Source organism: Polypterus senegalus, chromosome 2 (genome assembly GCF_016835505.1).
Source record: "Polypterus senegalus isolate Bchr_013 chromosome 2, ASM1683550v1, whole genome shotgun sequence".
Lineage (NCBI taxonomy): Eukaryota > Metazoa > Chordata > Cladistia > Polypteriformes > Polypteridae > Polypterus > Polypterus senegalus.
The window spans coordinates 77,404,811-77,693,168 of NC_053155.1; the positions used below are offsets into that span (position 1 = coordinate 77,404,811).

Genomic DNA, 288,358 nt, shown 5'->3' on the forward strand with positions numbered 1-288,358 from the left:
ACCACTCCAGTAGTGCTCAATGTAGCTTTACTTCTTAAAACGTTAATGTTTCACAGTTTAATAACTTATAGACTACATTTTATTATTTTTCCCTTGCACTCAGTGACCAAAGCTATACACACACATATAGACACATACATATATATACACATATATATACCTGTGTGTATGTTTGTATGTATGTGTTGTGATGGATGGCCGGCTTCATATTCCGGCCCTCACCCCCAGGCCGCCAGGAGGAACTCTCCCGAGAGCATGGACGGGTCCCGAGTTCCAGCAGGGCCTCATGGACTATGTAGTTTTTATGCGCAGCCCTGCTGGATACCTTAGAGACCACTGGGAGTCGCTGTCGGGAGGCCAGTAGACTCATTTGTGCACTATGACCCAGAAGTTCTTCACAAGAAGAGCGACAGGCTTCCGGGGTGAAGCAAAAGTACTATTTACCCTGATCCGGAAGGAATAAGGACTTGTGGACTGTTGGCCAGGAACATTTCAGGGTCAGGGACTATAAAAGGACTGTGGGATCTCCCAGTTGGCGAGCTGAGCTGGGTGGTAGGAGGGCAACGCGTCTGGGAGCTGGAGGATTGGATTATTGATTGTTTATTGTGTATTATTGGTTATTTATGAGTAGTGTGGAGTGGAGGGTGCTTAGTGCACGTAATTATTATAATAAAAATAATTATTGTGGCACTTTTACCAGGTGTTTGGCGTGGTACCTGAGGGTTCAAGGCAGCACTACTGCCCCCTACTGCGACAGTGTATGTATATATATATATATATATATACACACACACACACCTATCTACATTATACACAATATATAATTTGTGTGTGTGTATGTATGTATGTATGTATGTGTGTGTATATATGATGTACATAGGTATGTGTATATATATATATGTGTATATGTAGATATGTATATAGATATGAAGATATGTATGTGTATATATATGTATATATATATGTATGTATATATATACTGTATATATATACAGTATATATTTATATATATATATATATGTAGACTCAAACCGATTATGACAGCAGCAATCCAAGCTGTGAGAAAACAGTAAAAAGGAGGCGTGTCAGACGTTGTGGTACATTTTCTGATGCAGCTAGATAAAAACAACTTCGTGACGCTGCCTCCAAATACACAAAACAATTATTTTGACAATCATGTTACGTTATTTTTAAAATGTTTTCCTTCTCTTTTTCATAACTTCTTTAACGCACGACTTAAGCTGCGAAGCGCGGTATTTTTCTATATATATATATATATATATTTAAATATATATGACAGCAACATTTATAACAGTGACAAAACAATTACATTGACAATCATGTTACGTTATTTTCAAAATGTTTCCTTTTCTTTTTCTTTACTTCTTTAACACACTACTTCTCCGCTGCGAAGCGCGGGTATTTTGCTAGTGTATATATATATATACACATACACTGGAACCTTGGTTCACGACCATAATTCATTCCAAAACTCTGGTCGTAAACTGATTTGGTCATGAACTGAAGCAATTTCCCCCCATAGGATTGTATGTAAATACAATTAATCCATTCCAGACCATACGAACTGCATGTAAATATATATTTTTTTAAGTTTTTAAGCACAAATATAGTTAATTAAACCATAGAATGCACAGCGTAATAGTAAACTAAATGTAAGAACATTGAATAACACTGAGAAAACCTTGAACAACAGAGAAAACTAACAGTGCAATAGTTCGCACTATAGCGCTACCAACCGCTGGCTAAAAGCACTTTTTTTAATGAGTTTTAAGCACAGGGAAAAAAATGAATATTTGAAAAAATCCGTAATTTAATAAACCACCAAGAAAAATAACATGGCAACAATGCACGCTACGAACTGATCACTGGAAACAGAAGTGAAAACAAAATCAAGCCCAGTGCATCCTTTAACTGCCTTCCTACCGTAATGCGTCCAGCTCTCTCTCGCGCTGCCTGTGTGTCTGCATCTCTCTCCCATGCTGCCTGTGTGTGTGCGCGTCTCTCTCGTGCTGCCTGTGTGTGTGCATCTGTCTCTCTCTCGCGCTGCCTGTGTGTGTGTGTGTGTGTCGCGCTCTCTTGCTCGCTGCACATGAAATGCACAGGGAGAGACTGAACATGTACAAACCGAAAGGGAACTGGCTTGTTCGTGTACCATGGGTGTGGTCGTGAACCAAGGCAAAACTTTGGCGAACTTTTAGGTTGTAAACCGAGTTGTATGTGTACCGAGACGTTCGTGAACCGAAGTTCCACTGTATATATATATATTTATATATACTGTATATATATATATATATATATATATATATATATATATATATATATATATATATATATAGCAGAATACCAGCGCAGCGGAGAGTAGTGTGTTAAAGAAGTTATGAAAAGAAAAGGAAAAATGTAAAAAATAACGTAACATGATTGTTAATGTAATTGTTTTGTCATTGATATGAGTGTTGTTCTCATATATATATATATATATATATATAAATATATATATATATATCTCAAAATACCCGCGCTTGGCAGCAGAGAAGTAAAAAGAAAAGGAAACATTTTAATAATAACGATTGATAATGTAATTGTTTTGTCATTGTCATGAGTGTTGCTGGCATGTATATATATATATATATATAGCAGAATACCCACGCTTCGCAGCGGAGTAGTGTGTTAAAGTAAAGTTATGAAAAAGAAAAGGAAATATTTTAAAAATAACGTAAGATGATTGTTAATGTAATTGTTTTGTCATTGATATGAGTGTTGTTGTCATATCTATCTATCTATCTATTTATATATACACTCACCTAAAGGATTATTAGGAACACCATACTAATACGGTGTTTAACCCCCTTTCGCCCTCAGAACTGCCTTAATTCTACGTGGCATTGATTCAACAAGGTGCTGAAAGCATTCTTTAGAAATGTTGGCCCATATTGATAGGATAGCATCTTGCAGTTGATGGATATTTGTGGGATGCACATCCAGGGCACGAAGCTCCCGTTCCACCACATCCCAAAGATGCTCTATTGGGTTGAGATCTGGTGACTGTGGGGGCCATTTTAGTACAGTGAATTCATTGTCATGTTCAAGAAACCAATTTGAAATGATTCGAGCTTTGTGACATGGTGCATTATCCTGCTGGAAGTAGCCATCAGAGGATGGGCACATGGTGGTCATGAAGGGATGGACATGGTCAGAAACAATGCTCAGGTAGCCCGTGGCATTTAAACGATGCCCATTTGGCACTAAGGGGCCTAAAGTGTGCCAAGAAAACATCCCCCACACCATCACACCACCACCAGCCTGCACAGTGGTAACAAGGCATGATGGATCCATGTTCTCATTCTGTTTACGCCAAATTCTGACTCTACCATTTGAATGTCTCAACAGAAATCGAGACTCATCAGACCAGGCAACATTTTTCCAGTCTTCAACTGTCCAATTTTGGTGAGCTCGTGCAAATTGTCGTCTCTTTTTCCTATTTGTAGTGGAGATGAGTGGTACCCGGTGGGGTCTTCTGCTGTTGTAGCTCATCCGCCTCAAGGTTGTGTGTGTTGTGGCTTCACAAATGCTTTGCTGCATACCTCGGTTGTAACGAGTGGTTATTTCAGTCAAAGTTGCTCCTCTATCAGCTTGAATCAGTCGGCCCATTCTCCTCTGACCTCTAGCATCAACAAGGCATTTTCGCCCACAGGACTGCCGCATACTGGATGTTTTTCCCTTTTCACACCATTCTTTGTAAACCCTAGAAATGGTTGTGCGTGAAAATCCCAGTAACTGAGCAGATTGTGAAATACTCAGACTGGCCCGTCTGGCACCAACAACCATGCCACGCTCAAAATTGCTTAAATCACCTTTCTTTCCCATTCTGACATTCAGTTTGGAGTTCAGGAGATTGTTTTGACCAGGACCACACCCCTAAATGCATTGAAGCAACTGCCATGTGATTGGTTGATTAGATAATTGCATTAATGAGAAATTGAACAGGTGTTCCTAATAATCCTTTAGGTGAGTGTATATAAACTGCTCAAAAAAATTAAAGGAACACTTTGAAAACACATCAGATCTCAATGGGAAAAAGAAATCCTCCTGGATATCTATACTGATATAGACTGGGTAATGTGTTAGGAACGAAAGGATGCCACATCGTTTGATGGAAATGAAAATGATCAACCTACAGAGCCATGAATTCAAAGACGCCCCAAAAATCAGAGTGAAAAAATTATGTGGCAGGCTAGTCCATTTTGCCAAAATTTAATTGCAGCAACTCAAAATTGTACGCAGCACTTTGTATGGCCCCTGTGTTCTTGTATACATGCCTGACAACATCGGTGCATGCTTCTAATGAGATGACAGATGGTGTTGTGGGGGATCTTCCAGATCTGGACCAGGGCATCACTGAGCTCCTGGACAGTCTGAGGTGCAACCTGGTGGCATTGGATGGACCAAAACATAATGTCCCAGAGGTGTTCTATTGGATTTAGGTCAGGAAAGTGTGGTGGCCAGTCAATGGTATCAATTCCTTCATCCTCCAGAAACTGCCTGCATACTTTCACCACATGAGACCAGGAATTGTCGTGCACCAGGAGCCACTGTACCAGCATAGGATCTGACAATGGGTCCAAGGATTTCATCCTGATACCTAATGGCAGCCAAGGTGCCTTTGTCAAGCCTGTAGCGGTCTGTGTGACCCTCCATGGATATGCCTCCCCAGACAATCATTAACCTACCTCTAAACTGCTCATGCTGAATGATGTTACAGGCAGCATAATGTTCTCCATGGCTTCTCCAGACCCTTTCACTTCTGTCACGTGCTCAGGGTGAACCTGCTCTCATCTGTAAAAAGCACAGGGCACCAGTGGTGCATCTGCCAATTCTGGTATTCTATGGTGAATGCCAATCGAGCTGCATGCTGCTAGGCAGTGAGCTCAGGGCCCATTAGAGGACATGGGGCCCTTGGGTCACCCTCATGAAGTCTTTCTGGTTGTTTGGTCAGAGACATTCACACCAGTGGCCTGCTGGAGGTAATTTTGTAGGGCTCTGGCAGTGCTCATCCTGTTCCTCCTTGCCCAAAGGAGCAGATACTGGTCCTGCTGATGGGTTATGGACCTTCTATGGAAACTCTCCAGCTCTCCTAGAGTAACTGCTTGTCTCCTAGAATCTCCTCCATGCCCTTGAGACTGTGCAGGGAGACACAGCAAACCTTCTGGCAATGACACATATTGATGTGCCATCCTGGAGAAGTTGGACTACCTGTGCAACCTCTGTAGGGTCCAGGTATTGCCTCATGCTACTCAGTAGTGACACTGACTGTAGCCAAATGCAAAACTAGTGAAGAAACAGTCAGAAAAGATGAGGAGGGAAAAATATCAGTGGCCTCCACCTGTTAAACCATTCCTGTTTTGGGGGTCATCTCATTGTTGCCCCTCTAGTGCATCTGTTGTTAATTTCATTAACATCACAGCAGCTGAAACTGATTAACAACCCCCTCTACTACTTAACTGACCAGATTAATATCCCATAAGTTTCATTGACTTTATGCTATACTCTGATTAAAAAGTGTTCCTTTAATTCTTTTGAGCAGTATATATATATATATATATATATATATATATATATATATATATATATATATATATATATATATATATATATATATATGTATATATATATATATATATATATATATATATATATATATATATATATATTTCATCCTCAAACTGATCTGGTCTAGTTAAGAGGTTTAATCAGACTCTCAAAGAAATGCTTCACAAGATGGTCATCAAGGACAGAAGGATTTAGGATCAGCTCCTCCGTCTCGTTCTCTTTGCCTATCGGGAAGTTCCACAAGCCTCTATGGGGTTTTCATCCTTTGAATTATTATACAGATGACAACACCAGGGAATATTAGATATTTTGAATGAAGGATGGGAAGAAGAGGCTGTTCACTCATCAAACATATTACAGTATATTGCGCAGTTACGTGATAGATTTGGAAAAATTCGACCCATACTAAAAAGTCACATGGAAGACGCACAAGCAGCACAGGCCCACTATTATGACCGTGAAACGACTCTCTGAACGACACCGTGTCATGGCTGATTATTTGGTGAAACAACCCAGTTGTCAACTGAGCGAGCGGATATATCATGTAAACTTGCTGAAACTGTGGAAGGAAAGGGATCACAAACCCTCCTTCGATCAGCACCGCTCATTCTTTGCTCATACAAATATACTTAACTTTGGTACAGAATTGAATTCTAGACAGAGACGGGAGCTCGAAACAGTTATCCTGGCCATCCTGAAGGTGGTGAACAAAAAACCAGGAAGGACCTCTCAGATTGCCCACAACATTGTGACAGAACCCAGGGTTATAGTTTGAAAGCACCCCTATCGTCTTTCCGAGGCAAAGAAAGCAGAGATGGAGCTTGAAATCAACCACATGCTGGACATAGGAGTTACAGAGGAGAGTCAAAGTCCCTGGTCCAGTCCGATAGTCTTGGTTAGTAAGCCTGACAGAAGTTGGAGGTTTTGCAATGACTTCTGTCAACTTAATCAAGTCTCCCAATTCGATGCTTATCCAATGCCTCAAGTGGACGACCTTCTTGAGAGGCTTGGACAAGCAAATTATTTGACCATACTTGACATGATAAAGGGCTATTGACAGGTTCCTTTAATGGACTCTGCGAAGGTCAAGACGATGTATAGCACCCCTAGTGGACACTGTCCTTCCATTCAGATTACATGGGGCTCCTGCAACTTTTCAACATCTGGTGGATAAAGTGCTCTGCCCTCATAATGCATATAGTACTGCCTACTTAGATGACATAATCATTTATTCCAGCACATGGAAGGAACACCTATAGCAGGTCCGAGTGGTATTACGGATGCTTGGTGAAGCCGGACTTCGGATCAATCCAAAAAATTGTTTTTTTTGGGTTGAAAGAAACTAAATATTTAAACCAGGTATGCGGTGGTGGAAAGAGAAGCCCTTGCAATTAAATGGGCGATTACACAGTTGAGGTACTACCTTTTGGGCCGTGAGTTTACTCTTGTCATGGGTCATGCACCCTTAAAGTGGATGGCCCTGCACAAGGAGTCAAATCCATGGGTCACCAGTGGTTTCTTGACCTTCAACCATATAAGTTTTCACTTGTTCATTGCAAGGGCTCTCTCCATGCCAACACCGCTGCTCTCTCTCAAATCCGCGACCTCTCGGTCAGGGATGCCCAACCTGATGGGTCTGGGCTTGGGGGGACCTTCTCACATATGTGCGAGTAGGAGACAGCTAAAGGGCCTGAATAATAGTAATTCCATGCCAGAGCAGGGGTCGGTGAAGTGCACTGACTTTCTTTCTCAATCCCTTGCAGACCATTCTTGGGAAATCGGGCACGGTTCCAATTATATCACTTCTGGTTCCAGTGCCACTGAAGAAGTCACTTCCAGATCCCACGCCTCTGATGATGTCACTTCCAGCTCTGGCAAATAAAGCCACCATCTTTTGCTATCAATGACAGTTCTGTTTTGGACTCTTACCTGTAAACATCTCACAACAATTTACCCATTTTGCAGCCAGGGCATATTACATGGGTGGCTGCCCCCCACCTTTGATGACTTTTTGTAGTTTTTGTGACAATATATATATATATAGTGTGCTCATAAGTTTACATACCCTGGCAGAATTTGTAAGATGTTTACCATACTTTAAAGAAAAGATTACTGATTAGGCAAAAGGCATTTCGTTTACTTTTAGTGGAATCCAAATATAACTATAAGGCATCACAGAATAGCACAACCATTAAACAAAACATAGTAATGAGGAAAATAATGAGATGGTTCCTGTTTGCATATGCTTAGTTCTTACTACTGTTTATTACCCCCTTTAACATCAATGATGGCATGCAGTCTTTTGTGATAGTTATGGATGACGCCCTTAATTTTCTCAGGTGGCAGAGCTACCCATTCTTCTTGGTGAAAAGCCTCCAGGTTCTATAAGTATTTGGGTTGTCTTGCATGTACTGTGCAGTTAAGTTCTCCCCAAAATGGCTCAATAAAACTGAGGTCAGGAAACTGTGATGGGCACTCTAACAACATCACTTTTTTTGCTGTAGCCACTGAAGGGTTAACTTGGCCTTGTGTTCTGGATCATTATCATGTTGGAAGATCCAAGTGCATCCCATGTGCAGCTTCCTGACTGATGAATGCAAGTTATCTTCCATTTTTTTCTGGTAACATGCTGGATTCATCTTGCCTTCAATTTTCACTAAGTTACTTGTGCTGCCGTAGCTCGCCCCCATAATATAAGAGATCCACCTCCATGCTTCATAGTAGGGATGGTGTACTTTTTATCAAGGGCTTTGTTGTATTCTCTCTAAACATAGTGTTTATGGCTGTGATAATAAAGTTCAATTTTGGTCTCATCACTCCAAAGGATTTTGTTCAAGAAGTTTGGAGGCTTGTCTAGATGCTGTTTGGCATATTGCAAATGGGCTGTTTTGTGGCGTTGGCACAGTAAAGCCTTTTTTCTTGCAACTTAACCATGCATTACATTTTTGTTCAAGTTCCTCCTTACTCTGCATCTTGAAACAGCAACACCACTTGTTTGCAGAGGCGCCTGTATCTCAGCTGAAGTGGCTTGTGAGTTTTTTTTGGCAGCTCAACAAATGATCCTGGCAGCTGTAGCTGAAATGTTGGTTGGTCTACCTGACCATACCTTGGTAACAACAGAACCTCTAACCCCTTACAGAGTTTGAACACTGCTCATAGGCATTTTCAGATTTCCAGATATCTTTTTTTAACATTTATTTGATTTATACAAATCAACAACCTTTTATCACAGGTCCTTTGACAGTTCTTTTGCTTTCCCCATGGCTTGGTATCTAACAAAGTCAGGCGGCTATGCAAGAATTTAAATTGGCCGTTTATACACAGACACTGATTACAATCAGAGAGTTTACAGGCATGGACACTCTCCCTTATTTGCCCTTCATTTGAACCTGTGTGTTTCAACTTGTGTTTATATTATCATCCCCTATATTCAAAGGTATGTAAATATTTGATCAGGCTCATTTGGGTGATTTCAGTTATCATTATGATTTAAAAAGGACATACACAATTACAGTATATGATAATAAATTGCTTCACCTGAGCAAACTTCATAATTAAAAGAAAATCTTTCTGCATGTTTACTTATATTTTCCAAACATTGACCAATATTTCACAGATTCTGCCAGGGTATGTAAACTCATGAGCACAACCGTATATTGTGTCAGGCAGTTGGGGGCATCTTTATGACTCTCGCAAGGTAAGTAATACCACTCCTAGCCAAGAGGGGGAGCTGTTACTAACACCTTGTTTTTTTCATTTGCAGTACTGACGGATGTCAGCTAGAAGATGCATGACCACACTTTTGTTTCACTCAAGGAAGTCCTGCTCCTTCTGGGATCTCTCAGCCACCATACTGTAAACTGGCATTCACTTCAAACTCATGTCTGAGGAAAGGGGCTTAGTAAACTGCTATAAGAAATCTGTTTTTGTTTCATGCCAGACATCTTCATTCTGATTCTTTGTTTTCCTTTACATTTGGCACTTGAATAGTCAAGGTTTACCAGGGTGGTATGTCAACTTGTTGTGCTGTTTGGGTTTATTTATTACAGTATCAACTACCTTCTCGGAGCACTTTAGAGAAATGCTGTAATATGCAATATTATATGTAATATTAATTCATGTGACACTTAACCTCTACTGAGAATATTTCAGTGTTTGAATTGTAGCTAAGTGATGATATTCTTGACAAATGACACTTCTAATTACCCTTTAAACCATTGCTCACATGTGTTTATAAACACTATGGTTAGTGTTGTAGATATGTATTTTATATATATTACAAAACTGCCTTTTTTCGCTTTGTCTAATCCTGACAAATTGACTGTTACTGCACCAAATCGGCTGTTCTATTACATTATGGCACTTAAACAATATATTATTACACCCAGACACTATAAAATATATTTTACAAAGGAGTTCTTCATTGGGCTTTTAAAAGATTTTATGTGAGCATCAGTAGTTCTTGTATTGTCCTTGATTTATTGCTTTCTGTAGCTTCTTCCTCAAGTCTAAGCAAGCCATCTTCATTCTTTTGGTAAGCTGGAATGGTGCTCACTCATCATTTCCTGTATTTGAATGTGTGTTTGTACCTATAGCTATGCAAGAGATGTGCCTACTTTATTCACATTTCCACTTATATGATTGTTACCAAAAACAATAAAACTTAAAAGGTAAAAATCAATGGTAAGGGCATTACAAAATTAGTGATTTGTTAAAGGGGGAAATGATGACTGAAATTTTCCTTATACATATGTGAAACCCCAGAATAAGTCAGAAAATACTTCTGTAACTGTATGAATAGAGCATGCATTTACAGTACACTAAACATCTAGTACCTAAATTTTAATAAGTATGGACTAGTATGAAAAGCTTAATTCTAGGTTGATATGTCAAATTCTATAATGTGCTTCTTACCAAATGACAAAATAAACAGTAAAATAGTATGTTTTTAAGCAGATTTAAAAATATTATTATTTAATCCTGAAATATTGAATTTCAAGTATCTGTACCTAAAATAGGGCGGCACGGTGGCGCAGTGGGTAGCGCTGCTGCCTCGCAGTTAGAAGACCCAGGTTCGCTTCCCAGTCCTCCCTGCATGGAGTTTTCATGTTCTCCCCGTGTCTGCGTAGGTTTCCTCTGGGAACTCCAGTTTCCTCCCACAGTCCAAAGACATGCAGGTTAGGTGCATTAGTGATTCTAAATTGTCCCTAGTGTGTGTGTGTGCCCTGCCCGGGGTTTGTTTCCTGCATTGAGCCCTGTGTTGGCTGGGATTGGCTCCAGCAGACCCCCGTGACCCTGTATTTCAGATATAGCAGGTTGGATAATGGATAGATGTATCTAAAATATTAGTAGTCTTTTAAAGTTACACCATATCCTGCTCAATATAAAAAGAGATTTGATGATATAGAAGCTGTACTCTAAATTACCATTTACACATAACAAGGGTGATGTAAAATGTCCTGCTTATACATAATGTGTTTACTAGTATACTAGGTTCAATCAGGGTAGGTTTTCTGCCACTTTATCCATAAGGATGTTCTTCGATGAAAAGCGGCCATCGCCATTGTTAAGAGCTTACAGTAGTCTCAGAGACTTGCAAGTCATTGTAGTGAATGCAGACATCTCTGTTAACTCGCAACATTTTTAAGCTACATTAGAGGGCGCTTCAAATGCATTTCTGCTCTCAGCTCCTATCTAAACCTACATTAATATTCCATACTGTTTAGCCTGATCTGTGGCCATTAGTACAACATCACATCCCATCTTTTAGAATTCTATTTTTGGTAGCAGCTGATTCCCATAAGTTATTGATTTAGTCTTAGTTGAACAGTAATGGCACAAAGCCAGCATCATTTGTACAGCTGAGATAAACAGTTGAGGTCTCAGGATAAGAAATTGTTCCTTAACTGGTCTTGGTGGAGGTTGGAAGCCTGGGCTTAGAAGCAAATTGAAATTCTCAAGGTTGACCAAACAGCAGGGGCAAAATGTTGTATTTGATAACATTAACTATGTTAAATGTCTGATCAGACTTTAATGGTTCCCCACATACAATATATACTCAGCCAAAAAAGAAACGTCCTCTGACTTTCAACTGTTTTTACTTTCAGTAAACTTAATATGTAAATATTTGTATGAACACTAAAAGAGCCAACACCATAAGACATAAACTAAAAATGTTTCACAATGTGTCCCTGAATGAAGGGAGGCTCAAAATCAAAAGTACCAGTCAGTATCTGGTGTGGCCACCAGCTGCTTGAAGTACTGCAGTGCATCTCCTCCTCATGGGCTGGACCAGATTTGTCAGTTCTTGCTGTGAGATGTTACCCCACTCTTCCACCAAGGCACCTGCAAGTTCCTGGACATTTCTGGGGGGAATGGCCCTAGCCCTCACCCTGCGATCCAACAGGTCCCAGACGTGCTCAATTCCTTCGACGATAAACACGAATCCGTCCATCACCCCTGGTGAGACAAAACCGTGACTCATCAGTGAAGAGCACTTTTTGCCACTCCTGTCTGGTCCAGCGAAGGTGGGTTTGTGCCCATAGCCGGCATTGTTGCTGGTGATGTCTGGTAAGGACCTACCTTACAACAGGCCTACAAGCCCTCAGTCCAGCCTCTCTCAGCCTATTGCGGACAGTCTGAGCACAGATGGAGGGATTGTGTGTTCCTGGTGTGACTCGGGCAGTTGTTGTGGCCATCCTGTACCTGTCATGCAGGTGTGATATTCGGATGTACCGATCCTGTGCAGGTGTTGTTACATGTGGTCTTCCACTGTGAGGATGATCAGCTGTCCTTCCTGTCTCCCTGTAGCGCTGTCTTAGGCGTCTCACAGTGCGGACATGGCAATTTATTGCCCTAGCCACATCAGCAGTCCTCATGCCTCCCTGCAGCATGCCTAATGCACGTTCACGCAGATGAGCAGGGACCCTGGGCATCTTTCTTTGGGTGTTTTTCACAGTCGGTAGACAAGTCTCTTTAGTGTCCTGCGTTTTTAGAACTGTGACCTTAAATGCCTACTTTCTGTAAGCTGTTAAGGTCTTAACGACCATTCCACAGGTGCATGTTAATTAATTGATTATGGTTAATTGAACATGCATGGAAAACATTGTTTAAACCCTTTACAATGAAGATCTGTAAAGTTATTTGGATTTTTAAAACATTATTGTTGAAATACACAGTCCTGAAAAAGGGACGTTTCTTTTTTTGCTGAGTATATATTGTTACTCCTAAGCACCTGGTGTGATCATCTTCAAGGCCTCTCTGGTTCAGAAAGATAACAAATAGTCCAAAGCAACAATCACAGACATAAATCCTTTTATTTTTGTCCCAGTCACATAATGCACTTTACTGATTATAACACTGCAGTACATTGGATATCACTTTTACAAATGATACAAACATGGATATTACAGCAATAATAATATGAAGTTGATTTCCGAAGAGTAAAGGTTATTTTACTTGAAATTGTGGATTATTCACAGTTACTTACATACACAGTTACAGAAGAACCTCAGTTATATCTGATAACTATAGGGAACAATGTGCCACATAGTCAAAACTTACCGAAAACTCAAGAAGCATACAGTATGTCAACTTATCCACATTTTATAGTAAATTAGCTCTTGGACAGATACTAAGAGCCTTATGGGCTGACAACACATGTAGACAGCATGGATTACTAGGATCTAATGGCAGAAACACACAAAAGGCTGAAACAAAGAAGACCAAGATAAAGGAATTAAAGAGCTACAGTGTTTCATTTCTCTATTTCTGAAAAGGTACAAGATCATATTTTGTAATTTAAAAAAGGAAAAATATTTTATAATGAATACTGCAGGAAAAAGTATTAATAATGCAACACAGTTGGAATTCCAATTGGAATTAGTGTATACCAGAAAAATAATTATTTTTTTAAACACATACTTTCTAACTTATAAGTATTACACAAAGTGGTGCTCATGGGTCAAAAGTCACAAAGTATACAAATAGATAATTTTTAAAAATGTGTTTTGAAGACATTCTCATGTATATGTCTGTCTAATTAATGAAATCTTTGTAGCTACTATTAAAACAGGAAGAGGCAGTCTCAGAATACAGCTTATGATGTCCTAATCATGATGCTGTGCATGCTGTGTAATAGCAGGTTAAATATTCTTCAATTTCTAATTTTACATTACGGACTACCCACATCTGAAACAAGAAGCTGAATTCCATGCTATTAAATACTAAATGAACAAAGTCATTTTAATAAACTAAGACCATGCAACTGTCACCAAGTCTGCTTTTTAACCATTAAATAGTGAAAGAGCATTTCTTTACTTTCATTTTTCTTACTTTGTTTCTTTTTTTATTATAAAAAAAATCTATCAGTCAGAAAAATCCAGTGGTAAACTTCGGTTTCTAAACCCTGCTTGACGTTGTCTCTTCTGTGAAAATGGCTGTCCATGAAAGTCAAACAGCTAAGACGGCATTGATTTTTACCGTACAAAGCATCAGACACACTGAATTTTTTTTCTGCAGTAAACAGAATGTTACTTAATTTGGATCTCTTGAACCTTCTGGATTACGTTTTTTCCTTTTTAAACTACAATTAACCATACATATACTATGAAAAATAACAATTTATTATTTCTTTATAATTTCTTAATGGAGTTGATTATTTCTAGACATTATTCACATCCATGAAGCCAAGTATTGGAACACATTGCTGTTAGCGGAAGAACAGGAATAACTGTTTAATGCAGAAAGTAAACCAGAAGCCAAAAGATTATTAACAGCATCAGAGATATAAAGAGGGCAGTAAATATTCCAATGGCTGTTTTCATTGTTAAATTTGATCTGTCTTTTTTTTTTTTATTTTGTGTTGAAAAGTTAGTAATTTAACCTCTTCTAGTTTGTTTTATCCAAGTAAAATTGAGAGTGATTGAGTTTTAATGATGCTAGTTGTTAACGAATGCATCTAGAATCATCTGTCTGTGAATTATTTAAGTATTAAAAAGGTGCCTTCAATATTTAACAACTGGAATTAAGCAGCCAAAAATATTCAGTTTCACAAAAACTAAAATGTTATTATTTTGTAATCAAGATACAAAATTTTCAAAGCAGCAGCAGGATAATACAGGGCTTAGCACAATTCTCTTGCAGCTTTAGTGATGCATTTTAGAATCCTCTCCCTGTCACCATCTGTATGGTGTTGGCACCTTCTTCCTGCATGCACGCTGAATGAACTGGCTTGGATAAACTGGCCTGGTATTCTTGGGACACTAATGTGTCTTGCTATGGATTGGTACTTGGTCTAGGGTGGCTTCCTGCTTTATATCCAGTACTGCTGAGACATGCTCTAGCTCCTTACTAACCTGTACAGGAAAAACTAGGCAAATAGTTTTATTCTCTGTATTCTGAAAATTACAGTATCGAGGATGATAGTGTATTTGTTTGTCCAAAAAAACTGCTAAACCTGTCTAGTTTTTTTTTTTTTGTCAGTGCTAACTGGAGAATGATATTTGCTTTTGTCTGCATATATAAGAAAATTAAATGCAGAATTTGGCATGTGTAAATCCATTCTACAATTCACCAACAATGCACTTGGCTTTTGGTCAGCTTTGCAAAGAAAAACTGAACAATGCATGCACTTCATGTGCTACAAGGATAAGTGGATACTTTCACTGAGAGAAAAACAGCTGCAAAGGAATGCATTTAGGGTTACACCATGATAATTTCTTAAAGCTAGCAAACCACACAGTCCCACAGAAATGACATTAATTAGCTGATGAGGCTGGATACAGTCTTCCATTTATCGCCATGGTCCCACAGAGGTTAACAAAACAAACCTCAAGAATGTCCCATAAATATTAAATAGACAAAAAACAAACATGTTAACAATGCCATACACAGAGACATGAAGTAAAGCTTGCATATCAGAAAATATTTACTAACAGTGCACAGAAAACATTAAATGCCTATGTTAAATAGATTTCTACCAACTTGCTTTATTTCATGAATTTCTAAGATATGTTTCATATTATATGAAATCATTTCATTTTGTTGGATATCTCAGTTAACCATTCAAGTACTCCATTAATCAAATCACATGAAAACACAGAAAGAGATTTGGGCAGGTTGTGTGAAACCCCAACATACTGTAAATACTGTAGGTAGGAAAATTAATTATTTGAGAACTTCAAGTTCAAAACCGGTTATTTTGAATCATAGTCTGTAACACAGGCGGTTTCCTCAGATATTTTAAATCTTTAAATCTTCCTTTTTGTAGGAACATCATTAACAATAAACTTATCAGTATGAGGAAGATTATTCATTTTATATCAATTGACAGGGCAAATACATAAGCATTGCAGCACTCAACATCCCTAAGTTTTTGCAGCCATGGATTTCAGTGCAAACCTTGATCGTGTACATTTTTACATTATGAAAAATTACTTCAAACACACTAAAACAATAACAGCACTCTCTTCCACAATTACATATACATCACTCCTATTTAAATGTTAATGGAAAACAAATATAATGTTCACCTTGACAAAACATATATATTTTTCAACATGAATGCTTGCACTAATCAAGCTACTGTAGATTACAAAGAAATGTATTCTACCTTGCACCCTGTAAAAATAACATGTGTTTACAGTAGTCTCTTTTTCTGTAATCTAACTTGTGACTGTGTGGATTATGTTATGATAGCTGGACACTGATGAAACTTTTGACAAAATCTAGGCCTCATCCACACTACTACATTTTCATTTATAAAAGCAGACATTTGTCTCCTTTTTCGCTTTTCGTCCACAATACATTACCATTTTCAACCCATGAAAACAAATACTTTTAGAAACACCTGTGTGGAGTTTCAGTTTGGACAGATGAAAATGAAGATTTCTTAAAACACCAACTCCAACAAAGTTGGTTTGTGCTGACTGGATATTTCTTATTGCAAAAATTCAATCCCTGATTGTTTACTCTTCATGAACGAAAACCATATTCCAATAAAGTGGGCACAGAAGAGTTGTTTTCCATGGTACTTGTTGTGTTGTTTACCTGTGTGCACTTAAATTACATTCTGTACAGTGTGAATTCTGCCTACATATGCAAAAGGCAATTCATTTACCAAATGCTACTGTTTTGCAATAAATTTTCTGGCTGGCAGTATTAACATCCCTTCAGTGTTGGGTAATGCCAGGCATATGCTGTGCAGTTTTAGTAAAATGAGGTCAAGTGACTACTGCACAATAAGAGTGGCCAGTCGTATACATGCTAAAACTTCAATGTAGGCACACAGACTGTACAAGTACAATGCATAATCGATTCCTTCAATTTTGGGAAATTTGATGGGGAAGTCAGAAAACTGGCTCAGGAGACTGCTCAAAATACAAGTCAGCTGTCTGAAATTTTGGACAAGACAGATGTTTATCTGATCGTACAACTGCCTAATTGTAAGATGCAATTGAGCATCACAACCAGTCTCATGCTGCATGTAAACCAATGGCCAATATAGGTGACATTTGGACCAACTCAAAACAATCATTTGGCAAGTGCAAATTATGTTTAATATTGTGACAAAATGACACATTTTATCCCCAGTTTATGACATCGGTATTGCGTGCATGCCCAGTGTACAACTATGTTATGTGCGTTTTCAATCATTTTAGTGTGGACGAAAATACTTTTGCAAATGATGTGAAAATGCTAGTGTGGATGGGGGTCATCATTTTTAAATGAAAATGTAGTACTACGTTAGACGTTGCCCTTAGTGAAATGCACCTTTATAGCCTGAAAAGGTGAGACTATCAGTACTACCTTTTGCAACATTGCACACTTTGACATAAAATGGAGACAAAACAGAAGAAAGCTCAGTTGTTAAACTACCATTAGGATTTTGCAAAGAGACCAAGCCATTAAATGTCTCAGTATTTCAATGGAAGCGCTATGTTTGAAGGGTAAATAGCACTGGAGAGTAAAGTGCTGATCCTGATAGCAAAGTAACTATGATGAGATGTTCATAGTCGTTGTTTTAATAACTTTTACACTTCTTAAAAACAGTTTCATTTTTGATATGACACATAGCCTCACATATCTTTCTGTGGCCATAACCAACAGAGCAAAGCAAACCAGGTAAGTAAGGTTTGCAGCAGAATTTGCATTACCCAGAATGTGTTCTTCTCAGTGGCATTATGAATGGGTTAACAATTTGCACCCAGTGCTTCCAGGATATACAGCGTGTCTGCTCAAGTCTAACTTTGATTAAACAGGACAGAATATGGATGGACAGAAGTTTGTTCTCAATCTTTCACTAGCATAATGGCCAGGTTCAAGCACCGCTCTTTGGTAACCAGAAATGTATATTTTCACAGTTCGTAAGGTTACTGCCAGCACTAAAACACTTCTCATGTATTTTGCACATGTGCATGAGCCTACATGTATCATGCAGCACACTAAAGTGGTTTCATCATTATGTAACCAAAAAAATGAAAACATCTCAGCAAATACGAATTTATTTAAAATCACTGCATGTGCTACTGCTTCCACCAGCAAATCCTGACAGGGTATAAACGAGATGTACTGTCTGTATTGGCTTACTGTTCGATTACGTAATTGTATCAGGTTTTCTACACTGCTTCTTCTACCTTTTGGTAATTATTGTGTTTTTGTTTGCTTGTTCTTAACTGAACTAGGAAGCAGGTGCTAATTGCACCTTGTCTATCCATCAATCCATCCTAATCCTCCTGTTTGGTAGAATTTCTTGCCATTTATTTTCAACTGCATAGGAGCATTAAGTTAGTGATGACAACTGAAGAGGCTTGCAATTGCTGAACTGCAAATGCATTAAGTGGCAGTACCGTAAGTTAAATGGTGTGTTATGACGTGTGAGAAGTGGCAAGTGTTCTTCTATGAAAAAAACAAAACAAATGAAAAAATGCAATAAAACATAATGCCAAAAATCTATCTAAAATTAGCGCTATAAAAATCCAGAACTAAATTAAAGGCAGCAAACACGCAAAAAAAGAAAAAAAACAACAGACGCACACACACACCATGGAATAACTAATAGAAAATTAATAAACATTGTAATTAACATGTTAAAATAAACATACAAAAATTAACCAAATTGATTCAAGGGAAGCCACAAGAAGAATGTATTGCCAGTATGGTAATTTTCACCATTGTCACTCTTTAACCTAAAGAAGTAAGCTCACATGAAACCAGAAAACTAGAAAGAAGAAAAACTACTAAATAACTCAGGTGACAAAGTAGAAGGAAATTTAAAAAAATGGGCATCTGTACAAAATGACATGCACAGCGCAAGTATTGTAACTTCAACGCTAAATATAATGCTAAAAATCACACAAGTTAAGAAGGATCTTAAAAATTAAGAAGTTGAAACCGCCCTGTACCTAGAATTGAAATTAATTAGATAATACTAACTTAAGAAGCTATTTTTATATATTACTGTAAATTCATTATGTATAAATAATAACGTCATACTGGGAAATGCCTGCTGATTCTGACAACCATTGTTCAGCTAAATGTCTATCATTGGTAAATAAATGGAAGCAATTATTTAAAAAGAAGTTTGACCATGATAAAGCATATCAAGTAAGATTTTTTGCAAACTCAAATGTCATAATGTGTTTAGACTAAAATGTTTAGCACTAAAATTCTATGAAGAAGCATAGTATTTATCTTAATATTCTTAAAAACAAGGTAATTGGCAAGCTGATGAAATTTGCACAAGGTGCAAAACTAGGTAGAATTGGGGACATCCTAAATAGAATTCAGTCTTGGGTGATTTTTAATGTAAATACAGTGAATTAATATTTTTACATGCATTAACGATACTTGATATAAAAGTTAAATGGTGGTCTGAAGCTCATAATGTACTTATCTCCATCAATGTTCAGACAGTGCACAGATGGATATTTGTTTATATGGAATTCTGCATTAAATACAAGGGATGCACTTGAGAGACCTCATCTGGTATATACAGTGTTGGGTAGCTTTACTCGTCATATTACAAAGAAGATAACTGCACTAGACAAACTCCTTAAGACAGAAACTAGATTAATTCTAGGACAATTAGGAATGAGCACTGAGGAAAGATTGGAGGAGCTAAATCTTTTCAGTATAAGAAAATTAAAATTAATAGTTGACATCTATATTAATGTCAATGTTATATGATTATAGGAAGAACCTCTTGTTTTGTTGTTAATTTTTGTTTGGTAGATACCTTTCCTTGTGAGATTAGAATAGACTGCAGTTGTTTACACCCATACTATGCTATAATCAATGGTACGTTATATACTGTGATGCATCCAGGTGACCCACAATGCTTTGCTTACAGCAGGAAAGGGACACTTATATTATAGAGAGTTTGCTTTTGGATTGCCTCTAAATTGATGAGTTAATAGCAAACCATAACGACCAAATTAAACATACCTTTGGTTAATCAAAACATTTTGTTCTCCGCATATTAAATGAATACTAAAATTGTTGCCAGTACATCTAATACTTAAATCATTCCATTTTTAAGGTGAAACGAAGGTTTGTTTTCAGCTGAAGTACAACATCTTAACCCATGCACAGCATTTTACTGTAGAAGCCAAAATGAAAGTGTACATTTTATCAGATTCAGTTCTTAATCCAAAACAAAAAATGAATTATGGTTGTTTTGAATCAGATCCAAAGCAAAATGCGATAATAAAAGGTTAAATACAGATAATACAAATATAATTATTTAGCTTGTTGCTTATATTAGCTTCTATAATGAGATGTTATAAGTAATAAAAAAAATAACGCTACTGACACAGACTCTGCTCCTTTCTCTATGAGATCTTACAATCAAATCTATTGTGCTTTTATCTTGTATTTTCTAACAAAGCTGCACAGACAATCCCATTTGGGCACTTCTGTTAAAATCCACACATTACTACATTTTGTCCTATGATGTCATTCGTTTCTTTTAGCTTTAACAATACATAACATACTAAATTTCCTCTTGGGACAAAAGAAGTACTAACTATCTATCGCATATATAATTAAAATATGATTTTTGTATGACAAAAATTTCATTAATTCTTATTTTATTTTCTAATACAGTTATAAAATGTCATGTCTAATAACTAATCATGTCACAGCAGGATATTTCAGTAGTATCATATCAGACATCTGCTTAAACTGCAATACACACAAATGAACTTGTTTTATAACAAACTAAACTTCTTTATGCCCATTCAGCTCTCATTCAAAATCATAAACCATTTATATTATTGGTTATATTTTCAAGTTCCAGTTTGTATTCCAGGAAGGTTAGTTTTTTTAACTGTATATATCTTTACTATTGGCACATAATCAAATACTGAACAGTATTTTTTGCTAAGAATAGCAAACAATATTAGTATTATACAGTGTCCAAAATGATTATTCATGGAGTAAGGTGCATATTTAAGATGTTTCCTGTGTACTCAGTACAAGAAAAAATGTGTCTTTTTACATTTATCAAGCAAGTCACTTTTTGTCCATGTCCTACCGCAATCTGTCTTAGGGCTAAGATTTACAATGCCAAACGATTTTACAGTGACGGGCCATGTGAGAAGCACATCAGGACAATTGCTTTGGTAACTACATTTCATTGTGTTTTTTTTTATTCTGTCAGTTTATATTATTTCAGCCCACAGGTTTTTTCTGGTATGATTTGGTTATAAGCTAGCAGATGAATGTTTCTTAAAATCAACTTGCATTATTTGTCTATCCACTGCAGTAATAGTATCAGTAATGAAAAAAATGCTATAAAATGACCATACTGATTGCAAATATGTAACTTAACAATGCAATGGGCCTGGCTTCTAGGTATAGTTCTCCAAAATATTATTATGACTTCTGCATTCAGAATATGATATGCTGTATAGTACTTCAGTAAATTATCTTGTCTTTTTGATTAATAAAAAGACTTACTTAAAAATAAATTGATGTAAATGCATGTTAGAGAAAACTTTATTCAAATGAAATTTTCCATTTTTTTGTATAAGTGAACATTGAATTATCATATTAATGTCCATGATTTCTATTTTAATTTTATGCTATAGAACTTCCTTCTTTATATTGGATAAATGGAAATGGAGTATAATGTTTGGGTTATATTGTACTGAGAGACTGCACTTAGTCATTCTGTTTCATACAGTATGTGGGATTTCTCATACATAGGGATAAAAGCTATAAACGTTTGTAAAATATGCCAGGCCGTAATGAATATAAACCATTTCAAACAGTAGTTCAGCAGCCAACCTGTGCTCTGTCCATTATGAATAAAAATAATAAAAACCTCTCCTGAGAATTAATTGTATTACCCTTTTTCTGACACCCTTTAAAGTTTCTGCATTTGTCCTTTGATAATACAAGTTTTTAGGTGCTCTTAATTAGCTTAATTTTATAACCTAGATGCAATATTACAGTTATTGTTGCTTGTTCTGTTTTAATAAATGTAAAATATAAAATAAATATATCATTATCTTAAGTATGAAAACTCAAAATAATCAGTGTTGCCTCTTTGATTAATAATCTCATCAGCATGTTTCCCATGTTCCCTTTGGATGATGATGACAACAGCAGTTCATATAACATACTTACAGTATTAGGAATTTTAGAAGGTTAACTTAATTGTAAGGAATGTACAAGACCACAATTAAGGTTACAGTAATTAAGAAGCAATAGTAATAATTACAATAAACCACTTTGGTGAGAAACAGAAATGTTAATAATACCTCGTAATGCATAATATCAAATTACTGAAATATTTTACTTGCCTTCTGTTTTGGACAGGTAATACCAATATCATTTGATTACTTGTCTGCAAATAAAGTCATTTTAAATGTTTATTTTTGAGTATATTCAAACCCAGTATGATAAATATCAACAATTTACAAAAGCATGTCTGGGTTAGTGCTAAAAGGATAAGGCTCCAGGTACTTTGCTGTGAAGCCCCCCTAAGTGCACTACAAAAAGTTGTGAGTATACATTAATAAATAATATCAATGAAAACCTCTGCCATTATAAATGTGACACAGGAAAGCACTACCTGATATCATGCACCTTAGAGTTTGAAATATTTAATCCTCAACTCTCTAGGAATTAAATTGATGGTTAGCAAGTATGCACTGCTATTTAAAATTTCTAGTAGTGTATAGTTTTTACTTTTCCACACACAATTTTAACGAGCAGGCTGTAGAATATAAAACATTAATACAGCTCAAATTTTTATAAAATTGGGATAGATCAGTCCCTGGGGCTCCCTGCAGGTTTTTGTTCCAAAGAATTTCTCACTCAGTCAATCATTGTTACCTTTAATTGATCTCATTGTTTGATTGGCTGACCCATTTTTCCTTTAATTTTCCATTTAGAGAAGTGTAGTAGTGTCATAGTTATACTAATTGAAATTAAGTTATTTGTATTTTTTAGTGTACCTTTAAATGTTTACATTGCTTTGTTATTTTTTAAATTCACTTTTTTGTTGAGTTTGCTTAATTAATTGTATCTCAATACCACCAAATAATGATTAGTAGGACCGACATCAGTGCAAATGATTCTGAAAGGGGTAACTACTTTAGTGTTACTCACTTGTATGCTTATTACTGAATAATTATCTAAATAACCAGAACATTTAAAAAAATTTAATAAAAGGAAAAAGAATAAATTTTTATTTAACACATTTAAAATTAATTCACTAACTCCCTGATTCACTAAAAATATAGTGTAACCAAACTGTAATTTTTAGGTGGATGTAAAAAAACATACTGTAGAAGCAAGAAAATAAGGGTCTGCTTAATTAAGGGAGGAATCCAGTTAAGAGAAGAAATGGGTTTGGACAAAAGATGCAGTCACTAGAAGCCCCAAGGACTGACATTGAGAGCTACTGTCCTAGATGGCTTGTGAGTAACAGTGCAAGATTTAATCGTCTTGTATGTTCATTCATTTTCCACCCTAATTAATACAATAAAGAGCTAAGAGAAAGGGAGTCCTATCCCAAAAGAATCTGGAATAAGTAAGAAACTTACCTGGGATGGAACACTAGTCCATCACAGGTGGCATACACATACACACAGCCATAAAGAATTATAGGTGATGTCAATTTAATGTACATGTCTTTGTGAACGCAGTGAACTGAGTACACAGAGAAAACTCCACACATAGTAGACATAGTAACGTGGCCAGGATTCAAAGCCAAGACCCTGGAGCTGTGAGTAAGCAAAAATAAACTGGGATAGACCAGCTATATCTCTGTCTGCCAATCATGGCAGTTAATGTTTTGAAGAAAGCAGTAAGTACCATTTGTAGCCAAAAGTAAAGACAGTAAAATAATGAAATCACTCATATCATGAACAAAAATAAAAATTCTTTTTCTTCTCGGTAAAAGCAGGTAATAACAATTAGCTTTGGTGCATTGGTTCATTAACATTTAAAAAATGGAAAACAACTGACATTCAAGGCAGGTTAAGATTAGTTTAAGCCAGAATGAAATGCACAGTAAAAAGATGACATTGAGGCACTGCAAAATTTGAAAAAAAAACATTATTTTAATGCTAATGATGCCTAGTTTGAAAGCATGCAGCAGTATTATGGAGCCTAACTGCAATATCTCATTTAAGTTCATGATGGTCCCAGTGTGCTTACAGTGGTATAGCTAAATTTGGACAGCGAAGTTCCAGTAGCAACCGCATCCTCTTCTGTCTCTCGAAAGCGACGACATGGCTTACAGCAGCAGGCAAATGTGGCCAGAAAAGCTTTGCGAAAACGTTTATTCATGAAGCAGTAGATAATGGGGTTGACACAAGCAGAGGTGTAGGAAAGCAAATGAATGAAGGAAATGGGTGCTCCAGAAAGGGCCGTGTTGGCTGAGTCACGGTCGAAGGCTCGCCAGATGTTGACACTGTAAATAGGCATCCAACAGACAAAAAACATTGCCACAATGACAATCAGCATTCGGATGACACGCTTTTTAGCCATTAGCTTTGCCTCAGAGGTGTTACTGCGTGCTCTGTCCAACTTGGTGCCTCCACCTGGGGTCAGAGTGGACATTTCCATTGAATTCTGGCACTTTGTCATCTGAATGTAGCAACCATCCCCTTCATCACAGGTCACAGATACATTTCCTAATCCATTGATACCATTCTTGTGAGCTGAGGAAAGAAAACAATGAAGCAGAACATATTTTAATTTATAAAGGAAAAAATAGTATTAAGTGTTTTCTATTTGATAAATCATTTTGTGTGTAGACTGTGACCAATATTTATTTTGTACAGTAAAACTGGTGGTAGATTGCCATTTCATGACAATTTTCATTAAAAAATGAAGCTCACTTAGGCTAAAGATCTGTCGAATCAGCATAAATCAGTGTATAAATGAAGTCAAGCCTTTGAACAAAGAGATGCCTAGAAACTCACAGTATGTTACAAGTAATCTGCACTGTGAAAAGAACTCTAAAAATCACACTATAGTTTATAAATCACATTATAGTAGTAAAAGCTTTGCCTACATAGTTATTAAAACCCCTACTAAAAAATAGCCTAGTTCCCTACAAAAAAGAGAAAGAGAGAGAGAATACTAATCTCATAGAGCTAAAGTGTGAAAGAAAGTGAGTAAATATTGCCCAGGAGCAGTCCCACACTTAGAGAAACTCTTGTGAAGTCGTTCATGCCTAACATACTCAATGAGGCACCCATCAGCTAGCTTATACTGTAGTTTCACCATGTTCAAAGCCCTACTGGATACAACATATCCCTTTTTTAGTCCTCATATATTCAGGCCTCATCTGATCAGGACTGTGTGCAATACAACTGTAATAGAACTGTCATCAATCTGATAACTTAAAGCCAAATTAAAGCACTAATGAAGCACCAGGCCTCATTTGAGATCAAATCTGTAAATGAGTAAATTTTACTTACAAGTGTTAAAAAATTAAAAAAATGAAACATTTCGTAACTATTTTTTTTAATAAAAATTAGCCTCAAGTGATGAAGTGGAAGTATTTGACACCATCTGTAAATGACTATTGTCACACACGTGCACTTGGGAAGCAGTCAAAGGTTTCAAATCAGGGTGTTGACACACCAGACTAGGGGTTAGTGCTGAGTACTAATACCTCACAGACCTTCAGAAGAAAAACCCAACTAAACCTCTCACTTCCACTTGTCCCAAACATCATGCCCAGCTTCTACAGATGGCCTCACCTTCGACCCCTACAGATGACCTCACTTTCAGCACTTTCTGATGACCTCATGCTACTTCCTGCTCTACAACATGCCCTTCCTGCTCTTCTGCTATAAAATTATTCAGTAAACTATTCACCCCGTCCAGATTGACAACTAGTATCAGTCTCTAAAACTTCTCAACTAACAATATATGATAGATGATCCCCAAATCTTTTTCTTGTGTTTTGTGCTTCTTTTACACCATCTAACCAACTGTAATATTCTAAGCTGACTGAGCCAATGTACTCACACCTGTCTTGGCAGATGAGCTATTTTTGTAAATTTCATTTTGTTTTCTTTATTTTTTTGTCCGTCTGATATCTTCTATTCTCTTCATGGGTTGAAGATACTAATGTGGTTGTGATGTCACCAAAGATGTGACCATGTGATACAGTGGATGTGGTCCTTAGTTTAATGATGGCACTTACTTTGTTAAATTAAATTAAAGCTGAAAACTGAAGTAGATGAAATGCAAAATAATAGCAGATTGTCCAAATGGCATGGATTGACAGCATTATAAGATATAAAAAAGCTATTCTTTCTGTTCAAAATCAAGACCTTGGCTCACAACACAAAATAATTCACATTCAATTTTCCATGTTAATAGAAATATGTGCTGTATTTCTCAAAAGTGGCATAATGCTAAGAACATCTTATGTTACATTGATAATTTATGGGTGTTTCCCAAACACCATCCATGTTAAATTCAAGGGGATTGGGAATTTGTCAGGAAAAGGATTTATATACACATTAGTATCCATTTCCAATATGATCTTATATCCTTTAATTATGGGGTGGTACTATGTAAGTAATGAACTGGAATTTTTTCACCCATTTTACTTTTGACAAAGCAAAATATCCCATCAGAGATGGTGTCTAGGATTTCAATTTGCCATTTATAATAACAAAGGTACATTTTACTCTTTGTGAGGAGATTTCTTCATTAGGCTGGAAATTAATTGTGGGACCTTCTTACCAGAAGGCATTGTTGCACAACAGAAGGTAAACAGAATTTAAAGATAATCTGGATGAATTTAAGTCAGAATAGGACAAAAAGAGAAGACTGGCCCCATTGAGTTGCAACAGAAAGGCTCACATGATACCTGCATACATTACATTACTTTGATCACAATTCCAGACATTATCCCATCAAATATATGATAGAGGTACACAGTGCTATCTGGTTTCTGCTTGCCAAGGGAACAGCCCAAGGTGATATTCTTTACCAGCTGATAGAGGTGTTTGTACTCAGATTACATTATACTTTTTTTTTATTTTTCACTGGTACAGCAAAAAATGAATTATTCTGAGATTATTTTTTCAGACATTAAGCAGCTACAAAAAGAACAGAAGGACTTTCAAAAACAAATAGGGAAACTTGCCTGTACTATGCAGTAGCTTGCCTATGAGCCTGGCAATGAATGGCAACATCTGGCAACCCATAACACATCTTGTGCAGTTCATTGATGACCCTTCTAAATGCCATGAGTTTTAAACCAGTGCTGGCTGATTTTTGCCTTGCCAAGTGGAAAGAAGCAAGAACATAAATGTTGGTGGAGGCAAGGTCTTATGTAACAAGAGTGCAGATGATGGACCATAGTGGGTTATGTTTTTGTTGGGGAGGTTCAGGACATGTAATATTTTGTTGACCCCTGTTGCACCAGGGAAAACTAATATGCTTATCCTTATTCAAGATGGGTGAGGTGGGCAATTGCAATTAATCCCATTTTATAAACAGTGTTATTGTACTGGTGAAATTGAACAATGAGACATATGTTTTAGCTTTAATAGACAGAGCTACAGAAATTTATATTATTCTCAAACTGGTGAACCAGTTAAAGATTTCCCTGGCTCTTTTAAAATCAAAGTTAATTTTTTTTTTGATGAAAGTGAACCAATAAGGAAAGTGCTTATTAAAAACATCATAGCACCTATTAATTTACAGGCAGGCATTTTTAATCATAAGAAAATCTCATTCCTTGTGTTATCAGGAGTTCATTTGCATCTCATTTTAGGGTTCCACTGGCTGGAGAAACACAATCCAACTATCAACTTACAAAAAACAGAATTATAAGTTTGGTTGTTTCAAACGTTTAGAAGAGGTTCCTACAACCTCAGTGGTATGTAATAATATCAATCTTCTACCCTCTCTGTGCCAAGATTTTGGTGATGTTTTTAACAAACAATAAAACCATTCACTACCCCTGCACTAATCATGTGACTGTAATATCAAACCTCTTTACATGCACCACAGTTTTACACCCTTGCATGCCTTAATACTAAAGCTATGAAGGAGTACATTCAGGAAAATTTAGCAAATGGATTCATTAGTCTGTCCAGCAGTCTTATAGGGATGGGGATTTTCTTTGTTGAAAAGGAAGATGTTTCATTAAGACCTTGCACAGATTATTGAGAATTAAATAAAATCATATCCCTCATAAATCAATTTAACTGAGTTGACCATTTTTTACAAACAGAACTTAAGGAGTGCTTACAAAATTCATTTGAATCAGAGAGGGGTAGATAGAAGACTGTTTTTAATCCAAATACTGAACTTTTCAATATTTAGTTGCTCCAGCAGAATTTCAATCTTATGCAAATGATATTATCAGAGACAATATTGGGCAATAACATTTTAGTATATATAGATGACATTTAAATTTTTCCCAGTCTTCAAAAAATATGTTGAACATGTCAGAGAGGTATTCAATAATTTTAGTAATAATCATTTATTTGGGAAATTGAAAAAGTGTGCAAAGTTCTGTGTATTATTTTTAGGGTACTACATGGAATGAAGACATCTCAATAAAAATGAAACAAAAGTAAAAGCCATTCTTGAGTTGCAAGACCACACGTCCATAAAGCAAATTCAATGTTTGGTAAGCTTTGTCAACGATAATACTTTATTATCAAAAAGTTTAGTTCATTGGTAACTCCTATTATTGAACTTAGTTAGAAAATCCTGTGAAATTTAGCTAGATTACAGACACTCAGGGGAATTTTTAAAAACATAATGAATCTTTATTTTCAGCTTCTATTCTTAGGCACGTTGGCATACTGTAAGCCTACAATTCAACCCAAAAGTGGACATATCTAGCACTGGGGTTGGGGCAATTCTTTTCCAGTGTTTCCCAAATACCAATACACTGCATGCCTATTTTCCTACAAAAATATTGGCCTTCAGAACAAAGTTACCATGTAGGCAGTTTTTGGCATCAAAACAGGAAGAATGGTGCCATGTTTAAACCACAAAATATTTCAATGCAATTCAAGTTTATTGGACATTATTTTTAGGCATTTTAATTGTGTTATTTCTAACCATCTAAGGAAGAAAAATGGCAAAGCAGACACCCTCTCTCTCTCAATTTTAGACAAGTATCACTCCACCAAAAAATTCATTAAATGCATTGACACTGAAAGGCCATCTGAGTTGTTGGAAAAAATAAAGTCTGAACCAAATATCGTGTATCCACTAGAAGCACTCAGAGGAACAAACAAATGCATGTAAACATTTAACAATAAACATGGAAAATCAGCAATAAACTAAGACTGTTATGTTAATGAATGGAAAATAATGAATTGCTGCAGCTATAATTATTGTTGATTGTTATTGCTAATAGGCCTACTGTTTTTTCAAATTCCAGATGTTAAAATTCAAAATAGTTCATTGGTCAAACAGTTTTTTTTCATAAAACCTGACATCGCCCATAGCATTTTGCCATATCCTTTGCCATGCCTACTGGCCAGTGAGCATTATTACAAGTACACCAGGGCGAAACACCAGGCTCTTACTGTTCTAGAAGCTGAACAATTCAAAATTCCATAAAACCTCTTGCCACAATAAATTCAAATAATATGTAATACTTCATCTTTGAAAAATATGATTGCTTGAAATTAACAATATGAAGCAAGTTAGACTACTTTAGATGGTCACTGCTTCATTTCGATAGAAAGTGAATGAAATTGTCATGAATTTGCTTGCTACTTTCTGTATTTTTTCCCAGTAGTTAAGGTATTTGAAGTCCAATTCAAGATGTTAAAAGTTCAGCTGGGCAAATAAACAAAAATCTGATTTAGAGCAACTGAATCAATGTTCTTAGACAAAGTTGTGGTGTAGGAACAAACAGGAATCATAGACAGTAAATTAAACTGTCAAGTCTGACCATGTGCTGTGCTGCCCACGCAACAATATTAGGATTGGAAGTGCAAGGGAAATAAAAATGAAGCATTTACCTCTGCCTTGGTGAAAACCTACTGAGTGATCACTTCACACTTCATTTCTAGTATTTTAGTGTTTTTTTTTAATGTTTGCTTACCTTTCTGGATTCTATCTGTTTACTGTCTTGTATATTTTTAAATTTTTTTTCGTTTCTTTGTGCCATGATCTCCTGCTTCCTTTAAGTCAGTTTTTCCTTCAAACTTTGACTAAAGCGTTTTTTGAACTTTTGTCTATCTTTCTGAATTATTATTTTATGTTTAATGATTTGCACACTATTATCAGTTTATTTTATTTTGTGCTTTGACCTCATGTCTTCTATTTGATTGCTCTTTTTGGATAATGTACTTTAAATTTATTAAATATATTACTTTAAATTTATAAATGTATTTTTACCTGTTTATATCTGCTCAGAGCTGATATGGGAGGGCTGTGCGGAATAAGCAAATATCCATAAACATATATATATATACTGTATATGATACTCACCCGATAAAAACATTATTATAAAAAGATGAAGAATCCTGGAATGTTTGTTAAAATAAAGTGTGTTCAAAATGGAAGTAAAATAAGATTTCACCTTAATGGTCAGAACCAAGGGCCTCATGTATAAATGGTGCATATGCACAAAAATGTTGCATACTCCCATTTCCATGCTCACATCGCAATGTATAAAAACTAAACTTGGTGTAAAGCCACGCACATTTTCACGCCAGCTCAATCCTTGGTGCACACAAGTTTTCCATTCGGTTTTGCAAACTGGCAGCACAAAGCGTCAAAGCAGTGCTTTTGTTCCAGTGTGGTTTCCCTTTCTTTTTTAGATCCACAATCCTAACGTGGCTTTATCAAATACACTGAAATTAACCGCATATTGTTTATTAGTTTTAAGCATCAGATTGTAATTAACCTGTAACAATATAATGGTCCACGGAATGGCCAAACTATTTCAAATGCCATAGCTGCTTTAGTTACTCTCAAGTATTTATCCCACTGTATCTGAATGGGGAATCACAGCTCTACAGCAGCTAATCTGAAAGAGAATTATCGGTATACAGCATCAAGCACACGCTGCCTCAGCCATGTGCACATTCTATTGAACTGCTCTCATACGACAAAGAATTCCGAGTCTTTCCTGTAGGGACATCGCGATTCAAAAACAGTTTCATCCCAAGAGCTATAAACACACTCAATCAGTCCATCAAGTGCTCCTGGTAGAACTGTTTGTACAGTACAATTACCTCACTATAAACTTGCGATACAGTTATAATATTCCACAACCTGAGCCACTTTATAAAGTGTGTATTTACATATGATGACGATATATATTTTTAAGATAAAATGCAGCAAAATATGTTTATTACATTATACAGATAAAATGTTAACATCATTAAAATAACCAATATTGTTTATAATTAAACATGTGAGGACACGGTGTCGCAGTGCTAGCAATGAGCTGGCGCCCTGTTCAGGAATTGTTCCTGCCTCACACTGTTATTCTGGGACTGGCACGACACTGGATGGATAGATGGATAGAATAATTAAACATGTACTATGAAGATATTTCAATGTTCCTTAAAAGTTCTGAAGAATTGGCGTTTTAAGCTTACAGATTGCTAGACATCTATTACAGAGCTGATTGTGTGGCGATTGGGTACTTGGAGAAAGAAAAGGAAGGACAGGAATTGGGGGGTTAGTATGTTTGAAACAGACAGTACTGCTGCAGTAAATTATTTAATTGAAGGTTGCGCACGGCGCAGCAAGCATCTTGTGGGAGGCAGGAACAATCACTGGACAGGGCGCCAGCTCGTCACTATCACTGTGCCACCGTGTTCCCATGTTTAATAACATGCTTTAATTCCTATCATCATGAAAATGATAACAAGTATACATCTCAGTTTTTAAATTATTCAGAGAGCTCTAATATCATGAATGTAATGGATTCTGTGTCCTGTTGGAGGAAGAAAAAGCCCATTTCAGAATCACATAGTGATTCATACACATAGAGCACACAGAAGAACAAATACAATACAAAGCATTTAACGTGCTACTTTAGTTACAATGGTATTTGAGAAACTAGTAAATTAAAGATTTTAAGATGTTCTGCTTTAATGACAAAATAAACTACGTGATTAAAATGGACATTTCGAGATTAAAGTTCTGTGCTTTTTTTCATACTGTGAGCCAGTTTCTCAGACAGTTGGCTATGACTTGCGGCAACTTTGACAACTTCTTTTTTTATTTTTGGGCACTGTAAGACTTTGTGAACTTGAACTTTAGAGTTTCTCCAACACTGTGTCACTCGATCAACTTCATTTTGTTCTTTATACTACTGTTTAAACCAACAAATAGTACATTTTTCCTTTCCTCCACTTGGTATTCGCTGAAATTCTTCTGTTTTCCCCCATGCTTTTGCCATTTGTCTTTTCACAGAATGCTGAGCTTAAGGGCTATTTATACTGATTTGCATATTCAAAGAGACGTTAGTCTGGGAGGAGTTGGGGAGTGGCAGCAGGCGCGTACATGTGCGTTACTTTTCACTCAGACCAGAATTTATGTAGTGGAAGAACATGGAAATTGGCATATGCATAGATTCATGCATCTGGATTTTTTTGTGCATACGCACATTTCCACTTCTGTCCATACGCCGTGTTTTAGTGTGAATTCTAAGCTCAGCATTATGCATGAGGCCCCAGATATTGGTAAAATAATATAAAACAGTTGCCACTTTATAAATCTGCAGATTCCAAAGACATGCAGCTGTTGCCCATGATAACTGGGATAACCTTGCAGATGGAGGAACACAGTTTTTAGAAGTAATCAGTGACTTTTTTTTTTAAACAATATGTTAAAGAACTAACGCAAGGTGAAGTCTGTCTGGATTTAGCATTTTGTAAAAATTAGGATAGAATTGAGGATGCAGAGGTGATTGATCCACTCAGGTCAAGTGACCATAATACAATACAGTTCTCAGTGTTTCGGAAGAGTGCAGATGCAAAGACTTAAATTGTCAATTTAAACTTCAGTAAAGCACATTTTGAGCAGATGTGCCAAAGTCTAAGCAGGATAGACTGGGATAAGATTTTAAGTGTGGAGAAAGTTGAGGAGCAATGGAAAACATTTAAAAACCTTTTACATGTTATGCAAGAAAAGTAAATATCTAAATTTGGAATTAGTAGGAACATTTTAAAAACTCTGCAACAGGTTAAAAAAGAGTTAAAAAAAGAAGGTGTAATGGAAAAAACAGCTGTATAAGGCATATAAGGCTAATGACTGCAAAGTGAATCGTAGAGTGTATGAGAACATGAGAGCAACCACTAAGAACAATATCGGGGAGGCTAAAATACAGCAGATTAAGGTGAAAGACAGTATTTTAGTGGTAAAGAACAATCAAGGAGGAAGTGAAGCCCATTAGGAATAGTAAAAGGGAATTAAAAAAATACAGGCAGTGAAATAGCAGATGCTTTAAACGTACATTTTTCTGAGGTCTTTACAAGTAAGGAAGTAGATAACCTCCCATCGGTAAAAGGGACTACTAAGGAGGTACTGACTGATTTAGAAATTGTGGAGGGAGAAGTAATGCTTAGGTTAAATAGGCTGAAATCAAACAAGGCTAATGGAGTCAATCTCTTGTAATGATAAACAAAAATATCTGCATATCATACCTGTTAGATTGTGCAACACACAGTAGTTTTAAATTTTAACATATGGCATTTATATTGAACTTCATTTCAGATTTATGCATTGTGTCAAGTATATTTTTGTTACCTTTCTAGGGATTGAATAAGCAAATCATCAATATATAAGGAAAATTTCCTATAAGAATGAAATGGCCAATTTAACCTTCCAAATTAATTTTCTTGAAACCTAATGTTAGATTCTTTCAAATTTAGGGAACTGTGAAGTGTGTGTTCTTATAGGTTTAAAAAGAAACAGAATGACATAGAAGTTGACATTGTATTAATTTTTTCTTATATTTTTTTAAAAAAAAGAAACATCAGTATACCTGTAGCTTCTTTCTTCTGACTCAGTTCAAATTGAATTCCTCGGTACAGCTCTCTGGAAATGAGCCCATAGGCAATTATCATAACAATGCCAGGGATTAAAAACAGAACAAACAACAAAAAGAGGTACCTAAAAAAGAAAATAATACAATGGAATATAAATAACTTAATTTTGGAGCAGTACTTTGAAACTGTCAAGCATTCAGTTTTACAGCCCAGCCTTCACCAGATATTTTTAGGCAGATCTAATTAGGTCCTTCAACTGTATATTCTTTAACAACCTGGAATTTGTGCATAAAAGTTGCAGATCAGATTCAGTTCTTATTATTGGCTCATCAATAAAACAAATCACTTAACAAATATGCACATTAGTATTATGATTATGTACAGTATATTTGTATATAGAATTTGTAGCTGTGATGTTCTCTGAAAAATAGTTCATGATTAAAAAAATATATATAAACAGATGCAGCCCTGTAACACAGCACCACTTTGTTAAAGCACTGGAAAAGGTTTGCTACGTTGCCCTAAATTTGTGAGTATACTGAAAATCTGTATCCACAAAGATTCAGATGGAACACAAACAGCAATTAACGAGGAAAATGTTGAATAGTATATTTTCAAATTTTTTCACAAACTGTTTACTGTTAATATTAGAAGCATTGTCACATTAATAATAAAGTATAGGTTTTTAAATTTAAACAAGGAATTTAGGGGAAATATGTATAGCAGACCCCAAGTGAAACAGGACACTTGTCAAAAAAAAAGCAGGAGCCATTTCTAGTGTTGTAACTGCTACAGAAGTCCAGGTGTCTTTATTCCTGCTATTTCCTAATTCCACATATCTTAATTATTGATTTGCAACATTTGACCGTTGCATCCCAAACCTCCATCTCATATAACTGAATATACTTCCATTAATACATTTTGCCCACATAAATGACACGTCTTTAGACTCTGCAATATAGAGGCATATTGTAAGGATACATGCAAACAAATACACAAAATGGTGACAATAAACAAGCTTACAAAATGAAATTACTTTACGGAAATAACAGAAAAATTATAAACTGAAGTGTAACAATATTAGCACAAAACAGAAAGGTCCCATCTGCTTCATATAGCCTCTTCTCCAAAAACATACCATAACAGGAGGACAAAATTGACCTCACTATGGGAAAAGATAAGGATCAGGCAATGAAAACCAAAGTCAAAAGATAAGTGGGAGGTTGGAACCTAGAAGACAAAACTATGGTGTAGCTCACTGAAAGTTAAGTTATAGCTAGGGTTTATTCTTTGTTTTGTGTTTATTTACTGTTTTATTGATGTTTTTATTATGTTTGAATTATTGGTTTTCATGATTTTATGCTATTTATGTTATTTTTTTTATGATTTGTTAATGATGTATTATAACATTAAATGTGCTGCCATTTCACATGGTTTGTGGCTTAATGCACAGAAAGTGAGGCCACCCTGATGTCACAGTTTCTGGGTTCTTCTTCTAGCTTTCTCAGTCAGAAGCAGGACTCCTCAGTGGAACACTGAGATTGTGTTGCAGTTTAATGTTATTTCTTGTTTTGCTGGTTTGTGGATTTTTCTTGCCTGTTCATTGTGTTTGTGTTTGGAATTGGTTGTTTGGGATGTCTTCACTTCCTTTTCAGGTAAATCATTTTTCCCTTATTTTTGCCATTTTGTTACTTTTGTTCTTTTCCCAATAAATATCTTCACTTTTAAAGATTCTTTGTGAGACTTGTCTCTACAAGCCAGAGTTGCACAGTTCCTTTTTTCCTTGTGAGGCATTTTGATATATTTGGTTTTTGTGGCTTATTTTAGAGGCTTCGTCCCATCTTTTTTTACTCTGCTGACTGCAATTGACAACTCCCAAAATGTAACCAAAAGTCCAAAATGCCTAAGTTCAAAGAACCTTTTTTGTACCCAAGTACAAAAAAGTCAATAACCCAAAGACAATTAATCACTACACACACAAAAGGCTTTTGATTAAAGATCCACAAATTTGGTTTTGAATCTGTTGTGATTGTTGACTTAAGCAGCATTGGGTCAATTACAAGACATAGTTTGACTACTGCAGCCATGCCCTGACAATGAGCAGCTGTATCATGGCAACAGACAGCCCAAATGGTGGGACTTAAAGTATATCTTTCAAATATAACAAAACAAAAATGAAATTAAGTTCTATGTGCCTAAAAAAAGTAACAATTTTCAGTTCTGTTATCCCATCAAAAAACAAAACATTTTACATGAGAATCTAGATGGCAGAGTCAATTTTCTGAATTTGGTTCTCTGCTGCTCAGTCAATCAGAAATATGAAAGGAGGGATAATGAGCTGGTAATGACAACTTTTAGGTAACTGGTACAATTTGTGGAGGCAATGGAGGCCCTGATCAGGGCTCTCGAGAAACTGAGCGAGGAGTCTGAGTGTCTCGACTTGTGAGTGTCCTGACAAAAAACAAGATCCAGGCCTTTAATGACCTCTTGGGCACAGTATATCAGCTGTGTGTCTGTCTGCAGAGAGAGTGTTGACCTTGTCGAGAGGTTTACTTACCTTGGCAGTGACATTCATGTCTCTGGTGACTCTTCCTATGAAGTCAGTAGACAAATTGGGAGAGCATGAGGGGTCATGAGGTTGCTGGAAAGGGTTGTGTGGCACTACTGATATCTCTGCAAAAGGACGAAGGTCCAAGTCTTCAGAGTCCTGGTGCTTCCTGTCTTGCTACATGGTTGCGAGACACAGACGCTATCCAGTGACCTGAGACAAAGACTGGACTCCTTTGGTACTTTGACTCTCTGGAGAATCCTTGGGTACAGCTGGTTTGGCTTTGTGTTATGAATGACCAGTTGCTCACAGAGTCCACCACTAAGTAAATATTTTATTATTTTAGACTATAATTCATTTGACTCTCATTTAATTTTGAGGTTGTATCAGTAAACCAAAGGGAATGCTAGAATGACTTTTACACATTCAGCCTATTTAAGAGAAATTAAATTAATTCTTTACGTACTGGAACTGAAGTTATTTGCTCAGGTGTAGTTGCAAAACTAGAGGTTGCAGAACCAAAATTAATGCTACTATACTTGGGAGGGACAGTCATAATGTGTTTCACATTTAGAAAGTGAAATAATTTCGACCTGAATTACATTCATATTGTAATCCTGAAATTGAAAGCAGTTTAATCTTAATTCTATCACATAAAAAACAGACTAAGACTGATGGTCTTTCTGATTTAATTTTTTCAGTTGACATAGAATATTTATCAAAATGTTAGACTCAAGCAAAGCAAAGTTATTTAAAAGGAAAACTTTTATGAAGAAGAGATTTATTAAAATGGTGCAAAAAATCTTACCTTTCTGTTTGTTGGTTTATAAACAATTGGTTTTCTTTTTACTTAAACATCTTTACTTTATTCTGTTGGTTTTTTTTTTTTTCTTCAAAATGCTTCTCAGAGAAGCAAAAGCACCAAAGAATGTACCAGCAAATAAATGTGCATCGCCTGCCAGGTGACTTTTATCAAAAGTGGCAACCTTGTGACATCACACACTGGCACATTCTGAATGCCAGCAACAATGCCAACTATATCAGTACTTACCCAAATCAATAGTCTAACAACACAGAAAAAGAAAGCAAATGAGTATAAAAGAAAACAAAATACACATTATATAAATTATATGAAAATGTTCTAAGTAGCATATACTTGTATTTTGTATTATTATAATTCAGACAAGTACATACTGTAAAACTAAATTTTAAAAATGATAATGAAAATTAAATTACTTTTATTCCAATGGTATTTATTGGTGTAAATTAAAAAAGGAGCGATAGTTGATTTTTATAATGGAAGAAAATAGTTAACCTGAAAAGACGTTCATTTTATAGTATCATTTTGAAGTTAGAATTGATTCAGTAAAATCATATTCTTACAATGATGTGCCATTGTGTTCTTGAAGATTAAATACAATGCTTAATATACTGTATATGCTGCTCACAAGATAGCAGGTATATCAAAATACTATTTTCATACTTTATATGAAGATGATTGAGGACTGAAAGAGCCTAAACACTAAATACCAAAAAAAAATCAAAAATTCAATTGCAACCCAACCAAGCCAATTCTTTGAACTTCAGTGAGTAACAGAATTGGCTTTCACAAATCAATAAAGAGATTGCTTTGTTACAGAATTCATGGAGGGTATTGTCATGAAATCTTCACAAGCACCAGTTCAATATCATTTGCTGAATGTCACTGATTATTTACTTAAATAAATAAAGAGCCTTTGTACAATTAAAAAAGAACACTTCAGCACACAAATCGTAATTACAACTAGCTTTTAGGAAGCCTGCCAATTCATTTAACTTTTACATATTACATTCAAAATATTTTAAATAAAATCTTAAAAATATAGTATATATTTTTTATCATGAAAATGGAAGCTAGCCTACATATTTTCATTTTATGGAAAGTTCTTATAATTAGAAAATAAATTGTTATAATCTCTTTGCAGAGTATATAAATAGTTGTATTATACAATGATACTGCAAATTGTATTTTTATACAACATATAATAATATTATTTTACATCCATATATTAATTCCTATCATTCTTTTCCCTAGACTCTCATAAACTATTAGGAAGAAAAGTACAAAAAAGATCTTGGATCCTATTTGGTTAGGGGATTGAAAAGAAGATCTGTATCTAAGATAGTCTGGCATGTTTTATAGAATCACCAAGGTAATCTCCATTGGGTAAACTTCATTTTTTCAGTCAGTAAAAGTACTGTATATTACATTCCTAGGATATTGCAAATTAGAGAATGGCGAAGGGCTCTTCAAACTGAGTAAAATTAGAGAGTTCACAAGGAATGCAATAAAAACAACTATATTACAAAGGTAATTGAGAATAGGTTTTCCATTTAGGATAGATCCAAATTGCATAATAAAAAGAAATAGGTTTCTGACAGCAAAGTAAAAATAAATGTCCAATGAAATCAAGGGACAAAGGAAAACCATAACATCAAGTGAAGGGGTCATTCAGAATGTAGTTCAGATTTGTTTATAATCTTCCTCCAGGCCTTGTTATTGAGTCTAAAGCTGTACTGTCTTATTGGCACTGATATAATTCAGAAAATCTCTCACTGTTACGGTTTTGTCAAGGCGTCATCTCTGGCTTTAATTTCTTTTACATGTGTTTGTTTTTTTGTTGTTTTTCAATGAATTATATTACTGTATTTTTACTCAATATGTTTTTGTTAATTTCTTTCTGTTTGTATTGTGTTGCTTTTCATATAGTATTTTATTATGTTTTAATTGCTTTGTAATTTCTTTCTTTCTTTATTTTAATTTAGTTTGCAATGTTTTCTTGTGGGTGGCGCAGTGTGTAACGCAGCTGCCTCACAGTAAGGAAACCTGGGTTCGCTTCCCGGGTCCTCTCTGCATGGAGAAGGCATGTTCTCCCTGTGTTTGCTTGGGTTTCCTCCCACAGTCCAAAGACATGCAGATAAGGTGCATTGGCGATTCTAAATTGTCCCTAGTGTGTGGTGGATGTGTGTATGTGTGTGCACCCTGCAGTGAACTGGTGCCCTGCCTGGGGTTTGTTTCTTGCCTTGCGCCCTGTGTTGTCTGGGATTGGCTTTAGCAGACCCGCATTACCCTGTAGTTAGGATATAGCGGGTCGGATGAAGGATGGATGTTTCCTTGTTATTTGTTTGCTAAGCCCATAAAGGGCAAGACATCCTGACACTGCAGCTGAGAAGCTTGTGTGTGGTGGTCTATTTGATGGTCTTATATGCCAGTTTTATGCTCAGCTATTATTATTCTCTGCACATGATATTTGACCAAGACAAATTACTACACCAAATTATACCAATAATCAAAAGTAGCATTTATGGATATGAAACAGTACTACTTTAATATTAAATAGATAAAAACAGATCTAAACATATGAAATATCAGTGTATGAAAGCACTAGAATATCCCTTTAAATAAGTAAGATAACGTCATATTATTTTTGCAAAAATATTTTAGCTTTTTTTTGAGCAACTATTTATTCATCTTCTTGCAGAAATCATCTTTGTTTTTTTTACAATGGGTTGCTTCTCTATCACAGAGCAAGAGGAAACAAATTTCTGTTTTGCAAGAAATTCTTCATTGTAAATGCCCAGTGCGCAGAGATTTTCATCTCCTACTAAGAATGCTTTCTAGCAGTCTATCAAACTTTACTTTACAGACTACACATGATAGAGCACAGTACATCATCATAAAGCATATTATAAAGAACAAAAAAATAAAATTCAGAGCAATGAATGTAGTGGGTTTGAGAATCAAAGCTTTTACATGACAGTGTTAAACTCAAATCCTTGGGGGCCAATGTGGCTGCTGGTTTTTGTTCTAGCAACTTTCTTAATTAATAACAATCAGTGAGAAATATTGCTTATTAATAGAAATAGTGTGACAGAATAAGAGCACTTAGAGGCCATTTGAGGATGGTTAAGAAAAGAAGAGTCAACTCATTTAAAACAAAGGCAAGTGGTATCTGGTTTAGCAGTAATTTCAGGATCTGAGTTTGACACCCATGTTTCAGAAGTTCCCAGCAAAAATGCTAAGGTGTGCGATGTAGACGGTGGGCTGATTCCTTAATTAGTCATTTAGTTACTTCAACGTGACTTGTAGGCAATCAGAATGAGTTGAGTGATCATGGTGGCAGCGGACGGGAGATGGAGCAGGACTGGAGGGATGGCGGCAGGAGACATGAATTGGGCTTGGGGCACTTTGAGGGTGACCAGCTAAGGAGGTTGGGGTGAAGGCCCATTGAAAGGTTGACTGCACCTGTTGGCGAGCGTCTCCCCAAGCTGAGAAGACTCAATGGGGCTGGCCACAGGGATGTGGTTTTAGAATGAACCACTAAGGTTGATAATAGATTTTAAAGAAAAGGTCCTGACTGTGCTATAACCTGGCTTTAATCAGTGTTTAATGTGTTTATTTATTTGAATTTTAACTTCCACTGCAGCACTTGTTTTTATTATGGAATATTTATTGACCTCTTCATTGAAAGCACTGGACTTTGCATTTTGGGATTTTGTGCCCATTTGATTCTTTTGAACAAACACAAAAACCTTTGAACCTTCCTTTTGCCTGTTTGTGTCCTCATTTGTCCTGGCTCATCTTGTTTATGTTTTGGACGGTTCCGGGTTCAAGAACATTATGGCATGCTGAAACCAACCTGGACTGTCACACCCTGGCTGAACCATTAACACTAAAAGCCTAGAATAATTGGGACTTCTATTTGAAATGACCTGAACATTTTAAGAAAGATGGTCAAATTTGAGATCCTTTATTTTATCAAAATATATTGCAAAAAAATTCAGACCCGAGTGTCAGTAGGCTTTGTGCCCAAGGAACCAAGTTACCCAAACTATTCTATAACATTTCAGTATTTACCGCTCTAATGCTGATCTTTCGGATCAACTTAAATTAGGTCATTACGATATCAGCTGACGAGAGGAATTAATAATTAATTGCAGAATTACGGTAGTTAAGGGTTCCTCTAGAGTGCCTCTTCTCTTGCACGATTTGGTTCAAAAACTAATCAGCACATCATCATTTCATAGCAGGTTTAAGTTTTGAGTTTGGTAGATACAGACCATACTCAAGAAACCGTGACACACAGACACACACTCATCATCAAGATATCGTTATTTTCGGTATCAGGGGACCCTAAAACATTGAGATCCGTTGAAAACCGGAGATTGAAACTTTAGATGAATCTAAAACTAATCTGTTCAATAAGAATCTATCAGTTTGGTTTTTTAAACCTGGAATAAATACAGCTTTACCAATAAATTCTCATTTATTGCCTATGTATTCAAATTATTTTTTTCATTAGTAGGTTGTCATGATTTTCTGACATTTTTGATGTGTGAATTTGATTTATTTTATTATTTGTATTTTACTGTTTAAAACTTCTCTCATTCCACCTCTATTTGTAAATTGTTTGCATGAGTGCAGCCATATTACTTACTGTTGATATGGCTGCTGTTGGTCATGTGGCATGGTCACATGGGATATTGCATCATTCTGCCCACAAAATATAACAATAACAATCCAACCTTGCTGAGCATGTAGTTATGAATGGATTCATTATTAAAATTTTTGCACATTATTCTTTATTGTTTTACAAGATCAAGTCCTAGGATTTGAAATTTCACATTAGTTTCTGAAATAAAGATTACTTTTGTTTCTGTTTTTTATTTTAGACCATTTTTGCCATAATTTTTGTTTAGTCAAGATCACTGCTATTTTGATATGCCATTGTTAGGGCCAAGTTATTAGAGGTGGTGACCTCTGGTTAAAGTCATCTTTAAAAGCACTTCGCTCTCCGAATTTGCAGATTCTAAACAACGCTTTTTGTTACTTTAAATTACTTCTATTACTTTTGCTTCTCTTGTTTCAATTTAGCTCAAATTCCTGAATTTGATATTTGTCTTGCAATCTGGCTTTGGTATCAGTGCAGCTGTCTTTGCCGGTTTCAACTATTTTTTCGATTTTGACTTTGCCCTTTTGTCACAGTTACTAATTAAATATTTAATTTTCTGTTTTTGCCTATTGTTTTGTTTATTTTGACTAATATTTTGCCTAGCACCTTCATATCCTGATATGCACGCCTATTGTCCTCTTAAAGACAAGGCTGGCCTTTGTTTCTGTTCTCTAATCCAAGCACAGCAAATATCAGTATCACTTGACATGTAATGATGTATTGATAGGTTTAAAATTCCATTTTCACAGTAAAAGATAGGAACATCTTAAACAAAACAAAATTGTGCTAAATTTAGGCCAGTTAGGTCAGCCTTCATCTGCATAGATTTCCTGTAAAAAAGAAATACCAACACCAATAAATACCATACCCTTTGCAAAAGAAGTGGCAGAAGTAGAAGAATGAGAAAGAAGAATAGTAACATATAGGAGTTTGCAGCAAAGCTGAAATGTCTGTCTACTTAAGAGTAAGGACAGAAATGCAATAAGAATGGGTAATTGGAAGCTCTAATCAGTAAGTCCATCCATTATCCATCCCACTATATCCTAACTACAGGATTCTGCTGGAGCCAGCCAACACAGGGCACAAGGCAGGAAACAAACCCTGGGCAGGGTACCAGCCCACCGCAGGGATCAGTAAGTCTCCAGCTAGAATTTAAAGCTGAGACGAAAGAGGCAAATCTTACACAAGTAAAAAGATCATTTCATAGCTTTGGTACCCGTATCTAAAACGTTTGTCCTCCTAATGTGGTTTTATAAAAAAAAATTTGTATAAAACTATTTATCCACAGTACATATATTACAAAAGAAAAGAAAATACTTATAATCACAAGCTGTCATGTAATTTTTCTGTATGTATGTACCTATCTGAAATTAGGCTTTATAAAAAAAAGTAGTTTTCACTATTTCCCTACTAGCAATTAAACACTGTTTAAATGTAAAATATACATACACTTATAGTTTTTAATCATTTTAAATCCTTAATTGTATTACCGTTTTTTGCTGTTAAAATATACATTTACTATATTTATCCAGGTATGTTTTTTTCTTCAGTGTATCAGCTAGACATTTGTAATTCCTGAGGTTTATTTACAAATTATGGATTACATTTTTTATTATGTAGTATTTCTTTCTTACCAAAACATATGCTGTATGTCACACACCAACAAATAATAAACACAGTGTAAATCTTTTAAAATGTCTATTGTTTACTAAGCAGTAATTTTAGATTTGTGTTTATTTTTTCTTTTTCCAATTAAAAGTATAAGCTGCTGTATTTTAAACAAGCACAATGTCCAAATTCAATTAGTGTCCATTTTAATTTAAAGGACAAAATAAAATGGTCTGAATTCCTTAAATCAGCTTTTCTTGCTGTTTGTCTAATTGCACAACAACTTCTCTGATTACTTTTTACAGTTTATTACTCCACTTTCTTTAATGTAAAGGCTAAGATACAAACCACCTCTTGTTCACTGTTGAAACACACCTCCACTTGCTGCTGTTTGTTTACACTGCAAAAAGTTTGCTACAAAAGGAGAAAAAAAGACGTGCTGGCTACCATAAGACCTTGCGTAAGGGAGCACTGCAACTAAATTACTGCAAAGCATAGAAAAGAAGGGACTGAAAAGATTGTTATTTGTGATCTGACTTTTTACCTATCACAGATCTAGTCTTCTTTTAGTCAAAAGTGGCCAATTTAAATCAATGGCTGATTGACTGGAGCATCCCTAATGCTACAACAGTCTTAAAAATGCTGTCTAATAGCAGCAGTGTCATATGCAGACTATGCCCAATCAAAGGACATCAGGAATGTAGGGTTGTTTGAAGAGATCTGAAATACTCTAATGGTGTACTTTGAGACCTATGAGCATGAACATGAACACTAGTTTCATCCACAGAAGTTGCATATGTTCTTGAGGAAAACTAGCACATGAGTGTGCCTATCCAAGTGTGTGCTACCTTTATAGCTCTGGCAATATAATCCAAAGGAAAATGAAGATGAAGTAATTAAAAAATTAATTGAAAAGTTGTTTCATAAAGTATGGTCTCAGTGTTTAAACACAATTATACTTGGGAATGATGATACTTAAACTCCACTGGGTGTTACATTAATTTGCAGAAGTAGGCCTGGATGCCTTACAAAGAATCTCACATTTGCTTAAGAAATTACAGAGGACACAGCAAAGAGGCCATCAGTAAGTATGATCCAAGGAAGATGAACTACACTAAGGAGAACAAGCCACGTGGCAAAGCCAAAATGAGTGCACTCCAATATAGTCAAAATACACCTTGCTGCAAGGTGTATTAATGAGTTTCAGTAATTACTTTTGTTGCCAAAGAGAAATATAATGATTCATAAAACTTTCTATACGATCCCTGCAACATAATTTAAAAATAAACATAATCTAAACCCACAACTTTGAACCCCTTAATTGCCCATTATAGTCTTAAATACCTCCATTCACTGTTTTAATTGCTCCTTATTAGTAATAAGATGCAACTGACAAAGGAACCAGTAGTTCGTCATCTAATTTTTTTTTAATATACATCCATCCATCCATTGTCTAACCCGCTAAATCCGAACACAGGGTCACGGGGGTCTGCTGGAGCCAATCCCAGCCAACACAGGACACAAGGCAGAAACCAATCCTGGGCAGGGTGCCAACCCACCGCAGGTTTTAATATACACCTGTGTCCATTCATCTTTCATTATTTGGTTAAATAAAACACTTAAAAGGAAACTGAAGGAATGAAAATTATTTATTTGTTTTAGGATTCAAATCATTTGGATGATATCCTTCGAAAGGAAAACATGCAAGATATACAAATGACTTGACATGGCAGAGTTAAAACACTAGCAAGTCATTAAAAAAATCTGCTAATGGTAAGAATTGTTTTCTAATTAAACAACAGCATTCGAACAAAAACCTGCAGCCACTGTGGCCCTCCAAGACCGACATTACTCACTCCAAGATACTTTATGTATTATTAAAGTGGAATTTGTCTAGACATTACATCTGGAGTTAAGCTTGCAAAAAACAATTTGAGATGAGAGGTCTCCGAGTCACACTTCTAAGTATGTATATTCCAAAAGAGCACTCAGTATTATAAATAATTTATGCAGATAACTGTCTTCAAGTATACAACTTAATTGTGCAACTGATAATGATTTATTAGGGCTTTGTCTATCATTCAATACACAATTTATGTATTTTACATATACAGATAATGGTTCTCTGAGATGTTATTTGAGAACCAGTTTGAAATGGTTTCCATTATTTTTATGTTAGAGCATAAATATAAGTCTCCACATCCTTTCAGTTTGAGAGCATAACATTTTGCAGCAAACTCCAGCTTAACAGAGCAGCACATTAAAGGTAGGAATTTAATCTTGATTGGGCACCAGTCAATTACAAAACACATTCATACACACTGAGCTCTCTAAGAAAAGGTTAATGTAACAGCAGTTCACCTAAAAGCATGTCTTTTAAAAACAGAGAGTCTGGGTCCCAGGAAAGTGACATAAAAATGGAAAGAACATTTAAGTTCCACTCACCCTGGAATTGAATAAGGTCTAAGTATTGTTAAGCATTAATCAGTTGCTTTTCAAATTACAAAAAAAGTTTGTTAGAACAGCCAAACTATACTGTATTTCTCATTTGACGCAATAATGAATCAGAACCTGAGGACAGATTTTCATTGCTAAGTTTTGTGGACTTCTTAAAGCTGCAGACATGCATTACCTAATGCCAGAATTCTCAGCTCTTACTATATAGTATAATAATGTTATACCATGAAAAAAAATATTATTATTAGTGGAAATACTAGCAATGTCATAGCTAGAGATTACAGTGAAATTCTTATTGCATATCCATCAGTTACACACTGAGTTTTTTATAGCAGCTTTTACTGTATGCAGCATCTAAAAGTGATTTCCGCAAAAAGAAAAAAATAAACAACTTCTTTTGGATGATGCTGTTTTACTATATTAAACAATATGTCAATGTACGGTAGAGTTATTGGTATTGTATTTGTTACCAAGCTGCAACTCCTGGAATCAAAACTATTTTAAATAGTTTTCGACTAACACTGTACCAAGCTATTCAGTAAGTTAGAACGTTTAGTATCTGATTTATTTTGGATTGGATATTAAAATATGGGAATTCTAATAAGCATTCCTGTTTCCTTATGCTAAACAGCTGTATTGCTTTGTCATTACTTTTGCTGAATTTCTTTAGACAGCTTTTCACATTCTATGCATGGTGTTATGTCATATGCAGTAGTCTAATGCGAGTGAACAATGTTTTACAGTGAACTATGATCTAATACCATTTTCAGCAAATGTCTCCTTTGTATAAAACATATTGTACTAGAACAAAATTAAATCAGAAGGCTGTATTGCCAAATGGCCCGAAAGCACGACAAAATATCATATATGACTCCAGTAAGCAAACACAATGTTTTGACCCAGGGCCCTTCTTCAGAAATAGAACAAATAGAAAGGATACAAAGTTCAAAAGTAAGATTATAAGGAAAGAGAAGGCGAAAATGTAGTGAAGGTATAGTAAGTACTCGCATGAGAAAATTTATTGCCTAAACATGTAATGAATATCAACCTAGACAGAAAATATTTTTAAATGTACAGTTGTATCATGTGTATATATACTGAATTAGGATGAGCTTTCCACTTGACTTCAGCTCTGTTCTAAAAGATTTTCTGTCAAACTTGGTTCTACTACTATCAAGAAGTACCACAAAAGAAGACATTTGCTTAAAACATTACTGTGATGGATGACATCTAACCAAGAAAAAGAAGTACCATGTGATGATGCAGGTCTTGCTCCATGCTCCCATCTCTCCTTTGGGAGCCTTTTGAACCCGAAACCGTCGGTAATGTAACCGGATGAGCTGGACAATGAGGACACCAAACGAAGCAAGAGGAAGGTGCAAAGTGCAAACAGTGATTTTATTAAAACAAACAAATCAAATCCAAAGTGTTCAAAACAAGTGCAGTGCTTCTAAAAGTCAATAAAAAAAAACACTAAAAACAGAGTGAAAATGTGGAGGTTAAAATCCCAATAAATAAATCCTTTAAAACCAAGGTTAAAATACTGGCTGGAAGCAGTTCTTTCTTTCAAAACATGATGCCTTCTTCAGATGGCAGCTCCCCTGCTTCTCCCATCTGGGCCCTGCAGGAGGAGAGTCACCCTACTTGCAGCTGACTTCTCCTACTGGTCTGGTAGCCTTTCAAACCCTGGCTCTGTAGGGCTCCACCAGACCGAGACTCGGGTTTCCCCAGTGACCAGGGCGCTCACACTGGAGCTTCCACCTCCCAAGCCTCCAATTCCCACAAGCCATCCTCGATCATGGTCACTCCTGCTCCACTGCAAAACTTAGCAGGATTGACCCAATCCATCTGCCCCTGGGTGTCGGCCAAACACCCCACTAAGGCTCATTTTCCAGCTGCCTGCAACTACCAGCGAGCTTGCTCTTCCTGCCCGCTTGCTTGCTCGCTCACACCCGCACTGGCTCTCAGCTTCCAGTTTCCTGTTCTTCCTCCTCTAACCTCCATTCTCTTTTCCAATCTTTTTCTTCTCTCTGCTTTCGCACTCTTACTATATATAATGGGGACATGACACAGTTGCAGTGATTAGCAGCTCCCGGCATCAATCTTGGACATGAGCGATCCCATACCTGTGCACTTCAGTGTGGAAACACCCAAGCCTGCATCACACCCAGGAACTGCTCCAGCCACACTACCACACCCCCTCTTTAAGCCACAAGTGCGGCGATTATTTATTTAAAACTAGCCATGTTATTCTGAGCCATGGAACCGCTATATCACATACCACAAAAGTTAAAGTTATTATGATCCATCCATTCATTTTTGAACTACCTAATGCAGTTCAGGCTCATAGGGTTCACAGTCTGCTTGTATATTTTCATACAATATGGGGGCCATTTTCAGCTTACTAATGAACCATGCCCACATCTTTGAAAGGTGTTAGGAAATGAAAGTTATCAGGGAGAGACTTACAGAGAGATAGAGAGAATGAGCAAAGCGTACACAAACAGTGGCAGGGTTTTGGAATCAAACTTAGTTCTCTGGGGCTTTGAGAAAACAGCAGTAGCCACTGTGCTACCATGTCAGCATCTAAGGGAATCTAAAGTATTGTTTTAGTAAATTAGAACACATACAAGAAGAATACTAAAAAGTAGAACTGCAAGAAACAACCAAAGCAAGCAGAAACAAAATTTCCACTAGGCTCAAGGATCAGATGATATGACTTAACCACTTTCCCGCCATCCAACATCATGTCCAATCACCCACACATTCTTTCTCAGTTACCTCCCAATATCTTTAGCTTCCTGTCTCCAGATTTCTGACTGCACCACCCCCCTGATAGGTGGAGGCTTTGCCTCAAATCACTTCCCATCCCCAAGCTCAGCAGAAGACTAGCAAAGATTGCTGTCAAGCTACCTGTCACCATAGAACATGATTTCCTCTGGTAATGTGTCATATCCCCATATCCCTTTGCTCACTTTACATTCTCTGGAGTTACTGTTTACACGACATCATAAAAAGTAGTAGGCCATAATGTTCCCTGATGGTCACAATTTACTCTTACTAGTATTTAGCAGAGCTCCACAGTCACAACTATGGTCTGTCTTTTAAAAAATGAATATCCTTGGGCCCATCTTGCATTGTCAGACATCCTTTTGCCTCTTCTATCCTTTTCAACTTTTTGCAGTATATCTGATTCAACATTAAAATTTTTACATAGATTGATTCAAATAGTTTTTCTGTAAAAAAAAAAACCAATACTGTAGCCTATAGGAAAATTACCTGTTGAAAAAGACACATCGACAATGATTTCAGTATCACCTAAAATATTTTAAAACTGTGTCCCTGAAACTCTTGATGGAGTACTTTGTCACACTATTAGTCACATAGTTCTACCAAGTATAAACACATAAAACACAGTGAAGCAGCTCATGGCCCATCCACCAAGACTATAAAGAGTCCCCAGTATTATATTTGTGCCAGTTCATGAATTCAAAATAAATTATTTTTTTTCTTAAAAATAAGTTACAAATTGTTCACATTTAGATAATCAAACTGATTGGCAAAAACAACAACAGATGGCAGACTGACTAATTTGTAATTAAAAAAGATTTCTGAATAATTTTTTATTGTCCTCTATAACACTTCTGTTAATTTGACATTTTTGAGTTACATAAAAAGAACTAAAATAGTGTAATGAATCTGAAATGTTGGTGTTTTTCAATAATTTCTCCTATTTTCCATAATTGGACAGGAATGCTGGCAATGACTTTAATAGTACTGGCAAAATGTAAAAATGTAGGAAACTTTTCTTTATTGATTTATTTTCTAAAGCTACAAATCATAGAGACCTAAAAACTAATTAAGAAGGGTCCAACACCAGGCAGGTACACACCTTGGATGGGCTGCCAGTTCACTGTATACTTACATAAACACCCACATTTGGCCAGTTTAGAGGTGTATCACTTAAACATCTTTGTGAAATGGGAGGAAATCCATGTGGACAAAAGAAGGATGTGAAAACTTAATACAGAATGTGACTGAACTGGAGTAAAACCCTGGTCAATGGCAGCAGCATTGGCAACCTTAAAGAATATTTAAAGGATTATTACAAACAAAAAGAAAAACTGGTAAAGCTGATACAGTAATGCAGTACTCTTACCTTTGAAATGCCAAAATGGATAATGTGATAATGATTATTGTTCTAGACCATATGCTATGTTCAATAAAATAATATTTAACATTTTATATATACAGTATATATATATTTATAAAATATGTAAAGCATATATATGAAAAACTTATTTGAACACTCTTAAAATTAAGGAAATTATAAAATGAAAACCATGAAACGGTTGAATAATCATATGCTTCCATATTCATGACTGCAGTGTACTGTATTTAAAAAAAAACAGCTTCTAATAACACAATCATCAACAGATAAAAAGTAACATTTTCAAATGTTGACATGTAATATTTTGAAAAAGATGTATCTTTAAGATAACAAGGATAGCTCTGGTAGCATAAATATAATGATGCTACTGGGGAAATCAATGCACCTGGAGCTCCCTCTACTGATTATATTAATAAAGTAGCATTATTTTAGGCTAGGAGCACTTCATATCAATGGAAGAAAATAATATTGTACACTTAAAGTTTTGTTATCTCTATCCTAAATGAAAATAGTAGTCAAGTAAGTATTCCTAATTATTCGGGCAGATATTCCAAAAATGAAATTGATAATAAAAAGACAAAACTAAAATATAGCTCAATACTTGAAAGGGATAAAAAGAAGATGCGTAGCAAGTCTTGTTTAACACTCACTAGTTTTGATTTTAAAACTCAACAGTATATGGCTGCTTATAGTGGGTTATCCTGTATGCCTCATCTGTAATCCTTATCCATTATTTTTTACTAGAGATTAACCTAAAAGTTGACTTAAAATTCATTCTATACTCCTTTGATACTAACTAATTCATTCCAGAGGAGTCATACAGTAGCCTGTTGTAGCTCAGTGCCCTAAAGTCCATTTTAAGTGCTGGCATAGTAGAGAAGCTTCAGGAAAAATGTTGGTCCAAACTATAATACATAATTAAAAACCTGCACATAGCTTTCACAGAGAACCATGTAATTTGATGAAATATTAATAATTTACCTATACTTGTGAAATGCTAGTTGTAATATGGTAACATCAAAGTTTTTAATCCTGTTTCTGAGTCCCATTTAAATTAAGAAATTACATTGAATATAAATACTGAAATTTAATTTAGATTTAGTAGGTAAACATATTCAATGATTAAAGAAGTATTTTGTTTTCATGTAATTATCCATTTTTGAGATTTTCAAAGTCATTTAAACTTGGAGATAGTAAATATTTTTTCTCTCTCATTGTCATATCTTCCTTCTTCAAATCTGGAAATCCCCAGTACAAATAACTTTTGATGATTCAGATCCTGTTCTTCTCTTGCTGAGGTTAAGATCAGAAACAAGCCCAAGAAGGACAGTAGGTATCTCTGTTGCCACCAAGGACCACCCAGTAACGCAAAAGAGATACCTAATCACTTCTGGTCTCATAACCAAGGGAATGAAGAAAAAAGAAGGACTGAAAGTACTAAAGACCATTCAAATCCAGTCATACATTACTTAAAGACTAAACTCCATCCTGCTATGAGTGGAAGTATTGTATTAAAAGAAATGCATTTCACTATGAAGGGGTTGTAAAAGGAATGGATCCAGATAGACTGTCTGAGGGGTAGCTGCCTAGAAAGCTAAACTTAAGGGCTTTTATTTAACTTCTCAACTGAGATCACAAGGCTTTGTAATACTTGCATCTGTTCTACTGCAGGTATAATTGGCAGGCCACAACAAAATATACGTTCTTTTAAAGTTATATAAAGTCATCATTATACACTAGGTAATGCAGCATTTGAATAATAGTTATCTGTTACAGGACAGTGACATGAGATGTGGAGAACACAAGGACTAGCAAAAAGTTCAAAGACAAAAATATAAGCACCAAACATTCCTTGTAAGATATATCCTCTTTTATATAGCTTGGCTGCTTGGTTTACCTGTTTAACTGATCGCCCTAAACAGTGTAAAGTATATTACTAAATGTGTAAAGTATATCATTAAAATCTAACATCATGCAGCCAGTAGAAATCATTTTATATTTCATCAACAAAGTTCATGCAAAGTGTGCAAGAAAATACCGGGGGGAAATCTATGGCCATTTTACAAACTTTTTTTGTATTTATGAAATTTAACCTAACATTGTGAAAACATAGAGTTCTGCTTATTTAGGAAATAATAAACAAACACATCACTTCTGGGTCTCAGTGCATACATTGGTATGATTGCTTTATTGAAAACTTTTCTGTTGCTAAGAGATACCAAGATATATTTTATGAGCCAAATGCTCTGCCATTTTAGGCTAAATTAAATATACAAGTAGAAATTTTAGGTGTGATCCAATAAATAGCCTACTGCACACTTTTTCCAATTTGAGGTCTATTAGCCCAGGAGTTTGTTCTACTTACTTGTTATTTACAAAGGAGCTTATATTGACATGCAAACCTCAGTAAAGAATAGTGAGTTGTAGGCTTTGAACCGCAGGCCCCCAGAAGTTTTCATGATGTTCCAGAATCAGCAAACCTATTGTTATAACAGATACTTATTGATGTTATTTTCTCTGTACACTTTTACTCGATATATAAATAAAATCCAGAAGTAATCTCCTACTAAAAAAAATAGATCCTATGATCTATTGTAGTCACAGACCCTTTTTTACTTATTTATTTATTTGAAGGCTTGAAAAAGTCCTTTCTTATTAAACGAGGTTCAGTCAATCCAGAATGGTGTCAGATAATATGTGTGCAGAGGCTGAAGAAAGATTTCACAAATCAGATTTGCTTAAGGAGTGAACATAAATACATGGTGTTCACAGGACAGGACACTCTAACTCCTTAGCTGTCAAATTGTGAGGATTGGGGTTTCTTCCTGCAACTTGTTAGCTTATTAATCAATTTTATTATTTTTATTAACAATTTTCATAATATAATACAAGGTCAATAAATGTATGTTAGTAAAACAACAAAGACATTTTCATGACATTTTTTACAGACTTAATTTAAAGATTTTATATATAAGGAGTCTACTTTTCTGTATATATATATATATACTGCTCAAAAGAATTAAAGGAACACTTTTTAATCAGAGTATAGCATAAAGTCAATGAAACTTATGGGATATTAATCTGGTCAGTTAAGTAGCAGAGGGGGTTGTTAATCAGTTTCAGCAGCTTTGGTGTTAATGAAATTAATAACAGGTGCACTAGAGGGGCAACAATGAGACAACAACCCAAAAAAAGAAATGGTTTAACAGGTGGAGGCCACTGACATTTTTCCCTCCTCATCTTTTCTGACTGTTTCTTCACTAGTTTTGCATTTGGTTACAGTCAGTGCCACTATTGATAGCATGAGGTGATACCTGGACCCTACAGAGGTTGCACAGGTAGTCCAACTTCTCCAGGATAGCAATTCAATACGTACCATTGCCAGAAGGTTTGCTGTGTCTCCCTGCACAGTCTCAAGGGCATGGAGGAGATTCTAGGAGACAAGCAGTTACTCTAGGAGAGCTGGAGAGGGCCATAGAAGGTCCATAACCCATCAGCAGGACCAGTATCTGCTCCTTTGGGCAAGGAGGAACAGGATGAGCAGTGCCAGCGCCCTACAAAATGACCTCCAGCAGGCCACTGGTGTGAATGTCTCTGACCAAACAACCAGAAAGACTTCATGAGGGTGACCCAAGGGCCCCATGTCCTCTAATGGGCCCTGAGCTCACTGCCCAGAAGCATGCAGCTCGATTGGTATTCGCCATAGAATACCAGAATTGGCAGATGCACCACTGGTGCCCTGTGCTTTTTACAGATGAGAGCAGGTTCACCCTGAGCACGTGACAGAAGTGAAAGGGTCTGGAGAAGCCATGGAGAACATTATGCTGCCTGTAACATCATTCAGCATATGCAGTTTGGTGGTGGGTTAATGATTGTCTGGGGAGGCATATCCATGGAGGGTCACACAGACCGCTACAGGCTTGACAAAGGCACCTTGGCTGCCATTAGGTATCAGGATGAAATCCTTGGACCCATTGTCAGACCCTATGCTGGTACAGTGGCTCCTGGTGCACGACAATTCCTGGCCTCATGTGGTGAGAGTATGCAGGCAGTTCCTGGAGGATGAAGGAATTGATACCATTGACTGGCCACCACACTTTCCTGACCTAAATCCAATAGAACACCTCTGGGACATTATGTTTTGGTCCATCCAATGCCACCGGGTTGCACCTCAGACTGTCCAGGAGCTCAGTGATGCCCTGGTCCAGATCTGGGAGGAGATCCCCCACAACACCATCTGTCATCTCATTAGAAGCATGCACCGATGTTGTCAGGCATGTATACAAGAACACAGGGGCCATACAAAGTGCTGCGTACAATTTTGAGTTGCTGCAATTAAATTTTGGCAAAATGGACTAGCCTGCCACATAATTTTTTCACTCTGATTTTTGGGGCGTCTTTGAATTCAGGGCACTGTAGGTTGATCATTTTCATTTGCATCAAACGATGTGGCATCCTTTCGTTCCTAACACATTACCCAGTCTATATCAGTATAGATATCCAGGAGGATTTCTTTTTCCCATTGAGATCTGATGTGTTTTCAAAGTGTTCCTTTAATTTTTTTGAGCAGTTTATATATATTTCATGTAAATGATTATTTTTATGTTAATTGTTCATTAATAGTCTTATCTAATTTTAATTTGTTTTTTTATTTTCCTGCAACAATGTTGTGACATCTTATAAAGCACTTTCAATTACATCCTGTGTATGAAAATATTCTATAGAAATAAATGTTGTTAATGTTAATGTTACATTCTCTCATGGCTTGTTTCTACATTCTACAAACTACAGGACAAATTAAAGCTTCATTGTACGTTCTGTAGGGCAAATGTGAGTGATAAAACAGCTTATTTACACTTATTTACATTTACATCAATTTCATTAAGAGTTCTCCCATGAATCACATTTAAGCAAGAGGATGTGTTAGCTGGTATAATGCTGAGGAAATTTTAAAAGGGTCAATTAGACTGTGAAAAGAGATGTGTTTTTCATAAAGCAGTATTGTTAAAACACCAATTTCATATTCTTCCTTCTCACATACAGTTAGTATGCAATTAGCACATGCTTGTTCCCTTTAAAATATGAATAGCTTGTTTTAATAGTAAATATAGATATTTTTAAAAAGTAATCATGTTTTTACCTGATTTTAATTAAAAAAAAACCTGAAGCATATGAGAATTAATAAATATTCATAAAACATTTTAGATTAGCATGCTTACTGTATCCTGTTGTAATTTGTGCTAACATAAAATACCAAAACTACTAAACAGAACTTGCATAAATAGAACTAACATAATCCTGGAAATGTTGCTATGAAACAGATTTATTTCTGATCTCATGAAAAAACTGATTTAGTTACACAAATAGTGATCCTCAAAAATAAAACAGGTTTTGCAATAGCAAGCAATTTAAAATGTGTAGTGTTTAATGAAAAAAATTTTCATTATCTAAGGACAGAATCAGCAAAAAAAAACAAAAAAATACCTCAACATGGATCATACAGTCTAAGACTTTTAACAACATCTATGAACATGTCTCTAAGATAACATTTGAAGAATATTATCATCTGGTACTGTCAGTCATATTATTAAAATACAAAAAGTTAGTGCACATTTTACAACAGTACAAATTTCAGCATCTTGATACCTAATATCTCTGAACCCACAGCTAGTAACAAGGGCAAACACAGAGATCTTAACACATAAAGCCTTTATTATTACAAAAATGCTCTTGAACAAAAATAAGCTCCATTGTGCACAAAAAGGCATTATTTGTTACCTTAAATAATAAAGGCAATCCAAGGCAAACCTAGTTCCAATATGAAATTCAAAGCAAATTTAAAAACAGAGCAGAAGGTCCAGTGAATTATCAAATAGCACAGTAATCACAAAATTCACCAACTCCAAAGTGCATTCAGAATGAACTGCAAGGGACTGTGTTTTTTTCCCAGACATTATACGGCTGAGGGCAACACCTTGACAGTGATGGGCAGGTGGTCCTACCTACTGAGGGACCATGAGCAAAACACATAGAACACAGGGAAAGACACAAATACATAGAAACTAAATGATCAACAATATTAATAAAAGCAAGAGAATCAAAAATTTAAAAAAAGATGGCATTTTGAACCCAGTCGGAGAAGTACCCTGGCTAAAACATGATAGCTCCTGTAACCCTAAAAACTAGTCACTCATTTAATAATGGGTAAGTGAATTAGAAATTGTTTTCTATGATGCAAAAATACATTGAATATTATTAGCTTATAGCTCGTCAGTTAAGGGAGAAAAACTCATCAGTGAAAGAGGTAATCAGTGCAATCATGACCATTGCTTTTCAAAACTGGAAAAAGGAAGGTGCTAAAGAAATAGTGACAGTTCATACAAGATTTATATTGTGTATTTTACAATTAAAGAGAGCTGATCACCATTGTAATTTCTTTTACATCAGGAGGTCAAACTCAATTTTATTGAGGGCTAAAAAAATACATTACTGTATATACGCAGTACAGGCTGCCATGTTTACTGTACAAACAAGTCACACAGGAACCTCTCAGCTTGTCACAACCATATATTCTTCCTCACTCATGAATGATTCTTGTAAAACTGCTCATAATGACAATGCACTTCACCTGCAAAATAAAGGAAGACACCGAAAGAAAAAGATATATGTATCCAACATCTGCATCAGTGACAACATTAGGATAGAAAATAAGATAAAGAAACAAACTTGCTAAAAGAGAAAGAGTTCAGAAACAAAACTAAAGATTGCCTCTGTGAAACTGAGCACCCTGAGACTAGGAAGACCACTAATAAAAGGTCTTCAATAGGTGCACTGATCAGATCATAAAGTCAGGTGAACACAGCAGTTTGGACACAGGCAAAAATCTGTAACTTAAGCAAAACACACCCATTTACACCAGAGCGGCTGGATAGCACTTGATCACATTAAGAAGTGAGTGTAAAAGTGCTGGTGATCTATAACACAAACCACATTCTGAGTCAGAAATGGACAGCAAGATCTCATTTAACACAAATGCAATTGCAAATGCGTTTTCTACCTACAAGTGATCATAAAAGACAAAAGAATAATGTAGGGAGATATCAGCAGTGGCAGCGGAAGGGTGGCCATCCCTGACACCTGAGCAGCTTTAAAAAATTAGCAGAGTGACCACAGTATGACATGTTGAGCTACCATCTCCTTTATGAGACTATCACATATTTGCCATCAAGTTCTTTATGGTAGTGTGGCTTTTTTCCCCATTTTCTTGGGTCCATTATAAGCAGTCCATTTCCATTCTAACTTCCGGTTAGTCAATGTAGTGCACTGTGCTTCTCAGTTAAGTGCTACAGGACACTAGAGATGCATTTTAATGCCAAGTGTAAATGTAATCTGACTAAATTATATATGGATACAATCTGTATCAAACACGTTAAAGGGTTTTTTTAAAAACAAGGGTCATCATGCATCGTACATAACATGTTTAGAATATTGGTAAAGTATGCCACATTAAAAAGGTCCAAGGACCTGATTGAATCCATAAACCTTCAGTGTGAAACCCTTTAACTACGTTCATGAAACTTGTCTAGTAAAGAAAATAACTGCTGATTTATAACAGTGAATAATGAAGAAATGACAGATTGCACAAGCACAGAAATGTGACAGTTAGAATAGTGCAAATAATCTGTATTATATAACATTTCACTGTCAGGCTGAAACAGTATATACAGTATATTGAAACATAACCTAGCATAACATAACATTCTGAGATCCACGTAATTCTATTCAGTGCAAGCAGAAATCAGCCCTGGTGAATTCACAGCCCCTTGTAGGAGCCACTTAAGTCCTCTTTTAAGTTTTCCCAGTTTAGAATCACAAATCAAACTTACATCCATGTTTTGTGGGAAAATTAAACAGTGAGATCTGAGCCATTAACCACTGATAGGTTTCATCCTGCATATGAAGGAATGGGGTATTGCTGTATTAAAGCAAGCTACCTTTGCAGTTTCCATGGCTTACCAGTTTTCATGCCACTACATTAATATGTTCAAAGCATAATTGTAAATGATATTCTAATAGAATTCTGGTCAACTCATGAATAAAGTATTTTCCACTTGTACGTGAGTTGATATTTTTTATTTATATCCTTATCTTCTAGCACTTCATGAATGCTGGCTGATTATACATATATCTGTTAACATTACGCTCTGTTGCCATATGAGCCTACGTGTCATTTGTCCTCTAATTCACCATTATCATTCAGCCTGCAGCATTACCAACAGGCGGACACAGATGGGCTTTAATATTGAACATTACCAAAGCAAATTAAGGTATGGCTCTGGGCTGCAGCTATAAGAGTTGTCTCTCCAGATTTAAAAGAGAATGATACAGGATGTGAGTGAGATGGCTACTTAGTGAAGTACTGAGGTGGGTAAGCTGATCAGACATCTTCCTGGTAGACTACTGTTACTCTTTTACTGTGTGGTTAATTTGTATAATAAATACACCTTTTCTGCTTTTTTATTGGCTTTCTCAACTGTATTTTTGGTTGTGGAGTGCCCCTCTTCCCATTACAGGCTAGTTGTAAAGAAGGGACAGTAATCTTGAAATCTTTTCAGATATCAATAGTAAAAGCATGTTTAAATCTTTCAATTTGATTTTTTCTTAGGACACATATTTTTAATGATACTGTGAGCTTAGTATGATTTTTAATTGTAAATCATTGTTGATGTTGAAAAGAGTGATTAATATGATACTTTACAATTATCTGACCCCACATGTAAATATGTAAAGCCAATGGAGCTCAGTACTGTATATGTATTTATGATGTTATGTGGTATGTGCTATAATGGAGCACAGATAGTTGCAAGCAAAAATGTCGCTATTGAAAACATTTCTTCTTAACGTTATTTTTGCACAAACTCTGGTTTTACTAATTCAAAATGTTATCTTTTTAAAATAACAATCCCTATACATTGAAAGCATATGAATATACTATCAATTTATGGAATATACTTATACAGTATAGTATGTCCTGTTGAAAAACACAATGTAGGCAGCATTAATAAAGGCAGAAGACAGATACAGCTTGTATATATTAACTAAGATTTGTGTTATAGGACTGGGGTCACTAACTCCGGTCCTGGAGGACCACCGTGGCTGCAGGTTTTCATTCTAACCCTTTTCTTTATGAGTGCCCTGTTTGTGCTGCTAACTAAATTCTTTTGAATTCATTTTAATTGACTTGCTCTTGAAGAGGGCGGCACGGTGGTGCAGTGGTAGCGCTGCTGCATCGCAGTTAGGAGACCCGGGTTCGCTTCCCGGTTCCTCCCTGCATGGAGTTTGCATGTTCTCCCCATGTCTGCGTGGGTTTCCTCCAGGTACTCTGGTTTCCAAAGACATGCAGGTTAGGTGCATTGGCGATTCTAAATTGTCCCTAGTGGGTGTGTGTGTGCGCCCTGCCCAGGGTTTGTGTCCTGTGTTGGCTGGGATTGGCTCCAGCAGACCCCCATGACCCTGTAGTTAGGATGTAGCTAGTTGGATAATGGAGTGATGGATTGATGTTCTTGAAGACTCAGACCCCTTAAATGTATTTTTTTCTTTAATTAGTAGCCAAACAATAATGAGATACAAAATGAGCCAAAATAACCAGTGTCCATCATACACTACCTGAAAATAATGAAACATGAAGGTCTCAGAAATGTCAATCTGCTCAGGTCCCCAAAACATCTTAACAGTGCTCTTAGAAAGAGAAAATCAACAATTTCGGAAATGTCTGCTATTGCACAATGAGAGCAGCAACAAGCCACGGAATTAAAGAATTGGTTTAATTAAAGACAAGAATCGGCACTTCATTAAGCAGCTGGTTGGAGTGAAATTGATTGGAGTTTGAGGCCCTGACTTAGTTGGTCTTCTGTTGGCTCGCTCACTTCACCTTTCATTTCTGTTTGGGTGCCATTTAAGGAAGGAAATTAAGCAATTTAGAGGAACGATGAAGAAATTCGGGGCAACAAATCTTAAAAAAGCAATTCAATTAAAATTGAAAGGTTGGCAGCACTAACAGGGCACTCATTAAAAAAGGGTTAGAATGAAACCCTGCAGCCACAGTGGTCCTCCAGGACTGGAGTTGGCGACCCCTGGTATAGGAAGCAAAATCTTATGAGAAATGATGAAGTCTAGCTGTATGTAGGATTGCTAGCAATTTCAGCATGCATAAGATTCATCTTCTAGGCTCAATTATTTGTGCAAATCAAACCTTAATCTTATAAAAAATGCTCTCATGCAAAAGTATCTAATCAATGTAATATAAGAGGCAGAGACACAGCAAGTCTTTGGGAAAAGGAAGGCTTTAATTTTCTCTTCCTGGTAAAGTTTCACAGGGCTTAGGCTTACTTTCTGTCTTTTAGGAGCAGTCAGATGCCAGAGCTTTGTCTTCCCATATACAAAGTACAAAGGTATAGAAAGAATCTTGGATAACTTTATTAATCAATAAGAAAGGGTCAAAGGCCTGAATCATGAAATTTAATATCAAAATAGCTTTCTGGCATAATTTTCTCTCAACGCAAAAGTTTTATGATAGTTTTATGCTATTTTTAAAGTACAAAATTTTCATTTAAAGTAATTAATATATTTATTGTGTCTTAAGGTTTTCCATCTATCTGTCCATTTTCTGAATACAATTAATCTATTCTAGGGCCACAGGGTTTTAGGATCGGACCCAAAACAGAAACTAATCCTAGATAGGGTGTCTGTCCATTGCTAGCATATTACATTCATTCAGACATCTACACCTAAAACTAATGTGTATTATTATTTGGTATATTAGAGCAAAATTGGCTGGACCTGGGGAAAAGTCATGTAAACTGAAGATGAATAAGCACACTGCACAAAGACCATGTCCTGCCAGGATTTCCCTAACTAAACTACAAAACATTTCTTTGTTGCTAAGATAATCCAATACACAGGTATCATGTGATGGATCATAACCAAAAATACCAAAACAAAGCCACTTACTGGAAAATTCAAAATAACTTAATGCCAAAACCAGAACACTAACCAGAATTGAAGTCTAAAAGGAATCACTACTGTCTGAAGCCTGAAGCACACTAAATACCGTTATAACTCTTTTTTGAAAAATTCACACACTCAAATGGTGATATACAAGTTTACATGTATATAATCATGCAGTGTAACAAGTGTACATGTATATTATAATCATTCCCAGCAACCAAGCAGTGTGTCATGGAAAGGAACTTCCTAACAAAATTGCACCCAAGGAAAAACAAAATAGCATGGCAGCAGAATGAAAACATGAATAAAATTTATTATTATTTATTCAAGCATCCTGAGCCATGACATCTGGGTTTTGTTTCTAAAAACAATTTAAAAATTATTTTAGGAATTTTAAAGGTCAATGAATCTAATGTTCACATTTACTTTTTCTTTAAACATATTATAAGCATGTTAAAAATGAATTACTTACTCCTGCAGTACCATTTTGGTTTTGTATGAATGCCGCATTTTGAGATGTTTTGCATTTACACATGTCATATTCAACACATGATGTCATTACCATGGCAGTATAAAGGTTAGCACTGTGCACTTCTTGGCTGTCTAAGTTTGGATACACCCTTAAAAGTTTAGCATTTGTTATAGTCAGTAGTTATTATAAGTAGTGCATTTCATAGTTAAAGATCTGTTTCTGACATTACTACAATTAGTGTCCTACACCTTGCATCTGGCAACAAATGTGGCAATTGGTGCCACGGCCCACCTGCCAAGTTGTTTGCCTGCCTATGGTAAAGTCATCCCTGATGGAGGATCACAGGAATCATGGGAAAGAGGGGTCCTTTCATCGGAGCAACGTTTCAGCCGTGGCATGGCCAAATGGGGAGGCAGCTAGATGGATGAGGTCTCCAGGACTCTAAAAATATCCAAACCTAATTATGTCATATCATTTACTGTTAAACCGTACTTCTAAAATTTTTATTATTATGCTGTCTTAAGGAATTGTTCTGTTCTGTATATTGTATTGACCCCCTACTTTTGACACCCACTGCACGCCCAACCTACCTGGAAGGGGTCTCTCTTTGAACTGCCTTTCCCGAGGTTTCTTCCATTTTTCCCTACAAGGTTTTTATTGGGAGTTTTTCCTTGTCTTCTCAGAGAGTCAAGGCTGGGGGGCTGTCAAAAGGCAGGGCCTGTTAAAGCCCATTGCGGCACTTACTGTGTGATTTTGGGCTATACAAAAATAAACTGTATTGTATTGTATCGTAAATTCCCTTCATACCTTTAAAATTCCTTTATGATATCTCGATTTACTTTTTTGATGACACAACCTAAACTTGTTTATTATTTATTAATCTCCCTGATATTCACTTGGCTGTGATCCATTTTCTGATTCTAATCCCATTCAAAACAGCTGCTTTGTAGTGCAGTCAGAATATATCTAGCATCGATTAAAGAGACTGTGCTGTGACATCATGTGCAATGACATCAGTGATCACATGATTAGCAATGGGTGTCGTAGTTATAAACAACTCCGGTGCAGGTACGAAAAAGAATTGCAGAAATACACACGCAAAGACATCAGCACCGTAATAATAAAAATAAACAAGTTCAAGTAAATTAAATAAAAATAATAGAAAATAGAGCCTGAGGGGCCAGAATCTTAAAACACAGTAAGTGTGAATGCAAAGAATTGCCATACTCCTTATTAGGTCTTTGATATTAATATATTGTTAGATACTTTCTTTATTTTGTCCTCCTGAAATAGGATATTCATAATATCAAAAATTCAGTGTTGTCTAAAATTCAACAACTAGCCTTAGGAGACCTTCCATAATCCGTGTTCCTCTTAAATTAAATCTTATTTATACTGGCCTGTGAGTTTAGTTTTTTTATTCTTATAAGTTAATTAATGCTGCCTAGTATCAAGGAGATGTAGTAATACAGTTGATTTAAAATAAATTAATTCATCCTGGAATGGGAAGTAAATTAATTCCCAAAACGGTGCCCTTCTCAATTTGAAGAACCATAACAAATTTGTCTCCAGATACTCTACAGTTCCCACACATAAACTGTAAACATTTGGAAGTAAGTTGTTTCTGGATAGAACTTTTAAACCTAGATACATGGAGACACACACACACACAAGGTTTATATTCAAAGGTTCATATAACTGAAAGGTGCAAAGATTCAGTATTTGCTTAAATTACTGTGCCTGATTCAATTTACGTTAAGACTCTAATACCTGTTCCCATATGGAATATTAAAGAGATTTTATATTTATCACTATTCATCAAACTATTTTTGTCAGCTGAATTAAAATCATTCATCGTTTTATCCATTTGCAAGTTATGCTTAATTCACTTAAGAGTTAAAGTGATCTGAGCCTATTTCAGAGCATGGGATGCAAGGCAGAAACCTTGAATGGAGTGTCACAAACAGTTAGTGCAAAGTAACTTATATACTCATTTTTTAACAAAAACCATAATACAAGGAGAAAAACCTCACACAGACAACAAGCAATATGCAGACTTCACACAGACTGCATCCCTAGCCAGGTGTCAAACCCAGGTACCCATCCAATATGAAGCAGCATCTGTAACCACTGTGCCACTGTGAATGAGGGGAGGAAATTTATTTGTGAACCACAAAATTAAAGAACGTTCACAGAGTGAGGCAAACAGTATAGTTGCTAAACTTGCTATTAAACAGAAATAGCAGAAAGTAATCCCAAATGACACCTAATGTATTGAGTTTTAAAAGTATTTTTTCTAGTTATATTGTATGTAATCAAATTTTTATTTATTTTTAATCTATAAAAATTAAAAGTCAGACATTTCAAATAAAAAACATAGTACCACTGTAATAAAATACTATCCCAACCAGCACTTCTATATAATCCCACCCCAGTGTCATCATGAAATTCACATCACAAAACAAAATTGACAAAAACAAACCCATCCTTCCCCCCACCCTTTTAATTATTTATACAGTACTTGCATTTCATACTGTTATGTATTTAGCATCATATTTGACAATGCTTTTATTTATTTTCACTTTATTCAATTATTTGTGTATTTATTCATGCATCCATCCAATTTCTAAACCCACTTTATCCTGAGCAGAGGGAGAATCACAGGGAAGCTGGAGTCTATCCCAGGAAGCAAAAGGCTCTCTTCTTTTGTTTTCACCTGTGTCAATTAAATATCACATAAATCTCATTCATCAGATTACAGTGTGCCAACTTTGCCAGCCAGTATGACCCATGTAACCATGTGGGGACAAGGAAATCTCAACTGAAATTTTAAAAAGTCATCCAATCTTGTCACAAAGCTATTAAAATTACGGTGGCCCAGTGCCATTTAACCCTTTGCAATGGCAATTAAGTATCACAGTGAAACCTATTCAATGTGAGACAGGTAGTCACATTGGTCTGTGCAAAACTCAACTGCAATTTAACAAAGGCATCAGCATTTTCTCAAAACTGTGACAACTAGGGTGGTCCAACGCCATTTAACCTTTTACAGTGCCCCTTAAACATCACAGTTAATTTCCTTTGTTGCCAAGTTTGCCCGTCAGTCTGACCTATGTAACCACACTGGGACAGCACAACTCAACTGCACTTTAACAAAGGTATTCACTTTTCTCTGAAAATAAGAGTGGGTCTACGGCATACAACCCTGTATAATGCCAGTTGAACATCACATTAAAATCTGTTTATTTAATATATGGAATATGACAAATTTACCAGTCCACTTGACCCATGTACCCAAACTCCAACTGCAATTTAACAAAGGCATCATTCTTTTCTTAAAACTAGTGTAGCCCAATACCAACTAACCCGCTGCAGTGCTCAATAAACATCTAATTCCATTCACTAAATATGGGAATGTGCCAACTTTCCCATACCTGTTAATTTGACCCATGTACCCAACTCATATACTGTATAACAAAGGCATCTGTCTTGTCACAAAGCTGCGAAAATGAGGGCCGCCCAACATCACCTAACACTTTACTTTGCGTAATTATTGCGTCTTCATTGGTTGGGAATGCATCGTGCGTCCAGTGATGTATTATTGACAGTTTGTTCACGCCTGAAAATTGTACTCGTAATTTTCAGAAGCGCACGTACTTTCAGAAGTGCAAGTGTATTTTTTAGAAGCAAGTGCAATTTTCAGAAGCGCAAGCGTAATTGACATGTGTGAAATTTAAATTTGACTTACAAGTTATTTTTTGAGTGATCTTACTCCATAGTCTGTCCTTCAAAAACCCAAACTGTCATTTCTCGCCGGCATAGATGTGAACAACCAACAACGTGGCAGACGACGATACAGCTGCAGGATAAAAGGCCATGAAACAAAGCCAAATTCAAATGAAAAGACCCCTTTCCAGTCTTTTACATTATTTGGTTCCAAAACACTCAGGTCCATATCACTTTCTTACTGCAAAGTGCTTTAAGTCTTTAAAAAATGTTTAAGTGATGTTTGTTAACTACAGTATGTGAAAGAAAGATTAAATTCCAACAGATGTGATATTGCTTGTCATCAGTTTGTTACTTTCATTGCAAAAACAAAAGGGATGTTGATTCGATATAAAGTTTTGGACTTTTCTTCATCAATTCCTGTTTTATTCCTGCATTATTATTTGCATATGTGATGTTCATAATTTGTGATTATATGCGTGTTTGATGGGGATGCATTAGGTTTGGAGTGTTAATCACACCTCGGTTATATGACAGTTAAATCACTGTTGCTTGAACAGAGAGATATAGTATGCACTTATTTTGTCTGATCTTCATAATAAATTTAACAGTTCATTCTTATGCTCAGAAATTTTAGATAGGGAAACAGGTCATGTGTGTTCAAATCAGCATGCATGCAGCGTACTTGTCCTCAGCCAAATTTTGACAACTTTCATAAGTTTCTTAAACTGCAAACTGTTAAAGGTAATGCTATAGCAATAAGAATAGTTTGTCAAAAACCAACAAAACTCAATGTACACTAGCAAGTCCAAAGTGATATTTACATGTCAAAAATAAGTTGTAGTCAAAAGATCACCAATGGCCTTCTGCATAACATAAAGCATCTAAAACATAGACTCAATAGTATGTATCTTTACTTGTAGTACAAAAGTAAATTAAACTTTTTCACTGTTGCTTATCAGTTATGTTTCCTTCTGCAACGGAATAAGCATGTACTGTTCTATAAAAGAACATTTCAAGACACGTGATGAATTGATATGGCACAGCAAAATAACATTTTATAAGAACGGTTACTTACAAACTGAAAAAAAACTGCATTTGGGTGGCAAGAGGAGTCTGTGGTGGAGCCTTTGTAAATATTTTTCATTTTATAACGGGTCAAAAATAAAAGCGAAAATCAAAAGCCCAACACTTTTAAGCAATAAGAGCTTCAAATGCTGCACTGAGGCATGCTTGTCTGCGGCGAACTTTATCGTCTTCTCTTGATCGATGGTCAATCTGAACTTTTCACGGGTGCGTTTGGGCTTTTTACTTTTTTTTGGTATACTGATTCAGAATAGAGGGCTTTGATATGATATGGATAATGAACTTTGGATGTACATATATTATTCGGTTAGAATGATTACATATAGCGAAGGGTTAGTGCACAGCCTTAAATAATAAAAGGCCGCAGTGCAAAGTAAAAGTTGACAACACAATATAATTAATTTTGCCATGGTAATTCCAGTACAGGGCCATTAATGCAAAGACAGCAGTACTGAAAAAAATATAGCTTGGCTTGCCCCCCCTTGTCTAAACCACTCACCCCATGCCTATGTCACTGTTCCATCCTCACTATAATACAATACAACTATATTTGTAATATTTGAATTATGTTTAAGCGTCAACATTGACCTGTGTTGCTGATTGAAAGGGAAAGGTTAGGTTTGTTAAACAGTATTATTTTTTACATTTGCGTCAGACAGTTCACCAATGGCGTATAAAGCATTATGCTTTTAATGACTGCAATATGATGAAGAAAACTGTTTTTGCAGTAGGGAAGTGCTCATCATTCTGCAAATTAAGACTGGCATGGGCATTAATTTGCCATAAAATTGAATCCATTTTCAATAGAGTCTAATAAATTGCAACATCTCTTCACCACATTCTAAATTCAAAACAACTCTAATATCCATGACCTAGTGGCACAGAGTAATCATCTCACAGGCAATTCATAACAAACAGCAAATTTTGTATAATAAGCTGTCTTTATGTTTCAAATCCGACTTTCATGACTATTGTATATGCTTAAAGAAAAGAGATTTTGAAATACTCAATGAAGAAATATGACAACATACTGAAATATGCAGTAGATCAGACAAAAATCTTTGCATGCCTGTAGTGGACTGGCGCCCTGCCCGGGGTTTGCTTCCTGCCTTGCGCCTGTGTTGGCTGGGACTGGCTCCAGGAGACCCCCGTGACCCTGTAGTTAGGATATAACGGGTTAGATAATGGATGGATGGATCTTTGAATGCCTATCAGACAGCCTTGGTGTCACAATCACCCCTAACTTATTAATGACTGTGTTTGGTGTGCTACCAGATGTCCTTAAAGTGGAGAAGGACAAAAAAAAATTAATTGCCTTTACCTCACTACTAGCACATACACTTATCTTGCTCAATTAGAAGAATCCCACCCCAAATCTTTTAAAGTCAGTGGGTAACTGATATTCTATACTACTTGAAATTGGAAAAATTCAAATTCTCACTTAGAGGATCTATTCAGACCTGTTTTTAAAATATGGCAGGATCTAATCAATAATATTTTAGAATAAACTTCTAAGGATACTCTTCTTTCCTTGCTACTTTTAAACATTTGTTCCGGTTGTTGGCTTACCTATCATTTTCTTGCGTGGGGGTTGAATTTTGGTTTGTTAAGTTTGACTTGATTGTATGGAATGTTATTTGCTTCTAAAAACTAAAATCAATAAGAAAAATAAAAAAGAATAGTTGTAAAATCTAACCCTACATGATAGAAAAAACAGAACAGATTTTACTAAGTTTCTATTCAAAACAAAACTAAGTCAATATGAATAGGCCAAGTGGGAAAAATTAAGTATATCTTTATAGCTTCTATGGATCTGTCTGAAAGCATTCAAATTTGTGGTAAAACCAAGGCAAAAACAAACTAAATTTGCCAGACAATTTCTAGTTATGCAGTGATATTTAAAAACACAGAAATGAAAGAACGATGTATATGGTCTTCTCTGCTAACTGATAATGACTTGGAATGAAACATTTTTATCAAACACAGAAACTGTACCGGTGAACTAATTAATATGTAATTTCATCTCGACTGCACACATACAGTAAAATACTCTCATCCTGTTGTTGTTTAAAGTCAGGTCTGCTTTTGCAGATTACATGCTCATGCAAAGCATAGCATACCCTAGGGAATAATAACGAATTGTATTAGATCTTGAGAACAAAATGAAAAATGGCAAATTGGTACCACAGTAACCTTCTACTAACAGATCTGATTATTTACAACTATAAAATGAATGTTTAAAGAGAACAGAAAACAACGTGGGTTAGTACAGGCTGTGCATCAAGCAACTTTATAAATACATGTAGTTTTTATATATGCTGATTGAACTTTTATGCATAACGTATAAGTTATATTTACACCAAATAAAACACAATAACCATTGTGACTAAAATTTTCTATGTCCTCCCAGTTTTTTCTATTTTCTATGATAGACAGTAGTGAAATAGCCTAAAGATGTTAAAGCCCTTTGTATACTTTTTTTTTTTAACTAAAGTAATAATCCACAAGAAGAAGTAGTTTTTACTCTTCCTTATAAATTAAACCTTCAAGAGAAGAAAAGCTTATTCATTTGTTTAGGTTATGACTTTTTAAGCCAATCATTACTCTCTCTTTTCAGTTGCTACTTGGTGTATGTTTTATGGATCAAAAAATATGACAAAGTCATCTTTGTAAAATTTCTTTATAACAAGCAAATTCTCTTTGTAAGCATTTTATCAGTGACTTTAACCTTTTCATTTTCCCCTGTCTCCTATATGCACACATCTATGCAGTGGCACCAACCAAATTTAAGAGTTCTGCATGAATGTATTTTATTTTAAAAAATCTCGTCACTATACATCCACACTGGAGATACAGCATCCACCTTTGATTGAGGAGTTGTTTTCCCTTCATCTATCAGAGAAATTACTTACAGCTTTACTTTTTTGCAGTGCTGGAAAATCTATTAAGTTATACAACATGACCTTGGTAAAAAGACCTATGCACAGATGGTATAAAGTAAGCCTTTTGCTTTAATAGAATTTATTTCCCAAAAAGGATTTAACAATATAAAATATAGTTTTTGTTATGTCTCAGCATTTCAAGGACAGCATCAGACTTAGTGTTCCATAGTCTGACATAAAAGGAAATTTCAGGTAGAGCTTGAACTCTGTAGGTTCAGAATGTACTTCAAAGCTGAAACAGGCCTTTTAATGTGGCTACTGCTTTTTGACCACTTTAATTTTATAAACATAGATCTATCTGTAGTGAATTTGTTAAATCTTGTTTAAAAGATGTCTGGAAAGCATCAGCAGGAACACTTCAAACTGTGGGGAAATACACATTTTAGGAATTATCCATAAACACTTAATACTGCCTATTTTTTTTAATTTCAGCTTATTAAAGAAATGATTGATATTAAAAATGCATATAAAGTGGTACTTACCAGGCTTGCTCCACCTGATTATGAGGCCAGGTAAGGCGACAATAATGTACAATGGAATAATTCGACCTGACAAATGTTTGTAAGATGCTAAAGACAGGATAAGGGATCATGATGATGAGAGATAGAATCCAAGTGGCAGCAATGACCCGATAGGCATGAGATCGTGTCTGCCATGCTCTTGATTTCAGAGGATTACAAATGGCACTATATCGTTCAATTGCTATGGCCACCAGACTGAATGTGGATACACTTACAGAGATACCTGCATGACAAAAAAAGAAAACACAATTAATGTCAACGGCCTATTCAGTATTTGTTTAATTACTATTTAAGTTAATTTACTTATGCAAAAATTACAAATGAACTGTTAGTATTTTGAATTATACACTTATTTTTCAATTAAACTCCAATTATCTCTTACAGAAAAGCTTAGACTGCTGCTCTTGTCATTTTTGTTTTGCTTATTTGATATAGTTAGGGTTTCTTTATCGAGAACCAAGCAGCTGTAACCACTGTTGTCAACCTGTAATCAAATAATGCAAAGATCATAAATAGAAGACCACTCAGTAGTCTGTTTTGGCATCAGAAACTTTTGTTTGCCTGTGTTTAATCTGCAAATTGATCAGTGATGGCAGTAATGTTAGAGAGAAGAAAATAATGCTCCTTTAAGTGCTAGGTGGTCATCTACAACATAATCAGTTGTTTGCATTATTTTTTCATTATAAACATTCACACCAGTGGTCTGCTGGAGGTCATTTTGTAGGGCTCTGGTAGTGCTCAACCTGTTCCTCCTTCCCCAAAGGAGCAGATACTGGTCCTGCTGATGGGTTATGGACCTTCTATGGCCCTCTCCAGCTCTCCTACAGTAACTGCCTGTCTCCTGGCATCTCCTCTATACCCTTGAGACTGTGCTGGGAGACACAGCAAACCTTCTGGCAATGGTACGTATTGATGTGCTATCCTGGAGAAGTTGGACTACCTGTGTAATCTCTGTAGGGTCCAGGTATCACCTCATGCTATCAATAGTGGCACTGACTGTAACCAAATGCAAAACTAGTGAAGAAACAGTCAGAAAAGATGAGGAGGGAAAAATGTTAGTGGCCTCCACCTGTTAAACCATTTCTTTTTTTGGGTTGTTGTCTCATTGTTGCCCCTCTAGTGCATCTGTTGTTAATTTCATTAACACCACAGCAGCTGAAACTGATTAACAACCCCCTCTGCTACTTAACTGACCAGATCAATAGCCCAGAAATTTAATTGACTTGATGCTATACTCTGATTAAAAAGTCTTCCTTTAATTTATTTGAGCAGTATATATACAGTTTAAGCCCAAATGTCCTAGGTAATATGGATCAATGCTACTTCAGATAGCTGAAAACTCAGATAAAATGGATGGCCACTGAAATGGGTCTAATCGCAATACATATGACATAGGCCACCGAACTCCCACAATGTCAGTCACAAAATGCCCCCTGAGGCAGATAACCTTCCCACAACCTTAATCTTAACCATAGTGTAACTGGGCATTCTATGGGCATTATGCGACTGACATTTTGAGCGTTACATGATGTTGGGGCATTACATGACTGGTCATACTGTGCCAAGAAGGAGGGGGACAGACACAGAGAGTATCACTCATAGTGGTCAGAGATGAGCTCTGCACAGCTGAAAGATGAAGGTCACCATTTAGCTCACACCACAAAGTGCTTACCTCTGAGTCAGAGAGCAGAAACAGGGAATGTGGGTGTGTGTATGTGTCAGCCCTGGCCTGCTATGTACTACTGACCCATCCAGGGTTATTTCTTTCCTTAACCACCTAGTGCCTAAAAAAAAAAACTACCCAAAAATAGAGTATATTACTTTTATAATGTTATTTAAAATTAACAGACATGTGCACATTATAATACTTGACATTTTCCCTATTGGTTTTTATTTGTATAATTTTTACTTAGAAGGGTTTATTTTGCATGCGTCTGATACAGACTCAGATCCATTATGACAGCCATAATACATGTGTTATATTTGTTTTATTTAATTATATATGCAACATTTGGACATTTTACAGCTCCCATCCTGCAGTTGCACTTAGCAGTGCAAGTTCAGTGTTGCCACACTTAAGTTCTTAGGAAATACAGTACTACAGTACTTCAAAAGACAAGTATAGCCAGAAACCATCATAAAGCTGCCACAGTGCAGACGTCTATGCTATGCTGCCATCATTTGTAGGGGTGAATTTCTACTACAGTAAATTGCAGCTAATACTATACAGCTTCAGAAGCACTGCTACGTAGAGTGCTCATGAACCTCAACTGACATGAAATGAGCTGAGCCGCAACTTACATCTACTACTTTGAAAAAGCTCATATACAGAAGGCAACAGTTGTCAATCCAAATCTGCAAACCTTTATTATCATAGATATTGATGACTGATTTGGGTGGTGTTATGACACAACTACACCCAGACTGTTCAGAAATAGTTGTAATATTTGTATCTGAAAAATCTCCACAACTGAGAGAAAGCTTCCCTTTAATCTAGGGAATTGTTTACTGTACCCAATCTTTGGAAAATTCAAGCTTCTTCTTATTATGTTGATTTTAGAGTAGCAGTATGATATACATTTTTCAAGTTATAGAATTAGAAACAAATGTTTCTGGAATGAATTATAAATTAGTTACAAGAATATTAAAATAGATGGTGTGGTCAATAATTACTTTATAGAGCTCTATTTGATGACCGTTTTATAAAAGGCTGCCATAATCTGAAAAGTCTGAGGTGTTCCTCATTAATTATGTTTAATTTTAAGAAATACACACCACTGCATTCCGGACTTACAATAAGTGGCCAAAAGTTTTGGCAGTGACACACATTTTGTGAACTTTGCTGCTTCAGCATTTTCAGATTAATTTTTTTTACATGTTTCTGTGGTTTACTGAAGAACAATTATAAATATTTCATAAGTTTCAAAGGCTTTTATTTGGAAACACAACAAATATATATAAAGAATCAGCATTTTCAGTGTTGACCCATCTTCTTCATAACTTCTGTATTTTGCTCTGGCATGCTGGATATCAGCTTCTGGGTCAACTCCTGACTGATGGTGATCCATTCTTGCCTTTTAGTATTTGGAGTTCATCACAATTTGTGCGCTTCTGCTTGTCCATCCATATTTTTGAGAACTGACTACAGGTTCTCAAAGGGATTAAGATCTAGGGAGTTTCCTAGCCACGGGTGCAAACTTTCAATGTTATGATGTCCGAGCCACTTCATTATCATTTTTACCTTGTGACCTGTTAATCCAATATGTTAGAAAATACACAGATCATCAGCAAATTGCCCCTGGATTGTTTGGAGAAGGTGCCCTTAGGGGTTGTTTTGATACCATTCTTTATTTCTGCCAGCGTTCTTGGGCAGAAATGTGAGTGAGCCTACTTCCTTGGATGAGAAGCAACCCCACACATGGCTTATCTCGGGATGCTTCACTGTTGGCATAACACAAGACTCATGGTAGCGCTCACCTTTTCCTTCCCTGGACAATCCATTTTCCAGATGTCCTAAACAGTCGGAAGGAGGATTCATCCAAAAAAAATAACTTTGCACCAATCTTCTGCTGTTCCATTCTTGTACTTCCTGTAGAATTTCAGCTTATTTTTGATATTTTTCTTGTGAAGAACTGGCTTTTTTGCTGCCCTTCTTGACACAAGGTCATTGTCCAAAAGTCTTCACCTCACTGTGCGTGCAGATTAACTCACACCCACCTGCTACCAGAACTGAGCAAGCTCTAAATTGGTCGCAACACGATTCTGTAGCTGACTCCTCAGGAGGAGACGGTCCTGGTGCTTCTAAACACTTTTAGCTGATCATTTTGTGCCAGGGCCAAAATAAGTAAAAATGGGTTTTTGTGATAAAGGTAACTTTGTATGCTAATAAAGCTCTTTACAATGAATTAATATGCATCTGATCGATCTACACAGTAATATAAAAATAATGTGAATTGCCACCACAAAAACTGAAGCCAAATATTTTGCAGAGCACAATAAGTGAAGTAAGTCAAGATTCCTCCAATTGAGCAAAATAAGATTATGAGCTAGCAGCACAGTGAAGGTTATCCCTTTCTGGTGCTTGTTAAGCAAAGATGCTCCATCCTGGACTGTGACAAAAAGGACTTTTAGAGGATGGCCTTTAATGGCGAACCTGGAACTGATTGATAGATAAAAAATTATAGTTTATTGTAGTTCATTATAAATAAAGGACACAGCCAAAGCAAACAGTAATGAATGTGGATGCATGAAAACATCTCTTGCAAAGATAAGCTTTTGACAGAAATGCATTTAAGTGCATACTTTTGAAGCAAATTAGTACATTTCTCACAACAAAACTGAGGAAGAGTGCATTCTATCTTGGACCAACTTACATTCAGTTTCTGAGAATCAAATTGTGAGGCTCTGTTCCCTGCACTACCTCAAATTATTTAAAGGCATATTATTGTGAAAGCATTGGTATAGTTTTCAAGCACTACCTTTATCAGTAGTTTGAAAATTATGCTAGCTCTTTGAAAAAAATAAGTACAAAATGCAGGCAGGTTGGGGACGTGAGTTATGTAGCTTTTAGCAAAATCTTTACCTAGCATCCTGTATAATGGAAGACATGTCCTCGGGAAAGGGTATGTTCAAAGCACTGATGCCTATATGTCATCCATACAGACATCTGTAAAAGTCTTCATATTACACAAGCTACATACAGCCTACTGTGTGTTCATTTTTCAGGGAAAGGAAATAAATTACAAGCTTGCAAAAAGGTGTGATTCTACAATAATATTTCTGCCAGTGTCACCTACACATACAGCATGATGAGTGTTGAACAACAGGATTTTAACTATTACTGCGGTAATTTGAAGTTATGAACATTTGCAACTTAGTAATATGTGTTAATGGTCTCTAAAACTGGGTCTATTTCAGGTTCACATATACACCGAAACTGAATTTCGGTAAAGGATTTGTTTTTTAAGGAAAGGTTTGTTTATATAAACCAAGAACAGAAATAGGAGAAAATGAAGATTTTACTGTGGGTTGCAGCAGCTTTAATCTTAAAACAGAGTACCAAGCAGTAATTACTGTGTGAAGATGACACCCAAAGGAACAGGCAGTATAGGTGTCAGCACTGTTTACTCTACTTCTCCTGTAATGTTACTTAGCCTGTAGGAAGACTGAATGTTTTGAGTTTCAGAACTATAAAAAATAATTGTTGATTAACTACAGGCACCCATTCTTAGGGTGGTTTATGCTTTTCAGACTAATATTTCCAAAGTATACTCAACATTACATATAGAAATAAGCAGGTAAATGAATGATTTCTTATTTATTTCATTTCATTTATGCCTCAAATTTATGAATGTATTAGTTGTCTAGATATAAGGGTATATGTGTATATTTTTGCAAACTGTTGAGAAATGTCCCTTTTTTAAACTTTTATGTCATCAGCATTTTGGAAGGGGCTTTTGTTAAGTCAATTTAAGGCTAAAAATCGACCATTGTTTATAATAGCCATGCTGAAAAAAAAAACTTTGTCTACTCCACTTTGTCATGATCAATGCCACAACTAAATCTTAGATTAAACTATTTTGATTATTCACAGTACTTTTTTTATTAAGCTTTTTTATTTCCCATATTAGTGTCCACTTGACACTATTGTTTTTAATAATTTTTGTTTCTGAATTTTGGAATACTACTTATAATCTTCTACATATGGTTCAAAGATAAACTGAATGCACAAGCCAATCCCAGCCAACACAGGGCGCAAGGCAGGAACAAACCCCGGGCAGGGCGCCAGCCCACCAGAGAGTACACACACACACACACACGCGCACACCCACATATCAAGCACACACTAGGGAAAATTTAGGAATGCCAATGCACCGAACTTGCATGTCTTTGGACTGTGGGAGGAAACCAGAGCACCTAAAGAAAACCCACACAGAGAACATGCAAACTCCATGCGGGAAGGACCTGGGAAGCGAACTCCTTACTACGAGGCAGCAGCGCTACCCACCGTGCCACCGTGCCACCCCACAGGCATTCAGATACATGTACATTATTGTCCTAATTCAGTTCCTTGCTAGTGCAGGCTGCATGTTATTTTTGTATTTATGTGGGTTTCCTCAAGGGCTTTGGTTTCTTTCCAACATCAAAAGATAAGATTTTATGTTGATTAGTGACCCTAAACTAGCACAATGTCAGCGAGTGTAGGAGAGAGGTTCCCTTGTGATACTCAGTTATCTCATCTAAAGTTGGTTTCTGCCTTGTGCCCATTAATTTCCAGAATACTGTCTCTCCTGACACTTTTCTACGTGTATGGGACAAATCTTTAATTATCATGTTGTGTTACACTTTGACACTTTTTTATGCAAATATTCAAAAAGATTGTTAACATACTGATAGTGCTGCATGCAGGCTTTGTTACATATCAATAACAGGTCATGTAAATCTTCTGCTTATGAAATCATTGACAGACTCACAGACTTCTTGAGAAAAACTGATAAAATGAGGATTGAAACCGTAATGTACATGCTCAGTCAGTTTTCTAGTGATTTACGATTAATCTTAAAATAATTATTATTGATCTTAAAAAAATTAAAACAACTAATCACAGAAAGCTCTTCATCAGTTCTCAGTCCCTTCTACAGGTGCACAGTACAGTCAATGATCACTTGCTGCATCACATTCTGGTACAGCACTATTCAGCTTAAGATCACAAAGTTGACACAGAATATTACCAGCATCCAACCAGCTTCTGTTCAGAACATGTATAACAAGCATCCTTAGATAAAAAAAGATTTCACCCATCTTAGCCACTTTTCTCACTCCTCCCTTCTGGCAAACAGTACAGAGCAAATGGCATTCTCGAATAGATTCAGGGACAGTTTCTCTCCACAGATCGTAATTTTACTGAACAACAAATTGTGTAACGAATATTGCAACATACAAAATTCTGTGTATATTAGTTACATGTTTTATTATACACAGAGGGTCACCCTCTAGATTCCTCCCAGGTATGTAGTTCCACCATGGACCGAGAGGGGGCATTGCCACTAACTGTGTTGTTTTCTTTTTCCTCCACAGCACTGAGAAACCACCCAGTGAGGGCAAGTAACTCTGCCCCTTGCAGTCTCTGGGCCATAAAATCATGACCACCCGGAAAGAGGCGTAACTTCACAACTGAGTGGCCAAAGAGAGACGGAGCTCCTTTATACACACACACATATACTGTATTTGCTTTATTCTACATATACTATTCGTTTGTATGTGTATGTGTCTTTTCTTGGTACTGTATTACTTGTCACTGTTGTAAGGAAACATGCAAGTAAGAATTTCATTGTACTATGTGCACCATAAGCAACAAGATGTAGTTACTAACTGGGATGGACTTTATTTGAGTTGCAATTTATTTGATTTAACCTTATGATCTGCATAAGATTTATATATGAAAGAAATGAGAAGGACTGATAGTCTTTAATTTTCCCTGTCAGCTCCCACTACTGTGAATCATGTTCAAAAAAGATGGAACAACTGAGGAAAATCTAATAGCTCCAGTAGTTACAAAACTATAAACAACTAAGTTCTCATTATGTTATTGAATGTGGAGGCCTATATATTTTATAAAATAAAGTAACAACACATAAAATAACTAAGATTTGTTGCATATTTAAAAAACAATTATTAATCTTATTAGACCTTTCTCTGCACTGCATTTAATTAAAAGAAATCCTGATATGTTGCACAAATCTTGTGTTACAGCTTAAGGTTCATGTATTCTTTACACTGACACAGTAGTCAAGCATTTGCTTACTGCAGAGCAAATTCGATTTCTTTTATTTATGATGGCCATCCCTCTGTACAGCGCATCAAACATTAGATGTGCGTAAGGTTTCTATGCCCTTTCAATGGAGCACTTTGTCTGCACTTTACACCAGCAGCATAAACACATTACCTATTTGGACTCTTCCAACTGTTTCTATCTTTGTCCTATGCTAACACTCTGCAATGGTACCTTCTTGTCTTACTATGAATAACAAATTAAACATGGTGCATAGAACTAAATTGCTGAGAAAAAAATCTACATTGTGAGATATTTTATTAAAATATACTCTATTACATGCATTCCCATATGTTCTGCAATTGTATAACAATGCCAGATGGTGCAAGCTAATTTAAAAAATACTGAAATTTATTCAGTTCACTTTAACTAGTTTATAAGCAATTCTGATAATTCTGTTATGAATTATTCTGTTATGTCATTGAGTATTTATAAATTGAAAAATATATCTGATGTCAATAAATGAATCGTTTTCTCTTCTTTATTGTGTCGCAAATTCATTTTGGAAGTAAACTGGCTTAAAGGTGTTCTCAAAATGGAAGCCTTACTGTCTTGGAATTATTTACAATAAATCCAACATAACAAAAGTAACCACCTGACAATTTTAAGAGAATGCATTAAACCTCTGCATAGCCTTCTGGCTATATTGGAGTCGTTTCAAATGTTTTTAGTTTATTAGAATTGTAAGAACAATCCATAGTCCATCAAGATTTAAATTTGTACTGTACTGTACATGATGTGAAACCCCTTATATGTCAGTTTGCATTTTCTAATGTCTTTTCTTCAGCACACGTCCCACTTACATTTTATTGTAACAGCCTCATTGACATATTGATATATACTGCACTTCTATTAGCATTTGCATTCAAATATGGCATTCTTCTTTTTAGTGTGACTATACATTATGTTTTCTAAGCAATTAGATTTTTAAACTTGATTTTAAAAAACTGGTTTACAACTACAACATCGGCACTGAAATATAAAGCATCATTGATTATTTATATAAAATGCACATTTATAAATATGTTTACAATAAAAATGGTTCATGGGACACAGAAACCCAACTTTAAGACTGATATTTACTGCTTTGAGGATCGCCCACTGGAGAGGCCCTGAACAGATTTGGGGATATTTAAGATCCCTTGTTTTGATTTTGTAACAGTGTTTTAAAGGTGGTGTCAGTGTGAAGTCATGAAATGCAAAGACACCATTTGCAAGTTAGCCTGACTAGAGAGATTAGATCATTAACTCTTTCAGGGCTGATGTCGACTTTTGTCAAAATTCAGGGGTAAGGACACCATTATGCCATAAGTAACTTTCGGAACAGAACTCTCCTTTTGCTGGTTTCATTCCTTATTTCCACTAACAGAGGATTTATTTCACGGCAGAGAAGCACAAGGGCTGCCCCCGGTCCCCCTTCTATTTTCCGGATGCCGCTGTCTGTGCACCTACCACGTGGTTGGCTCCCTGTCTATATACAGTACATTAACGACATCCCGCGCTCATGTGCCTCCTCACTCTCTTCCTTAATTTCCTCAGCTGTTCATTGTGCTCACTGCGCCCTTCTTCTTTACTCCACCGTTTCAAGCCTGTTATTGTTCACCTTCCTTCATGTCTTCCTGCTGGTGACTCCTGCCTTTTCGTTTATTCCACCGCTTCAAGGCTGACATTGTTGGGTTTTCTTACTTCCTCACGTCTCCCTCCTTGTGAGTGTTGTCTTTTCTTTTACTCCACCGCTTCAAGGCTGTCATTGTTGGGCTTCCTTACTTGCTCACATACATCTTCCTGATGCTGACTTCTGCTTTTCATTCCCTGCTCCACCGCTTCTCGCTTTCCTTTGTACTTTCTTTCTCAACGGGTGCAAGTTTATCTCAAATAACATGTCTATTCCGGCGATCACTGTCGATTACAATTTCACCAACCCATATGCAGTGGTTACCATGCTCTGAGATTGCACCTGCCTCTTCCATTCTCCCTCTTACTTATTGCATGGCCATATAAGTCTCAGCCTTGATATCTGCAGAGACATTGGGTCTTATGTACTGAATGACTGGGACAGGTTCAAGGTGTGGACTGATGACGGTACAGGAGACAATTATACTACACAGGACTACAATAGCAGTGAAATGCTTAAGCTCTCAACTTATTGTTCTGCATGTGAACTGATAGCTGGCACAGAATTGTTTCATTGTCTCTTTCAAGTGTATAGAAATGGGGAAACATTTTACACCTTTGGATGACCAGGAATGCCTGTTAAAGATCTTAGATTCACAGGTAGCGATTTGGGTAGTGGACACTTTGATGTTTATGAATGTTTCAACTCTGACAACGTGGACACAAAGTTATCAGTGAAACTGGATGTATCTTTAGAATGGTTGATAAACGCAGAATGTAACTTGAACACAACACATCCTCCAAATACGAACCTGATTGAAAGAAATAATGATAATCAAATCCTTGATGACAGCAATACTCACAACAGTGACAAAACAATTACATTGAAATTAATGTTATGTTATTTTTAAAATGTTTCCTTTTCTTTTTCATAACTTCTTTAAAACAATACTTCTCAGCTGTGAAGCGTGGGTATTTTGTTAGTTCAAATATAAAGGCTAGATATATGGCCATCATTGATAGATTACAGAAAACACTGTAAATTTGTGAAAAACTTATTGTTTAAAAGGGTGATAGTTGATATCTTAATAGAACAGATTGCAAATAAAGTGACAAGATACAGAAATATTTGTACCAGTCTCTTTTAGGACCATATGTGACAGTTAAATGTTGTTTTATTTAGAGGATATGGAGAAGCCAAAGAGTTACTGTTTTTTAGTGTTTTATTATATTTCTCACTTTGATTTTCCCTCAGCTTTTGTCATACTCTATAACCTTCACCAACAAGCTTTCATTTTCACTCCCCTAACAGAATGAATATGTCACTTTAAAGCCTATAAGGATTTAAGGAAAGCATTTATCATCAAAGGCACTCTACATAAAACACTGAATGATTTAAAGACAGAGCACAGCAAGCCTAAGCTATCTTTATATTTGTAGATTATTATTTGCAATTCATGGCCTTTTTTGGCTATGCCTCAAGAGGTTAAGTTGCCATATCCTTACAAAAAGAAATCAATGGACAAATGCATAAAATCAGCATTTCATTTAATCCTTGCTTTTTTGTTTTGGGAAAGATTGATGTTTTTAGAAATACCATCTCCAGCTTAATTATATCTATATCTTAAATTGTTACAATAAACCTGTCTAGTAGCTCTATTCATTGTTACTGTGTCACAAATTTGCCATCTCAATATAAAGATTGTAAAAAATATCTCCAGAAGATAAAATAATTTTAAATTGCCACCTCACACTGAATATTATTGTGCAATAGAGCTACTCCTGTTATGATTCTGGGGTTTGTACATTTTTTTGAGCTTCATAAAGGTTTCTGTGAGCTCACATATTTGATATCTGTTGGCTTGAATTACAGATAATCCCTGTGCATCTTTGTTTCCCTTTTGTGATTTTGTTTAAGCCTTATTAATTTTGTTATACCGATGTAATGATGCAATGTCTCATTCCTAGGGGGTGTATGCAGGAAGTTGTGATGATGTCTTTTGAATAGTATAGTGTAGATTTTTTGGCAAAATAATTACCAATCGTGATTCTGACTACAACTCTAATTTACATTGTAGTTTTGAAGAAGGATGGGCTTTTTTATTGGTTTTGACTAGGTATGTTTCTGGCTTGCGTTTTACATTCTGACCCAACACTCTCTGCCCTGATGGCATGCCACTTTTCCAGTTCTTGGTAGTATAATACCTGGGCTTCAATTCCCAATCATGAAAATGTACATTTATATGTAAAAGAAAACAGCCTGCCTAATAGCCCAGCAGGTGTTAATGTCTTTATCATAGTTAAAAAAGATAGACGTCCAGGCATTAATCAAAACTACAGTAAAAAATAATTACCCGTCCTCACTGGTCCTGAACTTGCTCAAACAAGTATGTTGTATGTTGTTTGTTAAGTATATAAAATTACATTTTAATTAGAATTCAAAAAAAGGTAGTGAATGTATACTGCCTCGTCAGAGACAGTAATAGAAAAAATTAAGATTATGAGATACATAAGTCAAAAAACAAGCAAAAGTCGGGGCAGGGAATCGGAACATACTTTTCACTAAAAGTAAAAAACACAATCAAAAATTCGTAGTCAAAACAAACAGCAGAATAGATTTGTTAACTGGGAAATTAAAAACAAATAAGTCTTAACACAGCGATTCAAGGATTTATCCGTCAAGCTTGGATACCCCAGCAGTGTTTGGGAAGATCTTTCCATGATTGCATAGCTGATGTGACTAATGATCGTCCCTCAAAGAATTCTGGCATGAATCACCATGAAATGTTTAATACATTACCCAAAAATGGTGGTAACTCATAGGAAAAACAAAATTGTGGCACAAAAAATGCAAAAAAACTAAAAAATTTGACGAAGATCATTAAATACAAAAATTAATGTCAGATTCTGAATATTTGAGCCTCAGAACCTCAACGACAATTTACTGTATAACTTGACAGGATTTCAGCTGGAATTTGCACAATGAATCTGTAAAGTTACAGATCATAACAAAAAGAAAGACCACTTTCAACACAATTTCAAGTCATAATGAATATAGGTTTATGCCCTGTGGTTTGACCAATGCTCCACTGATTTTTGATTCATTTTTCACAGACCATGAAAACGCAGTTTATTTAAAGGAGGACAGATGCTTAAATTTATGACTTGCCACGTTCGCTGTGTTCTTCAGTAATTTAGTCTTTGTTAAATTTAGCATTCTAGGGGTAAAAACAAAAAGGTGAATATCCTTCCAAGACAGAACCAGGAGGGAGGTGAGGATGTTAAGAGTTCAGAAGATGAAACATGGTTTTAAAAATAGACAAATCTAAAGCAGAGATCTGTTCTGACTTTCATCTAAGCTTAAACAGACTCCAAATTTAATTGTTAACAGTTTAAGCCCAAGATCAGTACACTAAAATCAAACAAACTCAGTCACTCTCAGGTTTAATTGTGATCTCAGATGGCCAGGTGTGCACTATGCCAGCCTTTACCCATCCATCATCCAACCTGCTATATCCTAACTACAGGGCCAACACAGGACGCAAGGCTGGAAACAAACCCTGGGCAGGGTGCCAGCCCACCACAGGGCACACACACACACACACACACACACACTAGGGACAATTTAGGATTGCCAATGCATGTAACTGGCATGTCTTTGGACTGTGGGAGGAAACCCATGCAGACACGGGGAGAGCATGCAAACTCCACTCAGGGAGGACCCGGGAAGCGAACCTGGGTCTCCTAACTGCAAGGCAGCAGCGCTACCCACTGCGCCACCGTGCTGCCCACCAACCTTTATGCCAAAATTTAAATTATTAAAGTTTACAAGAAATCTCTTTATGAGGAACATTGAACAATAGCCAATGTCACAAATACAAAATGTGAAATAAATGACATTATTCAACTTAAAATCAGTAGCAGTAACTAAATGAATTTCTTTAAAAATAAACTATGTAATGTAAACTAAACAGTGTTTTCTCTGCATTAAGGGAGGGCAGGAGATGCATCCAGTAGATGGCACTGTCGTGCAAAAATTGAATTAGTTGTAAACTTGCCTGAAAAGTTAAAAGTACTGTATTGTTCAAATGTTTACAGCAAACTCAACTTAATTATCATAACAAAACTTTTACAATTTTCCATATGATCAATGCAATTGATTATGTACAAAAATATTGCTTTTTGAAGTATGTGAAGGTTTCTTTCCGCCTGACACTGCTGGCACGGTTTTGCATTCAAGGGCCAGTCCTGTGACCCTGTACTGTTCTAGGCATATTTTTGCTTTTGCGTGAGCCATGAGCAGTCTGAATTGCTTGAAGTCTAGAGGCCATTTAAATGATCCATTGACTGATTTTTTTTCTGACTCAATTACACTCAATAAGTTTAGAAGTTTTCATTATTATCATGAATCACATTGATTACTTATTTACAATGCATTTTAGCATTTTGCCTGCTGAACAAAAATTTGAACTTTATAAACATTAATTTGCATTTCTGCTTTTGAGTATTTGATGTTGCTGCTGTGATAGATTTTAATACTGTCCTTTGATAGATGTGCTCTATGACAAAATCATTTATTGTTAAATTATCATTTTGTTGATTCTAAGAGTATTATTTGGCTGAGTTATTAACTTTGTTGATGCTAGTAGCCTAGACTGTGAATTTTGCATTCCTTGTCAACCCACCAATTCTGCTGCCACTGTTTCAGTCTTCCATGCTGATCCAATGATATTTTCTCTGCCACCTCCACTACCTGCACATTCATGCCTCCAGCTTGACCTAACTCCACTCACTTGTATTTAGACCATAACACCATGTGCACTCACTTTCCCACTCTCTGTGATTGAATCAGAGTCAGGATCCTTCCTGAGACTTGCTGGCAGCCATGTACAAAGGCTAATGGATTTATGCAGAGAAGAAGATCTCATAAATGGTACTCTTTAAGTGCTTGATAATGTGTCTCTTCATTCTCTCTCTTACTCATTCACACCCTCTGCACAGGCCTCTTTTATGGTTGGCTTCACAGGATTCCTCAATCTTTACACCTCAGTAATATGTGTGCTATAGTGTCCAAGAAAAGGAACTGCATGCGTTTTCCTATCACAAGTTTGCAGATTCTAAGCAACCTTTTCATATATGGGCCAATGCCTGAGCTGGAAAATGATGACTCCCACCCAATTTCATGAAGCCTTTTTTTCTGAATCCCATAGAGATACTTTTTCCTTCATTTAGTCCCAAATTTTTGTACCAATAATATCTTAAATTGAAATGTTTGCTTCTCCTGCCCTTAATGGAAAACTAATGTCAAAAATGTGGCCTTTTAGGGACTGCTAAGCCAGTCTATCCACTACTTCTGTTCTCTTCAGCCCAACATGTGCTGGAATCTATAAGAACCACATAAAAAAAACAAAAGAAAAAACTCCAACATCCCTCACCTGTGATAATGTTTGTATGATCTCCAGCATGAAAATTTGCTAACATGTTTATTTTCCAACCTTAAAGATGTCAAATACTGATAATGAATCAGAACATACCACAACACATTGACGTTCTACTAGTGTATACTGATGGTTTACCAGATATCCTTTTCTGACAAAGAACTTCAACTCTGATATATAAAATGCATCATAGGATCTTTTGAACCATCTGTAAAGATTAGAGTAATAATCTAATACTGATTATTCATATATTGGTAGCACTTTACTTTAGGTATTGCAAAAATGAATCAATTACACATTTACTCTTATGAAACAAGACCTTAATTAAAGCTTCTTCTAGTATTAATTACACTTATAAAGGATCAGTAAATAAGTTATTCATCTCTGTGCACTGTGGCACATAAAGAGCCTCTGATGCATTGGTAAAACTACTTTTAAATATGAAGGATTCACAGGTTTTATTCTGAACTATGCATCAGCAAGAGAAAAATGAAAAATTGCACCTCTGACCATTCTAAAGTGGTTATTTTAGTAGGCCACATCGCTGAGACATGAATAACCACTTTGCTGATGCTTTGTAAGTGTTATTAACCCCAAATGATGCCTTTGTTAAGGTCTTGTTACATAAGAGTAAATGGATAATAGGTGCATTTTTGCATTAGCTAAAGTAAAGTGTTAGCTGTATAATATATTGATCATCTACTTTCTCCTCAAATCAAATGGTGCACATCCTGAAAAATCAGATCTTCTCTTGCCACATACTATACTGGGAGCAGATTTCATACTGGTTATGTTTATGATGTCTGCCTGCTCATTGCCACTTCACCTATAATGATAGATCTTGCGGTTTTGATGTTCCCAGGACACTTGTGAGGTGAATATTCTAATGATCAAAATGGTGTATCCAATATAATATAATAACTGCAACCTTCATAAATACAATGGCATTTGACATGAATCAATCTGCAGGACCGGGATAGAAGAAAAACTCAAATTATTGCAGCACTAACATAGAACTTGTGCTTGCATTACCTCAGGATCAATAAGATATCTATCTATTATTGTTCGTGTATAATAATGATAGGGCAAGTGTGGGTTTGGAACCTCTCTTGGTAAAACAAATAACCTGAGTTTTTGTCATGGAAAAAGTAACCCATTCCCCCCATACAGTTTTTCAGTTCTTGTACAGCAACCTGAATCATTTTAATTATAAAATCTAAATTCCTACACCTTTCCACATACCATACAATTACTTTCATATACCAGGATAGAGTTTTGAAAAAAATACCATGTATCATAATACTGCAGATACTAATTTGGAAACTCCATTATCTATAATATGCACCTTACAGTACTTGTTACCCACTCTGACCTATATGGGCCGCTGAAATAATAAATCTTTGATCCAATTATACATTTGACTCCAGATTTCTTAATTTTATAGGAAGCCACTATTTCTAGAGCATGTCAAAGGCTTAATCAGTATTAAAGAACATTGCCATCAAACTCCTCTCTCCTTCAATGACGTCCCTTTATATTCTCCAATTTGCACACATTATTTCCATTTGATGTAAAGCTCAACTTCATACCTGATAACATTCTCTCTCTAGAATAAATAATAAACCCAGGACTTTTCATTTTACATATTCAATACTCATTAAAATAATATTAAAAATTTCTATACCTACAACACCTCCCTCATGGCATGAGGTTATAATGAGCCAAATACTCTATTAAATCTAAGGGACTCCATTGTTCTAGTTTGGCTCCTTGTACTATCAAGACCTTCTCTAAGATGGTGGCTTCAACCCACACTAGACATCACCAGCTGTCGCCAATACTTTTTTTATAAATCTTTCAGCTACCCAAGTTTTACAGGTTAATAAATGAAAGTTCCACACACAACATGTCTAGAAAATATAGACTTTTAACAAATGACCAGGTCACTTTTTAATAGGTGACATATATTGTTACACCCAGATGAACTGGTGCCCTGCTTTGAGTTGTATCCAGTCTTGTACCCAGTTGAATTAAGTGAGTTTAAGATTGATTGTTATTTTATGTTATTATAATCATGTTATCATTATTAAACATCTTGAAAAATTGTATACTGTTGATGTATACCATAAAACATGATTTTTGTTACAGTTTAGGATTGCATTTATGTATTTGATGCTTGTAGTTTCTAGGTCCAGTCAGCATTAAGAATTGAAAACAAGTTGACATAAAACTTAAATAAGCAGATATGATGGCAATGAACGTGAACAATAGTTTAGCAGTATGTTACATTGTAAAATAATTGTGATAAATAGGAGGCATTCTTAAAAAAGAGAAAGTAAGATGAAAGCTCCACAGTCATATTCACTGCAGTTATGCAGTCTTTAATTTCCTGTGAAATATGGATTATTAAATCCTCTCCAAGTCTTACCTATTGAGCATACTGATTAACACATTGTATTAATGATTAATCTTAACATTCACTTCATCAGTGAACCTAATTTCTATTAAACAGAGCCTTTCAGGGTAAAGTAGTATGAAAGATTTTTGTTGGATGGAATAAGAAATGCAAAAACATCATGGAGGACATAAATCCAATGTCACATGAACAAAAGCAAGTAAATTAATGAGTCTATGAAGACATACAGTGTATATTCATACACCATTAATAAAACATGCATGTCTTCTTGATTTTGGAGGAAAAACAATGCAGACACATGATGAATGTACATATTCCAAGCTGGGATTTGGTCCCACAGAGCCACACTATGAATAAAAAAATGACAAAGAAAAATATTTTATGTTCTGTTTGTCACCTCGGGTTAGATTTTTCTCATTTTAGTACTTGGTGGCATGACAAACAAAAACTCAAGTGTATGGACAAAAGGAGGAAACTATCATGCAGAGGGTGTGAAAAAGGATATGAACAAGCAGCAAGGTTGGCAAACAGTTTAACATTTGTTTCTACAGGAAAAACTACTACAGTAAATGAGTATTAAAGTAGCTGCTATAGATAGATAGATAGATAGATAGATAGATAGATAGATAGATAGATAGATAGATAGATAGATAGATAGATAGATAGATAGATAGATAGATAGAGCAAATGAGAATGAAGAAGAGGCTAATTGACTTCGGCAATCAGTGGTCAAATGTGCCAGAATTGCAAAGGCAAATGAGACAGAAGAAAACAACATCCAGCGATGACAAAGAGAGGCTGATCACATGAGAATAGCTAGAACGCTCTCAGTCAAGTGTAGTTAAGTGCGCCGTTACTGGTCATGCCATATTTACCAATATTGTCTAGCTTAGATTTTAGGCTGAGGCATCATCTAATGGAAATATTATAGTACTCTGTGGTAGCCCGCTGATTGCATGAAAGATGGGTGGGCCTAGATGCCTGATTAGCAGTGTCTTGTCATACAGATACAGTACATGGAGAACTGCATATAGACAGTTTTGGGAAAGTTTGTGCTACATTCTGCAAGCTCTGAAAGAATGCAGGAGTAGAATTTCAAAGGAAATAATAAATACCAGTCCAAGGTGAAAGATAAGGATGCTCTTTGTCGGCTTGCAGAGAAGGTGCACGACATTGGGAAGGATGATCAGAGATCCTAGCCATGCTACATGACGGAAGACAGTACATGTATAGCTGTATTTGGTGTCAAGTTGACATTTGTTATTTTGTGAGCTATTTCTTGTGGCCCATAACAGAGACAAAATGTAACTAGGGACATTTGGCTTTACAAACTATGGACAAGAAAGTTGTCTTTATTAAATAAACTTGCCTGTTGCTGGGCTTACTATTCACAGTGTGATTCCCTTTTTCCATCTCAGAATTTGTTGCAGTACTGCATATTAAACAGAAAAATACTTTTAGATATTAACTAGTTAAGCACAGCTAGTTTTTACAAGTGCAGAAAAAGTAAACTATCTTTTGTTATTTATGTCCTACACTCTTTAATTTATTTTAGTCTTTATTACCAAAATTTTGCTTCACACATTTATTTATACTCAGCATCCATATCTGCCCTTACTTGCACATGCGTTTATCCACTACGTAAATGTTTTAGTCCTGGTGATCCACTAAATGCCACATTTTGAAGATAGACTCTTCATTTCACTCCTCCAGCCTAAGGCCCCTGAAGGACATCACAGTGCTAGAACAACTCTCAAATTTACAGCCCTCAAAATGTGACTTTTCATCATGCATTTTAAATCACAAACTCTATGAAGAAACATGACAAGTGGCACTGCTTAATATGATACTCTTGGAAATGGAAATTAATGCTACCTTATGTTAATTAACCAATTACCATATTGCAAACTAATTAATTCTTTTTTTTAATTTTATAAACAATCCAAGCACTACAGAAGTGACTGTAAAATCACAATACCTTCAAATAATGAAAGTAATTTGTTACTGTTGAAAAGATACAAAAGTTTCTTCATTGGTTGGGGAAACACTGTATTCAAATTAAAACTTCCAAAAAGTCTTATTCAGTTTTCTTTCCACAGTCATAACATGCCTCTCAGACTTATACAAGTTCAGTGTTGCTCTTTACAGGTCAGTCATCCAATCAATAACTGGCACTTATTAGATAGATAGATAGATAGATAGATAGATAGATAGATAGATAGATAGATAGATAGATAGATAGATAGATAGATTATACTTTACTGTCCCCAAAGGGAAACATGAAATAGGACTACAAGAAATAAACAGTCTTTGTATATATTAATATAAAATACTAAGATCCTGCTTTATGTTTTTTATAGATATCATTCAAATAATAGCAAAGAAGGCTGTAATCACATTTGTGACCCTGACAATGCATTATGTTAAAAATTCACATTGTGTAGCGCTAATCAAGTCTAACCCTTCAAAGATCCCTGTTTTCACTTACCTTTATGTTGAAATATTGTTTAACTGGGGTCATAAGAGAAGAAAGCATTCATTATCCAGTTGATGTTTTGCCTGCTTTTATCTTATCATAAAAGAACATGTTTTTTAATATTTAAGAAAGGTGCCAATGGTAATCACTGCAATCAATAATGTGACCTTACTCAAAGTTCTGAAATGCAATACAAGCTATATTTTAGTCAAAAGATTTTAACTTTACTATTGCACAAATATGAGGTGATGTTTGTTATGCAAGTTGAATCTTCTAATCACCACTATACAATGAAACTAGAAAAATAGTTTGGATTAAACTATTCATTAATTAACTAATTAATTCAGGGTTGAAGGGGTCACAGGAAGTAAAACAGGGTGGCAGTCCATTGTAACACACACTCACACAAACATCTTCACACTGAGCCGATCTAGGGTTGCATGGCACAGTACAAGTTTCTGCATATGTGGAAAAAAAAACCATAATAACTGAAGAAAGAACCCACACAAATTCCATACTGGCAGTCCCTTAAAGCTCTGCCTTTTCTGAAGATGTGAAACAGCAGCACTAACCACTGCAACAGCATGCTGTGTAACATGGAAAAAAATGCTATAATTTAAAGTAAGTGTTGCATGGTTTACCATGTATCTAACTGGGTTGTCTGTGTGACACAATGAAAAACCAAATGGTTTGTGTCATAACCTTCTCTAGGACTAGCTTCTCTTTTATCTCTTTCCCCAGGAGATCTAAATATCATTGATGTCTTCAGCAGCTCCACTCTTTGAATTAAGACTATTTTTTAATTTTTAAATTTATATAGATAGACAGGATATCCTGCAGGCCATTGCAAATGACTGTTCCTTCCCATCATCACAGACCTTGTAATTGTTTCTGAGCTATAGTATCATTAAGTTGAATCAAAACCCTGTAGCGATGCTATGTTCTCATTTTTTAAAGAAAGAAACATGGAATGACTTAGCTCATCCAGTTTAAAGTTTTCTTTGAGTAATTGTAGTTTTTCAATAATTATACAATAATTTCATACTGTTTTTCCCTTCACTACAAATCCTCTTTCACCTTTGTTTTCATTTTGCCAAAACATCATACCAGCCGCTTTAGGAGACTAAATATCTATGTATATAATTCACTAAGGGCACGCAAGACACTGAGCGCAAGCAAGACACTAAGGGCACGCAAGACAGTGAGCGCAAGCAAGACAGAGCCCCGCCCGCCAACTCTAAGACCATGGGATATGCTCGACAGAGCCCCGCCCACCAACTCTAACCCTCCTACCATGTCATGGGATATGCACAACAGAGCCATGCACACCAACTGTAACCATCCTCCCGAGTCCAGCACCTTTTACACGTAGACATTAATAAGGCTTGCCTACTATCTGCCTACATCACCCCAAATTGTAGTCATAACTAATTTAAGATGCATACATCCCAGAAAATATCAAAATTTATAACAAGAGAACAATTAAGCTAGGACATTGCAGGAATTTCAAGATGTGCAGGCATCTTACTTGTGGAATATGCACTTCACTGTTTTGGGAAGCAGAATAGAGGGACTTAAATAATTGTCAGCTTTGCTTTTGTCAATGCCAGTAATTGAGTCATTTTTGTAAGGCTGTGTTGTGACTTTATTATGTTACTACATTTTTATTTGTTTTTGAAACAAGTTCCTGTATATGGTGTCACACACGTGTGCATTGGGGATAGCTTAGAGACCTGAGTAATGGTAATTTCCCACCGGAACACAGGATAGCACTGTTTACTAGCACCTTATCTCTTTCTTCCTCTGCAGAGCAGAAGATTGATAGCTTTACCATGCTTGACATTACTTCTGGTTACCATCTACCTGGACCCACCTCTTCCTTCCGGAAGCCCTTATCATTGGAAGTTCTGCCATATTTGAGCAGTTGCTTTTGAGACTTGTGTCAATGAAGACATTTCTTTTTCATTTCCACATATTCATAACCTGATTTTTGTTTTCAGTTATGCAGGGTTTGCCTACGGGTGCGCCAACTCTTCATGAATGTTTGTGGTATCCCTTACATTGTTTTTTGTGATGTTGAATTTATGTGTGCGCTTCTTTAGACATATTAATAGATCTGTTGCATAAATTGATCTGATCATGTTTTTGCTTGAAATTTGTTTTTGCTACTATATAACAAAAACTTACATTTATAATGTAGTTTGTGATATCAATTTTGAAATTTTATTTTCATGTTGTTAATGTTTGCCTATGGAATGGTCCCTTTTAGAATGTAAATGATGGCTGGAAATGGAATTTAGACATCTCAGCCCTATATATAAAATAGTTACATAAGTAGTCATAAACAAACTTTAACTTTTCAGGACTTTTATATAACTTTCACCTACTGCAGATTGTATATGAAGAAATGTATTCTTTCATCATCATGAATTCTGAAGATGTGGTGTTTTTCCTTAGGTGTGTTGTGTATTGATTCCATATTAAATTTTTAGTGAGCCTTAAGCACAGACATTGTATGCCAATATTAAGTTCTGAAGTATGCAGAATTCATTTCTGGTATTGTCTTTTTTATTTAACTATTATCTACAGTTATTGAAATTATTTCGCTCTGTTTCTGATGCCATCTGGTTTTGTATATGGGTACCACTTTTTATGAGTCTTGTCACCATGAACCAGCTCCTGGTTGCTGGGTGGGGCATATTCTCAGAGGATGTAACTTTAGCGTCACCAGCGCAATAAGTTAAAAGGTAACAATTGACGTTCATTCTTTGTCCAAGATTGCAGTGTGACGATGCAGGTTCATTGCATGCTCCCATCTTCTGTCTGGGAGCCCTTGAACCCATCACCGTCGGTAATGCTACCGATGAGCTAGACAGTGAGGCAACAACAATGGAGCAAGGGGATGGTGTACAAAAGTGCAATGTGCTTTTATTAAAACCAGCCAAACAATGTTCAAATTAAATAAAGTGCAGTGTCCAAAGTTCCAATAAATAATCCATAGAAACAGTAGTGAAACGTGGAGGTTAAAAACAATTAGAAAAAGTCTTCTTAAAAACAACAAGGTTAAAATACAGCAGGAAGCATTCTGTTAAAACCAAAACAAGCCCGGTGCCTTTTTACCTGCGGCTCCCCTACTTCCCCCATCTGGGCTTCTCAATAGTGGAGTCGCTCTACCTGCAGCTGGCCTTCTATGCACTCTGCTACTGGCCAGTTGCCTTTCCAGTCCCTGGCTTCAGTAGGCACCATCGAACAGTGACTTGGGATTCCCCAACGACCAGGGCTCTCACGCTGGGGACACCATGTCCCAGGTCCCGACTCCCGCTGCCTTCCGCGGTCTTATGCGGAAAGTCATCCGCCTTCCGGTCACTCCCGCCCTTCATAATAAACTCTGCAGGAGCAACCACTACTGCTACTCCTCGAATGGCAGCCTAACACCCAAGCTCCCTGATCAGCTGCGTGCAAGCCGTCACCCGCTCGTTCTCCCGCACCGACTTTCTCTCTCTCCCCACTGCTTCCTGTTTTCCTCCTGCAACCTCCCGTCCATCCTTTCTTTTTCCCCCTCTTTAGCTGACTCGCGCTTCTATTTAACTAGGGGGCATGGCAGCTGTGGCAAATCAGCAGCCCCAGGAACAATCATGGATATGGTTGGTTTCTCACCTGTAAACTTAGGTTAAAAACATCCACATCACTAATCGCCCCGAGAACTGCTTCAGATGCAGAACCACCACGCCCCCTCACCAAGCCGCGACGGCGGTGATTATTTATTTTAAAACCGGCCCTTTGCCAGGAGCTGTGGACCCACTATACCACATTCCACCCCCCATAAGTCTCCAGTTGCACGGGAAGGCTCCACACCACTGCCAACCCTGTGCAACTGGAGCCCAGGTCCACAGCTCGGCCACTCTACAGCTACACAGCACTAAAATAAATAAAAGCACTAAAACACCACTACCTTTAAAAATCTAATCTTTCTTGTTCCTATATTTTTTGACTGTGATTTCTTGTCTCACATTTTGGTTTTGATGACAGTATTTTGACTTTCCTGTAATGACCAAAGGCTCTATTTTATACTACATTTTGTCTGCATTCTTTCAAATCTGGTAGATTTTGTTATGAACTAATAGATATGGCCTTTACTCTATATTCTGTTTGACCCCTTTATTAATATATCTTCCATCCTTCTGTTTGTAACCAGAAACTTTTTGCAATAACAAAATTTTGAAGTCCTCATGACTTTATAAACCCTGCATTTTATAAGAACCATGTTCACACTTTTCTATGCATCCCCCAGTCAATTCAATGATCATGTACATTTACTACTAATTTCAAATTATTGGATACATTCAGGATGCTTAATTTTTCTTCTTTTCTCATAGCTGTCAATCACAGCCCAGGATAGATTGTATACTCATTCACATGTTACAATGTTCTAGGCTTGCACTCAGTTTAGAGTGCTCTACAAGAAGGAATGGGATTGATTTGAATTGAATATATATTTCACAGTCAATGGACTCCTTTACTATGAATGGAACTACATATTTGTCAGACTACTAGTTCGTTTTTATGTATTCTATCTAATAATACTCCCATCATGCGCAGCCTAATGGTGTTTAACTCCTCTTTGCTCCAGCGTGCAAATTTCTGAGCAAAGGTCTCTTCTATGTTGAAGAACTTTATTGCTGCCAATTCCACCTCAGTGGATGATCCTTTATATATCTGGATGGTTATTGTAGGATCTACATGTGACTTTATCATAGACTGTGGCTTTGACATCACTGGAATGGCCAGCTAAATCAAGAATTAGAAACCCTTCTTTCATTTTTGCATACCCTTATGTGGTGGTTTAAGATTATGAACTGTCAATTTCTAATACAAGATCAGAATTAAATTGATTACTGCTAATTAAGACTGAGTCTGGGATCCGTTGTGTCTATGCTCAATGTTACATCATCTCCAGTGCTAAAGCAATTAAATTACTTGCATTGAAATTATGTTGATATTACAAAAGTAATTTGAGTAACATTACAAAAAATCCTCAGTTCTATTTCTATTGTCTTTCTAAACTTAACTCCTTTTTTAGGGAATGTTTGTCTTCCTAAGCACGCTGCAGATAATGTTACCAATGTTGAACTCCCTAGTTTCATATTCTACATTGAAAGAGGCTACCAGGATTCCATAGGTCTTGACAGTTTGCCACGACAGGTGATTTGTACATTTTGGAATCAGCAGATTGCATCGACAGATGCAAACCTTTTGTCATTTCTGCAACCTCTTAATAAATTCAGACTTTGACCACCCTCCTTTAAAAACTGAGAAATGATCCAGCAGATATCACTGATGAATACTGAAGCAAAACTGACGGCTAAGCTATTGGCAAATGGTTTTTTTATAAACTACTGCATCCCTGTCAAAGTGGTTTCTTCCATTTGGGCCAGGTATCTAATAATGTCCATCATCTTTACATATGTAATTCTTCTGGCAGATCTTAAGATGTATGAGTTTTCATGAAGGTTTTATTAATATGATTAAAATTGTTTCTTTTTTATTTCTCTAATCTTTTCCAACACTAATTTTCTGGCACTTCCACATTTTTAAACATCTGAGGCAAGGATGTCCACTCCCTCCCTTACTTAACCATCTCTTGCTTGAGTCCTTTGCCTTTGCAGACTACTCCTGCCACCACCAATGGCTCCTCAAATATAATAATTCCGTACAGTTTTTTTCCTTACTGTTTCTGAGCACTATCTTCTTGAAATCTTCTCAGTCTATTTAGCATCTCTGAGAGCTGTAAATTTAATTGGCTGAAAGCAACTCAACTTCTTTTAAGCGCCCTTTGTAAGGAATGCTGTGTTTTCTCGTTCATCTCTCTTACGAGCTTAAACTATTGAATATCTGAGCACTGACATTTTTTACCTTTTAGCAGGACATTGTAGCTTTTAAATATCATCAGATCTTTAAAGGTTATAAAGACTCTCTAGCCATCTGATCCTCCCTTGGCTTTGTGATTTAGTTCTAGGTTAGTAATTACATAATTAATATTGTCCCCAGTCTCATTTTGTTAGTGAAAGTGAAATTTTGTTTTTTGAAAGCAGGTGGATTTTACATGTTTAAAGATTCTTCATGAAAGTGTTATCAGATTTTTGTAACAGCAAGTCATACACAAAAATAAAAGTTACAACAGAATGCAACTGCATTCACTAATAGACTACAGTAGAAGCTTCTCAATAGAAGTTTACAATGTCATAGAGTAAAGAAAAAGTTGGCAAAATAAGCTTGTGGGGGCTCAATAGCTTTCATAAACAGCAGAGTCTATTGAAATGATATAAAACTGACGTTTTTAGTTGTTGGTTGTGAAGGGTCTGTGGTCACTTGCAGTTCAAATTTCTTAAACAAAACATTTTTGATAGAGGTACCCAATCCGTTGTAGAGTGAAAAGGGACTTTTAATGTCTCAAGGAAAAATTGTTGGGTAATTCAGACCCTGCTGAAGAGCAAGTCTGGAGCTTTGCTGATAAAATATAGCATGAGACAAATATTGAATCATTATAATTTGCTGCTGTTGCTACTGTAAGGATGTTTTAAGTGTAACATAATTACATATTTGCTCACTCTGAACTTAGTGAGTGACACTTACATATCCTTTCCTCTTAAAATAGTTTGTAGATTAGTGAGCTTGTATTGGGGACCTCTGCTATAATCATGAACAAGCTGTTGGACAAATTCAAGTTTAAGCAATCTCTCTCAAAGTAAATTTGAAACAGTAAAGTAATATGTAATTAGAGTTGCACGGAATGTTTCTTTGTTTCAAGACAGTGTGGACACCGAGAGGTGTGCAGCTCCCCAAACACCAAACACAACAGACACCAGGAGGCAAGTTCAGCATGACACACATTTATTCCGCTGTGGGAAACGCTTTTTTCTCGTTTCCCACCTATGCAGCACTGAACAATAAACATAGTGACTACAAAGACTTTTCTTCCTTTCTCTCTCTCTCTGTCTCTCTGTTCTGTTTTTTGTCCGCCTCCACTCCTTCTCCTGCAAGCTTTTCCCTCCACCTCCCGACTCAGGCACTCTGAATGGAGTGAGACAGCCCCTATTTGTAGAGCACCTGGAAGTGCTCCAGGTGTTCCACAATTTTCTTTCCAGCCGCATTTCTGTTCTCCATGCACCCCCTGATGGTGGCCATAGGGTTGCACTTCCATGCTCCAAACATGTGGTACTGTAGTAAGCCCTTTGGTTGCCCTCTACTATGCTGGGGAGGTACTTCCCCATGCAAGCTCCTTTCCCTGGGACTTCCCTTATGCGGGTAAGAGTCCTGGTTGCTTGATAAAACACACAAATTTGCATTTTACCATCAGTTTTCAATGGGAAGTTTAAAAATTTTAAAACTTTGTACAACACACTGTGTTTAAAATTTTGCAATGAAAACTGAACTTTCCCAACAAATTTCCTTGCAGAATTAGTGTGCCAAATGTCAGCAAAATCAGACAACAGGGTGTCCAGTTGTTTTATGTGGACAGACAACATGATTTTGTAATTGCAGTAGATTAATTTTGCTTTAAATTCTAACATACCCAAATAGACCATATATTAAATGTCATACTTAGATAAGGACCAGGTTGGAAAGTGGCATTTCATTACCAGATCTAAAACTATGTCACTAGACCACTATGTTCACCGTCCATGTGATTTTGGTATTGGCTGATCACCCTTATCTTTACCCAGCCATGGTTAGTTTTTGAAGCTAGTATAGTAGGCCCCAAATCTCTTGCTGTTCTCCCCTTTCTTACATTAAAATTAAAGGCTTGTTCACCAGACTTTGTCCCCTTAATTTATTATGATGTAGGAAGCTGGTGAATGTTTGACAAACCTCTGGATTCTAGCAGGTCCAGGCATTTCAATACCCCAGTCTTTCACACTGTTATAATGTGATATCAACTGCAACTCCTTTCTGCCCTGGTCACCCAATTCCTCTGGCTCCTCTTCCACTTTTGTCTTTTACCTTAAGTCTGGAACGATTCTTATATGTGATTTTCCACTAATCTCTCCGTTTCACATTTTCTTTGTCATTTTTCTTGGCCTCTGTCTCCATTCTTGAAGAGTGAGCAATGTTGTATTTTATCCTGTGCCAGGTATCCTATATGTCTGGCAGCGTAATTTTTCTCTTGCTTCCCGATTTCACAAAAAAATATTTTTAAAATACCACTGCTTCCTTTAAAGTCCAATCCCACAATACAGTCAGTTTAAGGTTTTTACTCCCCAAAAACCATTGTCATGAGTCTGGCTGAAGAACTTCATTACCATCTTTGTTCATTGAAAGTCCCAGGCGCATTTCTTTAAAGTGCCATTCAGTCTCAAGCCATTTGGTATTCTGTTTCCACATTTCCTTCTTTTCGTCTGTCTGATCATCACATTGATGGACTGAAAGCCAGAAGTCTACGTGACCATCATCATCAAGTCCTTCCATGAGATCCCTAAATACAAAGAGGACTGTTTCATTTATGTAAGGTAGATTGCCAGAGGGGACTGGGTGGTCTCATGGTCTGGAATCCCTGCAGATTTTATTTTTTTTTCTCCAGCCGTCTGGAGTTTTTTTTTTTTGTTGTTGTTTTTTGTTTTTTCTGTCCACCCTGGCCATTGGACCTACTTATTCTATGTTAATTAATGTTGACTTATTTTGTTTTCTTACTGTGTCTTTTATTTTTCTATTCTTCATTTTGTAAAGCACTTTGAGCTACATTTTTTTGTATGAAAATGTGCTATATAAATAAATGTTGTTGTTGTTGTTACAGTCCTATTTTCTTCAATAATTTTTTCTCTTCTTGGACCTCTCTAATTATCTCTTACCTCTATCTAACAAAGGTTGTTCACTTTGGGTTCAATCACTGCAAATGTATCTGTCACCTCTTGCTAGAAGTATGATTCACTTTCTTTTTAAAACAACTCTTTTCTTAATTTGAACTTTTTCATGTGAGGATCAATCAGATTATCTGGCTTCAGAATTGAAAGATGAAAGGCTTTTATAAATCTGGTTTGTGAATGGGTGGCAGGTGGTCTTTGCTGTGAATCTGACACAGCTTATTTTTTGTTTTTTCATTATTCCAGTTGTGAGTGCTGCACCTCTCTCCTCTGGTTGGACTGGTTGTTGGGGGTGTGGCCATCACTAGGGTGTTGTTTGTCTTTTATTTTATAAATTTATTCCTAAAATTGTATACTTTGATATGTATGCTTGTTTTCAGTGCCCTGTCTTAAAACAAGTGATCAAAAATATAGCAATCACATTTTCCTAATTGAAAAACTCACTTTACTGTTGAACCTTAAAAAGGGAAGGCACTCAGAAGCTGCGCAATATTTTAAAACAATGACAAGAAGCCGACTTTGGAGGAACAGCGTATTAATTTTATTCCACTGTACAACAGACCTTCATGGCACAGTACTTCTAATATCCTTGATGGCTTTCATGATGTTTAAAGCTCACAACATTTCTGTTACTACCATTACTTGAATTACTTTACAGAAACAAATATATGCTTTCCAAAATACATTAGAAACTGCCCTATACAAGCCTTCTCTGCACTCTTAACATTTTTGTCATACCATATTATATTATGTTATATGGAATGGCCAGTCTGGCCCTTGGTTATTTCTCAAAAATAAGTTCTTTTTTTTAGTGTAAAGGTACGTTTGTCTAATTCTGCATGCCAGCTTGCTGTAGTTCAGTAATAAAATTGGCATCTGGTTAAAAAGTGGTGGATGAAATGGAATTCATGTGTAATCAGCAGAACCACAGAGGTTTTTAATTTACTTTCTGTAAATTGTTCTCACATGGAATGTGAAAAAATTCATATGAAAGTAATTATGATTATTTAAGACAGCAGAACACCACAAAAATACACCTGGAATACCAGCAACAAAAAGCAATGACTGTCAAAATGTACAGATTTTCCATAATAGTCAGCAATTCTGATCTCTTTTACATTATAACATATTTTGCGTTTTTCAGTGAAAATGTCAGTTCTTCAAAAAGGGAAATATAAAACCGTTTCCACCATCTATCCATTTTGTTAAATGTTTGAAGATATTTATACTGCAAGTTCTCTTGAACTCAGTTAAGAGTTATCCTCATCTGCAGTAAAAATGGCAAAAGTGGAAATGTAAGCTGGGAACTATACATCTGCCAATTGAAACAGTAAATTCCATTCAAAGTATTTTTCATTTACTGACTGAAGAAGTGGAAAGCATATGAGGCAAAGTTTAGCACAAAATGAATTACAGTACAGTATGTCCCATGTTCATAGAATATACTGTATTTATTAGCAAATGACAATGAGAACACCTGACTTCTGATTGTGTCTTTAACACACACAGTCTTTGGAAAGGTCTTGGAGAAACGTAACTCAGCAATTTTTGAGAAACAGGGCTTTCAACTACAGTGTATTAGATTGCATATTGCTTTCAGGTTTCAGACTGTTTTTCAGCGTCTGATGAGCACTGATGTCATTTACAGGATTCAGCCTACAATATATTTAATTCATTAACACCTGTTTTTGAAAATGTGCTGGTTGAAGTGACCTATGTGTTGGAATGTCAACTCCTAAGTCAGCATATGTGATCTAACCTCTGATGAGAACCTGCTGATGTAACACTATTTCATCTCTTTTCAGTGTTAAGCCAAATGGAACTAATTATCCTACTGACCTACAGAAAAATGCTTTCATTTAAAGGGTCTATTTGTCCCTTTGGCTGTAGGTCAGGTGACACCACTGGCCCCGCAGGTGGCTTGCACTGACCCCTTTCACCAGAGCATGCTATTCTATACTGGCAATGCACATCTCCTCTGCGCCAAAAGAGAAGTTTACTAAAAACACTGCAGATAATTTAACAAGACAACAGAGTCTGCATCTTATACAGTACATAAAAAAGAACATAATGCAATGTGTTTCACCAGATTACTCTAAATAACATGCATTTATACAACAAACCACATTGATGGCCAGTTATCTTGCTCAGTCTTGCAAGACGCTATCCCAGCAGCAATGAGTGCAAGGCAACAATACTGCCCGATTGTGATGTTACATTATGGTAGGGTCTAGTTAACACATTCACATTACAGCACTATGGATTTTCCAATTGACTCAATAGAATGTTTACAGACCTTAAATGGAAACTGCAGCCCCTCTGGAAGGCAAACAAACAAACAACAGGAGACTACTTAAATCAAAATTAAATTTTGAGTCTTATCAGTATTTAGCAGCACTGCGCTATGTAAATATTAAATGTAAATGTGTGAATGGAGTCCTTTGATTTAGAATGCAAATGACAACATACTTCAATGCTTATATCCACCCACATCTCACCCTGCAAACTAATAAGGTACAGAATGCATTCATAGGTTCAGAACACCTTTGAAAAATATATTCAAATGGGCAATGTACAGAAACTCAACAATGTAATCTCCTCATCATCTGCTTATCTGAAAGATGCATCCAGTTCCGTTCCAAAATTGTCAAGAAGGAGAACATCATTATTATTCATTTTGAACACACCATTTACCCAAGGGGCAACTTACAAAATCAGAATACTCTATAATTGTTTAGTTTTTTTGTTTTTTTATTATTATTGGGGCACTGGTTGAGTAATTGAGTCACTGAAATGTATGCACTTTGGGAAAGGAATCACAGATTTTTTGATTGCCTTTGCCACTTGTGCCAGACTGTCTGACAAGTAGCATAAAATAAAAACAATCAAGTTTGCCAGATTATCCAAATTAAGGCTGATTTGATATAAAAATCTTCTTATATAATATGCTACCGTGGCTGTTCGTTTGTCTGTCCAGGATTTTAAATCACCTGTAGCTTGCAAACTATTTGACCTATTGACCTGAAATTTGGTACACATATACTAAGTGACCTCTACTGTCCACTTTTGGGGTGATGATTGACCTCCAAGCTCAAAGTTCAACCCAGGAAGGTCAGGGTCAAAAATCAAATAACCTGTAGCCTGAACTTTGGTACACATGAAACTCTGCTCTACAACTTTATGTTAAAAGTGAAGAGTTTTGGAATTATTCCACTTTTTATTTTTATTTTATTTTATTGTAGAATTAACTCTCGGCAGTGCCCAGCAGGGCAGCCGTGTGGTGCATGCGTACAGCACCATTCTCATCCCTACCACCTTTGCTGTCACTTGCCCAACCTCTTCATATCTTAAATCATTCTTGAGCCAGATTGAAGACTTTAGTACAAGCTAAAGTGAAAAATTAAGGAAAACGTACTAAGTAAAAACCGACTTAATCATTTTTAACGCGAAAAGACGCTTACGAAAGAAGAGAAAAAGCGGGCTGCTAGGGTGGAGAAAAGAAGAGCTGTTCAGGAAGCAGCAAGCACATCAACCTCTGAGCAAACGAATGCTAAACGTACAGAGAATGACAATGAAAACTATGAAGAGCGCACTCAGCATTTACGACAGGATGATGCAGAGTGAAAGAGAATTGCAAGAGCAAATGAGAATGAAGAAGAGGCTAATTGACGTCGGTAATCAGTGGTCAAATGTGCCAGAATTGCAAAGGCAAATGAGACAGAAGAAAACAACATCCAGCGACGACAAAGAGAGGCTGATCGCATGAGAATAGCTAGAACGCTCTCAGTCAAGTGTAGTTAAGTGCGCCGTTACTGGTCATGCCATATTTACCAATATTGTCTAGCTTAGATTTTAGGCTGAGACATCATCTAATGGAAATATTATAGTACTCTGTGGTAGCCCGCTGATTGCATGAAAGATGGGTGGGCCTAGATGCCTGATTAGCAGTGTCTTGTCATACAGGTACAGTACATGGAGAACTGCATATAGACAGTTTTGGGAAAGTTTGTGCTACATTCTGCAAGCTCTGAAAGAATGCAGGAGTAGAATTTCAAAGGAAATAATAAATACCAGTCCAAGGTGAAAGATAAGGATGCTCTTTGTCGGCTTGCAGAGAAGGAGCACGACATTGGGAAGGATGATCAGAGATCCTAGCCATGCTACATGACGGAAGACAGTACATGTATAGCTGTATTTGGTGTCAAGTTGACATTTGTTATTTTGTGAGCTATTTCTTGTGGCCCATAACAGAGACAAAATGTAACTAGGGACATTTGGCTTTACAAACTATGGACAAGAAAGTTGTCTTTATTAAATAAACTTGCCTGTTGCTGGGCTTACTATTCACAGTGTGATTCCCTTTTTCCATCTCAGAATTTGTTGCAGTACTGCATATTAAACAGAAAAATACTTTTAGATATTAACTAGTTAAGCACAGCTAGTTTTTACAAGTGCAGAAATAGTAAACTATCTTTTGTTATTTATGTCCTACACTCTAATTTATTTTAGTCTTTATTACCAAAATTTTGCTTCACACATTTATTTATACTCAGCATCCATATCTGCCCTTACTTGCACATGCGTTTATCCACTACGTAAATGTTTTAGTCCTGGTGATCCACTAAATGCCACATTTTGAAGATAGACTCTTCATTTCACTCCTCCAGCCTAAGGCCCCTGAAGGACATCACAGTGCTAGAACAACTCTCAAATTTACAGCCCTCAAAATGTGACTTTTCATCATGCATTTTAAATCACAAACTCTATGAAGAAACATGACAAGTGGCACTGCTTAATATGATATTCTTGGAAATGGAAATTAATGCTACCTTATGTTAATTAACCAATTACCATATTGCAAACTAATTAATTCTTTTTTTTAATTTTATAAACAATCCAAGCACTACAGAAGTGACTGTAAAATCACAATACCTTCAAATAATGAAAGTAATTTGTTACTGTTGAAAAGATACAAAAGTTTCTTCATTGGTTGGGGAAACACTGTATTCAAATTAAAACTTCCAAAAAGTCTTATTCAGTTTTCTTTCCACAGAAAGTCATAACATGCTTCTCAGACTTATACAAGTTCAGTGTTGCTCTTTACAGGTCAGTCATCCAATCAATAACTGGCACTTATTAGATAGATAGATAGATAGATAGATAGATAGATAGATAGATAGATAGATAGATAGATAGATAGATAGATAGATAGATAGATACTGTATTAATCCCAAGGGGAAATTCACATAATGTAAAAGAATCACGATAGATACAAAATAACAGAGACTAAAAAGCAACACCTTTCAAAATCTAGAAAGACAGTTATCCTATAAATGTTTTACGGTCAGTAGCAGTTTAACATTTTATCCTTCATTGATATTAAGTAAATTTTAATAACATATTTTCTCGTGATGCTGATTTTGATTAACAGTTAATTTTATCAAAATACTTACAATAAATATATGCTTTTTCAATGTTTTAAGATGGAATTACTTAAAGTGTAACTTAAAAACATTGAAAATTAAACACTGCAGTCTATTATCACTGCTAATCAAGATAAATCAAACCCCTTAAGCCCCTATATGGTATTGGCTATTATATAAAACTTTATAAAGGTTCTACAGTATATGCTGCAACTATTTTACTATGCTTACGTTCAAAACGTATGTTATTGTATAGTGCCTATGAGTCATTTGTACAGAGCCATATATTGTTCATTGAGTTTCTCATAAATACAAAGTACACTTCTGTTATTACAGATAAGGAAGCTGTATTTTACACTCTGGCAGTTGACTTAACTAATATATGTTTATGGTCTGCTTTCAATAAGACTACTTTTTCTATTAAAATGCCAATATTTTTTTCATTATGTATGTTTACTTATCTAGCCAATGGCCTCTGAATGTGTTATAGCCTGAGAGGGCACCTCAGGAGACAGAAAACCTACTGTAAAATTCTCAAGATGTATAAAGGAGAAAACCACTGAGGTAGAGAATCGACTTTAAATTAGCTTTTAGTCTTGCTTCATGGGCATGTATCGTTTGCATTAGAAGGGCTTTTGTCATTTATATATATATTTAAAAAGATGCACTGGAAGGCTAAATAGTGCCAAAAGCAAAATCAGCCAAAAATAATTAAAAAAATAGTTGGAGCTAATTGTTTTTAACTATATTGCATTGTTGCTATGGCACATCTCCAAATGGTCAGTAGATCAACTCATTCTGTGTAATAAACATATTTGACTCCAAGCTCTTTTGTGGATGCAGAAGTAAAATTTAGGGTAGGCTTCTGTTCACTCTGGTCCTGTAATGTAAAAGGCAGGCTGAAAAAACTCATGGATACTGTTGATGTATTGTTGTTTTTTCCTTTTGCTCAGCTCCACTGTATAGTTGTATATTTATTCATATGCACTGTGCCTGGCTTGATAATCCTTGAAAATTATATAATTCATCTAAATCACTTATAATCTTTAGCTTGGGAAATCAACATAAGGCCTAAAATGAGGACTTTCTAAATTTTGAATTTTACTATAATAGTTTAACAATGTTAGATAGATAGATAGATAGATAGATAGATAGATAGATAGATAGATAGATAGATAGATAGATAGATAGATAGATAGATAGATAGACTTCAAAATATACTAACTTAAAATGCTTTGGAATTTTTATTTACTACTCTGTAGTAACCTTGATTGATCAGTAAAATGTCATGTGAGGGAGCATTCTATTAATCATGCAATGTAACATAAAGACTGACTAAAAAGCTGGTCTCACCCCTGGTCATAGATTCGAGGGAACAACAGAACAGTGACCTTAGCAATAGTTTCCCAGTAAGGAATGAAATATTTTTCACTGAGTAGTCCTAATATTTTTCATAATATTAAAAAAATCATAAATGCGCTGTATTTAGAATTTGTGCCAGCCTTTCACTTATTAATTATTAATGATTAAAAGCATGGGTATAATACATAGTGAGGTATGTAGTATTATAGAAGCAATACTGTAAAGATTCAGCTAATAAATCACAATGAATTGGATGTGAATTTGCAGTTATGGTAATGTATGACAGTATATTTAAAGATAAAAAGATGATTAAAAAAGAAAAAAGGTAGCATTTTCAGATTCAGACATATGAAGAGCAAACAAAAAACACATTAAATTGACTTTGTTTGAAATGACAGTACCTGTTACCATAATAAATCAATTTCTTTTTCATACAGAATGAAGATGCATTAAAATCCCACTTTACCAGCCAAACAGTCACATTTGAGATTTCCACAACTGAAATTGTTAATTTGTTGATTAAAAACGAGGAAGTTAATCTTTTTCTTCATCTTGTCCTGGTTAGATGAATAACATAACATCTATTCATATTTTTGTGGTGACATGTTTTAATGACCAGGCTGTAGTCACTAAGCTACTGTATTTCTATCTAATTATATTTTTTATTAATTGATTGCAACTAGTGCAGAATGCAGCTGCTAGAATCCTAACTAGGAAAGGAAAATCCAAGCACATCCCTCCAGTTTTGATGTCACTACACTGGTTACCTGTGTCATTCAGAATTAACTTTAAAATACTGCTTATGGTTTACAAAGTCTTAAATAATCTCGCTCCATCTTATATTTCAGAATTTCTGACACCTTACATTCCAAATCATAACCTTAGATCTTCAAATGAGTGTCTGCTTAGAATTCCAAGAGCTAAACTTAAAAGAAGTGGTGAGGCGGCCTTCTGCTGTTATGCACCTAAAATCTGGAATAGCCTGCCAATAGGAATTTGCCAGGCAAATACAGTGGAGCACTTTAAAAAACTGCTAAAAACACATTACTTTAACATGGCTCTCTCATAATCCTGATGCTCTGTATATTCAATTAATTATCATTATTATTCATGGTGGCTCCAAAATCCATACTAACCACTAATCTCTCTTCTGTTCTTTTCTGGTTTTCTGTGGTGGCGATATGCGCCACCACCACCTAATCAAAGCACCGTGATGTACCTACATTGATGGTTTAAAGGCCAGAAATCCATGTGACCGTCATCAAGTCCTTCCGTGAGAACAGCTAATACAATGAGGACTGATCATTTATGTTAGGTAGAATGCCCAGAGGGGGCAGGGCAGTCTCATGGCCTGGAACTCCTGAAGATTTAATTTTTTCTCCAGTTGTCTGGAGTTTTGTTTTTTTTTGTTTTTTCTGTCCTCCCTGGCCATCAGACCTTATTTTTATTATATGTTAATTAGTGTTCTCTTATTTTAATTCTTACTTTGTCTTTTTTTCTCTTTCTTCATCATGTAAAGGACTTTGAGCTACATTATTTGTTTGAAAATGTACTATATAAATAAATGTTGTTGTTGTTTTAAATTATTATTTTGACAAGAAAATAGGTTACTTCACCATTTAAATCCTTTCTTATGGTCTTATAACATTTCTAATTTATTTTACTTGTCTATTGTGAGATACCAGGGTGCTCTAAATTCAGGGGCTCAAAGCTGACCCCAAAAGTGCTTACAGCCTGTGACTTAAACAGACTCTGGATCAGGAGGCCATCATACTTGGAGTTACAAAGATGGACAGATGGACTGAAGGCAAAGACATGACCATGGGTAAGTGGACTAGCCACCCCATGAGTAAGTAAGGGGATGTTATAGGTGTATTTATGTAATCCATGAGAGATATTTAGTTTATTATTTTTTATTATTTTGTATTGTAAGATTGTCATTATCCACCCCTATGCTCTTCAACTTGTATTGACATGTGGTTTTGTTTTCATATCTAGGCTTCCCTGTTGTTATTGTGGGTTCACAGACAGCCTGAAAGTACCCTCTTCAGTTTATAATATACTGTACATTTTCAGAAAATCCTTAGGTCATTACAAGGTTACTAGCTGTGCTGTCTGTCTAAAATGGGTTGAAATTTAAGTAATCCATGTAAACCTCATGTTTTTTATTTGTTACATGGGCTTTTCATTTGGTCTGGTCTAATAATGCACATTCAATCCCTTTCTCTTGCTGATAGAGCTTCCTATTTTCGTCACTTCCTCTCAGATCCGCTTATAGAACTGACCATTTTTATAGTCTTAGTGTTTTGCTGGGGAAATGCAGTGGTGGTCACTCCTGCATTGTCCAAGTTTAGCGACTCCTTTTGTTTCCCTATTTGCACATTGATTTAGCATTATTTTTACTCACCTATTGCCATCACGCAAAATTATCAGTCATTAGCGTTACAGCTATAAATCTTGTTCACATGGCCAAAGTGAGTGCAAGAAAGTAGCAAAAGCTGTTGCTGGCGTATAACACTGGACAACAGAATAGGCTGGTAAGATCAATTTTCTTATTTTAGACCCTTATTTGGTATATTTTATGGTATTCTTATTATCATTTTTTCTGATTTGACCCTTCTGCTACATGCTTTGCCTATTTTAATTTTTTTATTCCTAATCATAGCAACAGGACAGAAACACACACAGACACTTGTCCTTTTATTAAGGTGGATAAGCTGATTTCTGTCTGTCCAGCAATTATGCTCTGTTGGATGTATTAACATTTGCAGTGCACCATCTTTGGAATAAATTTAGTGATTCGTGTAGTAATAAAATACATTGCATTTTTCATTCCAACAGATGGCATATCACAAACATTAGCACTGCTTTTATTAATCCCATATCAAATTGAATATACAGTAACATAGACAGCACTTGTCCTTTTATTGAGGTGTCTAAGAACTATAAGTTTATATTAATGTAACTGGCCGCAAAGCAGCTACTAAATTGTACTGTTTATGATACCAGTCACTCACATACCAATACTTATTCATGATGGGAAAATGTATCATAACCTGTCCAAACTGTGCACAAAATACCACAAAAATGCACTCAACTGGCTATAGAACCTGACACATGAAGCCCTGAAAATGGATTAAGTGAGTTCAAAGAATATATTTGTAGATTAGTAATGGATAGATAAACATCTACAATAAAAGCATTTGACAATGATCATTTCTAAGGATATACAGTATAAACAAGTTAGTAGATAGGCAAATAGCACTTTAATGATCTGTAATGGGAAATTCACATTTCTTGCTACTCATTATCACTTACCCATAAAATAGGCAACAGTTTTGCACATTGCTGCACCAAAAATGAAGTCTCCAAGTAAATTGGGAATAAGGCTGAATGGCATACAGACAAGAGCCAACATCAAGTCACTCACGGCCAAAGAGAGCAGGAAGGAATTGGTGACAGTTCGCAAACGCTTGTTCAGGATCAAGACGATAATTATCAGTGTGTTTCCAAAGACACTGAGCAGAAAAATCACAGAGTAGAGCAGAATTCTCACAGAGTACTCCAAATCTGGTTAAAATAAATAAAAAAAAGGTTTAGATGACAAATGTTAAATGTAAGGGTCAATAAAATCTCTAGAGAAAAGACTTACTTGATATAAAGATAAAGCTATATTTCACTTTTCATAGATACTTCAAAACAATATAACATTTTCAAATTCAAATACACAGCAGAAATTACAAAATAAAAAAACTGGGGTTGAAAGTTTGTAAAATTGTGTGCAGTTATAATGCCAACTTTTTTTTTAACTTGTTTCTTCAGATTTAAATTAACTGCAATTTTTTCACAAGATAAATAGCAATCCATTTATAATTGCATTTACTTAACCTACAGTATATCTTCTACCTCAGGGTAATCAGGTCAAAGCTAGGAACCAACCTTGGATTGGACTGGTACACATAGATTTACTATTTTTTAAAAACATGCACATTTTGGCTATAAAGAAGAATAATAAAATAAAATAACAACATTATCCAGAAATTGACAAGTATTACAGACATTTTTCAAACTGACTTTAATCATGTATATTATGCCTACACCACCGAGGGGTTTATGTAGCCTTTTAATTTTCGCTTTACATTTTTTGTTAAGTTGTCATTAAGTTGATCATAGTGCTACTAATGGTAATGAGTTAATCAATTAGACACATCATATCAATAACAGTGACACTTTTGTCTGTTGATGCTTATGATGTATTCAATCAAGCCGTGTGGAACTGTCAACAACAAATCGAACAATCGCACAGATGGAAAAAATACATTTCCTTTCTTGAGATATCTCTCTATTATAATAAAAAAAATCCTGGGACGAGACAAGACTTTTTCAGAGAGATACTTTCACATTTCACAAGACGAGACTATGTGCAAAGATATTTAGCCATGCCCAGGGACGGATATAAAAGTCAAAGAGTAGATGACAAAGTAGAATGTCGTAAAGAATTCAAAAACGTTGGGGCAATTCACATGCAGAGCAGGTTAGAGATAATGAGAGTATTGAAATTTGAAAGTCTCAAAAATATGATAGTAAAGATCGCATTAGAGCAATCAAACAGAAATCATTATACGGTGAAATAATGTAAAAGCGAAAATAGATCGAATATATTGTTCGGATTTAAACTTTAAGTCGAAGACTTATAGATTGTCTAATTTGTGATGCCATCAGGGAAAAGTAGTGTTTTTTTCCCAATGAAGAGGCATTTCCACGAGAATTAAAAGATTTGTTGTTTGGTGAAGGTGAAATCCACATACGTGAGGAGCAGAGACACGAAGTGGCTGGCACGTAGCGCAGGCCGGGGTGTTGGTGAGCGAAGTGAGCAGGGGGCAAGGCCCCCTAGCTGAAACTTAAAAAAAATGAATATGTGAACTACTGGGAGATGAAAATGGAAGGTGAGAAAAGTAATAAAAGCAGTGTTCCATATTTTGGAATAACTTACCCTAACAAAGAAAAAACAACAGAGAAAGTGCTGTTTTATGAATGTTATCTTCAACAGATGCCCAACATCTGTTAAATATTCTTGCTTTCCTTTGTGATTAGTGAAACATTTTCTTCAAACCACTTAGAACATCTGTTACAGTGTCATTTGCTCCTGTAATGTAGCTTAATGTCAGCTTCCCAGTATGTAATGCCTAAATAAATATCAATATATTGTATTTTGAATTAGACAAAATAGAAAAGCACCAGTTTGCTGGGTTTTGTAAGTTTTGGGCTACTACCTTAAGAGCTCTTAAAGCATCTTTTTAGTTTTCACAATCTTCACAAAAACAGTAAAATATTTTCCAACAAAAAATGCTACAAGCCATTTCCACTCACTGGGCAGGAATTTGAAACAAATCTCAGAGTATATTGTAGATGCAGTATATCTGGTATAATAATTCAGCTGTCTCAGTCTGGGTAAAGGTCCTCTAATACTGGCTCAATAAAAAATATTCATATTTTGTGTAATTCAAGAAGGGTGTCTGCACAGATTAATGTATTGATTAAACCATAATGCAAATGAAAGCTGAACAGTCAGTCATGTTTGTTTGTTTAGCTAACAATTCATTCAGACCTGCACTATCCAATACAGAATTCAAAGGACCAGAATATATTCCAGTTACACTGGACACAAAGTAGGAACCTAGCATGGCCAGAGCACATAGCCATCCCAGGGCACGATCACACACAGACCCTTTCATATGAATTCAATTTAGAGCTGCCAATAAAACTAAACTGAACATCTTTGAGCTGTGAGATTATCTTCTGCAAACCTTGTAGACATAGGAAAAACCCCGCAGACTAAGACTGAGGTATGATTTGAGCTGTGTGAGTTAAGTGTTCCATGCACAAGTTAACATTCCCTCATATATGTTTCAATGCAGTCCTCTTTAATTTCCACAGTTGCATGATTTGCTGATTCATTATTGCCTTTTAAAATTTAAAAAGATCTCTCTTAAACTTTATTCACCCTGGTGTTATATTTTTCCATATCTCTTAGTATATTTTGCTCTTTAATGTCCAATAGAATTGTCATTTTTATTGCTTTTTTCGTACATTGTATTCATCAGTTTAGATAATTTTGTTTTCTTATACAGTCCCAATAATATTCTTTACTCTTAAGCTTCTCAATGTTTTTAAGGGTTTATGTCAGCATTGTCACTGCAATATTACAAAAAAATAGTGATTTGCCAATGGCATTTTGCACTTATTCTCTAATAAACCATAACATGCCTGAGTTAAAAAGAAAATGATAGACAACCACAAGATAGCTATTGAGAAGACTGACAAATTAATAAGACAGACCATGAAAAACAAACATGTTTTACATGACGTTCTGTCTACAGAACAATGCACTCTTTAGAAACCAATTCAGGTAAAAACATGATATACCAGAACAAGATGGTCTACACTTTAAAACTTGTTAAAATGCAAATTCTAATGAAATACATCTTCCTTACATTTGTATTAGTCAAGCCACTAGCACACATAAAGTGAGCTGATTCTAAAGTCATATATTGCTGAGATCTTAACTAATTCCTAAGAATTACTCAGGGAAGATTACAAAGTAGTGAAGGTGATATTTTGGGAAAAAAAACAATGTGTTTTGTAGAATTTATTGTTCTGGCGTGTTTAGTACTGACTACAAACTCACTGTGGTGGGTCATGCTCATTGCCAGCAGCAGCCAAGTTGATTTAATGCAAATTAATTTTTCCACACTGACAGTCATTTATGCCTTTCCTCTACATATGTTAAGGCCTGATCCAATGTGAATATTGCACATCAAGCTGTGGTTTACAATGAATGTAGTACATTACTGATACAGAGGTACAAGATCCAGAAAACCCTTGTGTAAAGGAATATATTTTTATTTTTACTTATTTTTGTCTCATAGGCAACATCTGAGTTTGGCTTAAAAGCACCCTGTGAAGACCACAAGTGACATATGAAGTATGTATCTAAGTGACATGGAGGTGCCAGACATGCTTACTTACCCACACAGCAAAATTTATTTGTATTTCATGTTTGTAGTTTTAAGTCTGCGGAATCGGGGTTCAGATTAATAAGTATCAAAGCAAACACTTAAGACTTCTAAATGATAGATAAATATCAAACATAACATGAAATGTTTAAAACTAGTCAGATTTTTTAAAAGCATTAAAATACAATAATGGAAATTTTGAGGATTTTAGATGTAATGAACATACATTGTAGTGGCGTTCCCTCATATAACTTGCTCTACTATACGTATTCTGAATTTTTGCTTGTTTTCTTCATATCAGGACAGGGATTGATAGCTCAGAATTGCATTTTTGTTGTTTTCCTATCCTGTGCTGATTCCCATTTCACACCTGTTGCTGCCAAAACAGTCGCCAGCTCTCTGCAATGTTAACAAGATAAAGCTAGTGTCACACATGTGTGCATGGGAGACGGCTGATGGGCTCAAATGGTGTTATTACTCAGATGGACCAGGGGTTGGCGCTGTCATCTGATCCTTTCTCTTTTTGTCCCTCTGCAGACCCACCAAAGAACTAACCTTCCAATGATGTCACCACAAACCCCTCCCACTGATGACATCACCTCCAGTTATCACTGATGACATCCTGTCCGTTCCAGAATCCTACTGAAGACCTCATTTCCTCTGATCTATCCCCTTCCTGTTTCAGCCATATTTAAGACACCAGTCAATCTGTTAGTCAGTTCTGTTTTGGACTGTGATTTGTATAGATGCGTTTCATTTGCCTGCATTATTTTTCAGTATATATGGGGTGGCCATTCCCAAACCCCTTTTGTGCTCTTCCTGGTAGCCATCCCCAAAACGTTTTTGTGCTCTTTGCCTGTTTTTTTTACACTAGTAATGGGAACATTGATATTAGGGAAAGTTCAAATAATTAATTCTAATTAATCTCTTTTACTCTAAATAAAATTATATACAAAACTGCATAGTATAAGTGAAAGACACTAACCCATTTAAAAGGCTTGTTGGCACATATTTTGCATGAACAGATGGGAAAAAATATATTAAATCATGTTAAGATATTTTAATGCAGCTTGCATGCAGTGAAATCTACTTAACGCCTTTTTAGTAAGGGAAAAAAACTTGGAAAGAAAATTGCCCTTTCTGTTGTTCTAAATGATCTTAAAATGTGTGAAAGTAAGAACTCAGTAGCAATTTGTTCCTGCAGCTCTTTCCTTTCAATTTAAAGTGAACCATAATGAATAACAAAGAAAATGCTGTTTTATGAAAGTTGTCTTCAAAGCCACCACCAATGAGAGTTTTACATGATTAGAATATGTCCATAGAATAACTGTTCTGCTTTAAAAATGAGATTGACAGCTTGTAGAAGTTCCCTCAATATAAGTCATTAATAAAAAAGTAATTTTGAAAAAAAAAAAAAACTTTCACCATAATACAATACTAAAAAGAGGAAGGTGGGTCTAACTGTAATTTAGCAATTAAAGAAATAAAAAATAAAAGACGCAGTCTAACAATTGTCCAGACATATTTTTGTGTGTGCCTTAACTGCACTCTTCCTTTTGCTCTCAAATTAATTGTACTTTAAGTATGGGGAGGAATGAAACTTTTCCAAAGCAGACCAAAGGAGATCTACATTATTAATATTTTAAAAAAACATTTTTAAAATTACTGACAAAATTTTTGAAATCTAAATATGGCAAATACAAAATACATGGTTTTTTCATTAAACATTAAACAAGTAGCTTTTAAGGAAAATTCAACTAAACAGATGGGCGTTTCAATAAATCAATAACTCTTAGAGGTCATTGAGCAAGTTTATGAGGGACATAAGTAACATACAAGCTACTTTTCCATGGGCTTCCCAAAACCCCACTTAATCTGCCACTTATGAAGGATAACATACTACTTTGTTAACCTCATTTTTGCTCCTTAAAAGTGATTAAAGTTGTAAAAAGTAATCTAAAGTAAGCATGAATCATTAGACATACATAAATGAAAGACCTGTGTGTGAGTGTGCGTGTGTTTGTGTGTGTGTACACACTAGAGGGCACATGCATGCACTTTGAAATTTTTTCAGCACTTGCATGCACCTCAGTTCTCACTACAAAGGATGTGTGTGTGTATGGAGCAGTAAACTGTGCTCATGCTCAACTACAGCCATGGGAGTTGGTGTGAATTCTACAGAAGATGTAGAAACTTATACAAGTGTGACATGCAACTGGTGAGATGGCGCAGGCATGCACTTTTACATTTTTTTCAGTGCTTGCATGCACCTCGCTTCTCATTTGACCCAAGCAGACAAATTCATGCATGTTGTATGTTCACACAACAAGCTACCATATGTTTGCCTGAGATGGGTTCCAGCCTGTTCATTTCAATTTGTGCCACAGCGGCACTCGACTACACCTCCATCTTGGACAACATACGACCTGTCCCAGCCCAGAGATGAGCAAATTATGAGTACCCAGAGTTGGGCAATTTATATGTCTCTGGACACAAACAATTTCCACAGTTGGGCAATATCAGGAACGCTGAAAAGAAAAAGGCTGCAGATGCTACCCGAAAATGCCTACCGTGTGTAAATGAAACACTAGAGCAGTGCAGTTCAAGGCTTGACAGGGAGGCTGCAGCAATTATCGCCAGTGTCTTCTTAGAAAGGCCAGTGGGACAGCAAAAGGAAGGGGATCCATGTCCTTTGCTCTGGGTAGTTCCTAAGAGTTAACTGACGCTTCTGCAAGTTCATCAATATATTAAAACTGCTAGGGAGTCTTTGGGTTGCTTTTTGTTCCAAAGACAACACACAGCTAGTTATTTAATAACCAAACAAGATATGTTTGAACAAAACAGGTATTTTTCCTAAACGAATGCAAAAGAAATGACAGACACACACTGTGAAACAAAATCACACTTTTCTAAAGAAGAGCTTGTACTCTTTTTAGATCACAGCAGTGATGTTTATTAAAGCACACGGCATACTTTTCAAAAGTGAGAATCAACAACAATGACATGTGACAGCAAAGTGTCTTCACATCACAACCTAAGGTTACTCTCTTTCAGATACACAGATACCACCTGGGCAGCCAGATAGCAAAATGGAAATTGTTTGTGTATATATTTGTTATATATATTCTGTAATTTATCCACAATCTTTAAATGAAGTAAATAAATTCCATTATGTTGTGTAACGACTCTAACAAAGTGCATCAGCCAGGGTATGGCATCTGTGATGAGTCACCAAAAGTATAAACTGACAATCCATCATTGAGATGATCCAATTAATGTCAGCTGCAAGAGTGCCTATAAAAATGACAAGCCTACCAAAGTCACACAATCTTCAACTAATACTACTAAAGGGAGCCTTGCTTCAAGGACAGTGAGCTACCTAAAAGAGAACTGTAAAGCGTAAGAATCCATTGGTTCAGCACTGGCAAACAAGCGCTACAGTATTAAAAATTCCCTCAGTCCTTCGGGAAGTGCACATTGTGTTTGCTAAATATATTGGGAGTAACACAAGTACAATGGAATGAAAAGAAGGTTTTTTAATTAGAAAATGATGACAAAAAAACTATAAACAGTAGTGATGATGGCCTGCTTAGCATTAACACCAGCCTGATGTAAACCCTCTGCCCTAAGATAAGGAAATTAAATATTTTCAACCTTCATGCCCCCTAAATCTGATGCCAACTGGTGATTTATGAAGAGAATGAAAATGTATTTTCCATATACAGTATCTATGCCTATAGCTTGTCTTCCACTGCACTGTGGGGTTTTCTGCATGATATTATCATTCAGCCCTTGCTTGAGAGTAAACTATAGTTTAGTCAAAAGGCTTACATGAAGGGTATACCCACTATCACCTTGTAGTCACCCATCACCAAACTTCATTGTTTCTTGCTTTCTGACACAATGCCATCTTCTCCTGCAGATGAAGACATCATGGGTACACAGGCCATTTGCCACAAAATCCATAAAAAAACAATAGGCAATTTCAAATCATCTCCATGTTAAATGGAAAGAAACTTTACAGTAGGTGTAATTAGGCTCCAAGAGGTTGGTACTACCATGGGTAGTTATCAGCTAAAATCCAAGGATTTAATTTAAATAATGTGTGGGTTCATTAGGAGTGGTCAGAGACACAGATCCATAATTCTTAATCTTCTCATTAGGTTTACTTTATTTTAGCCAAAGCATCTCTGCCCAAATTGTGCTCCAATCCTTCCATTTTCTATCTTCCTGAATCTCTCCATAAATAATTTCAATACAGAAAGAGTCTCAATCAAAGTAAAGTTAACTAGAACAATAGAACACAGATTCTTGAAAAACGTTTAAAGAACATAGAGATATTAGCAGCTTATATATGTGTAGAACTGCTGGCTTTCATAAAACCCTTGCAAATTAATGATTTATCTTAAAATTGAATTTATAATGTTCTTAATCTCAGATAAACAAATTCTTAATAATTTAGTACTGTGACAGAGGCTTTGGCAGCCTCTTGAACTCAACACTGTTGATAGTCAGGTTCGGGAAGGATAAATAAGGACAAACAAACATAAAGCAAGGGGATAGTGAAACAGTGACAAAGTGCTTATATTAAAGAGTCAAACAGTATCCAAAGTGCAGTTCTCCAAAAATTCAATAAATAATTCAATAAAAAGAATAGTGTTCATGTGGAGATTAAAAATGAGGTTAAAACAATGCAGGAGTCTCCTTTAAAATCTTAGTCCCCAGTGCTTCCCTTTAAAAACCGATGCCTCTCCGGTTTATCCTCGCAGCATGAAGACACATCAACCAACAGGCGCAGACACACTTCACTTCTGGCCCATGTCTTCGCTGCCTGATCCACGGTGTTCCACAGGGAGTCACCATAACCTGCTCTGCTGCACGCCCACCACTGCCAATCAAAAGCACACCATACTCCGACCACTGCCTATTGCTGGCTCCACCTGGTGAGCGGATACTCCTGTGTGTGATGGTCACTTCTGCTCTCAAATCACTCAACAGGAGAAAATCCCCTTGCCCTTTCCTGAGCGCTGGCCCATGGGCCTCCATTCCCGTCCGCCTGGTTCTCTCTCTAAACACCGTCTCTCTGTCGCTCCATCCTTACTTCTTCCTTTCATTAACCTCCATTTTGTCTCTTAGTTCTCAATCATGCACTGCAGGAAGAAACGAAGACTGACTGCACCCTCACATGCAGATGTGTCTTGCCCCAATTACTCCAGCAACTCCCTGTAGCTGGGGTGGCATGCACACCCATGGAGAATGAGCCAGCAAATTAATTATTTATTTATTAAAAAAGGCCACCTTTTTCTGAGCCGCGGACCCGCTATACCAGAACATAGTAAGTTTTTCATGAAGCAAATATTGTAATTGGACATACTGCACCAAAAGCATTCATACACTATTACCACAATATTAAACAAAAATTACATGTCTGCTTTAATAGCCCCACTTTTTATTTGTAACTGTACATGCATTAAAATATATATAATGACACAGAATGTGCTGTTGCTGTCTCACTGAATTCAATTCCTGGCTGAGCTGCTTTCTGTTCAAATATTGCATGGTTTATTTGTTTTAACATAAACTTGTACCTGGTTTTCTGCCTTTTTCCAACAGTACAGAGGTATGAAACTAAGTTTGCTGAAAATGTAAAGAGTCATTTAATGAGCTTTTTAGTTGTGCTCTTAACTTTACATTGTAATGGATCAAGATTTCATCCAGGATTGGCCTTTGATCTGGATTTGTTACTTTTTAGAGGCTCTATTACATGAATGAAATATATATATATGAATGCTTATTAAGGACAAAGGAGAAGGGATGGTTGCGAGGTATAACAGGGAATTATTGGAAAGTAGAAAGACATCAAGTGACCACAATAACACGATTTCTTACATGTTTAGTAAATGATGTTAGCAAAAAGTTCACTTTGCCTATATCAGGCTGTGACAGGTCTATCTGTCTTTGTTTATATTCTTACTGGGGCGGATACTGTTTGTCATTACAATTGAAAAGAAGTGAAGAGAAACAGGATATGAACCCTGTTGTCACTCATTCATATGAATTAGTTAATATATGGTTATAATTACTTAACGCCATAAACAGATCATCTAAACAAGAGTAAGATATATCAGGGACAAGTGGAGATGTAGTCTAAACAAGGAGAAATCAGAATAGATCTGAAAGCTTAAATAGACATTAGGAATCAAACTCATAAATACAAGGAAGATGCTAGTACACTAGGAAGAAGTAAAGAAATTCAAAGGGTAAGGGCAAGAAAACATAGAATCCCTGCCAAGTGAATTGTCCACAAGGCACAAGAAACAAGAAGTGAAGAAAATGTTATAAGCAGAAACCCAAGAAGTAAACACTGGTCACAAGTACGTCCATTTAAATATGCTGCCAGACAGACTGACAAACAAACATCTAGTGACTTAGCTACAGTTGCTGTTGCTAAGTCAGAGCAGACAAATTGTTTGATGGAGGCATAACAAAGGACATAAATAGGTAAAAGATGTGATCCAATGACCTTCAGACATATCTAACCCACTTTTTAAATAGCCGTGTTCACTTATTCACCAATTAATAGGGCAGCAAAAATTAATTTTAGAAAATTCTATCTTTTAAGCTTTCCACAGGTTGGGTAAGACTAATACTGCAGTTTAATTAACAAATCAGTTTAGATGTGTAAAACAATGGTTTCTTTTTTCCACAAGACAATGACAAATTCATTTCTGAGCTCCGTGTTAGTGTCACAGTCAAAGCCTGTCTTTGATCTGGTGTTAGAATCAGAGTTGCTCTAAGGAGAGTTAACTAAGCTTTTTACTTATGCTGGTTTGAGTTAAGGATTACCTAATCCATTTTTGAGACTGTGAGGCATTTGAAATTAATTAATAGCATTATTCCTTTGTTGCTGATAAATACCCCCTAAATAAACCATATAAAGTATGTTCATCTGAGTCTTCTAAAGATTTGTCTCGAGAAACATTCAGCTGAAATAGGCCTAGTCCTCCATGTTCCAGAATTAGATTAAGGAGGTTTTAGAACATTATGTTATGCTGTTATAACAAAATTGCGTGTAATATTTCAAATCTTTACTAATATTTTCACAATTTCTGAGTGACTACAAGATTATACTGTAGTTGCATAATAGTAGCTCAAGCAACATCCAAAGCTTACAGAATGAACATTTATTTATCTGTCAGTTTTTAGGACCACATAATCCATTTTATGAAGCTGCACACTAACCAGATTACTGTTGCTATATGATAGGAACTAGACTTTAATCAAAAAACTATGGACAGTAATATCCTCCAAACATTTGTAGAAGTACATAAAACATAGCATGGCACAGAAGACTTCAATGAAAGCATGTAAATAAGCCAATAATACCATATTTATGTACATAAATAAGCACATAAATATGGTAAAATGGTAGATGGCATGGTGGCGCAGTGGTAGCTCTGCTGCCATGCAGTAAGAAGGGTTCGCTTCCCAGGTTCTCTCTGCGTGGAGTTTGCATGTTCTCCCTGTGTCTGCGTGGGTTTCCTCCGGGTGCTCCGGTTTCCTTTTCACAGTCCAAAGACATGCAGGTTAGGTGCATTGGTGATCCTAAATTGTCCCTAGTGTGTGCTTGGTGTGTGTGTGTGCCATGCGGTGGGCTGGCACCCTGCCTGGGATTTGTTCCTCCCTTACACCCTGTGCTGGCCTGGATTGGCTCCAGCAGACCCCCATGACCCTGTGTTAGGATATAGTGGGTTGGAAGATGACTGATTGACTAGTATGGTAAAATGGTAGAGTTTTATAACCATTAGTTAGAATTTCTTAGGTTTTTTAGAATTTCTTAAACTCTTTTTTAGCTTTTTATCCTTTGAAGTTAGGGTGATCTTTCCTCTGTTACCACTGTTTCTACCCAGGAGGTCACTGCTTAACCAAAGTTATTCATATCCTCATATTATATATTCAAGTTTCAGTGAAGGTAAATGGCATATGTATTATGTACACTATGTTTCAATATAAATTTCTACCAAATGCTATATTAAAATGTTGTTATTAACAGTGCATGGGTTCTTTTTAAAAAGTCAAAAACATGCTTCAGCTACACATTCTGTTATTTCATCTGTAACAAACACCACAATGCTCAAAAATCAGGAGAAATGTTAATATGGTCAATCTCATTATGCATTCATTAATCATTTTCTGTTACATAAATCTCTAATATGAAGTGCAGCATTTCGCACATCGTAGTACATAAGATTGGCTTGGTGCATAACTGAATAGTCAGTTATGTTATAAAATGCCAGAGAAAAAATTATAATCTAGAAGGGAGATAGATTATCTAAAATCAGACAAATATTGTGTCTTCACTATGCCTATTCATCCATCCATCCATAATCCAATCCGCTATATCCTAACTACAGGGCCATGGGGGTCTGCTGGAGCTAATCACAGCCAATACAGGGTGCAAGGCAGGAAACAAACCTCAGGCAGGCCGCCAGCTCACCGCAGGGCGCGCGCGCACACACATACACACGTCAAGCACACACTAGGGACAATTTAGGATAGCCAATGCACCTAACCTGCATGTCTTTGGACTGTTGGAAGAAACCCACGCAGACACGGGGAGAACATACAAATTCCACGCAGGGAGGACCCGGGAAACAAACCTGGGTCTCCTAACTTTGAATCAGCAGCGCTACCCACTGCGCCACCGTGCCACCAAAATAATAATACAGGTTAAGGCATTATTATTACATGCTATCCTTATTTGGCTGAATAATACAGTAATGTATGTATTTCAGTATTTTAGTTCTGGCTAGATAATCTACCACACCAAAAAATAACTTGATATGTGTGTGTGCAGAGCATCTGCATTTCTTAGAGCAGAAATCTGTGTAAATGTACCATTAACAACTCCAAACTGCTGATTCAGCAACATGAATGAAAGCAAAATCATGCTTCCCACTTTTGGGGATATTGTTAATTTTAAAATAAAGGTTTATTTAAGAAGGATGCATTTCTGATAACTGATTATCAAAATCTTAAATTGTTATTCATCCAATTATCTCTGCTGCAATATTTTGGCTTATGTGAGTGTGCAGCTGTCTTTTCATATTTACATTAAACATTCCTTTTTAATAATGTTGTGTGTTATATAATAGAAAATCTGTCTGGCAGTCTGTATGTTCCCTTTACTTTGGAACCCAAAATTTTGACAGTAGTGGTCTCAATGGGCTTTTTCCTTGTGTGCTATACTTTGCACACCAGTGAAAACTAATGCAATTGAAACATCCAACAAGACTGAAGTCATACCAGCAGACAAACTGGCCAGAGCTTAACATTACTTACCCAGGTAACACCATGTGCTGGTTCTATCTATCACAATATAAAAAGAAGTATTGTGTACTTTTGCAGGGGGGGTATTGGGTGAGGCTTGATCGACAGTGAAAGTGCAGCACAACACAAAGAAGAATCAAAGAGCTGTTGTTCAACTCCTGCTTTGTTGGCTTTTGTTCGTGATGTAAGCACTAAGAACTGTCCATCTTGAACTAAGAAGAAGAGTCACACATAACAGCATTCAGGATTACAACTAAACTAGGAGTGACAGTAATTCAGCACTCTAATAGTACACAAAAAAGAACAGATTCCAGACTTACAAGAACATAGACATTGATAGAGGCAGTGTGGATGACGGATGGTGTAGCTAACAAAAACAGAGGTTCACCATTTAAAAACACATAAACCTTTGCTTTCTTTCATAAACACAAACGACAAATATACCTAGGCAACACTAGGTACTTCGGATAGTGCATATATGTACTGTATATATATATTTATATCTCACTATACATGATAGAGTGGCATGGTGATGCAGTGGTAGCGCTTCTGCCTCGCAGTTAGGAGACCCGGGTTCACTTCCCGGGTCCTCCCTGCATGGAGTTTGCATGTTCTCCCTGTGTCTGAGTGGGTTTCCTCTAGGTGCTCTGGTTTCCTCCCACAGTCCAAAGACATGCAGGTTAGGTGCATTGGCGATCCTAAATTGTCGCTTGGTGTGTGTGTGTGTCCTGTGGTGGGTTGGTGCCCTGCCCGGGATTTGTTCCTGCCTTGCGCCCTGTGCTGGCTGGGATTGGCCCCAGCAGACCCATGTGTTAGGATATAGCTGGTTGGATAATGATTGACTGACTGACGTGATTTTTTAACTGCTGTAAATAACTAACCTCCCCTCTAAAAGACCATCACGCATCTCTGGTCTGTGCTGTCTGCTCACTATTTATAAGAAGTTTCAAGCCTGTCCAAATCATTCATTTATTTTCCTAATCATTTTATTCCATTACATCACTGAAGGACACCAGAGCCTCTCTGCTATGTTGGGTACAGATCTGGGGGGGAACAATAACTGCTCTAATAATGAATTATTAAAAGGTCCAAGAGTACACTACAATGCAAGACAACTGAAGTTATATGACAACAGAAATAAGCAAAATAAACAGTTAAAGAATGTCAGAACAATACAACTCTAAATAAGTCCGAAACCAGCTATACTTGGTTACTCTGTTTAATTATGTTAAGAGCCCATTTAAAAACAAGTTGGTTGGAAAAAAACCTCCAGCCACATGGAGAACGAAGACTGAGTTTGAATACCACCAATTTATATATATATATATATATATATATATATATATATATATATATATATACAGTATATACAGTATATATATATATATATATATAGTGGGATATGGCCGGCCGTTCATCCCGGCCAATACCCCCAGGCCACCTGATGGAGCCCTCCCTGCAACATGGAGGTGCCCCGAATTCTAGCAGGGCGTCATGGACATTGGAGTTTTACTGCACAGCCCTGCTGAATACCATTGGGACGCTGCAGGAAGGCCCAGGGATTGCTATGTGCACTATAATCCAGAAGTACGTCCTAGTCACATGGACAGAAGAAATGACATGCTTCCGGGATTAAAAAAGAAGAGTTTTGCTGTGACCCGGAAGTGCTAGGACATCACATGGACTGAGGGTTCAGAAGCACTTCTGGGTCATGGACTATAAAGGACTCTGGGAATCCCAGACGGGTGAGCTGAGCTGGGTGGCAGGGTGGCAAAGCGTCTGGGAGAGGAGGATTGATTATTGTTTATTGGAGAATTGATTATTGTTTATTGGAGAATTGATTTGTTTATGAGTATTGTGGAGAGGAGGGTGCTTTGTGCACTTTATCTATACTAATAAAAGGCAAAGCCCTCACTGACTAACTGACTGACTGACTGACTGACTCACTCACTCACTCACTCACTCACTGACTCATCACTAATTCTCCAACTTCCTGTGTAGGTAGAAGGCTGAAATTTGGCAGGCTCATTCCTAACAGCTTACTTACAAAAGTTGGGCAGGTTTCATTTTGAAATTCTACGCGTAATGGTCATAACTGGAAGCTATTTTTTTTACATATACTGTAATGGAGTTGAGCTCGAAAGCCGTGGGGGCGGAGTTTCGTGTGACATCATCACGCCTCCCACATAATCATGTGAACTGACTGTCAACGCAGTACGTAGAAAACCAGGAAGAGCTCCAAAAAGCGCTGTAGAAAACATGCATTATATAATTCAGAAGGCAGCGAAACAATAAGAAGTGAGCGAGTGACATATACAACCATATTCATGAGTGCTGTTACTTCGGAAACAAAACACGGTGTAAACCTAAAGTTTATATTAAGTTCATAGACAGGCTGCCGCTGGCGTTTGTCATGCCCACGGGTAATGCGGGATACAAGTTTAATGAGAGGACGCAGGATATAAACGAGAGTTTTGATCACTTTGTAACTAAGTTAAAATTGCATGTGAGGGGCTGTGCTAATGCAAATTCCGAGAGACTGTGTTTGTGGGGGATTGACAGTTAAAGGCGGGGGGGGGAGTCACGTCATCATCTCCCCTCCCATTCACCTCATTTCGCTCTGAGCTGCGCTCCGCAGCTAACGCAGTGTTACGACTTTGTGACGCTGCCACCAAATACTTACTGAAAAATCCACAAGTTAATACACATGCTGTGTCTAGAGTTTCTCCACACTGAATCCTCCAGGCACTACTTACAAAAGGTTACATTGACAATCATGTTATTTTTATTATGTTTCCTTTTCTTAGCACAAGCACAGCTGAGAAGCTTTGATGCATTTGCTCCATATCGCATTAAAAAATCACACATTTAATCACAAGCAAAGGGGAACTTCTGTCAATGCATGATTTCCTGGTACACCAATTACATTGATCATCGCTTCCGGATTTATTTTACCCTCGCACCCCCTTGGTTTGAGAAGAAGTATGAAAAAATATAAGGTTAACACAGAAAAACAGATCACCAATTGAACCTTTATGAATAATCGATTCGCCATCAATAATTGTTTTGGGAAAGCCATACTCAGTGTAATCCTCCTTCCATTTTATAATTTTTCCGCCACTAGCCATGATTAAATGAACAGTAAAAAAGTAAGAGTGAAGCGAGGGTGACTTATTCAGGCAGGCAGGCGACAGCTCAATAGCTCGAATTCGGATACAGTATAAGTAGCTTCTATTTAGTCGCCAGAAATATTTTTGTTAGGAATGGAAATTGAATTTAGTCTTTAAATTTCTATGGTAAAGAAAAAGTTATGCAATGATGACTACATTTAACTATATAAAGTCAAAACTTGTATATATAAAGTCATTCGCGAATATATAAAGTCAAAACTTGATTATATAAAGTCACTGTTGGAATAAATAAAGTCAAAACTTGAATATATAAAGTCAGTGTTGGTATATATAAAGTCAAAACTTAAATATATAAAGTCAGCGTCGGAATATATAAAGTCAGCGTTGGAATATAGGCTATAAAGTAAGCGCTGCAATATATAAAGTCAAAACTTCAATATATAAAGTCAGCGTCGGAATTTACAAAGTCAGCGCTGGAATATCCATCCATTTCCAAACCCATTGAATCCGACCACAGGGTCACGGGGGTCTGCTGGAGACAATCCCAGCCAACACTGGGCGCAAAGCAGGAACCAATCCTGGGCAGGGCACATGCATCATTTTCAAAACATTAACTGAACAGTGTTTTTTTAATTTATTTTTCTGAATACGTTTTTGTTAACTTAGTTCAGTTCAGAGTCATTTCAATCAATAGATTTTGACTTTCACTTTATATATTGAGGAGTGAGTTTATATACTCCAATGTTGACTTTATATAATCAGGAATGACTTTATAAATACCGACGCTGACTTTATATATTCAGAAAAAAGTTTTGACTTTATGTATACCGACACTGACTTTATATATTCAAGTTTTGACTTTATATATTCGGGAATTAATTTATATATTCAAGTTTTGACTTTATATATTCCGACACCGACTTTATATATTCACAAAATCAATTTATTTGCCTGTTTGGCACCCCATAGTATATGTGTGTGTGTATATATGTACACATGTATGTATATATATATATATATATATATATATATATATATATATATGCCAGCAACACTCATGACAATGACAAAACAATTACATTGTCAATCATGTTACGTTATTATTAAAATGTTTCCTTTTCTTTTTACTTCTCCGCTGCCAAGCGCGGGTATTTTGCTATATATACATACATATATATATATATATCTATACTAATAAAAGGCAAAGCCCTCACTCACTCACTCACTCACTCACTGACTCATCACTAATTCTCCAACTTCGCGTGTAGGTAGAAGGCTGAAATTTGGCAGGCTCATTCCTTACAGCTTACTTACAAAAGTTGGGCAGGTTTCATTTCGAAATTCTACGCCTAATGGTCATAACTGGAAGGTATTTTTCTCCATTAACTGTAATGGAGTTGAGCTGGAAAGACGGGGCGGAGTTTCGTGTGACATCATCACGCCTCCCACGTAATCACGTGAACTGACTGTCAATGCAGTGCGTAGAAAACCAGGAAGACCTCCAAAAAGCGCTTAAGAAAACATGCATTATATAATTGAGAAGGCAGCGAAACAATAAGAAGCGAGCGAGTGACATACTACCATATTCATGAGTGCTGCTACCTCGGAAAGAAAGCAAGGTGTAAACCTAAACTTTAAATTAAGTTCATAGACAGGCTACCGCTGGCGTTTCACATGCCCACAGGTAATGCGGGATACAAGTTTAATGAGAGGACACAGGATATAAACGAGAGTTTTGATCACTTTGTAACTAAGTTAAAATTGTAGGTGAAGGGTGTGCTTATGCAAATTCCGAGAGACTGTGTTTGTGGGGGATTGACAGTTAAGGCGGGTGGGGGAGTCATGTCATCATCACCCCTCCCATTTACCTCATTTCGCTCTGAGCTGAGCAGGCTAACGCTGTCTTCGAAGCAACTCGTCACACTGCCACCAAATACTCACAGAAAAATCCACAAGTTAATACACACTCTGTCTCTAGAGTTTCTCCACACTGAATCCTCCAGGCACTACTTACAAAAGGTTACATTGACAATCGTGTTACGTTATTTTTAAAATCTTTCCTTTTCTTAGCACAAGCACAGCTGAGAAGCTTCGATGCATGTGCTCCATAACGCGTTAAAAAATAATGCATTTAATCACACTTTGCATTACAAGCAAAGGGGAGCTTTTGTCAATGCATGATTTCCTGGTACACGATTACATTGATCAGCGCATCCCGATTCATTTTACCCTCGCACCACCTTAGTTTGAGAAGAAGTATGAAAAAATATGAGGTTAACACAGAAAAACAGATCACCAATTCAAGCTTTATGAATAATCGATTCGCCATCAATAATTGTTTTGGTAAAGCCATCCTCCTTCCATTTTATAATTTTTCCGCCACTAGCCATGATTAAATGAACGGTAAAAAAGTAAGAGCGAAGCGAGGGTTACTTATTTAGGCAGGCATATATAAGACAGCAACACTCATGACAATGTCAATCATGTTACGTTATTATTAAAATGTTTCCTTTTCTTTTTCATTACTTCTTTAACACACTACTTCTCCGCTGCGAGGCGCGGGTATTTTGCTATATATATAATATATGAATGACCTCCAAAGAGCGCTGAGACTTTTGATATCATGAACGTGTGTACAAAAGGGGTCTCCTGCCCAGCAAAAGTCGAGCAGCCAGCGCGTGTGCATAGCTGTGCCGGCCTTTGAGACGCTGACTGCGCTTCTGCCTTAAGTCAAAGTGAGCACTTTTAATTTTTTTCTTCCTCCCCCTGCGCTATAGCCCAGACAAGTGCAAACACGGACCCCTTTTCTACACCACGGCAAAATAATATTAAGGCATTCACACTTTCTTTTGCACGTATATGATCATGAGGTCCTCAGCTCGGATTATGAAGACACGCACAGGAGTGGAGGACTGACAGTGCCATCACAGCCGATTAATGGCGGGACGCCTCACCAGTCTACACAAGACCCACGCGACTGTCCCCAAAAGGCGATCATAACGTCAGCGAACACATCTCTCTATACTATATAAAAGAAAAAGGCAACTTTCCTTTCTTTACACCTTTTTTCCTTTTATCCCAAACCAAAGCCTTTCTCTCTTAACACTGCAGAGGACACAAAATAATTTTCTTTAATTGCCGGTAAGGCACATTACCAGAGGCACAAATTTGAACGTTCACATAGAAAATGTAATTTCTATACCACAGCCGTCGTGTAGAGCCTTTCAAAAGGGATCTACTACCGAGAGATGATCCATATACATTTTAGCTGCTGTTAGTTACTTACCTGTTGTGTTACACAGTCTTTAAAATGTAGTTTACCATAACCACTCCAGTAGTGCTCAATGTACCTGTACTTCTTAAAACGTTAATGTTTTACTGTTTAATAACTTATAGACTATATTTTATTATTTTTCCCTTGCACTCAGTGATCAAAGCTATACACACACATATAGACACATACAAACATACACACAAGTATATGTATGTGTATATATATATGTATGTATGTGTGTGTGTATATATATATATATATATATACACACACACACATACATACATACACACATATATATAATTTGTGTGTGTGTATGTATGTATGTATGTATGTGTGTGTGTGTGTGTGTGTGTGTGTGTGTATATATATGACAGCAGCAATCCAAGCTGTGAGAAAACAGTAAAAAGGAGGCGTGTCAGACGTCATGGTACATTTTCTGATGCAGCTAGACGAAAATAACTTTGTGACGCTGCCACCAAATACACAAAACAATTACTTTGACAATCATGTTACATTATTTTTAAAATGTTTCCTTTTCTTTTTCATAACTTCTTTAACACAAGACATCTCTGAAGCTGCTATTTTGCTATATATATATATATCACAGCGACACTCATAACAGTGACAAAACAATTACATTGACAATCATGTTACGTTATTTTCAAAATGTTTCCTTTTCTTTCTCTTTCCTTCTTTAACACACTACTTCTCCGCTGCCAAGCGCGGGTATTTTGCTATATATATATATATATATAGATAGATAGATAGATATATATATATATATATATATATATACAGTGGTGTGAAAAACTATTTGCCCCTTCCTGATTTCTTATTCTTCTGCATGTTTGTCACACAAAATGTTTCTGATCATCAAACACATTTAACCTTTAGTCAAATATAACACAAGTAAACACAAAATGCAGTTTTTAAATGATGGTTTTATTATTTAGGGAGAAAAAATCCAAACCTACATGGCCCTGTGTGAAAAAGTAATTGCCCCCTGAACCTAATAACTGGTTGGGCCACCCTTAGCAGCAATAACTGCAATCAAGCGTTTGCAATAACTTGCAGTGAGTCTTTTACAGCACTCTGGAGGAATTTTGGCCCACTCATCTTTGCAGAATTGTTGTAATTCAGCTTTATTTGAGGGTTTTCTAGCATGAACCGCTTTTTAAGGTCATGCCATAGCATCTCAATTGGATTCAGGTCAGGACTTTGACTAGGCCACTCCAAAGTCTTCATTTTGTTTTTCGTCAGCCATTCAGAGGTGGATTTGCTGGTGTGTTTTGGGTCATTGTCCTGTTGCAGCATCCAAGATCGCTTCAGCTTGAGTTGACGAACAGATGGCCGGACATTCTCCTTCAGGATTTTTGGTAGACAGTAGAATTCATGGTTCCATCTATCACAGCAAGCCTTCCAGGTCCTGAAGCAGCAAAACAACCCCAGACCATCATACTACCACCACCATATTTTACTGTTGGTATGATGTTCTTTTTCTGAAATGCTGTGTTCCTTATACGCCAGATGTAACGGGACATTTGCCTTCCAAAAACTTCAACTTTTGTCTCATCAGTCCACAAGGTATTTTCCCAAAAGTCTTGTCAATCATTGAGATGTTTCTTAGCAAAATTGAGACGAGCCCTAATGTTCTTTTTGATGAACAGTGGTTTGCGTCTGGAAATCTGCCATGCAGGCCGTTTTTGCCCAGTCTCTTTCTTATGGTGGAGTCGTGAACACTGACCTTAATTGATGCAAGTAAGGCCTGCAGTTCTTTAGACGTTGTCCTGGGGTCTTTTGTGACCTCTCGGATGAGTCGTCTCTGCGCTCTTGGGGTAAATTTGGTCGGCCGGCCACTCCTGGGAAGGTTCACCACTGTTCCATGTTTTTGCCATTTGTGGATAACGGCTTTCACTGTGGTTCGCTGGAGTCCCAAAGCTTTAGAAATGGCTTTATAACCTTTACCAGACTGATAGATCTCAATTACTTCTGTTCTCATTTGTTCCTGAATTTCTTTGGATCTTGGCATGATGTCTAGCTTTTGAGGTGCTTTTGGTCTACTTCTCTGTGTCAGGCAGCTCCTATTTAAGTGATTTCTTGATTGAAACAGGTGTGGCAGTAATCAGGCCTGGGGGTGGCTACGTAAATTGAACTCAAGTGTGATACACCGCAGTTAGGTTATTTTTTAACAAGGGGGCAATTACTTTTTCACACAGGGCCATGTAGGTTTGGATTTTTTTTCTCCCTAAATAATAAAAACCATCATTTAAGAACTGCATTTTGTGTTTACTTGTGTTATATTTGACTAATGGTTAAATGTGTTTGATGATCAGAAACATTTTGTGTGACAAACATGCAAAAGAATAAGACATCAGGAAGGGAGCAAATAGTTTTTCACACCACTGTATATATATAGATAGATATGAGAACAACACTCATATCAATGACAAAACAATTACATTAACAATCATGTTACGTTATTTTTAAAATTTTTCCTTTTTTTTTTTGTACCTTCTTTAACACACTATTTCTCCGCTGCAAAGCGCGGGTATTCTGCTAGTTATTATAATAAATTCAACTTTTGGACTTTTACCTGGTGTCTGATCTATAGTCTGAGGGTTCAACACAAAAGCCCTAAACTGTCACAATATATATACAGTGGAACCTCTAGATAAGATCACCTCTGTATACGAGAAATTCAAGATAAGAGGAAAGTATGAGCGAAAAATTCGGATCTAAATACGAGCATTGGCTCGCGTAACGAGCCACGAGCCAGGCTGTGGTTATGCGTGACGCGTTTCCCGATCCGCCTCGACTCGGGGATTCACCCAAGCTGACGCTGCCAGCCCGTCAGCTCACTCAGTGTTCCTTGTTCTCCCGTAGCGTGAGAATCTACGGCTTTGTGCCCTTGTGATTTCATTGTTTCGCTGTAGCAGTTCGGCGTATAAGTGTATCCAAAAATATCGCGGACATGCAGACGGAAAATAGGAGACGATTGCCCTCGAGATAGAGAAAGAGAGGGAGAGAGAGGGGCGTGCACGCTAGCGAGCGAGAGAGATAAGGAGAGAGAGAGAGAGACACGTGCGCGAACGAGAGAGATAAGGAGAGAGAGATGCGCACGAGAGAGAAGAACCATCAGCTCAGTTATGCTCACATGACGCTCAGCAGACAAAGTGTATCCATACTACTTGTATTGCAAGACATCGCTCATTTTATCAAGTCGAAATTAATTAAAAAATTTAGCTTGTCTTGCAAAACACTCGTAAACCAAGTTACTTGCAAACCGAGGTTCCACTTGTACATATTATTTATCAGTGTTATTTGTTAGGAAAATTGATTTTTATGTTGATATTTTTGGGGGTGCGGAACGGATTAACTGAATTTCCATTATTTTCAATGGGGAAGTTTGTTCTAGATACGAGAAATTCGCTATACAAGCTCAATGCTGGAACGAATTAAACTCGTATCTAGAGGTTCCACTGTATATATATATATATATTTTAATTATATAAAATAGAAAGAATTTTTCATGCATAGCTGCATCAGTGAATTTAAAAATAAAATTACAGAAAGGGGTTTGAAAGGCAGATGAATATTTTAAGGTAAGAAATGTGTTGTACAGTATACAATCAGAACTTCAGGAATTTTAATGTGGTGTATCTAATACATAAAGTTCAAAACCTGAGTGTGTTTATATGTTATATATACATATGTGTGTGTGTGTGTGTGCGCATGTGTGTGTGTAAGTGTGTGTATGTTCAGTACACAAATCCACATACTATTTGGCAAATCTCTGCCAAAATTTGCACACCTCTCTCATTTCTTGACCCAAGCCAAAATTTTAACCGTGGGGGTACCTTTACTTTTTTTTTTTTTATTTTCCTTTTTACTATAGTTTGAATGACAGTGCCACGTGGTGGCTCATAGCAAGGGAAACACCTGAAGAGACTAAAGCCAGACTAGCAGACAAACGGACCACAGCTTAAAACTGCTTCTAGTTTATGATAAACATAAACTGTTAGGGTTGACAAATTTAATCAGAAGAGTCACTAATATAAGAGAGTATGTAACTGTAACAAAGTTCCTGACATTGAATTATGAAAGGTGATAGTTGGACACAGACGGAATGGAACTGACAGCAGATTTAATGGAGCAACAAGGATGGTGAAAGGCAGCAAGTTATTTATCAATCACTGTACTGTTATAAATGAATTATGATTTCTAGAAATGTAGCAATGTAAAGTGTGGGATTATATTCTGTTATGTGGAAACACATGACATCATTTAATTGGCTCAATCTTTTATCTAAATCATTCAGTAATAAGCATAAAAACAATTGTAGCGCGGCTACATAGTAAGAGTGTTGTCAATGTTAGTGCGTTTTGTGTTCATCATCCCGTTTGCTGTTTATGTGTGCGTCAGTGAATGTCGTCCCCGTAAATACAGAGGGGACAGATGATGGTAAGAGACCACAGCCCCAAGATGGAAAGCACCTGTTTTCAATTTCAATTACAGCTGGCTCATTAATAGAGTATATAAACAATCAGGAGGGAACAGGAAAGGAGAGAGGAGAGGAGAAAGACGGAGATTTTGATTTTCACGACCACAACCACAAACCATCTTTACCTGCTGTTTCCATATCGCACTTTTGGTAACCAGTTTGTTTTTCATTTCCACCGGACTTGCTTCAATTCCCTCATCGCTAGAGACCCCGGGGTTGGACTTCATCATCCACCACAAGCCGAGGATTGACAGTGAGGTTGTTCCATTTGTTCCGGGAAATCCAAATGCATCTCACATCTGTTGACCATTCATCCCAATTCAGGACAGTTTTACACTCAGATTCAAGTTCATGATCATTCATTCAGTAGTTCATTCACTATTGTTATTCATTGTTGTTTGTTATATGTTACAGGGCTAATGTAGGGTTTTGTTATTGTGTATATATATGGTGTTGTCACGTTATTGCTTTGGTGGTGGTTTTTACATACAGTATATATTTTCTACGTGTGAAATTTGTATTTTTTGTTATTTCATTTAATATAATTAATCACTTATTTTTACATATCTGCTTTTGTATGCCTATGTTTAAACTGTCGATTGTGGGGAAAATTGTATTAGTAAGAGGTACGGCTTGATATATAAGATTCAATCTCAGTAATCTATCCAGGCCACAGGTCTTGGAGGTGTAGCTGCCGGCTGTGTAAGGGGTCAGCCGTTACACAATGGCCTTGTCACCTGGATGGATTATGATGGAGGCATCTGACTTTAAATTATTAAGAACTTTACTTTCTGAACTGCTTACATTAAAGAAGGATTGTAGGGATAGGTTTCAATCTCAGCAACCTGTTGTTAAAATTAGTTTATTAGAAGTGTCAATGGAAGGTTCAAAAGGACCATTTGGAATAAACTGAAACAAGTAAAACCAAAGGGTTAATAAACATGTTATTCTTGAAAATGGCTTCAAAATGCTTCCTAAAAAATAATTTAACCTGAGTCTGAAATAGTGTGTGCAAAGTAGTATGGAGAAAAGAGAGAACTTTTAGTACAGAGTTACAATCTGTGTCTCCAGGGAGTTCGAAGGTAGTGAGTCATGTAAAGTGCAGGATGTAAATGTGAACTTGCTGGTTAAACTTCTGAAAACAGAGCTGATGACAGTTATATAGAACTAAAGGCATTTTTCTTCCTAGCTCTGCACATTTTATAGAGGTGTGACTTGATGGAGGTAACCATTTGTATATAAAACAATAAGTATAATCTCTGAGGTGCCCAACAACATTTTTATTGTTTTTCGTTTGTTTGTTTTAAACTATAGAAATATAAAAATTAAGAAAATGTTCCACCAGGTATTTACTTTTCCTCTCTATAATATCACTACCACTTTGAGCAGTCAATAGTGTGTAATTATTGGGAGTAACTATAGGGAACTGGCTCTGAGAGTCAAGCTACATAACTGGGAAACTTTCATCAATTGTTTAAGACTATTTACTACAAATACATATTTATTTAATGCTACTGACTTTCTTCATTAGATGTTAACTCAATCAACAGATGCTCATCCTCATCTAGTAATGTGATATCAGAATCTTGCATTCTATGAATATTTTGTAATCCAATGCATCAACAATTAAACATTAAATTCTAAAAAGTATAAGTAAAATATTTTTATTTTACATATCATCCTAAAGATTGATACACATACTTCACTAATTTATTTCTCTTGTTTATACTTTCTAATGAACCTCAATTCTTAAAGAAGAAATAGTATATGATTACATTACTGTACATTTACAAACTGTAATTTTTTTCATGTTCTCATCTTTAGACAGTAACCTATGGCTGCCAACACTGATTGCTTTTATAGCCTTAAAAATCTTTTAAGATACTTTGTTAGGAAGTTAACAAAATATATTTTACTGTGTTTTTTTTAACTGATGTGGCATGCGGCTGGGGGTGGTACCCAGCCAGGACGCCCAGGAGGACCGGAGGAGGGCTTGCACCTCCTCCAGACCACGAGGGGGCGGCCCTGGTTGCTTTGGGGGCCACAGGTGCAGAGCTTTGAAGCTCAACCCTGTAGGGGCCGGTGGTCATTGCCAGGGGGCGCCCCAATGCCTGGAGAGCCCTGGACCTCAGCACTTCCGCCAGACCAGGAAGTGCTGGGGGTAAGAGGAGCAGAGACACCCGGAGTGCTTCCGGGGATACAGCTGGCACTTCCGCCACACTGGGGTGTGTTGGTGGAAGAGTGCCGGAGCACACCTGGAGCACATCCGGAGGGACATAAAAGGGGCCGCCTCCCTTCATTCAGGGCTGGAGTCGGTGAGGAGAGTACTAAGCTTGGAGAGGAGAGTGGAGGTGGGCCGAAGAAGGAAGGCAAAGTGTGAGAGAGGCCTGGACTTGGGGTAAAGTGGGTTGTGTGGCACTATTGACTTTGTAAATATTGTAAATAAATGTGTGGTGGTGATTTACAACATGTCTGCCTGTCTGTGTCCGGGGCTTAGTCCACACTGAGTAAGAAAAATAAATATCGGTAATAATGATGACATCAAAGTTTGGGGGATAATCAAACTGACCCTCTGACCTTTCCAGAGATACCATACCATTTGCATTTTCTAACCCACTGTAGCCCATCCCAGCAAGCACAGGGTGCAATGCAGGAACAATCCCTGGGACAGGGCACCAGTTTATCACAGGGGAACACACTGACACACACACACTCACTAGGGCCAACGTAGTATTGAAAAGTTACATAACCTGCATGTCATTGGACTGTTGGAAGAAACGGGAGCACCCATAGGGAACCCATATAGACACAGGTAGAACATGCAAACTTCATGCAAGAAGGACCCAGGAATGCAACCCCTGCTCTTCTTACTGCAAGATAGTAGCCCTACCACTGCACCACCATGCCACCCTTTTCCAGAAGTACTTCTGCTAAATAAAGGCCTTCTGCTATCTGTCTGGGTTGCAATTCAAAATGTACCTTTTAAGGATGTGAAGGGAGTCCTCCGAGCTGTGATCAGTTAAGTTTGCAATCAATAAACAGGATGGAGTCACTCAAATGCTCCAGTTATTTTCATTCCCTCTGTCTTCTCCAGTCAGAGTATTTTCTTTGCATTTTTAAGAGTTTCCACCAAAGAACCAAATCTGTTCTTTGTTAAATAACTGCTTCTTAATTATGGTTACAAATGCCATTGAATTTGAGCCTAAACAATTATAATACATCCATTTGGGGCAAATATTATAAAACCATTTCTTTTAGAATTGGATTTTGTATGTGTAGTATTAAACTGAAATACCTGGACGATATGCACAAGGAAACAATAAACAAGTAACAAATTATAAACCAAAAAAAATTAATTGCAATTAATTGCAATAATAGGACCACATTATACACTATTAGAATTCATCTTATGCGGCAGGTAAAACACAGTTATTCTCTTTTCAAATTACAGTACACTTTGTTCAATTGCTATACCCTTTTTCAGGGATAACACATTTTCACCGTAAGTGCAATCTTTGCAATGCTACATGTTGAAAGGCTACAATCACACTGTCACAAAGACGTGGTGTGGAAACAGCTACCATAGTGAAGATAATGCAAATATGCCTATTTCATTATAGCACTTATTGGAAAAAAAAGCGAAAGGTGCCATTTTTTTTTCCAATGAGTTTGGTGGGTTTTTTTTTTTTGCTGAGCTATACAACATCATGGCTAAATTTCTAAATGCTTTTGATTATTTTAAATCTAAACACTCAATGTTGAATACTAATAGTAATTTTAATTGATTTTGCTGTACACTCTTACATTTTGCCTAATAAATTAGATGTAAAGAGTCAAATCCTTTTATTTGTTTGCATTTTAGAATTTAGCATACACTTCTGTTCAAACTGACATAAGAAGTACAGGCGTAGTAAAATTGTTTCCATATTTCTATAGTTAGAGCACTAGAAGTGTTAAACAAATGTGGCACAGACTGATCAACAACCCTCCAGTTATTAAGCAGTTAAGTTAAATGAGAGGCACCTAAGAATGTAGACATTCAAAATGGGCTTTTAGCATGCCATGGTAATTTAGAGACATTCACACCTGGTGCAAAAACTGTTTTGTTATAACTACTGGCTTATATTTCTTACGGATTTAAAAACTTGCTGTGTCTGCCAGTCCTTCATCACTATCATCATCATTGTATATGCCAACTTTAAACTTTCTTTCCCATGTTTCTTTTTTGTATTCATTGGTCAATGACAGGCATATTGCTTCACTTAATGTTTTTTTTCTTATGCTTACCAAGCTCCTGCTATACTCCAGGAGACAATTCCGCTGAAATCCTAGGCACGTGGTCTGAAACATAGAAAGGGTCTTTTTGTGCATTTTCTTTAGATCACACAAGTTCTTGTGCGATTCCTATATTTCATACTTTACTATTTGAAAATATTCCAGTCTCATAATTTTGATCATGGTCGTTTCATGGAAATGGAGGATTTAACTAGGTATGTTTAGACAGACTGAGCACCAGCCTAGAGGGTTTTTTTTTTCTTTTTGTCTCTCTTTTATGTTCAAAAGCCTGGTTACCTTCTTGGCTCTCAAGACTCTCATTAAGAAAATACTATACACAACAAGCTCACCAAGTAATGTCGAGGTACATTCGTATTTGGTCTTTCATTTTAATTAACACAGCAAGACTTCTTACATACCAAATTATAGCGAGGATCAAGTAAATGGGGTGAGACAATTACTGACTGAAAATGTTAGGCAAAAAATGTGTATATTAAAAAAGAAAAACTATTTAGTTTAATATTAGGCTTGTTTGTGTGGTCCAGTGGAAAACAAGTATTTAACTGTTCAGAGTTTTCTTTGTAGGGTCATATAACCCCCTGCACATGTTGGATAAATACACCTTACAAATCTTGCATCTGTCTGTGCTTTTAACTCATGTCTGGAATATATATAATGGAAATTTAGAGTGGTGCCTTTTATTTCAGATTTTTAGCCTAATCTACAAAACCCAAAAGTAAATCATAAAAACAGAATGCATGCTGCATTTGCAAGATCTCTTAAGACTTTTTTCACTTTCTAAAACTAAAACATTTCATGAAAGGCATCCATTGTAATGATGTGAAAAACAAAAAAAGGCATACGACAAAGCATATGAAGAGAGGACTTCCAAAAATGTTTCAACTCATAGAAGATAAGAGTCTAGAAGTGCTTTGGAGCTAATGGGATAGGAGCAGCATTGGAATTCTGTTAGTTTCCAGCTATAAATGTCAGCAGTCTTGTTTCTTTTTGCAGCACCTTGTATAAAGTCATTAAGCTTTGATATGTCCACCTTCGATACAACAGTCTACTAAAATTCCTGTTTTTTATGTTCTGTTATCCTTGTAAATCTGCTGGTAATGCAATGAATGTACAGTGTTGTGAAAATACTTGTATTCACGGTTGTGAATGCTTCATTCAATTTAAGCTGAAATCTGTTATATTGTGTAAGATGTGTGTCCCTTTTCTTCTTTGAATTCCTTATACTTGTATAAAGACCTCTGCTGAGCTCCTTTATTGATGTTAAAGGCCACTGCTGGCATTTGTTTGATCTTTCAGAAATTCAGTGTTCATACCTTTTTAAAAGGTTAACACTTATTTAAGTGTAAAAAGGTGTTCAATTAATGACAATAACCTATATTGATTACAGAGTAGTCAGTGTATCCATCTATTCAGCCACAAAGCTGGTTTTTCCATTATAAAGTACTGGATAGAAAAAGCCTAACTTGGTTTGCTGGCAAAGTCTCATAGCTCCAAAGTCCTGGGTTCAAATCTCATTCTGCACATTGTCTGTGTAGAGCCAGGCCCGCACCTAGGAAATTCTGGGCCCCAGGCAGCTGACAGAGTTCGGGCCCCTTTCGTGTTTGAAATATGGACGTATATTTTTAAAGGGTGGGCCCCTATCTAGCTCGGGCCCCTGACAAGTGTCATGGTTGTCCCCCCCAGGTGCGGGCCTGGTAGAGCTAGCATATTCTTTCGTTGTTCACTTTTCCTCTCACGTCACAAAGATGTGTATGTTAGATGAATATTACAATTTTAAACTGACCCAGTATAATAGGTTTGGGTTTGTGCTTGAATGTGTCCTCTTATGAGCTGGTATCGTGTGGAGGGTTTCTATCTTGCACTGCTTTACAGGGCAGCAGTTCATCGATGAATAGAGGGATGGAATAATTAATAACTAAAATAACAAAATATAACAATGCCCACATTTACGAAGCAATAAAAGGAAAAACAGAATATGCTCTCAAGCTATGTTTTAACTATTCTTAAACATTGTAGCGTCTCTTATACTTACCTGTAGAAATGAGTTAGTTCTTCTTGTTAGCTTTACATTTACATTTACATACTTAATATTTCAGAAAATACTTAGTTATAGATTTGCACAAATGTTAAACATTAATAACAATAAATGTCACATTTTGCATGGAAAATGTCATATATATGAAATATTCAATATTACTCCCCAGGAACAGTTGATTGAGAAACAGATCGATATATGTTTAAAATGTACGAGACACTGGACATTCAGCTAAGTGTGTGTGCAGTGTATCTAGAAAAAATAAGCTTTTGCACCCTTATGTGCTATTTATTTTGAGTATTTTTCCACCTGCCATTATTAAATGAGGTTTTCTTATGGCTCCCCAACATTTTGTGGTATGAAATGAATCTATAGAATATATAACATATGGATGAATTAAAAATGTGTTTTATTGTTGTAAAAGCATTGCTGTTTTGTTATGGAGCTGCTCTGAGTGTGACTATAAGATATGTTAGAGTTCTTTTTAGTGGTTGGTTGAGGTGAATGTGCGGGCGGTGAAAATGGCAAAAGTGTCAACAAGTTGTTTTTTATGGAGCTTGTTTGGAGAGATGAATTAAAGAAGACATTATTTCACCCACAAGCCTGCGTGTTTCTTTCTTATCACTAAAATTATGATAAAATATCCATCTCTTTGCATATAAAACAAACCAATCCATCTTCCAATTATATTCAAACATCCATCCATTGTTCCTTCAAATATATTCTGTATTAAGCTTCCCCATTTTATAATAGGTTCCTCCTTCTTTCTTTTGGCCCCTTAATATCTTCTTCTGTAATATGGCTGTGGTGTACACATTCCTGAGATGATGGACTTCACTGGAAAGACACACTTCTTATAATTGGCTTATCCTTATTTCACTTTTACCATTCAGTGACTTGAAGAAAATATGTCTGGATCCAGAATGTCTCTTTATATCAATATTGACCTGTGAGTTCTAGTTACTTCACACATCACAGTTAACCTCAAACTGCAAATTCCCTCACTGGGAAAAAAGACTTGTTCAAATTTTTCCTGCTGGCAAAACCTTTGTTGGCAATATCCTGTGAACATAAAATGTGCCTGCTTTTGTTTCCTGAAGCACACTTAAGCTTTCTTTAGTCTTGAAGCTTGAAAGATGCCGCCCTAACATGAATTATTACTTAAGTGTAATGTTACTTAGTGTATTAGTGCTTTTCTAACTATGCTTTATGCTTAACTCACTCCATAACCAAAGGATCAAGCACACAGGTAGTAGTTCCATAGAGTATTCTAAACAAGGATCCATCTGATTTGCATTAAAATGTACCCATAAAATGCTCATCTGAAAAGTGTCATGTAACATTTGTAACAAGTGTTTTGTAACATTTAACATCTTGGATGCATTTGCAAAGCTGCACTTACAAAAGACAGTAAGACCACTAACATTACAAATGCACAACTGAAACATGCAGTTCAACTTCCTAGGTGGGTGTCAACACTATAATTATACCATTAAATGTATACCAGTTTGAAAGTTGACTAAATACAAATCTTCAAAAAAGAAAGAAAGTTGGCATTTTGTGTCAACTAGCAAAGGAACCGTTGATTGAAAACCACCAAAAAGCCCATAAGTCAAAATCACAACTCCTTAATTTTCTATCAAAATATCTTTTGAGCCTGCCTTTTTGTAATAATGAGAAATTATTATTGTGATGCTGATAGAATGTATTATGGTGTCCTAAAATTTTCTTCAAAAAGAATTGTTTTATTGGATATTAGATGACAATCGTTTTTGGTTAGGGTAACAATACATTACAAGGCAGAATCATGCACTTACAACAACAAAATTCACCTGCCAGATATTGACATACAACAGCATGTCTAAAAATATCCACATTCCATAAAAAAATACCACTTTTGATAAACGTTGTGTGAGCTAATGATGGAGCTGTCTCATTGCCTTTATCAAAGGTGTCTAAAAAATCCCTTTTAGAGAAGTAGAAGTAGCAATTAAAACATTATTGTCAACCAAACAAATTATTTTACTTGTGCTTTTGGGACATCGATTGCATTAAAAAAATGTTAGGTTAATAAGTAACTGTAAATTGGACCAATATCAGTTTGTCTTGATGAAGTGGATCACAAAATTGATGCATCTTGTCAAGCTGGGTCACAAAGTTGCATAGGAAAGTACAGAAAGTTTTCCAAGGAGTAGAAACTTTATTGCTGTTCAGGCAGATACAAACACAAGCCTCTTTTAGAGGTAATCCAGCCTCACAAGGAACAGCTGTCAAACTTAATGCATCAGCCCCGACTCCTGCTCAAAAGAACACAAAGTCTTCTTCATCAAGGAGGTACAGTGGCTTGGAAGCAGCGGCAAGAGCAAAGGGAGATTGAAACCTCAGGATGGCCGCTGTGCAGTCTTTTAAATGATCGAAGCCCCTCACAAGGAGCACATCGCGTGGCAAGCCTGCAGCTGATCCCGCAAAGAGGAGCTGTAAGAGTGTGTTTGTTTCCCATTGAAAAACTGTTTAACAGGGGGTTTCTGCAGGGTGGCCGTGTCCCCCTGCAGTCCCCCTATTTATTTCACACTATATTGAGATTTATATAACACACTCTATTTATAATACTGCCAATATTACTTCATCCAAGACCACAAATGTCAAAAAGTGTTATAATTAACTTTTTTTCTGAAGATTACATGACTTTTAGTAAGAACAAAACTGATTACACTCTCCAATTCTCAGTGTTGCAACAAACAAGATAACAATGGTTTCATTTTTATTGCACTCTTTCTCAAGTGTTTGTGCAACCAATTAGCAGCTGAAAGAGCAAATGTTCTGGCAATTTTTAATTTCTCTTCTGAGTCTTCATTAAGCAGGTATGCATGCAGACGTTTTAGTTTTGTTTGAAAGTTGTGAAATAAAACACTCCACTCAAGTGGCCTAGATGTCATTGTTATAGTTATTTCCATAATGTTATGACTTTCCTGATTTGTAAAGATGGATACAACAAGAAGTTAATTAAGTTAGAACTTCTGTTGACAGCTATAGATATTGTAAAAATGTTAGCAATGAAAAACATTACATCTTTTTATTATGATTTTGTCTTTGATATGTGTGCTTTATCCTGAATGGATTCTGGCAATTTATGTGCTGTCACACACGTGCGCATAGGAGGCAGCTAAAGAGCAATTCCTAATCAGACCGGGATGTGGCAGAGGGCACTGATTCTTTTTTCTCACTTTCCTGCAGACAATCCACCTGGCCCGGTTGATGTCACTTCCAGGTCTGAGCCTATGAAGGAAGATCTTGTCGGCTCCGGCCCCTTTGATGTCACATCTAGGCTCGAGCCTAGGGCTGAAGACCCTTATGAGCCCAACCCATCTGACTTCACTTCCTGTCTTCCCCTTGAAAAGCCTCCACCTTTTCCCTATTCCCTCAGTTCTGTTTTGGACTCGGTCTTGTGCAAATCAGTGCTGTTATATATTTTGCAACTTTGCAGCCAGGATACCAATATACAGATGGCTGCCCAAAACCTTTTTATGACTCTTATTTCTGTTTTTTGCGACAGTGTCTTCTGGGATTTTTTACCCAGGGATTCAGATTTTCAAGCTACAAAGTGAGGTTTCCCACAGTTTTGATGAAGCTATTACTTATTAGAGATTTTCGTGATGCCATTCTATTTTTCTTTGAGCGCTGTCATTTTCTCAATCTTGTCATCATGACACAAGTCCCACTTGCCATGTGTGTGGTCTTAGAGGTCACAACTTCTAGTAGTTAATCGGTGAAGGTGTTAAAAGGCCATCTCGACAGTCATTTTGCAAGTTTGTGGAAAATAACAAAAGAATTATTTGTTCAACATACTTTTCAATTACAATTTTAAGATTTTTATTTTGGCTTGATGATTTTGCATCCTTGACTTCATTGTTAAAATTCTTTGCTTGTTTTTCTGACTCTCATCTCTTTTTCTGATCCATTATTTCAAAATTCTCTCTCACCTTCTTGGTTTCAGAACATTTTTGAGATCTCCTTTGGATAGTGATAACAGTGTGAACCTTATGAGGCACTTGAAAGTTAACCATGAATCCTGAATAACAACAAGGACATTTTGGTAAAAAGAAAAAAATAGATGCTTATTAACAAAAATAAATTGTACAAGGTTAGGTGAAACGAATATCAATAGTAAATACTAAAGAACTCTGTTTTGTTGTTTACGATCAGATGTTTTAAATGGTTCCTCACCTCTTTCATATGAGTTTTCAGCATTGGTCCCTTGTAGTCTGTGCAGGCCTCAAGTCCTGCTTCTTGATTGTGAGGACCAGGCCGACTTGGGCAGGTGAGGCCTACTCATTTTGTTAAGACCAGTGTGGGATTCCTATTTTGAGGCCTACCACCCTTTAAGAGTTTTGTGAACCAACAAGTTCATAACAAAATTAACATGTTCTCAAAAACAAAACTAGGGTCAATTCCATAAAATTGTATGCTAGAAAAATGTGTGAGAGATGGCCAGTAGCTTATCCCGGTCAACACATCCAGGCCGCTAGATGGAGTCCTCCCTGCAGCATGGAAGTGCCCCTGGATTCCCGCAGGGCATCATGGGAGATGGAGTTCGACTTCACAGCCCTGCTGGGTGCCGTGGGTGCCATCGGGTGACGCTGCAGGGAGACAGGGATTTCTATTTTTCCTATAGCCCGGAAGTACTCCCAAGTCACGGGGATGGAAGTACAGAAGTATATGTAAATGCTAACATTACTCAGTTATTGTCTGCTTTTTTTATTTTTATTTTTTTCATTTTTATTACTATTTAATTTAATATTGTTTCTTTGTATCAGTATACTGCTGCTGGATTATGTGAATTTCCCCTTGGAATTAATAAAGTATCTATCTATCTATCTATCTATTCCGGGCTGAAGAAAAATATGAATCTTCAACTGACCCGGAAGTGCTAGTGAATCACATGGACTGAAGGACAGGAGCACTTCCAGGTCATGGACTATTTAAAGGACTCTGGGAAACCCATCAAGCTGAGCCAGAGTTGGGTGGTAAAGTGACGGAGCTGCTTGGAGGAGAGGAGGGTTGATTTATTGTTATTTGTATTTGACAATTGATTTATTGTTTATGGTGGTGTTAGTGGTGTCTACTGTGGCACAATATCAAAAAGAAGAAATTAAAATTATTTCTGGTACTTTTACCTGGTGTCTGGACGTTTGTCTATGGGGTTTAGAGGAGCGACAGCGCCCTCTAGTGTCACAAATGCTAAGAAATTAAATTATCTCAGGAGGTTTTTCTTTGAGTGTTTCAGCAAAATTCAGGTGCTACTTGGTGCACACAACACTCTTTTATAATCAGATATCATTATAGCAACTATACACACAAAAAGGTGGTGTATATAAAATATCACCTTACAAATTTGCTAAAAAATTATATTGCTGAAATAGCAGTAAAAATAATACACAGAAAAACAAAAATAGAACATTATTTGTTCAGTAACCCATGGGGTGACTTGGCTCATTTCCCCACCAGTGAATAATTTTAAAATACTACTTCTCCCTATGTCATTTCTCACATCATTACCACTCACCCTTCTTCCTCCCTGCCTGGAATGCCCTTACGTCTTCTCTGCTTCCCACTTTAAACTTGCTTGTCTGGAGTTCATAAAAAGCTCCTGCTGGAACTACTCCAGGTTTTAGCATCAAACCATTTCTGGCATCTGAAAATCTCCATGGAACTCCTAGGCTGTCAATGAAGAGCTCTTCTTGGCAACTTCAGGTATTTCTGCAGTTCTTAAGCTCTACCATAATGTAACAGTTTGATTCTTCAGAGGCCTGATAACCTAAAGCAGGAGGCTGTACATTAGCCAGTACACCTCTTTGCTGCCAACCACCATTTTGGGATAATTACTTCCAGGCCACCATCCATTATTTATCATACTAGCATTCCTACACAGTCATTGACATTGTAAGTAAAAATGCACTTGAAACTGCCTGCCTGTTTTACTAGGACATACTGACATTTATACCATTATATTTTAATTAGAAAATTAGATTATGTATAATATTTACCATTTATATTTTTTCCCTATTAACAGTTTATATATAAGAAGTTCTATTTCTTTTAACCAGTGTGATGCCAGGGCAGGTACAGCCGCCCTAACCCCGACACAGACAGGCTTATACACAAATTTTTTCACAGCACACAGTTTATTTACATTTGCACTCCACAGCACAAGGTAAATCTGTTCCTTTTCCTTCAGTCCTCCATAACAGAAGCTTTGTCCTCTTTCTCTTGACTCAGGCCATTGGATACTCTTGACTGGCCCCTTTTAAAAGGTCACTCAGAAGGACTCCAGGTGCCTAATGAGCTTCTTCCATCTGCCACACCAGGTATCACCCATGACTCTTAACTGATTAACTATTTTGAGGCTTTACATAATACTTAATAGCAGAGATGGGTTTCTGAACCATACCATTTATCTGTATGCTGGTTGGTTTGTTTAAACTGCTTTGTAGTCATTATATGTAAATTAACCTAGCTGAACCTGAGGAATGTGTCGGACTCCACCTATAGGTATAAATAAAGGATGTCCATATTTGAATTTCATCTATAACAACTGCTCAAGACTCTTCTTTATTTAAGTATACTCTGCAACAACATCCCTTCCACAAAAAAGGTCCAAGACTTTGCAGAAAAGTCCCCAACATGTCTAGATTTATAATAGATACATAAGAAAAATGAGAGGTATGTTGTAATTAAAAACAGATGTCTTGGGAATAAAGGAAACACTTAGAAAGTGTGGAATGGGTTAAAACTCATGTGCACTGTAAATTGCACAAGCAAAATTATGAAACCATGCCTAAACCCATGAACAAATAAAGAATAACATATAAAACAAACAAAAATCTGCATAAATTAAAAAAACAGCAAAAAGGAGCAGGGGTGGATCTAGAAAATTATTCATGGGGTGGCAAGGGGTTGGCATTAAAATTATGAGGGGTGGCAACACTGAAGCAAGCATCCTTGCATGTTTTTTGTGGATTCAAGGAATGCTATTCTTTATTCGGTGTATACACTAGGGTGCACATTTTTATATTGTTCTATAAAAATAAAATAAAGGCTGATTTGTGATTGACTTGAATCTGATATCTGGATTGGAAAGTCAGATAAATTAAATGAGATGGTACGGTATATTTAACTTCTCTTTATTGTGTTTTACGCAAACTTATGCGTTTTACGCAAAGTCTATGCCAAGTTTAATTTACTAAGCATGACAAACAATGCAGACTGCACATTGATACAAAATCTCAATGGATCGTTAAGTCAAAAACACATAATAAATATACAGAAACCACATTTAAATCACCAACATATGTCTTCAAAATGAATAAAATAAATCACAGTATTCAGTGCAACAAGAGCAACAAAATGACATTTTAAAGTATTCAAATATCTTGGATGAGACATAAAAACAAATTCAATAATTTTAGTGCAAGTAAAGCAACAAAAGTCCCTTTAAATCCAAGTATCTCTTCTTTTTTTAACAAAACCAACAAATTTGGATGGACCGAAAACTAAATTACAAATTTTGGTGTAACAAGGTTATGATCAGCAGTCTACTAAACCATCCAACAAACAGCTTTGGTGCATATGTGTACAGTTGCAGACATATTTACTACTCACATCAAAGAATGCAAGTAACTGAACCTACTGTAACTGAATGCGACAATTGCCATGTTGTTCAGCAAATCTTTTAACAAAAGTCATCTAAATTCAAGGCCTTGGTGTGTTTTGATTCAATGCTGAGAATAGCCAAACTCGACAATCTACTCTCTGCCATTGTAGACCTTAGGTAATTTTTGATTATCTTCAGAGCTGAAAAACTCCTTTCACATGTTGCGCTGCTAACTGGTAACACTAGAGCTATTTTGCACAACCTGAACAGCTCAAAGAAAACAAGCTTATATGGTTCCAGAAAATGAGCAAACTCCATCAGAGTAGTAGGACTTTCTTTTCCATTCATCTTAAGTCTATCTAGGACTCTCCCTTACCTGGTGAAGCTCATGTTTAATATCTTCAACACTTGACTCATAAGCATTAGCCAAAGAGACAATCTCTTCTTCCCTTAAAAAACTACAGCTTGACGGATTTAAAGCCTTAATGCCTTTCATGATGTTGCAATCGATATCTGAAAAACGTCTTTCCATTTCCCCAATCATGGTGTCCAAGACTGGGTAGAACACTTTGACTCGAAAAGTCTCCTTTTCATCTGGTTCTACATGCTGTCCAAGTGTGGAAGTAACGATGGAATCTTGAACTTTTGTGGCCATCTGTTTTGACCACTTTCGGGTGTGAAATGTTGTTGAAATGTGACTCTTTTCACACGTATTAAGTATTTCTGACCATAGGTCTTCAAAAAAAGCCTCACTGCGATAATTTGTCAGTGTTTCTTTTAGTGCGTCAGTGAGTTCAACAGCCTTAGAGTGGTCAACAGATTTAGATTGGAGCATCTCAGACAAAATATTAGAGTCACTCAACACCTTTCGAAAGAGCACAAGACATCCAACAAAACTGACATCAATTTGGGCCAATATGCCTTTTGCTTCAACGGCTCTTTGAGGATTGTTCTCATCCGAGAGCTCTTCAAGCACTTGCAAAATAGCAGGCAATCTATCCATGACATTGCGACATGCTACATGTCTGCAAGCCCAGCGTGTATGACTGAGTCGCTGGAGCTCCATTGATACACCATCATACATTTTCCGCTGTACTTCAAGCCATTTTTGATGGACATAAGATCCAGACAAGAACACATAAAGTCTTTCCAACAAAGAAAAGAAATTCCCAGCGTCTGGCACATTTTTGACGGCATCTACTATGACCAGGTTAAGACTGTGTGCACTGCAATGCACATAAAATGCATGCTTGGCCACTGCTTCTATTCTCGCTTGGACACCTGAATGGGCCCCACTCATTACAGCAGCTCCATCGTACCCCTGACCTACAAGATTTTTCTTGTACTCCAAACCATACTTTTCCAAACAGCCAATTATTTTCTCAGTTAACCCAGCAGCATCTGCCTCTTGAAATTCTAGAAAGCTTTCGTAAATCAGACCATTGTAATAGTATCTCAGAACAATTGACATTTGCTCTTTTTTCTGAACATCTTTAGTCTCATCTACGATCACAGAAAACTGTACACTCTCTTTAACTTCTTTCATGATTTCCTCTTTCACCATTTCTGCCAGACAAGACAGTATTTCATTCTGGATGGTTTTACTTGTATACTTAGCATTTTTAGCTTGCTGTTCGAGTCTCTTTTTAACAATGGGATCATGTTTGCCCAACAAATCTAGCATGGCCAGAAAAACACCTCGTCTGTCTGAGTCTGTGACCCCGCTGGGCTAGATTTTTAGAAGCAGTTAGGACAAGAATTTCGGCCAATGTTTTGATGTATTTTCGATTCTCTGTTACCTTTTTCTGGTAATGTTCATCCATGACACCCAACAGCGAAGTATTTTTATCCTGCATTTTTTTGTTCTCTGCCCATGCTACCATTGCGTTTACATGGTTCTCAGATTGGGCATGAGAAGAAAACCCACTATCTTTAAACGTAGCCTTCTTCCAATTACTGTACCCCTCAAAGGAGGTAAAACACTCTTTGGAGCATCAGGAAGAGAAAATGTCTACATGCAAAACAGTAGCAGGCATCTCTAGACTGTGAGTATTCAAGCCATGGATGTGTTTGGTACCAATCAGCACGGAAGGTCCTCCGGACTCCGCCTGGAAAGGTCTTCTTTGGGAAGGTATGTAGTTTTGGCTGGGTCGGGCCTTCTGACCTAAATTTTGATATACCTAGTAAAGTAAAATAAAAATCAGTTATATTTAAATGTTACAGTATGAAACATTTAACACCTAATCATTCATGTACAGCTACTACTGCAGCAACCTTTGTCTAAAGGTTTTTTTAGGCATATATCTCAACAATATCTAATAAAGAACACTGACTGTAACCACGATAAGCAAGGTTAAACATACATTGAGCTATGGTTCTTTAAACGATTATAGGTTAAATAAATCAAATAGATTGTGCTTATTTTTTATTTATGTAAAGAAATATTTGAAAAGCACAATGAAAAACATACCATGGACACCTGACAAACAGGGTGCTGGCGTTTCAAGCTCTCTCTCCTCTCTTTCATTGTCTGTGCTCTCTTCCTCTCTTAACTCTCTTTCTTCTACCTCTTCACTCACTTCATGCTGGATATATTCTGCTTCTTCACTTCTTTCTAGCTCTTTGTCATCCATTTCTATATTTCTTTCGTCCAACACTCCATCACCTCCTCTGTCTTCCACAACTTCTTTTGTACCCTTTTCTATCTTATCTTCACCTTCCACTCCCACAGTATCTGATTCTGATTTTCCTTTTCTTTTTGGTTTAAAAAAACTCTGGATGTCAGCCTTTCTTTTCATAGTATCCTGGGAGATGCAACAAGTATGAAGTTTAGACTTTATAGCTTTCTAAACATACACTACACTGAACAATTTCACCTCCCTAATGAATACATATGAAAACATTAAGCTATACAATAACTCAGTAAATTCATGTGCTCCTATGGAATATTTTGATTGCTGCACTAGCTAACAAGGTAATACAGGTTAACGTTAAATAGAACTGATTAGACATACTTGCTGTTTAGTTGTCATATAACTAGCAAGCATCTACCTCAGGCAACACTAAGACATGTTTAATTAAACATTTATTTGTTAAGTATGAAAGTAATTCAGTACCTGGTTTTGTTTCTCAACTCCAGCATATCGATGGACTGGACACGGCGTTGTTGTCACGTGACACCATTTATCAAAGGTTTGGACTTGAAGATGCAAGCTACTGAACAACATACTTTTGAAAATAGTTTACATTAACACTGTTAGTCATTGATATACGCGAAGATATCAAAATTAACTGCTTCGGTTTGTTAAAAATGCCAGAATTTGTCTGTGATGATCCCGCTGGTTGCACTAAATGTCTTTGATTCACTAAAACGAAGCAGTTCATAAGAGTCGTTTGTTCGGACTACGCTTTAATAGAAAGACGATTTTGTTCTATTATTTACGGGTATATGCTATTTTTATGTCATCATAATAGAGCGTTGCTGCTGTAAATCGGTCGAGGAAACTCTTTTATTTTTAGAACACTCAGATACTAGTGCTGGGGTGGCAAATGTGGTGGCAAGGCTTTTTCTCAGGGTGGCAATTGCCACCCCATGCCACCCCGGTAGATCCGCCCCTGAAAAGGAGGAATATGATGTGTTCCATTACTGATTTAAAAGTATGCTAAAGACATGACAAAGAAGTGAAAAAAACTGCTCGTGTGAAAAGGAAATAATGAAAAAAACAATTTTATATCCCCAGACACACAAGAAAACAATCACTGAAAATGAGGAAGTTACAAATGAAATCAGTATTTTTCCCAGGTTTTTACAGAAGAAAGAATCAATTATATACCTCAAGCACAATGAAGTTTGGATTTAAGAGTTTCAAACAATATACAGTAAGCCAAATATGCTTAAAACATACATGCCTTGAGGGATTTTACCAGTCGTTTTAAAATTAATTGAAGGCATTACTTTTCAAATCGTAGTAAGCCGTTTGAAATGGTCACCTGAATGGGAGAAGAACATAATGGCTCAAAAGATATAATTATGATTCCAAACCATAGATTTCAATAATTACAGGCAAATAAGATTTAGTTGTATAATACGTAAAATTATTGAAAGTATAGTCAGAAATATGTAAGTAGACCACTTATGTTAAAATAATAATTCAAAATCAGCCCTATCATAGACAAGATACTATTAAACAAACCTGAACTACTTTGAGCAAGCGACTAGAGGAACAAAGCATTACATTTTCCTAGATGTCCAAACAGTATTGAAAGAGTTTCAGACAGAAGACCAAAACTGAAGCTGGGGGCCATTGATCTCTAAAGTAGTTCAGAAATTTTCAGTGTGAGATGCTTAATGAGTACGAATGCAATGATTTATATTAACAGTGGAAATTCTAAAAAAGTAAGGTGTAATTTTGACAGGTAGAAAACCTATGACAGAAAATCAATCCAAAATCCTCTGGACAATTGTCAAACCTGGTAAATGTGCTACATTTAATTATATGAAACATTAATTAAAAACATCTGAAAGGATTTTAGGGCTTTTAATGACTAAACATTTGCATCACCCAGGCAATGTGTTTAGAAAAGTAGAAATGACAATTCAAGATTAGGCTATATTGTAAACATATTAACACAAGTTAAAGCATGCATTCCACTTACACAACAAAAAATTGAATGACCAGACTCCTTTAGGCCAACAGGTGGCCAATTGGACATTCATTTTTTAAGTTTAGAACTACCAATTTAACTCTGTCTGACTCTGATGGACAAAATAGTCCCTATAAGCAGGCACTAGAACTATACATGGAGTGCACGTATCTCTTTAGTATCTTTGGAGCTGAAAGCAGACAATTCACTTTATTTGTAGCAGGAAGCTATCCCATCTCAAGGATGCAAAAAGCTCACAATCCTTCTTAGGCCTGGAAACTACTCTTCATAAGGGTTTTGGAGCTCAGATCCACTCTATGCCAACCTATGTGATAGTGACTGGGCTGAGTTTGTAAAGACTGACAAGCAGCATCACTTTAAAAAGAAAACTTTCAGCGCCTAAACTTTTGTGCCAGAAAGAGTAACACTTTTCCCGAAGAAGTTGCAAAGGGCACAGCAAAGAGCCTAACAGCAAGTAGAGGGAGAGAGATGGAGAGTGAAGATAGAGTAAGAATCAATCAATCAAGGACCAGAGAATCAAGGAAGATGAGAGAAAAGCTAGATTGAGGTGAAAGCCTACTGATGGAGAAATAGGCAATATAATGATGTGGACAGGACTTCACACAGAGACAGGTCATAACTAGTCTGCTGCAGCGAGGAGTTTGTGGGTACGGACTGTTGAGGTGGAGAGGAGTGCCAGCCCAGGAGTCTAGGTTCAATGGTGATATTTAGGCTGCAGATGTGTTGCAGGGAACACCTGAGGACACCTGAGGAGAATCGTGGAGTTTGCTGTATGTGTTACTGCTCTGGGGGAGGAAGATTGGAACATTTCTCCAAGTGTTTTTAACTATGTTTTATCAATTGTTTTCACAAATGGACATCATCATATATTTTGTTTTTTAAAAAGTATCTATATATTTAAATATTTATTAAGGATTTTTCTATTTGCCCTTTTGCACAATGACTCTGTAGGTAAAAAATATTTTTACACACTTCAATTAGTTGTGGTCTCCTCTCTTGCCCTAGGTTGTTTTTATCAAGATAAAATAGTACTCTAAATAGTTAGTAAACAGTCAGCTAAAGACCTCCTTTCTTATGTTTTCTTGTTGCTATGTAGCAACCTCATGACTATATCAAGTAACCTTTGAAAAAAAGCCATGAAATGCAACATAATGATTTAGCACTCTCTCGCCCATGGCTAAGCATTATATCAACTGTGAGTTGACTGAAAAGCTTGTAAAACCAAGAATATCTTACTTATTATTTCTATAATCCTTGTGTACATAAATCAGCTGTATTATTCTGTTTGATAAAATGAGTTTCCTTTAGTCACCTCGATATAAGTCTAACGGCCAGAAATAAAGTAGACACCTTACCGATTTATCTAATTAATTAGCTGTGCTACCTGTCAAAGACAGGCTGAAATCTAAGTAATCAATGTAGACATCAGTGTTGAAATTTGCAGTGCACCATCTATTGGAATGTATTTTGTAATGCCTGTAGTAATAAAATTCATTGCATTTGTCATTTCAGCAGATGGCACTTCACAAACATTTTTAGTAATAAAATGCATTACTACAAATGTTTGTGATACACCATCTGTTGCAATGACAAATGAAATGCATTTCACTACTACAAGTGTTTGTGATGTGCCATCTGTTGAAATGATAGAGACATAGCAATCGAGTAGACACAGATATACAGACACACAAACACTTGTCCTTTTATTAAGGTGGACTACTGACATTTTCTAATGCAAAAATGAAAATGAATTATTTGCTTGATTAACATTAATCAATCAATTCTTCTCAACCATACGATACCTACATTGGCTAAAGGTCTTGATCATGTTAAAGATCGGGTTTCCATGCAGAATGAAATTTTGACCCATGTCTACTAACATCTCAAACTGCTACAAAATCAAATAAGATAAAGTTTTCTAAAAGGAAATTTTCTGTTCCTTGAGACACTGGTTCAATGCTGAAACTTTTATAACCATTATTTATTCAACATCTTCTTTAAACCCATTCTTCAACTATCTAAGCAAAGCTCTAGGGTGTGTGGGCTCAATCAATATGGCATGCCTAATCAAAAGCAAAAGAATTAACATTTGATTAATATGCAGTGCTTTAAGGGATGATTATTATTAAGAAATTTACAAACTAGCCTGGTATATCTTGTTTTACTGCATATTATGACTTCCAAATTTTATTTTTTTATTCAGCAGAAATCGATGCTCAGCACTCAGTTTTACTTGACTGTTTAGGACACTCAACCATTGTCTGAATATTATCAATTAGTTGTTCTTTTTGTGTAATTAAATAATTTCTTTGTCAAGAAGGCATTCTGTAAAATGGCTGATCCTGTATATTAACATGTCAAAATCAGCAATGTTTCAAATCACATCATTTTACGTTTTCAATCTTTTCTTCTTTTTAGTGTTGATACTTAATAACAGTTGCCTGTTCCAAATTCCTGCATGTACTGCATGAAGTACATTATTTATATGCACAGAGATTTGCTTTCCAACAACTCAGTTCTGCACCTCTAACAATTAATAAGTTCTTGTTTTACTTTTGGTCCCCCACTGTTTTAAATATTTCTGTGGTTATCAGCTGTAATGTGAGTAAATATGTAAGAAAAAAAAACAGCATATCATCAGAGCAGAATATGCCCTGACACATTTCTCATTATACAGTGTATGCAAAATGGCTTTAACTATGCAAGTATTTACACATTTAAACCTTTAATAATTATCACTCAAGTTACAAAGACACCTATGTGATAAGCAGCAGTGTCATATAAAAAAAAAACTTTTTAAAAAATATAACCTAAAAAAAAAAAAAGACCAGGCATATTTTTAGTTTAAATAATACTTTCCACCAAAGCAAAATAGCAACTTAAATAAAGCTGATGCAACTTTTTGATAGCAAAGAAAAATATCTACATTATATATTAGGCTAAAAAACTGAGTTCTTGCAGGCTTTGGAGTTTCATGTAACAAAATACATCAAATAAAGCTTTGAAAAACACCAATTTAAGCAATATGTACATTAAGAACATACTGTAAACCTCAAAAAGAAATGTAACTGTCTATCTACAGATATTTTACAGTTTGAATCTGATTTCAAGTATAATATCTGGTAGATCATTTTTAACAGAATATGAAAGTAGTAGTTTTCAGCCTGGGGTCATTTCATATTGGCCAGGGACTGAGCTGAAACGTTTTTTTTGTACCTGCCAAACGAATCAAGCAGCAAGACTGCAGACACCTGGCAGCAAGTGACATGAGAGAAATGCCCACTGTTGTATTCTTTGAACCTAAAAATAACTTTTCTGTTTTCAAGGACAAATTTATTAAAAAAAAACTGTAACATCAAATGGGATGTGACAAGTAAGGGAATAATCAATCACTATAAGTAGTATACATCATTTCATTCAAATGAAAAGAATTGCCATTTCAGCCATAAATCACTAGACAGTCAATAAACCTCTTTATGAATTGTCAAGCAATTCAGTGTTATTTGTGATACATTATGGGCACAAAAACACGTCATCCCTCATACATGCAATCAAGCAATTTAATCCCAGTAAGGTGTAGCCTACATAAACTGTGCTGTGCAGGGCAGTGACTGAATGAAGTGGTAAACATATTGGCAAGTGTAACATACTAACATGTTACCTTGATACGTAAAAAAGAACAAGCAAGCTTAAAGAGGGTCTTAATCATAATTCTTCTTGTAATGAGATGAAATCAATTAGTGGTGCAAGCTGGGAGCTGTAGGCTGATTAGAACAATAAATAAGAAAAAAGCCACCCAGAAAGATCTGGACAATCTCTTGCATAAATGTTAGTATAAAAAGTAAAAAATAGAGATTAAAGAGGTAAAAATCTCTCACTGTTTTTGTGTCTCACAGCTTGCAATACATACTAATTTTAGAATTTAAAATAAATGCTCAAATTGTGTCAGAATAAAAATGTTCATAAACACCTCATACAATGTACCTATCAAAACCAGTTACTACTGTAATTAGATAGATGATACCTGCATTTGTGTGTGAAGTTCCTTATATCTATACTAATAAAAGGCAAAGCCCTCACTGACTCACTGACTGACTCATCACTAATTCTCCAAGTTCCCGTGTAGGTAGAAGGCTGAAATTTGGCAGGCTCATTCCTTACAGCTTACTTACAAAAGTTGGGCAGGTTTCAATACGAAATTCTACACATAATGGTCATATAACTGGAAGCTATTTTTCTCCATATACTGTAATGGAGTTGAGCTGGATGGCCGTGGGGGGCAGAGTTTCATGTGACTTCATCACGTCTCCCACGTAATCACGTGAACTGACTATCAACGCAGTACGTAGAAAATCAGGAAGAGCTCAAAAAAGCGCTGAAGAAAACATGCATTATATAATTGAGAAGGCAGCAAAACAATAAGTAGCGAGCGACTGACATATACAACCATATTCATGAGTGCTGCTACTTCGGAAACAAAGCACGGTGTAAACCTAAAGTTTAAATTAAGTTCATAGACAGGCTGCCGCTGGTGTTTGTAATTTAGTGCCTGCCCATATAAGGCCGTCCGTCAGCGGCAATCCAATAGCAAACTGCCACGGGTAAATATTCACGGGTAAAGGACTGTGCTTATGCAGAGGAAGATGAGATGGTCAGGGTGGTGTTTGGCACAAACTCAGCAAAACTGCGAGAGAAACTTTTAAGTGCCGGGTCTTAGCTGACATTACATACAGCTGTGGACATCACACAAGATGGCACCAGCACAGCTGGGAACCTTCGATGCAAAAACACCAAGCGGCTCACGTGAACTGACGCAGTGCACAGACAAAAAGCAACAGTTCCAAAGAGTGCTGAACAAAAACCAAATTACACAATTGAGAAGGCAGCAAAAATATGAAGCGCCTGATACATACAAGCATATTCATAAGTGCAGCTACTGCGGAAACAAAGCACACGGTGGAAAAAGTCAATGTCCCGCTAAAGGAAGACAGTATAAAAAAAAACCCATGCATGCAGTGTGTCACATCTCAGATAAAGAGGAAGACGAGCTGTTTATTGATGCAGTAAGAAACGAATCGATGAATGAAACCTATTATCTTTACAACGATTGACAAACACGGAATGTAACATGAACACAACACATCGTACAAATACGACCCTGATTGAAAGAAATAATGATAATCAAATCCTTGATGACAGCAACACTCAATAACACTCACAAAACAACTACTGTACACTCACCTAAAGGATTATTAGGAACACCTGTTCAATTTCTCATTAATGCAATTATCTAATCAACCAATCACATGGCAGCTGCTTCAATGCATTTAGGGGTGTGGTCCTGGTCAAGACAATCTCCTGAACTCCAAACTGAATGTCAGAATGGGAAAGAAAGGTGATTTAAGTAATTTTGAGCGTGGCATGGTTGCTGGTGCCAGATGGGCTGGTCTGAGTATTTCATAATCTGCTCAGTTACTGGGATTTTCACGCACAACCATTTCTAAGGTTTACAAAGAATGGTGTGAAAAGGGAAAAACATCCAGTATGCGGCAGTCCTGTGGGCGAAAATGCCTTGTTGATGCGAGAGGTCAGAGGAGAATGGGCCGACTGATTCAAGCTGATAGAAGAGCAACTTTGACTGAAATAACCACTCGTTACAACTGAGGTATGCAGCAAAGCATTTGTGAAGCCACAACACGCACAACCTTGAGGCGGATGGGCTACAACAGCAGAAGACCCCACCAGGTACCACTCATCTCCACTACAAATAGGAAAAAGAGGCTACAATTTGCACAAGCTCACCAAAATTGGACAGCTGAAGACTGGAAAAATGTTGCCTGGTCTGATGAGTCTCGATTTCTGTTGAGACATTCAAATGGTAGAGTCAGAATTTGGCGTAAACAGAATGAGAACATGGATCCATCATGCCTTGTTACTGTGCAGGCTGGTGGTGGTGGTGGTGTAATGGTGTGGGGGATGTTTTCTTGGCACACTTTAGGCCCCTTAGTGCCAATTGGGCATTGTTTAAATGCCACGGGCTACCTGAGCATTGTTTCTGACCATGTCCATCCCTTCATGACCACCATGTACCCATCCTCTGATGGCTACTTCCAGCAGGATAATGCACCATGTCACAAAGCTCGAATCATTTTAAATTGGTTTCTTGAACATGACAATGAGTTCACTGTACTAAAATGGCCCCCACAGTCACCAGATCTCAACCCAATAGAGCATCTTTGGGATGAGGTGGAACAGATGCCCTGGATGTGCATCCCACAAATCTCCATCAACTGCAAGATGCTATCCTATCAATATGGGCCAACATTTCTAAAGAATGCTTTAGCACCTTGTTGAATCAATGCCACGTAGAATTAAGGCAGTTCTGAAGGCGAAAGGGGGTCAAATACCGTATTAGTATGGTGTTCCTAATAATCCTTTAGGTGAGTGTATATTGACAATCATGTTACATTATTTTTAAAATGTTCCCTTTTCTTTTTCATAACTTCTTTAACACACTACTTCTCCGCTGCAAATATATATATACACCCCGATCTACATACTCTCAGATAGACAAGCCACACGCTGTGGCGCAATTGTAGAGGCTTCGCCTCTAGCGCCGACATCCGTGGTTCGATTTCCGAGAGGGGATGTACTGAGTATGTACACGTGTTTCCCGATTCATTTTAACCTCGCATCTCCTTGGTTTGGGACGTATGAAGATTAAAGATTAAGTTGGTCAAATTACCTTTTACAGTGATGTGAAAAACTATTTGCCCCCTTCCTGATTTCTTATTCTTTTGCATGTTTGTCACACAAAATGTTTCTGATCATCAAACACATTTAACCATTAGTCAAATATAACACAAGTAAACACAAAATGCAGTTTTTAAATGATGGTTTTTATTATTTAGGGAGAAAAAAAATCCAAACCTGCATGGCCCTGTGTGAAAATGTAATTGCCCCCTGAACCTAATAACTGGTTGGGCCACCCTTAGCAGAAATAACTGCAATCAAGCATTTGCGATAACTTGCAATGAGTCTTTTACAGCACTCTGGAGGAATTTTGGCCCACTCATCTTTGCAGAATTGTTGTAATTCAGCTTTATTTGAGGGTTTTCTAGCATGAACCGCCTTTTTAAGGTCATGCCATAGCATCTCAATTGGATTCGGGTCAGGACTTTGACTAGGCCACTCCAAAGTCTTCATTTTGTTTTTCTTCAGCCGTTCAGAGGTGGATTTGCTGGTGTGTTTTGGGTCATTGTCCTGTTGCAGCACCCAAGATCGCTTCAGCTTGAGTTGACAAACAGATTGCCGGACATTCTCCTTCAGGATTTTTTGGTAGACAGTAGAATTCATGGTTCCATCTATCACAGCAAGCCTTCCAGGTCCTGAAGCAGCAAAACAACCCCAGACCATCACACTACCACCACCATATTTTACTGTTGGTATGATGTTCTTTTTCTGAAATGCTGTGTTCCTTTTACGCCAGATGTAACAGGACATTTGCTTTCCAAAAAGTTCAACTTTTGTCTCATCGGTCCACAAGGTATTTTCACAAAAGTCTTGGCAATCATTGAGATGTTTCTTAGCAAAATTGAGATGAGCCCTAATGTTCTTTTTGCTTAACAGTGGATTGCGTCTTGGAAATCTGCCATGCAGGCCATTTTGGCCCAGTCTCTTTCTTATGGTGGAGTCGTGAACACTGACCTTAATTGAGGCAAGTGAGGCCTGTAGTTCTTTAGACGTTGTCCTGGGATCTTTTGTGACCTCTCGGATGAGTCGTCTCTGCGCTCTTGGGGTAATTTTGGTTGGCCGGCCACTCCTGTGAAGGTTCACCACTCTTCCATGTTTTTGCCATTTGTGGATAATGGCTCTCACTGTGGTTCGCTGTAGTCCCAAAGCTTTAGAAATGGCTTTATAACCTTTACCAGACTGATAGATCTCAATTACTTCTGTTCTCATTTGTTCCTGAATTTCTTTGGATCTTGGCATGATGTCTAGCTTTTGAGGTGCTTTTGGTCTACTTCTCTGTGTCAGGCAGCTCCAGGGCCGGCTGTACGCTGGGGCAAGAGGGGGCAATGCCCCCTTAAACAAATGTCCTGCCCCCTTAAATCAAACTTTTAGAAGTTGAGAAAGAAAACAATAGATTGCCCACAAACTGAATATGGACAAAATTTACTACAGTAGCTGAAAAATCCACTGGAAAAGGCATAAATGAGACGATAGGTTTCACCTCCTGTTCGCTCTTTCCCTCCGTGCTTTGTTTGTCCGCAGCTCACACAGAACTCCGTAGAGATCCCCACTCACCCGCCCCCCAGCTAAACATCCAATCACTGTTAGTATGCAAATGACCCGGTGTCAGGTTTCTCAGTAGGCAGGGCAGAGCAAAATGAGTTGCGCAGCAGCGGGAGGCTTTGAGGAAGCAGCAAATCTCTGTCGTCAACATCATAGCGACTCATGATATAATTAACAACTAAAAAATACATCTATATTTGTACAGTTATTGGGGGACTAGTCCATTGTTCTCACAGTTTCAGTCTGGTAGAGAAGTGTTTCATTCTCTTTTCCTCAAGCTGCATAGAGCCGACTGGAGGACCTGCGTCTGTCTGTCAGACCCCGACACAAAGCCCCGCCTCAGCTTCAACTCTGCACTCAACAGTTTTCTCGTTTCATATACTGATGTAATCCCAGCGATTTTAGTAAAGATTATTCACTTTCCACCCAGCTTCCAGCAGCTCACAAAGGGAAAGTTAATGCTGTGAGATGCATCCTTTTTTCCAAGCTTTTAAAAAGTGTGACGCTGCCCCTGCCAGTACCAATAGCAGTAGCAATGATGCTGCTGCTGGTACATCAGAGACATCAGCTGGCATGTCTACTCCTGTGGCATCAACAGGCACTGGTTCTCCTGTACCTCTGCCAACAATTGCTGCCCCAAAGCAACCCGCTCAGCTACCCAGTGACTTAAATGGCAATACACCATCCCAGCCAATACTGGGTAGTTACCCCAAACGTGTATTTGGTGGTACAACATTAAGATCATTCAATCCTGCCTGGTACCGCACACGACCATGGCTGGAGTACTCTGTTGTGGGACGCATGCTTCTGTTTCCCTGTCGGAAATATGGCAGCACTGTTAATGAGAGGGATGTAGTTTTACCTTAACTGGTTTTAACAACTGGAAAGCAGCACTTGATCGAGACAAGGGGCTACAGAGGCATGTGTCCAGCCACAACCATGTGCATGCTTCAACCATCTGGACTGAGCATAAAAGCAGAGAGGCCACAGGGGGACTGTGGATTCAATGTTGGTTGGTAAAACAAAAACTTGAAAAAAAAACATTACTATGTCAAGAGTATTGGTAGTGCTATAAGGTTTCTCTGTGTAAATGAGTTGGGGTCCGTGGGACGGCAGAAACCTTGAGACATGATGCAGCGAGTAATGATGATGACATTGCTTCAGGTATTTTTCTAAAACTGATGGAATATACCTTAGAGAAGGATGAGAAGCTAGCAAGCATTGCTAAGGGTATCCCAAAAATGCAAAATACACATCTAAGGATATCCAAAAGAAATTATCCAAACACTGGCTGACATGGTGCTTGGAGAAGTCAGGAAAAATATGAAAGTGCTGATTCTGCAGGGTTTTGCCTCAAAAGTGATGGGACCAGGGATAGGTGCAATGTGGAAAATTTGTCTGTGATAATACGGTTTGTCAGAAATTCCATGCCAGAGGAGCATCTTATTGGGTTGCTTGACTTGCAACAACTTGATGCAGAGTACATCACCTCTGAGATCCTGTTACACCTTTCTGATGCTGGCTACAGTGCTGACAGTATACTGAGCCAGTGTTATGATGGGGTTAGAGGTGGGGTACAAGCTCTGCTCCAAAAGAGCTTGACAGATATGTCCCATACATCCACTGCTACAACCACCAACTGCACTTAGTGGCTGTGCATGCCATGCAGAGTGAGCCGTGTGCATAAAGATTTTTAGCCTATCTAGTTCACTCTACAACTTTTTTCACCACCACTATGTGCTCAATAAACATGATGCACCTTGTCTAAAAAGGCTGCTTGAGATCAGATGGACAAGCCACTATGAGGTGACAAGGTGCACTGTGGACAATCAAGAACAAATCCTTAGTATCCTATCTGAGATGACAGAGGATGATGATGCTGCAGTTGACCTGTGTACCGAGGCATCAGGCCTGCTATGCCAAATTAAGAGGCATCACTTCTTTGAGATTGGAAAGTTCCTAGTGCGGGTGCTTGGTGTCTTGAAACCAGCAAATGCTATTCTACAGTCTCAGTCAGTTGATCTGTGCAGTGCTTCTGAGGTTGTTAGTGCAGCACTGGACTCCTTAAAAAACATCCGTGAGGATGACTGTTGGGGAGTGTCATCTCCTGCTGAGGATGAGTCACATCCAACAAAGAGAAGGAGAACAATGAGCAAACACCTGGGTCAAAGTGTTGTGCTCTCAACTTTGGGCCATACAGACTCTGGTGACCCTACCATTTCCCCCCATCAGTCTCTGAAAAGATCCCTGCTCAACATCCTTGACAGGGCCATTTCAGAAATGGAAACTAGATTTTCACACAAGAATATTGACCTGATGAGAGCCATATCTAGTCTTGCACCCAAATCTAGTGCATTTCTAGATCCCACCCTGTTGCACCCTCTGGCTGTGATGGCTGGCACTGTAGCAGATGTTGTAAGTCTGAAAAATGAAGTTCTTGTGGCAAAACAGATGCTGCTCAAAAATGTGTTCAAAGGAAACAGACCTGTCCACTGTGTGTAAACTCCAAGGAAGCCTTTCCTGAGTTGCATAAATTGTATGTAACAGCCCTGGTCATTGGTGTGTCTTCAGCATCGTGTGAGAGTTCCTTCTCCACTTTGTCACGGGTCCTAACTCCCTATAGTCACACCATGTTACATAAAAGAAAGAGGAATTTGGTGATCTTGGCCCATGAGAAGTCCATAACAAATAACTTGGATATGATGAATTTGTAAGAGTTTTTGCAAAGGGAGACAGGAGACTGTTGTTGTAGAGTGGATTGAGGAGAAAGGAGAGCGGAGCTGCTCAGTTACAAACAGAGAGTTCAGTGGCTTACAAAACAAACAAGCTGAAAACAAGACAAAAAGACAAAAAAAGAAGAAAAAGTTCAAATGTTCTGTTCTAAATCTGTTCTCGTGTTTTACAAATTAGTTTGAGAATTGTAGGAAAACACACGGGGAATTGTTTTTTTTTAAATTACTATGCCAACCCTTTTAGTTTTGTAAATATTGGCTATATTGAGAGGTCTTATTTTATTCTTACTTTATTTTGCAAATTTATTTGAGAATTAGGCCATCCAATTAAGATAAAATTTATATTGTTGGTTGTAAAGATCTGGATGGATATTTTATTTTATTCATTATTTATTTATTTTTTTATTCTATTTTTCAGTTTTATTTTTCAAGACTTGGTGAATTGATTGTTTTTTTTTATAACTTGGCCTACCCTTTTAGTTTTGTTAATATTGGCAATAGTGAGAAGTGTTATTGTTGGGTTCGAATATATTTGATATAGGCCATCCAATTAAGGTAAATGTCATGTTTTTAGTTGTTATAATCTGATGAGGAATATTTTATTTTATTTTTTGTTGTTTTATTTTTCAGTTTTCCTCCTGATGGATTGCCACCTTATTGTGGTCAGGGGGTTTGCGTGACCCTAAGAGCTACATCATCAGAAGCTTAGCCTTTAGGCGGGACACCTAAGTTTGACAGGTCTTAGGTTAGAGGCCTGACAAAGTGCAATCCAATGACATGACAAAAACAGTTATACAGAGCACCCCCTCCACCATCCCACCCCTTTCCCACCTCCGTCGCCACCATGTGCCCCCTTCACATTTCTGTCTGCCCCCTTAAATATGCCTGTCTAGAACCGGCCCAGGGCAGCTCCTATTTAAGTGATTTCTTGATTGAAACAGGTGTGGCAGTAATCAGGCCTGGGGGTGGCTACGGAAATTGAACTCAGGTGTGATACACCACAGTTAGGTTATTTTTTAACAAGGGGGCAATTACTTTTTCACACAGGGTCATGTAGGTGTGACAAACTATTTGCCCCCTTCCTGATTTCTTATTCTTTTGCATGTTTGTCACACAAAATGTTTCTGATCATCAAACACATTTAACCATTAGTCAAATATAACACAAGTAAACACAAAATGCAGTTTTAAATGATGGTTTTTATTATTTAGGGAGAAAAAAATCCAAACCTACATGGCCCTGTGTGAAAAAGTAATTGCCCCCTGAACCTAATAACTGGTTGGGCCACCCTTAGCAGAAATAACTGCAATCAAGCGCTTTGATAACTTGCAATGAGTCTTTTACAGCGCTCCGGAGGAATTTTGGCCCACTCATCTTTGCAGAATTGTTGTAATTCAGCTTTATTTGAGGGTTTTCTAGCATGAACCACCTTTTTAAGGTCATGCCATAGCATCTCAATTGGATTCAGGTCAGGACTTTGACTAGGCCACTCCAAAGTCTTAATTTTGTTTTTCTTCAGCCATTCAGAGGTGGATTTGCTGGTGTGTTTTGGGTCATTGTCCTGTTGCAGCACCCAAGATCGCTTCAGCTTGAGTTGACGAACAGATGGCGGACATTCTCCTTCAGGATTTTTGGTAGACAGTAGAATTCATGGTTCCATCTATCACAGCAAGCCTTCCAGGTCCTGAAGCAGCAAAACAACCCCAGACCATCACACTACCACCAACATATTTTACTGTTGGTATGATGTTCTTTTTCTGAAATGCTGTGTTGCTTTTACGCCAGATGTAACAGGACATTTGCCTTCCAAAAAGTTCAACTTTTGTCTCATCAGTCCACAAGGTATTTTTCCCAAAAGTCTTGGCAATCATTGAGATGTTTCTTAGCAAAATTGAGACGAGCCCTAATGTTCTTTTGCTTAACAGTGGTTTGCGTCTTGGAAATCTGCCATGCAGGCCGTTTTGCCCAGTCTCTTTCTTATGGTGGAGTCGTGAACACTGATCTTAATTGAGGCAAGTGAGGCCTGCAGTTCTTTAGACGTTGTCCTGGGGTCTTTGTGACCTCTCGGATGAGTCGTCTCTGCGCTCTTGGGGTAATTTTGGTCGGCCGGCCACTCCTGGGAAGGTTCACCACTGTTCCATGTTTTTGCCATTTGTGGATAATGGCTCTCACTGTGGTTCACTGGAGTCCCATAGCTTTAGAAATGGCTTTATAACCTTTACCAGACTGATAGATCTCAATTACTTCTGTTCTCATTTGTTCCTGAATTTCATTGGATCTTGGCATGATGTCTAGCTTTTGAGGTGCTTTTGGTCTACTTCTCTGTGTCAGGCAGCTCCTATTTAAGTGATTTCTTGATTGAAACAGATGTGGCAGTAATCAGGCCTGGGGGTGGCTACGGAAATTGAACTCAGGTGTGATACACCACAGTTAGGTTATTTTATAACAAGGGGGCAATTACGTTTTCACACAGGGCCATGTAGGTTTGGATTTTTTTCTCCCTAAATAATAAAACCATCATTTAAAAACTGCATTTTGTGTTTACTTGTGTTATATTTGACTAATGGTTAAATGTGTTTGATGATCAGAAACATTTTGTGTGACAAACATGCAAAAGAATAAGAAATCAGGAAGGGGGCAAATAGTTTTTCACACCACTGTATATGTGTGTGTGTATATATATATATATACATATATATATATATGATGTGTATATATATGTTTATTTATGTGTGTGTGTGTGTGTGTGTGTCTGTGTATATATATATATATATATATATATATATATATATATATATATATAGATAGATACATAGATATGCCAGCAACACTCATGACAATGACAAAACAATTACGTTATCAATCATGTTACATTATTATTAAAATGTTTCCTTTTCTTTTTACTTCTCCACTGTGAAGCGCGGGTATTCTGTTAGTTTTTGAATAAAAGTGCACATGTTTATTTGATATTTGGACTAAAACCTTCACACATTATACACTTCATGTCATCTATACTAATAAACGGCAAAGCCCTCACTGACTCACTCACTGACTGACTGACTGACTCATCACTAATTCTCCAACTTCCCGTGTAGGTAGAAGGCTGAAATTTGGTAGGGTTATTCCTTACAGCTTCCTTACAAAAGTTGGGCAGGTTTCATATCGAAATTCTACGCGTAATGGTCATAACTGGAAGCTGTTTTCTCCATTTACTGTAATGGAGATGAGCTTGAAACCCGTGGGGCGGAGTTTCGTGTGACATCATCCCGCCTTCCACGTAATCACGCAGTACGTAGAAAACCAGGAAGACCCAAAAGCGCTGAAGAAAACATGCATTATATAATTGAGAAGGCAGCGAAACAATAAGAAGCGAGCGAGTGACATATACAACCATATTCATGAGTTCTGCTACTTCGGAAACAAAGCAGGATTTAAACCTAAACTTTAAATTAAGTTCATAGACAGGCTGCCGCTGGCATTTGTAATTTAGTGCCTACCCATATAAGGCCGTCCGTCAGCGGCAATCCAATAGCAAACTGCCACGGGTAAATATTCACGGGTGAAGGACTGTGCTTATGCAGAGGAAGATGAGATGGTCAGGGTGGTGTTTGGCACAAACTCAGCGAAACTGCGAGAGAAAGTTTTAAGTGCCAGGACTAAGGTAACATTAAATACAGCCATGGACATAGCACGAGATGGCACCAGCACAGCTGGGAAACTTCGATGCATGTACACCGAAGGCTCACGTGAACTGTCGCAGTGCACAGACAAAAAGCAACAGTTCCAAAGAGCGCTGAACAAAAAACGAATTACACAATTGAAAAGGCAGCAAAAAATATGAAGCGTCGGATACATACAAGCATATTCATAAATCCAGCTACTGTGGAAACAAAGCACACGGTGGAAAAAGTCAATGTCCCGCTAAAGGAAGACAGTGTAAAAAAACCCGTGCATGCAGTGTGTCAGGTCTCAGATAAAGAAGAAGACGAGCTGTTTATTGATGCAGTAAGAAACGAATCGATGAATGAAACCTGTCATCTTTACAACGATTGACAAACACGGAATGTAACTTGAACACAACACATCCTACAAATACGAACCTGATTGAAAGAAATAATGATAATCAAATCCTTGATGACAGCAACACTCAGTAACACTCACAAAACAAATACTGTATATTGACAGTCATGTTACATTATTTTTAAAATGTTCCCTTTTCTTTTCTAGCTTTTTAACACACTACTTCTCCTGCGATACGCGGGTATATATATATGTATATATATACCCGATCTACATACTCGAATAATGGATACTTTATTCGCCATCAATGATTGTTTTGGTAAAGCCATACTCAGTGTATTCATTAGATGAACGGTAAAAAAGTAAGAGCGAGGGGGATGACTTATTGAGGCATGCAGGCTGTAGTGCCGTCAACTCTATCTGAATTGCGCGATCACATTTGAAAAAAATATATCTTTTCAAGTTCTATTTAGTCCATATGTGTCAAACTCAAGGGCCGGGCCACATCCGGCCGGCGTGTAATTATATCCGCCCGAGATCATTTTATATACTGTATTATTGTTATTAATGGCCCGGTATATGAAGCGCTGGTAACACAATAAACTACAGATCCCATAATGCAGCGCTTCAGCTGCCTTGCCGAACACTTACCGTTAATCAAGTCTAGCTTATGATGCTGCAAGTTATTGCGAAGCTAGCTCACACAATGCTGAAGAGAAAAGTTGATTCTGAAAATAGAGCCTTTAAAAACCGATGGGAGGCTGAGTATATGTTTACTGAACCCGTGTGTCTCATTTGTGGAGCTAATGTGGCTGTAATTACAGAATTTAATCTAAGACGGCACTATGAGACAAAACATCAGGGTAACCTGAAAGACCTGAATGCAATGCAGAAGATACAGAAAGCAGAAGAATTAAATAAGAATCTGACACTTCAGCGGACGTTTTACCGTGCACAATCACAAAGTGATTTCAAGTGAAGCTGCTTTTATGGGAGACACAAATGCACCAGTGCAACTTGCCCCACTTTCCCTGTTGCCAAGTAATGTTGAACCAAGTCGTCACTACGGTGTTCCCAAATACGCACTTTGCTGATAAACTGAGCGCACTGCGCACTGAGTTTGCACGGCGCTTTGGTGACTTTGAAGAACAAAAAAAGTCCGTCTACATGCGGCTCGAACCTTGTGCATGTTTGGTAGCACATATCTGTGTGAGAAGCTCTTCTCAGTGATAAAGACTAACAAAACAGCACACAGGAGTCGCCTCACTGATGAGCACCTGCAATCCATCCTGAGAATCTCCACAACACAGAACCTCACACCAAACAGAAACGAACTTGTGGCCAAAAAAAGATGCCAGGCGTCCAGCTCTAAAATGACATATGAGCAAAGACAACTGAATGATTTGATTTGTTATTGCTGAAAGGAACACATTTTATTTATATTTCCAGGTTTTGTTATGCAGCATGTTCATATTTGAATTTGTATAATTTTGACAGGATATATTTTTATGGAGAGCAAAATCTTTTGGGATATTTAAAATCTAAGTTTATTTTTTATATAAAATTACATAAGAGTAAAGAAATTTGAATGTTTGTTCTTTTAACGTTTATTTCTAACTTGTATAATTTAGACAGGATATATTTTTATGGAGAGCAAAATATTATAAGTTGTTTAAGGTTTGAGTTGATTTATTCAGGAATAATATTCCTGTCTGTTTTTACCATTCCTACCAAAGATATTTCTGTCGACTAAATAAAAATTCCTTCTATTTAAAATTTAAATAGAACTTGAACAAATACGATAGTTCATAATATCCACGCAGACTTGCACGTAAGAGCGGAGTTATCCGTTTTAACAAACAGCGTATTGCACTGATACGAAATAGCTGTGTGTGTATATATGTAGACATGTATGTATATGTATATATATGTTTATATATGTGTGTGTGTATGTATATGTATGTGTATATATGTAGATATATATATGTATGTATATATGTGTGTGTGTATATATATGTGTATATGCATAGATATGTATATATATATGTTTATGTGTGTGTGTGTAAATATATATATATTTATATATATATATATATATGACAGCAACACTCATCACTCACAACAGTGACAAAACAATTACATTGACAATCATGTTACGTTATTTTCAAAATGTTTCCTTTTCTTTTTCATTGCTTCTTTAACACACTACTTCTCCGCTGCGAAGCACGGGTATTTTGCTAGTTATTAATATAACATGGAAGAAGTTTCTGCTTTACGTATGTGTTCAGCAAAACTTGCCTCACATTTCATCCTACACTTACCCAGATCTTTGTAGACACGGAACACACATGAAATGCATGTATTCCAAATAACGATATACTGTATTATTTACCCTGTACAACTCTAGGCACATTACACACAGATAAGGAGCTTTGGCTTGAACTGAAAGAACTTTTTGCCCGAATTGAGCTCCGTTAAGGCAGGGGATTAAACAGCAGGCTGCTTGCGCTGATTGATGCATTTACAAAAGAAAAGACGCTAATGAAGAGGTGAGAAGGGATTTAAGGTGGGACAGGATTACAAGTTTTTTCGTAGGCTTCAGGAATTCTAGTGTTAAGGAGGTGTATATAATACACCAATCAGACACAACATTAAAACCACTTGCCTGATATTGTGTAAGTGCCCCTTGTACTGCCAAAACAGCTCTGACCCATTAAGGCATGGACTCCTCAAGACTTCTGAAGGTGTTCTGTGGTATCAAGATGTTGGCAGCAAATTCTTTAAGTCCTTGTAAGTTGCAAGGTGGGACCTCCATGGATTCAACTTGTTCTTCCAGCATATCCCACAGATTCTCGATCAGATTGACATATCAGGAATTTGGATGTCAATTCAACACCTTGAATCTGTTGTCATATCCCTCAGATGATTCCTGAATGATTTTTGCAATGTGACAAGGTGCATTATCCTACTGGAGAGGCTACTGCCATCAGGGAATACTATTGCAATGAACGGGTGCTGTATATGTGGTCTGCAACAATTTCTAGGTTGGTCAAATATGTCAAAGTAACATCCACATGAATGCCAGAACCCAAGAATTCCCAGCAAAACAATGCCCAAAGCATCACACTGCCTCCAGCAGCTTAGCTTGCCTTCTTCCCATTGTGCATCTTGCTACCAACTGTTCCCCAGGTAAATGACGCACACACTCCTGGTCATCCACATGATTTTAAAGAAAAATTGTTTCATCACACCATGACACCTTTTTCCATTAATTCATGGTCCAGGTCTGGAGCTCATATGCCCATTTTAGGCACTTTTGGCTGTGGACAGGGGGCAGCATACGCACTCTGACGAGTTTGCAACTACATAGCCCTATACACAGGAAGTTGCTATGCACTGTGTATTCTGACACCTTTCTCTCATGAACAGTGTTACGTTTTTTAGCAATTTGTGCCAAAGTAGCTGTTCTGTGGGATCAAACAAGACAGGCTAACCTCCACTTCCTATGTACATCAGTGAGCCTTGGGTGCCCATGACTCTGTTGCCACTCATTATCCTTCCCTGGACTATTTCTGGTAGGTATTAACCACTTCTTACCAGAAACAAACAACAAAATCTGCCATTTTGGAGATGCTCTAACCCAGTCATTTAGACATCACAATTTGACCCTTATCAAAGTCACTCAGATCCTTATGCTTGCCTATTTTTCCTGCTTCCAATACATCACCTTCAACAGTTGACTGTTCACTTGCTGCCAAATATGTCCCACCCTTGAGAAATTCCATTGCAACAAGATAATCAATGTTATTTACTTTTCCTGTCAAGGGCTTTAATGTTGTGCCTAACATATATCTCTATATATACAGGGTGAGTCACAATTATGTTAACATTTGAATAGTGGAAACAATTTATTCACAAAACATACTTCATATGTGCAAAATGATTTACAGGAATGTTTCAGCCTGTTTGCATCATGTTCAACACCTGTACCATATGTGGCACATAAATAGTCTATTAAAATTGTATATAAGTATATACATAGCAGTACCACTAGAGTTAATACATACAGGTGAATCCTCAGCCTTTCAATACACAATCCTCCTTTTCCACCTCCAGTTAAGCTTTGTCCTTTGCCTTCTGACTAATTGGAGGAAGCTGAACAGCTCGCTTTTATGTCAGACCTGGAAGTACTTCCAATAAAGGGGCATTGCCCAACAGAAGCATTTCAGGGTCAGACAGAAGCCATATGAAGAAAGGGAGTCCCTCTCCATGGAGAACCCCCTGGTGGCACCCAAAGACCCCAACAGGATTATCCCTCAGAACTACAACTTCCACACATCCCTGTGGGTGTCCTCACTGGGTCCACACCAGCAGAGCACTGCCATCTCCCATACTGGGGGAGGAACTGCCCTTGATGCACCAACTCCACCACATTATCCATTAATGTATACCTTTATATGGGATATTGCTTCAGTCCCATCCTGGCTGGGTTATGCCTCCTTCCATACTGTCCTTCCATTATGACATCCAAGCTGGGAAAGGGCCCAGTAGAGTACTCACTATATATGTATATACATGCATACATACTGAAAAACCTGTTTCTTCTACAGTCTGACATTGGGAATACACAGGGGAAGAGACAACCTTGACCAGCCAGAAGAGCTGAAAAGCCCCTAAGCTATTACTCTTTACCTGCTTTGGCACTATGTAAAAAGACAGCCCTATGACCTAAATCTGTCATTCTAGACCAGCAACTTGACATTACATGATGTGTGAGTTATCTTTTTGCAAAACCAAAAAATAAAGACAGCTGCAAACCACTTTTTAGGCATAATTTCTTTTTTTTTGCAGTGATTAAAATGAGGCAACCAGTGGCACCCCAAACCTTTTTACGACCTTATTTTGTTTTTTCTTCCAGACCACAGTGATATATATTTAACATACAGTGAAGTTATAACACCTATAAAAAGTATTCACCCCTTTTATGTTTTAACATTTTATTGTAACACAACATTGAATCATAGTGAATTTAATGTGGCTTTTTTGAATGTGATCAAAAGATAAAGACTCTTTAAAGTCAAAGTGAAAACAGATTTGTACAAAGTTATCTAAATTGTTTGTAAATATTGTGATACCATTGAGACATTGCTGCCATTACCCAGCAGGGATGCCTCCAGTTGGAGAGGACTTCCGGGGGACGCTCTCTTCCTCCAACTGTTATTTTGAAGGCTCCTGGGCTGCAACACTGCCTCGGATTCCTGCAGGGAAGTGTGGGAATTACTATTTACCAGCACAGCCCTTTAGGGATCCAAGGATGCCACAAGGGGGAGCTGTGGGAACTGTAGGAGCTGCAGAGCCCTACTTTGCCCCTTAGCTGTGCCTGGGAGCAATTCCAGACCTCCTTAATAAGCCACCTGAAGTGCTCTTGGGTGTGGCTTAAAAAAGAGCCATCCACCTCCCAAAAGGAGCTATAGTTGGGAGGAAGTGGACAACGCTTGCCAGGAGAGGAGTGGAGGTGGAGAAAAAAAAAAGCGAGAAAGAAAGAGAAGAAGGAAGAAGACTGTACTTTTTGTCTTGTGAACATTGTGCTTTTGTGGGGAGCATAGAAAGCACTTCCCCACCTATAAATAAAGGTCTACTTTGTGGCAATTAGTGTCCTACCTGTCTGTGTCTGGGTTAGGGCAGTTATACATGCTCCAGTGGTCCACAATATAAAACACAATATACTTGATCAAGTATTTACTCTCTTCAAGTCGGTATTTAGTAGATGCATCAGTGGAAGGCATGACAGCTTTGGACTTGAAACTGTAATTTGATAAGCAAGGAAGAAAATAGTGGTAGTGAGCGATGGGCCTATAGATTTTGAGGAACAGCTGGACTTTCATTGGCAAAGCAAAGCATGCCAAAGGATGCCTGACTTTCCTCAGGAAATACAGTATGAGACCACAGAAGTTGGGAAGGAGGGCAAAGTATATTTTGACTAAAAACAGGCAGCACTTGGCTACAACCTGAGGGTGAATGTGAAATTCAGGAATATTGACCAGAGGTTTGTTGTTGCATTATAGCCCATCAGATGGAAGCATATGATCCCTCAAGTGTGTTTTTTAACTGTGTGTTTTTTTTTCAAAGATTATCTAACAGACCAGCCCCTTTGAAAATTATAGAAGGTACAGGGGTAGGATGACCTGAGTTTGGACACACTGTTCTGTGAGTCACCTGATGTCATGAACCAGTCTCGCTCATATCATGTCATGCCCTACATCAGAAAAATGGTAGTGTCCAGGAAAGGAAGAAAAAAATCAAAACTGCACTAAGCAAAAATTAACAACACAACAGAATGCAAGGAGAAGTCAAGCAAAATGACACCTTTTACTGGCTAACTAAAAAGATTACAATATGCAAGCTTTCAAGGCATCTCAGGCTGCTTCTTCAGGCAAGATGTAATCATTGCATATTGTAAGCATTACACCTTGCCAGAAGAAGGGGCCTGAACTGCCTTTGAAAGCTTACATATTGTAATCTTTTTAGTTAGCCAGTAAAAGGTGTCATTTTGCTTGACTTCTCATTGCATTCATAATGGCTAACACGGTACAACACCCTACTTCTACTAACACAACAGAACAAAGGAAAATGTAAAAAAATGAACATTAATGTGTTTCTGACAGTGGTGTTTTCAGAATAAAAATTCTTGTGGCGCCACACGGGCCTAGGAGACAGCCAATGTCAGAGGGGTGGATGCGTCCTAAAAAGCCATGCTGAAAGCATGTATAAAAGAGAGAGAGATAGTAGATGATCAGGAACATAAAGAGCAACACTTATGATAATCACTCTTCTGCCTAAACCCACTGGCCTGGGCATGGGGCAGATCAGAGTGGCTTGCTGGTGAGTAACTGAGGAAGGATATGGCTTCCACTGAACCATGTGTGAGGGAACGAGGGAGAGACACTTCATTTCACAATGTATTAGCATACCGACACCAATACAATTATACAATGTCATCCAAATAATGCCATACAAAATCACACAAAATGAAGATCTACAGACATACAGTATTATTTTGTCATACAGTACAACTACCAAATGACAGTAAAATATATCTGAACATTAACATAAAATACAGATATATCTTTTTGTTATAATGCTTTCTAGTTAATAATACCAGTTTTTTATTTACAAACTAATTTCTTCAATAAAAAATTTGCAACAAGTACTGCAGAGTCATGTGACCAACACTGTAATAATTCTTCATTCTGCATGTGGGTTGCGTAGTTGCATATCACTGTGTGACTGTATTTCAAACTTTTCAGTTAATATTAAGTGCAACTTGGCTGAAATAAAACCAATGACAGAAGTTATTTGAAAACTCAGTGAGAAAAAAATGGTTGAAAGAGAGTAAGTAAAGCTTTCTCAATTAAGATGAAAATGGTTGCAATTAGAGTCATTGAGAGAGTAGAGAGAATAAAAAGATATCACTTTGAATCCAGCTAATTCTTCTGTGCACTCAATTTTATTAACTATAAACAAATAAGAAAAATGTTATGTGTCAAGTGTAGCTGGTGGCAGAATGCATCTTGTCACAAATAGTCACTATGAGGTGTTGAAAAATTGGAAAAATATTTTCTTCAGTTGTTGGAAAGCCATACCAATCAATGTGTTCTTTTGTGTAAGTGCTAATACAGCAAAAAGCTATGCCTAAATTCAAGAACCTAAAAAACTAGAAAGAGGAATAAAGCAAGATGACAGATTTGTCATTTAGCGCAATCCACAGATGACTTGCGAGGTTCAATTCTTCTTAACCAAAAATTGCAAGAGATGCAACCTCTGCTGAAAGTGAAGCTACTGCATGTTTTCCAAATTCACCTACAGGAATGTAGGTAAAATAGATTACACTGCAAAAAAAAAAGATTTTCAATTTTAACAAAACACAACTTTTTTAGAAGCAGAAGATCCTGTATTTTCATCTCTCAAAATGAAAAGAAAGTGAAAGGGCCCAAGGATTGAAAGGATAGGCTTACCATTAAAGCCTGTGATTGTGCAGGTGATGTGATGATGTGATGTTAAAACCACTGCTGTTTTATTATCCTCAAACCTCCCTGCCCTGAAAGTATTGATAAACACTTGGCTAGTGGTGTGAAGGTCAAACCAAAAACCCTGAACCACACAACAAATTTTTCCCAACTACATTAAAAAATAAACTATTTGTGAAACAAGGTGGTATAGATAATTGACAATACTCCTGGTCGTCCATGTGGCATTCCTGATAATAGAAATAACACATAAATGTCTCTTTATCCTCCGAACAGGACCATAGTATTATTGCAACATTTAAGGCTTATTACTCACAGTTGGTAATGCAATACCTGCTCGATGATGCAGAAACATTGAAACAGTATTGGAAGCAAATGGACATCAAGAAAGCTTTGGTTTCATTAACTGTGCTTGGTATCCTATTTTAATGGATCTGAGGAAGTGATCAATGCAAATGTTGGCTTTTGCAAACAAGGTTGTTTGATAAGGTTGATGTAGAGGATGTGGTTGACTTGTTGAGCTCATGTTTAGAAGACCTTATTTCACTGACAAATCTCCTTGCAGACAAATTGGCATCACTAGTGAATAAGATTAACATTTAAAAATGTAATCACCTGTATTTTAGCACCCTACAAGGAGATCTATAAATGGAAACAATGTGAGTGCAAGCATCTGAAGTTTTTTCCTTTTTAAACAAGTGTCCATATTTGCTGTGGATTTCTCATAACCTTTTACACCAGATGGCAGTTTTTAAAAAATTGTCAATTTTCAATTCTGACATCCAATGTCTGTCTCAAAGACCCTTATTACCTGACTCTCATCCTTTAACTCAGGAATGACTTGTTTCCCTCAAGTATTCCCTTCCCCTTTTTCATTTTGTGAGTACTAGTAAAGCTTAACTACAATCCATTTTTTGATTATTTATTTAAAATTTTTTATATAAACTGTTTTCATTGTTTTAATGAGATTTAGGAAAACTGGGTTTTCCAGGTTGTGCTAGAACATATTATGTTGCTCTTACCAAAGTGTAGCTGGAAACCATTGCCTTACCACCTCATCTTGTGCACCAGTGCTTTATGTAATTACATATTCTACATTAAAATACATTTTAATTATAAGTACTGTTTTTTAATCTACTTGTCTTATGTAAAGAAGTGTAAAGGTTATATGGAATAAGCATGTACCTATAAAAGAAAAAAGGCAATTCCACCTTACAAAAACTCCAATGCAGAGTTTTTTTTCTTTTTTTCTTGCAGCTCCTCTTTTTAATTCTGATGTGGCTGGCTCATTCTCATCAGTTGTCTGCAGTAGGTCATTAGTGTCAGACTCATCTCCTTCACAACTGTCTTTGCAGCTTTTCTTTCTATATTACTGTAAATGAAAGACACTCTGTGTAGCGTTGACATACACTCTGTTGTGTAAGTTTTCTCACAGACATGCTGTTTGGTAGGCTTGAAAATCTAATCTGGCTTGGGTCACACAGTGGTTAATAACATGGACCATTTTTATTGTATTCTTTTCTACTGTTGTTTTGTTATTTATGGCTATTCTTACTGTTGATTTATATTTTAAAGAATAGATTGTTTTGCTTTGTTTCATAAATGAATCATATTTTTTAACTTATATGTTGCAAAAAGCATATTCTTCAAGCTTAAAAGATGAAATACAAAACAGAGAAATAAAACCAAGTAAAGGGGAAAAATCAAACAAAAAATGTTAACACTTTAGAACAGAGACTTTAAGAGAATATAATGGCACACCTGTTAGTCACTAACTGCAATGCAACACAAATTAGAGCCTGATTAGACTTTGGTTTAGGCATTTCTTAGAAGAAGATATTAACCGTATTCATCTTTTAAAACATACTATAAACCTTTTACATCTCTCTATTATATAATATAATCTTCATTTGGATCTTGATCTTTGTTTGCCCGCGAATGAATTACAAGAAGAAGCACTAGATGGCAGTAGAGAGACAGCTAAAACATAGGGATTGCATTAAGAATCTCCTCCAGGCTTATACTACTGAAGTACTGTAGTACTCCAGTCACACCTCAAAACACAGACATTCAAACTAAACAAATTGTTGTGCTTTAAATTAACTAAAGAGATCTTCATTTAGATCTTGATCTTTGTTTGTCTGCGAATTCTACACATGTGTAGACCACCTTCCAGTTTAATACGTTGTTGTTACTCACGGATGTCAACAATGTGCAGGAATAATGAAAGGGGTGGTGGACAGTGTTACACTGGTTAGCTCCTGAGGCCTGGTAAGAGAATGAGATTGCTGAAGATACAAGGTACGTGCCTACGTAACATATGAATGAAAGAAAGACAGTGGGTAAAATGAATGACTACGTAACAGCACGTTCCAGAAATTATTATTGTTACGTTGTAGCCAGCGAGTGCTGCGCATCTCACAGTTGTACCGTGGCTTGCTCACATGTCAGTGAAGTGATCCCTATTTATGCTTTAAAGAGCGTGGATACCTATGTGTCCCCCTTTTATAACCATTGTGTATATTGCCTTACTCTTTGGATTGCCACAAAGCAACCTGAGAGATTGGAGAAAGGTTGAGAAGACATCGTGAGAGGAAACGATAGCGTCGTGAAAACGAGACGGACTGTGAACGGACAGAAGCAGAAATGCTCCTACACCACCGCATAATTACTATTCGGACAGTGATTCAGAGTAGGCCGTTCCTATCGAATCAATGTCCAAGGGTTTTCTTTTGTAATTTTGTTTCCCTTATGAAAAATTATAATGCTGTGCGATGAAGGGCCCAGTTCACGACTGGCAGCCTCGTTTAAACAGGGAGCCCTTCACAGACAACTTTAACACGCACAACGTAGTTTGGCGCACATGGCTAGTTATATTATATAAACTTGGGACGAGATGAGACCTGTTTAGGGAGACGAGACGTGACTTTCTCAGAAAGACAAAAGACACTTTTACGTCCCGCGAGACTAGACTTTGTGCCAAGAGATCTAACTATGCCTGGGGCTGGAAAAAGAGTAGATGACAAAGAAGGATGTTGTAAAGAATTTAAAAATGTTGCCGTGATACACATGCAGAGCAGGTTAGAGATAATGGAAGTAGGAAAACTTGAAAGTCTCAAAAAAATTATACTAAAGATCACATTAGCGCAAACAAACGGAAAATAGTGTTTGAGGATGTCTGAGGGAGAACAGAGACAAGGCAGTGAGACAAAAGGACAGATGCTGTACCGGCTTTTAAACATTTGAAGCACTGCAGAAGATGCAGATCACGCGGCGGATCGAGCTATGAGGAGGTAAAAAAAAACTGTATTTGTTTCCCATTGTATCACCATTTAAGAAGGGTATCAGAGGAGCAACCGTGTCTCTTTGAGGTGTGTTCAGCTCCCCTCTTCACAACGGCGCATAGTGCAGGCGTTCGAGCAAAGCTAGCAGGGGGCAAAGCCCCCTAGTTATACAAAATGATGACAAAGGACTAACACATCTCAGGATTCTTATTATTTTAATAAGAGTTTTCAGTTGATTTAAGGTTTATAGACTGTTTAGTAGCTGCCTTTGTTAAGGTCTTGCCATGCAGCAGTAAGTGATTAATGTGCTATGGACAGGCCTTATTAAATAGTGTCTCCAGTGCTTTGAAAGTCTTATTAAGACCAAAGAGTTTGTTAAGATGTTGTCACAAAGTAGTAACTGACTAACTGATACACCTAAGTAGTCTGTACTCTAAATTATTCACAGAAAACATTTAGTAACACTTTAGTTTCAGTACAGCAATACATTCATTTTTGCAGTGCCTAAACTACAGTATTATCAAATATTTATGTATATTCATAGCCAGTTATGAGGAAATTTTTGTGGGTTTTTTTTAATTACACATTTGTGAAGTGCAACTAAAATTACTGCCATATTAAAAAGGCTCAATGTGTTATTTAATAATATTGCAAATTATGTAATAAATACATTGTGTATAGTATTTCATAAACTATAAATAGAGCAGTGGGTGGCTCAATGGTGCAGTGGATTGTGCTACTACATCATGGATGCAGCATCCTTAGTTGAAATCCTGCACTTTCTTGGCCAAGTGGAGTGAATCTACATTGGTTTTCCTTCCACATCTCCAAACATGCATAAGTATGGTAAACTGGTAATTCTAAATTTTTCTTTTGGCATTGTTAGTGTGTTGCTTGTGTTGACCCTCTGATACACTGTTGCTTTCCCCAAATCTGTTTCCTATTTAGCTCCTAAAAGCATCTGGTCTCCCCGAGAGCCTGAATTGGATTTAGATGGTCTAAGAATGTTATGAAATAAAATGAAACAAAAGCATTTTTCTCATTGATAATATTTTCAATATATTCTTAATTTTAGAACAGTCCAAATGATAATAAAAGAAATACAGACAACCTAGTCATTTTAATTCTGTTTTTGACATGTTCATTGAAAGATAATGTATACACCTGTAGCCAAAGATTTTAAGTGTGCCTCTCTGATCTGTGAGGTTTATTCCACATACATTATTTTATTTAAAATAGGTAATTGAGGCAAAAAATAAATACAGTTGAAGCAATGTAAACCAACTCACAGGGCAAAACACTGCCATGTAACCAACCATACAGGCAGATGGGAAGATACAAGTGGAGGCAACAAAGAGTGCCCCTTCGGTCTCAGCTTTTAAATCCCCGCTGAAGACTCACTACTTCAGTTTAGCATATCCTGACGAGAGCAGCTGATTAACTGTACGGACTGCATCTCTGTTGTTAGTCATATAATTGGATACTAACCCTCACCTATTCTGTTTCTCTTCTCGGTACTCAAATGTGGCACTTGGTGCCACGGCCCACCTGCCAAGTTGTTTTGCTTGCCTAAGGTAAAGTCATCCCTGATGTAGGATCACAGGAATTGTGGGAAAGAGGGGTGCTTTCATCAGATTAGCACTATTTCAGCTGTGGAGTGGCCTAATGGGGGAGGCAGCTTGATGGATGAGGTCTCCAGGACTCTAAACAAATCCAAATCATATTATATGATATCATCTACTGTTAAAGTTTTATTTTTATACTGTATTGAGGATTTGTTCTGTTCTGTGTATTGTATTGTATTGACCCCCTTCTTTTTGAATCAGCGAAAAATCCGCAATATACAATTTCATATGCTTACATATAAAATCCGCGATAGAGCAAAACCGCGAAAGTCAAAGCGCGATACAGCAAGGGATCACTGTATACTGTATATAGTGTATGTGTGTACTGTATGTGTGTGTATATATATATATATATATATATATATACAAGTGGAGGAAATAATTATTTGACCCCTCACTGATTTTGTAAGTTTGTCCAATGACAAAGAAATGAAAAGTCTTAGAACAGTATCATTTCAATGGTAGGTTTATTTCAACAGTGGCAGATTGCACATCAAAAGGAAAATCGAAAAAATAACTTTAAATAAAAGATAGAAATTGATCTGCATTTCATTGAGGGAAATAAGTTTTTGAACCCTCTAACAAAAAAAGACTTAATACTTAGTGGAAAACCCTTGTTTGCAAGCACAGAGGTCAAACGTTTCTTGTAATTGATGACCAAGTTTGCACATTTTAGGAGGAATGTTGGTCCACTCCTCTTTGCAGATCATCTCTAAATCCCTAAGGTTTCGAGGCTGTCTCTGTGCTACTCTGAGCTTGAGCTCCCTCCATAGGTTTTCTATTGGATTAAGGTCCGAGACTGACTAGGCCACTCCATGACCTTAATGTGCTTCTTCTTGAGCCACTCCTTTGTTGCCTTTGCTGTATGTTTTGGGTCATTGTCGTGCTGGAACACCCATCCACGACCCATTTTCAGTTTCCTGGCAGAGGGAAGGAGATTGTCGCTCAGGATTTCACGATACATGGCTCCGTCCATTTTCCCGTTAATGCGATTAAGTTGTCCTGTGCCCTTAGCAGAAAAACACCCCCAAAGCAAAATGTTTCCACCCCCATGCTTGACGGTGGGGACGGTGTTTTGGGGTCATAGGCAGCACATTTTTCTTCCTCCAAACACAGCGAGTTGAGTTAATGCCAAAGAGCTCTATTTTGGTCTCATCAGACCACAGCACCTTCTCCCAGTCACTCTCAGAATCATTCAGGTGTTCATTGGCAAACTTCAGACGGGCCTGCACATGTGCCTTCTTGAGCAGGGGACCTTGAGCCCTGCAGGATTTTAATCCATTGCGTGTAATGTGTTTCCAATGGTTTTCTTGGTGACTGTGGTCCCTGCTAATTTGAGGTCATTAACTAACTCCTCCCGTGTAGTTCTAGGATTCTTTTTCACCTTTCTCAGAACCATTGACACCCCACGAGGTGAGATCTTGCGTGGAGCCCCAGAGCGAGGTCGATTGATGGTCATTTTGTGCTCCTTCCATTTTCGAACAATCGCACCAACAGTTGTCACCTTCTCTCCCAGCTTCTTGCTAATGGTTTTGTAGCCCATTCCAGCCTTGTGCAGGTCTACAATTTTGTCTCTGACATCCTTGGACAGCTCTTTGGTCTTTCCCATGTTGTAGAGTGTGGAGTCTGCTTGATTGATTGATTCTGTGGACAGGTGTCTTTTATACAGGTGACTAGTTAAGACAGGTGTCCTTAATGAGGATGACTAATTGAGTAGAAGTGTCTAACCACTCTGTGGGAGCCAGAACTCTTAATGGTTGGTAGGGGTTCAAAAACTTATTTCCCTCAATGAAATGCAAATCAATTTCTATCTTTTATTTAAAGTTATTTTTCGATTTTCCTTTTGATGTGCAATCTGCCACTGTTGAAATAAACCTACCATTGAAATGATACTGTTCTGAGACTTTTCATTTCTTTGTCATTGGACAAACTTACAAAATCAGTGAGGGGTCAAATAATTATTTCCTCCACTATATATATATATATATATATATATATATATATATATATATATACATATATATATATATTGTGGGACACCCAGGAGGACCGGAGGGGGCGTCCGCCCTGGTTATGTTGGGGGCCTCGGGTAAAGGGTAAAGGGCTTGGAAGCCCAGCCCTGTAGGGACCCGTGGCCACTGCCAGGCGGCACCCCGGTGCCTGAATATCCCTGGAGTCCAGCACTTCCGCCACACCAGGAGGTGCTGGGGGGAAGACGACAGGGGAAACCTGGACGGCTTCCGGGTGCTCAGCCGGCACTTCCACCACACTGGGGCGTGGCTACGGAGGAGTACTGGGAAGCAGCTGGAGCCCATCCGGGTTCCTATTTAAAGGGCCGCCTCCCTTCAGTCGAGAGAGAGGCATTTTGACTGTGTGGCCTGGACATTTGGGGGAACGGTGCTGGAGGCACTGGGAAGTGCACTGAAATAAACATTGTAAATATTAGTGTAAATAAACAGTGTGTGGTGAAATTAAGATGTCCGTCTGTCTGTGTCTGGGTTCAAGTCCACAATATATATATATATATATATATATATATATATATATATATATATATATATATATATATATATATATATATAGTAGACTTTTGGTTTAGTAAAAGCTGCAATTGCTAATGAACATATTCCCAGAAAGGATGCAAGGCCTACCACATGTTCCTTTATTGTTAAAGTTATAGAATCAAAATTTTTGATATGTGGATTTCTAAAGACAACTCATAATGTTTAGACAATTAATTTAGATTTTTTAAACAAGTAGTTACAACAAGAATGAAGTTTTATAAAAAAAAAAATCATAAATCAAAATCCTTATAGTTTCAAATTCCTGCTGTACATGTGCTGGGCCATTTTCCCACAGTTCTTGGAATATTTTTACTTAAGAATGAGTTAGAACACATTGAGGCTGTACATTAGGTTTTGATGACAAGTCTTATAGCACATGCAGAAAACGTTTCTTTTTAAATGGTTTCTTGACCGAACAGGCAATATTTTTGTCCCACAAGTGCATTTTTTGCCTGCCTACAGGATCTGTTCTTTATCATTTCTGATTTAAATAGAACAACTACTTGGCACATCTGGACTGATTTAAGGAAACAAATTATGTGAAATAACATCATCGGTACATTATGCAAAGGTTTATGACTCCTACTTATATTATAAGGGCACTACATGATTTGTAATACTCACAGTGAGTGATATACCTTTAGTTTTAATTTTGGTGAAAACTCTGTAACTTTAAAAGCCTGCTTGTTCTGTACTGGTTCCAAACACAGACTAAATTTTGGAAATTTTTAAACTAGACATACAAAAAAAGTTAGAATATTCAAATGAATCAGGTACTTTAATCAATGCCATACCTGAGCAAACCAAGATTGCAAAACAGTCTACACACATCCTTATATATAATTTGATACTAACCGTATGTATGGTATTCGCGTCAATACCCCGTATGTATGGTGTTCGCATCAATACCTCGACTCAATACAAGTTAGAACCATGCAATGGGACTCTGCCTCTGTAGTTAGAACATAACTTGTTGCATGATTGGCTAAGAATGTTCGAATGATTCAGTGACGCCGCTGGACGGCCGAGTATAGTAAGTTGGTGTTGGTTCGAGCAGATAACAGTAAGTTTGGTTGGTTTTTGGAACGTTGGTTTGGTGGGGCGTATTTTCCAGGACTAACATCGTCAACTGACTTAAACCCTTTGACAGCTCCGGAACCGTAAGTAATCGTATCGCCATTTGCTTGGTACGTCGAAATCTATCTTTGGGCAGTTCGGTTTTGTCATCCGTCCTTCTGACATCTATTGGCAAACTGAGTAATGACGACTGGGTATTAACAACGGTCATCGTTTAAATTTTAGCCAATCTCAGATCTTAAATGACCATGGCAACATAATTATTACTCCGACTCTGAATACAGTCTTAAAATACGGTTTGTTTTGAAAATTTGTTTGTTGGAAAAAATCAAATGAGGTGCGCCGAAGAGCTGAGTTCATGTCTCGCAGCCCTGTTTAAACAGGAAGCTCTTCATTACATTGGCTGAAAAGGTCAATTTTAAGCACAAATCAGTGCCATGATAACATAATAATTTCAAGGGCTTAAAAAAACAAATAATTCTTTGCAGAGAAAGTATGGATTTTACAAACGTAGAACTTGTAGCCCGATTCGATCGGGCTCCCAGTCGCTATAAGTCTATAAAGTTACTTGATAAATGTTTAAAGATTCCTAGCAATGCATGCAAGTTAAAATGCAGATACAAACTCAAAGGGATGTTTTTGAAATTGCAGACCCTGGTAAACCTCTATTGCTAGGTTTGAAAGCACTTCAAGACACAGAATTATTAAATTACTTTTTGCTGTGACCATAACAGTAATTGAAACTAAGCCAGTTAAGCTAGACTTTGCAGATGTTTTCACAGGAATTACATTATTTCTTGGTGAGTACAACATCCATCTTTTCTCAAATTGTAAAAAATAATATACCCTTTGTGTTTTGTTGTCATTTTGAATTAAAGCTACAAAGAAATTATCAGTCAGGCTTTATTGCTAGTTTAGCAAATCCAACATAATGAGTCAGCACACTAGCTGTTGTGAAAAAAATATATTGCATACTAATACAGAATGTGTATCTAATCATCGTCTATCTATTTGAAAAACAAAACTCCCAAACATGTGCGGCAACCCTTACCAACACCTTACAGCATCACACATAATAGATACTTTAGTGTCAAGGATTCCAGGTCAGTATATTGACCACTCAAGTTCAATTGAGTCAATCAGGATAACACACATTCTATAAAAAGTCTAAGAAAGATACACTATTCAAGTAATTAAGAGAAACCATATAAAACAAATGCTCTGGGTCACAGAAAGTGTGTCCTCAGAATACAGCAAACCACAACAACTCTCTGCCCCAAAATGTCCATTTCAAATCCCTGGGATAAAATGCTGATTAGCCACCACCTGCACCCTGTCCTAACAAATACAATTCAGCACTTTTGACCCAAGGTCAGCAGATACAATGAAGTACATACAAAGAATAAATGACTCAGCAGCACAAAAGAGATACTATGACAGACTGGCCAAGCGCTGACATAATCAGAAAATGAAACAAATCGGATTTGAACAATATGGCCACAAGCAACTTGTAGTATATACTGTAGTGAGTTAACATTGAACAATCTTTTTATGTGCAGACCTCCAAAGGATCAATGTATTGTTTAAACTGTTACAGACTCCTAAAGACCAAAAAAGTACAGCATGATGCACATTACAGTGTTAGCATTAGTCTATGAAGGCTACAATAGTACATTACAAACCCCAGGACAGACTAACAATCTTTCTCTTATTACGTAAGATATGGATGACAAGTAATATTTTAAACTTATGACACTACAGTGGTGTGTAAACTGTAGCCTATAAATGGGGATTGTGCTATAATAATGAACATTAGGAGTTGTAAACATTTTCTTCTTTTCCAGTTTTATTAAAAGATGGTGGAATTTGTATTTTACACAATGAACAGTCTGTGATTTAAAGAAAAGATCCAAACTGAAAAAGAATTTTAAAATTTTGTGACTCTGTAAGACAGATAGATCCATTCATACACATATACTTTATTGGCACTAAAGGAAACTGCAGTAGTAACTAATCTGTACTATCACTCCTAAGAGTACATATCTTCCATATACTGTAATTACTTGTAAAGTTAAATGCATAGTTGTGTGTATGACATTTTAGAAAATGAAAAGTTATTATTTACATAGGGAGTGCAAAACAAAGTATGTGGTGAACACCATCCTGTAGCACTTACATGTAAAATAAAATACATTCATTTACTGTACATACTTCTCAATTAATCAATTAGTTTTATTTCACATGGTAGCAACATGCCCCATCATAAGCCAGTGGACTTAATACTAGCATGTAGCTTATCCAATACAGAACCCTCTCTCTAACCCAAATTGTTTATGCACAAGTCATGGGAATGCAATCTACAGGAGCAGTGTATTCATTTTCAGAACAGTGCATAAATTTTTAATTAGCCACCATACCCTTTATATGACCTTCATAATTCTTGAGCATAAAGGTGACACAATATTTTCCCTGAGACAAAGCAGATTGTGATAAGAATCAAAGACAATGTTTAAATTTAGATTTTAGGAAATCATCAGCATTCTGTAGCCGGTTTGAAAATAGTAATCCTTATGCAACAGAGAGGTGGACTGTGGAGAGTTGTCTCTTACTGTACATTAGAAGCTTTCATTTCATTCCATTCCAAGACTTGAATAAAATTTTGACCACCAGTAAATTTATCACCAGTCTTCTAAAAAAAGGCTCAACCTATGATAGCTGCAACATGTTACAATAAGCACAAAGGTGAAGGACAGATGAAGTAATGATGGGTGCTTTTATGTTCCTTTCAGTCCGTGCTGACGTCCTGCCTGACACCTCCAGGTATTTGGGCCACTATAGACAACCGTAAAACAACCCATGAAAGGACATTGTTCATCTGCTGTCATCCTTTCTCTCATTGGTTTACCCCTCTTTCTCCATATCATCTTTATCTCTGGTGTGTAGCACCTGTCTTTTTCTCCACCATTTCTTCTCTAGCTCCTTACACTCTACAATAATCCTCACTTAACACCACATTTTATCTGTAAGTGCTAAGCATCAAAAATGCACCACTTAAGATCCCCTGAACCCATTTGTCAAATAATATTTTAATGAGCAAACCTAAAGGAAACATTTCTCATAAATCACAACACCCACCAATGCACATCTAAGAACTAGGACCTGTCAAATCCAAACTCTTTGTCATAATCAGATTTCGGAAGTATGCAGTCTAACTACAAATGTTCACATTTGAATTGCTATCCTCAGAATATTCAACATTAATATATTTTTGGTTCAGGCTGTGGTGCTGACCTACCCCTGGGCCTGCTGATCCAGAACACAAGGAACCAAAACCTATTATCACTGCATGGAATAAACCAGTCTTCATCGCAGGTTCAAACACACCCATACTTAATATGGTAGGCCAATTTAATGTCACTCATTAGATGAACAGGAATTGCTTTGTGAAGTCAGGAAAAAAGAAGCATCTAGCGGAAACAGACACTTAACAACATGTATTGTCCACATAGACAGAGACCAGACTGGAACAGAATGTAATATAAGACAGAGGTGCTTCCAAAAATAATCAGAAATAAAGGAAGCATACCACATTTAGAGCTCATAAGTAAATTAATTGACTATGAATGAATTTTTTAAATTAGTTATTGAAACTGTTTTTATTGAATGAATATTTCATGACTTTAGATGTGTAGCCCAAATTTAAGCAGGCTAATCATTCTTCAACTTAGCATAGCTTAATTTTCAATGTCATTACATCAGAGCTATTTATTTCAGATTAGTGCTTTATAAACATTTATGACTGTAAAACTATTTAAATAATTAATATATCTTTTTTTTTACTTCATACTTTAATTTGGAAAATGAAAAAAATTCTGAAGCAGTTAGCCATTCTTGACAGCAACTCAATTTAAATGTAAAATACTTATCAACTAGCAATGTCTTCGTCTTATCAGTTGTTAATTATGGTAGTGGAAGTACAAAAATGCATAGCAAGTCTTGAATTAAGAAAACATTAAGGCGGCCACTCACTTTGCCTTGGTATTCCCTCCTTGCTTAAATCTCTCTACAATAACTGACTTTATTATATGTATGTTTATCCAACTTGCCATTAAATGTAATAATATTTAAAATCTGCCTTCAGAGTGTATGAGATTGGCATCAAGTCATTGGTCAATTGGCACTGGGTGATGCATCTGCTTTTCATTTGGAAGAATGTGTATATTTTACACAAGCTAAAAGGCTCTACAGCTTTAGGAAGACATGCATAATGACATCTCTGAGTAAATGTTATCATACTGTTTATCTGATTATATTCCAAGAAGGGTTTTTTCAGGAAAAACGTACGTAATAATACAATTAGTATTAGTTACTCTTTGCTTAACCATGAATCCTAAATTCTGTTTTAATGTACAAATAAAAGCTGATTGTAAATCTGTATATTCTACCTATGAAACATCTTAACAAGCAAATCTTATCCTACTATTCATAGTTTTATAAATTTCCCTTGTATTATTGCAATACCATAGTTGTACTCCAAAGCAATCATCTTATAAACTGTAGATGGTACAAGACCCAGCTGCTCATCTGTTGACATGCTAAAGGCTGCAGTCTACTATTTTCTACTTTTGGAGTGTCTCTCATGTTGAACAGCTTATTTATTTCAGAATGTTATCCTGTGCTCTCAGTGTGTCACCTGACAATCCCCTTCACAGTTACCATTTTTTTTAAATTGTTATGTACAAAACAGAGCACTCTGCTCAGCTAATGCCCACCTCTTCACCCTTTCATTTTATGAATATAATACAAAGGCACTTGATGCAAATGCCTTTAACTTCTATGCTAATCTGTCAACATTATGCAACCCCAATAGATTTATTTAGAGGAAAAGTAAAGGATTTTTTAAAATAAGTTTTGATTTGTTAATGTATTTATACAAATTTATTTTATGTAATCTACACTCTGTGTTGTGTAATGTACAGGTACTTATTTTTTGTCTTTTTAGTTACTTTTGTACTTTGTTATTTGATGCTAAAAGTCTGAGCAAATAATGCATTTTTGAAAAGATTTCCATCTTATACTATATAATTATTTGCATTTTTTATAAACTTAGTTGAAAAAGCAATGGTTCCTCATCCACCAGTCTACAGCAATTTGATAACTATTGGTAAGGATGCCCCTTTGATTTTAGTTACTTAAGATTGCTTTAATGCCTTACAGGAACTGAGTTTTGTGAGGAAATGTAAGAGAGAAAATCATACTTGGCCTTCAAAAGTTTTAATCTCATTCCCAAAATCACCACGTCACATGTTTATGGAGTTCATTTAGAATTCTTATGTGTTAGAATTTGCTTTAGTTTTTACACAGAGGTATAAACTCATATATGTAATAAATACTGGAAAATATGGATCCATTGGTACATATACTTTCTCTGTTCAGGATTAATTTCTATATGCTATATTTTCTTACAAGACAGAAATCTACTGCTGGATGACTCAAGGTTCCATGTTTTTATTTTTTTGTTTGTTTTTGTTTAGGTAGTTACAAATATAAACCTCAGCATTACAAAGAATGTAAAACTGTCCATCCATTTATCTGCCCATCTTCTTACCTGCTTATCCCATCAGAAAACCAGTGCTTATCACAACAGCATTGGATCCAACACTGGATGAAACCCAGGATGGGTAAAGTGTTATAAAGTGACTGTGACACATTCAGTGACTGTGAGATGAAATTAAGGAGTTTGCAAAATGTATGAATGAATGTTTGCAGGGTGTTAACATTGTTTCAACATTTTATGTGTTTTATTATTCAATTTGCTTACTGTCTGCTATATGTTTTTAGCAAGTGTGTAATGGGTTTTGTTGTTAAAAGTGCGATTATAAAATTAACATAGAATAGGACTGTTAAATGCACCTTTTCACAGCTTGAATATAATTGTAGTATCAACTACCTATTTAAAGCAACAAGGTTTTTATAAGACACATGCATGGTATTTTCTTGCACTGAATCCAGATTGTTTATGATCCTGGCATGTTTCATCATCTTACATTGGTTCAAACAGAACAACTGTTTTCACTAGTACACGTACTGTTACATGTGAATAATTATGTTTTTAAATATTTTTTTATATTTTTCCTTCTTATTTATGACTTATTATGATTTTTCCTACTAGCACTAGGAAATTTTTGGAACCAGTATGCTGTTTTCTCCTTTTTTTTTTTCAAGATGGCTAAAGCCAATTGTGAAATTTCAGGGCTTTTGCACTTGCTCAGTAAGTGGGATCAATATCTTTCTGGGTCAAATTCAATGAGGATGGGGTGATATTGTTGCCATGAGCTTGTAATGTTGTATGGAATGCATCATTGCACTACATGCTACATTCAAATATTCATTGAAATTGATCAGATTTATATTTTCTTTTGGGAATATTTTTTTCTTAGGCAAAATGGAATGCCACATACATTATCATACATCTGACATAGAGGGTGCAGACCTATAAATACCTGGGAGTGCAGCTTGCAAATTGGGACTGGACTGCCAATACTGATGCTCTGTGCAAGAGAGGACAGAGACAACTATACTTCCTTAGAAGGCTGGCATCTTTCAACATCTGCAATAAGATGCTGCAGATGTTCTGTGAGGCAGCAACAAAATCATATGATCACGGATATGCATGTACATTTTCAGGAGGCTTCTAATAAGATCTCCTAATACAGTCGTGTGATTAATTGGATAAAAAAAATAAGTTCTAGGCTTTTTATGTAAATGGGTGTAAATGGGTGCAAACTGACTTAAGCACAGAACACAAAAAGTTATGGCATGAGGTAATTCTTTTGAATCAGAAGATACTAAAAGTGGTGTCTATGATGGTGCGGCTCGGCACTCATTCATAAAACAAACCCAAGCCCCACTGTAAAAACTAGGACATCCAGAAACAAGAATATTAAAATGACAATTAAAACAATAAATAAATGTCCATTAAAAAGCTCAGTTCTATATTGTCCTCCTCAGGTTTGAGTGTTGTGGGTTCTTTAGAAAAGTCAGACACCTATCCTGCTTGCTGCTCCTCTTCATTCCTTCTTGAGTCCTCACCACCTTAGCTCAACCCAACTCTTAAACTAAGCGTGATGGTGTGAGTCGACTCCATTCTCTCAGTTGATCTCTGGAGCCTCTTGAACCCAACACCATTGATAGTAATGACCGAGATGATCTTGGCAGATGAGGACAAAACACACATGGATGTGTGCAAAGGTGCTCTAGTGCTTTTATTAAAAACCGTCAAACAAAAAGCATTCCAAAGTGCAGTTGTTCCAAAATGTTCAGTAAATAAATAATCCTTAAAGTGAACTGTGGAGGTTAAAAGTAATCCAATAAATAAATCTGTTAAAATGAGGTTAAAACACAGGCAAGAATCTTCTTCAAAATATTCAGTCCCCAGTGCTTCCCTTTAAAACGGACGTCTCTCCATGCTGCGAGGTCCGAGTAGGATAAGAAGAAATTTAGTGACTAGGATTGGCATATTTTGTCATATTATTCTTGTAATGAAACATACTGTGCATCCTACTGGTTGTCATCTGTCACAATATCACAATTAAAATATTGTCTACTCATTAATTGTATTATTTCTTCCAAACGTAAGTAACTAGACATTATACAGGATGTCTTTAATTTTGATGAGATGCAATACAAACCATTATAATCACATTTTGTGATTAAAACTAAAGTAAAATAAATTATTTGAATTATTTTGCTTCTAAACAAAGAATATAAATTTTACATTTAAAGTACACATTATTTTTCAAAGTGATGAACAACTGGATCAAGGAAGAAGTTATTGTGTAAAATATTCTGCTCATAGTAGTCTTTAAGTGCATTTGAAATGGTTAATTATTACATTTTCCCCTGTTAACTTTGTAAGCAACTATTTTTGATAATATTTTAGTTCTTGATTATTAACTTCTGATGCCAGTCTACAGTTCTTGTACTGAACATCACCATTTACTAATATGCCTGATAACATTCATAGAACAGAATTTTTCATTAAAGTATATAAAATGCATTATTCAGCTTTAATTTGATTTTCAAGCAATGTCAGTTTTCCAGGTATTTTGAAAATTTCTGAAAATTGATGACATTAGTTTTGTGCTTAAACAATATTTTTTTAAAATAGTTTTTAAGTTTTTTAATAGTATTATTTATTATTTCATTTTTTTTGCAGAACAAGACACCTCCAATGACAGCTACATGTAAAACAGATTTGAATACATTAACTTCGTTTCCAGTATGGGGGCACGGAAAACCCAGAGCCTTTCTCAGCAGCAAAAGATGCAAAGCAAGAATCAAAACTGGTGCATGAGAGGAAACCCACAATAAAACAAGCAAATTTATTTTACATTTATCGATCAAACACCCTACCTCCAAAATTTTTGTCATCTATTATTGATACCAAGTCAGTAAAATAAATCACTAACAATTACACATTTAACACATTTGTTCCCATTACAGAGCATTTTTATGACTAAAATTAAAGAAAGCACTGAGACTGAAAATATGGTCCTAACTGGAATTTTGCCATGTGTCTGTCCACTGCTGTTGTGGCTCCTTTTTGAATATTATTATTACTGCTGTTATTATTATTATATTTTGGGAAGAATTATTTACCAAAGAGAGCTTAGAGGTTCAGAACACATTACAGCTGTTGACATATTTGTTTTATAATTTTAGCACTCTTGACTTAGGTGAACCGTTCATGGTTGTACCATGAGTTGAAAGCAGGCTACAAAGTTTAATAAAGAAAGAAAATCTTTACTAATAAAGGCATTAAAGATCATCTTTAAGGTAGACGTTTTCTATTTTTTTAGTGTTGAGTTAAATGTTATCTTGTGTTTTATGTTTAAATGTTTTAGAATATTATATACTCTACTTGTACACAGCACCAAACTTATGCACTATAGATAAATAAATTGACTTTACCTAAATGATTTGTGTTGTTATGTTTGTGACTGTTTTAGAGGAAAAGTAAGTGTGTAGATATCGCAGAAGCATAGGCTATAGAATTTGAGTGCTGAGATTTTGCCTTCAGAAGGCACTGCTCATGCATTAAATGAACAGTATAAAAATACATTTGAAGGTTTTTGGAAACTGAAATTTATTTTTAATGTATTTTATAGTTTTGTCTTTGACAGACATTACAGGTTAAAACAATGACAGTGTGACATTTATTGTAATTCTGCTTTGCAATTTATAGATAGTTTGAGTAAGTCTAGTATAATTTTGCAAAACAATTTAGATCAGTTAACTCAAATGTAAACATGGAAAACAATTTAAATTAGCTAAGATCACATTTTAATATGACCCTGAGAGATGCTCTGGATGCTGTGGTTCCCCTTAAAACAAGTGATCAAAGCACATAGAAACTCACCCTGGTTCAATGAAAACACTCAAGCTCTTAAACTAGAGTATCGAAAACTGGAGCACAGATGGAGAACAACAAAGCTGCAGGTCTTTCAAACTGCATTGACAGTGTTAAAAAATATAAAAAAAGCTCCCTTTAAAGCTCGCTCAGACTACTATTCTAAAATAATACATACCAATAATAAAAATCCTGGGGTACTGTTTAGAACAAGTGGCTAATTTAACAAATGGGAATTCAGATCTACAGTGCAAAAAAACCAACATACATTAGCAGTACAGACTTTATGAACTTCTTTAATGAGAAAATTAAAAATTTAAGATCCCAGATTTCAGCATCACAATGCAAACTGCATACTAGCGTGGCAGACCCTGTCTCACATTGCATTCAGCATTTTAGAAATTTTAATCCTAAAGCAGAGCAGGAAGTCTTGACTTTAATTTCTAAAAATGGAACCTACTATTTGTTCCTTAGATCCAGTGCCAACAAAAGTAGTAAAAAGTCCAATGGATGTTCTTGAAGCTCCTATTCTTAACATTATTAATAGTTCATTATAACATGGCACAGTACCTGATGCATTAAAAGTGTCAGTCATCAAACCATTACTTAAAAAGTCAAACCTAGACCCAAACATACTTAATAACTATAGACCTATTTCAAATATACCCTTTCTCTATAAAATACTTGAAAAAGAAGTTGTTAATCACCTTACGCATCACAATTTATTTGAGAAATTCCAGTTTGGCTTCCGCACTTGTCATAGTACAGAAATGGCACTAACGCGTGTTGTAAACGACATTCTGATATCCTCTTAATAAGGAAACTCCACTGTAATTATATAGTTAAACTTAAGTGCAGCGATTGATACCATTGACCATTCTATTTTACTGTATAGGCTTGAAAATGATGTTGTGCTTACAGGCACTGTCCTTGCCTGGTTTAGCTCTTATTTATCAAACCGACTCCAGTATGTACAGAAAAGTGACTGTACTCCATCATTATACACAGAACTGAGATATGGTGTCCCGCAAAGCTCAGTACTGGGACCTTTACTGTTTTCACACTACATGCTTCTACTGGGATATATCATTAGAAAATATAATGTTCATTTTCACTCCTACGCATATGACACCCAGTTAAACCTTTCTTTTTGACCAAGTGAAGTTTATCCGATGTTGTCTTTAATTAATTGTATTAATGAATTAAAGGAGTGGGGGAATGAAAACTACAAGTCATTAAACACATATAAAACAGAGAAGATAATTATTGGAGGGAATGTTGCTGATTGCAACAAAATTTTGTCATCATTTAACTCTGTTGGAATCTCCTTGATTTTACTGAATCAGCCTGTAATCCAGGAGCTATCTTTGACTCTAACGTGTCTTTTAAAGCGCACATTACAAAGCTGTCTAAATCATGTTTCTTGCATCTTAAAAATGTTAGGAAGTTAAGGTGTTTTTAAATAAGCAGAATTCTGAGAAAATAATTAATGCATTTATTTCTAGTAGCATTAACTAGTGCAATTCGCTGTTCACTGGATGTTCAAACTGTTCTTTATACAGCTTCCGGTTAATCCAAAATGCTGTTGCAAGAGTTATTACAAGAACGAGAAAATATGAACACATAACTCCAGTTATTAAATCTTTAAACTGGCTCCCGAGTTAAGATTAGGGCAGATTTCAAAATCCTCCTTTTAACATACAGTGGAACCTCGGTTCACGAACGTCCCGGTTCACATACAACTCGGTTCACGACCAAAAAGATCGCAAAACTTTTGCCTCGGTTCACAACCACACACTCGGTATACGAACAAGCCAGTTTCCCTTGCCTGTCTGTCAATAATGCGATTTGTTGCAATGTTATTTTTCTCTTTTTTCAAATGTTCGCTTTTTCCTTGTGCTTAAAACTCATGAAAGGTTTACAGATGGAGTTTTTCATAGCGCGATTAGGTGCGATGTTACATTTCTCTTTTTTCAAATGTTCGCTTTTTTCCTTGTGCTTAAAACTCATTAAAAATTGTTTACATGTAGGACTTCATCGTGTGATTTGTTGCAATGTTACTTTTTTGGTTGCTTGTGAGTTGGTTTTTAAATGAAGTTCGGATTTGTGCGATGTTTTTTTTTCTGCTGTGCTTAAAACTCATTTTAAAAACATTGTTTACAGCGATCAGGATTTAGGTTTAATAGCGTGATCTCCTGCAATCTTACTTTTTTGTTTGCTTGTGAGTTGGTTTTTGCAAGCGCTTCAGATTTTTTTTCTGCTGTGCTTAAAAGTCATTTTAAAAAAAATGCTGTGCGAGCACGTGCTACAGAGAGATTAGAGAGCGCGGGCAGCTGACAGGGAAGGGATTGGGGGGACGGATAGGTGTGTGTGTGTTTGTGCGCTCGCGCTACACAGAGAGAGAGCGCGTGAGCCAGCCTGCTCCTGTAGCTGAGGTAGGGAGCGGCTTTGGTGGTGTGTGTACTACAGATAGAGAGCGCGAGCGAGCCAGCTCGTAGCTGATCAGGAGCCTGGGTGTTTTGTGTCAGTGTTATTCAATGTTTTTACATTAGTTTACTATTACACTGTGGATTCTATGGTGTAATTAACTATATTTGTGCTTAATCTTTACATATTTTTACATATTTACATACAGTTTGTACGGTCTGGAACGGATTAATTGTATTTACATACAATCCTATGGGGGGAACTGCTTCTGTTCACGACCAACTCGGTTTACGACCAAAGTTCTGGAACGAATTATGGTTGTGAACCGAGGTTCCACTGTATAAAGCCATAAATGGCCAAGGTCTGGCTTATTTGTCTGAACTTATCATGACAAACCAGAGCACAAAATAAGATCTCAAGATGCCGATCTGCTTATGAATCGAAGGATTAATAAAATAACAGTGGGAGGCCGTGCTTTTAGTTACAGAGCCCGTAAATTCTGTAATGGTCTGCCTGCTACTATTAGAGATTCCCCTTTGGTCACAGCTTTCAAATCCAGGCTGAAGACTCACTACAGTAATCCCGCCTCGATCGCGGGGGTTGTGTTCCAGAACCCCCCGCGATAGATGAAAATCCGCGAAGTAGAAACCATATGTTTGTATGGTTATTTTTATATATTTTAAGCCCTTATAAACTCTCCCACACTGTTAACATTAGAGCCCTCTATATATGAATTAACACCCTTTAGTCAAAAGTTTTAACTGTGCTCCATGACAAGACAGAGATGACAGTTCTTTCTCACAATTAAAAGAATGCAAACATATCTTCCTCTTCAAAGAATGCGTGTCAGGAGCAGAGAATGACAGAGAGAGAGAGAGCGCGCGACAGAAAAACAAACAATCAAAAAATCAATACATGCTTTTCGGCTTTTAAGTATGCCGAAGCACCGCGATAAAGTGACATTTTTTAGAGGAGCGTTCGTATCTTCTAAGCAAACAGCCTCTGTGCAAACAGCCCCTCTGCTCACACCCCCTCCGTCAGGCGCAGAGAATGTCTGAGAGGGTGAGAGAGAGAAAAGCAAATAATCAAGCACCGCGCGGGAAGCATATCTTATATCATTGAGGAGTTTTAGTTAATATGTAATACATGCTCTGATTGGGTAACTTCTAAGCCATCTGGCAATAGCGTCCCTTGTATGAAATCAACTGGGCAAACAAACTGAGGAAGCATGTACCATAAATTAAAAGACCCATTGTCCGCAGAAATCCGTGAACCAGCGAAAAATCCGTGATATATATTTAGATATGCTTACATTTAAAATTCGCGATAGAGTGAAGCCGCGAAAGTTGAAGCGCGATATAGCAAGGTATTACTGTACTTCAGTTTAGTATATCCTGACTAAAGCTGCTGATTAATTATACATATTGCATCTCTGTTGTTAGTCATTAGCACTAAAGCATAAGTACTATGATATTTATAAATTGTTACATACTCTCACCTATTCTGATTTTCTTCTCGGTCCTCAAATGTGGCACTTGGTGCCACTGCCCACCTGCAAAATTGTTCAACCTGCCTAACATAAAATCATCCTTGATGGAGGATCGCAGGAATCATTGGGTAGAGGGGCACTTTCATCAGATTGGCTGGCCGGGCGCTGACTCAACTGTGGAATGGCCAATAGAGGGAGGCAGCTTAATGGCATATGGTCTCTAGAACTCTGAACAAATCCAGATCGTATTATGTAGTATTATCTACTGTTGAATTCCACTCTGTACTTGTAATATTCTTATTGCACTATCATATTGTATTGAGGATTACTGTGTGTTCTGTTCTGTGTATTGTATTGTACTTACCCACTTTTTTGACACCCACTACACGCCCGACCTACCTGAAAAGGGGTCTCTCTTTGAACTGCCATTCCCAAGGTTTCTTCCATTTTTTCCCTACAAAGTTTTTTTTGGGAGTTTTTCCTTGTCTTCTTAGAGAGTCAAGGCTGGGGAGCTGTAAAAAGGTAGGGTTTGTGAAAGCCCATTGCGGAACTCCTTATATCATTTTGGGCTATACAAAATTAATTGTATTATATTGTACTGATGGCTAAAGTGTTGAAATTTATACATCAAGCCTGCAAACTCTTTTCCATTGACTCAATTTATCCCTTAGGAAGTTATTTATCCTGCCTGGAGCTCCAGTAGCAAAGGTATGCATGTAAATATTTGTTGTATACAATTTATATATAAATAGCTTTATTATAGATCTGTTCCTGAGATGATAATTAAATGGTGAAAAAAAAGTATTCTACAAAATTTCTGACTTTTTTGTAAAATCAGGATTCAGTCAGATTTAGTGTGCTTTCTCATCTGTAAAACGTAGTATGAAAAAGTCTTGAGTCATGTATAAGCTGTGCGTACACACAAAACAGTCGCATGTGCCTGTATTCACGCTCATATCAAGATGTACAAAAACTAAATTTGCCATAATGTCACACACATTTTCACAACAGACTCAGGCCATGCATATGCACGTTTCTGTTCAGTTTTGTAAACGGGCAGCACTCAGCATCAAAGTAGCGTTTCTGTTTCTGTGTGGTTTCCCTTTCTTTTTTATATTCCCATCCATGACACGGGCCTTATCAGATACACCTCAATTAATTACATATCATTTACAAATTTAAGCATTTGATTGTAATTAATCTGTAACAATATAATGGTGCACAGAATGCCCAAACTATTCCAACTACCATGGCTGCTTAAGCATTGTTAGAAGACATTGCAAATGGAAAAATTAGAAGACAACGTGTTTTTAGAGATCATACTGATTTCGTGTCCCATGATGATGATTAACTCAATTTAGATTTCCAATAGCTAACATCTTAGAGTTGTGTGCTGAACTGGAGCCAGCTTTACAAAGCCAGACTTTGAGGAAATATGCTGTACCTGTTCCTTTGCAAGTTCTGTCCACTTTATTATTATTTTTTTCTTTCTTTATTAATTTTATTGTAATCCATACCAATCAATGAAGTTTTTACAAAAAGAAAAATTTAGTTAAGGACAGATTGATCCCCACCCCTGAGAGAGAGAGCAAGCCAAACGGCATGAAATTTAAGGCTTGTAAACATACCTAAATTAATAACTCAGGTTTTTAGCCACAGGAGCTTTTCATCGTGAACTGGCTGACCAGTCTGGTATTTCTCACGCATCACTGAGTCGTGCCATGCCATGACAGCTGTATGGCTAGGTATTATATGCTTATCTTGATATATAAGATTTACTTATACTGTGGTTGAACAGGGAAACATCAAAGCGCAATACACAGCAACGTCCAGTTTTCCAAATGTGATCAGAGTGATTGACTGCATGCACATTGCTATAAAGGCACCTTCAGAGAATGAATTTGTTTTGTGATGTGAAATTTTGCTTACAAGTTAATAAATATTTTGTATGTCTTTATTTGTAACTTAGACAAAGCAAGCAATATTAGCGTTACATTATAGATAATAACAGCAATGGTTTGATGGTTTAAGAACCCCTTCCCCCCTTTTAGGAATGAGTCTCTTTGTAATTTGACAACAGGGTTGGGGAAGTGCCTCAAACAAGTTTGGCTAATATTTCTCTGCTGAAGTCTCTCAGTCAACCTCCACAGGAAAGCCAGGCTGCCTAACTGCCAAGGTTTACCTTAACATATGGTTTGGAGGGCAGGTGTTCTATTCCCCCATTGGTCTGAAGTATGGCTGTTTGGAACTGGACTGTTTCAGAAGCCTTTAAGTACCATGATGCCCTATTGGCTCTAGGGGTTGGACAGAAAACCTATAAATTTGCTTGCTTTACCTCACTCTCTCTCTCTCTTATCAAACTAATAAAAGCCCATCTCACACCATGAACTGAAAAGGACAACACAATGAAGAGCACAGCTCAGCAGCCATATTGAAACAGGTATGCAGCCTTGTTCTGAAGACCACAAATGATGCCTTAACTAGAGACATTTTAAGTAACTAACAAGTCTGTATGCCACCTGAAACTACACATCAACACTTATCAGGTTGTATGTTTGCCAATATTCAAATGTACTTTTCTTATTGTTATTATTTATGAATATTATCAATAATACATTGTTTAAATTGTAGCTTAACTCCTGCTTGTCTTTTATGACACCTAATTGCCTGAGGTTATAAATGTAGAAGGGAAGGTGGGGAGAAGTTATATACTGTAATACCTTATAAACAGTGGTAAGTCTGTGAGATCTGAGGCATTCTGACAAAGACTACATATTAATAATACAAAAGGGGAAAGTAGAGTAAAATATTACTCTACCAGAACAAAACAATTTGCTTATCGAAACAGAAAGCATTTCTACTCTATTAAACTGAAAATTATATGTTATGAGAATATGCATCCCATGAATGTTGTTATAATATATAAAGGTCTCACCAATAAATGCAGCAGCTCACTGCTCAAATGGTGTGAGCCCCAGAATTCTGCCAGCTCCTCCAGTGGTGTTGACACTCAGATGGTAGGCTGTGACTCACCTTTTTATATTGACTTTGATATCTGACCACTCCTTTATTAAGGCACTGCGTGATTTTCTGAACTATTCAGTGCCTCCACCACACTGTGCCACTCCATCAATTTCCTTTTGTTGCTTAACCCACTGCTAAAGCCATCAAATAGCACATTTTTATTTGCCTTCACTTTACTGAGCAGGGCCTCCATTTCACATTTGCTGAAATTCTTTTTTTTTTTTACACGTTTTTGCCATTGTCTTTTAACAAAACACTGAATGGAAGGGATAATTATATTGATTCGCATATTTAAATAGTCAAAATTCGGAGAGGAATTGGGGTGGGACTATAGATGCGTGCAAAACTGTAGAATTTTGCTTATTCACAGTTTTATGCATCTGATTTTTTTTTGTGCATTCACAAATTTCTAGTTTTGTCCATATGCAATATTTTAGTGTGAATTCTACACAACGACTTTTACATGAGGCCCCTGGTATTCAATGAGTGTTTGAGCTTCAAGGAAATGTGTGTGTTTGGGCTGCTATAAGCAGAAATCTCACAACCATTTTGTAAACCCCATATATCCATCAACAGTGTCATTGCTGTATGACTAAATGCAGAATTTAAAGTAACATGCTTTTTACACAATTCCTTTTGTGTGAGTTTCATTTTTGAATCTCATATTTAAATAAATCATTTGCTATCATTTCTTTTTGAAGGACTACTATCATGCAGGTATATGTTGCTCTGTAGTCTTTCAAGATGCAGACATTGTTACTGTACTTTTTATGCCCTTCTCTAGCTTACAGCATTACTTGAAAAACCAGTCAGAAATTCTAAGTGCTGCTAATCACCTTTTTTTTACCAACATATAGCCCAAAACAAGAGATAAGTGAGAGTCATGGATTCTTCCTGCCTTAAAAATAACCAATTACTTTTGTGTAATAGGTCAAAATGCCAAGCCATTATCTGCCTGCACTTGATGTTTTTATCTTGATGCTCTATTCATATAAACTGTTCTTGTACAGTAATTCCTCTTCTTCTACTGCCTAACTAATAAGCTTGCTGATCCTGTCTAAAATATCATAATGAAGTGTACCTTACTCACCTTTCTCTCATCAGCCACTCCAGGACAGCCAAGCTTGGCCCCCTGATTTATAACTTGTATTTGTAATGCTAACCCACTTCTCTCTGCCCCCTGATTAATTTATTATAGCAGCCCTACTGTATGTGTATTCCACATTTTCATATTCCACATCAATCTCTTAAGTCATGCAAACTACTGATTTTGCCTAAGGGTACTCCACTTAAACCATCTCTGAAATCCTATATCTTTAGTTTTTCCAGAAGATTAATTGTTTTAGGCATCAAAACTTTCAAAAAACCTCCAGACATTTATAGGAGCAAAGCAAATCATGTTATGAATTAAAACCATGAGACATCAAATGTTTAGAAAAATTCATTTTTTATGTAAAATATTTTATTTTTTGTATCTCTTTATTACTGCTTTCATGGTCACACATATATTTCTATAGCTTATACCTTAGAAATCTTTTTTTTTTCTTCTTTCCTTTTCTCAGGATAAAGCTTGTTTTTGAGTGGGTTAAAAAATGGGAATCCCATGGTAGTTTGTGTAAATAAAAGTAAAATGCTTCATATTCTATGTGCTACATGTGTGTATAAGCACTAGCTTCTTAAACTGACTTTCTCTTACACCGACAGGACACAGAATACATTACATTCATGATATTACAGTTCCCTGAACAATTTAAATACTAAGATGTATACTTGATATCATGTTCATGATGAAATGAATTAAAGCATGTATTAAACATGGGTCCACAGTGAAGCAATGGTAGTGATGAGCTGGCACCCCTTCCAGAGATGGTTCCTGCCTCCTGCAAGATGCTTTCTGCGCCATGTGCGACCCTCGATGAAATAATTTATTCCAGCAGTACTGTCTCTTTCAAACATACTAACCAATTCCTGTCCTTCCTTTTCTTTCTCCAAGTAACCAATCACCACAGATTCACCTGTAAGCTTAGAATGCCGATACTTCAAACCTTAAAGAAAACTGAAATATCTTCGTAGTACATGTTTAATTATGCTAGTCCCAGCAAGCATACAGCACGAGGCAGGAACAATCCCTGAATGGGGCGCCAGTTCATCGCTGCCGTTGTCCACTGTGTCCACATGTTTAATAACAGTATACATTATTTAAATGAAGTTAAAAATGTATCTGTTTAATGTAATATATATATATATATATATACTCAGCAAAAAAAGAAATGTTCCTTGTTCCAGGACTGTGTATTTCAACAATAATGTTTTAAAAATCCAAATAACTTTACAGATCTTCATTGTAAAGGGTTTAAACAATGTTTTCCATGCATGTTCAATTAACCATAATCAATTAATTAACATGCACCTGTGGAATGGTCGTTAAGACCTTAACAGCTTACAGAAAGTAGGCATTTAAGGTCACAGTTCTAAAAACGCAGGACACTAAAGAGACTTGTCTACCGACTGTGAAAAACACCCAAAGATGCCCAGGGTCCCTGCTCATCTGCGTGAACGTGCATTAGGCATGCTGCAGGGAGGCATGAGGACTGCTGATGTGGCTAGGGCAATAAATTGCCATGTCCGCACTGTGAGATGCTTAAGACAGCGCTACAGGGAGACAGGAAGGACAGCTGATCATCCTCGCAATGGAAGAGCCCGGATCTCAATCCCATTGAGCACGTCTGGGACCTGTTGGATCGCAGGGTGAGGGCTAGGGCCATTCCCCCCAGAAATGTTCAGAAACTTGCAGGTGCCTTGGTGGAAGAGTGGGGTAACATCTCACAGCAAGAACTGACAAATCTGGTCCAGTCCATGAGGAGGAGATGCACTGCAGTACTTCAAGCAGCTGGTGGCCACACCAGATACTGACTGGTACTTTTGAATTTGAGCCTCCCTTCATTCAGGGACACATTGTGAAACATTTTTAGTTTATGTCTTATGGTGTTGACTCTTTTAGTCTTCATACAAATATTTACACATTAAGTTTACTGAAAGTAAAAACAGTTGAAAGTCAGAAGACGTTGCTTTTTTTGCTGAGTATATATACTTTACTGCATTTCATCTGAAAAATGATATCAAGAGCTCCAAGAAGATAGCGCCTTGAAATCTAAATCAACTAAGAAGCCAGTTGTCATCATCTGTAAATACGCGCTCACTTCTATTCAATTGAATTGAATTCCTTTATTGTTATTGTATGGTACAATGAGATTCAATATGTAAATCCTCCATAAACTTATTTTCCTATAAAATGGTAGAACAAAAACAACAACAATAATAATACTAATACAATAAAAAAACAATGAAAACTATACAATATGAAAGCATAAGTGGTTCAGGTTGTGCAATATTACAAATGTAATGCAAGTTTACAGTGAGGTAACTGTACTTATAAGTACAAACAGTTCTACCGGGAGCACTTGATGGACTGATTGAGTATGTTTTGTGACGGATGGCCGGGTCCCATGCCCAGCCGGGATGCCCCTTTGACACTGGATCCGGGGGAGCAGCCATGGAATGCACACTACAGTACGTCCTCCAGAATGCGTGGTGGCAGCTCTCCTGGGTTCCATTGGGGCCACAGGTGTGGGACTTCAGAGCTCAGCCCTGTTGGGCTCCGTGGCCACCACCCGAAGGAGCTGCACGGCTTAACAAGCCCAAGTGAGCTGGAATGCAGCCACACTCAGAAATGCAGCTTGAAGTAGGTCAACGAGCACCTAGAGCGCTTCCAGGGGTGCTATAAGAGGAGCCTGCAGCGACTACTCTAGGCGTCAGAGCCGGGAGGACGACGAAGACGAAGAAGCTGCCTGGGAGTGGTGGAGGAATGAATATATTTGTGCTTTTTGTTTTCGATTCACTTTGGGTGTGTTTGTGCGGGACTGTGCTGAGCCGGTGGAACACGGGGAAGATGTGCCCCACGGCTGAAGAAAAACAAACACACTTTTTCTTTGATTTTTACACGTGCCTCCTGTTGTCAATCTGTGTCAGATCGCATGCCTATATAGCTCCTTTCACAGTTTAGAGCTCTTGGGATGAAACTGTTTCTGAACTGTGAGGTTTGTTTAGGAAAGGCTCTGAAGTGTTGCTGACTGGAAGAAGTTCAAATAGACTCTGCGCATGACAGAGGCAGCATGTGCTAGAAGTTATACCCCGAGAATTTTCTCAGCTTTTGACAAAATCTGCAGTAGAGCTTTCCAATCAGCTGCTGTAGAGCTGTGATTCCACACTTAGATACATTGGGTTAAAATACTGAGTGGTGCACTGAGAGTAACAAAGCTAAAGCAGCTATAGTATTTGGAATAGTTTGACTATTCCTTGCACCATTATATGGTTACAGGTTGATTACAATCAGATGCCTTAAACTAAAAAACGATATGCAGTTAATGTCAGTGTATTTGGTAAAACTGTGTTAGGGATGTAAATCTAAAAAATAAATCAAAGCCACCCAGGAACAGTAGCACTGCTTTGATGCTGGGTGCCACCGGTTTGCAAAACCGAGCTGAAAACTTGTGTACATTATGGTTTGAGCTGATGTGAGAATTCGCAAGGCTTTATGCCAAGTATAGTTTTTATACATCGTGATGTGAGCATGGAAACGGGTGTATGCAATATTTTTGTGTGTATGCATCGTTTATACATGAGACCACAGGGGAAGTGGTAGAAGAGAATAGAGAAGTCACATTTCTGTCTCTTTCGCCCAGTTTGGAAGTTGCTGACCCTAAGAAGAAACAATGAACTCAAACTAATGTGCCAATCTCTCTGCCTGTATCGAAACCTACCAGTCCATCAAAGGGGAAAAGATTCCCCTTTTCCATTTCATCCAGTCCATAAATGAATGGAAGCAAGACTATAAGCTTCATTTAACACTACATGCACCATTTACCATGCAGATGAGCGTTTGGTTTTTACATTTTTTATTATTTTATGAGTATACATATCATGCTCTTGTACTTCCTTTACTTTTCCTAAATAGTTGCACTGGAAATGCCCAGTTTGTTATAATTCTACAAATCTGTTCATAAAAATATTGATATTTTTATGTTTTCTAAACACAAAAGATGCTCCTCCTACTACTTTGTACCCAGATGTGAGTCACTGCCTTTTTCCACTGGCTCACATTGGTTATATTTGCATATCCTTTTCACCTCGAAAAACCTTCCCCTTCTTCTGTTATGGATATTATTGAACATTGCTGCCCAAGTATTAATTGTTATTTGTTTTCTGCTGACTAGACAATTATCATCAGAAAATATCAGACTTATAATCACATTTTTTGCTACATATGATAAAAAGATCATACAAAAACTTGAAAAACTGCCACCAGTCTAGCTATTTCAGTTACCACCAGTCTAGCTATTTCAGTTACAAACTTACCTGGAATGGCATCACAATATTTTTCACAAAACCAGGAGTGCAGTGGTGAAAGTGGCAGATCCAACACAGTATAAAAAATTATGAAAATACACAGCTGGTTGCTTCTGTGACATAACATGTTAAGTTACACACCAAGAGTATACTGTGGCTAAAATTGGGAGAAGTGACACAATGTGGAATTTAACTGTATGTGAGGCATCTTTTATATAAAAAATGCACATTAAATCACATACTGAAACAACGGTGTGATAGATATGTACTCAAATCATATGACAATTTTTTCTAAAGGGTGCCTTATACATATTTAAAGCTTGGTACTATATCAGACGCTTTGCACACCTGAGTTCAGATTTTGTTTTCCTTAAATATTACCTCATAGAACACTCAACACTTTGCCACTATATCAGATGCTTCTCATACTATTGTATCAAAAAAATGTCATGTGTTATAAGCCAAGAACATAATCATTAATTAACAGTTATTCTCCATGAAATGTTGATGCTCTTTCAGCTTTGGATAGCTTTAATATTCTATACACTATTTCTTATTAGAAAAAAGATGTGAATCTATAACTTTCGGAGAGTTGGGTTGATGGTCGAAAAGATAACATAGTGACATGTGGGAAAAACACACACACAAAAAAATAACTTCAAAAATCCATGCGGACTGCTGATACTGCAATCAGTCAGGATTTCGCTTGCTGTTTAAATGCATATATACCATAAAATAAGTGAGACTTGATGTAAATATTAAACTGTTCACAAAGAAAAATATTAGCTTCTACTTCATTCGTTATTTTGTTTCCCAAGCAGATGGGAAATAATTATTTTACTTTTCACAAATAAATAATTGGTTTTATGCCATACAGGAGCATGGTTATGGAAATGTTATTTTAATTGAAACCATATGCTAACAATTTAATTGAAAAAATATTCAAGCAAGTAGTTGATATCACAAGTTAAGATTTCTTTGGTTTTAGTGGCAGGAAATAGGTATGCACTCATCAGAATGCTGAGATGACAGGCAATAAATGAGAATAAAAGAAAAAGAAGTCACTTGGCGTAGTGTCAGAGGCTATAATATATAAAAACTGCATGGTCTTCCCAGTGTTAAATTGCAGCAGTCATTACTATCATCAGTCATCCACTAAATATATATAATACCTTGTCAGATTTTAAACAATATTTGTAAAGAATAGTTAATCGTAGTGCAAACCACGCACTAGAGCGCAAGCAGTATATAACTAAGATTACAGAAAATTTATTAAACCCAAACATGCTTCAACAGTCATTAGAAGTAACACAGCCTGAATGAATCTCAGATCATCTTGCAATGCTTTAAGCCTAAACTCCATCTTTCCGCAATATAATGTACAACAGCCTGTTTGACTAATGTTAGGTAGATTGCCCAGAGGGGACTGGGCGGTCTCTTGGTCTGGAACCCCTACAGATTTAAATTTTCTGCAGCCTTTGGAGTTTTTTTTTGTTTTTTCTGTCCACCCTGGCCATCGGACCTTACTCTTATTCTATGTTAATTAATGTTGACTTATGTTTATTTTTTATTGTGTCTTCTATTTTTCTATTCATTTTGTAAAGCACTTTGAGCTACATTTTTTTTGTATGAATATGTGCTATATAAATAAATGTTGATTGATTGATTGAACAGCCTGACTCAGATTAAAACTGTCCCCCCTTCATGGTGCAAAGAAACTGGGACCTGCAAGAATTAAAAGAGGTGGTGCAGGAATTGCTCAACCAGTTCATGACAATGGAGAAACAATTAGATGAAATATACAGTATAAGCCAAATACTGCAGAATGGATTCAGGTCCTTAGAAGGAAAGCTCATTTCAGGCTGAAATGATGTGAGAGTGCAATGGACAGAGTCTCTGGGACAACAGCGGGTTGATAGTGGCCAGTTCAGTGTTCATTGTAGAGTTATGAGCACAAATAAAAGCAAAATATATCAGCCCTCTAATGCCCAGTGAACTTGTTTTGGCAAGACTTGATGGTCCGCCTGTGCCTTTGCATTTCAGTTACCAATAAGGGAGTGAAGGTTGCATCAGAACAGCACATCTCCCTTGCACTGACCACCACCATTACATGCTTGTATGCTGCCTTGATTGTTCATGTTTGTCTCAAAAACAGCAAAAATCTCTGCTGTCCTGGGTTCCTCTTGGATTACAGTATTCAAAATCTTTTTAGTGTATTGCATGATTTTTTGGACTTTATTATGATGAAGTCTGACTCTTGGACTTTTCAGCTGCTGTTGTCAGAAAAAGAGACTATTTGCCTAACGAACTGTTATATCTCAGCAAAACTGGCTGGAGCAGTATTTCTCTTTTTACAACAATCGCTTTTCTTCTGGAGTGGTTTTACCACATATCCTCATTACTAAATCCTCTCGTTTTCAGTGGCATAATGTGAGACAATGGCTAATAGCATGTCCAGAAGGGGAGGATTGGGAGTATGTGGGACCTAGATCTGTTAAGAAAATAGCAGTAGAAAGTTGTACCTGTAACCCGATCCGTTCTGTCATTTATCTTTCACTTCTCCACCTAAACCCATGCTGTTTACCCTTAAATTTTTTTAGTTAGATTTGCTCCACTCATCTCTCTGGGTACAAGGGAAATAATATTTTGTCTGAATAGCTCATGTTGAACCCTTGGTCATTTTCCCAAAGTCATCCTTCCGTTTAAATTGTGCACAATTTCTTATTTCATTTGAGGCTGGGATTGATATTACAATTGTTTATGCTGATTTAGTTAAGTGGGGTGCCATTATTCTGATCCAATACTCTCCTATTCTTCCAGTTAGAAAGCATATGATTCATGACGAGTCATTCAGGACCTCCGTGGAGTCAATACTGCTATACACCCTAGGACTCCTATAGTCTCGAAACCTTCCACTATTCTCTGTACTGTCCCGGCCACGGCTATGTGGCTTTCAGTTACTGATCTTGTGAATGCTTTCTTTTCAATTACTGTACACCCTGAGTCTCAGTTCTGGTTCGCATTCACTTTTAAAGGGAAGCATTGGACCTGAACTGTGATGCCGCAGGGATATACAGAGGCTCTGTGTGCGTGCATGTGATTGTGTGTGCATGTGTGTGTGTGTTCGTGTGTGTATGGATAAGAATTAGAAAAGATAAAAAATTGAAAGGTTATTGGCCAAAGGGGGGTGGTGTCCTGATGTAATATGTAGATGAGTTGCTTTTATGTTCTGAGGCTCAGGAATAATGCGAAGAAGACACAAAGGCTTTGTTGGTCTTCCTAGCGGAAATCGGGCACAAAGTGTTCGGAAAAAGTTGCAACGGGTTGAAAGAAAATGAAATACCTGAGTCATGATTTGACTTCAGGGGAATGTGCACAGTCTGCAAGACGGCAAGTTATGTCTGTTCTTGGAATGTTATGATATTGATATTGCCGGCAATGGGTTAAAAAAGATTTTTTTTTTGCTGAAAAGCACAGCCACTCCAAGATTTAGCGACCTTTTCTAATTTGGTTTTGACTGATAAAATTTCATGAATGGAGCAGGCTGAGAAGGCTTTAACTGATATAAACTAAATTTTGATGTCTGCGTCTGCGTTAAGAGTTTTGGACTACGGTAGTCTCGTCCTTTCACCCTGTTTGTGGACGAGAAAGGGGGGTGTATGACTGCAGTATTAACTCAACAACAAGGAAATAGACAATGACCGGTCACATACTATTCTAAAAAAATTAACACATAAAACTGGATCCAGTGGCGCTACAATCCCGGCCTGTTTGAAAGCAGCTGATGCAATAACAGAGGCCATATTAGCATGCTCAGATGTTGTTTTCATGAGTTTATTAACTGTTAAGGTACCACATGCTGTACATTCCATCTTAGTACAGACAAAAACATCTCATTTGACAGGTGCGCTTGCGGTAGTGAAGTGTCAAGCTCACACAGGGAAGACGAATCCAGAAAGTAAGGGAAATGCGCAAGCACACATGTGGGCAAAGAAAGCCGCCCAGGATCCTACTTCACCACTAACTTCTTCATTTCTATTACAGAAGGAGGAACAAGAGTCACACAAGGATGCAGTACTATCTCTACGAACTGTAGCAACGGAAAAGGAGATAAAGACGTTGCAGAAAGAGGGATCAGATAAAGCTCTGAAAGGAATTTAGATCCATCCATTAACTAAACATCCTTTTTTCCCAAAAGCTTTCTTTCTAGGAATTGCAAAGGCTGTGCATGGTTTGGCCCACCCTTCCAGAAGACGCAATGATGGTACAGGTGCAACAATACTGTCACGGCTGAGGTTTTTCTAACTTTGCTGATCAGTTCTGTAAGAGGTCTACATTATGGCAAAGATTTAATGTAGGAAAAGGCTTGCAGGTTTGCGTAGTGCCTTACAGATAGAGTGCATGAACAAGTGAGGGAAACATGGTGAACTACCTCACTACTGTAAGGGCAATACACTATTAAAATGTGCTCTGTACCCTGTCAAATGTCACTATTGAAAGATGCTCAACTCTAAATCCAGCTACCTACTTCCCACTGAGGGAGAGGGGGAACCACATAACTGCCAGGATGAGATAACAAAGGTCCTGAAACCTAGTCCGGACCTCCAGGAAACTCTACTAAAAACAGGAAAAATTCTTTATGTGGACAGCTGTTCCTTGGACAACAGAACACTTCTCCACCTGTTACGAAGTGGTCAAAGGAGACTACTTACTTGAAGCAAATCGAATCACTTCTAGTTTAAGTGCACAAGCAGCTGAGCTAATAGCTCTCACTCGAGCTTGCCAGTTGTCTGAAAGGAAGGTCATAACCATTTACACAGATTCCAGATCTGCCTTTGGAGTCTTCCATGATCATGGGGAATTATGGAAATTAAGGGGATTCAAAACTAGTACTGGTAAGCCCATAGAACACCAGAAATTTGTGGAATCCCTTCTTGAAGCTATAACAGAACCATCAAAACTGGTAATACTTAAATTCCAAGTAAACAAAACCCAAACAAAACCCAGTCAGCCAAGGAAATGAACTGGCTGACCATTTTGCTAAACAGGCCGCCTGTAATAACACACCAGTCTCTTTATTCCAACAGAAGGATGACAAAGACTCTGATAATCAAATTATTTCTTTACAGAGTGCTATCACTGACTGAGAAAGGATAAAGTGGTCCCGAGAAGGATCCCTCTCTGCTGGGGTCTGGACCCATAAGCAAACTAACAAACCTTTCCTCCCAAAGGCTTCTTTTCCAGGAATGACAAATTCTCACACGGCCTGGATCATGCAGGAAAAGACACTATGACTCAGGATGTCGAGCGGCATTGGGAAACCACAGGTTTCTCTACATATGCTGAGCAATTCTGCTGACGATGCGCACTATGCCAAAGGTTTAATGTAGGTAAAGGTATTCAGGTAAGCCCCACCGTCAATCCTAACCCAATGGGTCCCTTTGAACACCTCCAAATGGATTTCATTGAGTTAACACCGTCTAAAGGCTACCGTTATTGCTTGGTAGTTGTCAATGTGTTCTCCCGATGGGTGGAAGTTTTCTCTAAACATGCAGATGCAAAACTGTGGCTAAAGCTTTAATAAAAGAAATCATTCCAAGATGTGGAATATCACAGAAACTGCATACTGATAACGGAACCCACTTTGTGAATTCTGTAATAAATGAGCTGACTACTTGGCTTCAGATAAATGTGCATCATTACTGCAAATACCATCCCCAATGTGGAGGTATTGTAGAAAGGTGCAATGGTACCCTAAAATCAAACTTGGCAAAAATCTGTGAGCAGACAAACTTAACCTGGCCAGATGCTCTACCCCTGGCCTTGATGGGGTTGAGAGGAAGAACACATCGGCAGTTGGGACTGTCACCATTTGAAATTTTAACTGGACGCCCCATACACGTTGGCATGGTTATCGGAAATGTTACTCTGCATACTGTGAAAAATGATCTTCTCTCTAGTCTTGCAGGTCTCCAAGCCTCCCTGAAGGAAGTCCACAAACAGGTTAACCAGGCTTGGCGGACCAGTCCCCCACTGTTGAAGTTCCAGATTCCCCTTGGAACCTGGATACTGGTCAGAGACACCCGAAGGAAACATTGGCATCAACCTAGCTGGAGGGGAACCATTCCAGGTACTGCTATCTGCACCCCACATGCCGTGATGGTTGAAGGACTCTTTTCTTGAATGCACATCTCTCACTGTAAAAAGTGGACTGAATCATTAAGCTGTTGCTATTTTTGGACTTTTTATGTTGGGACTCTGTCAAGGGATTATTCCCTTTGTTTTAGGGGATAATCTGTGATATAAGCGGTTGAAGGTTACTGTTACAAAATTAAGAATAGATTCTTGTTATGCATGTGCCACTGCTAAACCCAATCTTCTAGTTGTATCCCTTCCCAATAATCTACCCATGCTTTAGCTGGCCTTACCTCCCTATCTATCTAATTAGCAGAACACTCAGGAACACCTGACTTTTTTTTTTTTTTTAACTCTTCCAAAGATTGGTTCAGTTCTCATAACTGTCCTTATTTCTCTGGCAGTTTTCATTTTCTTGGGTTGCTGTCTAATCCCGTGCATCTGAGCCCTTCTACAAAGGTTTATTAATGCTTCCATTACTAAGGCTTATCTCCTCAGTGCTGACCCTGACTCCCAGTACAAACCTTTTCTTCCATCCCCAACCCTTTCCTCAACTCTGATGATGCAGAAGTCTTATTATTAATGTGCACATTTTATGTGCAAAGGGGGGAACTGAGGAAGAGAAAACATTATTATTTAACTCACAGATATCAAGGACTGTGTTTTGAGTTGATCATGCTGCAGAGAGCTATATGATTTGGGCTGTGTGCACAGCATTAAGGGACTAACTTTTATCATTTATGAGGAAAGGCTGACCTCTGATACTATCAGAAGACCCTGTGAAGAATGTAAGATCTTTATGGACTATAAGAATGTTTAAATTGATTCTAAGTGTGTATAATTAGAAGGGTGTATTCCTTAAGAATGCAAATGGCTGTTTTTTTCATGTTTTAGGACATTCCAGTATATCATAAATTAAGATTTAACCTAAGCTATGTATAACCTCAGAATGAACTGTTAGGGTTTTTTTTTCTTTTCTAGGATATAAAAGAGAGAACGGGTTTACTTTAGATATTCTGCCAATATCCAAATCAGTTGACTGAGTTGGAAAGAGACAGTCTCACATTCTCTCTACTCACCAAGAATTAAGAATAAAGAAATTATTTTTACTTTAATTGGGTTTAAGTTTTTCCATTGTTTTCCAACTTCAGCGCTCACACCATCCTTCCAACATAAGTTTAAAGCTGATTGGCTAAAGGTAAATGACTGTCCTGGTGCAACAACTCTGACATTGTTCCAGGAGAAACAGAAACCCAACAACATTAGATCGTCTGATATAACCGCACCCTCTGACCACTCTGTCTCTATTTTTCTCTGTCTTTGTTTCTTTCATTTTTCTCCGCAGCAATTGCACTCCATCTCTAGGTCTCTCTTCTCACTCATCCAACAATGATCAAAAACTATACATTGCAAGCGCAGCTTTATTCAGCCACTGATGTCATCTTTGGGAAATGGGTGGAAGCGCATGCAATATGCTAACAATATGAAAAAACAATAGTAGACCAACATGACAGCTCATACTAAAATATCTAAATACCAAGACTTAAAACTATCAATTAGACTAGCCATTACAGTTATAGACATTGAAATACTTCAGCTGTATAGGGTAAATTAAAGTGAATTCAATTATTCAATAATCATGTAACATAAAATAAAATGCAATGTACTTTTTAGACAACAAGATTAATAAACATGTTTTGCTTAGGGACATCGATCTTTGCATCTTTGTCTAGTGTCTAACTTATTTACATATAAAATTTAAAGCTTCTTAGAATAATGGTAAAGTGTTTCTCTCTGCTGCCTCATTGACTTACAGTCCTTACAGTTATAATTTCAGCCCAGAAAGAAATTGTATGGGTTTCACACATTTCCTACATGTTTCTTCCCACATGGTAAAAAACATGTAGATTAAGTAAGTTAGCAACTCCAAACTGGAATTGTGTGGATAACTGTGTGGTGGGTGTATGAATTTGCCCTGTGCAGTGGACTAGTGACTGATTTGGGAGAGATGGCCTCTAACACTGAGCAGTTCTGCATTGCAATAAAACCGGGTTTCAAAATAAAGGAATGAATGAGTTTTAGGTATCACTCAAAAACATCATTTGGTGGATTTGAATAATAATATTAACTTTATTTATTCATCATCTTCTGGTTATTTTTACTGCTGCCATTAGTAAGAATTTGTAGGTTTGGGAAATAACATTGGCTCACTACTTTTAAACTAAGTTTCTTGAGGGCTCAGAAAAATGGGTAAAGCATCCATTGATATACAGTAAATGTTATTCAGGATGTAAAAATGAATTTATATAGAATTTAAAGGTAAAGGAAAACTGCATGAAAAATAGGTAAAAAAAACAAAACTATAAAAGATACTACAAAATATTCAGTAGTTGTTTTCTTTGCATTTATGAAGTGGCATATCAGCATCAAAGACATAAACGTTATGCAATCCTTTAAATTCATTGTTTTGTGCTGCACGTATTGTCCACATATGGGAATTGTAGATCTGTCTACCTTTTGACCCTGCACTTTATTCTCTCTTTCTAGAGTCACAACAAGCTGAAGCTGCAAGGGGCACAAAGAAAGTAATTAGAAAAATATTTTATCAACTACAATATCTCATTATAACCTACCAAAACAAATGTAAAATATTATGAGGATTAGCAAAGAAACTCATGATGATAATAGAAAATCTTGCTACTACTTATGCTAAACTGATAAAGGAAACTTTGCTTTTAAAAACAGTGTCCTGTGTTAATGAAGAAGCAATATAAACTACATAAAACGTAAAATATTAAGTACACCAAAGCTATTAGTAATAATAATAATCATAACTATTATTATTTCCTATTATAATTAACCACATCATTTTTACACAAAAATCTACCATATGCAGGTGTGGTGAAGTGGCAATGCTAAATTGTTCCCAGTATGTGTGTTTACGTGTTCTACCTGCAATGGGTTGATGCTCATTTTAGAGATTGTTCCTGCCTCAAAGATCGCTGGGAATTTCCCACGACCCTGCTCTGGATAAGTGGCTACGGAAAATGGATCATCAGTATGCCTTTATCAACCTATCCAATTCAATATGCATCCGATATTATTAATTTCCTTTTGAGAACGCGTAATAAATGAATAGTATTAATACCATGTATAACTTATTAAGTGGCCTAAGGTTTGTTTTGGTTTGTACTTTTATTCTCGAACTCAATTCACACTTCATGAAAAAAACTGTTTCATTTACACAGTAACAATACTAGTGTTACATTTCCATTTTTTAAAGGTTTACTTTAGCACTATAAAAGTTAATTAACACCATCGATTAGTATACCGGGGCGGCACGGTGGCGCAGTGGTAGCGCTGCTGCCTCGCAGTTAGGAGACCCGGGTTCGCTTCCCGGGTCCTCCCTGCGTGGAGTTTGCATGTTCTCCCCGTGTCTGCATGGGTTTCCTCCGGGCACTCTGGTTTCCTCCCACAATCCAAAGACATGCAGGTTAGGTGGATTGGCGATTCTGAATTGGGCTTGGTGTGTGGGTGTGGGTGTGTTTGTGTGTGTCCTGTGGTGGGTTGGCACCCTGCTCAGGATTGGTTCCTGCCTTGTGCCCTGTGTTGGCTGGGATTGGCTCCAGCAGACCCCCGTGACCCTGTATTCGGATTCAGCGGGTTAGAAAATGGATGGATGGATTAGTATACCGTTCTTTTCAAGCGCTGTAGGCTCTCCTGTTTGTCAAAAGTATTTCACATGGATTGTCCGTTCATTTTTTAACGAATTCCTGGGCACATGGAGCCTCAGAAAGGTTGGAATCAACCCAGACTGGTGGCTGGCGTCCTACCCAGGTGTTGTTTTCCCCTTGTGCCCTATGGTTGCTTGGATGGGCTCCAGCTTACTAGACACCCTAAGCGGGTTATTATTAGGTTTTAATTAGATTAATTTGTAATTAGATTTCTTAAATATTAAAAGAGAACCCGGAGAAAATAAATGTTATACAAGTTAAGTCTGGAGAAAGCTGTTCTTGCCCGCGGGATTCAAACCCTCACCGCACCGCTAGAACCATAAGGTAGCAGTGCTAACCTCTACACCACCCAGGAGCGATTCATCACCTTCAACATTTTTCAACTTTTAAATATTAATTTTCAGTCCCAATTATAGACTCGACGTCATTCAACATTCGCAGCCTATTTTGTTAGACGGTGCATTCGCGGCCACAAACGGACTCACTTACACCTGCACATATTAAAACTCCCCGTTTAACCAAACGTGCGTATTTGTGGGATGTGTACCTGGACGAAACCTCGCACAAGAATAAAAAGAGCGTATAAACGAATTCTTATTACTGTTATTAATAGTAATCGCAGTAGAACTACTAATGATATTGTAATTATACTAAATCATTCCTATTTGTAACGTTTTTGATACATGTTTACAATTCAAATAAAATTTGGGTAACGGTTTCTTTACGATCATTAGATGTGTTTTAATGGACGAATCGCTGGAAAATATAAAGCATATACATTTTCATGATATAAAATAAACAATATAGGAAAAACAGAAAACACAAATCTGTGGCCGTTAGTTAGCCTCGCGGTGGCGCCGTGGTTAAAGACAACGTTGCTGCTCCCTGCTTTCGATTTCTGCCTGATGTCTTTACGTTTTCACCGGTCTGCGTCGGTTTTCCCGGTTGCTCAGATGTTTTCCCCATATCCAGTAGATGAACATGTTTGTTTTTTATCGCCGCAAAATTGTGCCGTCGTGATTATGGGAGGGCGTGCGTATTGTGCCAATTATCACGGGGCAGCATGTCGCCGTCCCGTCCAGGGTTTGCTCACACCTTGCCACCGTTCTCCGTGGCCCTGTATTGCAGATAAAAATCAAATGGAAGGATGGGGACGGGTACGAAAATTGCTACAGTGATAATGTCAAGTTCGGTTTTCGTTACAAAACAAATACCTAAATATGCACATATTAACAAATGGCGAATTTTATTGGAATCTTACCTTTCGTGCGTTGCGAAGCAATTTCTCGAGGCCAGGATCCATTCCCACACGTAAGGTTGTTCAGGGAGAAGGAGATATTGGATGTATAGTTAGAGGAAAAGTTGCTTTGCATCATGTTGCACTCCGACAAAGTCGTCACTTCCATCATGCACAAAAGACGTGGGGACAAGGAACTTTACTAAACTCACGGAGAGGAAGGAGCACTGAGTAATTGTGTGCCTGCACTTTCTGTGCTAAACACTTGTTTTAAAGTATCTAATATACTTTGAAGTGACTACAATAATGACATCAGAGGATATGTTTAGTTGCCAAAAAGTGTGTTATTAAAGTCCTTGTTAACATTGTACTATTTTAAGTTCGGAGACTGGACCACACTTGAGCCGTGTCACTGTTCTATTACTGTTTTCTTACGTGCTGTATACCATCCAGTGTGTTCCTCAGCCGGCAAGATCTTTATGCCTTGGGGCAATAGGATGCTTCTTTCCGATTGTAAAAAAGATTGTCCGTTTCAAACCGAATGCCTTGTAGAGGTGCCGAGCTCTGCAGACTTGATGAGAGTGATGATTCGAAGCTCCCATCTGCTACTCACATTCTTTCTGATCAGAAGCGCTCGTCTGGGTGAACGAATAGGAGAAGGGGGCGATTCTGCTTGCGTTCGCGGCAAGCAAGTTTGCGCTAAGATGCGAGTCAACAGCGCCCTCTCGTGCTGAAGAGACTGCGCTACTGCTCTCTTCGCTCACGTAGGTAAAACATTAACATTGGATATTAATAAAACCACACTTACGTTAGCATACTTTACATCCTAGGTTAATACACTGATGCTTCCTACTCCTTCTACGGATTCCAAGATAACTGGATTAAACTGTAACTGTTGACTACATTGATTTAGTGTATAGTGTTTTCTCCCAAATATGTTTTGTAAATAGAATTTTGCATGACATATACCTGCACAGTATTTTGACGGCAAGAAACTTTTTTTAATCACCAAACACTCCATGGAACAGCAGTTCATTACTCAATTTCAGGAAGTAAGCAACCTAATTTGGGTATGTGAAGGGACAACATAATTGAAAAATGAAAAAGACAATAACATCCAAAAGTCATCCACACTTTACACAGTTATATGTTAACTTATACAGTTACATGATCAGTTCATATACATTTACATCAGTAATTTCCAGAAAGAAAATATATAATAATAGGAAAAAATAAATTTAAACTCTTAAATAAATTTTAGGGTCACAGTTGTCAAAGCATACCCTGGCAATATCAGATGCAAAGCAGGAGCACAGTCTGGCTGTGGTGCCATTTCATTGTAGTGCCCACATCCACACTGGCACTCATTTTAAGTTGCCACTGAATAAAACACACATGTTTTCAGAGATCAACCCATGTATTGGATAAATTGAGAACTCCACACAGACAGTGACTGGCCCGGGGACTAATTTAAAGGAAGTGAATTGTTTTATGTTGATCAGACATGGTTTGTACTTCACTGGGAACTTGATCTTATTGTGCATCAGTGTTTTTGCAAGCTGTTTCTGTTGTTTGGTGATTATATGAATGAAACGTAATATGTCTCCTAATGGTAGATACAGTAGTGATATAAACTGTGCTTTGAGATATTTCAGGTGAAGAAGGCAGACATTTCAAGGTAAGGTAATAATAGACACTAATTTTGGCACCAGAGAGTGGCAATGTGTTATATACTGATTAGCAAATGCAACTAAGAATGTTGTACTCTGTACAAATGAAAATACTACTACTACTACAACTAGTATTACTTTGACATCTTCTACTATACATTGGAAGAGAAGCCTTTTTAAAAAACTAAATTATCATTTAAAATTCTTATAAGTCGAATGCAGTAGTGAGTAATGCTTCAAAATACTTTTTAGTCTGACTTGGTGGTCTTCAGTATCAAACATCAGGTTTGTTCCTGTTCTCCTCATATTACTGCCAGAATAATTTCAAATGATTCTCACCAAGATGCTGGTTAGTATTTTGTGGTGTATGCGTCAACACAGGTTATGCTTAAACTGTACAACACACTGGGGAGGCCACATCTATAATATTGTGTGACACACTGGACAGGCCACATCTGTAGTACTGTGAGAAATTTTCCAAACTCTGCATTCCAAGGGCTCATTTATACTTCACGCTCAGAACGGTTATGCACCCGCATCATGGCTGCCACACGTTCCCAGCATTCATTTGATGCGTCCTCTGAGCAGGTCCTCAGAAATTAACGTGACACGTGCTTGAGTTGCAATACCAGCAAAAAGTCGGGTGCAGTGTGATAAACGTCGGAATATAGCATCAGAGTCTCTATTTACTATCTACATGTGACAGAGAGCTGCTATGCAGATCCTAGTAGGTTTGATGTGCGCGCTTCGATGTTTGATGAATGGTTCGATGTGGTGAAGCAAAATGTCGACATAGAGATGCATTCATGGTGCTTTTATATTCAGGTGTTGCATATTCCCGATCGTAATGACACGATATTTTTTAAAAGTCTCACATACCATCTTTTTTTTCTGTGGCTTCCTCCTGACCTGACAGCAGTGGCAAACAGCAATAGATCACCACACTGAGCACATTAAATGTATGATATTCCAACTCTCTGCACATTTAGAATCCTAAGATTTGTACTTGATATCACTTTTATGATGAAATGCATTAAAGTATGTATATTACATTTTACAGAATAAATTGTTAATTTAATTTAAATAATTAACACTGTTAATAATTATACACATGGAGGTGACACAGTGGCAGAGTGGTAGCACTGCGGTCTCGCAGGGAGTCACGTCGCTGGTTTTCCCTGCCTGCAGTTTACATGTTTTCCTGCTGCCTTTCCACAGTGTGCTCCGGTTTCCTTCCAAAGATATGAAGATTTGGTGACACTACAATGATGCTTGTGTAGGTGAGTGCTTGTATTCACCTTGCGATCCTCATCTAGGGATTGTTTCTGCCTCATGCCCAATGCTTGCTGAAATGGACACATCCCTGGATTGATGGATTTAATCATTAAACATCCTTTTCAGAGATATTGAGGTAAGGTGTCATCGGAATTTAATAGGTGTTCCAGGGAATTCACAACACAGCGAAGCCGAACCTGTTCTCACCGTGATAGTATCTCACACTGCCACCTGGTAGAATCTTCCAAATTTACATTAAGTATGTACGCAAGTATAAAGAGTAAAAGACTTGCGTAGCAGGAGCATCTGCTGGAGCATCACGTGAAGTATAAACCTGGCCTAAGAAGACCGAAGTGGCAAATACAGAAATCCAGAGATGAGCCATTAGGCTAATTCCAGTACAATTACAGAAAAATTGTGGAGAGATAGCGGTTTCCATAAATACAGTTACTGAAAAAAGTGTGAATGGAATCAAGTTAGGATAAAAGATACAAATAAATGGATCAAGGTACCAAGAGGTATAGCTGAAGGAGCTGTAGTACCTTAGGCACCTCAAAAATGGATTTTTAGAAATCAAAATCTTGATATTTTTAAGCAATTAAATGAACAGTAGAAGTTGTTTTGCCGAGTTGCATTTTTTCATAAAACGTTTCTCATATTCTTCTTGAATTTGATAAATGGACTGATGAGAACATGAGACAGTCTAAACCTTTCATGTGTTCTGACTTCGAAAAGTTGAGAGAGAGAAAACAAGAAAATCAGCCAAAGACAATGAAATTAAACCAAAAAAGTCTTTAAAAGTCCCAAGGGTAAAAAGTGAGGAGATCAGATTAAAACCAAAAAAATAAGTTTGAATATCCACTACATAGGTAAAATGAAAGGTGCCACTGGCTTAAATAGTTCATTAATGATGGTATGACACAATGCACATGCCAGTCACATGTAGCAACAAAACTTTCATAACCATCTGAAAAGACACACACTTACAATGATGGTAATTAAAGTGCAAAAATTATGATGTCATGTGTGACAGTTTCAAACTGCTGTGGTCTCTGTGGTAACTGGTTTTCCACTGGTTAGCAGTTGTTTTCAGTTTCAGTTGGTAGTTGTACCATGCTAGCCATTATGAATACAATGGTAAGTCAAGCAAAATGACACCTTATATTTTGTAACTGAACAGATTACAACATGCAAGCTTTCGATGCAGCTCAACCTCCTTCTTCAGGCATGTTGTAGAAATAGTAGTGACGACACCTTGCCTGAATAAGGAACCTGAGGTGCATTGAAATCTTGCATGTTACAATCTGTTCAGTTAGCCAATAAAAGGTATAATTTTGCTTGACTTCAAATTACAGGGAGGTTAAACATCTAACCCAAGCACCAGAATTACACCTGTACAGAAATTTTACTTTATAAACTTTTATGATCCCTCAGCCATATTTCCCTCTGACAACTCCCAAGGACATTGCACTTCAAGTAGTGATCTGGTCATAAAGGGTAGATTCCATATTACTTACTTCCTTAAATAGAAGCAAACCACCTCCTTTCCCACTTGGCAGCAGTTTGTGACCACGTATTGGATTTTCCTGATTTTCTGCCAATTCTCCACAGTCTCTGATTCTTTCATGTGGTGCTCTTCTATTATTTCAGGCATTGACAATACTTTCAAGACATTCTGTTTCCTGTGGTCTCTGTCCACTTGTCCATACTGAAGTAGGCTTTCCTCTTTCATTACAAGGTCTCCAGTGAGACCTTCAATTGCTCTATACCACCTTGGTGTGCAATTTACATTTGAAAATCCTTCTTGAGCTACACATCTTTCTATACAGAACTTTGAAATACTCCCAGCAATTTGTCCTTCTCAAAAATTGGCCTCTTGTCAGACTACTTGACTTAGAATGGCAACCGACTCTATTACAAGAGGACAAAAACATTTAGTAGTGGGTTCAGTTAAGGTTTCCTCCTAAAATCCTCTATTATTCACAATCAGAACTCAGAAAAAAACTGCCAGATATACACTTTGGAAAGATTCTGAAATATTTTAGAAATATTTACAAAGTTGTTGAATAATGGATTTGTTTGATCATGTTGGTTGGTGAAGGTTATTGTAATGTGTACATAATACAATAAAATTATTATTTGCATGTCTCCTCAAAGCAGTTGACAAAAATACAATAAAAATGAATGAATGAAACAGCTAATTAATTGAAAATGATTAATTAAAAAGGATACAGAGCATAAAACATAATATGTATACAATATAAAATATGTATTTGCTAGTATTATGCACACTATTTTTTATGTTTCAATATTTGGCCTTATAATTAATTACCTGTTTAGCAACCTTGCGAGTTGTGGGTAGGAACTATCCCTGAATCTACTGGTGCAAGTGTCAATGGATCTGTATTATTTGGCAAAATGAAGCAGTGTGAAAAAGATGGCTGAAATCTTTAATTATACTGTTTGCCTTTCTAAGACAGATAGTGTGTTGTGTGTGTCCTGAATAGAAGGCAGTACAGTCTCAGTAATATTCTGTGCTTCATTCACCACCCTTTACAGTGGTTTACAATCTTGAGCCAAACAGGTGCTGTACTGGGATATGATGCATCATGTGAGTTTTTAAAGCATACTCTGAAAATCATCCAGATTGGATTTCTTGTGAACATTACCTCAATCAAAAGTACTCCTTACATCACATACACAAAGTAGGATGAATCATGTGGTGTTTGTTGTGGCAATGAAAATGGGCATAGAAGGCATTAAGTAGGTCTGTAATGGTAAAATGAAGACTTTTTTGGATTAGGTTTTAATTTTCCATAAATATCCCTAATCACTGCAAAAGTTTGTTTGAACTTGCTAAACTTTGTCTCTAGTTTAGTCCACATAGCCATTTTTTTTGTATTTGCATGTCTTGTATGTTCACATGCCACCATTTTGCATTGTTGGGTAACTTCAGTAAATTCCTAATGTCAGAGGTGATCCAAGGTTTGTTAGTGGGAAATACGTGGATTGTTTTTTTTTTTTCTTTTAGAACACATTTTTCTTGAATCCCATTCATCTGCATATTCATCTAGATCTAATAAGGAGATTCTAAACATGTCCCATTTTACACAATCAAAGCAGTCCTTTAGTTTATTTTCTGATTCTTTAGTCTAACAGTATACCACTTTTCTTGCTGGCTCCTAACATTACAGTCACTTCTTGTTAGCTGGCAGCAGGGTTACTGAAAATTGAACAGACTGTCCAAGGTAGGTGCACAGTAGAGGGCAGAAAGCATCTTTTGTTGGGGTGTAGCGGTAATCCAGATTTTTGCATCCCTCATGGGGCATATGACCTGCTTGTGATATTTAGGGTAAACATTTTTGTTCAAGCCACTAGCAACAATCAATGATCCCTCAAGGCTCATATATTTTAATAAGGTTGTACGGATCATTTAGCAACATTGTTCATTTTGGTATGGGGAGAAATATAAACACCAACAAAAAAAACACTTTAAAACTCCCTTGATAACACTTAATTAATAAATATTCAAGGAGGTTAACTGAGTGATTTTGGAATGTCTTTGCTCTTGATTCATAAAGGATCTGCATATTTTACAAGGTTTGATATGGCTTGCAGACATTATATATTAGATTTTCGATTAATATGGCATTTTATTAATATGTATTATTTTTAACATCAGCAATGAAATAGTTTTCATTTGTCTTGTATTTTTTAATTTACATATTTTGAAAAGATTATAATGATTTAGTATATAAACAAATACATATATCCTTTCATCACCTATTTTGGCAAATTCATTGTTATGGGTAGATCTTAGAAAAGATGTCTTCCTGCATAGTTCATCAATCCACTCCTGGATAAACTAATAAGAAATAAACAAAGAGTGCCAAGAGAGTACTGACCATTTCTACCTACTAACAATAGAATAATAAACAGGTTGGATTTCAGTTGCAACACTGGTTATAGTCATTTTAAAACCAAATACGTGTCAAGGTCAGACAAATTCACGTGTTGTTCATCTAGCTAACTAGCTGCTGAATATAAAGAATCTTTCACTCCAAAAAAATAAAGAAACAATTTCCCTGTAGACTAGCTTAGATTTACTCTATGTAGCATACTGTACATAAGATCAAACACATTAAAAAGCAGCAAGGCAGCAGAGTTAATTTGTTGAGATTCTAGAGAAATACAGATGAAGTCATTAATAATTTAAAACAAAAGGCTCAATACATGTTGTGCTGTCAATTTAAAGAAGTTTCTATATAAGAAAGGCTTTCCCTGCTGCATATCACATCATACAGCTGTACAAAATAAGACATGCTTGGCTGAATGTTGGCACTTCAATTTAATAGTAAACCATAGTCTGCTTAGTAAAGAAATATAAATTAAGTACATGTGCTTATTAAGTGAATAATTTCATTACAGAGTGCATTTGCTCTAGGTCTTGGATTGAATTGTTCAAGCATATATAAAAAACCAAAAACTTTTTATTATTTGTTTAGGAAAATTAAAGCCAACTGTAATATTCACAATCAATGACTACAGTGACATTCTTACTTGCGTGTGCTAATCAACATGCAAAATATCACCACTCTCCGGCACCATAATCAGCGAATATTATTACCTTAACTGGAAACTTCTGTCTCTGTTACCTCGAAATGTTTGACTTCCTAACCTGAAAAATCACAGAACAATATTTTTCATATTGCTTTTTTAATACTTGTGTCATTCATTGTGATTGTGAGAATGGAATTGTAAAGAAAACTTCAAGCAGAAAATATTCAATCCAGGTGTGCTCCTGATGATTAAGGTTACATATTTGTACACAGTTTTTACACAAGTATTTGTATACAAGCAAGTGACAATTATCTACTTCATTTGTGTGTATCACTATAACTTTAAATAGTAATATAAACGTGATATAATTATTGATTTTACTTTAAGTTCATAGCTTTTTAAAGGATTTATGTTGTACTATTTCACTGTGTCTAGTGAAAAGGACTACATGTTGCTCACAAGAAACTTAATAGACAAAAGCTGTCTTTCACATTACTTAAATGTAATTGTGAACCAAGCCAGTGCTGATTTCCAAACATGTTGTGGTGTGCAAAAATTGGATACCATGTTGAAAGAGAAAAACTTGGTGATCACCTGGTACAAAAAGACGTAGAGTCAAATGTTTAACTTGCATATTTAAAAAAAAAAAAAAGATATTTATAAATTTAATATGTATGATAATATTCGTAAATGTTTTGATCTCAATGATTTAAACAAGTATGTCTGTTCATTATGAAAATGTGTCCTGCATGCATTCTCATGTCTAACATTTCTTTTATTTCAGTAAAGTTTTCCAATCCTATTCCATAGAATGTAATCTGAAAGGACACATCAGCCTAGGTTAGTAAGCCTGGAAAAAGGACAAGATATTTTCACATGCTAATGTCAAAACATCAGTTATAGCAACTGTATTGTAGGATCAAACCACAAAAAGGTTTAATATATGTCAGATATACAGTACATGTGTAGGAGAAATCTTCAGGGATTTTGCAGTAGATGGAATTTCACACCCATGGGTTTGGTGCTGCCATTCACCTCCTTTCCTCACTTACCCTTAGATTCAAGGATCATCAATCAGAGAACTCATTTCCACCTCCAACCAGAAGTCCTGTCTTTTTCAGCTGTAAGCTATAGTACTAGGGTGTTGTACTGTGTTAACCATGATGAATGTAGAGAAAAGCCAAGCAAAATGACACCTTTTATTGGCTAACTAAAAAGATTACAATATGCAACCAAAACATCTTCACATTTGAAGGGCATAAAAATAAATTTTATGTTTTGTAATTCTTCATATTTAGAAATTAGGAATGTTATGCTTCCTGAGGGACAAAAATCCTTGCGTCAGCATTTTTATCCTTCCCTGATTGTAAACATCTGCTGTGTTTTGGGTTTTTTTCATTAGTATTACCCAAAACAATGGCTTAGTCACACTTACTGGGAGTGTACAGTAATGTCATGCGCCTGTTTGATTTTCTGTTTTAGTTACCTAAGTTGTCACTCAGCAACTGGAACCTTTGATTGGTTTGAAGCAATTCAGTCGATCAAAATACAATTAAAATCCATTGTCAATTAGGAACACTACTAGAAACATTTCCTAGACAATTCCTAGAAATATTTAATATGTACAGTATTCTTTACCACACATTTTTAAGGATTCCATATACAGTATAATGTTTACTGTCTGAATAATTGGGTAAAATAAAAAAAAATAACGTAATAGTTCAGTTTTGAAGCTTAAATAATGTAATGGCATTTGGGTTGCTTTAGCATGGTTGCAATAATACAATGTATCTTCTATGATATTGACTCTACAGAATTTAATAGCAGGAAATCATTTTGTGTGAGATGAAAACAAATGCATGCCCTCCCCAATGGTTTGGATACTAAGCACAATATTAATCTGCCTTTAAAGTGGCCAGTCTATCAATTATAAATGGTTTTGTATGCTTTGTCTAAGAGGTGTCTGGGACTCTTTTTTTTTATCCTAACCAGCTTTACCTTCTTCATTGCATTATTCATTGTAAGTCTCTCTGTTTCTTATATGACTATTGGAAACATTATATTATATTTTTTTCCTCATTCATTTAAACATTTGTTTATATCTCCTTCAGCGTAATGCATCATTTATTATAATCACTTCAGACATAAAGCTCTAAAAATACAGTCAGTCCATAAGTATTTGGACAGTGATACAATTTTCATACTTTTGGCTCTGTATGCCACCACAATGGGTTTAAAATAATGCAATCATTATATGATTGAAGTGTAGACCTTCAGCCATAATTTAAGGGGTGTAAAAGGGCACAACAGCCAAGGGAAATGCTTGGGGCTCCACCCTGTATATTATTAACAATGTATCAAAAACAAGAGGAATATTGAGTAGTTTCAAATGATTGAGTCCAAGATGGGACTGACTGGGGGAGGCAGGTGGCTAGCTTTATAAGTGGTGGGAAGATAAAGAAGGCTCCAACAGGGAACAGGCAGAAGTGAGATCAATAGGAGGGCATGGTCTGGAGACAAAAGTGGATCCTGGTTGGGATATAAGTGGCCTTTCCTTCTGTCGATCTCCAGAGGAGGGAGAAAAGACATTAGTGCACTTCGTCAACCCCTGACCCAGCATTTACCCTTAGTTATGCCCATTGGCTGCCTCCCATGCGCACATGTGTCACAGGGGTTTACCAAAAATATTGTATTAGCAGATTAGGAATGGCAGACATTTTAATGCATGGTCTCCCTATTTTCAGGAACATTTAACTGACAAGTTGCTCCATAGCCAGGTGGGAGCAGTTAACTCATAATTTCATTTACTATTAAGCAGGTAAAAGGTCTGGGATTGATTACATGTGTGGAAGCTGTCACTGTGAACTCTCAAAACGAGGACCAAAGAGCTCTCCATACAAGTAAAAATAGATCATCATTAGACTGAGAAAACAAGCAGACCCTTTAGAGAGACAGCAGAAGCACGAGGACTTGCTAAAAAAAAAAAACATTTGGTACATTCTTAGAAAGAAGGAACGCACTGGTGAGCATACCAAGTCAGGAAGCCTGAACAATCATGGAAGACAATTGTGCTGGATGATTGTAGAATTCTATCTTTGATGAAGAAAAACCCCTTCACAACATTTAACCAAACCAAGAACACTCTCCAGGAGGTAGACCTATCACTGCCAAAATTTACAATCAAGAGGAAACTTCATGAAAGTAAAGACACAGCGTTTACCACGAAGTGCAAACCACTGGTAATACTCAGGCATAAGGGCAGACTAAACTTTGCCAGAAAATAGTTTTTGAAAGTCTGTCCAGTTCTGGAACAATTTTCTTTGGACAAAGGAAACTACAGTAAGATCAATATATACCGAAATTTTGGAAAGAGAATAGTATGAAGAAGTGGAAAAACAGCACATGATCCAAAGGATACCATATCATCTGTGAAACACAGTGGAGGCAGTTATATGGCATGATCATGCATTACTGCGAATGAAAGTCAGTCACTAGTGTTTATTGATGATATGACTGCTGGCAGAAATAGCAGGATAAATTCTGAAGTTTACAGGTCTATAATATCTGCTCGGATGTAGCGAAATGATGCAAAACCAATAGGACAACCCTTCACAGTACAGAAAACAATGAGGCAGTGCTTTTCAATGCAAAAAAGTAGAACATTCTTCAAAGGCAAAGTCAATCAACAGACCTCAACCCAAATGGACATGTATTTCACTTGCTGAAGACAAAACTGATGGTAGAAAGTCCAGTGAACAAGCAGCAACTGAAGACAACTGTAGTAAAGGCCTGACAAAGCATTACTAGGGTAGAAACACAGCATTTAGGGATGGCCATGCGTCAAAAACTTCATGCAGTCATTGTAAAGAATTTTCAATAAAATATTAAAAATGATTATTATATTTAGGATTATGTTAGGTGGACCATGTATAAAAATGTCTTTTATTCCCAAACGGCTAAAAGTATATTTTTGGTAAACCCCTTAAATTAAAGCTGAAAGTCTACCGTTCAATCACATAATGATAACTTTATTACAAATCCAATGTGGTGGCATACAGAGACAAAATGATGACAACTGTGTCTCTGTCCAAATACTTATGGACCTGACTGCATATCCTTTTTTCTGAAAAAAGTAATTTATGACACAAAAATGTAGCACAGGCGGCACGGTGGTGCAGTGGGTAGCGCTGCTGCCTCACAGTTAGGAGACCCATGTTTGCTTTCTGGGTCCTCCCTGCGTGGAGTTTGCATGTTCTCCCCGTGTTTGTGTGGGTTTCCTCCGGGTTTGCTCCTAAAAGTCCAAACACATGCAGGTTAGGTGCATTGGTGATTCTAAATTGTCTCTTGTGTGTGCTTGATGTGTGGGTGTGTGTGTTCCCTGCAGTGGGCTGGCACCCTGCCTGGGGTTGGTTTCCTGCCTTGCGCCCTGTGTTGACTGAAATTTGCTCCAGCAGACCCCCATGACTCTGTAGTTAGGATATAGTGGGTTGGATAATGGATGGATGGATGGAAAAATGTAGCACACAATAGAATAACTTGGAGCTTTGAGAAATGTATTCTGATTTTTCCTCAAAGCTAGAATTGTAAAGAAATGCTTAGAACTGTAAATCAGAAAATGTATGTAACTGTATAAACATAGAAATTGATCATTGATTTATCATAATTAATGATAAATGTAGTAGTTATTTTGTTGTTTTCTTTTTTAATTTCACTTTGCAGTTTTTTAGTATTGGTAAAATGTGTTTTAACTAGATCAAAATATGTACTGTTATCACCCAATTAAATGCATACTAATGCTCTGCATGCAACAAAACACATAAAGCTGGTCAGATGATTACTATAATGATGCAAATAAGACAATGCAGAGTAACAAAAGTCAGATATAAAGTATCATAAAGAGATCGCTGTGAGACTACTGTGGTGAAGACACCGTAGATTAATTGATTGCTGTCAAGAGAGCATTGTGCACAGAATGAATTTCTGCTGCAATAAGAACCTATAATATAATACCATCATGATATATACTTTAATTAAACTCCTGTCACACCGATTCTGGTGTACGCTCTGGGCTTTAAGTTGAATCTTTGCTTTACAGGAACTATTGACCCATATTCATATGATTAAGGTACAGTACAACAAACACTGAATAATTTGATAAGAAACACATTCTGTGCTCACATGTATTAGGTTAATGTTCAAAATTTAGATCCAGAAAGCTTTAACTTTGAGCACTATAAGATATACATTAAGATATATGCAGTATTTATGTTAAGATAATTAATATTTTTTTTAATTCCAAAAGATTCTACTTTGGGAAAATAAAAGAATAAAAAAGTGATTATCTATATTCCTGAAAATTAGAAATGGCATACAAAGTTCCGTGAAGCTACAAGCTAAGGATGACCAAATTTTCAAAGTTCCAAAGCTGGACACTTGTGTAACATGTATGTATGGATATTAAGTAGGCTGACCAGATTGTCGTGGTTCCAAATCAGGACAGAACTCAGTAATCCAGTGAGTTTGCTAGATGCAAATAAAATTGAAGACCTAGAGTTGTGGAATTCTTCCATGGAGCATCATGTGCTTGTAGAAATACACATGGAATTGAAGTCCATGGGGTCCCCCTTCATATTTTGTCCACCTAAAATAGGACAAATGGGACATTTTGGTCAATTCCAGGACACTAGGAATAAAATGGGATTTGATTCATAAAAGTGGGGACTTTTCTGGAAAAAAAAAGGACGTATGGTCAGCCTAACCAGGAAGAACAACCTGAAACTGGGACTGTCCTGGTCAAACAAAGATATCTGGTCACCTTATACATACTGATAAATTGACAAGCTTAAAAAGACAGCTTCATTTAACAGAGAAGTTGAGGCTTTTTGTTGTTATGATATTATGTTTTTATGGAAGGATTGTGAAGCTACCACAATATATTTGGTCTGAATAATTTAGATACAGCAATACAATGAAGATATAATATACTTGAAATTACTTATTATGGTCTTTATAAACTTTATGAAACTTTTCATAACTTTTCACCTTTTTGAGTTGTTCCGACTTTGCTTGAGCCCGTGTTCGGCCACCTCACAAAGTGCATCTGAAAACTTCGATATCTAGTACAGCTTGCTGCCATCTTATTTACTCTGGACAAGATGTTACAGTATTTCACTGATTGGCATTTGGCAATAAACATATAAATTATGGTAAATTTAGTTGCTCCTTAGTTGCTCCTTAAAGAATGGCTGTTGCTATAAGAAGATTATTGCATCTTATACAAGGGAACATTTAAATTAGATGATTATGTCATACTCTTCAAAAAGAGGTAACAGGATTGGGTTAGAATTAAACTGTTTCAAATTCTTATTAAAAATCTGTTTTCTGAGTAAATAAACCATGACTTAGAAAATCATAATATTATTGTTTCACTTTGCCCAGTTATTACTTTGGCATTAAACCTGAGAATATGTATAACTAAATAATAGAAGAAGGGAGAATTCATATGCTTAGTAGCTGTTATCTTTGCAGGTATTTGGCCCTATTGATTTTGGAAAGTATACCTTTATACTTGCTCCAAACTTAAGGGGAAAACATTTTTTAATTGGGTTGTAGTAAATCACATGGTCACATGTGTCCAAAATAAATCAGGAAACTTTAGGCTTACTTTTTCAAACAGTAACAACTGTTTTCAACCTCATCACTCCAATTATTCATTTATTAAATTTTGCATTAAAAATAATATTTACACCAAAGCATGGATTCTAAAGTAGCTATTGTGAAACAATTTAAATTAGCTACAGTTAAAAATAGGTAAAGAAGAAGACTTCAAATGACTGATTGAATCCTATTGTCTCTGGTTATATTGATTAGGCTACTGTACCATTAAAAATTGGGGCTGGAAATGTCTATTGAGAAGATATTTCCTTTTCAGTTATTCATTTTTTAAGTTTTAATTTAATATTAAGGGCATCCATGTCTAAAACTCTACAAATTATTAATCAGTTGGACAACATCTGAGTTGGAATCTGGAGGGAAGGGCTGTTTGAAGAAATTTCTATGATGCAAAAACCATATTCCTGCTTTAGCTGCTTAGTATCCACTTTACCTATTCATCCTTTAGATTCTCAAGATTCTTAGATTCAGCAAAGAAAGATCTTTAAATTACTTTCCCATTGTCATTATGATAGCAACATCAATCTTTTGCCAGGAGCCCCAATTGCGAACACTAATCTCAGAGCTCCTTTTTTACCAGCTTCCCAGGTAGCCCCGTCCCTTTGGGCAGTTCAGCAAGTGTGTGAGATATACTGTATATGTGCTTGTGGTTAGTAAGATAGTGGTGTGCCTTGGGATGAGTTTGTTTACAAAAAGTGTGCCACTAAAAAAAAAGGCTGAGAAACACTGATATAGACAATGATATGTAGCTAAAGGTTTTTGGCAAGCTTAGTGAAATGACTCAATTTAATCAGAAAGTAACTGACAAATTTTCAGGCCTGAAGGAAAAGGGGTGCAAAATTTATGTTCAATGAAATATAGGTCTCCTGATAGTAAAGGCAGAATAAGATTTAGGTTAGACTTGTTCAGTGGGTATAGTACAAGACAGGGTGGGGGCGAGTTATGTTTAAAGATGTGGAGGATATGTGGATCTTACAATGTGAATTTGTGCCCAGGTGAGGTAAGCCATGCAAACTTGCAAAGGATTGGGCAAAATGGCAGCAAGTGTAGAATAAAATTAGGGTGAGAATGACACTGTGGGTGTGGTAAATGATAAACTGGGATCCATGTCTTGAGAAAAATCAGAGGACTAGTGATTGTACAATGTGGATTTATGGAATACAGTGGAAATGACCATGGACTGGGCACTTTATTAGCAAAGGCAGAATAAAATTGGTTTGGACTTATGCCTGGAATGTGTTAGAGGACAGATTAAAGTGCACGTCATTGGAAGATTACGAAGGTGTGGCTGTGGACATTATGGTGTGGGTTTTGGCATAATGGGGAACTGGGCAAGATGACAGAGGATTTGGCAATTTAGAGAGGTGTAGAATAAAATTTGGGGGGTAGGCACACCTGTTCCTTTCCAAATCTATGGGGCAAGTTATGGGAAGAATAAGAGGATTGTGAATGTCACTGACTGAAGTTTTGGAGCACAGTAAAAATGGGAAAACGGGCATCAGATTGGGCAGCCATGGTGGAAGTGGGTATAATACATTTCAGCCTGGATTTGTCCTATGGGTCTGGTACTGGCCAAGATGTGCATTGGCACTATGATGAGGATTACGAGAGAATGTGGAATGACTAGATAGATAGATAGATAGATAGATAGATAGGTACTACATAATAAATAGATGTAAAAGGCACTATATAATAGATACATGTGAAAGGCACTGTATAATGGATAAGTGCTGCTTATGTTTGTCCTCCCAAAAACTGCGCCCCCACCCAAATTTTTTCCAAAAGCTGCCACAGATAAAAAAACCCTAAAATCATATTGGAAACACCCTTTAGTTTCCACTAAACAAAAGAAAAAGTTTGTATAAACAAGTTGTCACGCATGTCCATCCGAGGATCTCTTTGAAGGCTCATTCGAGATAAATGGTAACCCACCAGAGCGAGAGGGAGCGCTGTCACTAAACTTGTTCCCTTTTTCCCCACAGCTCCCAGAAACCTCCCAGTGATGGAAACTAGCTCCACCCCTTCCAGTCCTCCCATTATAAAAAGACTGGGTGCCTCCACTAAGTCGTCTTAGCTTGATGAGACCAGTTCTAAAGAGTGAAAGCTCTAAGAGTACATTCTGTTGTTGTGTTTGCTTACCAAACACTAAAGTAGTTTTGATTTTGTTCTTGCTTGCCTTATGTTAAGTATTACAAGATGGCACCTGTTTAAGTTTGTGAAATTTGAAGGAATTAAAAGGGACTACCTGGCTGGAGTCCCAAACCTTTTTGAGTTGTTCCGGCTTTGCTTGAACCCGTGTTCGGCCACCTCACAAAGTGCATCTGAAAGCTTAGATATCTAGTACAGCTTGCTGCCATCTTATTTACTCTGGACAATATGTTACAGTATTTCACTGATTGGCATTTGGCAATAAACATATAAATTATGGTAAATTTAGTTGCTCCTTAAAGAATGGCTGTTGCTATAAGAAGATTATTGCATCTTATATAAGGGAACATTTAAATTATAGGTATTTAGCCCTATTGATTTTGGAAAGTATACCTTTATACTTGCTCCACCCAAAAAAAAACTGGGTTGTAGTAAATCACATGGTCGCATGTGTCCAAAATAAATCAGGAAACTTTAAGTTCACTTTTTCAAACAGTAACAACTGTTTTCAACCTCATCACTCCAATTATTCGTTTATTAAATTTTGCATTAAAAATAATATTTACACCAAAGCATGGATTCTAAAGTAGCTATTGTGAAACAATTTAAATTAGCTACAGTTAAAAATAAGTAAAGAAGAAGACTTCAAATGACTGATTGAATCCTATTGTCTCTGGTTATATTGATTAGGCTACTGTACCATTAAAAATGGGGGCTGGAAATGTCTATTGAGAAGATATTTCCTTTTCAGTTATTCATTTTTTAAGTTTTAATTTAATATTAAGGGCATCCATGTCTAAAACTCTACAAATCATTAATCAGTTGGACAACAGATGAGTTGAAATCTGTAGGGAAGGACTGTTTTAGGAAATTTCTATGATGCAAAATCCATATTCCTGCTTTAGCTGCTTAGTATACACTTTACCTATTCATCCTTTAGATTCTCATGAGGTCTTCAGCAAAGAAAGATTTTTAAATTACTTTCCCATTGTCATTATGATAGCAACATCAATCTTTTGCCAGGAGCTCCCCAATTTATTGGTAAAATGTATGTTTTATTGCTTAGAGCAAGACAATAGGATATACACATGCAAGAGAAAATGTCAAATGCATTTGATTGACTAACAAGATGCATCTCTGAGACCTCGTATGGTTGATTATGAAGTAAAATAAACTCACCATAAAATGAATTACACAGAAATTTCATACCTTTTAAATCAAGTACATGAATAATTTCACTAGTTTTACTATATTCAATCTACAATGTACTTAGAATATGATTAGAAAAAGAAAGAGGAATAAATGACAACATAATTTCTGAATATTATGAATAGCTTATGTAAAGAAAGGATAGCAACAAATTATGAATGGTTGTGGTCTAAACCTTTGTCCTGTTTACTGGTGCTTCAAAACAAAACAGAAATAAGTGATAAGACTGATATGTTTGAGTATAATTTATCCTAATTTGCTTATAAGATACAATGTCCATCACAATTAGTTGCTAGTTCAGCAATACTCTCCAACTTCTAGGCTTTCTGTTGTTTATATAGCTGTCAGAGAAGAAGGGCAGAGCTTCCATAACAGGGCCAGAAGTGATGCCAGATGTCCTCCCTGAAACCATTGTCCTCTCTGTGAGAGAAAAAAGAAAAGTGGTTGCCAACTGCACTTTCCCCTTCCTCCATTAGCCCTCGGCCTCCTTCCTAGAGCCTTGAAGGAACTCCCATAATGTGCACGTATGACACTTTAAATGCACTATAGTTTAGGTAATGCCTCAGTAGTTTTTCAATCTTTTGCTCATGAAGTCTTTCCACACATTTTAGGCATTTATTTTTTGATCTTCTTAGACCTCCCATTCAATAGAGAAACAGTAAAGCAAGTATTAGTAATTCATTAGAAGCTTGTTTGTGTTGATTGGAATTACTTTTTTAAGCAAAATTAGTTTTTATTTTTGTGGCTGATTTATATTAGCTATATGTTTAATGTCATTGCGTCTCCATTTTGTGTCTCTTTTGTTGTATGGGTGCTGCCTTTTTGTATGCCTGATCGCTATGCTGCTGTGTGCTTGCTAGACATGTGATTTAAATGCTCGGCAACTATTGAAATAATGGTGGCCATTATGTAAACAAATAGCTGCACACAGCAGCCAATACCTGTGCTTTGAAATAAAAACAGAGATCTCAACAAAACAAACAAGTGAAACTTTAGAAAACAATAACCTATTTTCATTTTGAAATTAGCTTTAGTGTAATTCTCATTTTTAATTAACATTGTGTTTTTTTGGATAAATAATTTCTACAAGTAGTGGCTACATCTGACTAATTCCTCATCTCATACTTGGTTGTATGTTTGCTGCTCACATTCCACTAAATAAAAAACAAAGTAATAATAATAACTGCTATTTGATGGAACCTTTTGCCCTGTTTAGTGAATTTTTTATCATTTATTTTATTTCACTTGCTGTTTCTAGAGAACCATGGATTACTCCATTGGGTCACTAGAGGGGGGCATTATGTATTTTAGATAATTTTCTTTGTGTTTTGTTTGCTAATGATCTACCATTGTTTCAGTAATCCAAGATGGCCCCCACATGCTACTGAAATGAGATTTTATCATTTAATTTCTTTTGTTTTGCTTGCTAATGATCTATTTTTTCCATGGATCCAAGATGGCCATTGTGCCACTAGTGTTCATGTATTTTTTATTATTTCTTTTCTTATTGTTTTATTTGCTGGTGGTCTCTGAATGTTTCCAGGTTTTAGGCACATACCAATCAGAGTCATCAAGTGGAGACAAGTTGCATTCAGAGCTACTGTACAGTGGCAGGCTTTCTTTATTATTATATTTCATTAAATTTATTAAAAACAACTCCAGAGTTAAAAGCAAGTAACATTCCATACAAAAAAGTCAAACTTAACGAAACTAAATTCGATTTAAAAATAGAAAGAGAGAGGAAACCAACAGCCAGAGTAAAACTTTAAGAGTAGAAAAGCGGGAGGAGAATCCTTTTCCCTAATATAAATGCTTATTCTAAACTGTTATTGATTAGATCCTACCAGGTTTCTAAAAGTTTTCAACAGATCCTCTAAGTGAGAATTGAATTTTTTCCAGTTTCAAATAGTATATAAAATTAGTTACCCACTGACTTGAAAGAGGTGGGCTAGGATTCTTCCAGTTGGGCAAGATAAGTCTACATGCTAATAGTGAAGTAAAAGCAATTACAGTTCGTTTGTCCTTTTTCACTTTAAGCCCATCTGGAGTACACCAGACACAGCTGTTTAGTGGATTAGGAGGTACTGTGACACCAAGGCTGTTTGATAGGCATTTATAGATTTTGGGTCCAGAATGATGTTAACTTGGTGCACACCGAAAACATATAGCCCAGTGAAGCTGATGCTCGATAGCAACAGTCGCAGGTTGGACCTTGCCCTGGAAACATTTTGGACAATTTTAAATGAGACAGATGTGATTGATAAAAGATTTTAAGTTGAATAATTGTTTGCTTTGCGCATATGGAGCTCGAGTGAAGTCTGTGCATGGCTGCCTTCTACTCCTTTTCTGAAATGTTTCTTTTCCCACTGTACTCTGGAATCTTTAAAAGGAAGGGACTTTAAAATGTTTTTATATATTATAATTATAAAGATTTAAGACTGATCAATATTTCTTCTGGCATAAAAGCAGGTGGGAAGTGAGGAAAATTGTGCAGATTTTATTTAGCAAAGCTTTTGATTTGATGGGAAGCTAAATTTGGAGTGTAATTGTTCATAGGATGCAAAGACATTATCTATGTACAAATATCTAAATGATTTAATCCTGTACATTTTCCAAACATTAAAATCTGTGTTAATTTGAGAGGGTGGAAAAAGGTTGTTATTGTATAGAAGTGCCACAGATAAAGCTTCATTATCTTGAGGTGCTTCCTACATTGGTTCCATATACTGAGGAAATGTATTTTGTGAATCGGATATATATCCCCTTTATTTTAGTTGCATTTCAAAAGTGAACAACCAATGGTTCAATGGCGATTGCAAATAGCACAGGTGGCGGGGGCATCCTTGTCTAGTACTACATTCTAGTTTGAAGTAGTATGAAATAATGAAACTTCCAGATTTATATACACTAGCTTGATCCATGCATATATACCTGCCTCTACACCAGCCAAGCAGATATGTCTCCTTTGTGTCGATTGATATTTGGGCTTCTGTTTTTACACATTGACAGCAACATGTAAATTGAATAAATTATTTTTCTTTGGTTAAATTCTTTAATAAAAGTGCACTTGTTTTGTTATATCTTTTGTGAAAGTGTTTATTTGATGTTTAGACTTCAGACTTCACACATTATACACTTCATGTCCACATTTTGTCATTATTACTATAACATGAAAAAAGTTTCTGTTTTGTTATGTGTTCAGCATTTCTTGCCTTGCATTTCCTGTCATCCTACATTTACACAGATCGTTGTAGACGTGGAACACACATGAAATGTATGTATTCCAAATAATGATATATTATTTACCCAATACAATTCTAGACACCTTACTCCCAGATAAAGAAACTTCGGCTCTGAGAATTTTGCATCTGACTTGACTTCAACTCCCTCGGTGGGAGATGGGATAGAAAGCTGCTTGCTGCTTGTTCTGATTAACACATTTGCAAAACAAAGACGCTGATGAGGAGGTGAGAGGGAATTTAAGGTGGCCTGGCATTACAAATATTTTCATAGGCGTCAGGGATTCTAGTGTTAATAATTCCAGTTTGGCCTTGTGATATAACTGAAAGAAGCATTTTTTCAATCCTTTTAGCTAGAACTTTGGAGAGAATTTTAATATCATTATTCAGAAGTGACATTGTAATAAGTCTTTATTTTTCTTAGGAAAGATGGTAATTAATGCTTGGCAAAGTTTGAGGTAGAATTTTATTATCTTTGGTTCTACAAATGTTGCTAATAAAAGGGGAGCTAACTTAATTTAATTTTTTTTCTAAAATTCAGGAGGGTAGCCATCAGGACCTGCTGCTTCCCCATCCTGAAGTGAGTTTATAGCATCTAAAACTTGTGAGAGTGCCAGCGATTTATCCAATTCCACTGCACTGAGAGTATCTTGCTTTGGTATCTGTAATGCATTGAAAAACACATTAGATTGTGTCTGTGTTGGTAATTACTGATATTACATTGTGAACTTCCTGCTTGTGGATTTGTTGCATTAAGATCTTATTAGCCTTCACTCTGTGTTCATAGTAGCAATGTCATGATTTAAAAATGAGTTGTTTTGTTTTTTTTGTTGTCAAGAGGTTTAGTTCTGATTGTAAAGCCTGTCTCTCCCTATAAAGTGCCACATTTGAAGACCTGGCCTGCTCTTGATCTATTCTGGTAATTTCACTGATTAACTCTGATGCCTTCTTGGTTTCCAATTCATTTTTGTGGGATACAGTGGTGTGAAAAACTATTTGCCCCCTTCCTGATTTCTTATTCTTTTGCATGTTTGTCACACAAAATGTTTCTGATCATCAAACACATTTAACCATTAGTCAAATATAACACAAGTAAACACAAAATGCAGTTTTTAAATGATGGTTTTATTATTTAGGGAGAAAAAAAATCCAAACCTACATGGCCCTATGTGAAAAAGTAATTGCCCCCTTGTTATAAAATAACCTAACTGTGGTGTATCACACCTGAGTTCAATTTCCGTAGCCACCCCCAGGCCTGATTACTGCCACACCTGTTTCAATCAAGAAATCACTTAAATAGGAGCTGCCTGACACAGAGATGTAGACCAAAAGCACCTCAAAAGCTAGACATCATGCCAAGATCCAAAGAAATTCAGGAACAAATGAGAACAGATGTAATTGAGATCTATCAGTCTGGTAAAGGTTATAAAGCCATTTCTAAAGCTTTGGGATTCCAGCGAACCACAGTGAGAGCCATTATCCACAAATGGCAAAAACATGGAACAGTGGTGAACCTTCCCAGAAGTGGCCAGCCGACCAAAATTACCCCCAAGAGCGCAGAGAAGACTCATCCGAGAGGTCACAAAACACCCCAGGACAAGGTCTAAAGAACTGCAGGCCTCACCTGCCTCAATTAAGGTCAGTGTTCACGACTACACCATAAGAAAGAGACAGGGCAAAAACGGCCTGCATGGCAGATTTCCAAGACGCAAACCACTGTTAAGCAAAAGAACATTAGGGCTCGTCTCAATTTTGCTAAGAAACATCTCAATGATTGCCAAGACTTTTGGGAAAATACCTTGTGGACTGATGAGACAAAAGTTGAACTTTCTGGAAGGCAAATGTCCCGTTACATCTGGCGTAAAAGGAACACAGCATTTCAGAAAAAGAACATCATACCAACAGTAAAATATGGTGGTGATAGTGTGATGGTCTGGGGTTGTTTTGCTGCTTCAGGACCTGGAAGGCTTGCTGTGATAGATGGAACCATGAATTCTAATGTCTACCAAAAAATTCTGAAGGAGAATGTCCGGCCATCTGTTCGTCAACTCAAGCTGAAGCGATCTTGGGTGCTGCAACAGGACAATGACCCAAAACACACCAGCAAATCCACTTCTGAATGGCTGAAGAAAAACAAAATGAAGACTTTGGAGTGGCCTAGTCAAAGTCCTGACCTGAATCCAATTGAGATGCTATGGCATGACCTTAAAAAGGCGGTTCATGCTAGAAAACCCTCAAATAAAGCTGAATTACAACAATTCTGCAAAGATGAGTGGGCCAAAATTCCTCCAGAGTGCTGTAAAAGACTCATTGCAAGTTATCGCAAACGCTTGATTGCAGTTATTGCTGCTAAGGGTGGCCCAACCAGTTATTAGGTTCAGGGGGCAATTACTTTTTCACACAGGGCCATGTAGGTTTGGATTTTTTTTTCTCCCTAAATAATAAAAACCACCATTTAAAAACTGCATTTTGTGTTTACTTGTGTTATATTTGACTAATGGTTAAATGTGTTTGATGATCAGAAACATTTTGTGTGACAAACATGCAAAAGAATAAGAAATCAGGAAGGGGGCAAATAGTTTTTCACACCACTGTAGATATGAAATAATCTGTCCTCTTAAAAATGCCTTCACAATTTCCCAGAGTATTCCTGCAGAGACTTCTGAGCATGCATTTGTTTCTAAAAGACATCAATGGGGGTTAAGACACCAGCTGCGAGATGAGTATGTGGGGAATAATGATTTGAGCTCCATGATGACAGGGGCATGTTCAGAGATAGCAATAATGCCATACTTGTAAGATTTGATCTTGGGCAAAAAATTGTTATCTATCAAGAAATAATCAATTCTTGAGTAACAATGATGTACTGGTGAGAAGAAGGAATATGCTCTTGAATTTGGATTTAGAAATCTCCAAGGATATCATAAGTTATAATCAATTACAAACAGTGTAATTGTTTTTGTAGTATTAGATGTTATCGTCCCTGTGGCTGAAGACCTATCCAGGTGTGGATTTAAAACACAGTTAAAGTCTCCGGTCATTATAATTTTACGTTCACGTTAGGAATGGACGCATATACATTTTGAATGAAGTCTGTATCATCCACATTGGGTGTGTAGATATGTATGAATATCAGTTTACTATTAAATAAATTACCCATAATGAACACATATTGCCCTTCAGAATCATATACTACATCTGATACTACAAATGAAATTGTTCTATGTATTAAGAATGCCACACCTCTACTTTTCTTTGTATAGCTCTGGCCAGTCCAATCTCTTTTCAACTGAAACATATCCTTGCTTAATAAGTCTCCTGTAAAAATACTATCTTGGCATTTAGACCTGTTAGGTTAGAGAATACTTTCTTTGTCTTTAATTCGTGATTAAAACCTTTGACAGTCCAGCTCACAAAGTTCATCGTTTGGTCATAGAGATATTGCTTCTGAACTTTTGTTGACATTTTGTAGTCTTAAATTAGGGTAGTACATTATTACATATGATTGCTTTATCCTTAATTTCCAATTTTGCCAGGATTTATTGCTGTGAAGCCTATTGTGTTGGCACTTACAATTGTTGGCGTGGAAAGCATAGATTAGAAATAGCTTGCTCTCTTTCTCTACCCCCCTGCCCCCCCATTTTGCCTCCTCACGTAAGGCTAGACCACACTTCATGAAGTCCCAGTCCTTTGACATACTTAGAGAAAGAGCATGTCCAATATAAAACAAACTGCCAAGAAGCATTGTAAAAGGATTAAAGTAGAGATATCAATTGGCAATACAGTCCAAATACTTTAAACCTATAAACCTATATATATATAAAAGAATAAACCAAAGGAATGATGTTACACAGTACCTGTGGAGAAGAAGATAATGTATGATAGTACAATCCTAATGTAGTAAACAATAAATAATTTATGTATAATTATCATTGTAATTAAAATGTAAAATTAACCAAGAAGGAAATAGAACGAATAATTATGACAAAAGTCTCATTGTGAATGGACCAAATTGCTGGTAAAATTTTCTTTGCCTTGCCAGGACACAATGTGACTCACAATCATATTTCAAAAAGTTTCGGGATCAGTTTTCTGTTTTCTTTTTCTGCTTCATCTGCAGAACTAACACTATAGAATGCCTTGAATATCCACTCTCAGTTTAGCAGGGTACAAGAGGCTGTATCGGATTTTGGCTTTCCGTTAGTGCTGTTTGATGATGTAAAATGCGGCATGTTTAGCAGCTATTGAAGGTGAGATATCAGGGAAAATATGAATGTGGTTATTTTCAAATATAATCTCTTGTCTGAGAAGTGACTCCTACTGAGCCCCTCAGGTTCAGTAAATACAGGATACCTTTGAATGATGGTAAAAAAAGGTAAAATAACACTGCTGCTAACGGAGTTCTGTCTTAGACATCCATCTCCTGAAACGGATGAGACCAGCCTTTCTGCAGGAAAATTTGAGCTGTTAGACCACTTTGTGGCCAGGTACCCTGTAAGGTACACTAGCAATACAGGAATTACAAAAATACAACTGATTTAGCTGTTTTAAAGAATAACTTCTTAATTCAAAAGAGTGGTCGAAAATCATACAGAGGGTCATATAGGGACCAGCAAAAGGGACAAAAATTCAAGCAGAAGCAAAAATGTGCAAGGTCTAAATTGTAGATCAGAACAGAAACAAAAGCACAAGAATTCCTGATTCCATAAAAGCAAAACAAAACCCCAAAAAGCACAAAAGCTCAAAAACACTAGAAATCATTGGAACTCTAAATGGTGGCTGTTGCAGAGGTAGTCTACCATAATGCTTGTACTGCTCCGGCATCACAGCCCCTTGTTTTTATTTGTCCTGCCTTCCATCATGAGACTAATACAAAATAAATATTGTGTAGCAACAGATACACATTAGAGATACAAGAAGGAAGTGGCATGCAATAGAAAGAGGTGGGTCAAAGCTTCAGCCTACACTTTTCTGACATGTACCAATATGGTGGTATTAGTGATAAAAGAAATCTTAATTACTGTCTTCCAAATGATACTTTTTTTTATTTTTAATTTGAGACACAAGCCGGAAAAGTCTAGTATTTAGCAGTCCTTTTTGATGACATCCTGTCTTACATAGGAAAATTGGAAATTACTTCCAGTTAAGAACATTATTAATAAGACTGAAATTGGAAATCTTAGTTTGTGATATATATTTAGGAAACCTGCTTCTATAATACCTGGCTTTAGAGAAATCTGAAATTTCAGTGAAGAGCTCTTGTTAAAATCCTTAAGGATTTCAAGGTTCATTTACCAAGTTCTATCAGTATCTGTTCCAATACCATGCTTGAATAAAATAAGCCAATTGATTTTTACATTTATTTTGGAGGAATACGCCAAATAAAATTAAAAGATCTATCATATGTAATATCTACACTTTCAAAATCTGATTAGCATGTTTAAAATTAAACAAGTTGAAAGCGATTCAGTGCTATTATTTGAACAAATTTTTTTTTTTTTTTTTGCATTGTCAAAACATAAGGGCTCTCAATTTGTTGATTTTGACTGTTATAAGTTGGCCAACTCACAATCAATTTATTACATCAAATTCTGCAGGGCTGCAAAATTTTGCTTTTGTCACAACTTATTTCCTTATAAATTACCAATTTGGAATAACAAATACAGTGTATATCATTATATAAAAATAATCACTGTACATAGATAATTGAGTAAGCAACAATATGTTGTTTATTGGCAATTTATTGTATAATGAAGGTTAAGTTTTAAACCATTCTCAATTTATACTAAAACCTTTGCTAGTAACTCTCCATAACTTCGCTATTATGAGAAATGCCATTTCTTACAGTCTTTTACATGTGTGGACAGCAATGCATTCTTACTCCAAGTGTTCATGAAATCTGCATTGGCAATATGAATGTTATTAATGTAAAATGTAATTATAAATTTATGAAGAATCACAACTTCTTTTTAGAAAATTTGAACTAAAAGCTATTTCTTCTTAAGGAACTACCTAACTGGAAGAAAGCTGTGCTAATCACTAGAAAGGAACAACTTCTTGTCTCAAGTCTCAAATATCCAATTAGAAAACATTACATAAGACTTACCGTTTTAACTCCTTCATGGCAAAACCATATCCAAATCTGCAAGTCAATTGTACATTTTGAAAGGCAGAGTTTGAAACAATGCAACACCGTTTCTTTCATTGTCCATTCTCCTTGTGGTTTTAGAATTAAATGACCTATTCATTTATCCAGGTCTTTGTTTGTCAGATGTTATTTATTTTATTAAAATACAGACATGGTCAATTCTATTAGGTTAGGTAGACTTCATGTATCCCTAAAGGAAACTTGACTGCAGCAGAAGAAGCCAAAAACATAAGTGTTTATAACACAAAAAGAAAATAAGCATAACACATCTAACAACCAGTGTTATCATAAGTACAAACACACAAGATTTCTAAAATAAGAACAGTTATCTTTAACAGTACACAATAATAACAACTTGCAATTCAGCATGATCTCTACAACTATTAGATTTCAAACTGCTTATAGCTCTTAGAGTAAAATACTTCTTAAATCTGCTCCTCTTTACCCTTGAAACCTAAGTCTATAGTCTGGTGACAACATATGAAACTTATGGGGAAAAAATGACTGCTACTGTCTGAAAAAATTAAAGTTAACATAAAATCAATGATTGTACTAAGATTTCTGTATTGCTTTGCCAAATCCATTGAGAGAGTGGGTGTAGGAGAGCACCTAAAATCTACAGACACATCTTTGGTCTTAGAAATATTTAGCTGTAAAAAGAAACAATCATGATCATTGAACAAAATCATTAATATGTTCATGGTTGTCCTCCTTATCTTGAAACAAACTCACAATGACAGAAGCACCTGCACATGTCAGAATATGTCTGTCCTTATATAAACACTGAAGGCATTTCTGTACAAAATAAACAGTAGAAAACACAGACAGAAACCAGTGGATGAGTTAAGACTATCAGAAAAACAACATTTAATGTTCATTTTTTGCATTCAGTTAAAAACTCCAAACCTATCCCAGCGAGCTAAGATCCAAACAGACTTTATCTATTACTTTGTCAGCTAAAATATAATCGATAAACAATAATCTTGCATGGTGTTTTGGCCCTTTCAAGTACTAATACAGTAAATTTAGAAGTGATGCTGTAGCGTCCTCCAGTACCCTTTTTGCTAGTATGCAAACTGATAAGGGTACAAATAAGCCTGGGCTTTATTTAGTAGGTCTCTCTTAATCAGCTTTTCAATGGATTTCATGATATGAGAAGTTAAGTTCAGTGGTCTGGAGTCATTTAATGCTTATAAGTGTGTAGTCTTAGCTATTGGAATAACATTTGCCTATTTTCAGTGTCCGGCACCTGCCATAAATCCAGAGACATCCATATATGCTGTGGAATAATAGAGAGAGTTGATCTGCACAGGAGTGAAGCAGGTGTCTGCTTATATTGTCTGGGGGTCTTTTTGGATTTTAGTTTAATGAAGGACTTTTCTTACATCTTTCTGGTCAAAAAAGGGCTGACTCCCAGCTTCATTCCTAAGTCTGGACTTTTTAAGAACAATTTCTGATTCAAAATCCTGTGTCTAAAACTATAAATTGAATTATTTGAGTTTTTGAGTCAATTTATAGTCAGTTTTAATCCCTGCCAATTCAACATAATTATTGCTTTTTGCATGAATGCCAGCTGTCATCTTCATACCATTCCGCAATGAACCCAGGTTGTCAGTCCACAGTTGATTCACAATTCTGTCCTTATACTTAAGCTTCATCTGCTTAATTTCATGATTCACCTCCTTCTGAAATGTTTTCTGTTCAGGTAGTATTCCATGTTGAAATGCCCCTTTTCATCTGTTTATCAGTTCTTTTAAATCTTTGGTTATATTGTTGTTAGGATATACAGTACTTTGATTTAACTAGGGGGCTTTGCCCCCTGCTCGCTTCACTCGTCAACTCCCCCAAATCCCTGCCACCACTGTGCTACATGCCAGCCACTTCACGTCTCTGCTACGAAGAGGGGGGCTGAATGCACTGGTGATACAATGGGAAACAAATACCATCTTTTTTACCTCTTCTTTGCTCGATCAGCTGCTGGGTTGCTGCGATTGCCATGCCACCAGATATGACTTCTGTCATATAACCTATGTCCATATATTTGATCTCTTTTTGCTTTTAACTTTTCATCAATATCGCATTGAATTTTGATTCCGTGTTTGGAATTACATACACTTTCTCTCTACAAGAAATGTGTATGACAATAGCATTCACACAAATGAGAAATGATTTCTCTCGTGGGATTTCACTTTCACCAAACAACAAACCTTTAAATTCTCGTGGATACGCCTCTTCATTGGAAAGAAACACTACTTTTTTTCCCTGATATCAACATGAATTAGGCAATCTACAAATCTCTGACTGAAAGTTTAAATCCGAACAATTGATCTCTTTTCACTGTTCACCAAGTAATAATTTCCGTTTGTTTGTGCTAATGCGATCTTTACTATCCTTTTTTTGAGACTTCCATTATCTCTAACCTGGTCTGCATATGTACCGCACCAACATTTTTTACAGTGTTCTACTTTGTCATCTAGACTCGTCTCACAGGATGTAAAAGTTTCTCCCTGAGAAAATCACGTCTCGTCTCCTTCCAACCTTCCAAGATTTTTTTTTATAATAGAGAGACGTGGTTTATGGCATGTTCATCAGTGCTAACATAGGATTTTTTAAACACGGCCCAGTCAGTGCATTCCAAACTGCTATGCAGGCACTCACCAGATTCCTTGTCCCATACTTTCATGTGTTTTATTTTCAGCTTTTCTCTTTAAAGACAGTTTCATACTGTATTTAGGGATGAGGAGGACACAGTTGTGATCACATAAAACCAGCAGGAGTTTAGCTTTTGATTCAGAAGCGCCTTTAATATAGCACTGATCAAAAATTCTGTTATTTTTGTTATTTTGTTACTTTTATTTTTTTACAATAAATATACTTGTAAAAATTACACATGGTTTGGTTTAGTGAACATTGGTTAAAATCATCTACAATAAAATTCAGGTATTTGGGAAACTCTCTGGACAAATAAATTGGGTGCAACAGGACAGACAGAACTGACAAACAACAACAACAACATTTATTTATATAGCACATTTTCATACAAACAGTAGATCAAAGTGCTTTACATAATAAAGAATAGAAAAATGAATGACACAGTAAGAAAATAAAATAAGTCAACATTAATTAACATAGAATAAGAGTAAGGTCCAATGGCCGGGGTGGACAGAAAAAACAAAAAAAAACTCCAGACGGCTGGAGAAAAAAAATAAAATCTGTAGGGATTCCAGACCATGAGACTGCCCAGTCCCCTCTGGGCATTCTACCTAACATAAATGAAACAGTCCTCTTTGGATTTAGGGTTCTCATGGAAGGACTTGATGAAGATGGTCAGGTAGACTTCTGCCTTTTAATCCATCCATCATTGTTAGAGCAAAGATTTACACCATCACGTGTTTATGATAAACCGGTGTTGGAAGAGTCTCTATTCAAATGAATTAGTGCACCAAATCTATTGTATCGATAGTCAAGTGGTCATCTTAAATGCTTTCATTTAGCCATATTTCTGTAAATACTGAAATTCAGGCATCTCTGTGATTAGAATGAATGTGCACACAAACTTGAAGTTCATAAACTTTATTTTGGATAGACTGAAAATTTCCCATTATAAAAGTCAGTAATAATGGTCACACCCCTATATTTTTTTCAGTCTTTCCTGATTACCTCCTCTTTTCCCATTTTTTTTTTCTTTTCTTTTCTGGATACAGGACTATTATAACAATGACTATATTAAAAATAATAGTCAGATCAGATGAGAAATTGGACAGTAAATACATGTATTCAGGTAAATTCCACTGAAACTCCCTACTGTATGTAATTCTTGAAGCTGATTAGAATGAAAAATAAATCCAAAATCCAAACAATAAAAATAAACTGAATTTATTAACTTCTCTGCAACACCTCTAGAATCTGTGTTATGTTCAATGTATTTTTTATTATTTGGTAAACATTTTATCAACAAATAGAGATTGTTAGAATGTAAACCTTCACTTATTTCATTTCAGGATTGAATTTAGAATTGATTAAATCTTGGAAAGCCTCAAAACTGCATAACCTTAGAAAACAATATTGATCCCTGCTTTTCAGACTTATTGTTAATCTTCTGATTTTTTTTTTTCATTTCTTATGTTTTATGTGACTTGGAAACATTGTCAGATAGTTAACTCTTCTGATCTTTTCAGAGATGCCAAACTCATTTATTTTGAAACACGTTTCCATACATTACTGTGATTTTTGTACTTTATTATTCTTTTATTTATTTAAAAATGTATTGTTTGTATTTCTGTGTTCATTTATTTAATTTAGGCTGTTTAACTTTTTCCTTCTTTGTTTTCATGGTGTTTGTACCTTTGGGGTCATTCAAAATTGAAATGTGTCCTTGCTGCCTATAAGGTGTCAGGAACTGAAGCTAGATCTGTTCTGCTTTTTGGCTTTCTTTTTCAAGCTGGTGATAGAGCATACATCATGTGCTATCTTTTGCATTTTGCCTTTCTGTCGTGGGAACTTCTAGACCAGTGTTTCCCAACCTCGATCCTGGGGGCACACTGTGGCTGCAGGTTTTTGTTCCAACCATCTTCTGTTTTTAATTGGACTCCTGGGCTAATTAAGTGATGTGTTATTTCCCAAGTTCTGTGTTTTGGGAACAATATAGAAATATATACATACAGTGGTACCTCGGTATACATCCTTAATCTGTTCCAGATCCTTTGACTTATACCAAACAGGACGTATACCAAACAAATTTTTCCCATAAGAAATAAAGGGAAAATGATTAATCCTTTCCCATGAAAAAATATCCTATTGTTACTGGCATATTATATATTGATTGGGTTGTATAAAAGAATTTAAACACTACTTAATGCTAAAATACATAATTACAAAAGCAATTAGAAGAAATAAATAAAAATTTAACCTCACTTTACTTTTTAATAACGTCTTTGTTTTTCACAATCGTAGATACCGTCGTTCTCTGCATATGGTGTGCAGCAGCCAAGTCCCAGATACGCATGCCAACTTCATACTTTCCAACAATCAATATGAATTTAAGCGAAAAAACACAAAACCACGTGAAAATTCACAGAGAGTTATAGTGCGTACTGACGCTCTTGGGCAGTTTTGGCTTTGTCTCGAGAGAGGTAAACAAGGGTAGCATGCAGTGTCTTAGCACGCGAGTTGTATTCCAAACAAAGGTCGGATACCAAGCAATTTTTTTTGCGTCCAAACAGGACGTGTACCAAGTTCGACTTATTCCAAAGCGGACGTATACCAAGGTACCACTGTATATATACCAAGCAGTTATACTGTACAGGAATAGTGTATTTTTTTCTTTTTAACAATATTTTCAACTTGATTTTCATTCTATTTTTCTAGGTGTTCTAACTGTTTAATTAATCCATTATTTACTAATTAGTGGGTCTGACTCTAAAGTAGTTGCAGCCTTTGATTATTCAGTGTTGTTTGCCAGAGTGTCTGCTTTGCTCATTTTTAATTGTTATTAATAAGATACAACGAAGGGGAAACACTGCACAGAGAAAGGGCAAAATATAATGAAATCAACAAAAGAGAGTTAAGCATTTAAATCTATAGAAAAAGCATAAGTATTTCTAAATGTCTTATAAATGTATACATCATGCTACTGTGCTTTTCTGACTGTAGAATAAAAGAAAAATTATACCAGGTAATTAAATGAGATCAGTGTTATTAGGTGTTGTCACTGATTAGGAATCTTGGTTGGAACAAAAACCTGCAGCCTGAGGCTGAGGCTGGGAAACACTGGTCTAGATGTCTCAGCAGCACATTTGAACCTCCTGAATAATTTGTATCTTTCATTTGTGTGGCAGCTGAGTTGTGACACCATGGAGCAGCAAAATTAGTGACTTATCCTTATGGGACATTATCATTCACATAAAAGCTACATTTGTTGACAGACCACCAGATTGGATATATAATGGCTAATAGAATAACAAATATTCCGAGATTCCGAATCTTGTCCCTCATACAATACAAACAATGCACTACATCACAGAAAAATGAAATCTGCAGGGAAAACTTGGGGGTTGGTGACAGGCTTGACACTCCAGCCACTGTGAAACAATCTTACACTGTTCTGATTTATTCAAACTAGTGTTGTGCTCAGGTATCACCCATTGCATGGCTGCGCTTGGATCCTAATTTGGGATCCTGAGGTGGTTCGTCATGTAGTGGGTGTGGCAACGCACTGTGTTAGTGCATGCTCACAGCCATTGTCAATTATTAGAAACAGTGTTTGATTTATATCTGTAATATCAGGAGACTTTATCCAACTAATGCGTATATGCAGTAATTATATATGATCCATACCTTCTATACACTGTATGTGCCTGGAATTCATTCTGGCGGTGGAGCTTACAGCTCTCTGAAACACCCATAAATATATGTAGCCCTTGTTTTGCTCAGCCCTTTATTTTGTAAAATATTGATTTCTTATAAATGTACCAGTTGTATGGGTGTTTTTTCTAAACTTGTTACAAAGCAAAAAGTAATTACATTCTGTAAATTGCCAAGGATGTACTTTCCCACGTTTTCTCTGATAACAACAGCACTGTCACTCATATTGCAGACAGGCCTGGCACACTGCATATTATTGAGAAGGACCATCACATAACAGCTTCTGTCTTAAGTTAGTTACCAAGGTTTCCTCTAATTTTTTTCATAGCTCTTGGCTGGAAGAATCTGGAACAGTCATAGATGAAAGTAACGGTGTATTTTAGAACAAAAAAATTCAGAGCTTTATAGTTATAATCGTACTGACACTCAAAAGAAAATTAACACTTTTAACATAATGTACTGCCTGCAGTTAAATGTTACAGCAGCGGAATGAGCTTATTTGAATAAAAATCATCACTTCATGGAAACCTCTTAGTTGTTAGTGTATGCCTAGCAAATCTGGCACAGAAAAAACATGTTTAAAAATAAAATGAAAGGGTGGATGAGTAATAATATGTACAACAAATTACTCAAATGTAAAAAAAAAGCAAAGGAATTGTGAAAGAGTTTCTAGTGTTCTGAGGGTGGAAGGTGCTGTACAGAATGTAACTGTATGAGTTAGATGGCTTTATAAGCTGAAGTTTTAGCTCTAGGAAAGTTTGCCATCAGACCAAGACTCAATTAATATGTGAAATAAGACAAAAATGGAATCCCTCCCCCATTCCCAAAAAGTCCCATGTCCTCTCCATTTCACCAGGAAACACAGCAGTATGAACTAATCTATCCTGGTCAGTTTTGACATCTGACTGCAACCAAGGTGTCTGCTCTGCTCTTTGGAAGAAGCAGACTCCCAGGAGTTAGTGGAGATGCTGGATACTCAACTAATTCACGCTTCAGACATCTCCAAAAGAATCACATTCTAAAATACAGACAGCAATTTCTTTGCCTACTGTACAGCTACTGCACCCAAACATAATACTTTACACAGGTGTACAGTGAGATTGAGTCCTGAAAAGTCAAGAAATATAAAAATAGGTGATAAGGGATAAATTGCAACTTATATCATTGAAGAGAGTGAACAAAAGATTAGAGAGCAAAAAGCTAGAACAGGAAGGTAAAACTAATACATATGCATAAATGTCCCTTGGGGCAGCATGCAGGCAAAACTGACAGAGAGCAGTAAGTTATAACCTGTGCACAAATTTAGACTGAATAAAATGATGGTTGAAACTTATATATGAAAATGTGATACTTTTGTGATTTTTGAGAATGGCATCCAAGCAAAGGGGAAAAGGCAATGAGATCTCAAGATGAGAAGTAGGGGTTTGTAGAAAGCCATACATAACAGTGAGCACTGAACTGAATCATGCTTTCTGAGAGGAGAACAAGGAACTAGCAAAAGAGAAAAGAAGGTGGTAGGATAAGCGAAATATAAGTGAGAAACCATAGGCCTTTAACCTTTACTGACCTAAGAAATGTTAATGAGTAAACCTTGGTATATCTAGAAATGCACACAGAGATGGTCACCCCAGTTTGACAACCACATAAATACAATAGAAAGTTACATCAGCTGTTTCCTTCCTCCAGTCCAACTGGTTACTCCTACTATTCATTGGTTGTTTCTCCTTTATTTTTAAATAACAAATAGAATTTTTGAATTGCTTACATGATTTTGGGAGGACTGAAGACCAGTATTCCCAAACAAAACACCCAACTCACTAATATCATGTTGGATCATGGCAGATAAAAAATGTCTGCAACCATGTACATACTAATTCTTGATTATTAAAGATGAGTGAGTGTATATGCCATTTGGGAATTTTAATAGGAGGACCAATATAGTTGTATGTCAAATCTGTATAACATTTAGTATAATGAGCCATTGAGGGAGGTTGGAGACCCTAAGATTCAAATTTGTACTTTCATTTATAGAGGAGAAAAATTGCAGTCTTGATTAGTAACTAAACTGGGAGGATTTAAGGACTTACCTAGTTTCAAACAGAGTGTAATACATAAACCCAATGAAACAATTCTGGAGTTAGACCCCTTCATCACTCCAACTCTGATTAAGACAGTATGTTTCTGGATTATTTATAAAGAAGAGATTTGAGTCAACCTTAAAAATAAACTCCAAAATGGACATTCTTTAATTTTTTTATGTTAAAGTAGATATTTAATTTTCTTCTTATCAATAAATATTAGCTACATTAAATTTACAAAAATGTACCAAGGCCTGTATTTCGCTTGAGATCAGACCATTCAATAGTACCATTGGTAGTGGCATAGGCAGCTGTACTATTTATTTTAAAAACTTAAAATACTAGTTTATGTAGTTAATAATATGTATAACAATAACTAGAGTTAGAGTCATCAAAAAAAAAAAACAATGATCACAGCCTCATGCTTGCCTCCACAAGGTCACTCATACTTATATTCAGCTGTGGTCTATACTAAGTTCCCACCATTGTTCCCCAACGGATAGCTAGTATCTGTGCTGAACAGTTGGTGTCAGTCCTCCACTCCACCATTCAGAAGATGTCATCACTCTTCCCATTAATGCAAGACACTAGCTTTCCATGGATATATTTGAATTGCAAGAGTTGTACAAAAGCTCTTTACCGATGTTAAAAATCTAACACTAGCTGGGTTGTTTGTGCTTTATATGGACTTTTCTAATTTACACACTAAGGACTGGCAATCATTCTTTGCATAAGACATTTCATGCCCAATTATTACTTTGTTTTGCTCTTTTCTATATTACTTTAGTCCAAGAAACCATAATATTATCTGTTCTGTATTGCCACCAACAGTTGTTAGTTTAAACTATATCTAAAAAGTTTCTTCCATAGTGTTGGATTTAATATGATAAACTGATCAGGCTTTAGGTTTTAATACCCCAAAGCAAAGGTTATTAAAACCTAAAACTCTTGATTCAATGCAGACGGATGCATTCTATGATTCAGAACCCAGGAAGATCATTTTTCCTGTTTGATGTCAAAGGTTACCAGTACATAACACCTTAAACTTTTAGTGGGCTTGTCTGCATTAGGGACCTGTGGTCCCTTTAACTGGAACTTCAGTGTGTTGCAGCAAATTGAGGTTCAGTTGTCAATTGGTTGATGCTGGCAGTGCATCACCATATGGCTAATTAGCATGCATTATTAGTCATGTGCCCAGCTCAAAACAAGCCTTAAATGATCCCTCCCCCTCCAACTTGTTTTGTCAGAATGAAACCTGGTAAATAATAATAACAAAAAACAAACAAACAAAAAAAAAATACTATTTACCTGGCTTTTTTTGTTGATGATGGAAGAAAAAAGTGTGAAGCATCTGCAGATTTGTAGGGAGCCATGATTTCAATCAATAAAATTAGCCAATTCTGGCACAGCCAATTTAAGTACAATGGTCTGTATTAAATTTACTTATTGCTAGTTTTGTTTTTGGTGTTTGTTCTGTCTGCATCTTTTGTTGTTTGAGGCCTCACAGCTCAGGTCACATTTTTTGCCAAAATATTTAGTCCTGCATACTTGGCATATGCTTTCCTAGCCATCATGGATGCTTAGAAAAACATTTCACCCATACAATCTACTCAAAACTAGGTCAGTTCCTCCTTCCCTATTGAGTTCAATGCATTTTGTGAAGTTTGGCTAAGTTCCTGAACATTTCTGTGAATTTGATACTCTCATAGCGAAGCAAACACCATGGGGTTTGCTCATCATTAGTCTTGAGTCATTGTTACAAATGAACTCTAAAATGGACATCCTTTATTTACAACAGCTGGTGGAATCCCATGTGCTTTGTTCAGTGCAACATGGCAGACTGACAAAAGTTTACAAAGCAGTGTCTTATCATTAAGGTCCCTTTATTAACACATTTAAATATATTTTAATGTACAAAAATAAGCATACGAATAAATGGTATTTGTATGTATTATTCAAAGTCTAAAATTACTTAAACATATCAAAAGTCTTAAGTTAATATGTAAACTGTTATCAGAGAACGTTAAATGTTATATATGACCTTCTAATGTAATTGTATTGGTACAAATAACAGGATGAAATAGGCATGCAGTTTTGAGTACATTTTCTCTTACTATTCCAGGGAATAATACAGGGAATGAACTTCTACCCAGAGGGTTTACAAAATTGAGCTTGGGAATAACATTCTTTTTCACTGTGGGCATTTGAGACTATAAAGACTTTTGGGTGCTTGAACATTACTGGATTGAGGTTTTGATGTCTGAAAATGCACAGCAAAAGTCTGAGAACGAAATTTCATGTACAGAGGAAGAGATGTCAATGCCTGAAAAAATAACAGAACAGGCAGAGGAATTAAGTGATAGTAGGGAGGAATTCGGTCAACTAATTTCATATCCTTTTGTAATTTCAAAAGAAATGTACAGGTCTGAAATATGTAAGAGATCCTTAGCAGCATTCTTTAGATATAGTAGGGTGTCATCAGCATAAGAGAGACAATGTGTGATATATCTTATTTACTGCAATAGGGATAATTAATTCTGAAGCATAGAAAGCTTTGGAGAAGATATGTCTGAATTTGTGAACAGCATATCTGAAGGAGTGTAGTATAGTGTTTTAATCATGTCCACAAACTCAGCACTAAATTCCATCTTGTGCAGGATGTGCCAGAGGAATGCCCAGTTTTTCTAAGCAAATACCCTTTCATTAAAGCTGTAGGATAAGCAAAGGAGAACACCACTTCAGTTATGTGAAGAAGTCTTCAAAGATTAACTGATACAAAATAAGACCACATAAAATCAGTTTTAGTTGCATTCTTCATTTTAACTTCAAAAAAAAAGTATGACGGGATAATTGCCTGAAATTCTGACACTGGACAGGGACTGGACTGTTTTAATTGTGATAACTGTAATATTGACTTGAATTTAAGGACTGTGAGGAAGAGAGGTGAAGAAAGCTGCTCTTTAAAAACAGGCTGAAATTAACTCAGGTGGTGTGCCATCAATGCCAGGGACTTTACCTTTTTTCACAGAGCCTAGAGCTTCCTTTAGTTCATCCAGAGTGACACAGACACCCACATGAAATGCTTCTTTCCCTGAAAGGCAGGAGTAAATTCAGTAATCTAAGAAAGATTAGCAATTTTAGGAGGGTGATATACAGGTGCCGGTCATAAAATTAGAATATTATGACAGAGTTGATTTATTTCAGTAATTCCATTCAAAAAGTGAAACTTGTATATTAGATTCATTCATTACACACAGAGTGATATATTTCAAATGTTTATTTCTTTTAATTTTGATGATTATAACTGACAAATAATGAAAGTCCCAAATTCAGTATCTCGGAAAATTAGAATATTGTGAAAAGGTTCAATATTGAAGACACTTGGTGCCACAATCTAATCAGCTAATTAACTCAAAACACCTGCAAAAGCCTTTAAATGGTCTCTCAGTCTAGTTCTGTAGGCTACACAATCATGGAGAAGACTGCTGACTTGACAGTTTTCCAAAAGACGACAATTGCCACCTTGCACAAGGAGGACAAAAAAAAGGTCATTGCTAAAGAGGCTGGCTGTTCACAGAGCTCTGTGTCCAAGCACATTAATAGAGAGACGAAGGAAAGGACAAAATGTGGTAGAAAAAAGTGTACCAGCAATAGGGATAACCGCACCCTGGAGAGGATTGTGAAACAAAACCCATTCAAAACTGTGGGGGAGATTCACAAAGAGTGGACTGCAGCTGGAGTCAGTGCTTCAAGAACCACCACGCACAGACGTATGCAAGACATGGATTTCAGCTGTCGCATTCCTTGTGTCAAGCCACTCTTGAACAAGGGACAGCATCAGAAGCGTCTCGCCTGGGCTAAAGACAAAAAAGGACTGGACTGCTGCTGAGTGGTCCAAAGTTATGTTCTCTGATGAAATTAAATTTTGCATTTCCTTTGGAAATCAAGGTCCCAGAGTCTGGAGGAAGAGAGGAGAGGCACAGAATCCACGTTGCTTGAGGTCCAGTGTAAAGTTTCCACAGTCAGTGATGGTTTGGGGTGCCATGTCATCTGCTGGTGTTGGTCCATTGTGTTTTCTGAGGTCCAAGGTCAACGCAGCCGTCTACCAGGAAGTTTTAGAGCACTTCATGCTTCCTGCTGCTGACAAACTTTATGGAGATGCAGATTTCATTTTCCAACAGGACCTGGCACCTGCACAAAGTGCCAAAACTACCAGTACCTGGTTTAAGGACCATTGTATCCCTGTTCTTGATTGGCCAGCAAACTCGCCTGACCTTAACCCCAAAGAAAATCTATGGGGTTTTGTAAAGAGGAAGATGCAATACGGCAGACACAACAATTCAGAAGAGCTGAAGGCCACTATCAGAGCAACATGGGCTCTCATAACACCTGAGCAGTGCCACAGACTGATCAACTCCATGCCACGCCGCATTGCTGCAGTAATCCAGGCCAAAGGAGCCCCAACTAAATATTGAGTGCTGTACATGCTCATACTTTACATGTTCATACCTTTCAGTTGGCCAACATTTCTAAAAATCCTTTTTTTGCATTGGTCTTAATTGATATTCTAATTTTCCGAGATACTGAATTTGGGACCTTCATTAGTTGTCAGTTATTATCATCAAAATTAAAAGAAATAAACATTTGAAATACATTAGTCTGTGTGTAATGAATGAATCTAATATACAAGTTTCACTTTTTGAATGGAATTACTGAAATAAATTACTTTGTCATGATATTCTAATTTTATGACCGGCACCTGTAGTCACTCCAGTAAACAAATGATACAAACTGTTTACTTATTTGCTTGGGGTAATTAGTGACTGGACCACTTTTGTTCCACTTTTCTAATTGCATTCTAATCATATTTATACCTCTGCTTACACACATATTATTTATCTTAGAATAGTGTACATAAAAATACAATATCTTTTTATTTTGTTGATCATGGGTACTTTTTTTTCTGGCCTTCTGAAGAAAGTTACTTCAAACCTTGTGCAGTGTAAAATTTAGAAAATACTATGTTTTATTTTTCTATAAATAAAAGCTCCTATATTGATGGGGAAATAAGGTATATATGTTTTAAATGCAATGTTTATTGCTCATCAAAACACAAAGCAGATAATTACAGATTAAACTGTGAAATTTGTAAAACATCATGTTCCTCTATAATGGATATTTTCTACTTTTATTATACAACTAGACATATTAAGCCCGTTACAATAATGGGCGCTAGAACAGTAGTGCATAAACATTAGTAGGAACAGTCTATATTAAATGGCAAGGACCTTGACCTCATTCTGTTTCTTGTCTTAATTGTTTTTTTTGTCAAAAATATTTTTTCAAGAAGCCTAAAGTAAAATAATAATAAAAATAAAATAGAAACGTACATGACAATACAGTAAGTATAATTAATATTGCCTTAGTGTAAAACTTTGTAACAATCTGTAAGACACAATATCTGAAGAAGATATTTAGGTAAAATTTTCAATTTTTTTACCTCATGAAAATTTTCTGTACAATTTCATTATAGACAACATTTCTTGTAAATATTCTGTCTGAGTTTGGCAACAGTTTGCCTTGTTCAGGAATCTCTACAACCTTGACAGCAACATCTGGAAAACTTCTAACTCTTGATAATGCAACATAAAACTGACCATGGCTGAATACTGGTTCTGGCAAGTAAATGCCAACCTTTTCTAAGGTTTGCTCTTCTGAGTCTTTCTCTTTTAGCGTTTTTCTGACAGTCATTTTTTTTTTCTTCAATCAATCTATTTGCTCATATTTTTCTTTGTCTTTCAGCGTTTCTTTTGTTGATGTTTACTTGTTGAAATGACCGTTCTTCCAGGAGATGTTGCTTATATAGGATTTGATTGTCTGTGTCTTTTGTCCTACTTGACGTGTCCTTTTTTGGGGTGGCATGTTGTTAGTAGATACGTCCGTAATATTTTCTCGTACAGTAATACTGGCTTGTATGTGGCTGTAATATGCATCCTTTAATATGTCTTTAATTTAATCTTGCAGTAATACTGGTTTGTATTTCCATAAAATGCCTGTAATTTTCTCTGACAGTAATACTGGCTTTGATGTCCGTAATATGACTTTAATTTTCTGTCACAACAGTGGGCAATCAGTAGAGTGTCCCCAGCAACTGATGTAATGTGTGGCGTGCTGCTTATAATCGTGCCTGTGGCGTCTCCCCAGCAAGTATTTTAATCAGTGGGGGCGTGCAACTGATTATTTTGTGTGGCGTCTCCCCAACAACGGATTTTACGTGCGCTGCCGCGACTACCCAATCAGCACTCTCCCCAGCAATGGTGTCCTTTATATCTTATCATGCGCGGCCGTTCACTGTGTGCCCAGCTTCCAGTGTGTGTGCTTTATTTGCTCATCCTGCGTGGCGGCTAGGCCATTCACTGCGCGCCCAGCTTCCAGTGGGTGGCGCCCACGCGTGAGCGCATGGGCGGGGCACGGTACAATGTGCGGCGCGGCCCACGCATGCGCACTTCACCAGAAGACACACACACGGACACTGGACGCACACAAGGGTTTTATTAAAGCGGATATTCAAGATAGTGACCAGTGTCATCTCTATATTGGGGCAAGGCTTTATTTTGCAAAAATGAAATCTATACTAATAAAAGGCAAAGCCCTCACTCACTCACTCACTCACTCACTGACTCATCACTAATTCTCCAACTTCCCGTGTAGGTAGAAGGCTGAAATTTGGCAGGCTCATTCCTTACAGCTTACTTACAAAAGTTGGGCAGGTTTCATTTCGAAATTCTACACCTAATGGTCATAACTGGAAGGTATTTTTCTCCATTAACTGTAATGGAGTTGAGCTGGAATGACGTGGGGGCGGAGTTTCGTGTGACATCATCACGCCTCACGTAATCACGTGAACTGACTGTCAACGCAGTGCGTAGAAAACCAGGAAGACCTCCAAAAAACGCTTAAGAAAACATGCATTATATAATTGAGAAGGCAGCGAAACAATAAGAAGCGAGCGAAAGTGACATATACTACCATATTCATGAGTGCTGCTACCTCGAAAGAAAGCAAGGTGTAAACCTAAACTTTAAATTAAGTTCATAGACAGGCTACGCTGGCGTTTCACATGCCCACAGGTAATGCGGGATACAAGTTTAATGAGAGGACGAGGATATAAACGAGAGTTTTGATCACTTTGTAACTAAGTTAAAATTGTAGGTGAAGGGGTGTGCTTATGCAAATTCCGAGAGACTGTGTTTGTGGGGATTGACAGTTAAGGCGGGTGGGGAGTCACGCCATCATCTCCCTCCCACCTCATTTGCTCTGAGCTGAGCTCAGCTAACGCCGTCTTCGAAGCAACTTCGTCAGACTGCCACCAAATACTCACAGAAAAATCCACAAGTTAATACACACGCTGTCTCTAGAGTTTCTCCACACTGAATCCTCCAGGCACTACTTACAAAAGGTTACATTGACAATCGTGTTACGTTATTTTTAAAATCTTTCCTTTTCTTAGCACAAGCACAGCTGAGAAGCTTGATGCATGTGCTCCATAACGTTAAAAATAATGCATTTAATCACACTTTGCATTACAAGCAAAGGGGAGCTTTTGTCAATGCATGATTTCCTGGTACACCGATTACATTGATCAGCGCATCCCGATTCATTTTACCCTCGCACCACCTTAGTTTGAGAAGAAGTATGAAAAAATATGAGGTTAACACAGAAAAACAGATCACCAATTCAAGCTTTATGAATAATCGATTCGCCATCAATAATTGTTTTGGTAAAGCCATCCTCCTTCCATTTTATAATTTTTCCGCCTAGCCATGATTAAATGAACGGTAAATAAAGTAAGAGCAAAGCGAGGGTGACTTATTTAGGCAGGCATATATATGACAGCCAACACTCATGACAATGTCAATCATGTTACGTTATTATTAAAATGTTTCCTTTTCTTTTCATTACTTCTTTAACACACTACTTCTCCGCTGCGAGGCGGGTATTTTGATATATATATATATATATATAATATATGAATGACCTCCAAAGAGTGCTGAGACTTTTGATATCATGAACGTGTCTGCAAAAACTGTGGTCTCCTGCCCTGCAAAAGTCGAGCAGCCAGCGCGCGTGCATAGCTGTGCCGGCCTTTGAGACGCTGACTGCGCTTCTGCCTTAAGTCAAAGTGAGCACTTTTAATTTTTTTCATCCTCCCCCTGCGCTATAGCCCAGACAAGTGCAAACACGGGACCCCTTTTCTACACCACGGCAAAATAATATTAAGGCGATTCACACTTTCTTTTGCACGATACGATTATGAGGTTCTCACCCGGATTATGAAGACACGCACACGAGTGGAGGACTGACAGTGCCATCACAGCCGATTAATGGCGGGACGCCTCACCAGTCTACACAAGACCCACCGCGACTGTCCCCAAAAGGCGATCATAACGCCAGCGAACACATCTCTATACTATATAAAAGAAAAAGGCAACTTTCCTTTCTTTACACCTTTTTTCCTTTTATCCCAAACCAAAGCCTTTCTCTTAACACTGCAGAGGACACAAAACTAATTTTCTTTAAATGCCGGTAAGGCACATTACCAGAGGCACAAATTTGAACGCTCACATAGAAAATGTAATTTCTATACCACAGCCGTCGTGTAGCGCCTTTCAAAAGGGATCTACTACCGAGAGATGATCCATATATATTTTAGCTGCTGTTAGTTACTTACCTGTTGTGTTACACAGTCTTTAAAATGTAGTTTACCCAACCACTCCAGTAGTGCTCAATGTACCTGTACTTCTTAAAACGTTAATGTTTTACTGTTTAATAACTTATAGACTATATTTTATTATTTCTCCCTTGCACTCAGTGACCAAAGCTATACACACACATATATAAAAGCTATACAAACAAGTATATGTATGTGTATATATATGTATGTATGTGTATATATATATATATATATATATATATATATATACACACACACACACCCTATCTACATTATATATATATATATATATATATATACACACACACACATGCATACATACGTACGTACGTACATACATACATACACACATATATATAATTTGTGTGTGTGTTTGTATGTATGTGTGTGTATATATGGTGTGTGTGTGTGTGTGTGTGTGTGTGTGTGTGTGTGTGTGTGTGTGTATATGACAGCAGCAATCCAAGCTGTGAGAAAACAGTAAAAAGGAGGCGTGTCAGACGTCGTGGTACATTTTCTGATGCAGCTACCGAAAACAACTTTGTGACGCTGCCGCCAAATACACAAAACAATTACTTTGACAATCATGTTACATTATTTTTAAAATGTTTCCTTTTCTTTTTCATAACTTCTTTAACCCACTACTTCTCCGCTGCCAAGCACGGGTATATATATATATATATATATATAGATAGATAGATAGATAGATAGAGATATATATATATAGATAGATATGAGAACAACATATATATATATATATAGATAGATATATATGTATATATATATATATAGATAGATAGATAGATATGAGAACAACATATATATATATATATAGATAGATATATATGTATATATATATATATATAGATAGATAGATAGATAGATATGAGAACAACACTCATATCAATGACAAAACAATTACATTAACAATCATGTTACGTTATTTTTAAAATTTTTCTTTTTCGTACCTTCTTTAACACACTACTTCTCCGCTGCGAAGCGCGGGTATTCTGCTAGTACATAATAAACTCATCTCAATAATCTTAAATGTTTATCTGCCATCACAATTTAGGAATAATAATATTTTTTTCTAGTTTCCATGATTCAATTTCTTAATTGGAGAAATATATGTCTTTTCAGTTTTTAATGCACCTGCTGCTGCCTCACTTTTTCTGACTTGCTAGAACTGACCCTCTGACCCCACAGTTTTTTGCCATTCCTTTTAGAGAGTATACATGTACAGCCTGAACTTTTGAGTTCTGCCTTGGGTCTTGAAGAACAAAGCCCATCCAAGCAATAATTGTTTGAATTTTCTGTGACGCAATTTAAAGACTATGCAAACCTGTATGCACTGGAATAGTCATCATCAACAATGTCGTGAGTCATGTGAATTTTTTAAGTTCAATATGATTTAGTACTTTGGCCACTTTGCAAAATCTGGAAATTAAATGTTTGGGAACATATTGGCCTGGAGAATTATATTCTTTCTTCGACTGAATTTGTTGGTTTATTGAGTGTTGACTGTTAGGTATTAGCCACACAGTGCATTATTTACTGAATGAATATTCTTTTGGGTTTCTGCTTTTAGTCTTATTTAATGTACTGTATTTTGAGAAATCTTTTAATACTGTTCTTGGGTGGTTGTACTTTATGACCAAATACCATGTTTATAGATCTTCAATTTGTGTGATTTTGTTATGTCATTATTTGGTGTACATTTTATTATCACTAACACTAGTAGCCTGATACATTGTGAAATGCAGTATCTCTCCCTTGCTCCCCAACACAAGATTTACTGGAAGCTGTTACCTTGATCAGTCACTGTTCAACAATGCTGCACTCTATCATAGCCCCATCCATGCAGCTCCTGTGATCTTTTATCTACCTTTGTCTAATATGTGCCATTGGTTCTGCTTTACACCACTTACTTTCTTTTCAGAGGCAAGAACATCTGCACTCACTTTCCCCAACTCTTAGAGTCAGTCCAAGGTAGGATGTCCCCTAGGACTTTCCGGCTACCATGTACCAAGTTCAAAGGATTTAACCAGACGATTGGATGTGTTAAGCACCGTAAGTACAGCTCATTAAGTACTTGATTCTGACTTGCTCATGCTTACTCTGTCTCTTTCTCACTGTTCCTCCTCCTCTTGCACACTCACTCATTCTCGCGCGCACACCTTTCATAGGCAAATTTGCAGGATGGTGCCACTCCTTCTGACAGTCTGCAAAAGCTAACATCCACCAAAATTGTCATGCCAATTAAAAGTTTATCAATCAATTTTTAAAATTCACTCCTTCAAACATACAGTCATAGAGACCAGGAAAGCAGCATTAGGATAAAGGCAAGAATTAACCATTAATGGAAGGCCATTCATTACATTTAGGGCACATCCACTCTTTCAGTACTATTTTGGTGATATTACACAGTTATGCTTTAGCAATGTTTTCTTGGAGGAAACAAGTGGATAGGACTGGCGAGCTTTGTTGGGCTGAATGGCCTGTTCTCGTCTAGATTGTTCTAATGAGTTCTAATGAGTTCTAATGTGGGAGGAAAGCTGAGTAGCTGGGAAGACCCACGTACACCTGGAGAAAAATTGCAAACTCTGTGCAGTGTGTAGGCTAGAAATTGAAAACAGGGTTGTGCAGCTTTGAGGCAGCAGTGCTGATTACTTAATCACCAGTCTTGAAGAGTGGTATATAAATGCAATGTCTTCTTCTTCTACCATGGTGCCTTATACATAAAAGTATAAGAGGTTAAGAATCATAATCTAATATTTCTGTTACAAGAGGCAAAAATCTAAAAATGCAAATATTTCAGTGTGAATGAGAAATTAAGATTGTTTGTAATCTTTTATTTTTCCTAGTACCATGGAAGAAAATAACCTCTCTAATTTAAAAGTACTGTAAATGGTGAATTGTAGTTGAACTTAAATGTTCTTAACGTGCTGCTTATAAATCTTTCTGCTGCCAGAACTCCTTGGACAAACGTCTACAATACACTTTTTAAACGAGTCATCTGATCTGAAACCTTGTGTTTTGGACATCTGGGTAAACAGAGGTATTCTAAACTGATCATCATTGGAACTGAGCGTTGATAAGCTTTGGTCATGAAAAAGCGAGAGCTAATCCATAAGAATCATATGCAAGAGAGGAACCAACTGTGGTTGGGGTGCCAGCCTTTGTGTAGTGCTATAATGTATATGACTTGAATGGTGAACATCTGTAGATTGCACCTGAATTTCAAAAAAAAAATTCAATAACCAAAAAAATCTACAGTATACATAGAGTACACTTTTGGTGTGGGCTTAATTGAGATTAAGAAATGTAGTTTAGTGAAAAGATGTTAATTCCTCTGCAGCAATTAAAAATATATTTAAATAATTTGATGGTTAATTTATTCTTTATCACAGTTTAAGGAGCTTCTGAATTAACATTGCACACTCTAAAGGCACAAAGCATTTTCTTTGAGCCATTAATAATTCAAAGTAATTCTTATTTCAATAGTTTCTATTGACATCCCAATTGTTTCAGAAGCAACTTTGCTTTCTCAATCTTTCCTTGTTGCTGTTAGAGGTAAAAAAAATACAGTTACCACTTTATTGTTCACTCAGTAGCCATTGATTTTTTGAGTCCTTTATTGAATGATTTGTGAATTCTGCATTATTCTCTGTCAGCTTCAACATACCGATCAATATTAATCCCTATTTTCCAAGCAAGCTAATTTCTCAAGGCAAATTATTACCTCCCTTCTTCTGTTGAGGATATCTACCCAAATAAATACCATTTAAAGAAGAGAGTCTAGAAGACTCATTCTCATAAGGTAAATTAGTTCAGCTGCAGAAAGAGCATTTTGCTCCTGCTTAGACTGGGCAGATCAGAAGATTTAATTAATTATTCAAGCTGAGCATTGTAACATGCAGCATAAGGGGTTTTATAAAAGTAATGCTCAAAGTTTAGCTTTCTAAAAAAAACTATGATTTCTTCTTTAAATTTTTAATTTCATTTTTAACAAGCAAACATGCAGTACGGTTGTCCATTTAGCCAAAAATTAAGATTTGAATCCTGAAAAAGAAATATATATTTGAATATGTTTGAACATAGCTTAAATATTCTAGGTGATATATCTATTTGTGCACAGGATGTTCGCTTTATATTGCTTATTATCCATTTGTCCACCCATCCATCAAATTATTCATTTTCTGTCACTTATCTGTGTCTGGGTCATGGGGACAGCAGTCTAAGCAATGATTCCCAGACATCCCTTTTCTCAGCCACCTCATCCAACAGGAGGATACTGAGGCAATTCCTGCCACCGAGAGATATAATCTCTCCAGCATGTACTAGGTCTTCCCCGAGGTCTCCTCCAGTTGGACATGCCCAAACCACCTCAACTGGCTCCTTTTAATGCAGAGAAGCAGCAGCTTTATTTTGAGCTCCTCTCAAATTTCTGCACCTCTCACCCTAAGGTTGAGCCCAAACACCCTGCAAAAGAAACTCATTTCTGTTGCTTGAATCTGCAATCTAGTTTGGTCAGTCACTAACCAAAACTTGTGACCAGAGCTGAGAACAGGAATGTAGATCAACTAGCAAATCGCCCAGTAAGTCACTCACTCGTAAACAAGATCCCTAAATACTTAAACTTCTCCATCAAAGGCATCATTCTATCCCCAACCCAAAGCAAGCATTCTATCCTTTTATGGCTGAGAACCGTAACTTGAAGGTGCTGATCCTAATCCCCACTTTGCACTCAGCTGTAAACCAACCCAGTGCATGTCTAAGGTCACAGACTGATGAAGACAACAGGACTACAACATCTGCAAAACACAGATTCAGATCAAGTAGGCTGTTCCTCCTCCTTTCAGGCTTCCCTGTCATTGCCCACCAGAGAGGTCAAATTCCATGTCAGTAGAATCACTTCCGATACTGGGGGATTTGGACCGACCAAGGCACTTCCCATTGACTGCCACCCAAGACACAATACACTGGACCCTTATGGCTCTTCTTGCAGGTGGAGGACCCTTTGGAGGATGGATTCATGTTGCTGTTTAGGGCTGTACATGTACGGGTCCCATATGTAAAGGCCCTACCACCAGGTGCTCACCGATGTGCTCCCCCACTGGCTCCAGGGCAGGGCCATGGTTTCCCTATTCTGGGCAAGGTTACTGGATCCTTGTTGCTTCTTTCCATAATAGTTGTATTATCCCTCACCTAGGACCAATTTGCCTTTTATGACCCTACCAGGGGCAATTGCCCTGGGCAACATAGCTCCAAAGACACAAGAATACAAACATCTCTCCACCACACTAAGGTGGTGATTCACAGAGAGGATTGCTTATTATATTTATCGTTAATATTTTTAATTGTTTGGTCATGATGCATCTGCTTTCAGATGAATTTGACAATTGAATACACAGCTCCTCTTGAGAAAACTGGTTTCTTGGTACAAATAAAGTGACATATTTAAAGAAAAAGTAGAATGGGACATAGCATATCGCTCATGATTGTTTATACACTTTAAATGCAGTTATTAATTAATTCTTGTTTTTTTCTACAAGTCTTAAAAAATAATAATATAGAAAACATATAGGTGGTGGATGTAGATTAGATCTGTTGGATTCAATATGACATTTGCAGAAGAGACATTACATACCTCAACTGAGCCTGCAAGGAGGTCTTCCAACGTTCATGCATGACAATATACTGTATATCTATTTATTTATATATCTTAATTGGATTTTTTTATTTGATTTTATGTACAGCATTTCTTACACATTTAATATTATTTTATTATGCGTATTATTATGCATATTAGTACATAATAATGTTTATGAAAAACAGGAAAAAAACCTGGGAGAGTTAAATTAGAAAAAGCATAGAATGATGGTTGTAACAAATGTATAGAAATAAGGAACATTGAAAAGATGTTGATGAATAGTACAGTATACAAGCACTAATATTTATAATAGGTGAAAGTTACACATACAGTATAATATACTTTAAAGTGCTAAAGAGAGATAAAATTGTTAATATAGTTCTATATTTCTTGTGTTGTTGTAAATAAACTCGTTATACAGATACTGCTGAGGAAACAATGTGTTGAGCCTTATTTATTATTCAATCCAAAAACATTGTCTTTACACCTGAGATTTTAAATCCATAATAACAAGCCATATTGCTTTGGTCATTGTGGCCATTGCTGGTCATGTGAACTGTGAGTTATTTGTCATATTGCATCATCACCTCCAGCATATTAAAGATGGCAGCACAGTGTAGGCTGTATCCCAGTTATGTGATAAATAACAGTTGACTCTTTCTTCACACTTCATACTTTGTCTTTCTGTAACTTTCCTTTTTTTGCAATGTTTTTTAAATTTGATTTTGTGTTAATAAGAACTACTTATACATACGTTTACACATCACTCCCGCAGCCGCTGCTCTTGTGGCTGCTCGAGGTATTGCTGCGAACACCATACATACGGATAGTATCAAATTATATATAAGGATCATTGAGGAGTTTTATTTAATACATAACACCTGCTCTAATTGGGTAGCTTCTCAGCCATCCGCCTATAGCGTCCCTTGTATTAAATCAACTGGGCAAACCAACTGAAGAAGCATGTACCATAAATTGAAAGACTCATTGTCCGCAGAAATCCGCGAACCAGCAAAAAATCCGTGATATATATTTAGATATGCTTACATATAAAATCCGCAATGGAGTGAAGCCGTGAAAGTCGAAGCGCGATATAGCGAGGGATCACTGTAATGTGTTTTCAGCAGTTTTTTAAAATGCTCCATTGTATTAGCCTGACGAATTCCTATTGGCAGGCTATGCCACATTTTAGGTGGATAACAGCAGAAGGCTGCCTCACCATTTCTTTTAAGTTTTGCTCTTGGAATTCTAAGCAGACACTCATTTGAGGATCTAAGGTTACGATTTGGAATATAAGGTGTAAGACATTCTGATATATAAAATGGAGTGAGATTATTTAAGGCTTTGTAAACCATAAGCAGTATTTTAAAGTCAATTCTGAATGACACAGGTAACCAGTGTAGTGACATCAAAACTGGAGAAATGTGCTCAGATTTATTTTTCCTAGTCAGGATTCTAGCAGCTGCATTCTGCACTTGTTGCAAACGATTTATGTCATTTTTGGGTAGTCCTGAGAGGAGTGCGTTACAGTAATCTAGTCGACTGAAAACAAAAGTGTGAACTAATTTCTCAGCATCTTTCAATGATATAAGAGGTCTAACTTTTGCTATGTTTCTGAAGTGAAAAAATACTGTCCTAGTGGTCTGATTAATATGCAATTTAAAATTCAGGTTACAGTCAACAGTTACTCCTAAATTCTTTACCTCCGTCTTGACTTTTAATCCTAATGCATCAAGTTTATTTCTAATAATCTCATTGTCTCCATTATTGCCAATCACTAAAATTTCTGTTTTCTCTTTATTTAGCTTGAGAAAATTACTATTCATCCAATTAGAAACACAAGTAAGACATTGTGTTAGTGAAATAGCAGCATCTGGGTCATCGGGTGCAATTGACAAATACAGCTCTGTGTCATCAGCATAGCTGTGGTAACTCACGTTGTGCCCTGAGATAATCTGACCTAACAGAAGCATGTAGATTGAGAAGAGCAGCGGACCCAGGATAGACCCTTGTGTAACACCATATAGAATATCATGTGTCTTTGAGTTATAATTACCACAACTAACAAAGAATTTTCTACCTGCCAGGTAGGATTCAAACCAATTTAAGACACTGCCAGAGAGGCCCACCCATTGACTAAGACGATTTCTAAGAATGTTGTGATCAGTGGTGTCAAATGCGGCACTCTGATCTAAGAGGATGAGAACAGATAAATGGCCTCTGTCTGCATTTACCAGCAAGTTATTTACTACTTTAACGAGTGCAGTTTCTGTGCTGTTATTTGTTCTAAAACCTGACTGAAATTTATCAAGAATAGCATGTTTATTGATATGGTTATTTAACTGCATAAGAATGGCAGGTTAGAAATGGGTCTAAAATTTTCAAAAGCAGAGGGGTCAAGATTATTTTTTTTGAGTAGGGGTTTAACTACAGCAGTCTAAAGACAGTCTAGTAAGACCCCCGTATCTAATGACGAGTTTACTATGTCAAGAATATTATCAATTAGCACGCCTGATACTTCTTTGAAAAAACTTGTTGGTATTGGGTCAAGGACGTAAGTGGAGGGTCTCAGTTGAGAAATTATTTTATGTAAATCAGGTAAATCTATCCTGGTGAAAGAATTTAATTTGTTTATAACGGAGTACTGGGGCTTAGGAGGATCCGCAGTGTTGGGAGATATACTATATTATTTCTAATATCATTAATTTTTTGATTGAAAAATACAGCAATACCCTCATAGGTTTCCCTGGAAGTATTTTGGAGGCATTCCTTTGTGTTACCTGGGTTTAGCAGATGATAAAGCGTAGAGAATAAGATTCTGGGATTACTAGCATTGTTATTTATAATCTTAGAGAAATAGCAGCACCTCTCCAGACGGACTGTATTATTGTATTCTGTTATTTTAACCTTATTTCATAGTGGATAGTTAGTTTAGTTTTCCTCCATTTAAGCTGAGCTATACGGCATGTTTTCTTTAAATCAGACACTCTTTGGATCTTCCATGGTATAACAATGCTAGAAGATTTTTTAACTGTCTTTTCAGGTGCAACTATGTCAACAGCAGCTCTTACCTTAGTATTACATTTTTCCACCTTACTATTTAAATTATCCCTACTACTATAGTTAGCACAATAAACTGACTAAGTGCTTAGAATGTTTGTAAGTTTTAAAGCTGCTGATGAATCAAAGAAGCATTTTTTAACAATATATAATATAAATATAACAATGTCATGAATGTTTTCTATCATTATTTCTGTATTAAATAGTAAAAGAAAATGGTCTGATAGACCAATATCAATGACCTGCTTTACATCAACTTTTAGTCCTTTGGCAATTACTAAGTCTAACGTATGACCTGCTTTATGTGTAGGCTGATTAACGAGCTGTCTCAAGTCAAAAGAGTCCAGGAGTTCTTTGAATTCTTTTACTTTTTGGTCACACTGATTATCGATATGAAAGTTAAAGTTGCCGACTATTCGCCAACTAAATTGGCTTTCTCTTCCACTGACAGGACACAGAATACATTACATTCATGATATTACAGCTCTCTGAACAATTAAAATACTAAGATGTATACTTGATATCATTTTCATAAGGATAGGAATTAAAATATGTATTAAAAATGGGGACACGATGGTGCAGTGGTAGCAACCTGGCACCCCATTCAGAGATCGTTCCTGTCTCCCGCAAGATGCTTGCTGCGTCGTGTGCAACCTTCGATGAAATAGTTTATTGCAGCAGTACTGTCTCTCTCAAATGTACTAACCCACAACTCCTATCCTTTCTTTTGTTTCTCCAAGTAACAAACTAACAAAATATCAGCTCTGTGATAGATGTCAACCCATCTGTAAGCTTAGAACGCAGATCCTTCAAAACGTTTCTGGAACACTGAAATATCTTCATAGTACATGTTTAATTATTCCATCCATCTATCCATCCAGGGTTGTGCCAATCCCAGCAAGCATACAGCGCAAGGCAGGAACAATCCCTGAATGGGGCACCAGCTCGTCGCTACCGCTGCACACACCGTGTCCTCACATGTTTAATTATTAACAATATACATTATTAAAATGAAGTAAAAAATGTATCTGTATAATATAATATACAGTACATACTTTACTGCATTTAATCTTTAAAATTATATCAAGAGCTCCAAGAAGATAGCGCTTGGAAATCTAAATCAACTTAGAAGCCAGTCATCATCATATGTAAATACGTGCTTTATAAGGTGGCTCAGGTTGTGCAATATTATAACTGTAGTGTAAGTAGTTTACAGTGAGGTGATTGTACTTATAAATGCAAACAGGTCTACCAGGAGCACTTGATGAACTGATTGAGTGCGTTTAGAGCTCTTGGGATGAAACTGTTTCTGAACTGTGAGGTCCCTACAGGAAAGGCTCTGAAGCGTTTGCCATACTGCATTGCGGAAGTTCAAATAGACTGTGCGCATGGCTGGGGAAGCATGTGGTAAATGCTGTATCACAATAATCCTCTTTCCGATCAGCTGCTGTATAGCTGTGATTCCACACTCAGATACAGTGGGTTAAAATACTATGAGTGGTGAACTGAGAGTAACAATGCTAAAGCAGCGATGGTATTTTGAATAGTTTGGCTATTCCATGCACCATTATATAGTTACGGGTTGATTACAATCAAATGCCTTAAACTAATAAATGATATGCGGTTAATTTCAGTGTGTTTGATAAAGCCACGTCAGGGATGTGGATCTAAAAAAGAAAGGGAAACCACACAAAAATAGTAGCACTTCTTTGCTGCTGGGAGCCACCAGTTTGCAAAACCGAGCGGAGAACTTGCGTACACAAAGGATTGAGCTGGTGCAAAATGTGTGTGGCTTTACGCCAAGTTTAGTTTTTATACATCATGATGTGAGCGTGAAAACAGGCATACACAACATTTTTGTGTGTACACACTGTTTATACATGAGGCCCCTGAAACACTAGACAACCATGAATTTCCCATCGACTCATCTACCTACTGTGGAATCTTGCAAGCTGTTTCCAACTGCTTCTAGCTGTGGTATTTCGGAACAAATGGAGACATCTCCTTGGACATAAAATCTGTTTGTTTTGTTAGGAATACCATTGGGTAGAAACATTTATGCACACCCATCTCTGAGGCCAGTTATAAAGGTATGCTTTGAACACATAAGAAATAGGTTTATGGACTGATTGATGCTTCCTCTTTCCAGTACAAGAGAGTGAAAGACAATGTTTGTACTTGTGTCTTTTTCAGGTTCCCAAAATCAAGCAGCTACTGAGCTGGCAAGGTAGGATCCAGCATGAGTCAGATCAATCAATCAATCAATCAACTTTTATTTATATAGCACATATTCATACAAAAAAAAAATGTAGCTCAAAGTGCTTTACAAAATGAATAGAAAAATAGAAGACACAATAAAAAATAAACATAAGTCAACATTAATTAACATAGAATAAGAGTAAGGTCCGATGGCCAGGGTGGACAGAAAAAACAAAAAACTCCAAAGGCTGGAGAAAAAAATGTAAAATAAATAAAAAAAAATATTTAAAAAAAATTTTAAAAAAATTAAAAAAATAAATGACATTAAGAAGTCTCAAAGTACAAGATTCTTTTAGTTTTGTCAAGTTAAATAAGTTAATTATGATGGAAATACATAAATGACAAACAGAATATTCAATGCATTTTTTCCTCATGGATTACTGCATTTTACACAACTTCTTTGCTGGAAACAGTGCTGGTACAACATAATCCCTATCTTACTGTGTTAGGTTCTCTCTCCCAAACCAGAAAAAATGGGTTGGATGGGTGAATTATATGCACCCTTATTATATTACATAGATTATTAGGGTATTTGTAATCATATTTTAAAATACTATATACATTTTTAAGCTAAAAGTATGCCTATATTTGACTTAGCATGGCATAGTGCAGCAGTGGTTAGCAATGCTGCCTCATGGCTCCACGGTCCTTTGTTCATGTTTGTACATTCTATCTATGACCATGTGAGTTCCTCCTCCAACTCTAGAGGTTAATTTCCAAATCTAAATGCATAAGTGAGTGTTAGCATGACTAGAGATGAATTTTTGCCAAGTCTAGGCTGCAATGACAAGCTCTGTGTACCAGCAAGCAAATGATGGAAAAGGTTGTTCAGAATATGGATGGATATATTTTTTCTTAATAATGATTGATACTTAAGAGGACCTTACCTATTTTGGTTTGTTTATTTTTTGTTTACCTCGCAATTAACACTTATTAAACACTCAATAACAAAAGCTGCTTTAAGCCTCAGTTATTATGAGCTTAGACAATGCATATATTTGATCACTAATTAATCAACCTTACATTTCAAGTTCAATGAACCACAAAAATACAACTCATAAATGCAAAACATAATTTATTTTTTTAAAAACAGTTTTTTATTAATTTCCTAAAAATATAAAGAAAACAAAGGGCAGAGGTCAAATCTACTTGTATGCACTGTGCATTTATCTAAAACAGCTGTACTTTATATTATAGTTTATATACACTTTTCCATGCAAATATTTATGCACCTTTATATATGTATATTAGTTGTAATATTTAAAGTTCATGGTATAAAATTTTTTATTTTGTAAGTGAACAGTGTTTTTTTTTCAATTTGCAGATCAAAGCTTCATCTGTCAGCTTTCTGTGGTATATAAGCAAGGACAAAATCTAAAAAAAAAAACTGATGTGAATGCTTTTATCTCGCTGGTTAAAGAAAACTCTTTAATCTCATGTCTTGAAACCATCTTTCTGAAATTACCTGTGATGACTACAGAAAGTGCTATTAGCCTATATTAGTGTGTGTATATCACATCCTTTTATCTTTTCTGAAGTATTATTATATGCTTCAGGTTTCAGTGGTGCCCTTAGTTACAGTCATTTTCAAAATTGAATCAGAAGTAGGAGTTTCAAATATTGTTTTTGAAATCCATTCTTAAAACAGAGTGAAATGTCAAATTAAAATCTTTTTGGTTTATTGTGTGTTTTTAGGTAAATAAATCATAGCAGAATTTACTGATGCAATTTGACTTGCAGAAGAACCCAAACAATGATGGTAGCAGCGTACTATATTTATTAGAGCACTGCAATTGAAAAAACAAGTACTGTATTAGTATAATAAAAAAAAAAAACCTATTTAGTGTTTTCAGTTTGTTTTCATCTTTAGAACCAGCTGAAGACAGTCAACTACACATAAATAGATTAGTAAGAATATTATTATGTTTGGTACATTTCCACATTTCACTTCGAGACATTCTAATATGGTCTGGATTCTGGACCAGAGAGAAATGACAGGTTTGCTTAATTGTTCAAGTTTACATTAAAAGTGTAATTCTCTGCTTAGAACTATCACCTAAGAGGAACAGTTAATACCTTGAAAGGATTTACACAAATCATGCATAATTTAAAAATACAATTTCAATCAAATAAAAAAAATCCTTAATGAGAATTCCTAAATATATATGTATGTTTATGTCTTTAGGGGAAGAAAACAATTAGAAATGTTGAAGATGGATCTATATTTGCATTCATGGAAACAAACACAGGGCTAAAAAAACCCAGGAGATAACTCAGAAAGAAAAAAAAAATCCTGTGGTCAAAACCAATTTATAAAGATAATAAGCTGTGGAGAAAAAGGAAATAAGTTCACACTGAAGATAATTGCATGTCCCAGAACAAGATACACTTGATGAAAATAGACTACATGCATAGGTGACAGCATTGTTATTTTATATGAAAGAAATCAGTATTCCATGTACACAAGATAACAAGATAATAAACTGTGGCCATGGCATAAAAGGGAAAATCATCAATCCATCCATTTTTAAATCTGTTTAATCCAATCAAGGGTCGTGAGGTCTTGAGTCTGTCTCAGCACCAAGAAGACACAGTAGAAAGGACAGGTGTCCGTCATACTGTATGATCACCCACACTGTGATAATTTAGAGTTGCCCATTATTGTGAGTACAAGGTTATAGAGATGTAGTAAGTCGTCCTGATGCGAAGTAAAAATGATCAGATATACCATGTTAACATAAGTTGAAAACTCATGAATAACCAGGTTATAATTCCAGGGAAAGTCTTTAAAGTGACACCAAGCTGTAATAGCTGCAAATATTACTAAATGTTTTCTGTTATCATGAACAATGTACCAGTTTTAACTAACCTTATTGTTCATGATATTCGCACAGACCCAGGGAGAGTGGTTACAGAGCACCTCTACTGGGTCAAAATTGAGGCAGAAGTCCAGAGAATGCTGGACTTCTGGGGGAATGTGAGCATGTAGTAGGACATCTTACTGTCGTGCTCTACAATATTCATATTCAGTCATTTCACCAACACTAATTATATTTTTTTCTGAAATATATATTTTAAAATATTATACATCTTACCCCCTTAATGATGTCAAAGGGAAAAAAAGGTAAAAGAAACAGAATCAGAAGAGCATACTGCATCTACAGGTTTAAAGCCATTTCCTAGCTATATTTTGGAAATACTTGCAGTTATTCAAAAGGAAATGTCAGTGCTTCAGTCTGCCATTCTTTCTGAGCTTCAATTCTCTGTCTCAGTGCTCCAGGCCAGTTTTGTCTCAGGAAAAGAAACGTTGTATGGTTGAGGAATCTCTGACACATTTTGATGACAGACTACAACACATTGAGTCAACAACTTCATCGCTTGCAGCTGACAATGAATGGTTCAGAACCAAGGCAGATGATTCAGAAAATCTTTTATGCTGCCAGGATGTGAGAATCATTGGAATAAGTGAAACTACTGACCTAAATGATCTCAATAATCTAAATCATAATTTATGTCATCATTCTTCACTAAAGTGTTTGGAGAGGAAGTCTTCTCCAACTCTGCAAAGATTGACAGAGCTGATCACTCGCTTGCTCCGAAGCTCCATTAGGGCAGCCAACCAAGACCTATGATTGTACAGTTGTACTTTCAGAGTTTGCAGATCCACATTATCCAAGACATTAGTGCTAATCTAACTCATCATAGAGCCAAATTTAATAAGGTTAAATGTTTGCTATTGTCACCTCCATCTTAAGTAGTAGTAGTTTTGAAGACAGAGGTCACAAAACGTTTTGTCCAACATATCTGTAATGGTTCATTTTGCTGCAATATAAAATATCTATGGGGTCTCATCACCTGCATGCCTTCGCAGTGGCCATTACAGAATTGAGAGCGCACCCAAAAATTCCTATTACTTTTTGTAAGGTTAAATTTACATGACAGAGATATTAGTGTTAACTATCTTTCAGTTCTGCAAACTTTAAAAAATATCCCTATGTTTTTTAACCCTTACAATCTAATTAAGCTAACTAAAAAAATAATACTGAATGGCTGTAAATGGAAAGCTTCTTAACTTCTGATACACTACATAAAGCTGGAATTAAATATGGGCTGCTATATCCTGCTCACCTCCATGTTACAGATAATGTAGCCAGCCAAGTTTTTGAAACGCTGAAGGAGGAGGCATCCTCCTTTTTATGAGAGGAAGATTCTGCCCACATTGGATCATCACCCTATTCGTTGACAATGGTATTGAGGGCATTACTCCAGTCAGTTTTGTTCCATAATTCAGTAAACATTTTGTATTTCTTGTATAAAGTCTAATATATCAGATAAGACGCCACCTTTTTTTAGTGGCTAAGAATTAAAATTTGTATTTCTTAATCAGTTGTATTTTCCATTGTGTTTCTTCATAACGGTGAGTATTTATCCATGTACAATAATACATAAGTGTTTTTGGCTTTATTAAATGTGGGTTTCTTTTTGTTGCCTGGCAATCTGTTGGTGGTGCATTAATTTATGACAGGGTAATACTGGAAATGAAACCAGTACAATATATGGCTGCTGTCATTAGCTTTGTAGAAGTATATGTGGGAGGCAGAGTGTTCTGTAGATATGCTTGTTTATTTCTGTATCTTTCTTTCTTTACATTTTCTATTTCACTTATTTAATACTGTCAGGGATGCCAGGGGCAACGACCCGGCCGGGACGCCTTGAGGGACCGGAAGAGGGTCTATGCCCGCCCTGGATCGCATGGGGGTCGCCATCCTGGGTGCTTTGGGGGTCACGGGTAGAGGGCATGGAAGCCCAACCCTGTAGGGACCCGTGGTCACCGCCAGGGGGCGCCCCAATGCCTTGCAGACCCTGGACCTCAGCACTTCCGCCACACCAGGTGTATGGCGGGGAAGGTGAGTACAGCCGTCTCCGTACAGCATGAAGGAGGGTCTGCTGAAAATGGCTGTGATTCCAACGATCAGTATCAAGTAAGCAGTCCTCCGACAGTGGATGCGGCGCAGAGGGCTGCGTGCACGGTAAGGGGAGAGACAGAGAGAGGGCTGGCAGGACACGGGCTGTTGAGTGCCCCAGGTCCTAGCGCCCTCCGGCCCGAGTCGGCAGCAGTCTCACGCCGCTCTACAGGGACGCAGACGGTGTCCAGGTGGCGTCTCCGCCCCTATCCCTGTTGGGAGAACAGGGCTGGACCTCGGCTGCCCAGGAGTTGGACCCACTTCGGGGGTAAGCTGCCCTCGCGGGATGTGTCGCTCCTCCCGAGTGGTCTTCGCTGGCTGTGGGGCACTGTCAGGGATGCCTGGGGCAACGACCCAGCTGGGATGCCTTGAGGGACCAGAAGAGGGTCTATGCCGCCCTGGATCACATGGGGGCCGCCATCCTGGGTGCTTTGGGGGCCACGGGTAGAGGGCATGGAAGCCCAACCCTGTAGGGACCCGTGGTCACCGCCAGGGGGCACCCCAATGCCTTGCGGACCCTGGACCTCAGCATTTCCACCACACCAGGAAGTGCTGAGGGGAAGAGGAGCAGGGACACCCGGAGAGCTTCCGGGAGAACAGCCGAGGTGAAATAAAAGAGGCCGTCTCTCTTCATTTGAGGCTGGAGATGGGTGGAAGCAGGACAAAGCAGGAGAGAGAGTGGAGGCGGCCCGAAGAGGAAGGCATTGTGTGGCCAGGACTGTGTGGGGGTTCGTGTGTGCACTTGAAATTATTGTATATAGTATTGTAAATAAACGTGTGGTGGTGTTTAACAACATGTCTGCCTGTCTGTGCCCGGGTCGCATCTACATCTGGCGTAGCCGGCAGGATGCTCCGTCTTGTTCAAGACGGGGACCTGATATCAAAAATCTTGTTGTGGACGGCCCGGCGCAGCAGGGGACCCCACCCACGTGCCGCGGGAGCGGCATGCACACAGCCCCGCGGGGTAAAAGTACCCCACGGACCGTCACAAGTCTGCAGGGGAGCCATTTTCCCCAACGACAGATCGACAGTGTGCAGAGCCGGACTGCAGCAGGCTCCTGTGGGTGCACCGTTGCTAGTGGCGCCAGGGATAGCATTGCGTCTATGGAGGCCACGCCAAGGACGTTTCCTTGGTTGGACGGGACTCGGGAGGTGAGTTCCCTGCCGGTAGGCAACCGGCTCTGGGGGGCCGGGCGTGTGCTTTATTTTGTAGGCAGGGACAACCCGGCAGGACAAAGCAGGAGAGAGAGTGGAGGCGGCCCGAAGAGGAAGGCATTGTGTGGCCAGGACTGTGTGGGGGTTGGTGTGTGCACTTGAAATTATTGTATATAGTATTGTAAATAAACGTGTGGTGGTGTTTAACAACATGTCTGCCTGTCTGTGCCCGGGCCACGTCCACAATACACATTTTATTGCTTTCACCTTATAATGCCCCTTAGTTCAAGCCACAGTATCATCTTTGTCAGTTGGAATACCAAGGGTTTAAACCATCCATTCGAACACAATGAAGTAATTTCACTTACAGTCTTTTAAAGCTAACATTGCTTTTATTACCAGAAACCCATCTTAACACATTTGACAATTTTTGTATATGCAAAGAATGTGTGGAACAATCATTCCATTCTAATTTCCATGTTAAGTCCAGAAGTACAGCAGTTCATATCCTTAATGGAATTATTTTTGTCCCAAGTTTTTTCCAGACATCAATGGCAGCTTTATAGTTGTTACAGGTAAACTTTTCAATATTCCACTAATTCTTGTCAGTTTGTATGTCTTTAATTGGTGTGATAAACAGTTTGTTACAAATTTCTTCTGTACCTTGCCAGACCTTGTTATATATCAGTGGGGGAGGGGTTTCAACTGTGTTTTGGATTTTTCTTTAGATCGCTCATCACTCACTGTGATCTGTAACACTATCTGTGACTTCTTAGGCTATTAATTTGTTATTTAATAGTTATGGAGTCTCTGATGCTCGGTGTTTCTTTAATCTGATATCTGCACATCTTTTTTTTTTAACATTTATCACTCTTACTCTCAAAAAGATTATTCTTTCTAGATAATTAAATCTCTTTATTTGAAGTCATTCAGGTTCCATCCATTAAATGTCAGCTTAAAGCCAATGTCTGTTGAGGAGATTATTTAGGTCATTAGATCTATGCAGGTTAGTAAGTCACCAGGGCCTGATGGCTTTCCACTTGAATTTTATAACTCTTTCTCCTCACAACTTACATCCCTTTTGTTTTCAGTCCCTGGAATCTTATACCATTAAGTCTTTCCCCCCTAGCTTCTGCCAGGCCATTATTTCAGTATTTTTTAATTAAGGTAAAGATCCTTTGACAGTGATTTAATATCACTTCTTAATTTTAATGTGAAAAATACTAATTAAACCGATCGGAGAAACTAACATCCATTATTAATTGGGATGAGACTGGTTTTATTAAACTCCTTATTCAATTTGTGTCACTTATTTAACATTATTTACACTACCTCTGTTAGTCTGAAAAAGGCCATAAATTTTGGTTTCTATTGTCACAGATAAGGCATTTGATTGAATTGTGGGATTATGTGTTTCACTCCCTTTGCAGATTTGGTTTAGACAAAATATTTATTATGTGGGTTAGGTTTCTTTTTTCTTCCCCCCAGGCCTCTGTTCATACAAATAATTTTTTTTCTATTTATTTTTCTTTACACAGAGGGATGAAGGGGGGATGTCTACTTCCTTCATCGCTCTTTACTATTGCTATTGATATTGAACCTCTTGCCATTTCACTTTGAAATAATCAGGACATCCTTCTGTCACATCTGACCCTGCAACCTCGTCACCATATATTCTTTCAACACTAGGGCAGTCTGGTGAGGCTTCCAGTTATAAATTGAATTATAACAAAATTGAATTATTCCCCGTTAACTCTATTGCTAAAGATTTTCCCATGGACCTGCCTCTGATAGGTTCTTGGATTTACGTATAATTTACATTACATTTAGCTTTGTTACTTGTACACGCTAAACATATATACCTTATGCACTGTTCAGCTCTTCCCTTTTCCTTCCTCACCTGGATTAAATTAATATAATCTCCAAATTTTTATATTTGTTTCAATGTATCCCAGTTTTTATCTCTGAATTTTTTTAATCTCACGTGATCAAATTTTTAATTGTTTATTTAAATTATGAAGATTCTACATATATGTAAATCTTTTCTACAGAGTCCAAAACCTCAGTGGGGCCTATCAATGCCAAATTATCAATTTTATTACTGTGCAGCCAATATTCATAGTTTAACATAGAGACCTAAGTCCAGGTTAGATCCAGTTGCTCCTAAATAGCTTCATATAGATGTGGCCTTTTGCCATTTTTCTCTTTCTGCTTTGTTTTTCTCTTCTTTACCTCTTCCTACATACTCCTCTTCTATTAAACCTTTTATCTATCAGTCACTTTAGATTTGGTTTCAGTTTAGGAGACACTTTGGAATCCAGTCTACATCAGTGCTTTCACCTATCAATGCACACCATCGTTTTCCTTCTTCTGGTATTTAGGATATGGTACAAAATGATAATCAGTGCATTAAAGACTTGTAAATATACAATTCTAATTCATCATTTGAGCAAATTGTTCAAAATATGATATTCCATAAACGTTTCACTTACTTTTAAATCAATTATTTTCTTCAGAATAAATTTACACCTCTCCCTTCTCTACCTGAGCCTTCTTAGGTCTTAAAGCTGTAGTACTTTACCAAGAAAAAATATTAGAAGTGTATTTTCTTATTAAAATTTTCAATGTTACAAAAATTTTGAAGCTCATTATTGCTGCTTCAGTTTTGTCCACATTGTTAGTTTATATTAGGTGTCATTTTCCCATCCATGATTTACATAATTTTTGCAAATTATAAATTCATTTTTAATTAAGTTGGCATGGCCAAAAATGAAATGTGAAACATTGTCCATGTGGAAATGTTGAAAGTGCAATAATCATTTATAACAGTGTCTAAAATATTTTTGATATTATGCTGCCACCTTGTGGACAGATAAATAATTTCATTTTACATTGGAGGTGAATTTCAGTATACAGTACTGTAACCCAGTAATTGAGGAATCTCTTGGCAAGCAAAAACAACTTGTGACTAAAGCATTCTGGTTGATGTGCCCGAAGCCAATTAATAAGAAAGATTACTAACAGTGCCTCTTCCACCCCTTCACAATATGGTATATTTTGATGTGGGAGGGTTTCTCTTAAGGTTTAAAATTAAAGCTACACCAATGACAACATATATTGAAAAACCTGAGGTCAGCTCCAATGTGGGAATCATGCCCTTAATTCACTTAGACACATTTAAGAGCCTTAAAAATTGTGTTACTTTCACAAAAAGTAATGCACTCCTGTTAAAAATGTACAGTGCAAGGTTTTCTTTAAACCTTATCTCGGTAATTCAGTTCAGCTTTTTGTGTACCGCAGTCGTCTCTAAGTAAAGGTTTAGAGTGCTGTAATGAAGTTGCTGAAAATAGTCTCACACAATGGTAATGTAAGGAGTGACTCAAAATCTGTTGATATCAACTGGCCTTAAGTCACCATTACAGTGTTCATTTTAGTAAATTGCAAAGTCTCTTTCTGTCTGTCTCTAAAAACAACTGTGGAAGATGGCCAGGACACCTTCATAGTGGTAGGATGTGATGGTGCGGGTGCAGTAATTCCACAGTACTGGTTCCTTCCACTATAAATAACTTAACCAATGGATGAGCTGGGCGAATGAGGACACTCACACATAGCAAGGGGTAGGCGTAAAAGTGCTAAAGTGGTTTTATTAAAACCATCAAAATGAACAGTGTTCAACAATGCAGTGGTCAAAAGTATTCAATAATTAAAAAGTCCATAAAAATCATCCTTGTACAAGTTGAGGTTAAAAACACAGTCAAATAAATATTCCATAAAAGCAAGGTTAAAATATTGCAGGAAGTTGTCCTTTAAAGTTCAATCCCTGGTGCAACCCTCTAAAATCAACATCTCCTCTGTTTACCTCTCATTATGCCTCGCAGCAGAGGAGATGTCCAACCGACACTCAAATGGCTTGGGTCCCGGCTTTCCATGGTTCACCAGCAGGGCTTATCATCTGAGCCCAGGCTTGGGTCCTTGCTGTCCATGACTCTCGGCAAGGCCCCAATCTAAGCCTCCTCTCTCCGCCTCCTACCCAGACTTACACGGCGAGTCACATGACTCCTGTTCACTCCAGCTCCCTGAATCCCTCAGCTGGAGTGATCCATTACAGCAGTCCCGAGCAATGGCCTCACACTCTCTCAAGGGCCCTCCTTCCCAGCTGTCTGCCTCCCTGTTTCTCTCACACATGATTTCATATGTCTCTCTGCCTCCCGCCTTCTCTCCTGTTACTTTACCTCTGTCTTTCTTCTCTTTGCCTCTATACCTTTTTCCTTCTCATTTTTTTCCCTGAGCAGGTTTCTCTTTATACACCCATTTAATTGGGTGCCAGTACAAGGAGCTGTTCCCTCCCCAGTATCATTGAGGCAGCTGACTGATCTGCCCAACTCCACATTTGTATACATATATATTCATGCACACTCACACTCAATTGGATCCTACACCTTCTATGAAGTGCAGTTTTAAAAACTGACTACTGCAGCTTAGTCGCAGACCTGCTATACCACAAAGAACTGAGGGTGAGAGCATACACGAGGCATTATCACTCCCAGATTGCCAGGGTGGCAGCCCTCCTGGGTTGCTACAGCACCACAGACTCCCAAAGGGCATACTGGGAATTGGAGTTTGCCAACTGACATGACCAACTTTGTCGAGCTCCCACTTTACACAGAATTGGTTCCAGACTGCGCTTACAGGACACTGGACAAAGAAGATGGCTGTCGCAGCACAAAGAACCAATATTGAGAGGAAGAAGAACAAAGCTTGCTGGGAGCGATGGAGGCAGAGAGAGAAGAAAAGAGCAGAAAAAGGAATTATTGTGTGCTGCTTTGTACTGTGCTTTGGTGGTAGGAAATGTTTGGGAGAAGAGTTTCCCACTCAATAAACCTTGAGTGTCTTGCTGAACTTCTGCCTGTGTCTGTCTGTGTCAGGTTTGGGGTGCTGAAGTGTCCCCTACTGGTCACATACTGTAACACATTCATATTAGCAATGTATCTGAAATGACACATTAAATATTTCTATTTTTTTAATGGTGCAAATAAACTTAAGCAGTCTATTGTGCTACATTCATTCAGAAAGAAGTACTTGGTTGATATCTGAATTAACCAAGCATATTTATCCAGATTCCATCTTCACTCCACACTACCATTAGGCCTGCTAAATGATTGTCATTGTTTTGCTTTGTTTTGTTTTAAGACTGAAAATGAAAACTAATGAGTGAGAAGCAACAAGCCTGAATGATTCATGACAACTGACAAGTTAATGATTAATAACAAGTGATATGTGATTAGTGAAAAGTGATGAGAGACAAGGAAATGGTGATGAGCAGCAAGTGAGCAGTGAAGCGTGATGAGTAAATAGTGAGAAGTGACAAATGATATGTGACACAGAGTAAAATTGATACTTCATGCTGGGAGAAGTAAAAAATTACATTGTCTTAAAATGAACATTGTACGGACTAACATCGTAATTTAGTGGACCTCTGGAGCAAAGCTGATAAAGACAAAGTATCTCTTTTTTATTATGTTATTTTGTTTTTAGTGATTTTTAAATTTGTTTATAGGCAAGTGCAATATTCTGGAAAATACATCATCAATAATAATATGACATAATGAGATGATTTAATAAAGCTTTCCAGAATCTTCTGTTTTAATCTACCTACCCAGTTATATGTTTGAAATTACTGTAAAATGTGAATGTAATGCACACTTCCCAAAGAACTGGAACTGATGTAAGGTTAAGCAATATAAGAGCCTTATTGGAGAAAGGTGTAAAGAAGATATGAAAGATTGTCAAGTATTTCTGTTTACATAATCAGAATAATTTTTATATATATTATGTAACTTGAGCAAAATATAAAAAAAAACTTCTCTAACTTCCTACAACAGACACATTACTCAACAATGCTCAAATAACATGAGGAAATACCTCTATTTGTCTAGAACTTACCATAGTCAACAATATTCTTTTCATTTCTTTGCAGAGTGCTGTGTAATCACTTTAAGCAATAATAATCTCAAATGAGTTACTGTCTTAACATGACTTTGGCCAGTTTTAGCCAAAGTAGTTAGATCCATGGTCGTGTAGTATTACAGTGAGTGTATTGTAGTGGAATCACACCGTGATCCATCAGGTTGCACATTTTGCATTGTGATATCTACCAGTGGCTAGTCGTGAACTCATGATGTCTGAATTACACAGGAACTCAGAAGCAGCTTCCCTAAAGAATAAGCTAAAAGAGAACTCATCTGTATGTTTGCATCTGTCTATCTATCTATCTATCTATCTATCTATCTATCTATCTATCTATCTATCTATCTATCTATCTATCTTTTTCTGGGTTCTTATTTATAAAATTTGAGCGTGAAAATATGCATATGCCAAAAAACAGGAAAATATGTAAGGAAAAAAATCCAACTTATAAAACCTTGCATAAAAACATTTGTACGTATTTTACCTTTATAAATCACAATCATTTGCCACCCTGAAACATCCATATATGGAGCATGCTAATCAACCTTGTGCATATACAGTGAACATATTTACCTATAAAGTGGGATAATGGTGACAAGAAAAGAGAGGCAAAAAGTAAAAAAATTGAAGAGTGAGAGGTACACAGAGAACCTGTTTTTGGTGGCCTAGGCACAGGTATCACCAATAAGTGGAAATATATTGAATGGCAACATGTTGCTGGATCTACTTTTCAAAGCCTTTGTAAATTTTGAACATATGTTTTAGGTCCCCACACAGTCTCTTCTGTGCCAGACTAAACAGGTTTAATTCAGTGAGTCTGTCAAAGTTAAGTTCTGGGATGCACTTGGTTGCTTTCCCCTCAGAGATGAGTGCTCCTATGTCTTTCTTGTAGTATGGTGACCAGAACTTCACACAATACTCCAGATGTGGTCTCTCTAGAATGTTATATAGTGTGAGCATAATGTTCTTTGATTTGTATTCAACCATTTTTACGATATAGCCTAACATTTTATTTGCCTGTTTAATCACTTCTGCACTTTACTTAGATGATGAAAAAGTTGTGTCAGCCTCCTTTTCAGAGGGTGTTTCCTGTAGGACAATGTCTACCATGTTGTATTTGTTACTGACATTCCTTTTACAACTGGAGTATTACGCACATTTCTACATTAAACTGCATTTTCCAAATGTTCACCCAGTTTTGAAACTCATCCAACACTTTCTGAATTGTCTGAAACTGCCTCCTAAGTTTCTGCTAATGATTCCATTTTAGTATCATTGGCAAATTTCACAAGTTTACCAACTATACTAAAATCTAACATAGTAATGTAAATCAGAAAAAATAATGGTCCCAGGACAGACCATACTGTAATCACTGTTGCTTAAAGTATCAATAACTTGTTTCTGCTACTCTGTCCTTACTGTTTGGAAAGATGAGATCTAGACATTGTCACCACTTGTTGGGGTTGAATCAGACTAGGTAAGAACCTGGGTCATTTGCTATTAGCACCATTTCAGTTTCTTCTTTTGTATTTCCAGTAGGGGCTACCAGCCAGTGCTTGGAAAGTTCACAACCATTATGACTGCATCCTCTTTCCTGCTCATACTGTATGTCTTATTTGATTATATAATATGCTATTGCCTAAAATATCAGAACCTGGTAAACTCCAATGACCAAATCTCTACTAGTTTAAACCACAGTGATTCCAACATGTTCCTTTCTTCCATCTTGAATTTATGGGTCTGAATATTTTCCTTCCTTGTCTTTATTTCCTGAAGCATGCATAGCCATTAATATCATATTCACTTCCATCTGTTTCTTTTAGCCACATTTCTGTATATCCTAGAATATTGTAGTCCCGAGACAAAACTGTTGACTGTAGCTTGTGCATTTTCTTTCTAATCCTCCAAGTATCAAAGAGCAAACATTTTAAATAAGGAAAGGTATCTATTGCCTTTTTAGTCCATTTTTCTTTCATTAAGTTGGATCTTTTTTAAATTTCATCCTTGTTTATTTCCCTCACACAAACTAGTTTAAATATTTGCAAACTTCCTGAAAATACTAGCTCCTAATATATTTGTCCCTTTCTCTTATAGATGTTGTAGCCATAAGTAAAGAAAATGTTTACAGTGAAAGGCATTCCAGTGGCTGAGAAATGTCAGCATGATGTGCTAATGGACATGAAAACTAGTAAGCCAGATGTTCCATGTTAGTGCTCATTTGGGGCAAGAACAGATACAAAAGTGTCATCTTCATATTCCTGTTATAAATTGGATTCTATGAAATTAACTAAATTGGTGCCTAATATATGACACGGTGGCGCAGTGTTTAGTGCTGCTGCCTCACAGTTAGGAGACCCAGGTTTGCTTCCCAGGTCCTCCCTGCGTGGAGTTTGCATGTTCTCCCTGTGTCTGCGTGGGTTTCTTCCGAGTGCTCCGGTTTCCTCCTACAGTCCAAAGACATGCAGGTTAGGTGCATTGGTGATCCTAAATTGTCCCTTTTTGAATAGGTAATAATAAGAATAAGGTATATGTTACAGTGGGGGACATCATAATTTTAGAGAGGGCTAGGTGGGGCACGGCCAAAAAAAGCTTGGGAATGACTGCTCTACATGAAGTCTATATGTATTTAGATACTGACTTTAGGGTCATAAATTTACTCATTCAAAAACATCATGCTCAGTTCTTTAATTGCTGTATCATCTGTAAGAGTGACTCATTGTGCACATGGGTGAAGTTTGATATTTAGTCTTGGGGGGCCCAGAGAACCATAAAACATAGTAGAATTTTTTCAAGTTGTAACTGTGCCGCTATATATGTATATCACACTCCCAGTCACCTATTATGAATTGTTTCTAACACAAAGCTACTATATAGCCTGAATCTTACAATTACATGTTTAAAACTAATGAAAAAGTATACAGGTTCTGTTAACATTTTATTGCATTGCCTGCTTATTACACTTATGGTAAAATAAACACTTTCTTATTTCAAACAAGTTAGAAAATGTATGCATGGTTTGATATTCAGGTGTTCTGGGATTATTTTGAAAGACATTCAGGTGGGTTGGGGGTGCTAAATTGGCCCCTGATTTTTGTGTATGCTTTTGCATTCACCCTAGAAAGGGCTGGCACCTTGCCCAGGGATTGTTCCTGCCTTGCTGGGTTAGCCTCCAGCTGGGTTTTCTGCCATTCTGTACTGCAGATCCTCTCAAGCTGTCTCAGGTTGAATAGAGACCATCAGTGAATGGCTATTTTAAGGTCTCTCCAGAGATGTTCATTTGGATTCAAGTCCAAGCTCTGGCTGGGGAACTCAAAGACATTCTCAGATTTATCCCTAAGCCTTTACTGTATTGTGTTTGCTTTGGTAATTGTTCTGTTAAAGGGGAACCTTCAGGCCAGTCTGAAGTCCAGAGACTTATGATCAGGTTTTCATTAAGGATATCTCAGTACTTTTTTCCATTCAGCTTTCTCTCAACCCTGTCTAGTCTAGTAGTCTGTGCCACTGAGCAACAACCTCACAACATGTTTCACTATTGGAATGGTACTGCACTGGTTATGAGTGGTTCCTGATTTCCTCCAGATATGACAATAATCTTGGTTTCATCTGACAATAGAATCTTGTATCTCACAGTTTGAGAGTCTGTAGGGTGCCCTTTTTGCAAACTCCAAGTGGGCTTCATTGTGTCTTTTACTGAGGAAAGGCTTCTGTTTGGCCACTCTGTTCTAAAGTCCATATGAGCAGAGTGTTGCAGTGATGGTTCTACTTCTGGAAGTTTCTCCCATCTCCACATAGGTTCTTTGGAGCTCAGCCAGGATGGCAATCAGATTCTTGATCACCTTTCTTGCCCTTTCCTCACAATTGCTCAGTTTGACCGAGTAGCCAGTTCTAGGAAGAGTCATGGTTTGTTCTAAACTTATTTAATTTAAGAATTATGAAGGCAACTGTGCTTTTGAGAAATTTCAGTGCCACAAGATTTATTTATAGTCTTTTCCAGGTCTGTGCCCTGAGACAAACTTTTCTCTAGGCGCTGAAGGTAATTCCTTCAACCTCATGGCTTGGTTTTGCTCTCGTAGTTTTCAAGAGACTGACAAAAAAGCGTCAAGTGCAGGAAGTGTGTTAAATGATGGACATTTTCACTAATTTGTCAGAATCCCATTAGTACAAATCTATGTTAGCTGTGTTTAGGTATTTTATAGTTTCACTTCAGTTATTTTTATGATTAATAGTTAGGATCCAACTTGAAGTGTGGTGGTTTTTTCTATTGAATTTCTGGAATCCTGATTATACCTTTTGTTGTTTTAGATTCCTGTTGTTAAACCAAAAGAGCTTGAAGGTCTTTTAGTGCTAGCGTGTGCAACCACTTGATTTTTGAAACCAAAAAAAACCTACATTCACACCGCATCTCAGTTCCCTTTTTTTCACTTAAATTTGACACAGATCTGATGTTTTTTGAGAAGTGAGATTAGCCAAAAAGTTGTATAATTGTTCTAAAAAATTAGGAAATAACTTGTTTAGATTTTTAGTCAATTTTAGACAAAAGAATGAGGTCCATTACCTTATAATAATGTCAAAAAGAATCTGCATGCATTCAGTTAGAATGTACATTATGACCTAAATACCAAAGAATGGCAGAATTCTTATTGTGATTTAATTTTAGGTATCAAAAATACAGACAGAGAAAGTGGTAAAGTAAATATAATCTTTAGTCAGCATTGTCTGTTGTTCTGTTAGTTACAATGAAAAAGATGACCATGAAGAAAAGAAAATCACTGATTTCTAAACAGAGAACTGAATAGTGATGTGATCCAGAAGATTCCTTCTTCTCTCTGCTGCACCAGGTCTTCACATTTGGTGCTCTGTATCTTGTGTAAGCCACTCTTCTGTTTTAGGCAAAACACAATTGCAGAGACCCCACACTCCCCATACCCACTCCACAAACAATTGGCAATAACATAAAAAAGCTGTACACATTTTAAGTATCTGTCCAGAAACACATAAAATAAATATTGTAGTGCTATAGCACTTCCACTTTCAAAATTCATTAAATGAGCTATATGGACCATTTTACGGTCAGCTTAAGTCCTGCAGGATTTCTCAGATTTTAATGACAGTTTGATACACCCATCTTGTACAAATGCATTTCCCATTGTAATACACCATTTCTCTTGCATCAACAGACTTAAACTGGTGTGCAATTCCCAAAACAATCAACATTAGTGAAAAAAGAACAAGGTAGTGAACAAATGAGTTTTGCAAGAGTCTACTG

The 288,358-nt window shown here is 36.8% G+C and overlaps 1 protein-coding gene across 1 annotated transcript; it reads right to left on the reverse strand.

Moving 5' to 3' along the window:
• Nucleotides 1–23,290: 23,290 nt before the first annotated feature.
• On the reverse strand, nt 23,291–216,531 carry LOC120523066 (cholecystokinin receptor-like). The gene is made up of 5 exons (XM_039744024.1): nt 215,963–216,531; nt 108,867–109,118; nt 70,092–70,353; nt 34,097–34,224; nt 23,291–24,806 (listed from the first exon to the last, which is right to left on the reverse strand). Exons 1-5 carry the CDS (start codon nt 216,108–216,110, stop codon nt 24,277–24,279), a joined length of 1,320 nt encoding a protein of 439 aa, XP_039599958.1. The 5' UTR covers nt 216,111–216,531; the 3' UTR covers nt 23,291–24,276.
• Nucleotides 216,532–288,358: the final 71,827 nt, after the last annotated feature.

What these genes read in the sequence shown, in the direction of transcription:
- LOC120523066 (XM_039744024.1), bottom strand. Translation starts at nt 216,110, where the DNA reads ATGATGGAAGTGACGACTTTGTCGGAGTGCAACATGATGCAAAGCAAC. An exon ending in AACTGTTGCCTATTTTATGG is followed by an intron (nt 70,354 to 108,866) that starts GTAAGTGATAAT and finishes TTTGTCATGCAG; the next exon opens with GTATCTCTGTAAGTGTATCC. An exon ending in AATCAGGTGGAGCAAGCCTG is followed by an intron (nt 34,225 to 70,091) that starts GTAAGTACCACT and finishes TTTCTTTTTTAG; the next exon opens with GTACCTCTTTTTGTTGTTTG.